The following is a 267,961-nucleotide window of genomic DNA, read 5'->3' as shown; positions in this document are numbered from 1 at the left end:
TTTTGCAGGAGTTCATTAACTTCTCTGCCCACGGACACAAGTTAAGTTCCTGTTGTTTTTTTAACCACAGACAATGTCATTAAGTTAAAAATTTGTTTAAGCTTCAGTAAATAATCTGCAAAGGGGAGTCCTAATTCCCTGTGAGTGTAACGATTGTGTCACTGAGTCACTTGTGAACCATCTCACTGGACTGTCCCGGAAGCAGGATCTCTTAGATGCTTTCAGCAAACGGGTGTTCACGTCCAGACCCAGGCCGCTGTGCGCTGGCCACCTCTTGATGGCTCTAGCAATGATGGAGATTTCAGCAGGGAAGGCCCAGCGCTGGCTGGGAGGGCTGGGTCCCCAGCTGGTATTTCTGGAATCGGGGAGCAGAATGTGGTGCCTTCATAGCTCTCATCTGAGACGACCTCAACCCTCCTTCAGTTGAGTCCCAGCTCTGTCACTACCAATTATGTGATACTGGGCAATAGATTCAAACTCGCTCAACCAATTTTCTCATCCAGGCAAGCAGGACGACAGCATCTCCCTCTGAGACTCTGGGAGGCTCTGTGAAAACAGGGAATCAAGGCCCACTTAGTCCACTGAGATTCTTCTGGCTGCCCTGACAAGGGTCTGGAAGGCCCAGCCCAGGCCCTAGAAAGCCACAGGCTCTGGGCTCAGAAGTGGAGGCCAGGCCCTCGGTTGAGAGGGTAGTCCTTCTGCCTGCGGCCTGGCAGCCCACACCAGTGGCCATCCTCCCCTGTTGGCCCAGGAAGGGGTAATGACAGGCCTGGTTGCACAAGAGGCCCAGCTGCCCAGCCTGGCCGGACTGGCTGAGCCAGTGCTGCCCCCAGGCTGGGCCCCACGTGTGTGGAGGGAGAAGGCAGGGGTGGGGTGGCATCTCCAAGGAGGAGAAGCAAGACCTTGCTGCTGGTTACAGTCCCATAGTCCAGGCAAGGCCGGCACTTCCGGGACAGGATGCAAAGATGAGGGGTGGGGTGGGGGTGGAGATGGGTTCAGAGAGAGAGAAAGAGAGAGTGCATGCAAGCCAAGCGGGGCTGAGTGGGGTTTCAAATGCTCTGAATGGGCTTGGTGAGAGAGATGGGCTCAGATTCGGGGAAGGGTTCTGTGAAGGGGAGGAGACTGAAAGACAGGGTGAAAATGAGTTTTTAATTGTTTTTCCGACCCCAGGGACTGTAGCCCGCCAGGCTCCTCTGTCCATGGGATTCCCCAGGCAAGAATACTGCAATAGGTTGCCATTTCCTCCTCCAGGGGATCTTCCCCACCCAGGGATGTAACCTGCCCCTCCTGCATCTCCTGCCCTGGCAGGTGGCTTCTTTACCACTGAGCCAGCGGTTTTTAATTACTTTCCATTAAATTAGTCCTCCTGAGTCGAGCTTCTGCCTGGCAGTTTTAAAGAGCCTGTATTTATGCAAGACTGGAGCCATCCCCACCGTCCCACCCTGATGTCTGCTCTTCACAAGCTGTCCCCTACTTCTCAGGGGGGTCCATCGCAGGGACAGGAGAACTCCTTCCCCCGCACCCCACCCCATCCCTCCCTCCTGCTCCCCCTACCTCACTTCAGAGCAACCCCTGTCTCCTGGCTGTAAGATTTCTGTCTTCCAGAGGCAGATGAAGAAGAGGACCTAAAGGCCAGGGGATCCCTGAGGACCCAATAACCCTTTGGAGGGATCAGTCCTGCCCAGTCCATACCTGCCCACCCTGACCCCCCAGCCAGAGAACCCTCCTTACCAGGTCTCTCTTCCCACTGGTCAGCAAGAGTTGGGCCAAGCAGTAGGTTACGTGCCTTAGTATTATGACAAGTTATCATATCTCACTACAAAACCACGCAGGGCATTTCAGAGATGAGAAAACTAAGGCTCAAAGAACTCAGGTGACATTCCAGGGCCACAAAAATATTGAGAACAGTGGGGAACTGAGCTGGTGCCTGACCCTGAGGTCAATGGATATGAATTTGAGCAAACTCCGGGAGATGGTAAAGGACAGGGAACCCTGGTGTGCTGCAGTCCAGAGTCGGACACAAATCAGCAAATGAATGACAACTGACTTTGAGACCCCCTGATCTACCCAGACAATTCCCTAGCCCAGAGAAACCACTCTGTATGGTCTCTGGAAGAGCCACAGTCAGCAGCATCTTGAGGCCCCAGGCAGACTTCCTGGAGGAGGGAAAAGGGGAAAGAAGAGCTGTGAAAGGCAAGTAAAAACGTGGAAGTCTATGGAAAGGAGAGAGTTCTCTAAGAAGAGGATCAGGGGAGACTGGGGGGTACCTTTTGGGGGGCTTGTGGAGTCTGGAAGGCAAGTTGGGCACATCAGGAAAAACCACTAGTACCCAGCTCAAAGCTTGGAGGCGCAGGGGAGTCATGGACAGTCAGGGGCAGGCCCAGCTAGCTGTGACTTCTTAACTGGATAGGAAGAGACATGGATGGAGCCTTAGGACATTATGGGACATCTTGACCCCACAGCAGCCCTGCTGGCCCCAGTTCAAAACAGACTGAGCTCTCCAGTGGACAGAGCCATGGGCTGGGGTCCCCTTGACTCACTTCCTCCTCATGCCTCCAGTGGAGACCTCTGGAACATGAAATGAGAACTCCATGGAGACCCCAGAGGACCCTGGAACCTAGCACGTTTTCCCTCCCAGCAGCCTGGGCAGCTTACACCTGATGACTCCGCCTTACAAAAAAGCTATCTCTGCTTCCATGACACACTGAGATGAAGAGAGAAACCAGTAGGCCAACCGGGGTACTCCCAGGTAGGTAGCCAGTGAGTCAGTGGTGACAAGCCAGGGACCAAACCAGAAGTCTAAGGATCACGAGTGGCGCCCCAGCCCCAGGTGACTCAGTGATCATAGTAATTGCACTCCCTTCCTGGCGAGAAGGCCTGGGAGCCTCCAGCCTTCTGGCCCCTCCAGCCTTCCTCCTGTTTGAGCGCCTCCAGGCATGTGGGGGAGACGCCACCCACAGGTCCTGACCCCTGGCCCACTTGGGGCCTAGTTCATCGGGCAGATCTTTGTGCTACTGCCAGGTATACCCTCTGACCCAGCCCTCATTCTCTGCTGGCTCCCAGTTCTGGATCAGTCTAGCCCTGGGGAAGGGTGCAGCCGGCCCTGACCTGCCCCATCAGCTGGGAGCAGCCACGCTTGTGGTTAGTTTGAACTTTTTTTTCTTTTCAATGTGCTTTTTATAGCAGGGCTTAACCTGCATGGTTTGAGCTTCTGTCGTGGGCCGGAGAGCTCACGCAAGGCCCTCGGTCCCACCCTCCCTTCTCTGCCCGTCCACTCCCTGCCTCCCTCCGATGATGCTGAGGGACTGCAGGTGCCCGGGGCGCTGGCCAGCTGCCACCGGCTTTGTGTCACTGCCCCTCAGCATCACCCCACAGCTGTCCAGCCCCAGGGCCCACTCAGACCACACACATCGGCATGAAGCTGCCCCCCCACACGCGTGTGTACACCAAGTGTCCCATGTGTTTATTTTCTTTTAACCGACTTCATTTCAGCTCTTTGCCACGCTGGCTAACATTTCTTCAATATGAAGCAAATGTTCTCAACCTCAGATCTTCCTGCAGCTCCATCTCTGATCAGGGAAACTCAAGACATCCCAGGACATCGAGAGAAATGCTTTCTTGAATCATAAGTCAAGGCCAAGCACTGGTTGCCCTGGAAACCTCCAAGCTCCAGTGTGGATCGCCCCTTCAGGGCCTGGGGCTCAGTGACCTCCCCGGCCACGCCCAAGCATCAGAAATCACTGGCCAGGAACCTTACAGTCGTCAACTAAAAGGTGAATCCTGTGAACAGTGCTGGATGCACAGTAGGAGCACACAGTAGGAACTTTCTCTGATATCTGACAGGGCACACTCTCAAGTCACCCACACCCCATAGTCATTGCTTCCCAATGGAGGAATCTCTCCCACATCCATTCCTCCTGTCCCCAGTCCAGAATACCAACTCCCAGCTCTTCTTGACCTTGGCCTTTCCCTCAAAGTCAAGCTCAGGAGGACCTTGACTCTTTTTCCACCCCACCCCAGTCCCAAGCCTGACCTATTGCTGCTGGGAGTGGGGAAGGGGAGAGAGCAAAGGCAAACTGACGTGGCAATAATCACTCACACACACTCACACCAGCCGTTATTTCCTCATCCTCCTCGCTGGCCTCCTACAGGCTTCACCCTGCATACCCACTTGCTCCCAACCCCAACTCACCCACAGAAGTATAACCCAGGCACCAACAATCCTTCCCCTGTACTAAAGTCTGGCCCAGCCTTCTCCACATTCATATCCTGAATCATATCTGTATACACCAGGCTTCCCTGCTGATGGGGAGGTGGACCCTCCGCCCATCCCATGTAACTCTGTGGCCCGGGACCTCCCTCTGGGATAAATCTGGCACAAAATGACACCCCCCCACCCTGGCTCTTTCCCTTCTCTGTGCTCTGGACAGTCTGGGGAGCTCAGGCCTCATTATATTATTATTAATTAGCAATATATTATTAACACAATATATTAATAATACAATATATTGATAATGTATTATATACTAGTATCTATATTATTAATAATAATAGCTACCTGAATGTTCACAGCAGCACGATTCCAATAGCCAAAGGGGAAACAACCCAAGTGGCCATCAGAGGATGAACTGATCAACCAAGTGGGCAATATTCATTCACTGGAATTATTTTTCAGCCATAAAAAGGAATGCAGTGCTGATATATGCTACAACGTGAATGAACCTTGAAAACACGCTAAATACAAGTGTCAGACAGAAAGGTCACATAGTACATGATTTTGTTTACCTGAAACATCTAGAATAGGCAAATCTAGGGAGACAGCAAATAGATGGGTGACTTAGGGCTGGAGAGGACGTGGGGTAGGGTCAGAGAGGGCACGGGGTTGCTCTTCGGTATGATGAAAATGTTCTAAAACTGACTGTGGTTATGGTTGCATAACTCTGAATAGATTAACAACCATTTTATTATACACTTTAAATGATTGGATTGTATAGTATGTGAATTATTGGGTTGGCCAAAATGTTCGTTCAGTTAGTGAACTGTTGTCACTCACTTGCTAAGTTGTGTCCCACTCTTTTCCGCTAAGTTTTCCTGTCCTTCAGTATCTGGAATTTGCTCTAACTCATGTCCATCGAGTCAGTGATGCCATCCAGCCATCTCATTCTCTGTCACCCCCTTCTCCTCTTGCCTTCAATCTTTCCCAGCATCAGGGTCTTTTCCAGTGAGTTGGCTCTTCCCATCAGGTGGCCAAAGTATTGGACCTTCAACCTCAGTGTCCGTCTTTCCAATGAATATTCAAGGTAGATTTCCTTTAGGACTGACTGGTCTGATCTCCTTGCTGTCCAAGGGACTGTCAAGAGTCTTCGCTAGCACCACAGTTTTACATTGCTTAATAAAGCTGTTGGTGAAAACAAAAATTATGTCTTTTTTAAATATGTATTATTTATTTATTTGGCTGCACCAGGTCTCAGTTGAGGCACATGGGATATAGTTCCTCGACCAGGGATTGAATCCAGGCCTCCTGCATTGGGAGCTCAGAATCTTAGCCACCACACCACCAGGGAAGTCCCCAAAAATATGTCTTTTATTTTTACTTAAAACCAAATTGAAATTTTTGGCCAACCCAATTTATCAGGAGAGCTGCTCCAAAAATAATAATGATCACTTGTCAAATGTCTATCAGGTGCCAGGAAGGCCCCACACAACCTCTGTTACCCTGCACAACCCTGTGATGGATAATAGGAATGGATTTCTGCCCCAACAAAGCCAAATTCATGTGTCTTTTTTTTTAGTTCACTTAACTGGCTGTTCCAAAAAGTTTTCCTTTGTCTATTTTTTAAAAATATTTTGCTTTTATTTATTTGGTTATTCCGTGTCTTAGTTGCAGCACGTGGGATCTTTAGTTGCAGCATGTGAACTCTTAGTTACAGCGTGTAGGATCTAGTTCCCTGATTAGATATGGAACCCAGGTCCCTCTGCATAGGGGGTGCAGAGTCTTAGTCTCTGAACCACCAGAGAAGTCCCCTCTTTTCTATTTTTGATGATTGGAGCCCTTAGCGTGCACGAGTGCATGATGGAATTGCATTTTGCATTTTTATTTTTCTTCATGTATTTGGTAAAAGTAGCAAAGCAAGTACCTGGAGATATATGCTGAAACAACCTCCTTTGAAGAATTCAACACAAGTAAAAGATAAATATTTCAAGAGGAAAGAGGAGCGTTTAAAACAGTGGATCAGTAAGTCATTTCTAAATTAAACAAAACTGGAATTGAAGAATACATAGGTTTCCAATTGGCTGCTGCTGTTTTTCTTTGAAAAATAAACATTGCAAAAGGGGAGGGAGGGGGATATCGTCCCAGTCTACTAACGTAGAAACCAAAGCTTAGAGCATTTAAAGTGACTTCCACCAGGTCACATAGCTCGTGGAGGCAGGATTTGAACCCAGAACTGTCTGAAACCACAACAGTGTGTGTAACCACTGCAACAAGCATTAAGACTACTCAAATTTGTTTGTTTTCAAGATGTGACTGAATCCGGAGCTTGCTGGAGCTGGAGAGAAACTCAGAAACCGTCAGGTCCTGTCTTCAAGGGTTGCCAGTCCTGCTCTGGACCCGCAGGAACGGTCAGATGGTGCAGGGCTGGGGTAAAGAGTGGGGGGACCTAGCAGGATAGTGGAAATTCAGGGTGCCTGTCCTAGGCAACTTCCCCTCCCCCCACCCCCTGTCCAGAATGAGCTGGGATGCCCAGCCAGGAGACAGATGCCCTGGACGTGGTGCCGCATGCCAGAAGAGGGTAGTGGGGTGGAGGGGGACACAATGGCTGTGTCCGTCTCCGCGCCTGGCCCTCTCAGTGTCGCCCCCATGTGTTTGCTTATGGCCACTGCAGCCTCTGAGGCATACTCCGCCTGTGGATGGGAATTTCAAAAATTCCAGCTGCCAAAGGAAGCTTCCCAGGTGGCACTAGTGGTAAAGAAGCCACCTGCCAATGCAGGAGATGTGAAAGATCCGAGTTCGATCCCTAGGTCAGGAAGATCCCCTGGAGGAGGGTATGGCAACCCACTCCAGTACTCTGGCCTGGAGAATCCCATGGACAGAGGAGCCTGAGTCAGACATGCTTGAATCGACATGCACACAAAAGAAGGTGGAGGAATGAAGAGCTGTGACCATCAGAAAAGTGATGGGGCCATGCAAGGTACCCCTAAGCTGGGGTTCAGCGAAGGGAAGGGGCTCAATGGTGAACCACTAGGATTTACAGATTTTTTTCACTCTGATGATAAAAGCTGATCAGTGCTGTATGCATGGCAGAGGTTCATCTTCCCCAGGGAGGGTCCAGCTGGACAGGCCTGAGGTGGACGTCCTTGAGTGTCTGCGGAGGGCACAGCCAGTGTGGCCGAGGCCCTGAGGCAGAGGCCGGGGAGGCGGCCATCCGGGGCAGGACTGTGAGGTCCACCGGCAGGGAGTAGCCCATACCTGATGAACGGCTGTGGCCCCAGCAGCAGAGGAGGGCCCCCGAGTGGAGTCGGGCGTTACTGCAGCCCGCCTCTAAGTCCCCGGGGAAAGCCCAGGTGCCGCGCGGGGGTCTGTCGGGTCGGATGGGGCGGGGGCGCCTAGACTAAGGGCTCCGACCGACCCGAGAACCAGGGGCCCAGGAGTGAGGAGGAAGACTTCTCTCGGGCCCTCCACGGAGGAGGGTGGTGTGTGTGGGGAGGACGGGTAGGCAGGTGAGCGTGTGCCTGTGCGAGGGGAGAGAAAGAAGGGGAGGGGAGGCAGGGGCTGTCCAGGAGCCCCCCGGGGTGATGGCAGCCACAGCCCCCTGGTCTCCTCTCCTCTCCATCCAGCCCCTGGGCCTGGGAAGATGGCGGGAACACTGGCCCTCATGTTCGTGATGCGTTGGAGAGCCAGCCAGACGGAAGACAAGCTGGCACAGGCGCAACCCATCGCTGCCCTGAGCCCCGCCTGCCCCCGATTACGCCCGTGGCCCCCCAGGGAGAAAGAGCTTGATGAAGAGACGAGGTGCAGAGAGTGGACTCGGAGAGGGGTCCTCGTGAGGGCAGGGGTCCTCGTGAGGGGAAGGGTCCTCGTTAGGGGAGGGGGCTCAGTGAGGGGAGGGCCTCAGTGAGGGGAGGGGGCTCAGTGAGGGGAGGGGGCTCAGTGAGGGGAGGGCCTCAGTGAGGGGAGGGCCTCAGTGAGGAGAGGGGGCTCAGTGAGGGGAGGGGGCCTCAGTGAGGGGAGGGGGCTCAGTGAGGGGAGGGGCTCAGTGAGGGGAGGGGGCTCAGTGAGGGGAGGGGGCCTCAGTGAGGGGAGGGGGCTCAGTGAGGGGAGGGGGCTCAGTGAGGGGAGGGCCTCAGTGAGGAGAGGGGGCTCAGTGAGGGGAGGGGGCTCAGTGAGGGGAGGGGGCTCAGTGAGGGGAGGGCCTCAGTGAGGGGAGGGGGCTCAGTGAGGGGAGGGGGCTCAGTGAGGGGAGGGCCTCAGTGAGGGGAGGGGGCTCAGTGAGGGGAGGGCCTCAGTGAGGGGAGGGGGCTCAGTGAGGGGAGGGCCTCAGTGAGGGGAGGGGGCTCAGTGAGGGGAGGGGGCTCAGTGAGGGGAGGGCCTCAGTGAGGAGAGGGGGCTCAGTGAGGGGAGGGCCTCAGTGAGGGGAGGGGGCTCAGTGAGGGGAGGGCCTCAGTGAGGGGAGGGGGCTCAGTGAGGGGAGGGCCTCAGTGAGGGGAGGGGGCTCAGTGAGGGGAGGGCCTCAGTGAGGGGAGGGCCTCAGTGAGGAGAGGGGGCTCAGTGAGGGGAGGGGGCTCAGTGAGGGGAGGGGGCTCAGTGAGGGGAGGGGGCCTCAGTGAGGGGAGGGGGCCTCAGTGAGGGGAGGGCCTCAGTGAGGGGAGGGGGCCTCAGTGAGGGGAGGGCCTCAGTGAGGAGAGGGGGCTCAGTGAGGGGAGGGGGCTCAGTGAGGGGAGGGGGCTCAGTGAGGGGAGGGGCTCAGTGAGGGGAGGGGGCTCAGTGAGGGGAGGGGGCTCAGTGAGGGGAGGGCCTCAGTGAGGAGAGGGGGCTCAGTGAGGGGAGGGCCTCAGTGAGGGGAGGGGGCTCAGTGAGGGGAGGGGCTCAGTGAGGGGAGGGGGCTCAGTGAGGGGAGGGGGCTCAGTGAGGGGAGGGGGCCTCAGTGAGGGGAGGGGGCCTCAGTGAGGGGAGGGGGCCTCAGTGAGGGGAGGGGGCTCCGTGAGGGGAGGGGGCTCCGTGAGGGGAGGGGGAGGGGGGGCCTCAGTGAGGGGAGGGGCTCGGTGAGGGGAGGAGGCTCAGTGAGCGGCGGGCCTACGGCAGTGGGACCGAATATTCAGGACACAGAAAAGACCCGGGAGAGCCGGAGGGGTGGGTCCAGCCCGCTGTGTCCTTTCTGGGCGGCGCCCTCGTTTCAGCTCCGAGGCAGCCCCCGGGCTAGGTTTCAGCCACCTACCTGAAAACGGAAGAGGCTTGCGCAGGCCTCTTTATGGCTTCTGGCGAAACCTGGCCCCGGGACAGGGAAGAAGTTTCTCTAGGGCAGTGGGAGGGGAGGAGTGACTCATGCCTCCCTCCCAGGCTCATGACACCCCAGAGCCTGGGAATTACCCCAAAGCAGCCAACCAGGCCAGGCCTAGAGGACACGGCTCCACCCCACCCCGGCCACTCTTACCTCAGGTCTCCTGCCGTCGCCGTCACCCACAGGGAGGGACAGACCCTGCCCGGAACTGTAGGCACCCTGAGAGAGAAACACACACCCTCTCACACAAACACAAACCCACACAGACACACACCCGCGGGCTAAACCCAAACCCAAACCTCCCCACCCAGAGATAAATACACCCTCCCCACCGGCGGCAACCCTCAGAGCCGCCAGGGCCCAGCCCGCCTCCACCACTCACAGCCAAACAGCCCCCAGGTGCGCCTGTAGACCAGCTCACAGACTCAGCCAGACCCGGGGGTGGGTGAGTCTGACCCGCTGGGCCTGAACCGGTTTGGTTTCTCAGTTGGCCAGTTTAAAAGGCTCATGAGGGAGGCAGAGGTGGAGGGGATGCCGAACGAGGGTGGAGGGTGGCGGGGGGACCCCAACCTTGCTGCTGAGGAGAGAAAGGACAGATCGGGTTTTAACCGGCCCAGGGCCAAGAATCACAAGATTCTAAGATGCCAACACCCTTGTCCTTACTGCCTCGTTAAGTGCCTCCTGCACCTAATCGTTTTCCTGGCCTTAGGCTCCATCTCAGAAAACACATGTAATTGTGGTATCTCAGCACAGGTGTCCATGTAACAAGAACCAGCTGCAAAATTACCTCTCCAATCGCCCCTGGAATCCCCAGCACCTGAGTACAGGGGCCATTTTTGTTCCTTGGTGTGACATCTGCTCCCAGTATGTGTGATTATCTGCCTCAGACTGAGACATCCCAGGGCAGAGCCTGTCTCTTCTCAAAAAGGTCTCCCTGTAGATATATGGGCTTCTCTCGTGGCTCAGTGATAAAGAATCCACCTACCAATGCAGGAGATGCGGGTTCTATCCCTGGGTCAGGAAGATCCCCCAGAGAAGGAAATAGCAACCCACTCCAGTATTCTTGCCTGGAAAATCTCATGGACAGAGGAGCCTGGCAGGCTACAGTCCATGGGGTTGCGAAAGAGTCCGGTGTGACTTAAGGACTCAACAATAACAACAATGTGGATATTAGAAATAAACTAAACATTACATGAGAAGAAAACTATGAAACTTTTAGATGAAAACAGGAACTATCTCTATTTCTTGGGGCTGGAAAGTGTTTCTAAACAAGATACAAAAGTATGTTAAAAAAAATGATAAATTTGAGTACATTTTAAAAACTGGCATGATAAAAGACAATAATTTTTTATTTTTTATTTTTTACAAATAAGCTAGGCACCACTTCCCTGGTGGACCAGTGGCTAAGACTCCATACTCCCAATGCCTGGATTTGACACCCGGTCAGGAATTAGATCCCCCATGCCATAGCTCAAAAGCCCCGCATGCCACAAAAAAGACCTTGCATGCAAAAACTAATATGAAATAAATATCTACTTAAAAAAATAAGTCATATCTAATCTGTATAGCCAACAAATGGTTAGTAATCAGAATATGTAAGGAATTTCTATTAATCTATAAAGAAAAAGACAACCTATTAGATAGACCAAGGCTATGAATTGGCAATATACAGAAGAAACTGGAATGACCGATGACTACATAAAAGTGTTCAACCTCACTAACAATCAGAGAAAGGCAAATTACAATGGCAAACTACCTAGCTTATTTTTTAAAATTTTTATTGTCTTTTATCACACCAGTTTTTAAAATATACTTGAACTTATAAATTTTTTTATATACTTCTGTATCATATTTAGAAATGCTTTCCAGCCCCAAGAAATAGAGATAGTCTCTATATGGAGACTCAAAGTTTTACAGTTTTCTTCTCATGTAGATGTTTAGTTTATTTCTAAAGGCAAATTACAATTACCATTTCTCATCCACAGAAGAACGAAAGTACAAAGTAACACTACCAAGTGTGGGTAGAGATGTGTACATCAGAAACTTTCCAACATGCTTAAGGAAGAGCTGGCTGGGACAATTTTAGAGAATCATTTCGCAATATCTGGTTAGCGTGGTTGATGTATACACCTTATGACCCAACATTTTTAATTCTAGAGAAACTCTCAGGTATGTATACCTGGAGGACAAGGGCGTGTGCCACACCTTGTTTGTAACAGAAAAACAATTAGAAACCATCCAAACGCTCACAAGGATGGATAGGAACTGTGACAGAGTCACACAATGGAATGGTATACACAATGAAAAAGAATAAACTACAGACACACACAATATGCGTGGACCTCACACACATTGTACTGAGTGAAACCAGATACAGAAGGGTACACACTGTGATTCCACTTCCACAGAGGTCAAAAAGAAGCAGAAGTAATCCATGGGGACAGGAGTTTGAAAGCGGCTACCTCTGGTCATGGGACTTCCCTGGTGGTCCAGTGGTTAAGACTCTGTTCTGCTGCAGGAGGTGCAGAGTTGATCCCTGGTTGTGGAACTAAGATCCCACATGCCACCGGGCACAGTCAAAATAAATAAGTTAATTTAATTTAAAAATAATAATAAATGTCTTTTTTAAAAAAATTAAAAGGGAAAAGGAAAATGGCCACCTCTGGGGAGAAGGTGGATGGGACTTAAGGAAACCCTCTGGGGTTATAGAAATGCTCTATATCTTGATTTGGGTGGTGGGCACATGAAATGTGCAAATGTAAAAATTTCAAGTTGTACTTTTAAGATTTGTGCATTTTAAGGACCTCACTAAATGTATTTTATGCCTCAAAAAAAGAGAAACAATAGATAACTTAAACATGGTAAGAGATAAGCTGTAGTCCAGGAGAAGATATTTACCACCGTCTTTAGCCAACAATCAGGGCTTCCTCAGTGGCTCAGATGGTAAAGAATCTGCCAGCAATGCAGGAGACCTGCGTTCGATCCCTGGGTCGGGAAGATGCCCTGGAAGAGAAAATGGCAACCCACTCCAGTATTCTTGCCTGGAGAATCCCATGGACAGAGAAGCCTGGCAGGCTACAGTCCATGGGGTTGCAGAGTCAGACACGACTGAGTGACTAACACACACAGCCAACAATCAACTGGTACTGAGAGCATATAAAAAGATTCAACACATCAATAAGAAAAGGGGAAAACATTCCAATAGAAAACTAGGCAAATTCCATCAACGAGTAGCTCATAGACGAGAATGCTGAAATAAACAATGAACAAATGAAAGATGCTCAGTGTCACAAATAAGGAAATGCAAATTAAAACAATAAGGAGATGCCACTTGACATCCACAGAATGAGAGAAAACAAAATCTGAATGCTGCCGAGTTTTAGCAGAGATGCGTAGCAATAGAAACTCTGTGCTGAAGGGAGTGTCTAAGACTAACAGGCAATATTCTCTAGAATCATTTCGCAACACCTGGTGAGGTGGAAGGTGCCTATACCCTACAATCCAGCAATTCCACTTCCAGAGAAACTCAGGCATAGGCACCTGGAGGCATTTACAAGGATGTATGTCACATGTTTGTAATAGCAAAACAGTCAGAAATAATCCAAGTGCTCACCAAGAGGAGAATGAATAGAAACCGTGACATTCTCACAGCCATGAAATACCATGAAATACCACACAGCAGTTACACTGAATGAACTGGAGCTTCTTGTTTACATTTCAAAGCCATAACACCATTGAATAAAGCAAACTGCCAAATGCTGTGTACAATTTAGAGCTTCCCTGATGGCTCAGATGGTAAAGAATCTGCCTGTAATGCGGGAGACCCGGGTTCGATCCCTAGCTAGGGAAGATCCCCTGGAGAAGGGAACAGTTGCTCACTCCAGTATTCTTGCCTGGAGAATTCCGTGGACAGAGGTGTACAATGTAAGATTACCCATGTAAAAATGTTTAATACACAAGATAGTTCTCTATATTGTGAATGAATATATACCCAAGTAGAAAACTCTCCAAAACTGAACAGGAAGATGCCATGTCAACTTCAGGATATTGTTACCCAGAAGGGGAGAAGTGAGTGGCATAGGGAAGGGGTGAAAAGGGTTTCTGGCAGAATGTAATGACTTGTGGGAATTCCTAGGTGGGCCAGTGGTTAAACTCCATGCTTCCAATGCTGGGGGCACAGGTTTGATTCCTGGTCAGGGAACGAAGATCCCACATGCCATGTGGTAAGGGCCAAAAATAAATAAATAAATAAGAATAAGAATGTAATGACTTGCTAAATCTGAGTGGTGGGCCCCCTGGGTACCTCTTATGTTATTCTTTGTACTTTCCAGTGTGTTTGGTAAGGTCTCTTCTTTTTTTTTTTTTATTAGTTGTGCTTCGCAGCTTTCGGGATCTCAGTTCCCCAACCAGGGACTGAACCTGAGCCATGGCAGTGAAAGTACCAAATCCTCACGAGACCACCAAGGAACTCCCCTTATAATTTTAAAAAATATATTCCAAGGGAAGAGGGCAATTTTGCAGGATAGCTCCAAGATGGTGGGATGCCATCTTGGTTTCTATAGCTGATCCCAGGCTGTACCTTCCCTCCTTCACTCCACGACTTTGGCAGCTCCTCAGCTGGGCCGGCGTTCTTCTCCCACAGAGATGACCTGTACTTGGTGGTCCTGCCTGAGGTGGCAGTGGTCTTCTTTGAATAACTTACCACTGGTGATGGCACCACGCAGACACCCAGGAGGGTCCCTGAGCTCTACACCATTGCCCGTGCTCCCATCTCTTAATGGCGGCTTCACTTACCCTCTGTGGTCAGAGTCGATCGTCTCAGCCATTGTAGCGATCCTCCTTTGCCTGTTCTTGTAGGGGCCCAAGGAACCCCAAATGGTCAGGAGGCCCCCTACCTTCCACTGTAGTGGGCCTGTTATCATGCAACGCCCCCAGGAGAGCATCTTCCCTTCAGCAGAGTTCAGGAAACAAAACTCTTGACAGTGGGTCATTGTTGTACCTCAGGATAATGCCTCCCCCATTTTTGCCCCTCAGTTCCAAGATCCTCAAATAGCACTGAGATCCTAGATCCTAAAGCAGCCCAGACTCAGTGTCACATTTATACAGCTTGATCTAGAAGTACCTAGGAACCCCCTACTCCCTCCCCACTGGGGCTTCCCTGGTAGCTCAGACAGTAAAGAATCCTCCTGTAATGCAGAAGACCCAGGTTCTATCCCTGGGTCTGGAAGATCCTCTGGAGAAAGGAATGGCTACCCACTCCAGTATTCTTGCCAGGAGAATCCCATTGACAGAGGAGCCTGGAGTGCTACAGTCCACAGGGTCACAAAGAGCTGGACACGACTGAGTGACTAACACTTTCACTCCCTATTCCCTACCACACCCTTGCCCTTTGAAAGATATAGGTATTGAAATATGTGGTCAACCACAACACAGGTGAAAAGTACCTTCCTTTCCTCTCACACCCCACACCCCTCTGTTGGTCCTCAGCAGATCTTCCGGAAGCTGCCCTCCCAAACCTTTCTTTCATTCCTAGTCTAAAAAGTTCTGTTCTTCCTCTGTCCATCTCAACCCTTTATTATATGTATCTACAATGCCTTTCTCCCAGCAAGCAACTCTTTCTCCTTATGATCAGTAAGATGGGAGGGGTGAGGGGAAACTTGGTGCAATTACTGAATCCTCTTTAGCAGACCAAGAGAGGAGGAAGTCTGAATGCACATGTGTTCTGTCTACCGGAGAAACAGCACCACGTATAAGGGCATTTTCGAGATGGCAGTCTAACCTCCCACGCTGTTGTTTCCCAGGCGGACCGCAGCTGTCTTCAAAGGGCCATTTCATCCTTGCATCCCCTGCGAGGCCAGATGCTTCTAGATGGTGGGGCTCATGATGAAACAGGACCCCTGGGACATCTCCCTGTACTTGTTTTGCTGTATGGCAGCTTCTAGGTCAGAAGCAATATTGCAAGATTCACAAGAACAGCATATGAGGCGTGAGTAAGTTCAAGAATGGTGGTATTGGCAGAAGCATGATGCTCAAGTAAAACAAATCCAGATCCCAAGTAAGCATCAATAAGTGTATGAACAAATGGCCAACGTCCTCACCACAGAAGGGGTCTGGAGTGACCGGGGTCACATTGGGTTGGCTGGCCCCTAAGGAAGGATGGCTCCATACTGGATTCAGGATCTGTGTTGCTTTGCAGCCGATGGGCACTGGGATCAGCCTTGGTGGGAGAAAACCCTGCGTGTCCTCCTACCTCCTCCCTCTCTACCACAGTGGCTGCTGTCATTATAAGTGCCCTGAGCAGGGACTAGGCTGGCTGATAAAGAGGCTGCCTGCCACCGACAGGGCTGTTCATCAACTGACAAAGTTGAGCTCCTTCCCCAGAAAACTCCCCTTGGGGCTGGAGCTTAGCCAGAGCACAGAATGCCAAGACACTGCCCTGGCCAGGGATCGTGGCCTCTGTCAGCGATAAGACGGGAGGCACTAAGGGTTGAATAACCTCTGATAGAGCCCTATCTTAAATCAACTACTCTTTCCTTGGGCCTCAGAAGCTGCTTTGTTTAACTTTGTGCTGTTAGGATGCAGATATGATAAGATCCCCAAGGTTTAAATAAACTTAAAAGTCAACGGAGTCCTTTACCCTCCGTCCCCGGGAAGGGAGGCTTAGTGAGGGGGAGGACGAGCACCATGCAGGGGCTGGGGGCTGGGGTCTTCCAGCCCTCTCTCCTGCAGTGCCCCCAGCCCCAGCCTATCCCAACTGAGCTTCCTTGCGGTTTCTTTTTCTTTTTCTCATTCTGGTTGCCACTAGGTGACCCAAGGCCAAAACACTGAACTACAAAGGCTAACTTAGGGGTCTTAAACTCACGTGGTTACAGGAGCCAAGCAGGTAATGAATATGTGTACGGAAAACCAAGTGAAAGAAAACGTTGGAGCGGGGACAGGGGAGGGGATGTTCCCTGGCAGTCCAGTGATTAGGACTCTGTGCTTCCATTGCAGGGGGCATGGGTTCGATTCTTAGTCAGGCAACTAAGATCCTGTATGGTGAGGCAAAAAAAAAAAAAAAAACAGCAGTTGGGGAACTTTCTTTCCTTTTAAAAAATATTTATTTGTTTATTTGGCTGCATCAGGTCTTCATTGCATCATGTGGAATCTTTAGCTGTGGCGCACGGACTCTCTAGTTGTGACACGTGGGCTTAGGAGTTGCAGCATTTGGGTTTGGTTGCTCCAAGGCATGTAGGATCTTAGTCCCCTGACCAGGGGTTGAACTCCTGTCCTCTGTATTGCAAAGCAGATTCCTAACCACTGGACCACCAGGGAAGTCCCAGGAACTTTCACTCTTGAGAAGATGAAATAGACATACGTGGCCCTATTCCTTCTTCCAAGTACAGCCAAAACCCCTGGACTTTATAGATAAAACAGGCATAAGAAGATTGAAAGGTGGAGGGAAGGTAGAGCAGCTCGGGACCTCTGGACCCAAGGACACCTGGTGCTCTCATCGTGGTCACCATCCTGCTGGCCACCCTGAACCTCCTAGTGGTGGGTGGTGAGGGGCCCAGCTTTTTGTTTTTTTAACTTTTTTCTCCCAGTTTTATTGAGATATGGTTGATGTTGGCACTGTGTAAGTTTAAGGCGCACAGCATAATGGTCTGACTTATATGTGCATAAGTGTGCTCAGTCACACAGCCTAGTCTGACTCTGTGACCCCATGGACTGTAGTCCGCCAGGCCCCTCTGTCCAAAGAACTATTCAGACAAGCATACTGGAGTGGGTTGTCATTTTCTTCTCAAAAGGATCTTCCTTGCCCAGGGATTGAACCCTGGTCTCCCACATTGCAGGCAGATTCTTTACCATCTGAGCCACCAGGAAAACCTTGGCTTACATACATTGTGAAATGATTATCACAGTAAGTTTAGTGAACGTCCAACATCTCATATAGACACATAAAGACATAGAGAATAATTTTTTTCCTTGTGTTGAGAACTCCTAGGATTTACTCTCTTAACAACTTTCATATATAACACATAGTGATATTCATTATATTTATTATGTAATTTACATCCCTAGTATTAATTTATCTTAAAACTGGAGATTTGTGCTTTTAACTGTGGTGGTTTGGTGGTTTAGTTGCTAAGTCGCGTCTGACTCTTGTGACCCCATGGACTGAAGCCTGCCAGGCCCCTCTGTCCATGGGATTCTCCAGGCAAGAATACTGGATTAGATTGCCCTTTCCTTCTTCAGGGAATTTAATTCCTTCCCGACACAGGAATCAAACCCATGTCTCCTGCATTGCAGCCAGATTCTTTACCAACTGAGCTACGACTGCTTTCCTTCAATTCCCCCTGCCGGCTCCTGCTCTGATAACCACAAATCTGATCTCTTTTTCTATGAGTTTGTTTTTGAAATATAATTGACCTATAATAATACTGTATTCGTTTCTGTTACACAATACCCTGATTTGATACATTGCGAAATGACTACTATAATAAGTCTAGTTAGGATATATCACCATATAAAGATATTACAAAGTTATTGACTTCTGTTCCTCACACTGTACATTTCACATGCATGACTCATCCCTTTTGCAACTGAAAGTTTGTACCTTATACTCTTCCTCACCTATTTCTTTCCTTCCCTCAACCTCCTCCCCTCTGCCACCACCTGTTTGTTCTCAGTATTTATAACTGTTTCTCTTCTGTTATGTGAATTCATTTGTTTAATTTTTTAGATTCCAGACAGACATGAAATCATACAGTATCTGTCTTTCTCTGATTTATTTAACTTAGCATAATACCCTCTAGATCTATCCATGTTGTCTCAAATGGCAAGATTTTGTTCTTTTTAATGGCTAACATTCCATTGTATATATACACCATAGGTTGCTTCTGTATCTTGGCTAATGTAAATAAAGCTGCAGTGAACATATTAGACCAAGCTTTAACATGGCAATATTTACCTTAAATGTAAAGAGTGTAAATATAGGCATCCCTCAGAGAAACTGCAGTTTTGGTTCTAGACTCCCCAGTAAAGCGAATACAGCAATAAAATGAGTCACTCCCATTTTTCAGTTTCCTGGTGCCTATAAAAGTTATGTTTACACTATATAGTGCTCAGATGATCAATCAGGTCTGACTCTCTCTGACCCCATGGACCTCTGTCCATGAGATTTTCCAGGCAAGAATACTGGAGTGGCACGCCATTTCCTCCTCCAGGGGATCTTCCGGACCCAGGGCTCGAACCTGAGTCTCTTACATCTCCTGCACTGGCACATGGATTCTTTACTGGCACCTCCTGGGAAGCCCCTATGCTTACACTACACTGTATTCATTAACTGTGTAATAGCATTATGTTTGAAAAAAACAATGTGCGTGCTTGGTAAGTTGCTTCAGTCGTGTCCAACTCTTTGGGACTCCATGAACTGTAACCAAGCTCCTCTGTCCATGGAATTTCCAGGCAAGAATACTGGAGTGGGTTGCCATACCCTCCTCCAGGGCATCTTCCTGACCCAGGGATCAAACCCACATCTCTTATGTCTCCTGCCTTGGCAGCCAAGTTCTTTACCTTTAGTGCCACCTGGGAAACCCAAGAAACAGTGTATATACCTTAATTTATAAAATAATAAAAAATAAAAACACCTCATTGCTGGGAATTCCCTGGCAGCCCAGTGCTTAAGACTCTGCTTCAACTGCAGGGGGCATAGGTTTAATCCCTGGCTGGGGAACTAAGATCCCACATGTCTTGAGGTGCAGCAAAAAACATTTTTAAATACAAACTTCATTGCTTAAAAAGGCTAACCTTCATGAGCCTCACAAGTCATAATCTTTTTGCAATAGTAACTTCAAAGATCACTGATTACAGATCATCATAACATAATAATAACGAAAACGTTAGAAATATTTCACCGAAATATGACACAGAAACACCAAGTGAGTAAATACTGTTGAAAAAACAGCACTGATAGACTTGTTCAGTGCAGGCTGCCACAAACCTTCAACTTAGAAAAACACACAGTAGTGTGAAGTGCAATAAAAGAAGGTGTGACTCTGTGTCAATTAAAGAATTCTCCCACAATAGTAAAGTTTCACTAATAGAATACATTTGTTATTGTTGTTTAGTTGCTAAGTCGTGTCCAGCTCTTTTGGGACTCCATGGACTGTAGCCCACCAGTCTCCTCTGTCCATGGGATTTCCCAGGCAAGAATACTGGAGTGGGTGGCTATTTCCTTCTCCAGGGGATCTTCCCGACACAAGGATTGAACCCGTGTAACCTGCATTGCAGGCATATCCTTTACCATCTGAGCCACAATATGTAAAAGAGGATTTATTAGAGGAATTAGCTCAGGCAGTTATAGGAGCCAAGAAATCCCACAGTCTGCCATCTGCAAGTTGGAGAACCAAGAAAGCTAATGGTATAATTCAGTACAGAGTGCCCACTGGGGAGAGGAGGAGGCCAGACTGAGTGTGCTGGGGTGGGGGGGGTGGGGAAAGGGGAAGATGCCACGGCCACAGTATGGGAGGGGCAAGCCCTGGGGCCCCGATGGCTACTTCTGGGGGCTGGGCACTGGCTGGGGGAACAGGTTAATTTCCTAGCTGTGGAAACTCTTCTTTCAGTTCCTCTTTTTCTAGCATTTGCTTCTTGGAGTCACACACACACACACACACACACACACACACACACTTCACTCCAACACACCTGGTCACCTTCACCAAGCAAAGCCTTATCCACCAACTCCTGCCCAACCTCCTCCTACAAAAAGTTCTCCTAGATCAAGACAGCCTCAGTATTCTCCTTCCAATGGTCACGGGGCACTAACTGGAGGGATTTTGGAGCATCAGTGCCATCTTGGGTCAAGGTGCTGTTTCTGGACACGAGGCTCAGGAACAGGAGGGAGAGACAAGCATTGTGTTGGAGCCCCCAAACCTCATCCTCCTCTCAACAGCACTCCCCCACTACTCAGAGTCATAGCACTCTCCATACAAAGACAGCTTCATCCCATCCTCCTTCCCACCTTCTGGGGACACACACACCACACCAATACATATTGTGGGCCCCAAGCACCATCAGTTCAGTTCAGTTCAGTTGTTCAGTTGTGTCCAACTCTTTGCAACCCCATGGACTGCAGCATGCCAGGCTTCCATGTACATCACCAACCCCCGGAGCTTGCTCAAACTCATGTCCATTGAGTTGGTGATGCCATCCAACCATCTCATCCTCTGTCATCCCCTTCTCCTGCTTTCAACATTTCCCAGCATCAGGGTCTTTTCCTATGAGTCAGTTCTTCACCAAAAGTGGACTAAGTATTGGAGTTTCAGCTTCCAATGGAGTTTCAGGACTGATTTCCTTTAGGACTGACTGGTTTGATCTCCTTGCAGTCCAAGGGAACCCAAGAGTCTTCTCCAACACTGCAGTTCAAAACCATCAATTTTTCGGCGCTCAGCTTTCTTTATAGTCCAACTCTCATATTCATACATGACTACTGAAAAAAACCATAGCTTTGACTAAACAGACCTTTGTTGGCAAAGTAATGTCTCTGCTTTTTAATATGCTGTCTAGGTTGGTCATAGCTTTTCTTCCAAGGAGCAAGTGTCTTTTAATTTCATGGCTGCAGTCACCATCAGCAGTAATTTTGGAGCCCAAGCAACATAGTGGTTTTTATTTTAACAGCTTTATTGAAATGATTTATAGACCATTTCCCAATTTCTTCAATGGTTTTTTAGTATCTTCCCAGAGCTATGCAACCATCAGCACAATCAATTGTAGAACATTTTCATCACCCTAAAAAGAATACTGGAGTGGATATTCTCACTGTACCCATTAGCAATCAATCTCCATTTCCTGCAGTGCCCCACCCCAGCACCATAGGATCTGCTCTCTATCTCAAATAGATTTTCCTACTCTGGATCATTTTTATGAATGAAATCACATAATACACACCATTCCTTGCAACTCACTTACCATAATGTCTTGAAGGTTCATCTACATTGTACCACAGAACTTTATTCCTTTCTATGACTGAATAATATCCCATTGTATAGGTATACTCCTTTTTGTTTATTCACTCACCAACCGATATTTAGGACGTTTCTACTTTGAGGCTGTTAGGAATGTTGCTCTGAACATTTGCACACAAGCCCTTTGGGTTTTGTTTTTTATAATTTATTTATTTTATTTTTGGCTACACTGGGTCTTCGTTGCTGTGTGTGGGCTTTCTCTAGTTGTGGTGAGCGGTGGGAGCCTACTCTTTGTTAGGGTGCACAGGCCTCTCATTGCAGGTGCTTCTCTTGTTGCGAAGCTCTAGTCACCCAGGTTTCAGTAGTGTGGTGCAAAGGCTTAGTTGTCCTGCACCATGTGGAATCTTTCTGGACCAGGAATCGAACTCATGTCCCCTGCACTGGCAGGCAGATTCTTAACCACTGGACCACCAGGGAAATCCCGTGTGTGAATTCTTCAGTAAACAAATGTTTCCATTTCTCTTTATTTCTTCTTTATATCTTCCACTTCTCATTATTAGGGTAAATACCTAATAATGGAATTGCTGTGTCATATAGTATAACTCTGCCAGGGGGCTTCCCTGATGGCTCAATGGTAAAGAATCTTCAGGCCGATGCAAGAGATGCAGGTTTGATCCCTGGTTGGGAAGATCCCCTGGAGAAGGAAATAGCAACCTACTCCAGTATTCTTGCCTGGGCAATCCCATGGACAGAGAAGCCTAGCAGATTACAGTCCATGGGGTCGCAAAGAATTCAGACACGACTTAGCGACTAAACAACAAATGGTAACTGCCTTTTGAGGAATTGCCAGACTGTTTTCAAAAGCAGCTGTAGCATTGCACAATGCCATCAGCTTTGTCAGAGAATTCTAGTTTATCTACAGTCTCTGCGATACTTGTTATCGTCTTTGATTCTAGCCATCCTTGTAGGTGTGAAGTGGTATCCCTTCGTAGTTTTGATTTGTGTTTCCCTGATGACTAATGATGTCGGACAACTTTTCACGTGCACCTTGACCATTTGAATATCTTCCTTGTCTATTCTAAATGTCTATGCAGATCCTTTGACTATATATTTTTTTTAATTGGGCTATTTGTTTTTTATTACTGAGTTGTAAGGACCATGGACGATATTAAGCAAAAAGCTGATTGAAGCTATTTGTCCAGAGCCAAAGTCTTATTTGCAGAGTCCCTGAAGTTTGGCCTCTGGGCATGAAACTTTCTGTCCTGGCCTCATCTCTTCCCAGCCCAACCCAGTAGGTCCACCTCACTCAGGCTCAGGAACAAGGCACCTCTTCCTGCCTGTACCCCAAACCCAAGCAACACAGAATAAACCCCTCTTCACAGATGAAGAAACTAAGGCTCCAGGTGGGAGAGGACTTGCTCAAGGTCACAGGACTGGTGAGAGTGGAGGTGAACTCCAATTCAGATCCATCCATCTAAACCCCACACCCTCTCCACACAGTTTCTCTGCACACTGGCTTGTCCGGCCCTGGTTGTTTTTAATTTGCAATATGCTCACGTTGCTTCTGTACTCATCACAGTGCTGTGAGGTAGATCATGTAGGCATCAGTTTCCTCATTTTGCAGAAGAAGAAACTGAGGTGAGGAGGGGGGATGTGACTTACCTTGGCCTCGCAGGTAGCAAGAGATAGCGCTCACAGCACAACGAGTAGGAAGCCCACTCTCAAGACAAAAGCATCTGGTCTCAGGCCCCCATTGCCACCCCTCTGCCCCAAAGTCACCCCAATAACCAGCACTTCACTGGACTTGAAGAACTTCCTCCAGGGCAACCTCCACCCAGCACCAGCTGGGCCCTCTGGCCAGGCACTCCCAGCCCTGCCCAGCCCAGCCCCAACTGGCCCAGCCCAAGACCTTTGCACCTGCAAGAAGTAGGACCCTGGTTTCCATGGGCCTAGACCCTGTTTACCTCACCCCAGGGCTAGGACACTCACAGAGGAGGACACAGGATGTAAGCCTGTAATTTGAGAGATGTGACAAACCAGAAAACCCCCTAGGCCCGGTCCCATGAGGCCCCTCCTCTCACCTCAAAGTGCCCAAGTTTCCGACTAGATTCCAAAGGCAGGTAACAGGGTAATATCCCATCACCAGTCATTCATGACAGGAGGAGGGGGCCCTCCGGGGCAGACAAGGTTGCAGGAAGGCAAGAAAGTGATGCTTATCCTCCATTCAAGTCACTAGATCAGGGACTTTCCTGGTGGTTCAATGACTAAGACTCTGCACTCCCAATGCAGGGGGCCCAGGGTTCAGTCCCTGGTTGTGGAACTAGATTCCACATGCCCCAGCTAAGAGTTCCCCTGCTGAAAAGAAGATTTTGTGCGTGCAGCCAAATAAGTAAAAAAAATTTTAAAAAGTCACTACATCAACTTTGTCTTCACGACCCAGCATGGTTCCAGACACTGGAGACATGGCAGTGAATAAAACTAGCAGAAACCCTTGCCTTGTTGCGGGCATTCTGGATGTCCCAGTGGAGCTGACATACCAGAGCAGAAAGCAAATAACAGGCAGTGTGAAATGCTAAAAGGAATTTAAACTATAAAAAGGGGGACAGGGCATTGTGGGGTGAATAGCTGCAATTTAAATTTTTTGTCTATTTATTTTTTGGCCACGTGGCCCTTGGGGAATCTTGTGAGATCCTAGCTTGGGGGATCCTTACCTTGTGCTAACCAGGGATTGAACCTTGGCCATGGCAGTGAAAGCATGGAGCCCTAACCACTGGACAGCCAGGGAATTCCCAGCTGTGATTTTAAATAGTGTGGTCAGGGGAAGGCCTGGCTGGGAGCAAAAAGCTGAAAGGTAGAAAGAATGGGCCATGTGGTCTCTACATTATCCCTGTAGAGGACATGGCAAGGGTGGGGGCCCTGAGGAGAGGGGAAGTGAGGGACAGAATCTCCAAGGTCACCTCTGTAGGACAGAGAGCAAGGTGAGGGATAGCTCAGGTGTGGGAGCAAGGCCATTAGAGATAATGTCTTTGACTTCCCACCTTTGCCGGGATCAAAGGTCTCCCACCATCGTTTCAATAAGGTGGGTACTGACTCCCCCGGGTTAGGACCTGGGCTTTGTGGGAGGAGGGTGAGAGTGCGGTGTTTCTAGGAGGCGAGGCCAGCTCAGCGAAAGGGATCCAGGGACACTGCGAGGGTGAAGACATGGGAACTGCGGAGAGGCTAGAGAATCTGAGTTCAGCACTGGCTCAGGCGTGTCTTCAGGGCGCCTTTGCGGGCTGTCGCACGCTTCTGAGTCCAGACGACTAGGACTGGCAGTCCCATGGGCCTGGATCAGGCCGAGAGCGCGCGCAGAGAGGAGCGCTGCCTCAGGAGCCAGGGGGACCAGGAGCAGGTGCGCGGCTCGGAGGACAGCCGCCCACTCCGGTGAACTCTGGGCCACGCCCACAGCTGGCTGGCCACGCCCACACTGCCCGCCCCTTCCCCGTGGATCCCGGGCCACGGGCAGCGCCCGCCTCCCCACGCCTCCTTGCTGCCGGTAGAGTGGTGGAGCGTCAAGCAGGTTGCGGTTTTCACCCCATCCCCCGGAGAATTCCTTTCCGAGCACTGGGGCGAGGGCGGGGTGGGCAGGAGCGAGGGGCTGGAGCGCAGGTCTCGGCCCCGCCCTCTCGGCAGCCCGCACCCTGGCGCCTTGAGCCACTCCTGGCCAAGTGCTTCCTCCCGGGGCACTTTAGTGAAGGGAGAAGAGGGGCCACGTCACTGTCCCCAGGCCTGGGAGAGCGCGGCTCCGCCCCTCCCGCCCCCGCCGGAGCGCTGGGCCGGGATCGAAGACTAACCGGCCCCTTCCTAGGGGCCAGCCCAGTCGCAGCCGCCCGCCTACAAAGCCACAGGCAGGTGCAGGCGCAGCCGCTGCGCCAACCGGGAGAGCGGAGCCGTTAGCGCGCGCCGCCCTTGTGTCCGTTCGTTCGTCCGTCCGTCAAGCCGGGCGTCAGTCCGTCGGCTGCACCGCTGCTCCCGCCCAGGCCCCAGCGGCCCCGGCCCCTCGTCGTCCCGCACGTGGAGCCGCCCGGCAGAGCCGGCTTTGGCGCGGCAGCCATGTCCATGGGCCTGGAGATCGCGGGCACCTCGCTGGCCGTGCTGGGCTGGCTGTGCACCATCGTGTGCTGCGCGCTGCCCATGTGGCGCGTGACGGCCTTCATCGGCAGCAGCATCATCACGGCGCAGATCACCTGGGAGGGCCTGTGGATGAACTGCGTGGTGCAGAGCACCGGCCAGATGCAGTGCAAGGTGTACGACTCGCTGCTGGCGCTGCCGCAGGACCTGCAGGCGGCCCGCGCCCTCATCGTCATCGCCATCCTACTGGCCGTCTTCGGGCTCCTCGTGGCGCTCGTGGGCGCCCAGTGCACCAACTGCGTGCAGGACGACACGGCCAAGGCCAAGATCACCATCGTGGCGGGCGTTCTCTTCCTGCTGGCCGCCCTGCTGACACTTGTGCCGGTGTCCTGGTCGGCCAACACCATCATCCGGGACTTCTACAACCCGTTGGTGCCGGAGGCTCAGAAGCGCGAGATGGGCTCCGCCCTGTACGTGGGCTGGGCGGCGTCGGCGCTGCAGCTGCTGGGGGGCGCGCTGCTCTGTTGCTCCTGCCCGCCGCGCGACAATTACGCGCGGACCAAGATCGTCTACTCGGCGCCGCGCTCCACCGGGCCGGTCACGGGCACCGGCACGGCCTACGACCGCAAGGACTACGTCTGATGGGGCGACCGCGGGAAGTCCCGACCACTCCCACAAGCTGGCGCGCCCACCAGTCCTGCGTGCAGCCTTGCATCGGAGACCAGCCCCCGCCCCCCAGATGCCTGTCTGCTCCCTCGCTGGACTGGGAGGGGCCCGCCCGGCACCCCCTTCCCCAGCTGCTAGCCCTCCTCGGCCCGGAGAGCGGGATTGTGGAGCCCAGGGGCCTGCCGGCACGAACCTTTGAAACCTTGCCCCTCTGGTGCGCGGAACTGCGGTGACTGCCGCTACTTGCCCGCCTGGTCGGACTGCGGCCACAAAGTTCTCTTTGCGCAGGGACCCGCAGCTTTGAAAAGGGGCCACGATATTTTTCAATAAAAATCTTTCGTTTTGCAGTTACTGGCGCCTTCTTGTCCTGAGCGCGGACAGGCCTCCACCTACTTGCAGAACTTCCCCATCCCAACCACCCCCCAGCCCCCCCGCCCCGCGAGCGCCCCCCAAGGATTGGCCCTGGCTGAATTCTGCGCTCCGGCTGTGGGATGAAGCTTAGAGAGTTTCAATAAGTTGTAAACTGAGCTGGGTACTCACTAGCTAGCTGGTCCTTTGGCCTATTCACTGGGGATTCAGACAAGGAAGGCCCACTCCGGAGGGGCGAGCAGGTGCACTCCTGGGCATGGAGGAGGTGGGGGGATGTCAGGGACCCCCTTCAGGTTTGCGTCTGGGACACCGGCCCTCCAAAGCGCTCCCCAATGCCTGAATCGCCCTGCGGCGTGTGAAAGAGCACATTCAATGCTATGATTTCATATTTGGGAAAGGAGAACAAAAAGATCTATTGTTTTGGTAAAACACACCACCAAAGGAAACTGGGTAGAATTGTGTCCCCAGGAGGACAGAAGAGAGAGGGGCCTCATTTTTTCCCCTGAAACCCTTGAGGGAAGGAAGGGTAGGGAGGGGGGAGGGGGTACTCAGAACTCTCTGGTGACACTCTAATGCTTAAGATAAACAAGGCTGGAAGCACTTGTGTCTCCGAGAAGGTGTAGGAGGTTCAGGCAGTGGGAAAGGGGCCCAGTGTCCAGAGCTAGGAAAGTGGGTTTTCACCTGGCTGGGTAAGATAGCAAGGTGAGGGAGGAAGTGGCGATGGGGCCCTGGTCCCTGGAGAGGCCAAGTCACAGGGAGTCTCATGTGCAGAATTACAGACCCTGGATTGTACTGGATTGTTACCGGAATTGTGGAAGGGAGGTACCTGATCAGACTTCTGCTCTAGAATAACCTCTCCAGCTGGCCCTGCGGAACTGGGACTCAGGTGGAGGGATGAAGGCAGGAGACCGTCTTAGAGGCTGTGCAGCTGTCATCACGTGAGAGGATGCAGCCCAGAAATAAAGTGGGGATGGGGGGATGGGGGACCAGGCCTGATGGGGAGGGTGGCAGGGAGTGCTGTGAAAGAGGCAGGATGAGCCAGAGCCGGGCTGGAGAACCATTTGGGTATGTGGGGAGAGACAGCGGAAAAAGCTAGGTTAACCCAAATTTTTTGCCTTAAGTCAGTGATTGAATGGTGGTACCATTTACCAAAATAGGACCAGGTTGCTGGGGGCAGTCGATGGGCTTAGCTGTGAGTGAACAGAGTTTGGCCAGTCTGTGGGACCTCCAGGCAGAGACGTCCAGGAAGAGACAGGGCATATATAGAGATCTGGAACTCAGGAATGGTAAACCTGCTGTTGTTAGAATACATATGGCAACCGAAACCAGGGAAGTAGATGAGGTCAGTCTAGAAACCAGAGGAAAAAAAAGAGTTTCAAGAAGGCGGGCATTGGCAATGGTGTCGGAGGCTGCGGAAGTCGTCAAGCAAGAAGCCTGAGAATTCAGAGCACTGAGCTGGTCACTGGTGGCGTTAGCAAGAAGCCTGACAGCACACACAGTGGACAGACAAATGGGTGGGAGATGAGAAGCAGAAACAGAACATGTAGGCCATGCATCCTAGAGATTTGCAGCTTCCAGGCCAGGAAAGCAACTTGCAAAAGAGCAAGGACAGGTATTTATCCCAGGACAGGTATTTGGGATTGTGGAGGCTCCCAATTATTTGAAAGTTATTGTATCTTGAACTTCTTGACCTGCAGCAAAGCAGAAAGCAAAAGGCCCCAGGGGCAGGCAGATTTTTCAGTAGAAGGCTTTCAGTTCAGTTCAGTTCAGTCACTCAGTCCTGTCCGAATCTTTGTGACCCCATGGACCGCAGCACTCCAGGCCTCCCTGTCCATCACCAACTCCCGGAATGCTTTATATTGGTCCAAAATATTCTCCTCTTGTTAAGCAACAACTGACAAGTCGCTGTGCTTTATTATCAGAAGAAGAGGAAATAGGTTACTATAAACAGTAAGAGCACCCTGGCTTTAGAGTGTTCATTCTTAGATTCCTGGAAAGGGCTTGCCGTTGGCATTACTCTCTCTCCAACCCAGGCCTCTTTGGGAACCAGTCCTCTGGCCTGGGGAAAGGAAAGAGGGAGAGGGCTGTGAATATGAAGGTGGGGAGGGGGTGATGGAGACGGATCCCAGGAAGAGCTGGAGGAAGTGGACCTGGGCTCAGAGATGGGACAGATTTAGCAAGAGGGGAGGGGCTTCATGGGGAGGCCTCTGGGGAAGGGGGTTGAGTTGGGGGGAAGGGAGGGAAGGGACCCAGAGAAGAGGGTCAGTGAAGGGGAGGGGGGCTTTGTGGGGGGAAGTTTCAGAGAGGAAGGAGGCTTAGCAGAAGAGGGGCAGGAGGAAGTGAGCAGACATGCTCTCTGGGCCTATGTGGATGGGATTTGGGGATGTAGGCAGAAGGGGCCAAGGGATTTACATCTGAACCCCATGGTCTCTGGCCAGGGGCACCGAGCCAGAGCTGAAGGGCACCAGGTGGCTCTCCGTCCCAGAGGGCCCCGCAGGCAGGAGCGAGGTTATTCATTTACCACTGGCTTCAAGAGGGAAGCCTGGACCCAAGGCCTCCCAGCTGCGCTGCAGCCTAAGGTTCAGAGCCAACCAGCCCCCCGTGGTCCGTCCTGGCACTCCCAAGCTGGGCAGAGGAGGGAGACGGACCCCATCAGATCCTCCCCTGGCTCCCCAGTCTCTCCCCAAGACTGGGATCCCCTGGTGGGTAGTGAGGTACCCTTCCCACCCCAACACGCACACACGTCCTTGCCTGACTTCTGGATCTGTCCCAACTCAACCTCTTCTTATTCTTTCTGGAATTTCCAGTCTGAACAGAGAGGTTAGAGTGTGCAGCATACAAACCACAAGCTGGGAAGGGTCCCGTGTGAGGGGGTCCCAGGAAATCTTGAGACCACTAGAGAAGAGAAAGCCATCTGGTGTGACTGCACTGGGAGTCAGGTGGGATCCACTCCTTTTTCTGTGTGACTCTTCGCAACTCCCTTCCCTCCTGGGTCTCAGTTTTCCCGTCGTTTCAACATAGGGGTTGAGGCCCGCCTCTAACTTGTCTTTTCCATCCCCGTTTTTATCCGTATCATCTCCTGAAGAAGAAAATTAGTCAAGACCTAGAGGGGTGGGATGGGAGGAGTGGGAGGGAGGCTTGAGAGGGAGGGGATATATGTATACATATAGCTGATCCACTTTATCATACAGCAGAAACTAACACTACATTATAAAGCAATTATATTCTAATAATAAAATTTAAAAAAAATTTTTTTAATGAAGAAAATAAGTCAGAACCAAACTAGCCAGATAAGTAAGGCAGTTCGCTCTCTGAGCCTCAGCTTCCTCATCTGCAAAATGGGTATGCTGTGTTGAGGATTAGCTCAGCCATCCTCTGGATTCCTAAGCAGTCTAGTTTCACCTCATCACAGCACATATTACACTATGTTGTTGTTCTGTTTCTTGTGAAATGTCCTCTACAGAAGGTCACCTCCCAGGCTCAGGGACACTGTCCCAAGTTTCCCTCTGTGTGCAGCACCCAGTGCAGTCAGCACCCATTTATGGAATGATGGCATGTCTGTGTGCATGAAAAGCACCTGCCACAAAGCTAAGCACGCAGTAAGACCTCAGTTAGTGTGAGCTGGTATCATTACGATTTTGGTGAGAAAAAAAAAAAAGATCTTGGTGTATTCTGCCAGGCAGGAGTCTGGGAACATGAGAGAGATGGTTGGGTCATGAGAAAGTCCTTGGATTTCTTCAAAATCCATGGCCCCTGGAGCCCCCTGCCAGGCCCTGGGGCTCTGTCCCACCCCACCCTCCACCTGTGCTGCAGGCTGCCCTGGGCTCGCCACACCTGTTCTAGCTCTTCCTCCTACTGAGACCAAAAGCCAAGTGCTTTATCAAACAAACACAGCATTTATTGCGGCTCTCTCAAGGTCTGCGGCAGGCCTGGAGGAACAGACGGTACCTTCCTTCTCCCTGCCCTGCCAGGGCTTCATGAAAGGTCATCCTTGCCAAGTATGCACAGCAGAGCAGGTAGAGAGAGTGAGGGCGTTGGCCCTGGTGACCGCTGAGGGACCTTGGGTGAGTCACTGGCCAGCTCTCGCCCTCCTCTGTAAAAGAGGGGGATGTCGTCCCTCCTCTGTTTGATCCCCTTAAGAACTCTGCAAGGCAGGCCTTACACAAGGAGACCCCCAAGGCTCGGCTGCAGGCCCTGCCGCCTCCTGCCGACTACCAGTCTGTCATTACATCTCGTCTTCCCTGCTTGTACTGCCGGGACTCCAACCAGGCTGTCACCGTCTTCTGTAACAGTCTCAAGACGATCTCCCATCTCTCGACTCCCTCTTGATACTCTCATTCCTCCCCTGTTCTTTTTTTTTTTTTTTAACATTAATTGAGTTTTGTTAGATCTAGACATGTTCTGATCAAAACTACTTACCTGCATTGATGGAGGAGACTTCCCTGTAGCTCGAACGGTAAAGAATCTGCCTGCGAGGCAGGAGACCAGGGTTCCATCCCTGGGTTGGGAAGTTCATCTGGAGAAGGAAATGGCAATCCACTCCAGTATTCTTGCCTGGAGAACTCCATGGACAGAGGATCCTGGCTGTCTACAGTTCATGGGGTTGCAAAGAGTTGGACATGACTGAGTGACTAACACAGTCCAGTAATTTTATTAATTCTTATCAATTTTTATTACTTCATATTAACATCTTACTGGATGCTATGCTGGTTTCTGCTGTACAGCAAAGTGAACAGCTCTATGTTTATATATATCCCATCTTTTTCAAATTTTTATTTATTCATTTTTGGCTGCACTGGGTCACAGTTGCTGAGCGCAGGCTTTCTCTAGTTGCAGCGAGCAGGGGCTTCTCTCTAGTTGCGTTCTGCGGGCTTCTCACTGCGGTAGCTTCTCTTGTTTCAGAGCCCAGGCTCCAGGGCACACAGGCCCCATAGTTGTGGCGCATGAGCTTAGTTGCCTGGCAGCATGTAGGATCTTCCCATACCAGAGATCGAACCCATGTCCCCTGCATTGACAGGCAGATTCTTAACCACTGGACCACCAGGAAAGTCCCTTTATTAATTCTTCTAACTGAACTCTGCACAATCTCTCTCTTCTTGAACTCCTTTTTCAAGACTTCTTTTGTCTCTTGTCTGTTATGGTCAATCTGTGTACTGTCCTATCTCTTCTCTAGATTGTAAAATTTATTGATCATGGAAATAGACTTGCTTATCCTTGAATTCTTCGTAAAGTATAAAGGAGAGTTCCTTTATGAAGCAGGAACTTGACAAATACAAATTGGGTTACAAAGCAGACCTAAATTGACTGCCTGATACATAGACTATTTCTTTTTATGACTTGCCTTGATATAGCCTTTGCCTGCTTTTCATTTGATATATTTATTATATTTATATGGAACTGCGAAACTTTCACTTTTACATGTTAAAGATACTAACTCTTATGACTTTAACTGAACACATCTGCCTTAGATGGGCAGAGCTAAGAGGAAAAGGTTTTCCAGGCAGGAATCACAGACTGGACAAAGGCATGGAGTCAGGCCAGAAGTCAGGAGTCCAACCTGGCTGAAGTAGAAAATTTGTATACAGGTCAGAAAGAGAAAAGATTGAAAAGATTGAATAGGGACATGGAATTACAATTCAAGCCAAATTTCTCTGGCTGGTATTGTATACCAGGCCCTTCACTGCCTCCTTCCCAGACCCAACAATGGAGCCCCTGGAGTTGTTCCAGTCCTCACATTTTTTCTTCTATTGAAGTACAGCTGATGCACAGTAATGTGACATAAGTTACAGGTGTACAATATAGTGATTCACAGTTTTTAAAGGTTATACTCCGTTTGTAATTACTATAAAATATTGACTATATTCCCCATGGTGTACAGCATAGCCTTGGAGCTTATTTCACACTTAGTAGTCGGTACCTTTGAATCCTTTGCCCCTGTATTGCTCCTCCTCCCTTCCCTCTCCCCATCCAGTCTCTAGGGTAACTTTTTGGTGTGCGGGCTGCAGGGCTTGAGCACAGTGCAGCAGGGTGCAGGGTCTCAGTGTGCAGGGTGCAGGAATCGAGCCCATGCCGCTTGCAATGAAAGTGCGAAGTCTTAACCACTGGATCTCCAGGGAAGTACCAACATGTTTTGCAGTCCCTATCCTTCCACTCTGCCTTCTGTCCACATTCTAATCATCACTAGGGAGTTGGCAATTCACTGAAAATCTGGATGGATTAAGGGTTTAACACAAGAAGACAAACTACAAATGAAAATGAACTAGAAGACAATGCAGAGTGTTTGTATATCACACTGAGGAAAGCCTCCCTAAGCAAGACACAGACCCCAGAAGTGAAAGAAAAGATGATCAGATTAGAGTGCATAAAAAATATAAAATAAATAGTCCGAAAAGGAAATGAAGAAAACAATGCCACTTACAATAGCATCAAAATGAAAAAAAGTCTTAGAAATAAAGCCTAAGCCAGGAGGTGAAAGACTTGTACACTGAAAATTACAAAATACTACTGAAAGAAATTAAGCACAAATAGATGGAAAGACATCCCATGTTTATGAATTGAAAGACTTATAATTGCTCAGAGATCTGTGTCACCCAGTGATCTACAGTTTCACTACAATGAAAAATCCCAATTTTTTTTTTTTTACAGAAATAGAAAAGTTCATCCTGAAATTCATATGGAATCTCAAGGGAACTGAATAGCCAAAAAGAAGAACAAAGTTGAAGGATCTGTACTTCTGGATTTCAAAATATTACAAAATTAGAGTAATCAGATCAGTGTGGTACCAGCATAAAGACAGACATAGAGACAAATTAAATAGACAAGAGAACTCAGAAATAAACTCGCTCATATACACACAAAAATCTCAAATAAGTTTCAATAAGGATGCCAAGAACACTCAACAAGGAAAGAACAATTTTTTCACCTGGATCGCCGCAAGCGAAAGAATGAAGTTGGACCTTTGCCTAACACCATATGCAAAAACTAACTCACGCTAGATCAAAGACATAAACATAAAAGGTAAAACAATAAAACTTTTTGAGGAATGTGGGGCAAAACTTTGCATCATTGGATTTGGTGACAGTTTCTTGAATGTGACATCAAAGGCACAGGCAGCAAAAGAAAAGAATAGACAAATTTGACTTGATGAAAATGTATATTTCATGCATCAAAAGGCACTATGGACAGAATGAAAAGGCAATCCACAGGATGGATTTGGAATATATTTGCAAATCATATATCTGATATATGATTAATATCCAGAATATATAGAGAATTCCTAAAACTCAAAAAAAAAAAAAAAAACCAACAACCCACAAAATAACAACTGTTGGCAAGCATATGGAGAAATTGGAACTTCTATGAACTGTTGGTGGGAATGTAAAATGGTACAGCTACTGGGGAAAACAGTGTGGGAGGAAGAAACTTTAAATGGAGCTACCATCAGTCAGTCAGTCCAGTCGCTCAGTCGTGTCAGACTCTGCAACCCCATGAATCGCAGCACGCCAGGCCTCCCTGTCCATCACCAACTCCCAGAGTTCACTCAGTCTCATGACCATCGAGGCAGTGATGCCATCCAGCCATCTCATCCTCTGTCATCCCCTTCTCCTCCTGCCCCCAATCCCTCCCAGCGTCAGAGTCTTTCCCAATGAGTCAGCTCTTCTCATGAGGTGGCCGAAGTACTGGAGTTTCAGCTTTAGCATCATTCCTTCCAAAGAAATCCCAGGGCTGATTTCCTTCAGAATGGACTGGTTGGATCTCCTTGCAATCCAAGGGACTCTCAAGAGTCTTCTCCAACACCACAGTTCAAAAGCATCAATTCTTTGGTGCTCAGCTTTCTTCACAGTCCAACTCTCACATCCATACATGACCACTGGAAAAACCATAGCCTTGACTAGACGGACCTTTGTTGGCAAAATAAATTTAAATTTTTATGCTATCTAGGTTGGTCATAACTTTTTCTTCCAAGCGTCTTTTAATTTCATGGCTGCAGTCACCATCTGCAGTGATTTTGGAGCCCCCAAAAATAAAGTCTGACACTGTTTCCACTGTTTCCCCATCTATTTCCCATGAAGTGATGGGACCAGATTCCATGATCTTCATTTTCTGAATGTTGACCTTTAAGCCAACTCTTTCACTCTCCACTTTCACTTTCATCAAGAGGCTTTTTAGCTCCTCTTCACTTTCTGCCATAAGGGTCGTGTCATCTGCATATCTGAGGTTATTGATATTTCTCCTGGCAATCTTGATTCCAGCTTGTGTTTCTTCCAGTCCAGTGTTTCTCATGATGTACTCTGCATAGAAGTTAAATAAGCAGGGTGACAATATACAGCCTTGATGTACTCCTTTTCCTATTTGGAACCAGTCTGTTGTTCCATGTCCAGTTCTAACTGTTGCTTCCTGAGCTGCATACAGATTTCTCAAGAGGCAGGTCAGGTGGTCTGGTGTTCCCATCTCTTTCAGAATTTTCCATAGTTTATTGTGAGCAGCAGAGAGGAGCTACCCAATGCCCGAGGCCAGGGGCGGCACAAGCTACCATAAGATCCAATACTGCCACTTCGGGGTATATTCCCCAAAGAGTTGAAAGCAGGGTTTTGAAGATATATTTGCACACTTATGTTCAACAGTCAAGAGATGGAATGCAATTGTCCACCTATGAATGAATGGATAAGCAAAATGTGGTATAAACATAAAATGAAATATTATTCAGCCTTAACAAAGAAAATTCTGACATATGCTATAATATGGATGAGCCTCGAGGGCATATGCTACATTGAAATAATCCAGCCATGAAAAGGCAAATACTGTATGATTCCACTTATATGAAATACATAGAATAGTCAAATTCAATGATAAATCTGAAAGTAGAATGATAGCACCCAAGGGCAGGAAGAGAAGGAAAAGGGGTGTTGTCCTTTAATGATTATAGTTTCAGATTTTCAGGTGAAAAGGTTCTGAATATATGTTTCACACCAATATAAATTTATTTAAAATGACTGAACTATACCCCATGATTAAGGTGGTATACTGATGCTTTTGAACTGTGGTGTTGGAGAAGACCCCTGAGAGTCCCTTGGACTGCAAGGAGATCAAACCAGTCAACCCTAAAGGAAGTCAGTCCTGAATGTTTATTGGAAGGACTGATGCTGAAGCTGAAACTCCAATACTTTGGCCACCTGATGCGAAGAACTGACTCACTGAAAAAGACCCTGATGCTGGGAAAGATTGAGGGCAGAAGGAGAAGGGGAAACAGTGGATGAAATAGTTGCATGGCATCACAGACTCGATGGACATGAGTTTGAGCAAGATCCAGGAGTTGACGATGGACAGGGAAGCCTGACATGCTGCAGTCCACGTGGTCGCAAAGAGTCAGATTCAACTGAGCAACTGAACTGAACTGAAGGTGGTATATTTCACATTGTGTGGTATTTTTCCCACAATAAAAAATAATGTAGCAGAGAAAAATAAACAAATGTCAAAGATAAGCAAGAAACAGGGAGAAAATGTTTACATCATATGTAACAGAAAAAAATGTTTAAAATATCTAATATGAAGAGTTCCTACCAAAGTAAGTGCTCTGTGACAGCCTAGAGGGTGGGATGGGGAGGGAGTTGGGGGGCGGAGTTCAAGAGCAAGGGGACATACGTTTACCTAATGTCGATTCATGTTGATACACAGCAAAAACCATCACGATATTGGAAAGAAATTATCCTCTAATTTAAAAAAACTTTTCATTAGAGAAAAAAAGCGTTCCTGCAAAACAATAAGAGAAAGTATAGCAATCCAAAAGAATAATATGCAAAGGAGAAGCAGCAACTATAAAAATAACTATTTATCCTAATAAATGTATGAAAGGACACAGAGCTTCCCTATTTAGTGGTATTTCTCTAAATTCTCTAAGTGAAATTAATTTTTCCCTGTTTTTTTTATTTTTAATTTTTATTTATTTTGTATTTATTTTTGGCTGCACTGGGCTTCCTTGCTGTGCTCAGGCTTTCTCTAGTTGCAGCAAGGGAGGGCTGCTCTCTAGTTGCGGTGCACGGGCTTCTTATCGCAGTGGCTTCTCGTTGCAGAGCAAGGTCTCTAGGCCTGTGGGCTTCAGCAGTTGCAGCACAAAGGCTCAGTAGCTGCGGTGCACCAGCTGAATTGCTCTGTGGCACGTGGAATCTTAGTTCCTCAACCAGGGATCGGAGTCGAGTCCTCTGCATTGCAAGGTGGATTCTTAACCACTGGACCACCAGGAAAGTCTCACATGCTGTGTTTTAAAGAGACTTTACTGAGGGGCTATGTATAGACAAGCACGGGTAGAGCTAGGGAATTTAGTAAAGAATATTGAGGTATCAAGAAACTAACAAAATAAAAGAAAGAAACTAACAATAGTGGGGACCCTTTATCACCCCTAAGCCTAAAGAAGCAATGGGAGGAAGCCGAGTTACAGGCGCCAGGTTGGAACACGGAGCTGTGGGTTACCGGACAGTAGCCACAGCTGTAGGAGGACACTGCCTCTGCTGGAACCACAGCAAACCAGGGAGCAGCAGGGGAAACAAACAGGCCAGCATCTCCCTCTTTCCTCACCTTCAGAAGCCAGAAGGCAAGGCTAATACATCCTGCAAAGGTGACCCTCCCAGAAACACAGACAAGAGTAGAAAATGGATTGGGGGACAGTAACCTGCACTTTGATGATATCCCACATGATAGAATAATAACTAACAATTTCTAAGTGCAAGTGTTGACTTGCAAGTGGCATTATTGTCATCATCCCCATTTTACAGATAGGAAAACTGAGGCACAGAGAAGTTATACTAGTTGTCCAGATTTCACACAGATATCCCACAGAGGTGCTGGGCTTTGAACCCAAGTATCTGATTTGCTAGAACTCAAGTTGTTAACCACTACACTCCTCTGACTCTTGTTTTCCTTTTCCCTGGTTGGTGCAGTATATATATATTGATACAATAACTGATTTTTTGGAGGGCACTTCTATAAAAAATAAAGACCTTATAAAAAGTCTGAGATCTAGCAATTCCACTTCTAAGTAATGTTGTTCAGAAATATTCAGTGTCCAAGGATATAGGATATTCATCTTATACATTTTTAGACAACCGGAACAGACCCCCACCTCCAGCTTCAATGATAACTCCTGATTAGCCTAAACCGGTGGCGGTTGGTCTCTTCCTTCCATGGTTATTGGCTCAGAGTGGGCATGTGACAGTTGCAGCCAATGAGGCAGAAGGGAAGGTCTGTTGCCAGGCAGCAGGCAGCCCCCACTTGCCTAAGAAAGAAATCACTCCCCTCTTTCCCCAGACGTTCTTCAGGCAGGTGGTGACATCGAATTCTATCACCAACTTGAACCCCAAAGACAATGAGTCTGAGGATTGAGCCCAGGGAGGAGGACCTCTATCTGGAGAGAAGGAACCTGGAGCCCTGGAAACATTTTCTACCCAGTAACTGCCTCCTCTCTGGGGCTCTCAAGTTCCTCTAGATATCTAGTTGTGGGAGATGTGGGTTTTCTTATTGGTTAAGCTGGTTTGACCTGGGGTTTCCAGCCAACGGTGTCCTAACCAGTATGACTTGGCTGCCATAAAAGAAGAATCAAGTTCAACATCTCTTTTTAAATAGTCTAGCAGAAAAACAAAAATAAAAATAATAAATAAATGAACTCTGCTTTTGCTGCTAAGTTGCTTCAGTTGTGTCCAACTCTGTGCGACCTCATGGACAGCAGCCCACCAGGCTCCCTCATCCCTGGGATTCTCCAGGCAAGAACACTGGAGTGAGTTGCCATTTCCTTCTCCAATGCATGAAAGTGAAAAGTGAAACTGAAGTCGCTCAGTCATGTCTGACTCTTAGCGACCCCATGGACTGCAGCCTACCAGGCTCCTCCGTCCGCTGGATTTTCCAGGCAAGAGTACTGGAGTGGGGTGCCATTGCTTTCTCTGAAATGAACTCTAAATCTTGTCAATTTCTTGATCAGAAGATAAATTTACAGCACATGCAAAAGAGAGAGGAACACAGACACAGAATACAGTCAGCAAAATCCAGATGCGGAGAACTCTATCAGACAAATGGATTCTTCAACAATAATAAACTTAAAAAAAAGAAAATGAGGTGTAGGGACCAATAGATCAAAAAAGAACAAAAGACTTATCAACCAACCACAGATGTGGGTCTCAACTGATTCCAGATTCAACCTGTTAAAATAAAGTATGGCATTTGTGAGACAATTAGAAAAGTGAACATTGAGGGGATAATTGATAACATTAAGGAATTATTACTCTTTAAAGTGTATAAGTTACTGTTCCTGATGGCTCAGACAGTAAAGAATCTACCTCCAATGCAGGAAACCTGAGTTTGACCCCTGAAAGATTTCCTGGAGAGGGAATGGCAACCCACTCCAGTATTTTTGCCTGGAGAACTCCACAGACAGGGCAGCCTGGCAGGGCTATATAGTCCTATAGTCCATGGGGTCAAAAAGAGCTGGACATGACTGAAGGACTAACACAAATCAGTCATCCCCAACCTTTTGGGCACCAGGGACCAGTTTCGTGGAAGACAATTTTTCCATGGACAGGTGAGGGGTTGGTTTCAGAATGATTCAAGCGCATTAAGGAAGGAGAGCTCAGCTGTAAATATAGATAAAACTTCACTTTCTGGCCAGCCATTAACCTCCTGCTGTATGGCCAGGTGGCTAACAGGCTGCAGGCTGATACTGGTCCATGGCCTAACAGTTGGGGATCCCTGATGTAATTGATACAGTGATTTATGTTTTAAAAACAGATAAGTCCTTAGCTTTTAGAGAAACATTAGAACTATTTACAGATGAAATAGTATAATGTGTGATATTTACTTCAAAATAATGCGGAGATGGGACAGGAGATACATGGGGACAAATGAAACAAGACTGGCCTTGAGTTGTTGAATTGCTGAATTCATCACAATTGTTGAAACTGGGTGATGGGTGATGGTGATCTTATCTCCCTTCAGGTATGCTTTAAAATTTTCCATTATAAAAAGGTGTTGTTTTTTTAAAAAGGTAGAGCCAGGGAATTCCCTGGTGGTCCAGTGGTTCTCACTGCCATGGGCCTGGGTTCGATCCCTGGTCACGGAACTAAGATCTCGAAAGCTATGCAGCACAGCCAAAATAAAATCTAGAAGAACTTTAAAAGGTAGATCCGACAAAGTAAATTAAATAAATAAATAATAAAAATAAATTTTTAAATTAAAAAATGTAGACAGAAAAAAAATCTCCCTCTGAAATACCTTCTTTCTCTTGCATTGTCAAACTCCACCCACTCTCTGCTATATCCTTCACATCAACATATAAACATATTTGAATATCTCCCATCTTAAAAAATAAAAGTCTCCTTGCCTTCACGTCTCCAAAGAGCTGCCGCCCATTTCTCTGTTCACGTCAAGAGGTATCTCACCCCTGCTTTTGCTTCCTCCCCACTTGCCAATTGGCCACTCCTGTCTGCTCCTGCCCCCACCCTTCCTTTCTCCACTCCAAGCTGCTCCTGGCAAGGTCCCAGAGGCCTCCAGGTAGCCATGGACAACAGTCACTTAACTTTTCTATCCAGAGTGTACTCTAAATGCTCTCAGAAACTTTTGACACAGCTGATTGCTCTCTCTCCTCCTCTGAACTCCCCCTTGTCTTGGCCTTTGTGACTCCAGCCTCACCTGGCCTTCCTCCTCCCTCTATACATCTCCTCCTTATCCTTTCCTGTCGCCTTCCCAAGATCCTCTGTCTTCGGTCCTCTTCTCTTCCTCCAGTGCACCATCATCCCCTCTGAGTGTCTCTCCCACGCCCGCACCTTCAACATCCTCCAGCCCCTACACCTCTCCTCCAAGCCCCCCACTACCTGCATCACCTGTGTCCCAAGATGCCGCAACGACAGTGAAGGGCAGTGGTTAACAGTGTGGCCCTTGGGGCCCAACTATTTGGGTTTGGATCCTGGCCCTGCAGTTTCCAAGCTGTGTGACCATGGGCGATTAATTAACCCTTCTGCGGCTCCATTCTTTCAGCTCTTAAAGGAGGGGTTGAATAATACACATACCCTCCCACTGTCATTATAAGGGGTAAATGAGTCAGTGAATATGTAGCGCTGGGAACAGTGCTTGGCATGTTAAACTCAGTACATATTAACTATCATGGTATCTCCCGGGCTTCGCAGACTTAACATACCTCAAGTGGAACTCTGATTCTCCCTTACTATTGGTATGCTTTAGAGGGAAAAAAAGAAAAAATTCCTCTCCAGCCTTCCTCATCTCTACGAACGACACAACTACCCTCAGAAACGGGGTTGTCCTTGATCTCTTCCTTTTCCTTCGTACCATCTTCCTCTCTACCCATCTAATTCATTTTTCCCCCCATCTAATTCTTCATCCAGGGGAGTCTCTGGCAGCCCAGTAGTTAAGACTCTGTGCTCCTAATGCAGGGGGCACAGGTTCCATCCTTGGCTGGAGAACTAAGATCCCGCATGCTGCAGGGCACAGTCTTAGAATACAAGTGAAATAAGAAAATGGAAAATATGTCTCTCCCTGCTTAAACCCTTGTTGCTGTTTAGTGGCTGAGTTGTGTCCATCTTTTTTGTGCCCCCCATGGACTGTAGCCTGCCAGGCTTCTCTGTCCATGGGAATACCAGAATGGTACTACTTCTGAGCCACCAGGGACACCTACTTAAACCATTACTGGCTCTTATTTCTCTTTAATAATGGACCCGTACATGGACCCACCCTAGCCTACCTCCTATATATGCCTTTCTCCTCTTATTTTCTCTGGCTAAGCTTCCTCTGCCTTCTTCTCTGTTCTTCTAACAAGACACAGTCTTGTGCACCTCAGGGCATTTGCACATACAATTCCCACTGCCTAAAACACTTTTCCCTGATGTTTGTATGACTGCCTTCTTCTTAAACTCCAAACTTGATCTTACCTGAGAACTTTCCTTATCACCCTACTTAAAATCCTCTACCCCTGTTACTACTGAACACAGCACAGCTGAACTTAATTTGTACTTACATATTTATTTGCTTATTTCTTTGTTGATGGCCTGTCTTCCCCACTTGAGAGTAGATAGGTTGGCAGTGGGGGTTGCCTTTTTGTGTTCCTTGAGGAAGAGGGCCATGTAATTGCCACATCCCTGGCTCTAAAATTCATATTTGGTAACTGCAGGTGCTTGGTAAATATTTGTGGAATGAATTATTGGATTGTTGATTCATAAAGGAAGTCTGTGTATATGGCGTTGTGGCAATTATGAAAGTCAGTCCATAAACTGAGCCATGCAATAACATTTCCTTGATGCTCCATTCTGCTGAGGCAGTTAGAAAGAGGCTGAACTTCAGTCTTTCTGAGGCTGGGCTACAATTCCAGGATATTCAGCAAGGTCAGATTTGCTGGGGGTATGGTGGACGGGGAGGGGGAGCTTCCCAGGTGGCGGTAGTGGTAAAGAACCTGCCTGCCAATGCAGGAGACATAGAGATGCAGTTTCAGTCCCTCGGTTGGGAAGATCCCCTGGCGGAGGGCATGCCTACCCACTCCAGTATTCTTGCCTGAAGAATCCCATGGATGGAGGAGCCTGGCGGGCTATAGTTCATGGGATCACAAAGAGTTGGCCATGACTGAAGCTGCTTAGCAAGCACACACATGTGGAGAAGCGGGTAGATGTGGGAGGAGGCTGGGAGGGGGGCCAGGGTGGACAGTATCCAGCCCTCAGACAACAGTGATCCCTGCTAAAACATCACCACCTTGTCCCCTGGACCTTTTTGGTCCTGTGGTTTGCACTGTGTCTGCTTTGGGGTCAGAGCTGAGAATGATTTTGCAAGCTGCCTATGGTCTTGCCTGCCTAGTAAACCCCAGAGCCACTTCTTTCTGGGGACCCTGCCAAGAGGTAAGTGGCAGACCCCCCTTGGCATTCTTAGCCACGATACTTAACCCTACTGAGGCATCTTCTTCCCCTCTGGACTTCAGGTTTTGAAACACAGAGACCAGCTTTTCTATTCTTTTGAGACCCTGATGCTGGGAAAGATTGAAAGCAGGAGGAGAAGGGGGCAACAGAGGATGAGATGGTTGGATGGTATCACTGACTCAATGCACATAAGTCTGAGCAAATTCCAGGAGATGGTGAAGCCTTGTATGCTGCAGTTCATGGGGTCACAAAGAGTCAGACACCACTGGGCAACTGAACAATGTTTGCTACATGTATCCCCAGAAGCATTGAACACAGAACCCAGAGCACAAAAAAATTGGGAGGGAAAAAACTGGATTAACATAGAAATAAGTGTTTGGAAAGATCAAGCTTGCTACTGTGTAGGGAAATGACTATGGAGACTGAAATGGACAAGTCCAGTGAGAAGGTGACAATGATGGAGGGGAGTGATGGGGCCCTGGAGATGGACAGAAGCCAATGGATCTCAGAGATATCTGGGAGATAAAAATCAGCAGAAGTAGGTGAGGGACTGCTTCAGGGTGGAGGAGGTAAGGAAGGAGGCATCAAGAATGAGTCCTGATTCAATCTTGAGAAACAGGATGTCTTTGCCATTGCACATGGAGTCCCCACTTCTGGAACATCCTCCTCCACTGTAACCTCTTCACTGAGGTTACTGAGTCCTTTGAGCAGTCCTGACTGAGTCCTACTCCTTCTTCTTATCTCCATCCAAGCGTTACTTCTGCAGGGCCAGTCACATTCTTCGGGTTGATGCGCTCCCTCTCCTTTGCATATTTACTGGGCGTGTGATCACACATCCGTTCATGACTTTCCCACTGTCAGGTGTGTCAGTGGATCTGAGCTCTCCCCTGCATCTCCAGTGCCTGGCACAAAAGGCTCCACAATGAAATGAAAGCTCCAAAATGCAAGCAGAGGAGGCTCGTGTGCGTTATGCTGGCTGTTGTTTCTCAAGGGGAGTGTAGGCTGCTGGATTTCAAAACAGACTCCTCCACCCTCAAAAGAGGAGGTGTCCTCACTCCACCTACTTTAAGAATCCATGTGTGTGACGAGGCTGTTATTGGGAGTACAGTGACTGCACGTGAGGTAGGGAAACTTTTGACAAGAGTTAGCAGGGCCTGTCGGGGGTTCTAGAGCAAGGAGCCAGTGAGTGACAGCAGGAGCTGGGGCCCGGCGGGAAGCTTAGAGGGGAGGAATTACAGGTCAGGCCTGGAGGTGGCAGAAAGTGTCCCCAGAGGTGTTCTGGACAGCAGGACTGGAGGATAACATGCAGTTTCTTTCCTCTACATGGGTCCCCAGGAGCCTCCCTGCCATCTGCTCCAAAGAAAAGAAATACTCAACAAACCAGGCGTGTGTGTCAGTTGCTCAGTCCTGTCCAACTCTGTGATCCCACGGACTGTAGTCAGCCAGGCTCCTCTGTCCACAGGATTTCCCAGGCCAGAATACTGGAGTGGGTTGCCATTTCCTTCTCCAGGGGATCTTCCCGACCCTGGGATTGAACCCGGGTCTCCTGCATTGCAGGTGGGTTCTTTATCACTGAGCCACTAGGGAAGCTCTCACTAACACACATCCACTGTGGTGTGGTTGCTTAGTCTGTTGTTCAGTTCACTGGCTGTCTTCAGAAAGGTGTTAGATGCTCAGTCGTGTCCAGCTCTTTGTGACCCCACAGACTGTAACCCGCCAGGCTCCTCTGTCCATGGAATTCTCCAGGCCAGAATACTGGAGTGGGTTGCCATGCCCTTCTCCAGGGGATCTTCGCAACCCAGGGATCGAACTCGGTTCTCCTGCATTGCAGGCAGATCTTTTTTGACTGCCTGAGCCACTGAGGAAACACCCTCCCCCGTCTCTAGAACAGTGCCCGTGTCTATAAAGGTGTGAGGCTCCAGGAATATCTGTTGATTGTTGAATGAAGGCACGCAGGAGCAAATGTTCTCAAAGTGTTTCCTGAGTGTGTGTGTGGTGGGGCAGAGGCACAGGGGATTACTACTGCTCCTGGGTGGATTAAACCAGACAAAGTCTTGGCTGTTTAATACCCTCGGGCTCAAAATCCGGGAAGAGAGAAGCTGGGTTGAAGATGAGGAGTGTTGTGGGAAGAGGCAGGATGGGTGTCACAAGGTGAGCGGGGGCACCCACAGGGACAGACCCAGGGGAAATCGTAAGGGGTCTCTCAGGAGCCTCAGCGACCCCAGCCTGACTGACTGACACCCCTACCCTATGGGGCAGTTGGGGGGGGCAGGAATTTGCCCTGGTGACCTCCCCAGGAGCACTCCTGTCACCATGGTGATCAATCGCAAAACAAGCAGCTTGATTGTCCCTGCTCAGCGGGGCAGGTGAAACCCTGGCCACGTGACCGATACTGGGCCAGGTGCGGTTAAGGGACACCCGCCGCCTCCCTGTCTTAACCCATTCAACACCTCAGTGTTCCTGCCGCTGCAGGCCCCACCCCCTTGGATCTCTGTCCCCAGCCAGATGGGTGGTGACAAAATACCCGGAGAACTGACTGGGAGTCACACAGCCCGGGAAGGACTTCAGGCTGGGCCACGCGGGGGCTGCGTGACTGCAGCTGGGTCACTTCACCCACCCGCGTCTCCGTTCTCTCAGCAGTAAAATGAGGATGCTAACACCCTCTCCCTTCCCAGGGAGGTTGGACCACTGGGAACAGAGATGCGGAAGTGGAGAGCCATCGCAGACACAGAGCATCCTCGTTCTGTACCCCGCTTCTTCCCTTACATCCGCCTCAGTATATCAGGGGCTTGCCATTTCCCCAAGAGGGAGACCCTCACCAACCACCAGCTAGTCCACTGGCCCATTCCCGACATGCTGGGAGGGAGGGGTGGGCAGCCCTCAGGTGGACCCCTCCCCAACACCCTATCAGCAGAGTCCCTCCGAGGTAGCAAACACCCCTCTCCTCTTTTTCTGGAGTGTTCAAGTGAAAACCTCAAGCCAACTGGTTTTTCTGCTTGCCATACAGCCAGGCCCTAGCCAGCCACGTGATACAGCTGGGGCCGAAGACTCAGAAACATCTCAAGACTGCTTCTGCCCCTAGACCCAGGGCCCAGGGCCCTGCCCGGAGGCAGATGGTCAAGGGCTGAGGGCCAGGCTCAGATTACCCAGTTAGACAGCAGGCTGGGGTGGGGTGGAGACTCACTTGAAACCACCTTTGAAATGTTACGCTTCTGAATCACCAACATGACGTCAACCCCCTTCCCATTTACCCACTAATTCTAGAAAAACATTCTTCCTGTTCTCCTCCAAGGACCCCTCCCAGACCTTAGGCCAACCCCCTCTCTAGGGCTCAGATGTTCTCCTCACTCCCCTAATGACTATGCTGGCAACAAATGATTACACCACCTGGTGTGTTTAGAGTCCCCAGTGACCTCAGAGCCCTCCTCAGATTAGAACAAAACACCTGCCTGTCACCAGCTGGCTCAAGATGGGGGCCACTTTATTAGGCAAGGCATTGATGAGGCCATGTAATTAGGATGCTCGTAACTGTACTGACTCCAACAGGCTTGTCCTAAGGAGGTAGGGGAGAAGCCAGTGTAACCCTGGCTGACCCAGGTACCATGTCCTGGAAGGGGTGACCTAGCCACCAGCTGAACTGACACCTAAGCCTCAGCTAGTGTAACTGACTCTCTCCATGATCATTAAGTAAAATTACTATTGCTCTTTGCACCAGATGAACAAAACACGACCTGGGGCTTCCAGGAACCCCCAGCCTATGGTAGACATATAGAAGGCCGGACTCTTGACAAATGCTTTGAGAACATGGGGTGGACGAGATTAGTTTCAAGTGGGGAAATCTGGGGAGGTTTGAGAAAGAGGTGGCAGTTATCCTGGACCTTAAAAGATGTGTAAGATGGCCAACTGGCTATTTGGATGGTGGCACAGCACTGAAAGTGGGAGGAGAAGGGGATGACAGAGGACGAGGTGGTTGGATGGCATCACTGGCCCAATGGACATGAGTTTGAGCAAGTTCCGGGAGACGGTGAAGGACAGAGAAGCCTGGTGTGCTGCAGTCCACAGGGTCGCAAAGAGTCAGACACGACTGAGCGACTGAAAAACGACACAGCATCCCAGTGGGAAGTAGTAGGCGTTGTTTTAGCCACATGTTCCGGGAAACAAGCTCACTCAGGACAATGCAGATAGTGGAGTGCAGCTTATTACACCAGCGGGCCCAAGGCAGAGTCATCTCTTAATCAAGGACCCCAACCAGTTTTTGTGAAAACCTTATATACCCTAAGTGTGCGTGCCCAAACCCACCTCCCCAAATTCCCTGAAACTAGTCTGAACAAAGGAAGAGAAAGATACAAAGCTAACCCGTGATTCACATGCCTTAAGCCTAGGCAGTTAACAGTGGACACTTACCAATAGACCTGTGGTCATATCCCAATAAGCATAATAAAATTTATGATTCCATTTGGTTACACAGATAATTAGGGTATTCTTTTAGGCAATGGAGAGTCTAGGTATGAGCCCTGGGGTTCTTCCATCCTGCGGGGGGCCCCTGGTTTTCCAGTTGGTATGTCGTTTCCATAGATACTGGGCATAGAGCTTAAAGTCCACAGTCCGGCCCAAGATGGAGTCCTGCTTTCAAGATGAAGCCTGTTCTGTCTGTTTCCTCCTTCAGGGTAAGAACCTGAAAGGAGGTGTGTAGTGTAGTCTTTGGGGGTGCCTGGTTGGTCCGCACCACGTGCCTTATAGGAGCTTAGTTCCTCAACAGAAATTGACTCAGGGTCCTCAGCAGTGAGAACGCAGAGTCCTAACCACTGGACCACCAGGGAATTCCCCTTGATGTTTGTTTGTTTTTAAACAGATAAGCTATTTATTTATTTGGCTGTCTTTGGTCTTAGTTGTAGCATGCAGGATCATATATATATATATAAAATTTCATTTGCTTGTTTTCAGCTGTGCTGGGTCTTCGTTGCTGCGTGAGCTTTTCTCTAGTTGCGGCGAGCAGGGGCTACACTTTGTGGCAGCTCAAGGGCCTCTCATTGTGGTGGCTTCTTGTGTTGCAGCTCCTGGGCTCTAGGACACAGGCTCAATAGTTACAGCGCAGGGGACCAGTTACTCCGTAAAATGTGGGATCTTCCCAGACCAGGGATAAGACCGGCATCTCTTGCATTGCAGGCAGAGATTCTCCACCACTGAGCCACTAGGGAAGCCCATGCAGAATCTTTGTTGCAGCATGTGGGATCTAGTTCCCTGACCAGGTGTCAAACCCAGGCCCCTGCATCGGGAGCCTTAGCCACTGGACCACCAAGGAAGTCCCTCCCCTGATGGTTTCTGAGCAGAATGCCTTAGAAAGAGCAGCTACTCTTGTAACTGCTGAAGGCTCGACTGCTGCGGAAGCCAGCTGAGACTTGAGACGTCGCCACTGCCACCATTAGCCCAGACAAGGAAGAGAACATGGCAGCCCGTCAGGGTTCCAAAAACGGGATGACATCCCTGCACTATGTGCTGAGCGGGTGGGAGGATTAATTTTTAATATTTAATATTTCTCTGCTGATAATTGGGGGGCATGGTGAGCACAGCTGAACCCAATACAGCTCAGTGCACTAAGCAAATACCCTCTCTAGTACAAACAACTGGCCTCCCACCTTGACTCGCAGACCGGAGAGTCCGGTTCCACAGCTTGTGAAAGTTATTTGCCTCGGTTTCCCCATCTGTAAAGGGCGGGGAGGCGGGCAGGTTGGCAGGTTGGAGACGACCTCTAGAGTCTCTCCAAGCTTCTTCTAGAGTCGACTTCAAGATTAGTGAGAGGTGTTCTGCTCCTTCTGGCCTGCCTGGGCCCGCGGCAGTGGAGCACGGCGCCTCCAAACTGACGTCTCGGCGAGGGGAGCCACTCCTGCCGCCCCCCGCCGCACAGAAAACACCGCACCTACCCAAGGCGGCGCTAGAGGGCAGAGGAGCAGGCCGCAGATGGGCCAGGCAGGGACTTCAGCGGCTTGCCAAGGATCTGCCCCGTGGCCAGAGTTCAAGCCCAAACCCCGTGACTACATCCTGAGCGACCGAGACCAGACTCCGAAACGAAAGCTCCAATTCTCGGCAGAGGTTCTCCACTTGGGAGGAGCCGGTGGAAGCTTAGCCGGGCAGGGTCAGGGTGTTGGGTGGCTCCGCCCGGAGCGTGGCCAGGGGCGGGGATCTCGCCTGTGGGCGTGGCAGCCGCAGGGTTACGTACGGACGCAAGGGGCGGAGCCTAGAAGAGAGACAGGTTTCCGGGATTACGTGAGGAGACGTGAGCGAAGGCGGGGCGCTCTGTGCTAGGGGGCGGGGAGAAGCCGGAGCTCCGGCCGGAATTGGGCGGGGCCCTGAGCGAGGCGGAGCCTAGGGGGCAGCACGAGGTGCGCGCCAGGTAGCAGATCCTGGAGATGCTCCGCTGGACGCGCGCTTGGACGCTCCCCTATAGGGGGATCGGCCCCTCCAGTTCCAGCTTCTCCAGACTGCCTATCGCACCCAGCAGCAGTCAAGGCGGCACCGAGCCGAGGTCAGTCAAGGGCGTCCCCTGGAAGGCCGTCCCTCGCTCCTCCCCCCCTCGCCTCCCCCTACCCCCCCAGTTTGTCCCAGTTGGCTCCGTTTCCTTCGCTTGGGCCCTCCCTCTCCCAGGCCGCTCACTTCCCCTGCCGGCTCAGACCCTTGCCCCACCCTCGATCCTCCCGTCAGACCGGTGCCGCTTTCCTACAAGCTTCTGGACGGCGAGGCAGCTAGCCCGCCCCTTGTCTTTCTGCATGGGCTCTTCGGCAGCAAAGCCAACTTCAACTCCATCGCCAAGGCCCTGGCTCAGCAGACAGGCCGGAGGGTGAGCTTCTGGAGTCGGCGGGGCCCTGAGGGAGGTGGGGTCTGGGTGGGCGGGGCCCTCGAGGAGGCCGAGGTGTGGCCAGCTTCTCTGTCCCTAACGCTTGGGAGAGGCGGGTCTCTCTGATAAGAAATCAAAGAAGAGATTGACCTGAGGATGGAGGACCCAGGCCCACGACGAACCCCATTCATTCCCTGGTGCTTTCACCCACCCAGTCCTTCATTCGTAATATAGATCTCCATCTGTGTGCTCCACCCTGACTTAGCCTCTGCTCTCAGATACCTAGGCACCAACATCCTGCCCACTAAGGGGGCCAGACCCTGCTTGTTCACCAGGGATGACAGGGGCTTTCCACCTCCCGCAGCCGCCCGCCCTGCCGTGCTCCAGCTGTTGCCAGTTCTTGCTGTCTGCTTTCTCTGTAGCTGCCAGCCAGCTAGGCCAAATGTCTGGAGAAGGCCCTCCTTGGGCCTTCTGGCACAGTGGCTCTGGTTCTTCATCTGGGCCTCCAAGGTCTGAGAACAGGGGTCTTCTCAGCATCTGGGCCCTTTCCCCCTTCTGGATCTCCCATACCCCAGGCTCTCCACCTCCCTCAGCCTGCAGATCTTCCAGGCTTTTGGCTCTGCCCTGACTGTGGGTGCCAGCGCTGCCCCCACCTCCCACTTCCCCAGGTGCTGACAGTGGATGCTCGGAACCATGGTGAGAGCCCCCACAGCCCAGACATGAGCTACGAGGCCATGAGCAAGGATCTGCAAGACCTACTGCCCCAGCTGGGCCTGGTGCCCTGCGTTCTCATTGGCCACAGCATGGGAGGCAGGACCGCCATGCTGCTGGCACTTCAGAGGGTGAGCTGTCCCTCTCCAGGGCTTCCTCCTATCTGTTGTCAACCCTGAGCGCCCAGCAGGCAGCCTGGAACTCCAGCAAGCCTTGGATGGCCGAGTTCCAGATCCGGGAACCTGCCCTAAGGTGCCCAGTCTGCTTCTCTCCTGCAGCCAGAGCTGGTGGAGCGCCTGATTGCCGTGGACATCAGCCCAGTGGAGACCACGTCCAGCTCGAACTTCCCAAACTACGTCGCAGCCATGAGGGCCGTGGACATGGCGAATGAGGCGTCCCTTTCCAGCGCTAGAAAACTGGCCGACGAAAGGCTCCGCTCTGTTATCCGGGTAATGCACGCAAGCCCCTGCGTGGTGTTGTGGGCAGAGGAAGAGTGGCAGCCCCAGGCCTCACACAGAGCCCCCCACCCCGCAACTGCGGGACCCCCACAGAGCGCAAGCATGCGGCAGTTCCTGCTCACCAACCTGGTGGAGGTGGATGGGCGCTTCATGTGGAGGCTGAACTTGGATGCCTTGGCCCAGCACTTGGACAAGATCTTGGACTTCCCCGCACGACAAGAAACCTACTCTGGGCCAACCCTCTTCCTCCGGGGTGGAAACTCTCAGTTCCTGCCGTAAGTCAGGCTGGGTGGTAGAGACGGGCATACCCGACTCACCCAGCCCCTCAGCCTGCCTTGGGGAGGGCTGGGGTGTGAGTAAGGGGTGCCTGAAAACCGGAAACACCACTGGGCACACAGACTCACGTGGCTCTCCCTCTCTCCCCGCTTGGCCTCTGTGTCCCTCCTTCTCTCTCCACTTTCCTCCTGTCATCCCTTCTCGGCTGCCTTCTCTCTGGTGTTCAGTCCCAGCCACTACCCTGAGATTAGGCGGCTGTTCCCTCGGGCCCAGATGCAGACTGTGCCGAACGCTAGCCACTGGGTCCACAGCGACCGCCCGCAGGACTTCATGGCGGCAGTCCAAGGCTTCCTGGCCTAAGGGTTGCTGGCCCGAGGGGACGTGAAACCCCAGGCGTCAAGGCTCTGCGTCCTGCTCCTTCTGTACAGAAGCACTCAGGTGGGCACTCCAAGGGCACGTGGGTGCAGAAGGGGTCAGACCTCAAACTTTAATGAATAAAGACACTCCTCCCAAGGTCTTGGGCTGAGCTTTCTCACCGCCAGCGTCCCCGCCGACTCAGGGGGAATCGGATCCAGGGGGTCCTGACAGTTCCAGGGTCCACGGGGGCTCCCGGAGCACCCTGGGACTCTCTCTGCAGCTGACTCTCAACCTGCTGCCTCACCAGCCGTTGCATGTCCTCCTGGGGGCCAGGAGAGCAGGGTCAGGGGCCAGGCTTGTGCTTGTCTGGCCCTGCCTCCCAGGGCCGGCCGGCAAGCCCACCTTACCTCCCAGGCCTCCACCTCTTGCCTCAGTCTCAGCTTCTCCTCCAGAACTTCCAGCAGCTGGGCCTCCACAGCACGCAGCTTGGCTCTGCACGTGTCCAGCTCAGCCTCCACGGCCCGCTTCCTGAGCGGGGCAGAGAGCAGCCTGAGGCTCAGGCCCTGCAGACGTGATTCTGGGCCCTGGGGGTGGACCAGTGTGGCCACAGCCCCCTGCCTTGGGACAGTATTCCTACAAGTATCTATGCAGCTTTCCTCCCAGGAATGCCCGACTTCCCTGCTTCCTCCTGGCAGGACAGAGCCTCAATGGGGAGCCATCCACCACCCTCCCAACCCCCGCAAGCAGCTGCCTCTCACTTGGCGATAGCGTCATCTCGCTCCCGGAGGACCTGGTCCAGCGAAGGCTCTGTCTGGGTGTCCCCCAGTGCTCCAGCCGCTTGGGATTCCGGGCTCTGCAGTCGGGTGACAGAGGAGGGAGCAGGGGTTTCTGGGTCTTGCCTGGATGAGGTGCCCCATTTGGCCCTTCCATCCTGACCTTGATCCTGATACCAGTGTCAGGAGGGGAAGGGTCTGAGACACTCTGCACCTGCCCACCAGTGCCCCAGTCTGCTTCCTGCTAAGGGGATAGTAGGTGTGGCCCCCTTCCCACCTTACGGGGAGCAGAGGGGGCAAGGTGTTTGGACCCCCAGGGAGGAAAGGCATTCTTACCCGATCCCCAGGAAAGGGACGAAGTGGCTTCAGAAGGACAACTCACCCCTTGAGGGCCCCAGACTGGGAGGGTGGCCTGGCGACTGGGACTCTTGTCAGCGGGGTGGAGCAGGCGGAGGACATGGCCCTTTGCCCTTCCTTCCTGTCCAGGCACTCCCTGTCAGGCCCCACCCCCAGCCCGCTGGCCATGCCCTTGTCTCCCCTCCTGGAACCCTCTGGCCAGACCCAGCTTTCTCAGCCCCTTCCTTGCCCAGTCATCCATGCCCTGCACCGCAAGGGGGCGCTCCACTCACATCAGGAGATGAGAAAGGAGCGTGAGCGCCTGTGTTCAGTGACTAAGTCCTGTCAGACTCTGTGCCCCTCTGGACTGCAGCACGCAGGCTCCTCTGTCCGTGGGATTCTCCAGGCACGAATAATGGAGTGGGTTGCCATTTCCTCTTCCAGGGGATCTTCCTGACCCGGGGATCAAACTCACGTCTCCTGCAGCTCCTGCAATGACAGGCAGATTCTTCACCACTGAGCCACCTGGGAAGCCAGATGAGAAAGCAGTGGCAGAGCCCAGCTGGCTCCAGTGCTGAGACTGGTGCCCCACCCCCCTATCCTGAAGAGCTGGCATCTTGGAACTCTGAATGAACGGCATCACCCGTATAACCATAACCAGAAGGGAAATAGGTGTAACCGTTCCCAGCACATTTCTCCTAATAGCAAAAACAGTTCCCATTTGGGGATTCCCAGGCAGTCTAGTGGTTAGGACTCCATGCTCTCACTGCCAAGGGCTTAGGTTCAATCTCTTGTCAGAGAACCAAAATCCCACAAGTTGCACAGCAAAAAAAAATGAAGCAAAAAATTCTCCTAACATCTTGAACATCCATCCTCCCTAGCAATATCCTCCAGTATTCCCACATTATTGCTCATTATCCCCCCAACACTCCCCACATTCTGATCCTGGAGTGTGGGTGGGGATGGGGGTCTCAGAATCTCGGTATCCCACACCTCCCTAGATGCAATCACTGAGTGCCCAGGTGACATCAAAGATATAAAAGGGCTTCCCCTTTGAGAGACCTCTGCAGCACAGCTCCATCTTGGGCATTAGACCCTCAGTCCTGCTCTAAACAGTATATCCTTCCAAGATCCCCCCCAGGAAGCTCCCTGCAGACATGACTGCTGATGGTCCATGGGTCCCACTCAGCCAGGTGCACCTCCAACAGCCAGACATCCCAGTTTCTTTGACCCCCAGTGAAGAGGTAGAACTGAGCTGTACCTCTAAACACCCCTTTTGTGGAAGTTTGCATTCAGTGTGTTTCCAAAGGAGGCTACTCTGTCATGATCCAGGCAGGACTCCTGCTCTCGGAACTCTGGGTATAATCAGAGAAGGGTGTCAGGGAGCCCAGGGACAGGGGGAGCACAGAGGGCCCTCACATCCAGTCATGGGGGTTCCACAGGAGCTTGTTTGAAAATGAGTCCCGAAGGCCAGCCGGAGTCAGCCAGAAGGGCTAACATTCGTGCCAGGCTAACATTCATGACATTTATTTTAACTTTTTACTTTGAAACAATTTTAAACTGTAATGTCCCCCCCCACCAAAAAAATTCCTTTTAGGGTAAAAAAAAAAAATCTAATGTAATGTAAAACATTGCTCCCAGTTGTCACATCTCTCTGGCCTCCCTTAATCTAGAACAACTTTGCAGCCTTTCTTTGAATTTTGACCTTGGCGTGTTTGAAGATTACAGGGAAGTTATTTTGCAGACTGGCCTGTCCTTCGATATGGGTTTGTTCATTCCTCCCGCAGGATTAAACAACTGTTACACATTTTGGGCAGAACTATCACAAAAAAAGATGCTGTGGGGTTTTTTTGTTTTGTTTTGCTGCGCCGCGGAGCCTTTGGGATCTTAGTTCCCCAAACAGGGATTAGACCCAAGCTATGGCAGTAAAAGCGCCAAAGTGCCAAGTCCTAACCACTGGACCACCAGGGAATTCCCAATGCTGTGTTCTTACATCCAGTATCATTTGGAACCATGACTGGTGGTGCTGGTAATGTTGATCACTTGATCATAATTAGTCAGTATTGAGAAAACGAGATATTTTATGACCATAGGTTTCAGCATCCATTGATGTATCTTGTCTGAATTATACAATGGCTTGCAAATGGTATTTTCCAATTTTATCATTTCCTCTGCATTTATTAGTTGGCCTTCTATTATAAAGAAGAACTTTTTCTTCACCCCTATTTATTCATCTTACTTATGTCAGGTGGACTTGTGATATTCTATTTTATTCAGTAGGTTATAACACATTCCTACCCTTTATTTTGATGCTCAGATTGTCCCAGAGCTGGTCAGTGGGTGCCCCTTACTGACCTCTTCATTTTAATGTGTCGCTTCCTTCTTTGGAACCTTCCATTCTTTCTGGCTCAAAAAGATATTCCAGGCTCACTTTGTTTTTCCCTGCCCCCAGCCCTAGAATTCTCCATTTGGGCAAGAATACCTATTTATTTTTGGTGGTGAATAATATTTAGAAACCAAGATGTGGGTGTTAGTTGTGCTCAATGCAGTTAAGGTAACGTCTCCTGCCAGGCCCACTCAGTAGACACACATTCTCTATACACGCGTAAACATACACATTTATACCTCTGTCTATTCCTTCATCTGTGTGAGACTTAATTTTGTATGTCAACTTGGACTGAGTCACTGGATGCCCAGTTATCTGGTTAAACATTACTTCCGGGTGTGTCTGTGAGGGTGTTTCCAGAAGAGATTAGCCTTTGACTTGGTGGCCTGAATAAAACGGGTGGCCCTCCCCAAGAGGGACAGGAATCATCCCATCCATTGAGGGCCTGAATAGAACAAAGAGCCAGAGGGAAGGCTGAATTCTCTCTTCCAGCCTGTTGAGCTGAGATCTTGGTCTTCTCCTGCCCTTGGACTGGCACTTGCCCCACCAGGGCACTGCCCCTTCTCAGGCCTTTTTTCTCAGTCTGGAGCTCCAGCCCGCTTTCCAAGTCTTCAGCTTGCAGACAGCAGACTCTGAGACTTCTCAGCCTCCATAATGGCGTGAGTCAATTCCTCATAATAAAATCTCTTTCTCTATATTTATCCTACTGGTTTTGGTTCTCCGAAAACCCAAACGAATACAACTTCCATGTATTGAAAGACAGTTGTCATTCAGACATTACCTTCCAGTCCAGCGGCACTGGGTTCATCGTAGCTTTCCCCCTTTCCAGATTACTCCCCTTTCCCCAGTTGTCTTCAGTATAGTCTTGTAATTTGTTCAATGTATGTAGCTAATCCCCTGAGACAACAGGCTGCCCCCGACTTAAATGCCCTCCTTACAAGGGGTTAGGGTCCAGCAGGGCTGCCTTCTCACCAGACTCCAATCCTATCTGCATATGTGGCCCTGGCTGCCACTGGGCTAGCAGACATTTGTAAGAGATTTTTTTTCCCGGGTGGATGGTGCTTCACTATATGTGGGATCTTAGCTCCCTAATCAGGGATAAAACCCACAACCCCTGCACTGGAAGACAAGACCTAACCACTGGACCACCAGGGAAGTCCCTCTAAGAGCCTTACATTCATTCATTCCACAGGTATTTACTGAGCACCTACTATTGCTTCAGGCATATTTCCAGGTGATGGAAAGCAGGAAGACAAAGTCCCCTGGCCTCCCGAGCTAACGTTCTAGGGAAGGGAGACAGACAATAAACAGAAAAATACACCAGATGGTAAGAAGTTCTGTGAAGAAAGAGAAGGAGAATAAGAAAAGACCAGGAGACTGCTAGTTTATGTAATTCTGTGCTACCCTAGGGAGACTGCAAATATTAACCCACCACTTAGATGAAAAATAGCCATTCTCATGACTTGGAATAATTTTTCCAGCAACAGCATCATTTATGGATTCAAAAGGTCTGTATTTCCAAACACAAGTGAAGATGACACATTCGAGAAAACTATGGGGGAAGTCAAACGAGGGACTAGGTATGGCGCATGGCAGATGCCAATGAGAAGCATAAATGCAAGTGAAGGGTTTGAATCAACTTTCACAAACCGTGAGCATGGAAAAAAATTGCCTTTGAAATAAAGTGATTCTTAAAAATATGTGCTTTAAAATCTTACAATTTGAAAAAAAATAACTTTCAATATGAAATGTTTTCACTAAATATCATAACCAGGGAGTTGCATATTTCATCTGCATCCCTAAATGTTTTAATTAGAATAGTGGGCCAAATTCCTTTTTAAAAATATCTCGTTGGGAAAAGGAGGGCAATGTATTCAAGCATATTGTCAATTCCATCACCCACCCTACCTCCAATATCACGTGCTGAGCAGTGAGACTCCTTTCCCAGCTGCCTGCTCGCTGAGTCTCCCTCCTCCACTGCACCCCCAGCATGGCTGAGCCCAAGCCTCAAGACTGAACTGGAAGATGGTTACAGGTTGACGGTGAGCTGGGAATCTGGAGCCTGGAAGAAGGAGAGCTGCCTGCTGGGCAGGGCCAGGCTTCGTGGTCAAAACAGCTTGGGTTTGCAAGGGCTACTGCTGCTACTGCTAAGTCGCTTCAGTCATGTCCGACTCTGTGCGACCCCAGAGACGGCAGCCCACCAGGCTCCCCCGTCCGTGGGATTCTCCAGGCAAGAACACTGGAGCGGGTTGCCATTTCCTTCTCCAATGCATGAAAGTGAAAAGTGAAAGTGAAGTTGCTCAGTCGTGTCCAACTCTTAGCGACCCCATGGACTGCAGCCTACCAGGCTCCTCCGTCCATGGGATTTTCCAGACAAGAGTACTGGAGTGGGTTGCCATTGCCTTCTCTGTTGCAAGGGCTAGGTGGCTTAGAAACCATGTCACCTAACCCTCAATGCCTGCTGTGTGTTTACCTCTCTGAGCCTCATCGTCTTATCTGTGAATTGAAACTAAGGAGGGCGTCCCTGATAGGGTCACAGTAAGGGTGAGGCTTACACAATGGCCAGCACTTTGTACAACAATGGGCCGGGGCCAGACTACCCAGGAGAGGAGAAAGGAGAAATCCTGCCAGAAAGCAGCAGAAAAGCCACAATGGGAGAACACTGACCACACAAACACACACACACACTTCCCCCAGCCATGGAGCCTGGGTCAGCTGCCCCTTCCTGCTCTGCAGCCCCCACAAGTTGGCCCCAAGGACAGTTCTGTTCCCAAATCCTATATAAGCTGCCTTCCATTCCTCCTCCTGACCCCACAGCCCCTGGACTTCCCCATCATTGTCTTATGATGGTCAGGGTGTCTCTCCCACCAGTTTGGAGGACAGGTAATGATTGTCATCATCCCAACCTGGGCACACAGGTGCTCCAAGGCAAGGGCATGGCCGAGGCAACACCGGCTTTGCCCAGCAGGTGGCAGCAGTTGCCAATATCAGCCATCTGGTGGACAAGGACCACCACCGGCACCCTCCCAGCCCCTAAAACGGAAACCCCAAACCGTGCCTGGGCTTAGGAGTCTTCCAGATGCCCAACCTGTCTCTCAGTGCTCCTTTACAGGAACACGGCTCATCCACGTGTGCCAATGCTTATCGCTGACTCTGCAAACACACTTTCTATGCCACCCCTGGGGAATCAACAAGAGCATGATCCAATTCCTTCCTTTGTGCTGCTGAGTTGCTCAGTCGTGTCCCACTCTTTGTGACCCCATGGACTGTAGCCGACCAGGCTCCTCTGTCCATGGGATTCTCCAGGTAAGAATCCTGGAGTGGGGTGCCATACCCTCCTCCAGGGGATCTTTCCAACCCAGGGATCAAACCCGAGTCTCATATCTCCTGCATTGGCAGGCAGGTTCTTTACAACTAGCGCCCCTCCTTTCCTTTAGGTGTCCCCATCCAACGAAGGGACAGACACCTAACACACACTATATCCACACAGTACAATAAGTGCTGTAGTCAGGATAAATACTAAGATCCCACAAGCTTCGTGGTGCAGGCAAAAAAAAAAAAAAGTATCCAGGGGAATTCCCTGGAGGTCCAGTGGTTAGGACTCAACCCTTTCACTACCATAGCCTGGTTTCAGTTCCTGGTCAGGGATCTGAAGTCCCACAAGCCACGAGATGCAGCCAACAAGTAAAGTTAAATAAATAAAAAGAAAATGTTTCCAGAATGTGACCACTTCTCATCACCACCACTGCCATCCCCTTTGTCCCAGCCACACACACACAATAACAATCACTTCCTAAATGCATCCCTGCTTCCTCCTACGTCCTCTTCCGTCCATTCTCCACCCAGCAATCAGAGCAATCCTGCTGACGTCCAAGATGGATCAGGTCCTCTGCTCAAAATCCTCTGGGGGCTCCCAGCCCTCTCAGAGGCAAAGTCAAGGAACATAATCCCTTCCAAGGCCCCTCCATCTACTCTGACTCCACCTCCTTAGAGCCCTTCCTCACCTACCACGCTCCGGGCATCCTCACCTCCTTGCTGTCTCTCTCATATGCCAGGCATACTCCCTGCTCCTGGTCATTGCTCCTGAGGCTTCCTCTGCCAGAAGGCTCTTCCCCCAGAGACTCATGTGGCTCACTCCCTCAAAGCCAGCACCCTAACCCTTCTGTCCTACGTTATCTTCTCCATAGCATATTATCACCATTATATATGTTATTTGTTTATCATCTCTTTCCTCTCCCAGAACCCCATGAGCACAAGGACTTCTGTCTGTCACATGTCCAACATCTAGAATAACCAGCACATAGTAGACACTCAGTGAAAGTGTCAGTCGCTCAGGGCTTCCCAGATGGCGCTAGTGGTAAAGAATCTACCTGTCAATGCAGGAGATGTTAAGAGACACAGGTTTGATCCTTGGCTAGAGAAGATCCCCTGGAGGAGGGCATGGCAACCCACTCCAGTATTCTTGCCTGGAGAATCCCAGGGACAGAGGCGGCCGACGGGCTTCAGTCCATAGAGTTGGAAAGAGTTGGACACGACTGAAGCAACTTAGCACAGCACAGTATATGCTCAATGAATACTTTTTGATTAAGGGAGTGAAAGTTGGACCTTTGATTGCCTTCCAACCTTGTCTGCATGGTGAATTTTAACATTCAAGGCCTCTCTCACCGGCCTTATCTCCCACCCATGCTTACCCCTGTGCCTGAGCATCACAGAAGGTTCCTGAGGTTCTCTGGCTGCTCCCCACTCCCACGCCCAGTGTCTGGGCACACCCCTTCTGTCCAGAAAGCCTGCACCACTGTCTGCTGCACGCCACTCCTTCAACATCCAGCTCAAACTTCACCGTCTCTGGGAAGCCACCCTGAATCCCTCACACATTGAAATCATGTCCCTCCCACCACCCAGGAGCACTTTAAGTGCAGAACAGTGGCCCTAGAACATGCATTCCCAGCTAATGTTTGATGAATGAATGAATGAGCGTAAGACCTGTATCAGAAAGGTAGTTTAAGGGAAAGGGCACACATTCATTCTTTATTAATTAATTTTCACGCTACCATTTAATATGCATCTCAATTAGGGATGCTTGGCATGATACCAGGACTCTCTGAAGGCAGGAGCTGTGTCTCCCCTTCTTTCCTCTCCCCCACAGGGCCAGACAACCGGCTCCGGGTCTGCACCCATGACTCACCCCACTGAGTCACCCTGCACACAGGAAAGCACCCTGGACCAGGAATCAGCACTCTCCCTGCCGCCTGTCCCTTGTAACCCTGGGCAAGCCCCCTAGTAGATGAGTCCCGGTCTCGCATCTGTCAAACAGGGCAACCAGCACTTGCTGTGTGGGTCACTCAAGATTGAGGTCTGGACAAGTGGAAGGGGTGTGGCTGTCTCTCAGGCCAGGCTACATCTGAGCTAGCTTTGGGCCGGACTTTCCAGGGAAGAAGGGATGGCTGGAACAGTGCCTCCAGCCCGTCTGCCAGCCAGCTAACCTGAGCCCACAGTCTGGGAGAAGTGCCAGGCTCTGACACACTGCACAGCAGGAGGCTGGCTCAACTCCAGAGCAACACCTTTGGCAGCCCCCGGGGAGGGGAAAGGGGAATGCTTGGCTCCAGGTCAAGAGCGTCTAGGCCAGGGCACGGAGGGGGCAGCTGGGGGTGTGCGAGTGGCTGCTGCTCAACAAGAGGCTGGCAGAAACCCGGAAAGGAGCCTCTGCTACTGACTAACCCCCAGCCACCATCCCTCTCCAGCGCTGCAAAGATCTTCCCATTAGTCCAGTGGAGCGGGGCCCCTGCTTAGCTACCCTCAGCTTCTAGATAGGAAATAAGCTCTCAGGCTTGGGGCTGGGATGCAGGGTTGGGAATACAGGGGAAGGAGAACGAGATGGGGCAATAACCTAGATCTCCTTCCCCCCAAATGGAGGAGTTCCTGAAACCTTGCTGAGAGTAGAAACTAAACGAGGTGGTCACTCAGCATCAGACTGTGAACTGAGAAATCTTGGGGAAAGAGGGGGCCTGAGCCTGAGTCTGGATGAGATTCTGGGGGGAAGGCCGGAGGGGTTCCACAAAGCCTGGAACTCTGGAGGTTTGGGGAGGGGGTGATGCTGCAGACCCCAAGGCAATAAAACTAAGGAGGGAGGTGGTGTCTGGCCTCTAGCAGAGATGTGAGGCGCTCTGGAGGTGAAGATCCAGAAACAGTCTGCCTCCAGAAGGAGGGATGCTGAGTGGTTGAGTCGAGGGAGGATTGCGATGGGACGGAGCAGCGGCTTTGGGGCGCGACCTCCGGGAGGGATCGAACGGATGTTGGGAACGCAAGGGAACGAGGTCCCGGGGTCTGTGACCCTTCAGCCCCTTCGGAGCACCTTAAGCGGGATGGGGTGGGAGCCTGGGTGCCAAGAGCCCCAGAGCTGGGCTCTCGGCTGGGACCCACTGGGGCGGGGCAGGCGCGGGGCGGGGCCGGGCTGGGGGCTGGGCCGGGGTCCCGGGGGCCGGGGCGGGGCCGGGCTGGCGCTGCGCAGCCGCGGGGCGGCCGCCGCGCATGCGGGGCTCACCGGGCTGCAGCCGGCGCCGCTGCCACTCCCGGGAGCATGAAGGACCGAACCCAGGAGCTCCGCACGGTGAGTCCAGCCCCTGCGCGGCGCCGCTGGCCGCCGGCGCCCAGGGCCCGGTCCGCTTCCCGACCGACTCTGGCGGCCCCTGGGGCGGTCGCCCCTGCGTCCCCGGCCAGGGCGGGAGCGAGCGGTGCCGAGCCGGCGACCCCACCGCACTCCGGGTCCCGCCCCTCGGACCCACTGGGGTCACGAGCTCGCGTGAGCTCGGCTGCGATGGCCCGCGGGCTGGCGGCTGGAACCTGGGGTCCTAGATAAACTTTTCGGCGCCCCCCTTGTTTTCGGAGGGATATTGTGGAATATCGGTGGCGGGACCGAAGCTTGGGCTCCCCGTCGCCCGGCGGAGCAGGTCCCGACCCTTGTCTCCCCGCCGTGCCTCCTCACTGACCCGCCTGCCCTCCCTCTGGTTTAGATCGACGGCGGGACCTGTGGGAAGGGAAGGGGCCAGGGGCGGTCCCCTGTCCAGAGCCCGGCTGCGGGGCGCGCTGCAGAACCCGGCCGCTCGGGTGGGGCCGGGCTCCTCGGGCGGGCGCTGTCTCGCGGGACGGCCGCCGCCCCCATCACCTTCCGTCACCTGTAGCTCCCATCACCTGTGGCTCCCCAGCCGGTGCTGATCGGCAGCTGCTGCCCTGCCCGATCCGGGAGGGGTCAGGCCCGCTCTCGTTCCCTCTTGTTGGCTTCCGGGCAGCCGGGAGCCGGCGTTTCCAGACCCTTCCTGGGTTTCCAGATCGGATTCCGGCTTGAACCTATTTTTTCCACCTGTGTTTCGGGAGGCCACTGGGGTGTGGCTTCTGGGGCGTGGTTCCGGTGGGGGGAGCAGAAGGATGCGCAAAGGTTTCGAGTCAGAGCCCGCCCTCTGCCAGCCTAGACAGAGACCCCTGCGCCTGCTCCTTATCATCAAAGCCCCTCTCCCCTGGCCTCTGCTCTTAACCAGGGTGTTCGCACCTCTGGCCTTAAAGATGGCAATCTTGGGAGGGGCTACAGGGCCGGGACCGTGCAGAGAAGGAAGTGAAGCCTGCCTGTGGGGAACCCGGACATCAGGGCTCTAAACCAGGTTGAGGCTCCTCTGAGGCCCTGGCTGACCACCCTGCTGACTTCTTGCAGGGGTAGGGGGTGGGGGCAGAGTCTCCCTAGAACCCTTCCCCTGCTACCCAGCTTAGAGCCGGAGACCTGGTCCCCTTATATGGAAAGTCCCAAGTATCCTTTAGGTTTGTGATCCCATGGCTGGTCCTCTCTGCACACAGCTTCCCTGCACTTGTGCCTGGCTCTCCCCCATCGTACCAGTCTTGTCTCCTGGGCAGCCTGGGGCTGGCACCTGTGCCCTCCTGCCTCCATCACCCCCTTGCTCTGGCTGCCAGCCCCCACTCTCCCATTAGACCTGTATTATTCCTGGCTGAGTGCCCAGCACCCCCCTCCCAGGGTAAACCCCTGGAGGTTTCAAAGGAAGAAGATGGTCCCTCATGTCGAATATGGTGTCTATAAACACTTCCCCCGCCAGCTTTGCGGTTGCCCTCAAGTTTCCTGTGCTTGGTTGAATCAGAAGGAGTGTTGTTATCTTGGGGATGAAGGGCGTGTAGTGCATTTCCTGGTGTTTGGGTGCCTGGTGGGTCAGACCAGAGTGTCTGTGGGAACCAGTGCTCAGGGGGAACAGAGCCCTTGACATCTGACGTCTTCTGACTCATCACCTTCATCCCCTTCATTGAAGGGAAAACAGAGGCACGAGAGAGAGATGTGGCTAGCCTGGCAGATCAAGTGGGATGAGGGAAAGGGGCTTTACCTAGGCCTGAAAACAGTCAGACTTAGACGTGGCTGAGACCTAAGGCCTAAGAGACATTGGACTGTAGGAGCTTGAAGCCCGGTCTTTGCTCTGGTGAATCCCTCCCCTACCCCAGCACATATACACACACACACTAGCCAGACCTGTCCTTAGGTGATGAGGCCTGGCTTCTCTAAAGTAATCTGAGGCTTCCTCTGCAGACGTTCCCCTACTCCAGGCATTCACTCCCCACGCAGGCTGCCGTACTTGTGGCTGGGTGGCCCTGTCCCTCAGGGGCTGCTAGCACCCTTGAGGATCGGCTGGAAGGAGCCCACACTGAGTGCGGTGCAACCGTTAGTCTAGGAGGGGCGGCCGTTCCCACAAGTCTTCCTTTGGGCTGCACAGATTCCCATCTAGGAAGTAGGGATAGGAAAACTGAGAACCCAGCTTCTCAGGGCAAGCGGTCACAGGTCTCCAGACTCTGATTCCATATCTGGGGGAGACCTTGACCCCCAGGAACCAGAATCCCCAAGGAACAGAGGCCAGTGCTGGCTGGGCTGGACAGAGGGTGGTGCTTGGGACAGCTGCTTGCACCATCCCCCCCCTCCATCCCCCTCCCTCCCCCCCCCTCCTCCTTCCTCACCCCACGCCACCACATTTGGAAGAAGGAAAGCAAGCGAAGGGAGCTTATTTATAAAAGTCACACTTGGGGAAGGAGCTGGCATGTTTCCTCCGCACTGCAGGCCGGGCCCAGCCCTCCAGCCTTCTCCATCCCTCCTCATCTCTCACGGGGGCTGATCCTCTCCTGCAGAGAGAGAAGGAAGGGGTCATCCAGGGTCAGTGTGGGGGCCTGAAAGCGTCCAACAGCCCTCGGAGATCAAAAGGGCAACCTGGAGCCCAAGGAGGGGTGCGGACGTGTGCGACCAGAGTGTATAAAACCAGGGGGACTTTGGGGACAGGTGTCCCCAGGCAGTCGCAGCCTGGCCAGCAGCTACCTCCATCCCCCTGTTCAGAGGTCTCCCCAGTGTTCTTTCCGAGGACTGCTTGGAGCTGACACCCCTCCCTGGGCCCAGAACAGTGTGTATGCGCCTCCTGGGCCATGAGACACAGCGGGGGCCTGTGGCAGGAGCCAGAAGCCAGAGAGAGGAGGGAGCGTGGGGCAGAGCAGGAACCTTCCTGGAAGAAGAGGACTGGGATCACCTGGGGGAGGAGCTGGATTTGACTGGGAGGAGGGAGGATGGGCCAATATACGGGACCCGTGTGAGAAAAGGGAGAGGGGCTGGCGATGCCTGGGCCTGACACCCAGGGTCCCCGCTCGCTCACTGGGACAGCAGGCGGGCCTGAGTGGTGAAGCCCAGTGACCCCTCTGCCGACTGAAGGGACTGAGGGTCTCGGAGCAAGAACAGGCAGGTGGGTGCCTTAACCTTATGCTCATTTGTCTGCATAATGGAGCCTGCCCACTTCGCCCTGCAGAGCAGAAGAAAGAGGGGTGTAAGAATAGACCCAGGCTAGGGGCCCTTCATTCCTTCCCATCACCTCCTTCTTTAAAAAAATTATTAATGAATTTGGGCACATGTTCATCTGAGGTGCAGATGGCATCCAGGGACTGTCTAGTGCCACTTCCTATTCTACAAAGTGGAAAACTGAGGTCCAGAAAGGGCCAGGAGTTCATCTCAGGTCACACAGCACCTGGAGCGAGGCAGAGCCCAGCCCCTCCCCACACCCTGAAGCTGCTTCCCTGAATTGTGCTGGGGCCCTGCTACGGGGTAGACTGGCAGAGGTGATCTGGTGGGCGGGTTGGGGGGTGGTTTGCAGGGTGGGGAAAAGAGGAAGGGGTCAGGGAGAGTCCTTTCTTTCTGGAGACCTAGCTCAGTCTCTCGCACACCCCTGACTTAGCTCTGGGCCTCTCTGCCTTAGTGAGATAGGCTTTGATTAGTCATTAAAAAGAAGAGAAAAAAAAATAGCCCTCAAGACAGACAACAGCAACTCCTGCTCCAGCAGCAATGAATCAACCGTGCCTGCTGGCCGGCCGCCATCTCCCAGGACAGGCCTGGAGGCTGCCTGGCCTCCGCACCTCTTGGAGGAATCACTCTTATTTCCAGGAAGGGATCGTGGAATCCTGTTGCCTCTGCCCAGAGAGACCACCAGGGCTGCACAGTGGGGGCTTCTAGTGGGATCCCCTCCCCTGTCTCAACAGGTCCCTGTGGTGGGGGCAGTTCTCACACGCACCCTGACTTCCTTTCCTGATTGCTCAGGCTGGAGGCGATGAGACCAGAGCCAAGATAGCCAGCTGGCCAGAGAACAGGCCAGGGGTTCCCAATCCTGGGGGGCTTTAAGAGAAAAAAACAACCTCACCAGCGCCACCCCCATAGATTCTCATTTGGTCTGGACGCTGTTTTGTTTTTTTTTTTAAACTACCCTCAAGGGACTCTGTTGCTGGTCCAAGGTTGAGAACCCCTGAAAGATACTTAGAAATGTGCATGCATGCTTAGTCATGTCTGACTCTTTGTGACCCCGTGGACTGTACCCCACCAGGCTCCTCTGTCCATGGGATCTTCCAAGCAAGAATGCTGGAATGGGTTGCCGTTTCCTCCTCCAGGGGATCTTCCCAATCCAGGGATCAAACCCACATCTCCTGCAAGGGGAAGGAAGATTCTTTATCACTGAGCCACCTGGGACGCCACGAATTAAAAACAACAGGATCAAAAAACAAACACCAGAGCCAGTTGGATGTTGGTTGGATATGAGAGGAGGAGGAAGAGTGTGGATGCCCCCCAGTTTCTGGCTTGGGAGACTCTTTAAGAACAGGGGCTCAGGAGGAAGAAGTGGAACTTAGTTCTGGCCAGGTGGTTGGCAAGGTGCCCATGTGATGTCTGGGGGAGTTTGTCGGAAGACGGTTGTACCTCGGAGCTTGTAACTGCCTCACGATTCCAGCTGCCGCCTCTGTACCACAGCCTCTCCGGTCCCCCACTCTAGTCCAGCTGTCTTTCCGGAGCTGTGACTGCCACTTTGAGAGGGTTGGCCGATTCCCAAGGGAGCTGGCGCCCTAATCAATCAGGGCCTTGGCATAGATGGGGATAAAGTAGGAGCGGGCGACAAAGGCATAAACCATCAGATTCTCACAGACTGGGACAAGGATCAGAACAAATGAAGATCCTTCATTTGAGCCCAAAAGCCAACCAAGTACACAGGGAGGGGAAGGGCTTCTTCCTTGGCAGGAAGAACTGTGTGATGACTTCTATGATCTCTGGCTGCATTAACAGAGGTTGACTTTGTAGGAAGAGGGAGGTGGTGGGTCAGAGCTTTGGCCCTGCTCCGACCACAGTCAGCAGCAGATTCAGTTTCCATCTTGTCCTGGTGGAGAAGACAGAGAGTAAGTGGAACAGATCTGGGGCGGGGGTTTCGACTTAAGGCCTCCGGGAAGGATCTAAAGCGGAGGGAACTTGGTCAACTTGAGAAGGAAAAACCAGGGAGGATGCAGATGCTGCCCTCAGATCTCTGGCCCTCCAATTTCTGGTGGGGCCAGCCCAGGGAGAGGGCACCAACAGGTTCTCTATGGCCTGGGGCCAACTTGTAGGAAAGGGAAGGGCTTTCTAACAGTTGGGGCTGCCCTAGATAGGCAGAAGAGCCTGGGGGAGCTAGTGAGCTCTCCACCACTGGAGGTGTGAAAGCTGAGACTAGAAGCTGTGCCCAGGGTGACTTTTCAGGTCTCCCAGGGCTTAAGAGTGTGTCGCAGTGGCTCCAGTGGGGATGTGAATAGGGTGTGGGGAACGAGAGGAGCGAGGTCCCATCCCTGGGGAGATGAGGAAGGCTTCCGAAAGAGCTGCCATCTGATGAGGAAGGGAATGTCGGTTTCACGGAATCAGCACTGCAGGCAGGGGGAAGCCGCCTGGGGTCCGCAGGGAGGACAGTGGGCAGATTCTAGGGGCAGGAGATGGTTATAGGTGGGGCATGCTGGGATCAGGTTTCAGACTGGAGCAATGAGATGAAGTGGGGGTGGGTGGAGGGGTGAGAGTGAAAAGAGCCTGAGGAGGAAGAAGTTGTAGCATTTGGAAGGGATGTCCCGGGAGCATCCAGTCCCGCTTTTGCTCAGAGCCACGGTCGGTTGACGCAGGCTGTGAGGTCAGGCCCTCGTATATGTGTGCGTATGTGCATTCTCAGTTGTGTCCGGCTCTTTGCCACCCCATGGACTGTAGCCTGCGGGTTCCTCTGTCTATGGGATTTTCCAGGCAAGAATACTGGCATGGGCTGCCATTTCCTCCTCCAGGGGATCTTCCCGACCCAGGGATCGAACCTCTGGTCTCCCGTGCCTCCTGCATTGGCAAGCAGGTTCTTTACCGCTAGTGCCACCTAATTGATGGAGATTGTGGAGGAGGATGTGGCATCTCCCTGCCACCCTTCTGTTGGAGAAACTCCCCGACTCCAGCCTCTGTGCACGGAGGCCATGCAGGGAGCAGGTCAGAGCTGGCTGGATGCCTGGAGAAGACAAGTCCATTTTGCAGGTGGGCAAGCTGAAGCCCAGAGAGGGGCACCAGCTCTGGGGCCCCTGCCGTGACTCTTGTGTCTGGTGACTCAGAGATGAGTCTCATCTCTGGTGACTTGTCTTGGGCTCCAGCTGGTCATTACTCCCAGAGGGAATGGAGCTGGAAAATTGTCCTTCCACCTCTTTACGCTCACCCCTATCCTCTGGGTACCGGAAGGACAGAGAGGCCAGGATGCTGAATGGCAGGGGCTCCCGGGGATACCTCCCAAGCTGGCCAGCTGCCGTGGAGGGGGCCCTGGGTGCCCCCACCGCACCCTGCCTCGGTTTCCCTAGGGAGCGCTCCTCCTCCAGCTCGGCTTCTAGATTCTCTGTGGCTAAGGGTGGGCTTTGTGGGGGATGGGGACCACCTGGTGGCAGCCACAGGCACTTGTGGGAACGAGGACTTATTTTAGCTGCTGGGGGAGGAGGTGTGATCTGTTGATGAGAGGGGCCGCCTCCATAAAGCTCCCAACTGGCCCCTTCTCTTGGTTGGCCCCACTTGGGTGGGGTGGTGGGACCCCGAGAGCCCCAGTCCTTTGCAGAACGTGCTGCGGTTCCCCATCACTCCTGGGCCCGCCCTCCCCTAGCAGAGCATCGATGTCCCCATTTCATGGAGGAGCAGACAGACCCCGAGGGAAGTCCCTCAGCCCGTCAGTGTCTGTCTGGGCACAGAACCCGGCCCCTTTGGAGCTGGCGGGGACCCAGCACCCCCTCCCCTCTTCCTCTGCCTGCCTGCATCCTCACAAGAGAGCATAAGCCGAGGACCAGTGCCTCCTCCCCATGGGGCACTGAGGATGAGGGGGCAGGACCCAGCCTGAGAACCCCAGGTGCTCGTCCTACCCTGAGTAGCCTGGCCTTGGCTGTGAGGGGCCTTGGCCTTGCCCGCAGAGCGGGCTGACCCTGGCTAACTCCAGGTGTGAGACGGTCAGTAATGAGCGTGGCCGGCATGCTGGGAAGTCAGAGATGTAATTACCTCCAACCCTGTGAAGGGCTGGCTTTTGTGTGGCGGCTCCTGGGGCTGAGGGGCAGAGCTGACACCTGCGGCTGAGACCCAAGGCAGGCCCCGAGCCAAGTGACAATATGACTGGCCTCTGATGCCTGCCAGACCCAACTCTGTGCCTGGAAGGAAAGAGAATCAAGGTCAATGCCAAGACTAACAGGGAGAGGGACTTCCTGATAGTCCAGTGGCTGAGACTCCATGCTCCCAATGCAGGGGACCTGGGTTCCATCCCTGCTCAGGGTTCTAGATCCTACATGCTGCAACTAAAAATCCCTCATGTTGCAATGAAGATCAAAGGTCCCATGTGCCACAACGAAGACCCAGCACAACGAAATAGATAAATAAATATTTAAAAAAAAAGAAAAAAGACTAACAAGAGAGGTCTCCAGGCAGTCTGAGGGAGCAGGCCTGGAGGTTCCCAGAGCTCTCCATGGGCAGTAGCTATCCGACCAGCTTGGGTGCTCTGGGCATGACTTGTGTCTGAGCCATCCTACTTTTTAGCAGGGAGGTGTTGGTGGTGCCTAGGCCTAGGGGCTTCTCTGGTGGCTCGATAGGTCAAAGACTGCTTGCAATGTGGGAGACTCAGGTTCGATTCCTGGGTCAGGAAGATCCTTTGCAGAAGGGAATGGCAACCCACTCCAATATTCTTGCCTGGAGAATTTCATGGACAGAAGCGTTGTGGGCTGCAGTCCATGGGGTCACAAAGAGTCAGACAGGACTGAACAACCCCAGGGATGTTGCAGGTCTCACTGGGGCAAGGAGCTGAGGGCACAGCCAGGCCTTGTCCCTGCCAAGGGGACGGACAAGGATGGCCGGGCCTCAGAGCTCCAACCGAAGAGCCTGCTGTAGAGGTATCCTGGGCAGCTTGGGGTCCCAGGTCCCATGGGACCCAGTGGTCCTACCACAGGGGCTTGTGTGTCCACCCCCCTGCAGGCCAAGGACAGCGACGATGATGACGACGTCACTGTCACTGTGGACCGAGACCGCTTCATGGATGAATTCTTCGAGCAGGTGGGAGCCGCACCCCCGCCTCTCCCCAAACACCGGCAGACCTGGGGCAGCCACATCTCCCCTCTCAGCCAGCCCGGGGCTCTTACATACCTGCACCTGAGCTCAGCAGCCCACGGGCACCAAGTAGTGAGCCCATTTTGAGAGTAAATAGACTGAGGCTCAGCGGGGAGCAAAAGTGGGGATTGCCCACTCCTTCCCACCCCTAACCCAATCTAGAAGAATCTTTGGATCAGCACTGCCTACCCCTTCACCACATACACACACCTGAACCTTGCCTAGCCTGGCCCTGACCTCCTCCGGCCCTACTCTGGGCCCCAGAAGGCCCCTCCCTGGATTACCGCCCCCAGAGCACCTGACCTTGGCCCACAGGTGGAGGAGATCCGCGGCTTCATTGACAAGATCTCAGAGAACGTGGAGGAGGTGAAGCGGAAACACAGCGCCATCCTGGCCTCCCCCAACCCTGACGAGAGTGAGTGTGTGGGTATGCGGGGTTGGGGGCGCCCCCAGGCCTCCAGAAAGGCGCTGCAGTCAGGGAAGGAACACCCTGCCTTGCTGGCTGGCTGAGGGGCCTAGCCAGGTTGGGGAGGGTCAGGAAACACAGGCTCTCCCAGGCCTGGGTTGAGGGGCGGTTCGCTGCCCTTAATCACCGTGGGATGCCTGGTGGGAGGGGCGGAGCCAGGTGGCTGGCCTGCCCTCTCCAGGTAACTTGGCTGCTTTCTAAGACAGCCCTGGATTCTGGGAGGGAGGGATGGAGGGAGGAGCTGCCTGTGATCAATAGGAGGTGTCCCAGCCCAGCCCCTCCCTTTCCATCGCCTCCGGGGGGCGTGGGGGGGGCGGGAGCAGATGGCTCCTCTGAGGCATCAGCGCTGTGGGAGGGCAAGCCGGCCAAGCAGGCAGTTTCCGGAAAAAGCTGGCGGCCCTGGCACTGGGCCATTGGTGCCTCGGAGCCGGGCATTCTCGGCTCCAGGAAGTCACCTCTCTCTCCCTCTGCACAGGGAACATGTGTGTGTCTGTTTTACTCTGTCCCCAGGCAGGTGCCCCTGACCGGTGGAGGCATTGATTACTACTACACTAATAATGGGCCAGGCTGACAGCATGCTGGCCTGGGATCCCCTCCCCTAGAGGGGGTTCACCTTCAGCCCAGGGAGGCAGTGATGGGGCCAGGGCTCAGGCCAGCCGCCTGGACTCATCATATTGGGTGTGTTTGCCGCCTGCCTGTTCTCGAAGCTTGCTCACCTCCCCTCTCCCTTCTCCAGCTCCTTTGGAAGGCCCCAGCCCTTGGGGCCCCAGGACAGAGCACGAGGCAGGGTCCAGCTGCTGCCCAGGTGTTCAGGAGGAAGGGCCTAGGGCCCATAGCCCCCCACCCAGGCACCCAAGGCTTGATTCCGTTCTCAGTTCCAGCATTGCCTCTCTATCCGTGGCCTCTCAACCCCAGGCCCACAGGCATCCTCAAGCACCCAGAATAAATCTCTCTACTGCCCCACAGTGTGTTTGGACCTGAGCCCAGTGCCACACCAACCAAGCCCAGCGCCAGGCCCTTGGAAGGCAGAACGAGTCAGCTGGGAGCCAGGGAGACTGAACCAGGAAGGGTTGGAGAGGAGACAGGGACCCCCCAGAGCAGGGCATCCCTCCGATGCGGTCCTCAGGTCGTCCGGGCTGCCCTCCCGCCCCACCTAGAGGTGTGTCAGGGACAGTGTCATGTGACATGATTTGTCTGCAAGCCCACATGTATCTGGGTCAGCGCATGTCCCTGGTGGGTCACTCCTGGTGAGGCTCAGGAGGGGGGCTGACTGTAGGGTGAGACTGTAAAGAGGTGGATTTGGCCTCTCACCTGCCGGAAGACAGAGCAGGCGGGAGGAGGGGGAGGGAGGGGTAGGATGGGGAGATAGAGTTGCCCTGCTCCCCAACCTTAGCTGTGTTGTGTTGCCTTCGTCAGATATCAGCAGTGACCACTTCAGAATTTGCCACCTGTGAGCTGAGCAGTCAGAACCTGGCACTTTCCAAGGGGGGAGGGGCTCCCCATGAAGGGTTCTGGGGCAGAGGCGGAGCAGGGTCGGCGAGGCATCACAAGGAAAGTTGGCAGGAAGTGGGGGGCTTTCCCGGGCCAAGGCTTGCTCTGTGTTCTCTAGGGACTGCCATCCGGGCTGGGCTATTTTGGGTCTGAGCAAAAGAGGCTGAGACGTCAGAGCAGCTGGTAACCGAGTTTTCCTTTGTTCCTGCGAATAAGGCGCACGCACCCCCACTCCTGGAAGCCCCCACTCCCCCTCACTCACATGCCACTTGGGAAGTGCCCTGCCCACACTTAATTGGCCACTGTCAATGCCCCTTCTGAGAAGCCCCAGCCCCAGAAGCAAGCACAGGGTGGTTGTGAAAGGTTGAATTCAGGCATTCAGTCCTGGTTCCTCCAAGGGGTGGAATCCTGGGGGGATGTGCCCTGAGGCTGAGCTCCACCCAGCGCCCCAGAGGGAAGCAGCCTTCTTGCCCCACTTTGCCAGTGAACCCCTCCCAGGGAACAGGGCAAGCTGGGCACTCCCATGGCCTCTGCCAGGTTTAGGGAGATGGTACCAGTTGGAACAAGGGCCAGAAACTATGCCACTGCCCTCCCCCAGCTCCACCCTCTCTTAGGCCCAGCCGCATGCCACCTCCAGAGCTGACTGTACCCCAGGAGCCCCCTCTCTTCAGCACTTCTCTCAGCTCCCGCCCAGGCCAGGTGCCACCCACCTACTGGGCCCTCAGCAGTTGGCCTTTGCTGAGCTCAGACCTGGGGAGCAGGGCTTTGTGAGTAGAACAGGGTCTGCCCTGCCCAGGGTGCTCGATGGGTCTGGCTCCTGCCTCCTTGGCCCTTGGCCCATCAGCCCTTCAGCTGGGTGCTTAGCGCCCTGAGCCACCAGGTAGCGCTAGGTAAGCCCACTCCCCCCACCCTCGACTCCAGCAAGTATCAACTAAATGTTCCCCAGTGCCAACTCCAGCATCGCCAGCTGCTCCACAATTATTTCTGCCTTAAATTTAGACCCATCTGTTATCTACAGGGGGTGGTGGGGGGAGCCAGCGAAGGAGGAAGGGAGGCTCCTTGGAAGACAACACGAGAAGGGGTGAGGCTGCAGCTGGTGTGGGCCAGCCCGGGATTGGAGGGGCAGGCAGGGCCTTAGCCAGGGGACAAGAAGACTCAGGGTCTGCCCAGAGCCCCTCAGGCCTCCATGGGGGAGCCCAGGGTGTCTACCTACACCCCTTCTACCTCCCTAGAGACAAAGGAGGAGCTGGAGGAACTCATGTCCGACATAAAGAAGACTGCAAACAAAGTCCGCTCCAAGTTAAAGAGTGAGTCTGGGCTCCAGGCCTCGTCTGGGGTGTGGGGGGCACTCTGGGCCTGCTTCCCCCACACTGCCCAGGGGGTTTCCCTGACTCAGAGGGGTACCCTGGGTCTTCCTTGCTGTCCTTGTGAGGGTACCACCACGTGCCATTCACTCAGCAGCTACCTGGCAAGGCCTGTTTGTGCCAGGCACTGGGCTGGGCCTCAGGATGTGGCTTCTCTAGGGAGTGTTCCGCTCTGGACACTGTCCTCCACTTAGGCTAAAGAGGCTTAGAGAAGTGGCTGGTACTGCCTGGTCCCACGCAGGAGCCCCCCTGCACTCCTGGGAGCACGGGCATACATGCCCCCGGAAGGCCGGGGTCACTGTGCCCTGTGGTTGTGGCCACCGGCCCCACCCCCATGACATGCCCCGCCCCTTGTTCCGTAGTAACCTTCGTAATCAGAACCGGGTGGGCCTGCCCCACCAGGCTTAGCACACAGTAGATGCTCAGACTCACACACTTACACAGCTCAGGGTGTGCCTGGGGCCTCACAGGTGAGTGTACATGCACACACCCACACACCTTGCCTGGAATAACCTTTGCCGGCCCCTCCTGCATCAGTGCGTGGCGCGGCCCCTTCCTCTGCTTCCTGTGTGACCCCGCTCAACAGACAACACGAGTCCCTCCAGGGGAGGTTCCGATCCCGATCCCGATCCCGGGTGTGTGGGCCGCGAGGCAGCGGCGAACGGGGCAGGTTATCAGCAGCCGGCTGTTCCCCAGGCATCGAGCAGAGCATCGAGCAGGAGGAAGGCCTGAACCGCTCCTCCGCAGACCTGAGGATCCGAAAGACGCAGGTGTGGGCGGGGTCTCCGGGGCGTGTAGCCGGGCGCCTGAGGCTCTGGGGCCCTGGTGGGCTGGGCCTGACACCTGGACCCCGTCTCGGGCCCCCAGCACTCCACGCTGTCCCGGAAGTTCGTGGAGGTGATGTCCGAGTACAACGCCACGCAGTCTGACTACCGTGAGCGCTGCAAGGGCCGCATCCAGAGGCAGCTGGAAATCAGTAAGCTGAAGGGGCGGGGAGGGGCGGGGCCAGGCTGCCGCTGACCGCTCTGCGGAAGGGCCTGGCTCAGTTTGACCCCTGCTTGCAGCCGGCCGGACCACGACCAGCGAGGAGCTGGAGGACATGCTGGAGAGTGGGAACCCCGCCATCTTTGCCTCCGGGGTGAGTGTGGACCCCTCCCACCGGAGTCCCGGGTGTGTGTGCCAAGTGCTGTATGTCTGGGCAGTGTTTGGACACCGTCAACCATGAGGCAGGTTTTAGAGAAGAGAAGGCTGAGTCCAGGAGAGGGCAGGGGACAGGCAGAGGTCCCACGTTAGTGGCAAAGGTGGAAGTAAGACCCGTCTCCTGGTTCCTCCCAGTCGGCTTCTTGTGCCCCGTGCTCACTTGCCACCAGCCAGGGGCTCCCTCCACCATCCTGAGGATCCTTACCCCCCAGGAGGACACGGTGCCCTCGGCCTCTCTACATTCAAGTGAAGCTCCACGTGCTGCCAAGCAGGGGAGCGTCCTGAAGGAGGTGGCACATAGGTAGGGGATGCAGTGTGGGCATGTGACTCTAGGAGGAGGGGTCAGCTACGTTCAGTGTGGGAGGAAGAACAGGAGGAGAGGTTTCAGGAGAAAGGCCATTCAAGGCCTTGGGTCCTTGGCACAGTCATTTTGGGCTCCTACAGCACCGGTGGTGAGAACTACCACTCAGCCGTTAACGGTGTGTAGACGCAGGTGGGGACTGTTACTAGCCCTACGTTACAGGAAGGAATCTACTGGTAGGAAATCAGGTCTCAGAGGAATTCGGTAACAGCTAGTAAGAGCCTGTGTTTCGCTGGTGGCTCAGTGGTAAAGAATCTGCCTGCCAGTGCGGGAGACTTGGGTTCGATCCCTGGGTCGAGAAGATCCCCCTGGAGGAGGACATGGCACCCCACTCCAATATTCTTGCCTGGGAAATCCCATGGACAGAGGAACCTGGTGGGCTACAGTCCATGGGGTCACAAAAGATTCAGACACTACTTAGTGACTAAACAACAACAATGGTGGGAGCCTAACAGAAAGTGAGGGGAGGGCTGTGGCTAAGGACAAAGCCTCCAGCAGGCCCTGCTTCCAGAACATTCTGCCCAGGCCTCTGCCCTTGGCCTCTTGCTGTCCTGGCCTCCACCCCTCCCCCTTCGATGTGTCCCCGGGTCCCAGCCCACGGCTCGTACCCCCTAGATCATCATGGACTCCAGCATCTCGAAGCAGGCCCTGAGTGAGATTGAGACACGCCACAGTGAGATCATCAAGCTGGAGAACAGCATCCGGGAGCTGCATGACATGTTCATGGACATGGCCATGCTCGTGGAGAGCCAGGTGGGTGCCCGGGCCCCCCCTGCCATCCCACCCCCAGCAGCACCCAGGGCTGCACTAACCCTCCCCTTTCCGCCCGCCACGCTGCCCTGCCTGGGAGGGACCCAGTCTTCAGGTAACTCACTGTGTGCGGTTGAAACTGCCCACCTGAAGGATCCTCTCTGCATGGCTCTGCTTGGCTCTCCAGGACCCCAGGCCCTGCATGGCCCTGCCCACCTTCACTCGGCCTTGTCCTGTCTCGTTCACCAGCTGTTTGTCACGTGGGCACGTGGAAGGGCATTTTGCTAGGAGCCAGAGGAATAGCAATGAGCAAGACCACTGAGGGCCTGCTTCCCAGAGCGGATGTCTGTTGGGCGATAGGGCAGCATCAGTTAATGACAAATGGCCTGGTCCCCACCAGTGCCAGGTGTTAGAAGGGGGCAGCCTGACAGCAGTGGTTCTCAGCCTTGAAAGTGATCAAGAGCCACGCTCACAGGCCTTGTTATACCTTTCCCTGGGCTGGCCCCCATTCCCAGAGATTCCCAGGTGGGGGTTTGTTGCTCAGTCGTGTCCAACTCTTTGCGACTCCGTGGACTGCAGCACACCAGGCTCCCCTGTCCTTCAGCATCTCCCAGAGTTTGCTCAAATTCACGTCCCTTGAGTCAGTGATGCCATCCAACTATCTCATCCTCTGTCACCCCTTTCTCCTCCTGCCTTCAATTTTTTCCAGCATCAGGGTCTTCTCCAGTGAGTCAGCTCTTTGCATCAGGTGGCCAGAGTTCTGGAGCTTCAGCTTCAGCATCAGTCCTTCCATTGAATATTCAGGGTTGATTTCCTTTAGGATTAACTTGTGGGTAGGGATTCATACATTTATATGTCTTTAAAGTTCAAGGTTGATCCCGATGCTACTAGTCCCTGGGCCACGCTTGCAGTGACCACTTTGGATGGGGTGGTCAGGGAAGGCCCTCTCTGAGGAGGTGGCATTTGAACTCCAAAGACTCCCCACGGGAAGAGCAAAGAGCTGGCCCAGGTAGAGGGACTAGAAACACCACAGTCCTGATCAGGACCAGCAAAAGCCTGACCCTGAAAAGCAGGAAGGCATTCTGGGCGGTTAGAGCCCAGGGAGAGTCGGAGATGATGGAGACGGGGGTGGGAGGGGGGTCTTGGCAGGCGGTGCTGGGCCCTGGAGTCCCTTCTAGTTGGAGGATCTTAGTGTGGGTGGGACGTGGTCCATGTGGGGAAGCAGGGAGACCTTAGGAAGCTGCTGCTTCCACTGGGGTGAGAGGTGCTGAGGCCACCAGTGGGGGCCGTGGAGTTGGAGAGAGCAGTCAGCTGCCATGGTCGACTGGCCTCTGAGGGCTACTACCAGGCCCACAAGGGCTGTGGGACTGGGCGGGGGCATCAAACGCTGTCAGGACTGGACGGAACCTTCATGCCTGTGAAGGGCTCACCATGGCTGGACTCCCGCCCACCGCCACTCGCGCCCCCGCCTTGCTCTCCCTGGCGCTGTCCTCTGTTCGGCCCTGGGGTCAGAGCCTCAGACGAGCATCCTCTGCATGGTCCCCTCCCCCTTGGCTGAGGCTGCATGGCCAGTTCCTGCCCCTGGATGGCTGGATTTTGGGGAGCTGCTTGGGGTGCCTGGACCCCCCTCCTCCTCACCTTCCCCTTTTCTAACCCCAGGCACTGCTTTCCCAAAATCCTGCCTCGGGCCCCCTCACTGCCCAGAGGGGGGCCCTCTGGAGCTGGGGTGCCCCTGGCCCTGCAGGGGGAGATGATTGACAGGATTGAGTACAACGTGGAACATTCGGTGGACTATGTGGAGAGGGCCGTGTCAGACACCAAAAAGGCTGTCAAGTACCAGAGCAAGGCTCGCCGGGTGAGTAGTCCCGTCCTGCCAGAGCCCACATGCTCATGTACCCATAGAGTCCCCCGCCCCCAAGCATCACAAGTCCCTCCCCGTTTTGCCTTCCCTCGGCCCTCTACTCCGACCAGAGCCTCCATCTGGCTCTCCCAGACCTTCGTTGTTGTTGTCTAGTTGCTAAGTCATGTCCAGTTTGTGACTCCATGGACTTGCAGCTCACCAGGCTCCTCTGTCCATACTGGAGTCCCAGACCTTCAGCGCCCCGTTAAAATCCCACCCAGACATATTTCAGGCCATCACTTTCTCTCTCATCCAGTCCCCCAGACTCTCCAACCCTCAGCCCTGACCAGAGCCTGCTCCCTAGCGGCCCCCCACCCCTCAAAGCTCTGCCTGGAGGAGGCTCAGCCTCCCTCCCGGCACCCCCTTCCGCGCTCTCTGAGGCCTCTCCGTGCCTCCCCATGCAGAAGAAGATCATGATCGTCATCTGCTGTGTGGTCCTGGGCATCGTGATCGCCTCCACCTTCGGGGGCATCTTTGGATAGAAACCACCCCGCCTACCACTCCTCTCTGGACGGTCTACCCCCAGGAGACCCCTGGCTGCTGCCCCGCCTCTGGCTCAGGGCTCTCTCCCCGCCACCCCAGACTGCTCCTTATCTGCCACAGGGCCCCCCGCTCCCACCCCGCCCTGAGCCGTCGTGTGCATGATCTTTGTGACAGTGTGCGTCTGTACCGAAGAGGCAGAGGGGGCCCAGGCTGGGAAAGAGCCAGCCAGGTGGGGACGGGCCAGCAAGGGACAGACTCGAACCCAGGCCCCTCCGCTTCGAGGAGGGCTGCCCCGGGGCAGTTAGCCATGCTCCTGTCCCCCAACCTTCAGCAGTTCCACTCCTTCCCGGGGTCTGCCCTCTCCTGGATCAAGGCTCTCTCTGGACCCCAACCTTGCCTCTTCCTGACCAGCCTGCCTGCCCCGTCCTGTGTCCTCTCCAGCTGTCCCCCTGAATGGGCACCCCCTTCTGCGGGCTGGGGACCAGCTGGCCACATGGTGCTGCTTTTTGGTTTAGGGGAGGGGTGGCCCTAAGAGACAGCCCAGCTCTAAGCCTCTAACAGCCGATCACTGCCAGGGGCCATGGCTGGATGGCTTCTGGCCAAGTCAAGACCCGGCTTCCTTCCCTACCTGGGGGCAAAGTCCCAACAGGTCTTGGGCTGCCTCGGCCTCCTTCCTTCCCTAGTTCCTCCAGCCCCCGGAGCAACCCCTTAGGGCTATACCTGACCCCAGGGAACATTCTGGAAGAGGCTGACCAGGGGCCTGGTCTCCTGCCCTTGGAGTGAGGGCAGCAGGGCAGGCCCTAGTTGGGCCTCTGCACTGGCGCAGCCCACGCCCGGGCCATCAGCTCTCCCCGGGTTGGGTCCTCAAGCCATTGTGTGTTGCACGTGTGGGATAGTGGTCCCAGCTCTCCTGTGCTCGAGAAGTCAGTGTCACTTCAGGCCTGCAATCTTGTCCCACCCTTGCTGCCCGCCCCCCATCCCCACCACGTGGGTGTTGGCTGTCTCGGATGCAGTATTCAGCCAGGGAGGGGGCACCTCCCTCCTCCCCACCGGCTCGGGACTTCTCAAGGCTGAAACGTGCTCCCCGCCCAGAAGCCCTCTTCCTCGTCGACAGGCAAGGAGTGTGCATGCGTGCGCACGCAGTGAGGGACGGGCCAGGCCTGTGCCCCACCCGCCCTCCGCTTCGCTCCTGCCTAGTGACTGTGACCACTGTCCGTGTTGCCTTCTTGAACAGCGACTCCCCACCCCACCCCCACCCCTCACCAAAGGTCTTGGTACAACCAGCTGCCCATTTTGTGAAGTTTTTATGTAGAATAAACATTTGTATCTGTACCACGCCTCTGCTCCAGATTTCTGTCATGGCCTTAGATCTTGGGGGTGAATGTGAGTGGCACCACGGGGCTCAGGAGGCCAAGGATCCCAGCTGCCTCCCTCCGCCTGCAACCTCCAGGCCTTCTCTCCGGGCCCCCCAGCAGCTTGAACCTCTCAGCTCCAGCCTGATGCGTTCTGTACCGTGGGCCCAGACTGACCCCCTCTTCACACTTTCCCAGAAATCACAAACCACCACTGCATCCCCTACTCAGCCCACTAGACAGTCCCCACCCGATCCCATAGCAGAACCTGCCCTCTGACCACCAGTGACTGGCAAGAAGACTGGCCGGTCAGCATCTGAGGCAGCAGCTCAGGGTCAAAGGTCAGCCCAGGCCACTGGGCTGGATGCCACCTCCGGACCACAGGGAAACCATGACTGGGCAGTGGCCTCAGACCCAGGGTACCATGGATACATGTCCTTGCTGCCCTTGTTTCCCAACTTTGCCTGATGATGTAAAACAGAATAGTCTCACCAAAGTTAACACAGAAGCACTCTTAAGGATTGATGTTTTTGCACTGTGGTGTTGGAGAACTCTTGAGTCCCTTGGACTGCAAGGAGATCCAACCAGTCCATTCTAAAGGAGATCAGTCCTGGGTGTTCATTGGAAGGACTGATGCTGAAGCTGAAACTCCCGTACTTTGACCACCTCATGCGAACAGTTGACTCATTGGAAAAGACTGATGCTGGAAGGGATTGCGGGCAGGAGGAGAAGGGGACGACAGAGGATGAGATGGCATTACCAACTCGATGGACCTGAGTTTGGGTGAACTCTGGGAGTTGGTGATGGACAGGGAAGCCTGGTGTGCTGCAATTCACGGAGTCGCAAAGAGTTGGACACGACTGAGCAACTGAACTGAAGTTAAAGGAATCTACCTTGTTCCTTGTAGGTTAGAAGAAAGCTTTCATACATTTAAGTTCTTTAAACCTAACTCACACCTGGGAATAAAGCCCCACCCCCAACAGAGGAACTTCTGAAATTTGTCAGGGAGGGAAAATGCCAGAGCCAGGGCTCCACAGAAAGTGGTTTATAGCTTTCCGAACAAAGAAACTCTTAAAATTTTTTTAAGTTAAGAAAATGCTTTTAGAACATTAAAATTTTTTCAAACTTTTTCTAAGAAAAACACTTTTTGTCAGCAGCTGAAGTAGGCACTTCAATAGCGAGAACTCTGCAGAGGCAAGCGCCTGTGCTGGATTGCGCAGCTTCTGCCCGTGTAGTCCCCGGGCGGTCCCAGTGGACGCAGTCACCTGCTCAGAAGCGGGGCTTGCGCTTGCGGCCGGTGTACTGGGTGTCAGGGCGGACCTCCCTGTGCCAAGAGATAACGGGCGGGAAGAACAGAACAGACTCAGGAAACTGAACTACGAACCCCTGGGACCCTGGAGGCAAGAGAGCCCCAGGCCCTGGGTGGCCAAGCCCCACCTCCAGCCCACAACCTGGCCCCCCAGCACTCACTTGCCCTGCCGGCGGCGGCGTGCCTTCTTCTCCAGGACCCATTCTCGGCTCTTCCTCACCACCCCTCGTCTCGCTATCCTGTATGGGATCCTGTGGGGGACACAGTTGTCAGCAAGGGGACGGAGTGGCCTAAGCTGGCACCCGGGTGAGGCTGGGAGAGAAACGTGGCAAGTCTCCCCCAAGGCAGGGGCCTCTGCGGCCCCCATTCTGGACAGCCCCTTTCTGGTGACACCTGCTGGGGCCAGAGCAGCTGTTCAGCAGGAGGTGAGGGTCCCCCTCATTTGCAGGTATCAAGATTGGGAACTGTGTGTTAGGCCTACATACAAGTGCCTGAGGGGCAGGCAGGGGCCAAATTCCTCTGGGGCCAGGATCAGCTCATAAGAGCCCATCCAAGGAGGGCCTCTCCTGGCGGTCCAGGGGTTGAGAATCCTCACTTCCACTGCAGGGACGTGGGTTCGATCCCCATGGTCAGGGAACTAAGGCACCACATGTTGTGCAGCACGGCCAAAAATAAAAGCAATTTAAAAAAGAAGACTCCAGGGCTTCCACGGTGATCCAGTTGTTAAAAATCGGCCTGGCCATGCACACAAGTTCGACCCCTAGTCTAGGAAGATCCCACATGCCATGGTGCCACAACTGCTGAGCCCGCTCTCGAGCCCACACTCTGCAACAAGAGAAACTGCCACAATGAGGCCTCTGCACCACTACGAGAGAGTAGCCCCCCGCTCACTGCAGCAAGGAGACCCTGCAGGACCCAGTGCAGCCAAAGATTAAAAAAAAATTTTTTAAACACGGCCTATCCAAAGCAAGCTGGGGCTTCCAGCAACTGTGAATGTCTGAGGTAGGAAAACACGGCTGCCCAGCTCACGGCAGCCCCGAAAACAACCCTCAAGAGTTCATCTTGGGCTCCAGTCCCGGCTGAGGAGAACTTTTCTCTTCAGCTCTACGGGAGAGAGGCCCTGAGAAAGGGCAGAGGCCAGGTCCTCAAAGCACATTCCCCACCTGGCAGCCGGAATCAAACTGTTTTCAGCGATGATACACCATGGAGGCTGTCTGCCATGTGAGCAACCATCTCCTGAGGTACCTGGGTATGCCCAGCCCGTGGATGTTCTACAGCAGGTATGAACCAGCCCTGCCGTGAAGTCCACAGCTGGGCTGGGGCAGCGACCACCTACACCTGGCCAAGCGCAGAGAGGCCAGGAGCAGCTGAGGGAGTGAGGGGGGAAACGAGCGCGCCACCGAGGTTAAGCTGCTATTGGTATTTCTTCATGCAGGAGGTGGGGCAGAGTCCAGACAGGAAACAATACATGAAAGCGAGGCTCTGAGTTGACTGAAGGGGAAGGTTAGGGAGTGGAAGTCTCGGTGCCTGGAGTCATGGGTCTAAGAAGGGGAGGGTCCCAGGGAGAATCTGAGCGTCTGCTGAGGATCGAGTCATCCTCGGAAGTCTACTCCAAGCCAGACTGCATGACACATCCTTCCTGCTGCTACGTCTCATCTGTTCTCAGTAATAAAAGTCAGATTAAAAAAAAAAAACCCCAACTCAGATTCCCACTTGTCTGGACCAGTTCATGGAGCTGTGAACACCAGCAAGGAGCATGCCCTCTCTCCAGGAAGCAGCAAGGCCTTCGACCAAAGGAATGACACAGATTCTAGACTTCAGGGTGTAGACAGCAGTTCACAGAAGTTAACAGGCTCACAATGAGGGGGCAGGAGTCCAGTGTATTAGATGCAAAGCAGGAAGCAGCTAAAGAGGCAGGACTAAACCCCAGGAGCCCGTAAGGAAGGACAAGCTCTGGGGTAGCACAGTGACGGGGGCAAGATGTGAGCTGCAGGAGGGGGGATGGGAGAGTCATCAGGAGAGACGCAGGAGCAGCAAAGACAGAGAGCGGTGAGGACCACAGGAAGAGGTGAGAGGCGTCCACAGTGCAAACGCCAGAGAGCACGGCGCCTACGGAGCCCAGGTGACGACGAGTGGCAGGGCGGAGGCCGGGTGGCGAGGGGTGAGGGATACATTGGTCAAGCAAAGTTGATGGGGTTGGGGGAAAAAATTAGAAATGAGTTTGGTAAAGGTTTAGAATACCTTTTCTTAATTTATCTATTTATTGGATTGGCCAAAATTTTCACTTCTGCAAGATGTTATGGAAAAACCTCAATGAACTTTTTGGCCAAAACAATATTTCTAAGAGGCTCAAATGTGATCAGACCGACGTGACAGCACCAGGAACAAAGCCCTGTCAGCCCACAGCCTTCTCCCGACCCTTCCCAAATTCGAGGATTTCAAGAGGAAGAGTCTGTAGGGAGACAGGGTCCGAGCCAGGCACCGCACTGAGTCCTGCACAGACATGCCCTTGACTCCTCAACACGCTGCCTGAGCAGGGGGCACAGTCCCCCTCACCAGATTTTTAAATAAGAGATGAGAATTGGCTGCTGAGGCCCCACAACTTACCTAAGTTTACAGCTAGGACATGTTGTCTGTAGACACCGCTGTGAGGACAAGAGGGAGCCTAAGGTGGACGGAGGGAGTTAAACCACTTGAATTTCCCTGTGAAGCAGGAGATGGGACCGCTTGTTGGGACCAAGTGCTGGGCACCTTGGAGGAGAAACAGCAAGGAGAGTACCCCCCAAGTCCCCATGGGGAATGGGCTGAGGAAACTAAGGGAGATGAGCCTGAAGGGCCAGGGGGTCAGGAGGCATCAATGCGTGGCAGACACGAGGACTGGACTCATGATTCTTCACCATCCCTGGGCTTTCTTAACTCATCCTTTCTCTGCCCATTTTTCCTCTTCAATCTCTTAAAGTCTGAAGACCTTTCACTCTAATCAGAATGAATAAATAACCTCCTCCTTTACTCTCTTATAATCATTTGCTCCTTCAACAAATACTGCACACCTTTCGCTAACAACACATTCTTCTGGTGTCAGGTATACAAGTCCCCACCAAGTTTTCATTGTAGTTGGGGGTAGAAATAATGTCATGTAAACAAGTATTTCTGATTCAGAGCAAGCTGTAAACAGTGTCAGGGATGTAAAACTAAGGAGAACTCAACTGAAGATACTGAACAGGAAAATCGCAAGATACGATGTACACTTTTAAAAAGCAAAAGAGAAAGATCTGTCTGGCTGCATGGCCAGGGAATTCAGACGCAAAGTCCAAAGCAGGGTGACCAGCGAAGCAGCTTTCAGAAACCTGGGCAGTGGGGATGGAGACAACATAGGTATGGGGGAAAGGGGTGGATTGACTGGATGTGAGATGTAAGGGAGACGGGAAGGGTAGACAACAGGAAGGATGGAGGAAGGAAGTTTGGGGGTGAAACCGAGGGATCTGTTTTGCTCTGGAGACCTGCGGGAAGTCCAGGTCTGGACACTCAGGAGGGGAGGTGGTTTGGAAATCAGAGGTGGGATTGAGACCAGTGCTATACGCCTGATGTTCTCAACCTGGAGCTGGTGTTTAAGGCAGCAGCACAGAGAGAAAGGGGGTCCAGGCGGAGCTGCAGAGTGAACGGAGAAGGACCAGCCAGAGAGGTAGGTAGGAAGCCAAGTGAAGAAAGCGTTAAGGGAGCAACTGGCTGCCTTAGCTCCTACTTACCAAGCAAGTTACAATGAAGATGGAGAAGGAAAAAAGGCTCATGGGTTTGCTAAGACAGCCTTGTGGCGGCAACAGCAATTTGTGATGAGACAAGCCTGAGCCAGGAGAGGACTGAGAAAGGCAGGGGGCCAGTGCGAGAAGTTCTGCCGGAGCAGGAGCCAATAAGCAGGCGTGGATACGCAGTGGCAGTCAGGAGCCGTTTCGGGGATAAGGGAGGATCTTTTTCAAAGTCGGGATAGACTGCACAGCACTGCCGTGTGCTGAGAGCCATGACTCGAGAGGGTAAAGATGAGGGTGCAGGGGGACCGGGAGCTGCAGGAGCCACAGGGAGGGGGCCTGGGATCCAGGGCACAGAGGCAGCCTGGGGAGGAGGGGGCCACCTGCTGCCCACGGACGTCCAGCAGGGCTCGACTCTCTCAGCCGAGGCAGGTGCAAACGCCATCCCAAAGGGCTCCCCAGTCCCTTCTCCACCTGCTGTCACTGCCACATCAGACCCTGAGAGACTTAGCAAAAGCAGAGACACGCAAGAGTTGCTGCCGGAACCTGGGGACGGCGACCATCTGCCCTGAGTCGGCGCTGACTGAGAGCCTCTCACCTCCCAGCCGTGAACGTGGATTCGGCGGGCTTCTCCTCCTCAGTATCTTCGCTCAGGCCCTGCAGAGACCAAGGCGCTTTCTGGTGACCTGGAGATCTCTCAACCTCCCTGCCCCACCCAGAAGGCCTAGCACGCAGGCCTCTGAGTCTTTCCAGCAGGTCCACGGCCCAGCCCCACAGGAAGGGAACCCCAGACACATGGGCCTACAAACTCAAGGGCCCTCACCTCTGGTAGAGAGGCTGAAGGTCCAGAAAACAAACACAGGTAGAACCTGAAATGAGAAAACGAAGAGTGAGGGCTGGGCTCAGAAAGCCTTGGACAAGTGAAACCCTCACCCTACCCCGCCACAAACAGATGCAGACACACCTGGGCCCTGGTGGCCCAACCCAGCACTGTCTGGCCCACGCGCCACTGGCCTGTGAGGGCCAACCCGCCACCCTCCCCCCTGCTGCACGGGCAGACCCTGCCCCTCGGCACTCACTTCTTGGCTTTGGTGCTGTTGGGGTAGTCCACCACCACACCACCAGTGAAGCCGGCCCTGGTGGCCTGGGTGGTGATCAGCTCCAACTGAGGAGAGAATGGCAGGCAGTCAGGCAGGGCAGCTGGCTAACAGCGGCTTCCTGCCCACCCTCCGGGCCCTCATCTGGTCCCAGGACGGACCTCGCCTGGGAGACCTAAAGGTCTTCTTTATTGACTGTTCCCAACTCTGAGTCCCCAAAAAACACGCAGGGAATGTGCAGGCTGGAGCCAGCCATGGCAGACACCTCCCTCGGGGATCACAGCACCACCAACTGCCACCCCCCACCTCCGTTTTTCTCACTTTCTATCCAGGGACCCACCTCCCCACTTAAATCTTGGGAAATGAATGACCACCAGCTGAAAGCCAGACTCATTCATGTTACTGGTCAGGGACAGCTCGGTACTTGTCCATCGGAGTTGGTACCTCCGACCCCCTCTCTGCTCATGCATCACACTTCACAGCACACAACTGTTAACATCCTCTCCTCCACCCCCATTTATTTCTTCAGTTATGGAAATCAGTAATACCAGAGGGTCTGTCTGTCAAGAGAAGACAAACACCCTATCCCCCACCTGCCCCAGGTACTCCTCCCTCCTTAGCACTTAGGCCACAAAATGCACCAGCGAGGAGGACCACTCTCAGCTCCTCCCTTCCCACCAAGCAGCCTAAGGTGGCTTGTCCTGTCACTTCCCAACAGCAGGAGGACAGGAGAGTGAGAAGCAAGACAGGTGACCTTTTCTGGGCTCCCCCGACTTGCATGCACCCCCGCTAGCCCAGGCACTTACCTGCTCTGAATTCTCAGGGTACAGCTGCAGGACAGCTCTGCCTCCACGCACCTGCAAAAGAAACACGGCAGTCTCTCAAATAATCCGTGGGGTCCGGACCCAGGTGCTTCCCTTTTCTTCTTCACAAAATATGTGTTGAATTTCCACTGTGTGCAAGGCACACGGTCCTTGAGGGGTGGGAAAGAGCCATGAACCAAAGAGCCAGTCCCCAGTGTCCGCAGCTCACACTTCAGTGGGCAAGGCAGCTAATTCACAGCAGATTAAGTGCCAAAAAGAAAAATAACTTAGAACAAGGGATGGTAAGTGACAGAAACTACCCAGCTTACTTTTGGTTTTCAAGGCAGGCCTCTCTCTAAGGGACACTGGAGCCGAGACCTGACTACAGGATGGAGGTGGCCACGGAAATGTCTGAGGGGAGAGCCTTTCAGCAGAGGGAAAAGTGAACACCGACGCCCTCAGAACTTCAGGATTAACCCCAGAGTCTGAGCAGAGAAAAGACTATATAATACACAAGACTAGTAAGCTATCTGCCAGACCCACTCTAAAAAAGTCAGGGGTGAGGGGAGGCGACTTAAGGGCACCAAGAAACACCTGGATCTGGGACCTCCCCAGCGGTCCAGTGACTAAGACTCTGTGCTCCCAATGCAGGGGGCCCAGCTTCCACCCCTGGTCTGGAAGATCCCACATGATGCAACTAAGCCCGAAGATCTTGAGTGCTGCAACTGAGACCCAGCACAGCCAAATTTTTGATAAAAGAAAAGAAACACTTGGATCCAAAAAAAAAAAGACAGATTTTTAGGACTTAGAATCTCACTCTCATCTAATCCTAGTAAACAATGGAAATCAATGTCATCATTTCTAAAGATAAGATAAAGCTAATAAGAGGCTCTCTCACTAGTAAATAACCACCCTGCTTTCCTCTCTGAGCACTGGTGGGAGGGGGAAGGAAGGTGGGAGCTGGAGGATGTGAGCTCTGGAAGGTGTTGTGTGTGGCCTCGGTATGCCATCCCTGGACTCGATCTGGGGAGTCCAGGCCCCCAAGCCAGCGTGGGATTAAAATTCAGCAGCATAGACACAGCAGTTGTGATCAGTCTCAGATTCGGTCATCAGTGTCTTTGCATTTTTCACTGGCGTGTCGGCTCCCCACCCCACCCCCTTCTTCTTTTAAGGCTGCCCACTTGGACAGAAGCAGCCACAGAAAGGTCCTGCCATTCTCAGTGTCCTTCCCATGGGGCGCCTCTGCCTCATCACGCTACCTGCAGGACGAGGGAGGGACGGGGAGGAGATCTCGTAACTCACCAGAACAGAGTAAAGAGAAGAGAAGAAGCAGTACAGGCGCTTGGCAGGAATATCAGACTTCTTGTTAGCATTACAGAGCCACTGCACTGCAGAAATGCTGCAAGAGGAAGAGACCGTGTCAGGAAAGGGAGCGACACACACGGCCCACCCCTGCCTCTTCACGACCAATGCCACACTCCTCAATCTCCAGGTGAAACCCTCCTGCCCACAACTCTGTCGGCACATGCAGGTTCACCTCGGGTCATTATCTTACAACACTGGACCAAACAGGGTCTCCAGAAGGTGAGCATGAAAGGTTTCCTTGCCGCCAGTCCAAGGAAACTCATCCTCAACCTTCTTTCTCACACATCTCAAGTTTGGTTCAGCATCACTCAGCAGGTCAAGGCTCTCCCTGCCACCTATGCCTTCATACCGTTCCTCCATTCAACAGAAATATGTTTCCGGCTTCCACAAAGCCATTCACTCTCCTCCTAAATCATTTCCTTCAACTGTACCTGCTAGGGGTCTCCACAATCCCCAGATTTAAAACCTCAAGCAGGGACTTCCCTGGAGGTCCAGTGGTTAAGAATCCGCCTGCCAGTGCAGGGGAAGTGGGTTCAATCCCTGTTCCAGGAACTAAGAGTCCATATGCCACGGGGCAACTAAGCCTGCGAGTCACAGGTAAATATCCTGCATGCTGCAACTAAGACCCAACGCCGCAAATAAATATTTAAAAAAGTAAAACTTCAAGCAACTAATATGCCCTCTTTTCCGGTATTCCCCTCCTCACTGCTGACCACACACATAACACAGAACCCCAAAGCCAGTTGGTGTGCCCAACTGCCTCTCCCAGCTTTTACTTCCTTCCACCACTCTCCTGGGTCAGCATTTAGTATCACTTCGATTGTTTCAACAACCTAACTTTTCTTTTGCATCTTCTCCTTTAAGTAATATTCCAACAACACAGACCAAGTCTCATCACTCACCAGTGCCCCATCAACAACTACTGAATAAAGACCCAACTTCTTAGGATGGAGTAAAAAGCTTTCTAGGAACCAAACCCACATGATCTCAGCTTCCAGGGAATTTCTCATTCATCGCTACATCAATGAGATGCCTTTTCCCCACCCACTTCTATGCCTGTGTTCACACTACTTCACTCTGAAACCCTCTCCCTTGGCTCTCCAAAGCCCTTCCAGCCTTCAAGGCCCAGCCCCGGCCCCTCCTGCTCAAAGTTTCTCTGTGCTCTTATTTCTCTTCGTAACTGTGGTGGGTCCCCAGAATTCCTAGCGTACACCTCACCCTGGGGGTCACGTTTAATAACTTGGTATACATCTTTCATTTTTTGGCCACACCGCACATCATGTGGGATCTTAGTTTCCCGACCATGGACCTAACCTGCAACCCCTGCGATGCAAGTGCAGTCTAAACCACTGGACTACCAGGAAAATCCCCCGGTCCACATCTTATGGCACCGAAAAAACTATGGAGAGTCTTAAAGACAGAGACTTTTATTTCCATAAACCCCATAGCACGTCATACAATTTCTTACACATAACAAATGCTGAGACAAAAATGCTGGCCAAACCACCTTCTCCTTTTAAAAACAAACTAAAAATGACTGCTTACTACTGAAACACCCAAGATCATATTGCTGCGTGCTCTTTGACTCTCTGCAGCTTAGAACATCTCACCTGATCATTACTAAAACACAGTCACTATCTTTGAAACGTTTTTTCTCCTCCAATCTTGTTTCCACATATATGTTAATCACTTACCTTAAAAAAAACATTTAAATGCAGATTTGTACTCCTCAACCAGATTCTGTGTATCCCTACAGCTCAATCTATTATCATAGGAGGTCTTCGCTCTCCCAGATAATGATTCAGCTTTGACATCCTCTCCTAGCCCCTACTTCCACCCCAGCAACAAAACACTAAACCAAATACTCCACAGAGCTTACCACAGAAGACAAGAGCAACTTCATGTTTCTAACAGTAATGAGAACAAGGCCCCCAAATGCCTCTCTTTTGTGTTACACAACTACTCCTATGACTAACTTGTCCTGCCAGGTTCAGGCACCAGGGTATACAGATTTCTCTGCTTTGTGTGTGTAGCAGGGTGGGGGCTTCTGAGCCTCTGGGAGCTATCTTGTGGGTCCCAGCACCATCTTGTGGGCCCGATGTTCTAAAATATGTTATCGAAGTACTACGTACAACACCTTCAAAGCCTGACCCTGACTCCTCAGAAAAGACTCCTAAGCCACTGAAAAGACTGAAGCCTGAGGACCACTCTCCACTATAAAACTCCTTGAAAAGAAGTCAACAAGATGGCTGCTGGGGCCCACAAGATGGCTGGTGAGACCCACAAGATGGCTCCCAGAGGGTTTAGAAGCCCTCACCTTGTCACACACACAAAGCAGAGAAATCTGTACACCAGGGTACCTAAACCTGGCAGGACAAGTTAAGCATAGAAGTAGTTCTGTAACACAAAAAAGATGCATCTGGGGGGCCTTGCTCTGATCTAACAGACCTGAAAATCCTGGGGAATGCGTATATTTATGTATTCTGAACAACTCTGCTTTGGGAAGCACTGACCTGCAGGACTAAAAGCAGGAAATGAAGACCCTTACCTGATACAAGCATCAAAGGTGCCCGGTTTGAAGGGGATGCCCTGACCCATGTCCCCCAGAATCACATCTCCTTGCGTTTCACGGTCCAAGGCCTCATCTACATTGGAAAAGAGTGGGTGAGGAATCAGGACGCTCTGCATCACCACTCCAAACCCATGGAACGGTGCCCACCCCAGTGCTAAACAGGGCATACTTACCCAGCATGGCGGGGCTGATGTCAATGCCCACCCAGTAGTGCCCCTCATCTGAGAGGTAATCACCGCTCAGGCCAGTACCACAGCTGGAAGACAATCAGAGACTCAGCAGTGTGAGGAGCAAGGACATCCCCTCACCTGGACTGTCTGAACTGGGCCCCAGGATCTCACCCAATATCCAACACGTAACAGGGCTTATCCTCGGGCACACAAAGAAGCTCCAATGCCCGTCCAGTCATCTTGATTTGGACATCTATCATCCGTGAGCTAAAAAACACAAGAACGTGGTAAAGAGGTTCTGGGCTACAACCTTACCCAGACCAAGAAAAGTCAAAGGAAACAATCATCCTGAGGTACTCTTTCCCAGCCAATAAACTGGACTAGGACTATTTAAAAGTGACCCCCAAAGACCATGTAATACGTGTTATTCTGCTGAGACACAGATTAAACTGTACCAGCGGCAGGGCTATTATGAAGGGAACAAATCATTTACCCCATAACCCACCATTTGGTATTTTCAACTGTACCAAGCTCTGACATCCTCTTACTTAAAAACGTATTTTCTAGAAGAATTATCCACTGTAGCTACTCCCATGTAGAAGGGTCAACAATGCACAATAAAAATTATAACAGTGCTCTCCATGAGAAACATAACAAGCCACTCAGGACATTCTTGAGGCCCCATTTAAAAAGAAACTAAATACATAAAGTTAACTGCAGTAATCCTTAACCTAACCCAATATATTCAATATTATACTTTATTTAATCCAGTATGCTCAAAACATCATTTTAATATGTAACATAAAAAAAACAATTAATAAATATTTCATTTTCTTTAGATTAAATGTTTCAAGAGATGGCTGATGGCTACTGGTTACCATATTAAAGTCTAGACTGTATCTGGCTTTCCCAAGATACAGAGAAAGTCACACATAACAAGTTTCCAAAATGCCGAACACAGGGCTCTGCAATTGGAAAAAACTTTCTCTTTACTAAATAATGACGACTGGCCATAAATTTTTGCTGACCCTAGTACTCTAATTGGAACAAAAAAGACAAAACAGATTATTAGTATCTGCAGAACTTTTTTAGTGTATTGTATCGGAAAAGACTAGGTTTGGAAGTACTTGCCCTGGCCCTCACCTGTTAACTGGCTTCATTAATTACACATAAAACTACCCTCTCTTAAATTCAGATACTCTACCAACAGCAGCCCCGAGATTTACTGAGACACTGTAAACTGGGACATACAATAAACATTCTACGGATATTATTTCTCTCCCCCACCTACAAACAGCACTGATGGTTTACACATAACCACTCCGTCCTACCTAATTCTTCACACGCTTAAAATAAGCTGTCACCTTAAACAAAGCAGGTATGATCACTCCCATTCTGATACTAAGATTACCGAGACCCAGAGAATTAGGAGGTTTACTCAAGAGTTGACTTTGACGGTGTCAACAACGGATCAATTCAAGTCTCTTCCTTCCGCCACCCCCAAATTCTGCGTGCTTTCCAAGCACCTCTGCATTCAGGGCAACTTGCCGGTTCCCGACCCCCGACACCCGGCAACATCCAGGCTTCCCTTACTTGCGCACGTATTTCCGGGCTTCATTCTTGTCGTAATACTGTAAGAACGAGAAAAAAATTGGGGGGAGTCGGGTAAGATATCAAGACGCGGACGCCCTAAGAGAAAAGAGAGGGGCGGGGGTGGTCACAGCCCTCACCAGCTCCGGGGGCCCTTGGAGCTCAGGTCTCCGACCGCGAGAAGCCATCACCACGCCTCAACAGCAGAACTCGTGCAAGCGGCTCCAGAGCCCGGCTTTTATGTCATCGGCCGGGCGCCCGCCCCGTAACACGCATGCTCCACCCCCTCTTCCCGCCTTCTCTTTTACTCGATTGGCTACAGGGCCGACCGGCTGCGAAAAACGCACGTCTCCCATTGGCCAGTTCATCTTGCACTGCCCGCCAGATTCACTCAAGATGGCAGCCCGGCGCAATCTGAGGTGGTCGCGACTGTTACTGTGGGGACTGTGGCAGCCCCGGGGGGTTCCCCCAAACCAGAGATCGGGCCTGGGCCCAGAAACGAGGACTTATACCCGGAGCGACGGCCCGTACTCGCGCACGGCGCTCTATGATCTGCTCGGCGTCCCCTCCACGGCCACGCAGGCGCAAATCAAGGCGGCTTACTACCGGCAGAGCTTCCTCTACCACCCGGACCGCAACTCGGGGAGCGCTGAGGCTGCCGAGCGCTTCACGCGCATCTCCCAGGCTTACGTGGTGCTGGGCAGCACCACCTTGCGTCGCAAGTATGACCGCGGCCTACTGAGCGACGAGGACCTGCGCGGTGCGGGCATCAGGCCTTCCAAGACTCCCGCCGCCGACCCCGAGAAGCCCCGTACCCCTCCGCCCGGCCCTCGGGCCCACGGCCGCGGTCCGGCCTCGCCGGGAGCCAAGCGCACCATGTTCGACTTTGACGCCTTCTACCAGGCGCACTACGGTGAGCAGCTGGAACGCGAACGGCGCCTGAGGGCGCGCCGGGAGGCCTTCCGCAAGATGCAGGAGGACCGGGCCAAGAAGGGCTTACGCTGGGACGAGACCCGAGACTTGGCTTTCGTCCTCGTTCTGCTCACCGTCTTCCTCATCGTGAGCTCTCGTATTTAATCGGAGAGTGGAGGGCAGGGGAGCAGCCCCCAGCCAACACCCCGCCGCCCCCCCCCCCAAGAAAATGGCCTTGCGTGTCATCTTGAACCCCTTGCCTCCATTTGTCTACCTCTGCTGGGGCCCAAAGGAACTGCTCTCCTCCTTCTGTTGCCCACCTGTCCAGCTTAGCCATTGACCTGCACGTCCCTACCCCCACCCCGCTCCAGAAAAGGAGGCTTTTCGATGTCGAGAAAACAGGCCCCTAATGAAGAGTCCTGAAAATCTGAGAGTGAGGGGTTTTCTGGAGGCCCTGGGGTGCCTGCTTCCAGATGTCAACTTCTGGAACATTTGTTCTGGCTTTCTTGTAAAGCTCCGAGCAAGACTCGTCTGCTCCTGCCCCACGCGTATAACGTGGGGCTCCTGTGTAACCTTGAAACGTGCAATGTGACCAGTTGTGGCTGCCCAAACAAAAAAATCTGGGGTCTTACAAAACTTGCCTTTTTGTGAGTTCCCCCAGCCACAGGTGAGACCTGATGTAGGGTAAAGATGTGATCGGTGGGAACTTGGCCATTCTTGGGTAGTCAGATCCCACTTGGCCTTCTGTTGATGACCTCTGGGAGTGGAAAAGAAAGCAAGGTCGTGAGCCTTCCTGTGCCCATATTTATTGAATGTATGACCTTGCAGAAATTCATCTGTGGGCATGATGGCAGGGGAGCAAATTGTTTGCTCTTTCGAGATCTGTCATACTTGATGATCCATGTTCTAGTAGGCTCAGTGGTTAAAATATTGATGTCGGTAGAGCCAGATTTATCCTTGGGGCACTGTGCCTGGCACCTGGTCATTCCTTGACCAGCCAGCCTCATTACTAACTGTGCAGCTCCTCCCTTCCTAGAAATAGAGCCACAAAAGCGGAGGTGAGAGTGGCCCCGCCTCCCATTCTGCTGGTAGTGCTTATCAGAGGCCCCACAAGCCAAGTCCTTGAAACATGGCTACTTGAGGCTGTGGGAACTGGGGGAGTTTGAGTAAACAAGATTATTGAGGGAGAGAAGGGACATGTAGAAATGCACTTCCTTATTCAGAGCTGACTGAGGCCTTTTTCTTTTTATGGCTGCACAGCTCAGGCATGCGTGATCTTAGTTCCCCAACCAGGGATCGAACCTATGCTCCCGTCTCAACCACTGGATCTCCAGAGAAGTACCCCCCCAACCCCCCGTTTTCCCCCCCTTCTGTTCCTGCTGCTACTGCTGCTGCTAAGTCGCTTCAGTCGTGTCTGACTCTGCGACCGCATAGACGGCAGCCCACCAGGCTCCCCCGTCCCTGGGATTCTCCAGGCAAGAACACTGGAGTGGGTTGCCATTTCCTTCTCCAATGCATGAAAGTGAAAAGTGAAAGTGAAGTCGCTCAGTCGTGTCTGACTCCTAGCGACCCCATGGACTGCAGCCTACCAGGCTCCCTCTGTCCATGGGATTTTCCAGGCAAGAGTACTGGAGTGGGTTGCCATTGCCTTCTCCTAACTGGTGCTAAACAAGTGGGTGATCACTTGCTAGAGCTGTTGTAATCCAGCCCTCTTAACTCTGAATCTCTGCACACGGGGTGTGGATTAGCTGTGAGAGAGTAGGAACTCAAGTGTGTATGCAGTGTTGAGCAGAAAGCCATGGGATAGGAAAACCTGTGCAGAAGACCTACAAGAGTCAGGACCTAAGTCTAGCTTCTAAACAAGGCCAGAGGTGCTTTGCTATATTAACACCAATTCCTGCACTCAGTCTTGCGTGTGCAATTCTTGTGTAAGTTGGGGATAAACCCATAGGTGGTTCAACTTGGTCTTTTCTCTAGCCTTGGAAGTTGGGGGCAAGTTCTTCAGCCTGGCTTTGCAGTGACCCATGTAAATCAGTGGTAAGGCTTTAAGTTCACTCTGGTTCAGACCTGCTGGGCTCAGCAAGCCTTGGTTTGAAGGGAGGGGCATGTGTACTTTTAAAAAGAACATTTAATGTTATTATGTTTCATATTTGGAAAACAGGGTGGGGAAAGTCTGTTCTTTTCAAAGCACAAACAAGTGAGGCTTAGTGGAAGGTACAGAGACTGGTAATTCTCAACCAAAGAGCTGGGACTGAACAGTCTGTGAGGCAAGATTTCATCCAGATTTCCATCGAATGGGGTTGGGGTTCTTTGGGGTTTTATTTGTAAAAGCATTAATGGTCTGTGGTATCTCAGGCCTTTCTCATTGACTCTGACATATACCTCTCAAGTTTGTTTTCTCTCGGTGAAGATCACAGCCAAAAATATTCCCTAGGGGCCCCAGAACATGGAGGTGGATACAAGACTCCAGAAGGTTTGGGGTGATGGGTCCAGACTCTGTGAAACCTCTGGAACATTCCATGCAACTCCAAACAGGGCAGTCAATAAAATTTATTAACCATCCAACTCTAAGCCTCTTCTTAGGCCTAGAACTAGCCCCCTCCCCACCCACCCCCCACCCGCTTTATTCTCTCTAGTGCTGTCTTGCTGTTGGGGTATTTTTAGGCCAGAGCTGAACTCAGAGACAGCACTCCCTACCATCCCTGAAACAGTCTGGGCTCATCATGGGCAAGGAGGTGTGTGGGAGGCTTTCTGAAGGACCCTCCTGCGCTGGTTCCTGTTACATCATTTCTCTTCCTACCACTGCCTGCATCTGTCCATTCCCAGCTTATCTGCCCTCAGGAGGAGAGGCTGAACCAGGCCATGGACATTAGCCCCTGCCTTTCGGGGCTGCTCCCGTGTTCCTGAGACATGGTCAGCTTTAGTCCCTTTTCTTCTTTTGGTCACAAAGTAAAAAGTAGAAGTTTGGAAGAGGAAGAGAGACTGGGACAAGAGGGGTCCAGCTTGCTCCAGGCTGTGCTCATTAGGGTGGGCCGGGGGTGTAGTTCAGTACCAGGCCCAGTGAGAAGCATGCACAAATCCTAAATGGAGAGACCTGAACGAGAAGACTGAAATCAAAGGTGTGCATGTCTAGGCAATTGTGATACTGCCTTTGAGCTTAATCAGGACTTTATTCCCCCTGAGGCAAACTTTTCCCCTCTGTTGTCCTTTTTTAAATTGCTGGGTGAAAAGATCCTTTACACATCCCAGTGCTAAAGGAGTAAGGTTTCTTGCTTCCGTCTGAAGTTCTGGCATTTCTTTCTCTGGGCGCACCTTGCCCTCTGTAATGGTGCCAGCATGAGCCAAGATGAAGAAGAATAGCCTACCTTAGGCCAGCGAGTTGTCTCTTGGTAATCACTGACCATGTATATATCTCCATCCCTTATAGCCACAGCCCGAAGCTGAGACACCAAGGGCGGAGCCCAAGTGAGTGGCCACCACACCTACTTTTGGGAAAATGGTGAGGAGGAGGGGTCTTGTCTCGGGCCTTTGGGCTTCCTGGGAGGTCATCAGATCCCATGAAGAGAGGCTGAGAGAAGGGAAGCTGGTAAGTGGCAGAGTTACGTCAGTCCTCTGAGTTCAGCGTTCTCTCATGACCTTTGCCCCTTCGGTTCCTCAGCCCTGTGATGGATGTGGTCACGTTATCACCTGCCTCTGAGCAGGACTGTAGGAGGCCCGCCTCACCTGCCTTCAGTGGCCTGGCTCTCAGCCAGCCTCGGAGCCCTGGCAGCCATGGGGTTTGTGCAAAGCAGCTGAGGGTCCGTCTGTTCGTTTTAGGATGATAGCAAGACCCGAGTCTGGACCTCATGAACTTGTGTATGCGGGGGGGTGCTCAGTGCTCTCATCCCCCAGAGGCGCCGCTTCCCCATTGGTCGTAAGATTATGATATCAATGAATCCAGCCATCTCACCAGTGACTCTTAAGGCTGTCTCAGCCTGGGGCCCGGGCGCTAGTATTGAGGAAGGTCAGCCCTCCCAGGCCTGTTTCCGGAGAACCAAGAACTGACCCAGATTCGTGGTGCACAGGCCACAGCCAGCCTGCACGTAGTGTGAGGCTGTGGCTAGCATGGTGTCGTAACTTCAGCCAACATTAAGAACTTGGGAGACTTGGCATAAAAATCTAGATTTCTGACTTCGCTCCGAAAATGAGAAAATGCCACCATTAAGCTTCCTCCCATACCTGCATGACCGCGTGGGAACAGCTATCAGGTCTGCCTTGGAGATAAAGCCCTTCCTCCCCAGGCTGCTGCACTCTGACCAGCAAAGGGGGTGTGTCAGAAGCCATAATGCGCACACTTGAAACCATTTTGCTCTTAGTAAAGAATCTCTGTAGCCCATGTCTGTAAGGAGGGAGAACAGACAGACAAAAGGGGTCTCGCATTTCCAGGAGAATAGGGGCAGGTGTACTTGGTGGAAATGGCGCTGTTTGACACTGTGGCCTTCCTGGCCCCGCCAGGCGTTTGAGGTCACAGGTCCCTAGATAACCTCCTGTGTTGTTGTAAGAGCTCACACTTTGACTGGGAGGCAGAGTGTAAATCTGACTTTCTGTGGAACAGGAAGAATCTCTTGAGAGGCCTATGGCAGGGGCAAGGTCCCAAAGCCAGTGGTCCCTTGGTACAATAATGCCGTTCCTGCACTTGTTCCTTCATGTAAAATCCTTGTATAAATTGGGATAAACCCTCGGCTAGTCCAGCTTGGTCTCTCTGAAAGCACTGGATTCTCTCTAGCCTTGGAGGTCAAGGGCAGTTTCTTAGACATGGCTTTGCAGTGACCACACAATTCAGGGGAAGAGATCTGAGCTCACTGTGGTTCAGGCCTGCTTAGCTCAGTGAGCCTTGATTCACGCACAGACACGAAGTTACATGTAGTGTTTCATATTTGGAAGACAAAGCAGGGGGCTTAAGAAGGGACACAGAAGCTAGTGATTTCCAAGCAAGGAGTGCAAATAACAGACTTCTGAGGGGCAGGAACACATTCTGTTTATCAAAAAGGGATGGGAGTTTTGTTACTGGGGCAATTTGGGGGGTTTGGTTTGTAAACGCACAGTGGTCTGCAATAGAACTTTTCTCATGGGCCCCTTGATGTAGCCCCTCAAGTTTATTCTCTCTCACAGAAGATTATAGCCAAGAACATTCCCTGGTACCCTAGAACCTAGACAGTTCCAGAAGTGATCTGGCAGGAGAGCCCAGCCTGCTTGGAACTTTCCAGAACATTCCATTTTCCTTCAAGCAGAGAGGCTAATAAAGCTTATTAACCATCCAACTCTAAGCCTTTCCTGTGGCCCAGAACTAGGGCCAGGCACTCTGGTGGCATCTGTACCCTCCTCCCTCAGGTCTTCGGTCTTTTTCATGCAGAAGCTGAATCCTGAGGGGCGTCCCTCCCTGTGCCCTCTAAAACTGAGCTCTTGGGGGAAGGGGAGGGGTGTGGAAGGCCTTTTGAGGGACCCCCACCTGGTTCCCATGGTAACACTCTTCTCCCTTTCTAGTCCCACCCTTGCCTGGTCATTACTTCCCCTGACCTGCCCCGGGGAGGGAAGGCTGAACCAGACTGTGGACATTAGTCTCTGCCCAGCTCACAATAGTGGAGGAAGGCTCTGGCATCCCCATCCTTAGCCCTTCTTCCTGTGATTACAAACCTGGAAAAACACCCTGGAAGCAGGGACCAGGAATGGGAGGCCAGGGTGAGAGGGGCCCAGCTTGGCCAGGCCATGCTGAGGACGCAGTTCCAAGGCTGCTCAGTCTTCTGTCTGCTGTCTCAGGCAGGCACTGCGTGTCATCTTGGCGTCCCTCACCTCCAGCAGCTCAAGTGCTAGCAGGGAGGAGCAGGAGCGCCGAGGCCGCCATGGGGTGTGAGGCTCTCGAGTGGGCACTGGCAGTGCTTTGGCCCCCGCTGGGAGGGATCTGACTGGACTTGACGGGCTGTCAGAAGCTCAAATGGGCCAGTCCCTCTAACTATTGCCTACATTTCTAAAGATCCCATCAGAGGAATTCCCTGGCAGTCCAGTGGTTAGGACTGTACACTTCCACTGCTGGGCACCTGGTTTCAATCCATGGTCAGGGAACTAAGATTCCAGGAGCTGCACCGTGTAGCCAAGGGAAAAACAAACAAACGAAATTATTAAAACACAAGATCCCATCAAGCAGTCACTCAGGTGCTGCTCAGAAAGCTTTAGGAACGGGGACCGCCTACCTCTAGTAGCAGCCGTGGCTCTAGAGCCTCATCCTGAGCCAAAATCTGGCTCCCTGTGGTCTCCACCCACTGGTCTTGACTCTGACCTCTGGCTCTATGTGAAGCAGCTCTTCTGCAAGGGACTCAGTCCCAGTCCTTTTTTTCTCATTATTGTTACTCCAAAGGTGGGCTTCACTGGTGGCTCAGACAGTAAAGAGTCTGCCTGTAAGGCAGGAGACCTGGGTTCAGTCCCTAGGTTGGGAAGATTGCCTGGAGGAGGGCATGGCAACCCACTCCAGTATTCTTGCCTGGAGAATCCCATGGACAGAAATGCCTAGTGGGCTACAGTCCATGGGGTTGCAAAGGTCAGGCACAACTGGGCGACTGTCACTTTATCAAAGGTGCTGCTGCTGTGGGGTTCCCTTCGAGTTTAAAACTTCAGTAAGTAGAGCCAACCCAGCACTTGCCTCGGTCTAGATGGTTACTTCCCTACTAACATGGACCGAGGTCACAGTAGCTTCTACAGCACTCTGACTCCTCTCACTGAGAGGATCTTCCTTGACTTCCTGCCAAACTTCATCTCATCAGACTTGACCTAAGCTGATCCAAGACATACTCCTACTCTCCGGTCTTGTCCCACCGTCATCAGCCAAGCTGCCACCTGGTGTTTACCCAAGCTGAAGACAGACAGCCTCAGCCTTATGGGAGCCCCTCTATCACCCGGTGGGCGTGGTCATTTGACAGGCCAGGGAAGGAGCAGGGCCATCGTGATGGGGCCTGCAGGGCGCCCAGGAGAGGAGAGTGCACAGCGGTGCAGCCCTTGAGAACTGGGACGCAGAGTGCGCTTCTGTCCAGCAGGGCTGGGAAGTGAAGAGCTAGGAAAAGACTCTCTGGGGTTGGCAACCAGAGGTTTCATGAAAGAGGTAGAAGCAGTGCTGGACCCGAAGGACAGCTGGGCTTTGGATGGGCAGAGAGGAAAGGAGGGCCTCTCAAGAGTAGGCAGCTCAGGACCTGAGATGAGGCTGCAGTGGCTGAGAGGCCGGGTGAGGGGTCAGAGAGGAGTCGGGCAGCATCATCATCCTCATCATCACATTTATTGACGGCCCCTGGGAGGCGGGGCTGGGGACAGAACATACAAAGACAAGGACCTGCCCTCAAAAAGGTTCCATTCTAAGGAGACGGGACAGAAAAATACAGAATGGTCTTTCCGGGGGATGGCCCACTCTCACCCCTGCAGGTCAGAAGCCCCTGGCCTACCTCGCCCCAGGGTCTGGAGCCTGAGTGGGGCAGGTAGTAGTAGCCCCATGGCCATGGTGTCCCTGCCCCTGCCACTGGGGCCTGACCCCCCTGGCTCCTAGGTGGTGGACCCCAGCACTGGGGGAAAGGTAGGCTCAGGACATGATGGAAAACACTCCAGTCAGCCGTGGCATTGTGCGAGCCCAGCGGAGGGGCAGGGGCGCTAGGGCCCCCTAGGCAGGGCCCCTTGAAGGAGGCGGGCAACTTCCCAGGCCCCCATGAGTCAAGTTCTTGCACTGGGGCTGGCCTATCACCCGGGAGGCCCCAGCCGGGGAGAAAAAAAAGGCAGAGATTCCTCAGCGCCAGAAGCATCAGACCCTGCCCACCCCACCCCCAGCCCTCTCTCTGGGCATCTCCCAGTGGACCCTCCTCCCCAGCTCAGCCTCCAGGGCCAGGGCCTGCCCAGGGCCAGGGGGAGGGGCCTGCCCCTCCCCCCACCCAGGCAGTGGGGGAGGAGGAGGAGCCACGCATCAAGTTTGTCTGGGCCCCCCATGGGGGGGCCATACCCTGGATCCTACCGGTGGGGGGGCTCTGGCTGCGAGGGCCGAGGGCTCAGCAGAGGGGCTGGGCCCAGGGGGCACCCGGGGGAGCCCTTCAGTGGGGGCACTGGGCGGCAGTCCAAGGGGGGCAGACTCCGGGGCACTGCCGGCGGCCCCCGGGCGGCCCCGGTGGGCAGGACTGCGGCAGCGGGGAAGGATTTGGGGTGCTCCGCGGCAGCCGTGGGGGCTGGATGGCCAGACCGCTCCCGGCGCCGCAGCAGCTCCTGCAGCTTCTCCGCCTGGGTCCGCCTCAGGTGGGCCAGGGCCCGGCCTCGTTGGAAGGCGGGCAGGAAAGCCTCCAGGCTCTGCTCCCCCAGCAGCAGCTGCTCCATCTGCTCCTGGGACAGGAGGGAAGGGACAGTTTAGGAGGACCATGACCGAAGACTCAGGGCTGGTCCTCTCTCCATCCTGAATCCCTTCCGATGGACCCCACCACCCCGGTCGGGGATGGGGCACTGAGTTCCAGCCTCGCCTGCCCCTTGGTGAGTGACTGTGGACCAAGTCCTCTCCTCTCAAGCCTTGATTGCGATCACCAGACCTGCCGGGGCAGGGACGAGGGGGGTCCAGGGATGAGGACACACCTGGAGGGGAAAGGTGTCCATCTCCTCCAGGCCAGGGCCCTCTGCCTCCATCCCTCCACACCCTGAGCACTGTGCTCCCACCCACTGTGCTGGGACGACTGCCCCGGCTCCCCTATAGCCCCAGCCTAAGCTGCCCAGAGATGGTCACAGGAAGCCAGGGGAAAGTCACAGATGGGGATGGTGGGCCTTGTGTCCAGGGCGGACAGCAATTCAGCAGGCCCTCCTGGGGGCCAGGCACTCAGGGCAGGCTTCCTGGAAGAGGGGCTCTCACACCTGCAATGTAAGAATCAAGGGGAGGGGACGATGATAGGTTGGGTTCCTCCTCCAGGTCCCCAGGCCCAGCCGCCCTCTCCTCTCACCTCAGCCTCCTGCTCAGCTTCTTCCAGCTCAGCCTGCAGCCAGCCCAGCGCGCAGTGGGGGCTCCAGCGGTGCATGCTCTCCTCTGAGGGCCGCAGAGGGATGCAGTGAATAGCCCCTGCCCTCAGGGCCTGTCACCCTGGACAGACAGGCCGGAGCCCCAGGGCCCGCTGCTGACTCTCCCTGACCTGTGTGACTCTACGCTTCCCCTCCCCTCTCTGAGGCCTCAGTTTCCTCACCTGGACAACGCCCTGCGGCATCAGTTTGTGTGCCCCCTCACCCCGTCCTGGTGTGAAAGAGGAAGCAGAGGCTGTCTCCTAGAGCACCCCAGACCCTTGGGCAGCAGGTCCCCTCTTCTCCCAGGGCCCCGTTCTGGCCTCTCCAACCCAGCTCTACTCACCAACTACTCACTTTCCCAACTTGGGCATTGCCCAGGAGTAGCACCCCTGCAAACTTGCCCGAAGAAGAGGTGTGCCCAAGTTCCCAATCTTCGGAGCCTGGCACTTCCCAGGCACCCCCACCCCCCACCCCGGGCAGTTCTCCCCATCGTCCCTCACCCAGTCGCTGCAGCTTGTCCGCACAGCTCTCGGCCACCTCCCGGAGCTCCTGGTACTTGATGGCCAGGGCAGTGCGGCCCATCTCCAGGCGGGGACGCAACGCCAGATTCTCCTTGGCTAGCGCGTAGTTGGAAGCCAGGCATGCCTCACGCTCCAGCTGCAGGCCTTGGAACTGTCAGAGGGGAAGAGCCCAGAGGCCCATTCAGGGACTCTCCCCACGGCCGCCGACCGCCCCCCCTCCACCCAAGCGGCAGTGCCCACGGGCCAAGCCGAAGGCGCCCCAACCTCAGGATGGCGAGCCAACAGGTGGAGGCGCTGGGAGAGCCCAGACCCCGCTTTGCCTCGGTTTCCTAGTCCACAAAGTGAGCTAAAAACGTCTCCCTTATAGGGTTGTTGGGAGACTGAAGTGAGGAAAACTACGAAGGTCTCTACAAATGTTAGTTAATTTTTAATTTTTCAATTAATATGTCTGCTCAGGTCCCCGAGGAGCCCCCCTCCCTCCTCTGTCCCATTTTCCATGCATGGGCAGCTTCCCTCTCATTCCAGGCCTTTGTCTGCTTCCTCTTCAGGTGTTTGCTCCGAAAACACTCCCCATCCCCTGCTCTGACTCTCCAGAGTGAGGTGCTCACCCTGTCCCTGTCTGGCACCCCCTCACACACACACACACACCCTCACACTCCTCCTCTGCCCTCCAGTGGAATCCCCACACCCCAAGGAATACACACCCCCTTTTCCTCCCTGATCCCCTAGCACCTGCTCCCAGCTCTCCTTCTCTTGCAGAAAGCAGACCCCTTTCTTTCCTGGCCCTGGAGAAGGCTTTTTCCTTCTGTTACTAGGCGGACCAAGCTTCCCCTCCCTGCCCCTGGAGAACGCCCTACCCTCCATCTGTCCCCTGTAGAATGCACATGGCCCTCCCGCCTGCCTCCCTCCAATGTACACTTTCCCTTTCCGCCCCCCACAGACAACCAGCCCGGGCCTATCTCCTGTGAAATATACAACTTTCTCTCATGGTGGCCTATGGAACACACACCTCAGCTTTCAGTACCCCTCCCCAACGGAAAACACAAAGCCCCCTCTTGCACCCCCAGCATACGGACACCCTCCCAACGGTACCCCAGGTGTCAAACAGGCCCCCAGTTCTCCCTATGGAAGGCGCCTCCCCTTTCTGGCCCTACAGAACGTGGGTGTGCGAGCCAGGGCCCCCCACAACACAGCCGCCCTCCGGAACACACCTCCCTGGAGCATCCGCCGTAGGACACGCCTCGCGGCCATCCCGGGGGTGCACGGGCGCCTCCCTGGGTCTCCGGCGCGCCCCACCCGCCCCAGGCCAGCTCCGGGCGCCCCCTCCCCCGGGGGCGGCTCCGCCGGGCCCACTCGTACGTGCCAGGCTCCAGCGGCCCCGCGGCCCGGCCAGCGCGGCCCTTCGGTCGGTCGGCAGGTCCGACAGGCCGCGGCCCGTCCCCCGCGCCCCCCGCCCGCGCCCCCCGTGCTACCTTCCTGCTGAGCCGCACGATCCGGTCCAGCTTGGGCTCATCCTGAAGCAGGTCCCGGAGCTGCCCGGTGCTGAGGATCCCAAAGCGCCCCGGGCTGCCGGGCTCCGGCCCCGCCCGCGCCGCCCGGGCCCGGTACATGCCGCCCGCCCGCGCCCCCAGCTCGGCTGCTGGCTCGGCCCGCTCGGCCCGCTCCGCCCCGGCTCCGCTCCGCTCCGGCTCCGGCTCCGGGATCCGGCTCGGGCTCGATCTCCGGCGGCGCGCGGCGCTCCGCCGCCAGAGGGCGCCCCGCCCGCTCTTAAAGGGGACGCGGCGTGGAGGCTGGGGGTGGGGCGCGGAGGGGGCGGGCCGCACCCCTTCCCGCCCCGGTGGCGCCGCGCCTCCCGCACCCGCGGATCTCCTGGCAACCCATCATCCTTCCGCCGTCTGGATCTCTAGGGCCGCCTCTCTCCGCTCCCCTTCTCTCGGCCTTCAGTCACCACGCCCCCAGGCACGGACTCTCCCACCCCAGGCGCTTACAGGTTGCAAGGCTGTTTCACATTTACCCCTTGAATTCGAACGATTTTTTGAATTTGGCCAGGCTCCAGGAGCTCCTGCCCTCCTGATAACTTGGATAAGTCATTCACCTCCCCCAGCCTCAGTTTTCCCTTCTACAAAATGGGGTGATGATACACAAAGTCAGGAAAAGAGGCAGTGAATCTTGAGTCCCTTGTTTTAGTCGCAAAGTCATGTCGGACTCTGGCGAAGCCATGGACTGTAGCCCGCCAGGCTCTTCTGTCCATGGGATTTCTCAGGCAAGAATACTGGAGTGGGTTGCCATTTCCTTCTCCAAGGAATCTTCCCAACCCAGGGATCAAACCCTCGCCTCCTGCTTTGGCAGGTGGATTCTTTACCACTGAGGCACCAGGGAAGCCTGTAGAGTCTCTTACCTGTAGTTAAATGAATACCTGATAGGAATTACTGTTATTTCAGAGATGAGGATACAAATTCTCAGAGATGATGTCACCTACCCAAAATCACGTTCCAGGTAAAGGACAGACAATCTCAGTTCTTCCTGTATATGCAGGTCCTCAACCCAGCCAGAGGACAGAGGGCGTGCTGGAGATGTCTGAGAAAGAGACGGAACTGATGGAATGGGGCAGGACAAGCTTGCTGATGCATTGTGAAGGCAACACTTTGCCCACAGTTTTCAAAACATTTATTTTTATTTATTTGGCTGTGTTGGTTCTTACTTGCCACATGTGGGATCCTTTTTTTTGTTGTTGCGTCATGTGGGAGCTAGTTCCCCAACCCGGGATTGAGCCTAGACCCCCTGCATTGAGGGTGCAGAGTCTTAGCCACTGGACCACCAGGGAAGTCCCCTTCTTCCAGATTTATATGGTAACTGAAATTTGGTTTTCCTCCTCCAGACTCAGTTGGAGCATCACCATCTCCAGGAAACCCTCTTTACCTCCCCAGGCGGCGTTGTGTGCCCCACAGTCCCTGCTGCCTCCATCAGGGTCCTGGGTATTATCAAGAGCCCTGCCACATGTCCCAGTTTCCCGGTTATGAGCTCCTTGGTTCTGCTGTGCGTCCTCCAGACCCACTATTTCTGCCGTTCTTCCAGGGGCCTCCTAGACATTCCCTCCTGTCTGGCCCACCTTTGGCCCCTCTTCCTCCAGTCTTTCTTCACTCTAAGAGGCCTTGGTGAGATCTGATGGGAGCTCTTCCCTCAGCTTGTCCCTCTTCGTCACCAACCCCTCTTTATTCTACACCCGCCCCAATGCCTTTCCTTCCCTCTGCCTCCAGGAAGAGAAACCTCCCCTCATTCCAAAGCCAACGAAGTACCCTTGCTATGGGTCTCATCTTCACCTTGCCTCCTCTGAGAGGCTACCCCTCCACCCCCGCCCTGTGGTTAGTTATGTCTCTCTCTCTCTTTTTTAAACAAATATTTACTTATTTAGTTGGCTGCATCAGGTCTTAGTTGCAACAGGCGGAATCTTTGTTGCCACACGAACAAGTCTTCCATTGCAGCGCACAGACTCTAGTTGTGGCACGAAGGCTCAGTAGTTGGGGCGCCCTGAGATGCTCCAAGGCATGTAGAACCTTAGCTCCTGGACCTGGGATCCGACCTGTGTACCCTGCATAGCAGAACGGATTCTTTTTTTAATTATTATGTTTACAAAATATTTATTTATTAGGCTTCACTGGTCTTAGATGTGGCACACAGGATGTGCAATCTTTCAGTTGCAGTATGCAAACTCTTAGTTATGGCATGTGGGGTCTAAGTTCCCAGGCCCCCTGCATTGGGAGCGTGAAGTCTAAGCCACTGGATCACCAAGGAAGTTCATATATCTCTTTCTTTCTCTGTCTCTTTCATGTTTAATTTCTGTTTAGACTGATACCTCCCTTTCACCTCCACCCAATATTTTGAAAGTACCCGGTTATGAACTGAGTATGTGCTCAGTCATGTCCGACTCTGTGTGACCCCATGGACTGTAGTCTGCCAGGCTCCTCTGTCCATGGGATTTCCCAGGCAAGAATACTGGAGTGGGTTGCCATTTCCTTCTCTATATGAACTGAGTACCCCGCCCCCAGTTGATATTTTGAAATCCTAGCCTCCAATGTGATGATATTTGGAGGTGGGGTTTTGGAAGGTAAGTTTAGATGAGGTCATGAGAGTGGGTTCCCATGATGGGATTAGTGTCCTTCTAAGAAGAGGAAAAGAGACCAAAGTTTTTTCTCTCTCCACCAGATGAGGTCACAGTTAGAAGGCCACCATCCACGAATCAGGAAAAGAACCCTTACCAGAAGCCAAATCTGCTGGCACCTTAATCTTGGGCTTCCCAGCCTCCAGAATTATGAGAAATAGGTATCTTTTGTTTAAGCCACCCACTGTGTGGTATTTTGTTGTGACAGTCCAAGCTGACTAACATACCGTCTACACTCTGCACTCCGTGCATTTGTTTCCTCATTAGCGTGTGTGTGCGCTCGGTTGTGTCCAACCCTTTGCAACCCCATGAATGCCTTTCCTTCCCTCTGCCTCCAGGAAGAGAAACCTCCCCTCATTCCAAAGCCAACGAAGTACCCTTGCTATGGGTCTCATCTTCACCTTGCCTCCTCTGAGAGGCTACCCCCCCACCCCCGCCCTGTGGTTAGTTATGTCTCTCTCTCTCTTTTTTAAACAAATATTTACTTATTTAGTTGGCTGCATCAGGTTGTATCCCGCCAAGCTCCTCTGTCCATGGAATTCTCCAGGCAAGAATACTGGAGTGGGTTGCTATTTCCTACTCCAGGCGATCTTTCCCATCTAGGGACCGAAGCCATGCCTCCTGCATTGGCAGGTGGATTCTTTACCACTGAGCCACCTGGGAAGCCCCCATTTCCTCATACCTCCCCTTATTCCTTGACTCAGTCTGACTTCACCCCACCACCGCTTCAAGGGCACTGCTCTAGCCAAGGTCATGGACCGCTTCTGACTTCCAGAGCCCTTCTTTCTCACATTCAACACCATTGACCACCCTCTCTTTCTTGAGCACATAGCAGTCAGAGTCCAGACATTTCACAAGTGTCAAGCTGGCAAAAATTAAAAAGTCAGGTAATATTAAGTGTTGGTGAGGTTGGTAAGTGACAGGAATGCTTACATACTGCCAGTGGGAGAGAGAATCAGTTCACTGGAGAGCAATTTGACAAACTCATAAAGAACATTCAATGTGCAGTGGACAGAGTAACAGACCCCAAAGTCAGCCACGTCCTCATCCCTGAGACCTGTGGATATGTCACCTTCCATGGTGAAAAGAACTTTGCAGCTGTGATTAAATCAACGATCTTGTGATGCAGAGAGTGCTGGATCACCCAGGTGGGCCCAGTGTAATCACAGGGGTTCTTAGAAGGGAGAGGCAGGAGGGTCAGAATCAGAGAAGACACAACAATAAAATTGGCGTGTTGGAGTCAGCGAGAAACTTGAAGACAGTATGTTGCTGGCTTTGAAGATGGAGAAAGAAGCCACAGCAGACAGCCTCTAGAAACCGGAAAAGGCAAGGAAGTGGGTTCTCCCCGAGAGATGCTAGAGGGGGTGCACCCCTGCCAGTGTCTTGACTTCAGTCCAGGGAAACCCATTATAGACTCCTGACATCCAGAACTGTAAGAGAATATGTCTGTGCTGTTGGGTCCAGTGGCTGGGACTCTGTGCTCCCAAGGCAGGGGACCCGGGTTCAGTCCCTGGTCACCTAGATCCTACGTGCCACAACTAAGAGTTCACATGCCACAACTTACTTCTTGCATGCCAAAACGAAGATTTTAAGATCGCACATTCTGCAACGAAGACCCAGGGCAGCCAAATAAGTAATGAATAAATACATTATGTGTGTTGTTTTAAAGCACAAATTCGGCAATTTGTTACAGTAGCAATAAGCAGCTAATACAGACTTCTTGGAACATTCACTGCCTTGGACTGGAAGACAAGAACAGGAATATTTGCAGTGACTCTACTTGTAATAACAAGAAACTAGAAACAGCCCCAATGTCCAGGGCAACGAAACACTTCATACTACGCTCAGAAATGGGCAGGTTGCAGCTACACACGTCAATCTGGTTGAATCTCACAAACAATACCTCGAATAAAGGCAGCAGTCTCAGAAGAGTACATTCAGTATAATAATGTTTATGTAAAGTTTAGAAACATGCAGAGCCATACTTCATATTGCTTGGAGATATGTACAAAGTACGGGAACAATAAATAACCAAATTCAGTAGTGTGGCAGTCTGGCAGAAGAAGGATGGAATTGAGGCGACAGAGGGGACTTCAATGGCATTAAGAGATAGTTCAGGGATTTCCCTGGCAGTCCAGTGGTTAAGACTCCATGCTGCCAATGCAGGGAGTGTGGGTTCAACCCCTGGTAGGGAACTAAGATCCCAAAATATATGTTTTTTAATTAGAATTAAAGAGATAGTTCAGTTTCTTAGGCTGAGTGTAGGTACACACAGGTGCATACTTTGGGGTAAGCCTGAAAATTTTTATATAAAATTGGTGGTTCAGAGGTAAAAAAATTCACCTGCCAATGCAGGAGATGCAGGAGACACAGGTTTCATCCCTGGGTCAGGAAGAGCCCCTGGAGAGGGAACAGCAACCCACTCCAGCACTCTTGCCTGGAAAATCCCATGGACAGTGGACCCTGGTGGGCTATATGGTCCACGGAGTCGCAAAGAGTCGGATATGCCTGATTGACTGACCGCACGCTCACCCAATAATTTTAAGGGTATATTTTTAGACCTTAGCTTTGAAGTCAGACAGCTTGAAGTCAGCTTGGGTCCCCTTCTGAGCTCTGCTGCTTCCTATGTGACCAAGAGCAAATTCCTCAATTCCCAGAGTCTTAATGATACCATCTCTGAAGTGGGTGGTTGAAGGATTCAGGGACTTGATATGTGTCTAACACAATGCCTGCCACTTCATCATGCTCCAGAAACAGCAGCTGCAATGGGTTCCTCTTTCTACAAACAATCCCTTCGATTTAATTTATGGAGTACCTACTTTCTGCCAGGGACTCCCAGGGGCTGCCCAAAGAAAGGGGACACTTTATCCTCAGGGTTCAGTCTTTAAATTCATTATTCTCCAAGGAGTCAATCATCACTCCCTTTTTTTTTTCTTCTTCTTCTTCTTTTTTTTTTTTTTTAAAGCAGCTTTATTGAGATACATGCCATACAAGTCAACAATTTAAATTGTACACTTCAGTGGGTTTTGGTATATTCACAGAATTGTGAATCCATTGGCACAATTTTAGAACATTTTCATCACCCCCAAAAGAAACTGTACCTGGAATTCCCTGGTGGTCCAGAGGTTATGACTCCATGCTTCCACTGCAGGGGGTTTGATCCCTGGGCAGGGAACTCAGATCCCATAAGGCAAAACAACAAAAACAAACCAAAAACTCTGTACTCATTAACAGTGACTCCCCAGTTCCTCCAAACCCTCACTCCTACCACCAGCCCCAGGCAACTAACCTACTTGCCTGTTCTGAATCTTTCACATTAATGGAATTCTTTAATATGTGATTTCTCGTGACCAGCTTCTTTAAAAACATAATGTTTTTAAGATTCATTCTTGGGAAAAAGTGAAAGTGAGTCGCTCAGTCGTGTCCAACTCTGCAATCCCATGGACTATACAGTCCCTGGAATTCTCCAGGCCAGAATACTGGAATGAGTAGCCTTTCCCTTCTCCAGAGGATCATCCTGACCCAGGAATCGAACTAGAGTCTCCTGCATTGCAGTCGGATTCTTTACCAGCTGAGCTTAATTCCTTTTGACTTTTTATTGGTACATACATGACATAAAATTTACCATTTTAATCATTTTAAAGAAGGTTCCAGTTCCTTCACCAACACTTGTTATTATCTATCTTTTTTTAAATTATAATTCTCCTAGTGGGTATGAAGTGTTGTCTCATGGTTTTGATTTGCATGTCTCTGATGACACATGATGTTCACCATCTTTTCTTACGTGATTTGTTGTTTTCAATATCTGCTTTATAGAAATGTCTACTCTGATCCTTTGCCCATATCTGTCTCTTTATTGTTGAGTTTGTAAGAGTTCTTTATATATTCTGGACGCTAGTCCTTTATCAGTGATATGGTTTATAATTTTCTCCCATTCTGTAGGTTGTCTTTTCACTTTCTTGATGGCGCCCTTTGATGCACACAAGTTTTTACAAAAAGTTTGATGAAGTCCTATTTGTCTATTTTTTTCTTCTGCGGCTTGTGCTTTGACATCATATCTAAGAAATCATTTTATAACTCTAGGTCATAAAAATTCACCTTTATGTTTTCTTCTAAGGTTTTATAGATTTTAGCTCTTCCATTTAGGTCATTGGTCCATTTTGAACTAATCTTTGTATATGGTGGGAGTTAGGGGTCTGACTTCATACTTTTGCATGTGGACATCCGGTTATTCTAGAACAGATACATACACATCCTCTTTTAAAATCCATACCTCACACCATTTCACACCAGTCAGAATGGCTGCTATCCAAAAGTATACAAGCAATAAGTGCTGGAGAGGGTATGGAGAAAAGGGAACCTCTTACACTGTTGGTGGGAATGCAAACTAGTACAGCCACTATGGAGAACAGTGTGGAGATTCCTTAAAAAACTGGAAATAGAACTGCCATATGACCCAGCAATCCCACTGCTGGGCATACACACCGAGGAAACCAGAATTGAAAGAGACACGGGTACCCCAATGTTCATCGCAGCATTGTTTATAATACCCAGAACATGGAAGCAACCTAGATGTCCATCAGCAGAAGAATGGATAAGAAACTGTGGTACATATACACAATGGATTATTACTCAGCTATTAAAAAGAATACATTTGAATCAGTTCTAATGAGGTTGATGAAACTGGAGCCTATTACACAGAGTGAAGTAAGCCGGAAAGAAAAACACCAATACAGTATACTAACGCATATATATGGAATTTAGAAAGATGGTAATGATAACCCTGTATGTGAGACAGCAAAAGAGACACAGATGTATAGAACAGACTTTTGGACTCTGTGGGAGAGGGAGAGGGTGGGATGATTTGGGAGAATGGCATTGAAACATGTATATTATCATATATGAAACGAATCACCAGTCCAGGTTCGATGCATGATACAGGGTGCTCAGGGCTGGTGCACTGGGATGGCCAAGAGGGATGGGATGGGGAGGGAGGTGGAATGGGGGTTCAGGATGGGGAACACATGTACACCTGTGGCGGATTCATGTCAGTGTATGGCAAAACCAATATAATATTGTAAAGTAATTAGCCTCCAATTAAAATAAATTTATATTAAAAAAAAGAAAAGGCAATAGAATAAAATCCGGACCTCAGTTCAGTTCAGTTCAGTCACTGAGTCATGTCCGACTCTTTGCGACCCCATGAATCACAGCACGCCAGGCCTCCCTGTCCATCACCATCTCCCGGAGTTCATTCGAACTCACGTCCATTGAGTCGATGATGCCATCCAGCCATCTCATCCTCTGTCATCCCCTTCTCCTGCCCCTAATCCCTCCCAGCATCAGAGTCTTTTCCAATGTGTCAGCTCTTTGCATGAGGTGGCCAAAGTACTGGAGTTACAGCTTTAGCATCATTCCTTCCAAAGAGCACCCAGGCAGGTACACAGAAATAGATTAATAGTAATTCTTATTTTTTGATACAGTTTTCTTTGGTGTCTACTTAGCCTGCATTTATTTCATTTATTTGTGTATTTATTCATTTATAATGAGCACCAGTGAATCTACCACCCAACCCCAGAACTGGAACCTTACCAAAACCTTACATCTGGGTGTTCCTACCTTGCTTGCTCACACCCCTGAATTTAGGGATTATCATTCCTCCGTCACCTTTTTTCCCCTGTGTGGCAAGTGGGATCTTAGTTCCCTAACCAGGGACTGAACCCAGTCCCCACATTGCAAGGTGGATTCTTAACCACTGTACCACCAGGGAAGTCCCCTCTTTAGCCAGTTCTCCTGACATTTACAAGTGTATGGTTTTTTTTTAACAAAGAATCTGTTCTGGGGCTGAATCTAGAGTTGAAAGAGGCCCAAGAACTTTGGTCAAGCGACAGTCAGTCCCTTCTGCTGGGTAAATCGTCCACCCACCTCCCCAAGACGGTTGTGTGGTCCTGGCCCAGCTCAGGCGGACTGACCACTCCTGGGCTGAGCCCCCCGCCCCCTGCTGGCCCTCCACTGCCTCCCTCTTCTGCTGCTGCCGCCAAGTCGCTTCAGTCATGTCTGACTCTGTGCCACCCTGTAGACGGCAGCCCACCAGGCTCCCCCGTCCCCGGGATTCTCCAGGCAAGAACACTGGAGTGGGTTGCCATTTCCTTCTCCAATGCATGAAAATCAAAAGTGAAAGTGAAGTCACTCAGCCGTGTCCGGCCCTTAGCGACCCCATGGACTGCAGCCTTCCAGGCTCCTCCATCCATGGGATTTTCCAGGCAAGAGTACTGGAGTGGGGTGCCATTGCAATGGCCTCCCTCTAGTTCTAGCAAATCTGACCAGTCTTGCCTTTGATGGAAACTACAGCTCCCTATCCTCTCCCAGATGGAGACTACATTACTTTGTCTAATGCCTGTGCTCCTCTTTTTTCCTTTTGCCCATCTCATACTCAACCTCTAGACCCTCTTCCGGTCATGCCACACTCTTGACCATTCCCAAGTCTCACGCTGCATCTCTGCACCTCTCCTGCTTTTGCCCAAGATGTCCCACCACCCAGAATGCCCTTCCTCTCCATGCCTTATCCTAAAGCTATTGAAGAACTGACCCATCCTTTTGGCTCAGCACATACCTCCTCCTGCACAGGCAGAATCCATCCTTCCTTCCTAGCCCACTCTATCCCAGCCCCGATCCCAGCCTGACCTGTACCAGAGTCATTAAAGGCTCATCCATTCCCCCCTCTTGTTAGACAAGAGGTCCCCTAAAAGCAAGTACAGAATCTGTGTCAATTTTTTCCAGTCCTAATCCCCACCACAGGATCTGCTACTTGGCAGACACAGGACCAGGGTGGGCGTGCGTGCGTGCTAAGTACTTCAGTCATGTCCAACTCTTTGTGACCCTATGGACTGAAGTCCACCAGGCTCCTCTGTCCAAGAGATTTTCCAGGCAAGAATGCTGCAGTGGGTTGCCATGCCCTCCTCCAGGAGATCTTCCCGACCCAGGGATCAAACCCATGTCTCTTATGTCTCCTGAATTGGCAGGCAAGTTCTTTACCACTTGGGAAGCCCAAGGCCAGGACATCTGGGCTCAAATTTCACCTGTGTGAACCTCAGACAAATTACTCAACCCCTCTGTGCCTTGGTTTCCTCATCTATAAAATAAGGAAAAATACCCACACCATTTGGTTGTTGAAGGGATTCAATGAATTAACCCACGTAAAGGGCTTAGGAAGTTCAGGCAGGACCCTGGCAAGCTTGGCAAATGCTAGCCAGACATGGTAGAAGTCTGTGGTTGAAACGACTTCCCAGGCGGCTCAGTGGTAAAGAATCCACCTGCCAAGCACGAGACACGGGTTCTGTTCCTGGGTCAGGAAGATCCTCTGGAGAAGGAAATGACAATCCACTCCAGTATTCTTGCCTGGAAATCCCAGGGACACAGGAGCCTGGTAGGCTTCAGTCTGTGAGGTTGCAAAAGAGTTGGGCATGACTTAGTGTCTGAACAGCAACCTCACTCTTAAGAATCTTCATAGAAAAGGGGAGATACTTTCAACTGATCTTCAAGAGGCGTCCTTAAACGAAGAGACCCTCAAGTCTCTCCAGTTTCCATCAAGGGAAGGGGAGGCACCCACCAGAGACCATCTTTATCACCTCCCTTCATACTCAGCATCAAAATAACCATGAACGTCTTCCTCCTTCAGGAAGCCTTCCAGGATTGGGCTGCCTCAAGGAGCTTCTCCTTCCCTCTGTCTTCCTCTAGTGTGAAGGCCATCGCCACTGCCCTCCCGCACTTCCCCATCTTCACTTTGCTCTCCTCTCACTCTGCAGTGGATGTAACCACCTCCAGACCCACTTCCAGGTCCACGTGAGGTTTTCCTATAGATGAAACTGGAGCTGAGTGGGGCCCTGGAGAGAGAAGATCTTGTCCAAACTTCCCTGCCTCCCCTGTTTAACATATGAGTAGGGTAAATCCAGGTTGCTCCGTTAAATCTGAATTTCCGGTGAACACGAATCATCTTTTTTTGGCTGCACTGGGTCTTCGTTGCTGCGTGCAGCCTTTCTCTGGTTGCTGCAAACGGGGGCTACTCTCTCGTGGGGCTTGGGCTTCTCCTTAAGTGGCTTCTCTTGCTGTGCAGCACAGGCTCTAGAGCGGGTGGGCTTGAGTAGTTGTGGTCCACAGGCTTAGTCTCTCCATGCCACATGTAATCTTCCCTGACCAGGGATCAAACCCATGTCCTCTGCGTTGGCAGGAAAATTCTTTTTTCTTTCTTATTTTGCAGTTTAAAAAAAATTTTTACTTTTAATTGGAGGATAATTGCTTTACAGTGTTGTGTTGGTTTCTGCCCTACATCAACATGAATCAGCCATAGGTATACATATGTCCCCTCCTGCTTGAACCTCCCTTCCACCTGCCACCTCTTCCCAGCCCTCTAGGTTGTCCCAGAACACTGGGTTGAGCTCCCTGAATCATACAGCAAATCCCCCCGGCTATCTGTTTTACACTTGGTAATATGAATGTTTCAATGCTACTTTCTCCGTTCACCATACCCTTGCCCTCCCTTTCAGTGCCCATGAGTCTATTCTGCGTCTCTATTGCTGCCCTACAAATCGGTTCAGTAGTCCTATTTTTCTAGATTCCATAAATGTGCCCTAATATATGACATTTGTTTTTCTCTTTCTGGCTTACACTTTGCTCTTTCACTCTGCATAACAGGCTCTAGGTTCATCCACATCACTAGAACTGACTCAAATTCATTCCTCTTTATGGCTGAGTAATATTTCTTTGTATATATGTACTATAACTCCTTTATCCATTCATCTGTTGATGGACGTCTAGGTTGCTTCCGTGTCTTGGCTGTTGTAAATAGTACTGGCAGGTGGATTCTTAGCCACTGGACCACCAGGGACGTCCTGAATTATCTTTTAGTATAAGTATACCCCGGAGAAGGCAATGGCACCCCACTCCAGTACTCTTGCCTGGAAAATCCCATGGATGGAGGAGCCTGGAAGGCTGCAGTCCATGGGGTCATGAAGAGTCGGACATGACTTCACTTTCATTTTTCATGCATTGGAGAAGGAAATGGCAACCCACTCCAGTGTTCTTGCCTGGAGAATCCCGGGGACGGGGGAGCCTGGTGGGCTGCCGTCTATGGGGTCGCACAGAGTCGGACACGACTGAAGTGACTTAGCATACCCTAAATAGGGCTTCCCAGGTGGCTCTAGTGGTAAAGAATCTGCCCACCAACGCAGGTAGACATAAGAGATGCGGGTTCAATCCCTGGGTGGGGAAGGATCCCCTGGGGGAGGGCGTGGCAACCCACTCCAGTCCTTGCCTGGAGAATCCCATAGACAGAGGAGCCTGGCGGGCTACAGTCGATAGAGTCACACAGAGTCAGTCACGACTGAAGTGACTTAGCATGCAAGCACACACATACCTAAATAGTGCATGAGACAAACTTAAAAAATATTTCTTATTTATGAATACTTTTTGGCCTGTCCCTGTCGTCTCTCTGGGCTGCTACCCTGTGAGCGTCCAGGGTATTTGCGGAATGAATGCTAAGAATCAGGAGGAATGTAGGGACCCAGAAGTGGAGGTCACACAAGGGGGAGTCAGTGGGCCCCAGGAGGCAGGGGGGGATGAGGGAAGGGGGTTCAGGAAAGTGGTGGGGTTCAGGGAGGAGGACAGAGCCTCAAGGATGAGCACACAAGGTGGGGAGGGGTTCTGGGAAAGGGGAGGGTCATAGAAAGACACAGGGACCCAGTGGGGAGAAAGAATGTCAGAAAGAGGTTCCAGGAGGAACCGGAGCTTAAGAAGGTAGAGGCTGTGGAGGAGGAGGTTAGGGAAGTAACGGGTGGGGGTGTGAGAAGGGGAGGGCTGCTCTGGAGGAATGGGAGTGGGGATCCTAAGGATGACGGGAAATCAGGGACAGAGGGGGTCGGAACCCAGCACCGCATGGAGCTGGCGTCCAGGGGAATGAATGGTGCTCAGAGAGCCTGATGGGAGCTCAAGAGAGCTAAGAGGGGCTGGGGCTCAGGGTGTAACTGCCGCCTCCCAGGCGCTGCCTTTGCCCACCTGGGCCTGGCTCCACGCCTGTGGCTCCTCCTCTCTCCAACCCAGCCCTAGATTTGGGCGCCAGGCACCAAACCCCCGCGGAGATGGGGTGGGGGGGGGGGCGGGTGGGTTGGGGGTTAAAGGTGATCGGGCACGAGCGGGTCGCAGACTGGGAGTGGCAGAAGCCTGAGCCCATAGCCCAGGCCATGGCTGCCCCACAGCCCGCCAGCTGGGTGAGCGGCTGCCACCCACGTGCTAAGGAGAGAAGGAGGCACCGGATCAAGGGGCAAAGGACACCCCAAGCGGGCGGGGAGGGCGGGGGCCCCGGCAGTGCCAGCGTCCACACCCGCTGCTAAAAGCCCGGCCGGCGACTCAGCGCAGCGCACAGAGCCCTCTGCCGCCGGCGTAGAGAAGACACCGAGCATCCCGCGTGCGTCCCCGACGCCGCCCGGGGAGACCCGGTGGCCCTGGCTGGGCGCCACCCCGCCCGCAGATAGCGCGGAATCCAAGTAAGGGGCATGGAGGAGGGGCAGGGGGGACAGGTGCTTAGCCCGAGGGGAGTCGGAGCCTCGCTCACGCGGACCTCGGTCTCCCCACCTGTCCAAGGGGGAGGGGCGCTCCTATGGCTCTGCCGAGCATTAAGGGTTAATAGTCTCGCGAACCTGCCTGCCTCCCTGAAGTTCAGCTGCCTTGAGAAGGAGGCAATTTCATACCCTAGAGAAGGCTCGAGATCAAGAATCGGAGAAGAGTTCATCCTGCTGCCCAGGCTCCCCGCTGTCTCCTCAGTCCAGCTGGGTGGGCCAGGGGTGAGGATGGGGGGAGGGGTCAGGTGCCCAGGGGGCTCTCCAGGGAGCTGAGTGTGGGCCAGGGAGTAAGAGGAAGGACCTTCCTCCCTATTGTCGCCCCCTGCCCTGGGCAGGTGTGGGTGCCTGTAGAGAAGCTGGTTCCAGGTGGGCCGGTGGATCAGGGACAAGGACCCAGACTCCTCCTGGCTGGACAGGGAGAAGCCATGTGGATTCCCAGCCACCGGGCTTCTAGCCAACAGGCAGGGGCCAGGCAAGTGGTGAAAGGCACCCATGCTGGCTCCTACCGGCTAGGGAAGGAACTTCCCACCAGCTCCCCAGCCACCCTGTTCCCTGCCACCCTGCCCCCATCCCAGGTCTCCTGAGTCCACCTGCAGGGTCAGGAAGCCAGAGTCAGGCCTAGTCTCTTGTCTGTGGCTGGCTGTGTGACCTTGGGCACGTTACCTCCTTTTTCTGGGCCTGGCTCTCCCTCCTGTGACTTGGGAGGCTTGTTCCTGGGCCAATGGTATAGAAACAGGGACAGAATAAATTGGAGCCACTTCAGAGGACCGGGCAGCCCCCTCTAAGCCAGGTGGGTCTGGTCCTTGCCAAGGGGGATGATGTTGGAGGCTCAGCTGAATCAGCTGGCAGTCGGGGCCGAGGATCTAGCCCCTGCCTCCATCTCACCCAGCTCCTCTCAACATCTGCTCAGATCCTCAGAAGAGGGGCCTGGGACTCTCAGGCCCACCCTAGGGAGGCTCAGCGCCTCAGCCTCAGGGCAGGGACAGCTCCTGGAGGAGAGGGAGAATCCCACTGAGGAGCTCTGAGCTGTGGCAACCAGGAGTTCCCTCTTTTTGTGAGGGTGATTCTTCTGACTGTGCCCCTCCACTACCCCCTTTTATGCCCTAAGTCAGTTCAGCTGCTCAGTTGTGTCTCTTTGTGACCCCCTGAACTTCAGCACGCCAGGCCTCCCTGTCCATCACCAACTCCCGGAGCTTGCTCAAACTCGTGTCCATCGAGTCGGTGATGCCATCCAACCATCTCCGCCGTCCCCTTCTCCTCCTGCCTTCAATCTTTCCCAGCATCAGGGGCTTTCCCAGTGAGTCAGTTCTTTGTATCAGGTGGCCAATGTATTACCCTTCTAAGGACACAGTCTATCTGAGGCCTGGGCTCAGGGCTAGGGCAGAGATCAGGACTCAACCTGGGCCTAGGTGAGAGGGCTGCTGGGAGTTGGGGTCAGGGCCCCACTTGGGGTCCTGGAATGCTGTGAATGAAACTGTCTGACACGGGTGCAGGTGACTTTTGTAAACTGAATAAGCACCGGCAAATGTGAGGGGCGGCTTTTTGGAGGCTCCATGACCTCACCTGCGAAAACACTCAGACTCCCCTCCCAGGGTCCTCCTTCTGAAGCTGCCCTTAACCCTGCTGCTGGCCCTATGGTGGGCAAAAACAGGTTTTGGAGCTGTCAGGCCGGCAGAAGCCATCTTTAGGTCAATTCTCACTCCTTGATCAGGGCTGAAGAAGAGATTTGGGCTCGGATGTGAAGCAGAGGAAGGAGGCTCAAGAGAGCTGGGAGTTGGGGCAGGAACCAAACTTTCCTGTACACCTACTGTGTGCTGGGCACTGTGTGGGGCTTTTCTGTCTCTGTTTCCTTCTTTCTGGTAACCTGAGATGGAAAGGGATTCTATCCACTTTACCGACGAGGAAACAGAGGTTCAGAAAAGTCAAGACACTGGCTCAAGGTGAGGCAGGCTGAGATTCAAACTCAGGCAGCCTAATTACAAGGCTTCTGTTCCCCTGGAAGAGGGCATGGCAACCCACTCCAGTATTCTTGCCTGGAGAATCCCAAGGACAGAAGACCCTGGCTACAGTCCATGGGGTTGCAAAGAATCAGACACGACTGAGGTGACTTTGTGAGCACACGAGCTGACCTTGCACAGGGGACCCTGGCAGCCCCCAGCCAGAAGGAACAGGGCATTTCTCTGGCAGGGCCTGGAGCCGACAAGTAGGCGATGCATCCCCTTGGCTGGCGCTGGAGGTCAGCTGGCAGGTGGGTGGGCAGGTAATGGTCAGCTGCTGGGGGACCCCATTGGCCGTAAGACTCTGGGTGAAAAATGTGCCTCCCTGGGACCCCCTTTCCATGTCACCCCAGGGGCCTGACGCCCTGATGGAGCTGGTGAGGGGCCTCACCTGGTGTGATGCCCAGAGCTCCCCAGCACTGGAGGGGCCTGGGGATTCTGGGCAGGGCTGAGCTGTCTGTTACCCGTCCATAGCTGGTCTGACAAGGCTTTTTCCATGCCCAAGTCCCCTGGTGGAGGTTGTTCTCTGTGTCCTGGAGCACCTAGTTCTTTCTCTAACACCATGTGCAAAGGTGTTAGCTAGGAAGGAAGGAAAAAAAAAAGGGCAGGGGTGGGAGAGGCAGAGAAGGAACGAGGAAGGAAACCACACTTATCAGTGCTGACCACTGGCTGTCCCTCACTCACTTCATTTGATCCTCACAAAAACCCCCTAAGGTAAATATAACATCATATCACACACCCATTTTATTTATTTTATTTTATCAGCCTGGCCACACAGCATGTGAGATATCAATTCCCTGACCAGGGGTCGAATCCCCATCCCTTGCATTGGAAGCCCAGAGTCTTAACCTTTGGGCTGCCAGGGACGTCCTGCCACATCCATTTTAAAGAGGAGAACCAGTACGCAAAGCACTCACTCCTTATACAGGGGTCGCACTCAGAGCGGGGCCCAACGTCACAGATTAGGCGTAGCTTGGGCACCACCGTCCACGGCTCTGGGCCAGGGAGCCCCAGATGGGCCAGGCATCCTCTGGCCCTGACGTTTCCCAGCCAGGCAGGGATCTGAGGGGCCAGGGAGGTCTCAATGATGATGATTCCACTCCTCCAAGGTACCCCGCTTTCTGCTCTCCAGGAACTGACCCTAGGCAGCCACACCCAGACTTCAACTTGGTACACACAGGTGGCCAGAAATGTACAAAGGAGACTGCGCACCTGCTTTCCAGCTCTCTCTTTCCTCCTCTGTGGAATTGTCTCCGTTCTACTCCTCCCAGCCTGCTCTTGCAAGACTCCAGTAATGCAGCATGGAGGTTCCAGAACTGGGGGCGAGGAGCCTGGCATGGTCACTGACACACCATGCCAGTGGTCTGAGACAGCCCCTGAACCCAACCAATCCCCACTCTCCCTCTGAGTAACACGAGGTCTGTGGCCCTCGCTGACTTACAATCTTCTAGGTCATGGATATGAGTCTTGTGCAGCTGATGACACCCTGAACCCTGGAGGGTGTGGGGAGGACTTGCCAATCCTTTGTTGACGCAGCAAGCACTCACAAAGTGCCTACTGTGTGCCGGCTGCCCCTTCCACCCTGGTATGTGCGCCTTCTGCTACTTGATGTTTGCAGGAGGTCAGGTCAGCCTTCAGTGCCTCCGAGCAGCCCAGTGGAAGGACACACTGGGACTCTGGCATCGGACACACCTGGGTCAAATCCAGGCGACACTACTCATTAACTGTATGACCTGGAACAGCCATCCTACTCTCTCTAACACATGTAAACAAACAACTCCAAGCCAGGTGTGCTCTGTAAACTGGGAACCATCAGCCCTAGGTGACACATGGTTGAGTGTGTTGATTAGACAGGAGACCTAGTGTTCAGAGCCTGGCAAGCCACTGGGAGGCCTGGTTGTGGTACACTGGGAAACAGACATACCTGGTTTTTGTCTCCCAGTTTCAAGCACACAGCACCTAAAACCCCTGGAATCTTCAGAGTCTTTTGTATGCTAATAGATGACTAGTGGCCCCTAGATAGTTTTGAGCTGGTCACTAGGAAGATCAAGGCACTAGGAAGATCAAGATCAAGGTTAGAGAATTGGAATTTCAGCTCCAGGGTTGTGGTGGGGGGACAGGGGCTGGAGATTGAGTTCAACCATCAAGAGCTAATGATTTGTTTTTATTTTTATTTCTACTTATTTATTTGGCTGCACCCAGGTCTTAGTTGTGGCACACAGGATCTTTAGTCTAGTTCCTGTGGGGATCTAGTTCCCTGACCAGGGGTCAAACCCAGGGTTCCAGCTTTGCGAGCTTGGAGTCTTAGCCGCTGGAGCACCAGCAAGTCCCCAGGGTTATACCATTTAATCAATCGCGCTTATGAAATGAAACCTCCATAAAGATCGCTAAATGAAGGAGTTCAGAGAGCTTCTGGGTTGGGGTACTGGGTGGAGTGGTGCACCAGGCGGGGGCATAGAAGCTCCGCGTACCCCCTGCCCCTTATACTTTGCCCTATGCATCTCTTCCATTCACGTCTCCAGAGTTCTCTCCTTTATGAGAAACCGCGAAATATAAGTAAAGAGCTTTCCTGAGTCCTGTGAGCCTTTCTAACAAATGATGGAGCCTCAGTCAGGGGTCAAGGATCCCCCTGTTTATAGCCAGTCGGTCAGTACTTTGGTGTCTGAAGCGGAGGCAGGCTTGCAGGACCAAGCCCTTAACCTGTGGGATCTGACGCTAACTCCGGGTAGACAGTGTCAGGGCTGAATTGAATTGGAGGCCACCCAGCTGGTACTGGAGGACTGGAGAAGACACCGCGCATTTGGTGTCAGCAGTGTTGTGAGTACAAACTGCCCACTAACAAATGGCAGCCTTCGGCATTTTTACAGACGACAGATTCTTGACATGGCGGCTCTTCTTGGTGAAGCTGCAGCTCCGGGCTGGCCCCCCTCCCTCACTCTGCTCTGATGCCAGTGGCGCATTCTGCTCCCCTAGCTGTTCACAACACGCCAAGAGGCTGGGCTGCTTCTGCCCATGTTGCAAGGAGGGCAGCTGAGGCCCAGAGAGGGCAAACGGCTTGTGTAAGATGGCCAGCCTCCCTGATGAGCCAGCCTTCCAGGCCTTGTGCCCTGAAGAGAAGATGTCCCCATGGGGTCCAGAATGAGAATAAAGTGTCAGACAAGCTGTGTGGGAAGCTGCACCCCCCAGTGTCTAATCAGCCAAAACAGGGAGCCTTTTCTTTTTTTTAGGGGGGGGGAGTCATGCCTCAAAGCTTGTGGGATCCTAGTTCCCCAATCAGGGATCAAACCCAGGCCCTTAATTCCCCAGGGAGTCTGTTTGGGTAGCTTTGATCTCTGGACTTCCAGGTCCTCAAGAAGAGGGGAGGGGGTTTCTCATGCCATATATATATTTTATTTTAGTATTTATTTGACAGCATGCAGGATTTTAGTTGTGGCATCTAGTTCCCTGACCAAGGATCAAACCCAGCCCCCTGTACTGGAAGCCTGGAGTCTTAGCCACTGGATCACCAAGGAAGTCCCTCTCATGCCATCTTCTACTCCACTATCTCCTCTTGTTTCCTTGACTGTTTTGGAGGATTTTTTTCCCCCTGGTTTCAAAAGCAATACACAGGTATTACTTTAAAATTTATTGAGATTTATAAAATAAATGTCTCCGTTACCCTACCCTCCACCAAAGACCACCAGAGTCATCATTTGATACTTGTATGCCCAGACTTTTCTTCTTTTTTAATGTGTGTTTACTATTGTTAATTTACTCAAATGGGATCACATTTCTCATTTCTTTTTTAATCAACATTGCATCTTTCCCTATTTCTATAGGGATGATGACAGCTAGTATTACTATGGAAGCCTTTTGCAGGTATTAATTCACAAAATCCTCATGAAAACTATGAGAGACGGATCCTATTATTATCCCTGTTTCACACATGAGGTTGTTAACAGGTACATAGTATTTCACGGAAGGGATTTATCAGAATTTATTCATCCATTCTCCGGTTTCTCAGTATTATAAACAGTGCTGCCTGGAACGTCTTTGTACATCTTTGCACACTTATGGAGATATTTCATAGGACAGATTCCTACAGTTGAACTTGTTGGGTCAAAGAGTACCAACATTTTTGATGTAATAGATTTTGCCAAATGGTCCTGCAAAAATAGAACCCCATGTTACTGGTCCGCCAACAGAAGAGGGGAAAAGCTTGTAATCTGGCCCATGGCATTCCTGCCTCCTCCTGGCCTGGAACAGGGTTCTCTGACTGCCGAGGAAGCAGCCACAGAGCTGGATAAAGAAGTTTCTGGGCAGGGAATTCCCTGGCCAGCCAGTGATTAGGACTCTAAGCTCCCACTGCCAAGGACCTGGGTTCAGTCCCTGGTTGGGGAACTAAGATCCCGCAAACTTCAAGGTGCAGCCAAAAAGAAAAAGAAAATTACTGGGCTGATAACCCCTTCCCCCCAATCCTGCCACAGGCCACTGTTTTCTTCCCCCTCTCCCCCCAGCTGGCCCTGCCCACCAGCCACCTGCTCCCTGCTCTACTAGGGGCTGCACCCCAGGGCCCTATAGGAATGGCTTCCCTCTCCTCTCTGCTATCCAACTGTACTAGTGGGCCTTGCATGGCCAGTAGCTAAGACTCTGTGCTCCCAACGCAGGGGTTCTATACCTGATTGGGGAACTAGATCCCACATGCTGCAACTAAGACCTGGCACAACCAAATAAAAATTTTTTTTAAAGTATGAATAATATGACCTTACTTGTAATATCACTTACTGTAAATATAGAAGCAGAAATTCTGTAAGTACGAAGTGTATTTTTGCCAAGGGAAGTAGCTTTTTTCATTCCTCCTACGATGAGACTCATATATATATCTATTTTTTAGGATTTATTTTATTTGTTTGACTGTGTTGGGTCTTAGTTACAGCACACAGACTTAGTTGCCCCATGGCATATAGGATCTTGGTTCCCTGGCCAAGGATTGAACCTGCATCCCCTGCATTGGAAGGCAGGTTCTTAACCACTGGACCACCAGGGAAGTCTGAGACTCATATTTTTTGATAGAACGATTGAGTGCTTCTGATATGAAAAATCATTCAGTCCAACTTCCTCACTTTGATATAGTCATATTTATCAATTTTCCCTTCGTGACTTGTTCATCCATTTTTCAGATACAGAAACTGAGACCCAGATATGGGAAATGACTTTCCAACTTGCCACTGGTTAGAGATCCAGCTAAGACTCCTCTTTCTCTAACCATCCTCTATTCCCTCAAATCACTCAGTGGTTTCTCCTCCTACCACTACCTAGATGCCCAGTCCATTCCCAGGCAAGGCAGGCTTCCGTGAGGCTGCACGTGCAAACTTAAGCTCTCTCTTCTCTTTTAGAAATTTATGTGGCCGCACCGGGATCCTAGTTGCATCATGCAGGATCTATTTCCCTGACCAGGGATCAAACCCGGGCCCCCTGTATTGGGAGCATGGAGTCCTAACTACTAGACCTCCGGGTAAGTCCTTTAGTCTCTCTTTTCAAAAACTTATAAGTCTAACATCCATATAAAAACTGTTCATAAGTGTCCAGTTCAGTGAATACTCACAATGAACACGCACGTGTTTCCTGAGCCCAGATAAAGAGACAAAATGTTAGTGGCCTCTTCTTGATCCCCTCTAGTGACCCCAAGGCTAAAACACAGCCTAACACCAGGGATTAGCCTCTTTTGGTAAGTGCATACTAAGTCTGCTGACTCAGTTGTGTCTGACTCTGTGACCCTATGGACTGTAGCCCGCCAGGCCCCTCTGTCCACAGGGATTCTCCAGGCAAGAATACTGGAGTGGGTTGCCATGTCCTCCTCCAGATCTTCCTGACCCAGGAAACCTGCATCTCTTACGTCTCCTGCATTGGCAGGCGGGTTCTTTACCACTAGTGCCACCTGGGAAGACCAGCCTGTTTTGGAGCCTTATGTAAACGAAGCCTTACAGCATCCACACTTCCACGTCAGGCTGCTTTTGCTCAGCATGTTGTCAGTGAGATTCATCCATATGGTTGCATTTGGTAGTAGAGTGTTCATCTCTTTGCTGTGTTAAGACTCTGTTGTGTGTCTGCGCTGAGATATATTTATTCATTCACCCGTTGATAAACATTTGCATTGTTTCCAGTACTGAGCTAATAAGGCTAATGCTGTTCTGAATAGTCTTGTACATGTCTTTTGGTGCACATATGTGCACATATCTGTGGAACTGCTGGGTCATAAGGTACACGAATGTTCAGCTCTGGTGGATACTGACTAATAGTTATCCAAAACGATTGTGCCAAGTCACAGCGGTGGTGGCGGTGGAGGAGGTTCTGCACACACTGCATCCTCACAAACAATTGCTTGTCTTTTCTTTTTTTTAATTATTTATTTGTCTGCACTGGGTCTTAGTTGCAGCATGTGGGATCTTCAATCTTCATTTCAGCATGTGAGATCTTTCAACTGCAGCATGCAAACTCTTAGTTACCGCACGTGGGATCTAGTTCCCTGACCAGGGACGGGACCTGGGCCCCCTGCATTGGGAGCATAGACCACCAGGGAAGTCCCTGTTAGTCCTTTTAATTTGAGAAACTGGGTATTTGGGAGTCAGGCTTCCCCCATCAGATTGCCTGGGATTGAATCCCATTCTTTTTACTCGTGACCTTCAGCAAAGCCTGTTTTTCTTGCCTACAAAATGAGTTGAAAGTCATGGGACTGTCAGAAAGATACCCTAGACCAAGCAGTTTAGGCTCCACAAACATTAGCTATTTATGGTTAATTCTCGTAACAGCCTCTGAATCACTTCCCTTTCCAGAGCCTGAGTTTCCCCTTCTGTAAAATGGCAATGAAAATACAAACACACTCACATACACACACAGTGGAGCAGATTACCAGTCAGTTAAATAATATATTAAATATATTTAAATATAAGTTAAATATATTAAAGTACTTTTTATTTTATTTTTTTTTTTTTACTGAAATAGAATACACTTACTGGGGCTTCCCAGGTGGTGCTAGTGGCCGTGCAGTGACCAGCGCAGGAGTCAGCTGGTGATGCAGGTCATGCCGTGACCGGCTGGTGCCAGTGCGGAAGACGTGAGACTTGGGTTCAGTCCTTGAGTCAGGAAGATCTCCTCCTGGAAGAGGGCACAGCAACCCACTCCAGTGTTCTTGCCTAGAGTATCCCATTGACAGAGGAGCCTGGCAGGCCACGGCCCATGGGGTCACTAAGAGTGGGACACGACTGAAGAGACTTAGCACTCACGCATGTACCCTTTTTCACCGGCTCTTACTATATTTATAAAGTTGTGCAAACATCACCACTATCTAATTCTGGGATATTTTCAACACCCTAAAGCGAAACCCTGTACCCGCAGTAGTCATTTTCCATTTTCCTACCCTATAGATATTAAAAGTGCCAGGGACTTCCCTGCTGGTCCAGTGGTTAACACTGCATCCTTCCAATGCGGGGGGTATGGGTTTGATCCTTGGTCAGGGAACTAAGATCCCACCTCGAGGTGTGGCTAAAAATAAATAAATAAAAGTGCCAGATCTTTGCCTTGTTGTTTTTTAACTCAGCAAAATACTTAGCACTGGGACAGGCTCATAATGTGCACTTAATAAATATTATCTATGTGTGTGGATGTAGATGGATGGATGGATACATAGGGAGAGCACACTCAGTCTAAACAGATATAAACTCATTCATTCAGCAAATACCCATTTCCACGTTTGCACTGAAGAATTTGGTCCCTGGAGAGTGAGATGCGATTCTTGCTTTCAGAGATGCTGCCATCTAGTGGGGAAGAGAGGCGTGTGCATGTGAACCCAGGGCCGAATGAAATTGCAGTCGCAGCTGAACAAGAGTTGTGGTATCTTGGGGAAGAGGCCAGAGCGGCACTTCTAGGAGAGGTGAGCTTTGGGCGGCAGCCTCACAGGTGAAGGGACCTGGGCTTCTGAGTCAGATCTGGCTCTGCCTTCTCTCCGCTGGGGACCTTGAACGACTGCTTCCCCTCTCCAAGCCTGTCTCTTCAACTGTAAAATGAAGGTAGTGACCCCTAACTTCAGTAGGTTAGAGATGATGTTTCAAAAGTGTTGGACGCAGGGACTTCCCTGGCAGTCCGGTGGTTAGTACTCCGAGCTTTCACTGACGAGGGTGCGGGTTCAGTCCCTGGTCTGGAACTAAGATCCCACAAGCCACGTGGCACAGCCAAAAAAATAAACTCCTTTTAAACGGTCAACAGATAGGTTGGAGGAGACTAGACAAGGTGAATGAAGTATATATCCAAGGCCTCAGCAAAGTTAAGGCATTAGAACACTTTTTAAGTTTTATTAGTTGATACACACATTTTTAAAAATTGAAATGTCATCATGGGAGAAGTCAGAATTTGTGGACTCCATTTTTTTAACTCAAATAAATGAATTTTTAAATTTTTTCCCAAAATTCATTTGGGTAACTTTTGTATTTTGGGAGTCAAGTTGTTTTATTTTTTTTTTTAATTGAAGCATAGTTGATTTACAGTGTTGTATTAGATTGTTAGGTGTACAGCAAAGTGATTGAGTTACACACACACATATGGGCTTCGGAAGTGGCTTAGCAGTAAAGAATCTCCCTGCCAGTGCAAGAGATTTGGGTTCGATCCCTGGGTTGGGAAGATCTCCTAGAGAAGGAAATGGCAACCCACTCCAGTATTCTGCATGGGAGATCCTATGGAGAGAAGCCTGGTGGGCTACAGTCCATGGGGTTGCAAAAGAGTCGGACAGGACTCAGCGACTAAATAACAATAAAATATACACATACATACACATATATATTCTTTTCCAGATTCTTTTCTGATACAGGTTATTACAAGATAATGAATATAGCTCTCCATGCTATAAAGTAGGGTCTCGTTTATTGTGGACTTCCTTTTATTTCCTGCAGTGTTGCTTTGTTTTGAATTATGTGCAGAGGGATTATATTTTCAGTGTTCAGGCCTCAGGAGTACAGAGATGGGGTACAGATGCCTGTGGAGAGCCAACTGATGTCTGGGCAAAAAGAGAGGCATGAAGTAAGGGAGATAACCCACCCTAGTGAAGACTAGCTCAGAGGAAAGTTTCTTTTCTGGGCTATGCTGTGTAGCATGCAGAATCTTAGTTTCCCGACCAGGGATTGAACTGCAGTGGCAGCGTGGAGTCTTAACTACTGGACCACCAGGGAAGCCCCCAGGGGAAAGTCTTTTGAGCACAGAACACTACTCTTAGATTTTCTCCTGGGACAGGAGGTTGGAGGAGCATAGGAGTGTGAGCTGGAATGGTGATAGCAGGGACTTAGAACCAAGAGTGGTTCAAGTTGCAGGACCCTAAGACATCACTGAATTCAACTTTCCCATTCCAGGTGGCTCAATGAGTAAAGAAAGTGAAAGTCACTCAGTCGTATCCAGCTCTGCAACCCCATGGACTATACAGTCCATGGATTCTTCGGGCCAGAATACTGGAGTGGGTAGCCTTTCCCCTCTCCAGGGAATCCCCTGTCTTAGGGTCCTACAACTTGAAACACTGTTGGTTCTAAGTCCCTGCTATCCTGCAATACAGGAGACATAGGAGACCCAAGTTCAATCTGTGGGTTGGGAAGATCCCCTCCTCACTAGATCCCCGAGTGAGTTGCAGTAGTCTTGCCTGGAGAATCCCATGGACTGAGGAGCCTGGCGGGCTATAGTCAATGGGGTCGCAAGGAGTCGGACACGATTGAAGTGAATGAGCAATACACTGAGCACATTTTACAGACAGATTCTCCATAAGACACAGACTTGCCCAGGGTCATTCATGGAATTAGTGGCAGAGAAGGATTGATTCAGATGTCTGTTTTAGCTCAGTTAGTAAAGAATCTGCCTGCAATACAGGAGACCCAGGTTTGATCCCCGGGTCAGGAAGATCCCCTGGAGAAGGAAATGGCAACCCACTGCAGTACTCTTGCCTGGAGAATCCCATGGACAGAGGAGCCTGGCGGGCTGCAGTCCATAGCATCACAAAGAGCTGGACACGACTGAGCGGCTAAATCACCACCTGAAGCAAGGAGGCTCCAAGGGAGAGGAGGCCCTGCTTCCCACCTCTATCCCCACAGTGTGTCCCCCAAGTCCCTGGGTGCCCAGTGTGGGGGCTCAGATACTCCAGGACACAGTTTTGCCTCAGGGCCCGGAGGCCAGAGGAGAAGTCAGACAGGCACATGAGGGATAATTCACTGAGCCAAGGATTCCAAAAGGACCATTTAGAGATAGCCTTCTCTCCAGAGGAGGGCAGGCTGAGGTGGGCACGTGAGGACCCACCTCCCCAGAATTTGGGAGAGGTGGGCAGGGAGAATCCACCCCTTGCAGAGAGCAGCAGGGAGGAAGTGGTGTAGGGTCGCTGGGGCTCCTGGGAACATGTGGTGACTGTTTGGCAGGGACAGAGGGAACATGTCCAGGGGACGTGGTGGGTGGAAGGGCTGGCCTGTGACCAGCCTGGGTAACCATTTCAGCACCTGAAGCGGTCCCAGTGGCCCTCAGGGCACTGCCATTTGCTTCTGGGAGCTGTGTGACCCTGCCATGGGCTGGAAGAAAGTGTGTGGGGTGCCTTGTCCAAGCCTTCAGCCCCCAGCTGCCCATGTCCTCCCTTGGTCTGCCTGTGACTTAACACAGACCACACCCTCCACAAAGTCAAGGGAGGTTAACCTTTGCCTCCAGCCCTCACCGACTGCCCCACCACCACCACCATCAGAGATGGCTCTGGGTGGGAAGCCTGGAATTCTTCCAGGCTTGTTTCCATGCCTGTGGATTCTGGCGCCCTCTCTGATGTGGGGTAAGAACCCACCCTAAAGGTTGTTAAAGAGGTGACAGGTGTGAAATGCCTCAGACCAAACGGCCTAGTTTGTCTCTTCTGGGTGAGAACAGGGCCTTTAGAAATGAGAACACAAGCTGGACCACAGGGTCGGTGGGAGGAGGGGGCCCAGAGTGATGGGCTGCCTAGGGAGTGTTCAGGGGAGGGTGACCACGGCTCTCCTTTCCCCCTCACCACTGGTATGGACCCCGCGTGTCCAGGGAGGGTTCACACTCAGGTAAACCCCCCAGGACCTGTGGGCAGGTGCAGTGATAGTTACAATGATAACTGGAGGTATCCGGACCTTCCTGTGGGTCAGGCCACGCAACACTTGGTGCTTTCAGCTGTGTGAAGCACGGAGAGGGAGTGAATATGAGCCGGGAGGTCAGAGAGGGCAGGGGTTGAGTTAGATGAGAGAACTCACGGGAGGGCGACCCGGGGAGCAGGGATCCCTGGCACCGACGACTTTCTGGCTCAGGCGTGAACGACTCTTCTTGAGAGCCCTTTTGGTGACGTAGGGGCGGTTCCACCAGGACTCCAGGTGGTCATAGCATAAGGAAAGACGGGAGAGGAGATAAGAGACCCCCTGTTGACCAAACTCTAGACCTGCGGGAGCTCTGACCCGGCGTTCTCACGCCTGGCGTATTGACTGTTAATATAAGCCCGCCCCGTCTGCTCCCGCGCGCCCCGAGGCCCCGCCCCCTCCAGCGGCCTATCGCGGTGGGAGGGCGGGGCTATGCTAACAAGCGGTGGGAGGGGCTATGCTAATGAGCCGGTCTGGCCACACGGGTTGCGCCTGCAGCTGCCCCGAGCCCAGGCGAGGCGGCGGCGGCGATGACCATGGCCGGGGCGCTGGCGGGTCTGGTCGCGGGCTTGCAGGGCCCGCGGGTCGTCCCCAGCCCGGATTCAGACTCAGACACAGACTCGGAGGACCCGAATACCCGGCGCAGCGCGGGCGGGCTGCTTCGCTCGCAGGTCATCCACAGCGGTCACTTCATGGTGTCGTCGCCGCACAGCGACTCGCTGACCCGGCGGCGCGACCAGGAAGGGTCCCTGGGGCACGCCGACTTCGGGCCGCGCAGCATCGACCCCACACTCACCCGCCTGTTCGAGTGCATGAGCCTGGCCTACAGGTGAGGGCGGCTCCGGGGCCGACAGCCTCGGCCCTCCATGGCGGGACCTTGCTCTGGGGCTCCCGGCCAACCCACTCGGCCCCAAGCCTTGGTCCCGGCTGTTCTCAGAGACTCGGGCCACATCCTCGATCCCCTCTTCTCCTCCACCCCGGAGTGTCTCTGATCCCGCCCTTTCCACTTAGCCCCCCGACTTGCATCCCTCCCGGGTTCCCATTTCTCTCCACCAAGACTCTCTTCGTAGGGCAGGGACCTCCTGCCCTCCCCCTCGACCTCCGGAGGCCCCCCTCCGGCCTCTCTCCCCGAGTCCTGACCCTTCCGCCCCCAAAGAATGCCAACAGGGCATCCCTCGCACTTCCAGGACCCTAGGCGGTCCTAACATCCGCACCGTTCACCCCGGGGGTCACTCCACCTGACCACCTGCAGCCTTCTGCTCCCAATACGGAAGCCCCTGCCCAGGCCGACTCTTCTTGCACCCGCGCGATACTCCTCGCGCCTTGGTTGTCCCAGTTCATAGCCAACGTCGACTGAAACCCAGTCTCTAGTCCACCCTGCACCACTCGATTGCGGGACAATTAACCTGTTCTTAACCTGCTGGGTCGAGGGTGGCGGGAAGAGAGTGCCTGGGGAGGACCCAGGAGGCGCTCCCTCGCAGTTTCCCAGCGGGGTCCGGAATGGGCTGATACAGGCTGCGCAGGGCTGGTCCCGGGGAACCGGGGTCGGGGGGGCGTTGCCTGGGATCGCCTCCCCGAGTCGCCGCGCGAGGTTCTGCGCCTAATATTGCCTGGGACCCCTGCTCGGGGCGTCGCAGAGCACGCCGGCCGCGCCCCGGCCCCAGCTCCACGCCTGTGTCCCAGGGGAGGGCGCGAACCAGGGTCCTGGCTCGGTGCCCCGGAGCAAAGTTCCCCGGAGCGGAGGGACCAGGATAAATTATCAACCGAAAACCCGTAGAAGAGAAAGGGGGATCGGCCGGCCTTGATCTTTTCTCTGTGCAAATATTCCTCTTCCTCTGCGGTGCCTCCTCCTCTTCTGAGTACCGCTGGCTAGAGACCGGCAATGACTGGGAGCCGGGGAGCAGGGGTGGGGATTGCGGGGGAGTGTTGCCCACCCCCTGCTGTGGCGCCCAGCCTGGACCCCATTGGCTGGACGCTTTGTAACCTTGGCCCACACGCTCTGGCCCCGGGCCCAGGTCATGTTGCAATCTGATCGCCCAGAGAGCCAGACCTGTGTGGAAAGTTCAAATTCCCATCCCATTCCTCCCTCCCCTCCTAGGACATCACGGGACTTCAGGGGACAGGGGATCTAAGGTCACGGGACACCGAATGTGGGGTTCGGCCAGGGGGAGCACCTGCTCCCAGGGTCCTCCAGGGTCCCCTTTTCCTACCCATTCCCAACTTATGCTTCTTGCTTTATACCACATACTGCTCTGCCTGGGCTGGCTCAGGCCCACCCCCCATCCCAGACCATGGGTGACCCAAAGGGGAGATTCAGGGGAAAAGGCCAGGCAGGGGACAGAGCCCACTCCCAGAACCACCCCCACTAGGAGGCTGACGACACTGTTGTGACCCCAGTTAGGGGAAGCTGGGGTAGAGAGATTTGGGCTTTCTCCCTAAACACCAAGAATATGCCATCTCTGTGGCAGGCCCTGAGTGGGGGCCTAAGGGGTAGGGATGGGAGTGGCTTGGTACCAGAGGACTCTTGAGTTCTCCCATTTGGCAGAGGGAAAAACTGAGAGTCAGACTCGGACAGTGTTTTTAGCCCGTAAAGACTTAATTATAGGGGTTCCTTGGAGGGGAGAGCAGTGACGAAGCTGGGGTGTCCCAAGAGAGAAAGTAGATGGGGAGGAACAGCAAGGCAGGGAGGTCCAGGGGTGCTGGGTGGAACTGGTCAGTTTGGCCCAGAGGGACAGCCTGCGGACGTCTGGTCAGTTCTCACCCTCAGCAAGGCCGTGTGGGCAGAGAGAAGACTGATCGCATGGGCAGGAGCCCCGTGTTCCACGGTTCTGTGGGTGGAAGTCTCAGGGAGGCAAGTTCTGAAAGTTCTGAGAAAATACCTGTTCATGGTCAGAGCTGGCTGGCTAAGGAAAGAATGGCCTCAGGGATGAGTGAGAACAAGCAGGACGCTATCAGGGAAAACTCTAAAGGAATTTCTGCAAGGTAGATATGTGGGGTGAAGGGGGGGAGTTCTGCATTTTCGTCTTCTCATTCCCTAAATTCCCAGAATTTCTATTGGTCATAAAAAATCCTTTGAACTCTGGCCACAGGCTTTTTGCTCCAGGCTGGGCCCCTCTCCTCCCCTCCCAGCCAAATCCTTTCCTCCTGGGCTTGGATGTCACTGTCTCACCTCCCCGAGCCCTGCCTGGCCACAGACTTTACAACCTCAGTGGGGAAGTGGCAGAGGGAGGGAGGCAGGTGGGGGATGGGGGCGGGCACTGGGGGATCAGAGTGGGCTGGGAGGTTGCTGGGATACAGGCTGGGGCCACAAACTCAGGAATACCCCCCCCCCCCCAGGTGCCACAAAACAAGCTGGCCCGGGAGGTATCAGAGTGCCCCCTCTGTCTGTCTCCCTACTGGACAGATGGTGTTTACCTAACTTAGGAGGGATCGGGGCGGGGGGGGGGGGGGGGCGGCGGGCAGCCAGAGGGCTGGGTGCTTGGGCCATGTACCCTATTTGGGTAATGAGGCCTGTTGTGCCCTGGGGTAGTAGTCCCCTCACTCCACCCCAAAGCAAACACAGGAGCTGGGAGACCAGAGAGCAGAGGGGACCCAGTGACTCAGGTACTCAAGGGGCTGTAGGAGCCAGCCTGCCAGAGAGGCCCCCAGAGAGGCAGGCCCGGTCTTCTGGAAGACTAAGCCTTGGGGCCTCAGCCTTCCCTGTGAGCAAGAGAAGGCAGGCCAGAGGGGACTCGTATATTACCCTAGCTGGTGAACCATGCGGAAGGAGGGCAAAGGAAAGAGGGAGAGACCAGCAGGGTCTTGACCTCCTAGGCCAGCTCCTTGGGGGTGGCAGACTTGGCCTGTGACCATCAGGACCCTGAGAGTCAAGCCCCTCACCTGGCGGAGCCCAGTCCATCGTGTGGATTTGATTGACTACCTGGGTCAGGGTCTCAGCCCCTGACCATCACTTCACCATCCTAACTGCCTTCCTTTGGGCCCTGGTGGCAGTCGTGTTGCGCACACTCTGGGAAACAGTGTACCTTCCAGCTCAGTCCAGTTTGCCATGCTGGGGTTTTGGGCCAGGCAGACACCAGACAGGCAGTGAAAAGGCAGCGGCTGGCTGCTTGGAGGTCGCCTCTGCTGAACCCGTTCCCTCTGTACTCAGACAAACCCGACATACCCCCTGGGGGCTCAGGGGTCCAGTGAGATGGATGGAGAAAAAAAAACACAGGGCCTGAGTGAGATTCCACCATGTGTCCTTGGGCACGTCCCCTTTACTTCCTGACCCTCAGTTTTCTTCAGTAAGAAATGGACAGACATTGTCATTCCAAGGACTGAGCTCAGAAACAGGTCTCAGCAGGTCTCGCCAGAGGAACACAGAGGCCTGGAGTGGGGCCTGGGAGAATATTTTAAAGGTAGTCATTTCAGGCAGGTAAGAGTGAGGGGCAGGATTTGGGGGTGGTCCCTCAAATGGCCCACCATAGATGAGTGCCCCAGGGCCCAGGAAGAGAGTGGAGCCCACCACCCCCCTTTAACTTTCCACACCTGCACCCTGACCCAGCCCTCTCCCTCTGACAGTGGCAAGCTGGTTTCTCCCAAGTGGAAGAATTTCAAAGGCCTCAAGCTGCTGTGCCGGGACAAGATCCGCCTCAACAACGCCATCTGGAGGGCCTGGTACATCCAGTGTGAGTGGGCACCACGGGCCCTGCAGGAGGGCTGACGCGGGGGCTGCCCTGGGCACCCTCAACACTGGCTCTGGCAGAGCACCTCAGGGGAGACCGGGGTCCCCAGCATCAGTACCCCTCGACAGCTTCTAAACCCAGGGGGTCGTGGGGCACATGTCCGTCCCGAAGGTGCTCTCCACTGTAAAGCTGGGCACAGCAGGAGTCACCCCTTAGAAGTCCTAAGAGAGTGGAACAGTTGAAAGCCCATTCTGCACCCCATTAGTGTAGTCAGGCGCCTCAAATGCCAGGGTAGAAAGAGGCATTCAGCACTATCTGTGCCAGTCACAAAGGGGAAACTCAGATCCTGGTGGGTCTCCACCAGCTATCCCGTGAGGTCCTTGGTGCCCCCTCTGCCATCGAGATTTGAGGGGAGGGAGCCCAGAGAGGCCACATGGTCGAGTGGAAGGGACTCCGGTTTCAGAGTCACCCAGGGCTGGTTTCCCACCCTGTCTCTGGCCCTTGCTGGCTGTGTGACTGCAGGCAAGTTGTCTGACCTCTCTGAACCCATTTCCTCATCTATAAAAGGAGGCCAAGAGTCCTAACTTTCATGGCTGGCATGGGGATCACAGGTATGAACAGGCCTGGCACAAAGCTGGCGCTTAATAAACGATGGTTGAATCTGATGTACCCTTGAGGAGGTCACGGTCATTCATTTGGGGATGCAAAACCCATCCATCCCCGATGGCAGGGCAGCAGAGGCTGAGAGGCTGGTCGATCCCGTGCTGGACCTTGTCCAGCTCAGTAAGGTCCTCCTGCAGGATCGAAGGCTATGCTGAGCTGGGAACACAGAGCCCACAAGGGCCCACCCAGGTATTCTCTGTACTGGCCCCACTGGGTTCCATTCAAGCAGAGAAAAGGAGCGGGGTTTTTTTTGTTTGTTTTTTTGGTTTCTAGTTGCCTTATGTGCCTGGCAGGTTCATAAATCATCTTGCTTAAGGCTTCCAAGCAACCTGGGGCGACAAGTTATGATTACCCCCATTTTATGGATGAGCAGGTGAGGCCCAGAAGGAGAGTGACTTGTCCAGGGTGTGTGTGCTTAGTTGCTCAGTTGTGTCCGACTCTTTGCCACCCCATGGACTGTAGCCCGCCAGGCTCCTCCATCCATGGGGATTCTCCAGGCATGAACACTGACGTGTTCGGGGTGACGGGGCATAAAAGGAGCAGGGCTATGTCTGGCTGTAAGTTCAGGGCTCTCCAGCTCAGCCCAGCAGCCCTTCCACTGCTCCCAGCTGACTGGCTTCCAGTGAGAATGCTCAGGACAGGCCCTGCCCAAACCAGGAAGCTGGTGGGCTAGGGGCCGAAGGAGTCTCTAACTTCCCTCACCATCCCATGCCACCCTGAGGTTCCCCCCTCTAGGCTTTCCCTCCAAAGCAGGATGGGATGCAAACCCTTCTCTCTCTGCAGAAGGAATTTCTGACACCAGCCAGGGGCCCTCACCCAGACTATAGCACAAGCTGATGGAAGGACCCCGAGTTCTGAGTCAGACAGGGCAGTTAAGTCAAGTTCTCACACGTCCTAGCTCTGGGAACTCAGGCAAGGCCCTCGCCTCCCCCAGCCGGAGCTTGTTCATCTGTAAAGTGGGAATCATAAACACCTTCTTGCTCAGGCTTGCTGTGGGTTTTCAGCAAGACAGATGATCCATGTCACCTCACAGGGCCTGACACACACAAGGGCTCCCTTCAGGAGAATGCTGGGATTGATTACTATTATTGTGATAATAACAACAGCACACAGCAGGCCTGAAACCCAGTATCAGGACTCCTCCTTCCTGAGCCCAGAAAGTTTGAAAGTGGGCTTCAGGAAACGCGGAGGAGCCGGTTTGCTGGGGGGCTGCCTGCCTCCTCCCCTTCACACTTGCCTCTTTTGGGCAGGCTCCGGGCCTCCAAGCTCCCTTCTTTTTCCACACCACCAAATCGTCGTATTACCTCTGAGCTCCCAGGGCCTCTTCTGGGCAGACCTGCCACCCTGCTTTAGCTTTTGTGATGTGTGTGCTTTCCTTGTCTCTCCCCATAAGCTGGGAGGTTCATCCCTGATCCTCCATGGGTCCCCTGTCCCAGCACAGGTGCAAGGGGCTAGGAGGCCACACGAACTGATGAACTTACCATTGTTAAGTAAAGCATGCTTCAGCCCTAGGAAGTCACATGATCCCTGCCCTTCCATCCAGAGCACAGGGTCACTGGGTTGGGGAGGGCAGAGCCTGACCAGGCCTGCTCAGCGCTGACTCTCTGTGGACCCTGGACAAGTCTGATCTTTCCTGGCTCATATCCTCAACGACGAAGCCAGGAACAGAGACCCTGAGATCCTCCTTGCTCTCATCCCCGGGAGTTCACACAACCAAGGGCCCTCCCTTTGCTTTCTGTCCAAGCCGTGCTTAGCAACTGGGACAACTCCCATCCCCACTCACACAGGGATAGTCTTGGAGAATGTCCTTTAGGACAGAACTTTGTAAATGATGCTGAAGGTCCCAAGAAATTCCACGGTCAGGTGGTGCCCCCTCCTCTGTGTCAGAGGAAGCTGGCTGTGGTTTGAAGCAGGATGGGCCCCACGGACACCCTGGAAGTCCTCTTTGTCAAGATTGCCAGGAAAAGTCACTTCATTGTGGGGTGGGGAGGCGGGGTGGGGGGCGGGTTCCAGGGTTCTAAAGGCCTGCTGTGTGCCAAGTTCTGTGCCAGATGCAAGGATTTGGGGCTAAAGGGCACTGCCCCTGCTTTCAGTCCCAGCAGAGAGGCCAGCGTGCAGAGAGATGGCCGAGGCAGGGCAGAGGGTGAGGCAGGCGGGACCGAGGGGTTGTTTCAGACGAGGAAAGGCTTCCCAGAAGAGAGGGTGTCCTGAGCTATCCTGATGGGGGCATAGATGTGGGTAGATGAAGCAAAGGAGGGAAGGGAAAGGCATTCCGCATAGAATAAAACCAGAGGGCTGCTGGGGCAGGGGGTGGGGTGGGTGTCTGGCTTCCAGGTGGGGCCTATGAAGGAGACGGAAAGGCAGGAGAAGCAGCGGGGCCAGTCACAGGGGCTTGGAAGTCAGGCTAGGGGGCGTGGACTTTACCTAGGAGGTTCAGGGAACCATGGAGGGTTTTAGGCCAGTACTGCCAGTGGTGTAGGAAGAACCGACCTGGCCACAGAGAAAGGTGAGCTGGAGAGGGTGAGGCTGGAGTCAGGGAGGTCTAGGTGAGAAATGACACCAGACCAGGGGCTGAGAGTGAGCATATGGAGGGGAGGGGATGGTGGAACAAATGTCACACATCCTTGAGGTTGAGAGGGTCAGTCCATGGATTACATGGGGATGCTGGGAGGTGATGGGAGGTTGGGGCACTGGGAGGCCGGGTGGGCAGTCCAGAGGAGGCTCTGGCTTGGCAGGGAAGTCCCCAAACATCTGAGAGGGATGTTTTGAGACAGCCTAGTGGAGGTTCCCCCAGGCAGCTGGAAAAAGAGTCTGAAGCTGCAAAGGAGCAGGATGACAGAGGTTGGCGGTGGGGGGTGGGGGTGGGGTGGCTGGCGGGGGGTGGTGGGCTGGCAGCAGGGCCAGGGAAAAGTGGTCAGGGAGACAGGAGAACAGAGGGAAGTCTCCTGGGGCCTAGGGAGGAGGAGGAGGTTGCCCTGAAGCCAAAGTCAAGGAGCATGGGGCTGGGGAGGGCCAGAGCCTTGAGTTTAGGAGCTGGGTCAGTGGGGTGAGTGTGGGAACAGATGCTGGGGTATAGGTGTGACCATGCCACTGGGAGGCGTGGAAGTGGAGGTGGCGAGTGACAGCTCTTCCAGAGCTTGGGAGGCAAGCCAAAGGGAAGGTTTGAGAGGTAAAGGAGAGCCTGGCACTTGTTTATTGGCCAAAAAGGAGCCTGGGGAGAGATCAAGGCTGGAGACAGGGATGGGAGAGGAGGAGGCGGAGAAAGGGCTCAGGCAGGTGGCCTGAAGCGGAGCAGGGATGGTTCTCTGAGATGGAAATGGGCACCCTGAGGCAGGGACCAGGGCTCTGGACCTTTAGCCAGCCAGCCAGACCAAGACCTTCTCTGGACAGTTCACTCCCTGTGGCCCCACAGTTCCCACTCAGCAAGCATTGCCTGCACATCTCCTAAGCTCCTAAAGGAGCAGATGGCGCGTGGGAGGTTTGTGTCACAAGGTCTCATAAAAAGGAGATCTGGGAAGGCCAGAGCAGCCCGGAAGGCTTCCTGGAGGAGGTGGCACTTAATCTGAGCATGGAAGGCCTGGCAGGATTTCACAGTGTGGCAGATGCGGGAGCTGGGCACCCCTGACCTGGCCCCCTTCTCTCAGATGTGGAGCGGAGGAAGAGCCCCGTGTGTGGCTTCGTGACCCCCCTGCAGGGGCCTGAGGCTGATGAGCACCGGAAACCGCAGGTAGCCGAGACCAACTGGATCAATCAACCGCCGCCCCGCCAAACCGGGCCCCCTCCTGCCCCCCACTCCTCGTGCTGAGCGGGAGGGGACTGGGCCAGAGGAAGACTGGGGTGAGGGTGGGGTCAGTGCTGCCCCCGCACTGAGGCCCTTTCCTGGCCCTCCCCAGGCCGTCGTCTTGGAGGGAAATTACTGGAAGCGGCGCATAGAGGTGGTGATGCGCGAGTACCACAAGTGGCGCATCTACTACAAGAAGCGGGTCAGTGGGCGCGGCGGGAGGACCCTTCCCTTTGCCACCGCGCCGCTTGCGAGAGCCCTGGGGGAACGCCCTCGTCCCACACACCCTGCACCCCGACCCGCCGCCGGCCCTCCACTAAGACCCAGGCCGACAGCGCCACCGCGTGGCCACAGAACCTCCTCGCAGCCTCCTTACCGCCGAAGAGCTCCTGAGGGGCCGCGAGGGATCCGGTGGATCTGGCGGGGAGCCCGCGAGTAGGGGAGGCCTTGGCGGGGAGGGATGGATGGGGGCAGGGGGTCCAGTGTCCCCCTCTGTGTGTTCCCGCAGCTCCGCAAGTCCAGTCGGGAAGGGGATCTCCTGGCCCCAAAGCAGGTGGGTGCTCCCTGGACCCAGAGGATAGCCGGTCGCCTCTGGGTGGGCTAGGCAGTGGCGGTGGGATGCGGGAGGGAGGGCAGGGGAGTGGGCGTCGCCGCTGTCCTGTGGTTGGTGAATTGACCTCTTCTTCCCTTGGGAGGGGCAGCCTTGGAGCGCAGTAGTGGAAAGACCCCAAGACTTCTGGTTGACTAAGCAAAGTGGTGGGGAGGCATGGGAGAACAGAGGGCTGTAAGAACTGGGCCCAGGTAGGCAAAAGTGCAGGAGACAGGAGGGGACCCTTAGCTCTTCGGCAAGCCCGTCTCAGTCTATCTCCTGGGGAGAGTTGTCAGAGGCCGTGCGGTGACCCTAGCCTTTCAGGCAGCAAACTTGAGTCCACCTGAGAGAGGATAGGAGAGCTGACTGTCTCGATGGCTGATCACCCCCTCCCCCCAGGCAGGGGGCGACCAGGAAGAGCCAGGGCCAGCGGGAACGCCCTGGGTCTCCAGGCCTGGAAGGAATGGGGTGGTGGTGGTGGGGTCTCCTGGGGCTGCTGACGGCTCTGTCTCCCCAGGCGGAAGGGGGGTGGCAGCCACCGGAGCGATGGTGCGAGCAGCTCTTTACCAGCGTGGTACCCGTGCTGCTGGGGGGCCCGGAGGAGGAGCCCGGTGGGCACCAGCTTCTGGATCTCAATTGCTTTCTGTCCGACATCTCTGACACGCTCTTCACCATGACGCAGCCCACCCCCACACCCCTGCAGCTGCCCCCCGAGGACGGTGAGGGCCTGCACCAGGGAAGGGAGGCCTGAAGGGATCCGGGCAGCCAGGGGCAGATGGCCAGGCATGGGCACCTCCACCCTGCCCGACGCTCCTGACATCACCCCTGCCCCCTTCCAGCCTATGTGGGCAACGCTGACATGATCCAGCCAGACCTGACGCCGCTGCAGCCCAGCCTGGATGACTTCATGGAGATCTCAGGTGGGCCAGGCCCTGCCCCCTGGGTGGGCGGCCACAGGTCAGTGGTAGGAAGGCCCCAGTATGACTGAGACGTCAGGCTGGTCCCAGGCCCCTCTGGAAGGGTAGATGATCCGGGTGATTTCTTAGGGATCTTCCCGGTCTCCTTTTGTGTCTGGGCCTTGGGATACAGCCAGAGTAGCCTCCAGTGAGATCAGGGTACCTGGCAGGGGACAGGGGATCAGGTCCATTGAAGCCACCAGCTCTGAGGAGTTCACAGGAAAGCATGGACTCTCTCAGAGGAGAGAAGGGCTTTGATCCCTCTCCTTTGTTTGAGCCTGTTTATTCGTATTTATATAACTCATTTTTAAGAACTATTTATTAAAGAACATTTCAAGCACCCACACAGGTAGGGAGAGAGAATCCCCGTGGAACCCTCACCAACATCAACATTTATCAACTCGTGGCCATTCTTCTTTCATCTAGAACTCACCCACTTCTCTCCTCCTATGTAATTTTTTTTTTTTTAATCCCAGGAATCTTATCTTATAAAGCATTCTTTAAAGTAGCCCTTTGCCCTACCTTCCTCTCCTGAGCCCCAGGGCCACCGGGCACTGGTGTCTCGTTTCCCTCCAGAGACATCCCGTCTGTACAGCACACGTGGACAAATGTCTCTTGGTCTCCACGGCAGCTTTCTTCCCACTTTGCTTTCTTCACTCAGCTGTCGGCCTTGGAGACTGCTCCCGATGGTCACACGCTTAGGGGACTCCAGGGCCCAACCTGTCTCAGCCGAGGCCTTGGGGACACAAATGGGGTTCCTGGCATAAAGGCTTGGTTTTGGTGACCCCTCCACTCTTTCCTGACTGGCGGGGTCCTGGGCCTGTCAGTTGAGAGGTGGCGGCCCATGGGGCGGGGACGAGGGAATGAGGAACCACCCCCACCCCTGCCTGGGGGTGGGGTGAGGGGGGCACTGCAGGGCCCGTAGCCGTGTTGATGGCAGTGCCCCGGGAACAGACCCGCCTGGGAGGGCAGCGGCCCCATCGGGGCCCACAGACCCCTGCCACAGGTAGGAGCCCAGCGGCCCCCACCCCAGGGCTCTGGGCAAAAATCTGAGCATCGGGCTAGGAAGTGCAGGGTGGCTGCGGGAGTGGGGTCTAGCTGGGGTGACCTGCCATAGGGGGCCTGGGTCACACAGGGAGCGTCCGGAGTACCAGGGCCTTCAGAGCTGCCGCTCTGTCCCCCAAGACGTCCTCACTTGAGAGGAAACCCAGGAAGGAAGCCATAACTCTCTGGAGGGAAGGGGCTTCATGGGGGTGGGTGGGTGGGGTGCTCAGCAAGGGGATGGCAGGTCAGTGGAGAGGAACAGGCCAGGGGAGGGTTCCCTGGGTGGCTGGGGCTAGGAAGTGACTTCTGCCAACCAAGGTGGGGTGGGGACTGGCTATGGCCAAGGGACCCTGGTGACTCGGGCCGGGCTGAGCTTGCTGCTCTGTGCGCCCCCCCTGATTCTGGGGAGTGGGCGGCAGCTGTCAGGGGGGCTGCTCTGAGACCCTGAGCATCCTGGGGCAATGGGATGAGGCCCGTGGTCCCCGTGGGGCTGGGGGTGTAGGGTCTGTGGGCGTTCACCCTCCACCTCCTAGTCTTTCTACTGAAGGGAGGCTGGAGGATCCTGACCTCGTGGCTGAGAAAGACACACAGCCAAACACAGACACAGCACAGGGCAGACATGTACACGCCAAGTCACACCAGGGCAGGTACACAAAGGCTCAGACAGAGCGACAGACAGCGGGAGGCAGACAGGCAGATGCTACGGGAGACAGACACATGTAGAACCAGCCGCCCAGCAACACCTGGGCCCCACCGTCCCGTAAGACGCACAAATAAGACCCCATTGGGCTTGCGGCTTGATGCTGGCTTATCCTACTCCTGGGTTTCCTTCAAGGGGCCCCTGGGAGAAAGCCTGACCAGCTGTCTTGGCCGGGGTGGCTGGAGCCAGTGGGGTTGCCTCTGACCAGACCAGGAGGCCTTGGGAGCTGGTGCAGACAGAAGGCTTGCTCAGGGTCAGAGAAAGGTGCCCGGAAGGGAGCGGGTGGGCAGGCGGCGACCAGGCCCGGGATGTGGTTAGGCCGCGGACAGCTGCTTCCCAAAACCAGAATAGCCTGGGGCTTACACAACCCCCACCTCCAACAATCTGGCTGCCCCCCACCCGCCAGCTCTTTCAGGCCTTCTAGCGCCCCCTCACCCCTGCCCCTACTCTGAGTCCACCCTCTGACCCTGCTCAGACCCTCTTAGGCCTCTCACCCCCGACTCCTGGCCTCCACCCTTGTAGCCCTACCCACTGATCTTCCAACAAACCCAACTTGTCCCAGATCCACTGCCCTTCTGACCTCTTTCTCCCCCGACTCACTCCGTGACCTCCTGACACCCTGATGATGCCCTTCCCCATCGCAGACCTCCTCCCATTGGACCTCACCCTCTCTCTCCCTGGCACTCTGTAGTCACCCCCTCCTCCCCCAACACACTTTCTATGTCCCCAGCAGGCGCAGACAAGGCCTGGGGCTCCCAGGTCTGGGGGTGTGGAAGGGGGTCCTCAGGAGCCAGTTTGGGGGCTCAGTGGGAGGGCTGCTTCCTGGGGTCCGGCTGACACCCCCACGCCCTTCCCCGGCTGTCTCCCACTCAGGCCCATCCCACTCAAGCCTCCGCCACTGCTTCCCCTGAGTGAGACAGAAACTCTCCCAGTTTCACAATCTCCCCTGAAAGGCCCCCCTGTCTTGCCGGCCCCCACCCCACCGCCAACCCAGCCCGGGGACAAGGCCAGCCCGCTGCTTCCAGCCACGGCCTTAGCCCTGACGGCTGCCACCCTGTGCGTCTGAATTCCAGATTTCTTCACCAACTACCGCCCCCCACAGACGCCTACACCGTCAAACTTCCCAGAGCCCCACAGCTTCGGGCCCATGGCTGATCCCATCCTCGGCAGTGGGATCCTGGGCTCGGAGGTGCCCCCTGCCTGCTCGGGCATGACCCACCTCTCAGGGCATAACCGCCTGCAGGTGAGCTCCCCCGTCCCACCCCACCCTGCCCAGGTCACCTGCCCACGCCCAGGAGGTCCTCGGGGTACTTCCTGGGTATGCTCTTGGTCCATCAAGAGAGAATGGAGGGCACAGTTCAGCTGGGGAGGAAAGACCCTCGTGAAGCAGGGCTGACAAGTTTGTTGAGGGTGGGGGGAGGCTAAGGACAGAGGAGCACGGGGCTGGGCTGCTTGTTGGAGGGCTTCCTGGAAGAGGGGGTGGTTCTGGGCTTTGTGAATGAGTCAGGTTTGAGCAGAAGAGACTGGTAGAGGGTATGCTGGATGTGAGGAGAAGCGTGAACGGAAACATGGAGACCAAAGCTGAGCACGTGCCTTTAGGAAACTGTGACTCTAGTCAGTTTGGCTCAGGACCTCCAGGCTCAAATCCGATGCTGCCCCCCCAACCCCCCGCCCAAAGCTACGGTAGCTGCCTTTTTCCTCCGTCGTCAGACTTTTCTGGCACTGTCTTAGTTCGTTGTTTGAGAGGTCTGTCTACTGGACTAGATGATGAGCTCCTTGCTGGAAGGGCTCTGCCTCACTCACTGCATCCTCACACTTGCCACATTGCGTCTTCCCATCCTGAGCACCGTTCAAGCACATTCACAGCAGGCAAAAATGGTTGCCCAGTGATTGAACAAGTCAGTGAATGGATGAGTGTGTGAATGGGTGGGTGTGTTGGAGAATAGATCGCTGGGTTGTAGATGGGGGTAGATGCTTGTACTGTTGGTGTATATATAGCTAGGTGAGTGGTTGGTTGGGTGGATGGGCTGGTGGATGGATTCGTAAATGAATAAGTAGTTTGGTGGATCAATAAAGGGCTTCTCTGGCGGTTCAGATGTTAAAGAATCCACCTGCAATGCAGGAGACCCAGGTTCATTACCTGGGTTGGGAAGATCCCCTGGAGCAGGGAATGGCCACCCACTCCAGTATTCTTGCCTGGAGAATCGCATGGACAGAGGAGCCTGGCGGGTTTACTGTCCAGGGGGTTGCAAGGAGTCGGACAGGACTTAGCAACAACCACGTGGTACATGGTGGATCAATAAATGGGCTGGTGGATGGATATGTAGCTGGTGGCTAGATGGAGGGACCATGGAAAGGTTGGTGGGTGAGTGAAGGAAGTTTAGGTGGTTGGATGGATTGGTGAATGGGTTAGTACCTGGAGGACTGGTGGAAATACAGGTGGATGAGCTAGCTCACAGATGAGAGAATGAATAGGTGGATGGACGGAGGTCGGATGGACGGATGGATGGATGGGTCGGTGGATGGATTGTTAAACAACTTAGTGAATGAATGAGCGGGTGGAAAGATTGATGCTCTTTCTCATGCTTAAATTTGTGTATAAATGTGCCCCACTCTTTCCCCTCATTAGATTGTAATGTCCCTGATGTGTGTGTCTGAGGCCAAGGACTATTCAGCTCCCACAGTGCCCAATCCAGAGCTCAGCCAGGCAGGAGGCTGCCTGGGAGGCCCCCAGAAGGCCAGCTCTCTCCCCGCTTTTTGTCCCCCAACCAGGCTCGGAGCAGCTGCCCTGGCTCCCTGGACTCCAGCACCTACCTGAACTCTGATTTCCTCCTTCCTGGAGACCCCAAGCCCAAGCTCCCACCCACGCCTGCACCCCCACCCCTCCTCCAGTACCCTAGCCCTGCCAAGGGGCTGGGCCTGGAGCCCTGTCCCCCGCCCCACTTCCCTCCCATGGCCCCACCCCCTACTCTAATACAAGAAGAGCCCCTCTTCTCGCCCAGGTTCGCTTTCCCTGCTGTCCCTCCTGCCCCGGGAGTGTCCCCGCTGTCTGCTCCCACGGCCTTCCCACCCACCCGGCAGCCTGGCCCAGGCCCCGCCCCCTTCCCCATAGACCTGCTACCCTCCGGCTATTCGGAGGCCCCATTTGGGCCTCACTTCCCGGTACCCCAAGGCACGCGGCCCAGAGGCAAGTCCCCTGCCCCGACCCCCAGAGGGCGGAAGTCCGGCGCCCCCACCGTGGCCCCTGCCACTGCCAACCCCACTGCCACTGCCGGGAGCAACAACCCCTGCCTCACGCAGCTGCTGAGAGCCGGTGAGTCGGGCCGCCGCCGGGGAGATGGGGACCCAGTGTGGACGCCGAGAGCCTGCAGGATTAGAAGGTGGGGGGTGAGAGGCTGGCTCAGCCGGAGGTCCTGGGTCCTTAACCCTGAACCGGGAAGGGGTATGGGCTATTAGGAAGGGAGGGGTGGGGCTGGGAGATGATGGATGGGGCCCCCAGCATGCTGTCTGTGCACAGCCAAGCCTGAGCAAGCCCTGGAGCCACCGCTTGTGTCCGGCGCTCTCCTTCGGCCCCCAGGGTCACCGGTAAGACAGCGGGCACTGGGAGGTGGGGCTGCACCCCGGGCCTTCACCCCGACTCTCTGCCCTTCTCCACCCCAGCAGGACACTCTCCCCGAGTTCCCCTGCACCTTCTTTCCCCCAACCCCGGCCCCCACACCACCCCGACTGCCTCCGGGCCCGGCCACCCCGGCCCCTCCCAGGCCCCTGATTGTCCCCAAAGTGGAGCGGCTCTCACCCCCAGCACCCAGCGGTAAAGAGGGGTTGAAGGAGCTGGTGGGGGGGGGGTCGGTCTGTGGGGTGGAAGGAGGGGAAGGGGGGTGTGGGGGATGACGTCTGGGGCCAGGATGAGAGGGACAGGTCCACGGGACTCTCTCCCCTGTGTGGGTCTGTCTGTGAGTCCATCTGTCCCTGGCACAGGTGGTGAGCGGCAGCTGTCTGCGGAGCTGACCTCACTGCCAGGCCCAGGGGCCCTGAGCATCCGTATCTCTCCCCCGCAACCCATGCTGAGCCGGGGCCGTCCAGACAGCAAGGTGGCACCCGTTCTCTCCCTAAGGTCTGTTTGCTCTACCCCAGGCCCTCTTGCGCTCCCTCCCAGGCTCACGCCGGCTCTCTTGCCTCTCCCCCAACCGCCAGACAGAAAACCGGCGCATCACACACATCTCTGCGGAGCAGAAGAGGCGCTTCAACATCAAGCTGGGCTTTGACACGCTGCATGGGCTGGTGAGCACGCTCAGCACCCAGCCCAACCTCAAGGTGAGTGCCCAGGCCCCCCAGCCGCATGTGGACCCCCTCCCACCCACCCAAGACCAAACCCCCAGGCAGTCCACACACCCACTGGCCTCTACCCTGCCCAGTGCCTCACCCCGGGGCCCCAGTACCCAAGGCCGCCCTGGTTGGTGCTGCCGTAGATGAGCAAGGCCACCACGCTGCAGAAGACGGCCGAGTACATTGCCATGCTGCAGCAGGAGCGCGCGGCCAAGCAGGAGGAGGCCCAGCAGCTCCGGGACCAGATCGAGGAGCTCAATGCCGCCATCAAGTAGGTGGGGGCGGGGAGGGTGTGCAGGGCCAGCAGGGGGCCTGCTGCCTGACTCCCCGCCCTGACCCACCCCGCGCCCCCAGCCTGTGCCAGCAGCAGCTGCCTGCTACTGGGGTGCCCATCACACACCAGCGGTTCGACCAAATGCGAGACATGTTCGATGACTATGTCCGGACGCGCACGCTGCACAACTGGAAGTTCTGGGTAGTATCCTCACTGGGCCAGCATTTCGGTGTGTGCTGCAGCCAGATCAAGCTGTACCTGACGCAGTCCCTGCTCCCCAGGCCAGGCAGGGTCTCAGGGCTGCTCCTGGAGGAAGAGGCTCCAATTCCACCCCCTCCTGCCAGCCCCCTGGCACCTTGGCCAGCAGCATCACCTGGTGATGGGCTGGGAGTGGAGGGAAACTGAAGGGGAGTCACTGGGTGAGAGGACCACAGCCCTGCCCTCAGAAGGTCCTAGGGGCAGTTTGGGAGAACCCAGTACTAGAGAGGGTTGCCATTCCCTTCTCCAGGGGATCTTCCCCACCCAGGGATTGAACCCAGGTCTCCTGTATGGCAGGCAGATTCTTTACCATCTGAGCCACCAGGGAAGGCCCAAACTCTGAGTAAGATGACTGGGGTGGACCGTCGGGAAGACTTCGAATCTCTCACTCCCTTAACCTGGTCGAGCCCTTGACTGAGCCAGAGCAGGAAGCCCAGGGATGGGGGCTAGCCCAAGGAAGGCCACGGGGGAGCTGGCGGAGGGAGCTGAGAGCCAGAGAGCTGCGGGAGGGCGGCTACAATAGGGGTCCTTGGGGCTCAAGGCTGGACAGTGGTTGGAGATCAGGGCTCTATGTGAAGTGGGTGAGGGTACCAGCCAGAGGCCAGGTCTGCTCCTTGACCTGGCTCCAGTTCAGCATTCTCATCCGGCCCCTGTTTGAGTCCTTCAACGGGATGGTGTCTACAGCAAGCCTGCAGAGCCTCCGCCAGACCTCCCTGGCCTGGCTGGACCAGTATTGCTCCCTGCCTGCTCTCCGACCAAGTACGTGCCTGCCCAGCAGAGTGTCCAAGCCTCATAGCGGGGGCGGGGGGCCCACCCTGCTCAGACCCCAGTCCAGCCTGTCCTCAGTATAGCCTAGACTTTTGTCCATCCCCCACCACGCTCCGGGGTGGACCACTAGGACACCCGCAGACAGAGCTCCTAGGAGGGGCTGACTGACAGTCTTGCTAACTAGTTCCTCCCCTGATCCTTTTGTCTTTAGCATCCAAGTGTAGGATGACCCCTGACCCCGGAAAGTGTCTCTCCCTCTCCCTCTCTCTCTCTTTTTTCCCAGCTGTTCTGAACTCCCTACGACAGCTGAGTACATCCACCAGCATCCTGACGGATCCAGACTGTATACCTGAGCAAGCCACACGGGCAGTCACAGAGGGCACCCTCGGCAAATCTTTATAGTGCTGGACAGACCCTGCTGCTCACTCAGCTACCCTGGGGCTACTTTCCCTGGGCACGCCCCTCCGGCCCGGAGTCCTGGCTGTCAAGCAGGGTTCCTGCTCATCTCCCGGAAGCCGGGAAGAACTGTGTTCCAGTCCCTGTTATACTATAGCAACTAATGCTGTGATCTGGGTGGGGGTGGGTAAGGGGGGCTCTTCCTCCCTCTTTAGACCTCCATTTTTCAGTCTGCAACATGGGGATGGGGAAGCTTTGAATGGAAGAGGATCCCAAGGCCTTAGCAGCTGTGGTACTTGGGAGACTAACCTGGCAACTCAGAGAATTTGAAAGAGGGAAGGGGGTGATGCTTCCTTGTCACTCCCACCTGCTCCCCCGACAGGTGGGGCCCCAGCCTGTGTTTCTAAGCAGGGAAACAAAGGCGGTTCCTTCTCTGTGCTCCTCCGCTGGTAGGGGAAGAGGCCACAGGGTGGCATCCCTGGATGAGGCCAAGAAGGTCTGATCCCAGGAGAGAGTGGGCAGGGGTTGACCAAACCAGGGCAGGTATCTGGTGTGTGTGTGTGTGTGTGTGTGTGTGTGTGTGTGTGTGTGTGTGGATACGTGTGTGTGTGGATACGTGTGTGTGTGTATTTTGTAAAGAATTCTTGATCAATAAAAACAGAAACTGTCAGGGACTGTCAGCGTGTCTTGTTCTGGGATGGAGAGTAGTTGTGGCCTTGTAGAGGGCCTTGCTGGCCACGAGGGGACCTTAGCTTGTCCTCTGAGCTGGAAGCCCCTGAGGGCTTTGACTGAAGGGTGGGACAAGATCAGAGGGACCTTAACGGGATCCCTCTGGAGGAGAGTTGAGAATAGGCTGCAGGGAGTAAAGGGTGGAAGCAGGGAGACGCTTCCCGGGTGGCACTAGTGGTAAGGAACCTTCCTGCCAAGGCAGGCGGCTTCAGAAGCCCGGGTTTGATTCCTGGGTCAGGAAGATTCCCCTGGACGAGGGCACGGCAACCCACTCTAGTATTCTTGCCAGGGAAATGCCATTGACAGAAGAGCCCGGGCAGGTTCAGAGAGGCTCGGCACCTGCCATGTGGGAGGAGGCCAGGGCCGGTACCACGGGGTGGAAGCAACAGGGCCGTCCATTGGAACCATCTAGGAGGAGAAAGCTGCCTTGGGGGTCGTGACCACCCCACCATGTGAGATAATGCAAGCAGAGGGTGGGTGGCCTCCAGGTCTGGATGTCTTAGCAGGAACTGATGCTGCAGATGGGGAGCCGGGGTAAATGGCCCCAATACTTTGAGCCTTTCATTGATCCTTTTCTTTTGGTTTTGAGCCACACCATGTACCTTGAGTGGTCTTTTAGTCCCCCAACCAGGGATTGAAGCCACGCCCCCTGCAGTGAAAGCATGGAGTCCTAACCCCTGCACTACCAGGGAATTTCCTTTCATTGACCCATTTAACAAGTATTTGGTACTTGCCTAGTGGTCCAGTGGCTAAGACTGGATGCTCCCAGTGCAGGGGCCCCGGGTTCAATCCCTGGTCAAGGAGCTGGATCCCACATGCCAGAACTAAAAGATCCTGCATGCCACATCTAGGACCTGGTGCAGCCCAGTAAATTAAAAAAAAAAAAAAAATTTCCTGAGGGCCTACTGTGGACCAGACGGTGGCCTTGGCTCTTCACTCATCCTGCCAGAAAGGTCCCCAGAAGACATCCCCTTGACCCTGTGTCCCCCTCTAGATGCCACCTTCCCTTAAGAGAGTCTACACCTGCCTTGTCCCCCTCCTCCCCTCCCACTTGCCTCCAGCCCCTGCCTTTGGGCTCCTCCTCCCTCCCCACTTCCACCCCAGCCTCACCCCTGCCCTGACTCTGCTCTTTCCAAGGTCACTTGGCTCCCTCACTGCCAAATCCAACAACCACTTTGCAGTGCTCCCGGGGCCTTTGGACCTCTTTCTTTAAAAAAAAAAAAAAAAAAATTAGAAAAAAAGATTTATTTGGCTTTGCTGGGTCTTAGTTGCCACACGTGGAATCTTTAGTTGCGGCATGTGAGAGATCTAGTTCCCTGACCAAGGATTGAACTTGGGCCCCCTGCATTGGGAGTCTAGACTCTTAACCCCTGGACCAGCAGGGAAGTCCCCTGGACCTCCTTTATGAATCACTCTTTTCCTGCAAATCCAGGCTCTCCTTCCTCCCTGCTGGCAGTGACTTCCAGGCCCTACTGTGGGAGCCTTTTCCCCCAGTTCCACCTCCAGTCCCTTCCTCAGCCTGCTTCCCTTCTCACTCTATGGGAAGCTCCCGGCCCTGCCATTGCCTCCGGCCTCTCAGCTGAGGGCTTATTTTCCTGTATCTGTGCTGCCCACCACAGCTCCGTTAACCTCGAAAGAGCCAAAACAGAGCTCAGCATTCCCAAGACTGCAGCTCACAGCCTTCACCCTCTAACCTGAACCTTTCCATGCTCCCCAAGCCCAGGAAGGGCACCACTATCCAGACACTTGGAAAACAGTCGTCTTCAGCTCTTCCCCACTCCCCACTGCCCTCTGGTCTGTTACCAAGGTCTGGCCAGTTTGCTGCAGGAAAATGGGGCATGTCCCAGGCTGGGATGAGCCTCTGGGTCAGACCACCAAGTGAGTGTCCTTGGCTTTGCACGGGAAAGAATTCAAGAGCACCCCGGTAAAGTGAAAGTAGGTTTATTGAGAGAGGTACACATTCCATCTGGAGTAGAAAATGGCAACCCACTCCAGTATTCTTCCCTGAAAAACCCCATGGACAGAGAAGCCTGGTGGGCTACAGCCCACGGGATAGGGATGGACACGACTCAGCGACAGCACGACAGCGACAGCACGCACGCACGCGTGCACACATTCCCCAGGCAGCATGCGGTCTGCCTGGTCTGTCTCAGAAGGTGAGAGCGGCCTTGGGGCGGGGGTCAAGTGGGAAAATGAGAGCTCCCCCAGATCTGGGGTGGTTAGTTTTTTATGGGCTGGGTGATTCCACAGGCCAACGAGTGGGAGGGTTACTCCAACTGTTTGGGGGGAAGGGGTAGAGATTTCCGGGAATTGGAGTACCCGCCCACTTCACGGCTTGGGTGAGTCCGTCATGCAGCATATGGTAACCTATCTCAATGAGTGAGCTGTACTGTGAGGCTCCAGGCCCGCTGGAAGTTAGTTAAATCTTCTGCCATCTTGAGTCTAGTTGGTTCTAACCAGTTTTTGTTGTATCCTCAGTAGCTATGTCGTCTTTTGAATGGTTGTACCCTGCCCCCTTCCCTCTTGTCTCTAGTTGATCTTGTAAGTATCCATCGCCATGGCCACGGCCCTGGTCTGACAAACATCACTTTTACACGTAGACTCCTGCATTAGCCTCTGGTATCCCTTGCAGCTAGAACGCCAACTTAAATGTACATTTTAATAAGTTGGGCCTTTTCAAAACCTTCTTGAGCAGGTCTAGTCCAGGCCAATTATATCAGAATACCTGGCTGTGGGAAGGAGACATAAGCATCTTTTTAAAAAAAGTGATTCCAGTATGTATTCAAGGTTAACAACCACTGTAATAGAGTCTGTGAGCTGCAAATAGCCTACGTCTGGGGTTCAAGTTAATTTAAATCGTTGGTTCTTACACTGCAGTGGGCATCAGAATCACCTAATAAGCCTGTTAAAATACCGATTGCTGAGACTTGCCTTGTGGGCCAGTGGCGAAGATTCCGCAGTCCCAATGCAGGGGGTCCTGGGTTTGATTCCTGGTCAGGAAACTAGATCCCACATGCCACAGCAAAAAAGATCCCATATATGGTGACTAAGATCCAGCAAAGCTAAATAAAAAAACAAAAACAAAAAATAAGTATTAAAAAAATAAACAGCTTGCTGGGCCCCCACCTCTGGAGTGTCTGAGTCAGCAGATGGTGGGTGAAGTCTAAGAATCTGCATTTCTAATGATGCTGGTCCAGGGCCCACACATTGAGAACCACTACTTAGAGAACCACTACTTAAACGATGAGGACATGTATCATTTTACCTGACAGAGAGGCCAGGGGTAGGAAGGGAGGCACCAAGCAAGGCCAGCTGGAGCTTCAATTGCAAAATGAAGTTGGGCTTCCATTGCTTCTCTGGCTCTTGCTCGCCTCTGATGAGACCAGGTTTCTAGCAGATGTTCAAGGTGCCTCGTGACTGACCCTGCTACCCCTCCAGCCATACCTTTGCTCATGCCTTACTTTCCCTCCTAGAATTCCCTTTTATCCTCTTTCACCTGTTCTAAATGCCCACCCTTGAGGGTACAGCTGAATTTCACTGCCCTTCTGAACCCATCAGCTGACCTCTCTCCCTGATCTGCCCAGTTTTCCCCCATTCTGCTTTGTGTCACCAGTTGTCCTTCTGAGGGTTGGTTTTGGATTCCAGTTGGGCTGTAGGGCACTTGGGGGTAAAAACAAGGCTGTTACCACAGCCCCGTGGCAAGGTCGGATGGATAAAGATCTTGGAGTGTAGCAGACCCTAGTTGGACTCTTGGTTTGATTCCTGGCTTCCTTGTTGATGTAGGGTAAGTTACTTGACCAGAGCCTAGGGTTTTTTGAGGGGTCTGGTTAAAGTTATTTCTTAGCATCATCTGTCTTAGAGGATCAACTGAGTTCATGATGTCAAAGAATCCTGTACTCTCAACTGAACCAGAGCCCTATTCCTGCTTCTCCTTGTCCCCCACATCAATACATTAGTGTCACAGACCTGCAGGTGTCCCCAGGTTCACTTTTCATCTGTGTCACCTCTGGAAAATCACTTAGTGAGCATCTCCTAGAGCATTAGTCCCCTAATCTGTGGGATGGGAATGTGAGAAGATTCAAAGAAATGCAAGCTCCTGGATCAACAAATGCAAGCTCCTGGATCATCAGCAAAATGCTTGGTGAATGAAATTCTTAAAAGTACCGCATTGTCTCTAGGTGGTGGAGAAAGTAGTTCAGGACTGGGCCTTTGGTTATAAACAGCAAATAAAGGAGGAAAGGCCCCAGAATGCTCTGGACACCCCCCTTCTGACCCTCCCCACCCCACTGCCCACAGCTGAGTCAATGCCAGCTTCTGCCCTTCTCCCCTCACCAAGGACAAAAGGGAAGGAAATGAGGCCACTTCATTTGCTCTCTGAGTGGATCTGTTTCCTCACCCGAGGTTGTGGGTACGTCTGTCTGTCCCCTAGTCTCTGCAGCAGCCTCTGTGCTTGGAGGGTCCTTCTAGAGCCAGAGGGCCCACACTGCCAGGAGAGGCTCCCTGGTGGCCAGGGAAACGTTTGAATCTGGCAGCCCTGACTCTGGTACTTCTACTTTTCTGAGTTGTGGGCTTGGGAGGCCCATGGAGCACACTTGTTTATAGGAACATTCCATCTACAGCTAAGTGGGTCTGGTCTATCATTAGTCTTTCAGAATATCTTGTGTGTGTGTGTGTGCATGTGTGGGTGACTAAATTCTGCCAACTTCCTGGTTTTTGATATTGCACTACAGTTATGTTGCCACTGGGGGAACCTGGGGGAAGAGTCCACAGACTTTCCTGTTCTTTTTTTTTTTTCAACTCCTTTTGTACCTATAATTCAAAATTTAAAGTGTGTTGTTAAGAATATTTCCAGGGACTTCCCTGGTGGTCCAGTGGCTAAGACTCCACACTCCTAATGAAGGGGGCCTGGGTTCGATCCCTGGTCAGGGAACTAGATCCCACATGGTGCAATTAAAGATCCCCCAAACTGCAAATAAGACATGGAACAGCCAAATTAAAAAAAAATCTTTTCAGCTTCCTTCCTACCATCAGCCCACCCCCGAGTCCAGGCTCTTATCATCTCCATCTTGGACTCTTGCAACCACCTCTTGGCTTTCCTTCTATCTGTTTGGTTTTGGCACACACTAGTCCATCCATAGAATCTCCAAGATACCAATTTTGACCTATCTCACCCTGAAATGACTAGCAGAGGCTAGTTTGCTGGGCTGAACTAGCACTCAAGGCCCTCAAACACCTTTCCAATCTTGTTGTTTAGCTGCCGAGTTGCGTCCAACTCTTTTGCCACCCCACAGACTGTAGCCTGCCAGGCTCCTCTGTCCATGGGATTTCCCAGGCAAGAATACTGAAGTGGACTGGTATTTCCTTCTCCAGGGGATCTTACCGACCCAGGGATCAAACCTGCATCTCCTGCATTGGCAGGCAGATTCTTTACCACTGAGCCACTTTACCACTGGGAAGCTTCCAATTTTACCTGCTACTTTTTTTTTCTTGCCTGCATCGCCTGGTTTGCCAGATCTTAGTTACCAGACCAGGGATCCAACCCAGGACCCCTGCGATGGAAATGTGAAGTCTTAACCACTGGCCTGCCACGGAATTCCCTTACCGGCTTTTTATTTTACTCATACCCTGCCTCCACACAGCATCCTCCTGCTCAAGTCTTAGCTGAGGCTGTGCCACCCACTAATTCCAAAACTACCGTTTCCCTTCTCCATTAACAGTAAAAATTCATCTGAATTTCCCAATACTAAGTTGAGCTATTTCAAATCCTGAAAGATGATGCTGTGAAAGTGCTGCACTCAATATGCCAGCAAATTTGGAAAACTCAGCAGTGGCCACAGGACTGGAAAAGGTCAGTTTTCATTCCAATCCCAAAGAAAGGCAATGCCAAAGAATGCTCAAACTACCGCACAATTGCACTCATCTCACATGCTAGGAAAGTAATGCTCAAAATTCTCCAAGCCAGGCTTCAGCAATACATGAACCGTGAACTTCCTGATGTTCAAGCTGGTTTCAGAAAAGGCAGAGGAACCAGAGATCAAATTGCCAACATCCGCTGGATCATGGAAAAAGCAAGAGAGTTCCAGAAAAACATCTATTTCTGCTTTATTGACTATGCCAAAGCCTTTGACTGTGTGGATCACAATAAACTGTGGAAAATTCTGAGAGATGGGAATACCAGACCACCTGACCTGCCTCTTGAGAAATCTGTATGCAGGTCAGGAAGCCACAGTTAGAACTAGACATGGAACAACAGACTGGTTCCAAATAGGAAAAGGCGTACGTCAAGGCTGTATATTGTCACCCTGCTTATTTAACTTATATGCAGAGTACATCATGAGAAACGCTGGACTGGAAGAAACACAAGCTGGAATCAAGATTGCCAGGAGAAATATCAATAACCTCAGATATGCAGATGACACCACCCTTATGGCAGAAAGTGAAGAGGAACTAAAAAGCCTCTTGATGAAAGTGAAAGAGGAGAGTGAAAAAGTTGGCTTAAAGCTCAACATTCAGAAAACGAAGCTCATGGCATCCGGTCCCATCACTTCATGGGAAATAGATGGGGAAACAGGGGAAATAGATGGGGAAACAGTGGAAACAGTGTCAGACTTTATTTTTTGGGGCTCCAAAATCACTGCAGATGGTGATTACAGCCATGAAATTAAAAGACGCTTACTCCTTGGAAGAAAAGTTATGACCAACCTAGATAGCATATTCAAAAGCAGAGACATTACTTTGCCGACTAAGGTCCGTCTAGTCAAGGCTATGGTTTTTCCAGTAGTCATGTATGGATGTGAGAGTTGGACTGTGAAGAAGGCTGAGCGCTGAAGAATTGATGCTTTTGAACTGTGGTGTTGGAGAAGACTCCTTGAGAGTCCCTTGGACTGCAAGGAGATCCAACCAGTCCATTCTGAAGGAGATCAGCCCTGGGATTTCTTTGGAAGGAATGATGTTAAAGCTGAAACTCCAGTACTTTGGCCACCTCATGCGAAGAGTTGACTCATTGGAAAAGACTCTGATGCTGGGAGGGATTGGGGGCAGGAGGAGAAGGGGACGACAGAGGATGAGATGGCTGGATGGCATCACGGACTCGATGGACGTGAGTCTGAGTGAACTCCGGGAGGTGGTGATGGACAGGGAGGCCTGCCGTGCTGCGATTCATGGCGTCGCAGAGTCGGACACGACTGAGCGACTGAACTGAACTGAAGACTTTCCCACCTGTTGAACGGGAGTAATAATTGGACCCTTGCCTCCTTGAAAGGATCCAGTGTGATGACGGCTGGAATAATGCCTTTACTAACGATTATCAGTAAAGTAGCCCAGGGAAAGCCTGAGCCTGGACTGCGTGCACTACAATACCCACCCGCAACGCTCCAGCGGCCACGCAGCCTCAACGGCCAGGCCCCGCCCTTCCGGGAGCCCAGTGATCATGGCCCCGCCCCTGGAGACTCACCAAAGACCAGGCCACGCCCCTCGGGACGCACCAACGGCAGGGCCCCGCCCCGTGTGCGTGCGCGGCCCCGTGAAGACGTGCAGGCGTCCGCTCCGCTGGAGGCTGAGGTGGCAGTGGCCGTGCCGACATGGAGCTCCCGCAGATGCCGGAGCTGATGGGGCTGTCGCTGTTGCTCGGGCTGCTGGCCCTCGTGGCGACGGCGGCGGTAGCGCGGGGGTGGCTGCGCGCGGAGGAGGAGACGAGCGGCCGGTCCGCCGGTGAGTGTGGCGGGGACGGGTAGGAGCGACCCGCGAGACCTCGCTCCCCGGCCTCCTCGGGGGTCCGACCCACTGTTCGGGCCTGTGGGGGTGTCAGTGACCCGCCCTCCCCGCCTCAGTTTCTCCCTTTTGACACGAGTTTCCCTTCCCTAGAGTAGGGGCCGCCTTGCCCGGCCCATCGCGCCCCTTTGGGGCGATCTGTTAGAACCTGGGTCCCGCGCGACTGTGCGCTCTCTCCGTGGCCGAGACCAAGCCCCGTTCCCTCGGAGCACAGCTGAGAGGCCGTTCGGAAACTTTCCCGCGCGCTCCTTGTTCGTTATTTTATGAAAACGGGGAGGAAGGGACAGAGACCTCCATTTGTGAACGCTCTGGTCTACCGACATACAACATTTATTGAATATTACCTCCTGTAGGCTTTGGGGAGTCCAGTGTCGGGTAAAAGAACATCTGAAAATGTAAGTGAAAAATACAGTGTCGTGGGTTTCATAGAAAGATCAGTATTAGAATACTAGTACTAGCTCAGTACTAGTACTCCCACGGGTGGGCGGGGGTCAAGTAAAGAACCCTGAGGGTGGGGTCCTCAGGGATCGAAGTGTAAGGGTTTGCCAGGACGGCCAGGAGGAGAATACTCCTGGCAGTAGCAACGTGCAGGAAGCCAAGGAGTCCTGAAACAGTGTTTGGTTTGACTGTGATGTGAGAGGAGAGGAGTGGGCTTGTTGGACAAGGCTGGAGAGGCAAGCAGAGGGCAGATTGGCCTTTGTAACAGTGGCCTCCGGAATTTTCTTCCTGTAGGAATTGAGGAGCATCTGTAGTGACCTGACACATGCCCACTTTGCACCGGTCCTGATTCTTAATTAAATTAACTATTTTACACAAAAATGACTGGCAGCCTTTTCAGCACAGGGGACGTGCTCAGCACATGTTGACTACCTCTCATTGCCCGGTTCTCTCTGGGATTCCCTCTGAGCCTGTTTTAGTGCTTGCTTTGGGGACTGTGCTTGTCATTTCGTATATATTATCTCACCCAATTCTCAACTTTTCTTCTAGAACAGCCAAGGCCCAGAGCAATTAAGTAACTTAACCTGAGAGCAGCGCCAGCAGCTTCTGTAGTGCACATTATCCCTCACTTAGAGAGGTCTGGTTAAGAATCTGCTCTCCACTGGCCTTTCTGTGAACCCACTGAGCTGCGCCTGCCCAGAGAGGGCACCTTCTCTAATGTGCAGTGGGGTGCTGTATGGTTATGTTATATACACTAATAGCAAGCAGCCTCCCCAGGATCACTCAGTGATAGAGACATAGTCCATACCCAGGTCTGATTCCAAAGCTTCTGTTTTTTTCCCGTGTATTCCTCTCTCTTCTCGAGGACAGAGTCATCTCTTGTGCCTCTCCACTCAATGCCTGGCCAGTCATCCGTGGTCACTGAGTGCTCACTGAGCGAGTAAATGGATAGTTGACCTGGCCCTTCCTTATAGGCCAAAAAGCAAGTGGATGTCCACCTGACAAGTCCTTGAAATCCAAGAAGCAGAAACTGCAACAGCGGATTCGCAAGGAGAAGCCTCAGCAACACAACTTCACTCACCGCCTTCTGGCTGCAGCATTGAAGGTACACGGGTACCCAGGCACAGCCCTGCAGACTTCTCCTTTGTAGGATTCTGTGCGTGTTACAGATTCCTCTGCCTCTGACCCAGATCAGGGGGGACACCCTGTCCCATCTCCTCTCCTGACATCCCATCAGCAGCTTGCTGTTGATCTAAGCAACAGGGCCCCTGAGTCATGGTTGCATGGGTTTCCGCATTTGCCCAGGGGGTTCCTGTTCATACCTGCTGCTGCCCTTGCCCTAGAGCCACAGTGGGAACATAACTTGCATGGACTTCAGCAGCAATGGCAAATACCTGGCTACCTGTGCAGACGACCGTACCGTCCGCATCTGGAGCACAAAGGACTTCCTGCAGCGGGAGCACCGCAGCATGAGAGCCAACGTGGACCTGGACCATGCCATCCTGGTGCGCTTCAGCCCTGACTGCAGGTGGGACAGGATGGAGCCCCAGGTGTGCCTGCAGAAGCCCTGACCCAGGCCTAGGTCCTTCCCATACCTCGTTTGGGATACTGAGGGGGGTACCTAGCATCTTCCTTGTGGCAGAAGGGAACATCTGCCACCACAAGGCAGAAGGGGACAGCTTGAACACTGTCTGAGGCTCCCTGGAGGGTTATGCAGCTACCTAACAAGGAAGTAGCGGAGAAGGCAATGGCAACCCACTCCAGTACTCTTGCCTGGGAAATCCCATGGACGAACGAGCCTGGTAGGCTACAGTCCATGGGGTTGCGAAGAGTCGGACATGACTGACGTGACTTAGCAGCAGCAGCAGCAACAAGGAGGTAGAGTGGGGAAAATCTGTTCCTATTTGGGAAGTACCAAAGCCTGACTGATTTCCAGATTAATCTTAGAAGCTCTCATGGTTTTCTAAACCCTAGAGAGAAGCTAAAGGAGCCAGAACTATGAGAGTCCTAACCTTCTAAGGAGTTTTAAGAGATTCTGAATTAAGGGTTGTGAGGCTGAACTATAGGTCCTGAAAGGAGATCTTGATTTTCCTTAAAGCCTGCCTAGCATAGGACCTCACACACACAGGTCTCTGTGTCTGAAGGAGTGAGAGACTTGTCTGCTCCCTGTTTCTAGAGCATTCATCGTCTGGCTCGCTAATGGAGACACCCTCCGTGTCTTTAAGATGATAAAACGAGACGATGGGGGCTATACGTTCATGGCCACCCCAGAGGACTTTCCTAAAAAGCACAAGGCACCCATTGTCAACATTGGCATCGCTGACACAGGTGAGAGGCATTCAGAGGCTGGAGCTTGCCCCAAGCAAGAGGGAATGGACTGTTATACTCAATGAATGAGTGAATGCAGCCTGAGAGGTGTGCCCAGTTCTGGTGTGACAAAAGGGACCTTGTTTGGGCTCCCCTGGAGTTCCTGGGAGCCATAGCAAGTCCCCAGGAGAGGCAGGTAATCACAGTCTTCAGTTATATCCTTGTCTTTGGTGACCCTTGGTGCGGGAGGGGAGCATGATACGAAGGGCAGCAGAGGCCTTCATGAGTCACTTGATCAGGTCATTGACCTCAACTCATGTTACGCCCCCTCACTCCCAGGGAAGTTCATCATGACTGCGTCCAGTGACACAACCATCCTCATTTGGAATCTGAAAGGCCAGGTGCTGTCCACCATCAACACCAACCACATGAACAATACTTATGCTGCTATATCCCCTTGTAGCAGGTAAGGAAGAGGGGACTCTGGCATTGGATGTGGGCTGAGGTTGGCGCTGGGGGCTAGGGTGGAGAGAGAGTCGAGAGCCAGCTTCAAGTAGCAGAAGGAGCAGGCATGTGAAATCAGGACACCTGGATTCAAGTCCTTAGTTTCTACTTACTCATTTAAAGCATATAAAAGGTTGGGGCAGGGGTACTATGTATCTTACAGCTGTAAGCATGAACTGACATCATGTATAAAAGCACTTTTAAAAGACAGTGTTATTTAGATACACGATTATGAACTCTCTCAGGAAAGGAATTTAGTGGATCTGCAGGAAAAGCTGCCCTTACAATTAAGTTTTAAAGGAGCCTGGGTTGTCCGGCAGGTTTGTAGCCTCGTGTGGCTTCACCCCAGATGTAAAAGTTTGGGAAGTCTGCTTTGGGAAGAAAGGGGACTTCCAGGAGGTTGTGCGAGCCTTTGAACTGAAGGGCCACTCTGCAGCCGTGCACTTCTTCGCTTTCTCCAATGACTCCCGGAGGTGAGTGAATTCTCTGAGTTCTTACCAGTGTCTTACCAAGATTCCCAGCCCCTCTTGGCAACCAGGAGCCTCCAGCCATTTTCTGCAGCAGCTGCGCGGGGGGTGCGGGGCTTTCTGGCCCTCAGCAGGAAGTAGACACAGCAGTGGAGTTGGCTTCTCAGCTAGCATCCCCAAGTGCCGTCCCAGCACCCTCCCCTCCAGTGCTTGTGAGGCTAGAGCCCTGACTTTCCATGCTGCAGGATGGCCTCTGTCTCCAAGGACGGCACGTGGAAGCTGTGGGACACAGACGTGGAATACAAGAAGCAGCAGGACCCCTACTTGCTGAGGACAGGCCACTTTGAAGAAGCGAGCACCGTGCCATGCCGTCTGGCGCTCTCCCCTGATGCCCAGGTCTTGGCCTTGGCCAGTGGCAGCAGTATTCATCTCTACAACACCCGGAGGGGTGAGAAGGAAGAGAGCTTCGAGCAGGTCCACGGGGAGTGTATCAGTGACTTGTCCTTTGACATCACTGGCCGGCTTCTGGCCTCCTGTGGGGACCGAGCAGTGCGGCTCTTCCACAACACGCCTGGCTACCGGGCAGTGGTGGAGGAAATGCAGGCCCTCCTGAAGCGAGCCTCCAACGAAAGCACCCGCCAGAGGCTTCAGCAGCAGCTGACGCAGGCTCAGGAGGCTCTGAAGAACCTGGGGGCCTTGAGGAAATGACTCTGGGAGGAGGGACGGTAGGAAGGATCTGACCTCCTGCTGTCTCCACTGCTGCCGTTTCCCTGGTACTCTCCAGCTGGAAGCCTTTTGAAAGGAGTGTCCTGATTTTCCTAATGGCAGCTTCTCTCTCCTTTTCCCCATTGAAACTATTCCAGCCTACTCAGATCTCTCTCTCCTCTTGCTGGTGATGACTCCTGGCCTACTTGCCGACCTCCCAGGCTAATGACCAAGGTGCTTTTCTTTTTCCTGGGCCCAAGGGGTGGAGTCTGTCTTCACCAGGCACGGAGGAGAGTGGTAATTAGAAGAGAGAGAGCACATAGTCTTTGACCTTGGGACAACACACCCTGCTATCCAAAGGAGCTTGTAATTGTGGAGGCAAAACCCAGGGAAGACCTGAGTGCTAACCAGCAGTCTTGCAGGGGTGGAAGACAGATTCCTTATTCCAGAACTGCGGAGTGGTTCAGGGAAAGGCTGATCTTAACCCAGGCAAAGCGCCTAACTTCATCCAGAAGTAATTATGGGATTTCATTCTGTGCCTCAGTTTTCTTGTTTGTCAAATGGAGAATAATTATCTTTTGACCTCCTTCCTAGATTTGAAAGAAAAGTGGAAAAGAGTCATAATCTGTTGTCAAATATCATTTATTAACTACTGAGTAAAACTGGGACTCAAACAGGGCAGTTTGAATCTCTTGGGAAAGGTGTTTCTGGGATTTGATAGATTGTACATTTCATATTTGCTTCTGCTTTAAGTTGGGTGGAGGAATCACAAAATCCCAAGATAGGGCTCTCCTCTTCTGGGAGGTTATATCCTGTTTGAGGAGAACTTTTCAGTTCATCCAACATTTGCTTGCCTATTCTGTGCCCAGTGCAGCATGGACACTGGAGATAAATACGAATAAGACACGATTTCTGCCATCGAAGATGGCTGGTGGACAAGAGGTACACAGGTCTGTGAAGTGTTTTTTGTTAATCTATTCACAGCTGGAGAAGGCTGTGGTAAAAGTCAAGGCAAGAGAGAAGACTGAATCAGGACAGAGGCAATGATGCTGAAGGGATAGATTGAATAGATGGGGTATTTAGAAGTTCACGTTTTTGGACTTTGAGGACTGCTTGGATGGGAGAGCTAAGGGAAATAAGGAATCTAGGAAGACTTGAGCCTCAGCAAAATTTATCCAAAATAAATTCTTCCCTCTCCCTAAAACTTGGACCTCCCCTAATCACCCCCAACTCATATAAACATGTGAACAAATCACAGCATTGGCGTTATCCTCAGTTACTCTCTTTTCTACACTCCTTCTGCCCTACTACACGATTACCATCCACTCCACCAGAAACTTCTTCGGGTTACATGGCAGTAAATCCTGAATCCGTTACTCCTCTCCATCTCTTCTGATACCATCCTGGTCCTAGCCACTGTCATCTACAGGGCCACTATAATATAGCTTCCCCATTGGCCTTCCTGCTTCCTGGCTTGCCTCTGTTAAGTCACTCTTCTACATAGCAGAGTGATCTCTGAAAAATGTAAAGCAGATCACAGCATTCCCAATGTAGAAACCCTCCCAAGACTCCCCATCACACTTGGAATAAAATCCAAAATTCTCACTGGCGTACAAGGTCCTGTGTAATCTGGGTTCTTCCTCCTTCTGTGATCTTGTTACCACTCTCCCAGTCGTGCCATTCCTCCAACCAAGCCAAGTTATTTCCAGCTTCAAAGGGGACTTGTGCCTCTGTTCTTGCCTCTGCTTAGAAGCATTTTTTTTCCCTTCTCTTGGCAGACTTGCCATGCTTGTCATAATTCAGTTCTCAGTTTCAGTTACACTTTAGAGACCCTCCCTGACCACTCAATCTGAAGTAGCCGTTTCCACCAGTCATATCACCTCCATCACATTAGCTCATTATATTTTAGTTTGCATTACTTAATGCTATCTGAAATTATTTTGTTTGGATATTTGTTGGCTTTAGGGGTGAATTGGGCCACAGTTGTCTGGGTGAAAGACAATAGGAAAAGGTGGGAACTGAAGTCATCTCTAGAGGGCTTTTGTCCTGGGTCAGGGGCAGGGGTGGCTGCGACTTAATATTCAGGAATCCAGCAGAAGTTGCCCATTTCAGAGAAGCCAGAAGTTGGCAATTTATTATAAAAAAAATATTAAGCACTGTAGGAATCAAACAAAACGCTAATGGCAGGATGGAGCCCAGCAGCCTCTCATTAGCAGCTTTTGGATTGCTCATTAAGCCACTGGAATGTGACTTGTCTGATTTGCTCCATATCCCACACAAAGTGCCTGGAATAGAGTAAGCACTCAATAAATGTTGAACTCGAACCCGGGCAGCTAACAGAAACGTCAGAATCCTCTGTGCACTGCGGTTTGATGTTCCTAAGAATAGACTTCTGACTGATAATGCTGTGCATCTGGGTCCTGGTGAAACTTTGCTTTCTGACTGTCAGAAGAATGAGACTAAGACACTTTGCATTTCTGCTTGGGTCTGGCTTTACTCTCATTGCATATCCAGGAGGGGCAGTGATCGCAGAATGTTGAGTTACTGAAGTCAGAAGTCTTTGGTTCCAGTTTTGGCTGGGGCACTTATTGAAGAGACACATCACTTCACCTCTCTGAGTTTGTTTTCTCATCTGCAAAATGGAAATAAATCTGGCCCTGCATGCCTTGCCAGGGCTATGAATTTCTAATAAAATGAATGAAAACACTACAGGAGAGTCATTACAGAGATGTCCGGAGGACAGAAAACAGCTCCTCTCACTAACGATGAGGCTGCTTCCTTTGTCAGCATGGCGAAAGTTACCTGGATATTCATGTAGCCCAGAGGCCACTGTTTTTTTTGATAAAAAATTCTTGTGTGTGAAGGCAGTGTTAATACTTTAATATTACTATTTCAATTTATGTGGGTTTGAAAGTTTTCAGAATAAAAATTTGGGGAAATTAAAAAATGGTGGTATATAGATTATTTTTATCAGTCATTAAAAATAAAAAAGCTTAAAGTGCAAAAGTATACATCTGAAGGTCTGTTGATAGTCTTCATCAATTTCAGTTAAGGTAATAAGACTTGTCTTTAAACGATGTTTTATAATTGGAGATTATAGCAGGTAAGTAGGAAACACATACTGTTGTGATGAGTTACCAGTGATGGGATGTTATATCATAGACCCAACAGTGTCCCAAATTGGCCATGTGTCTAGAAACTTAGTAATTTGGGATTCATGTTCTCTACAAAATTCCAGAAATATGAGTCTTCCAGGTGAGCATGCCTTGGTTTCAGCACACAGCTCTTGAGACTGAGGCCCACTGATGACACAGGTTGGCACTGCAGAATCAGCCACAGAAACTGAAAGCATGATTCATAAACACAAACCTGGGAAGGCCTTGTGAGACTGTGACTGTATGAAGCTTGCTTTCTTCAAGCTTCCAGTTCTGATCCCAGAGTTCAGGGCAGTAGGAAAATGAGCATGATCTCCAGTCACTTTCTGTTCAGCAGACATACCCAGTCTAAGCGTGTTTGCGTTTTCTTGTTCACATTGATAGTGGCCCACATTGAGTGCTGAGCCTTCAATCCCTACTATCTCACTATTGTTCTTGCCTCAGGAAACAACCCTATCTTAGTGTTTATCTGGTGAACTGCCACCTCCCCGAATCTCTATCTGTACAATTTATAGAGGATAGGCCTTGACCCTCCATGAAAGGTGAAAGTGTTAGTCGCTCAGTCATGTCCAACTCCTTGCAACGCCATGGACTGCAGCACGCCAGGCTCCTCTGTCCATGGAATTCTCCAGGCAAGAATGGTAGGCATATAACCAATCAGCAAGCTCCTGGACTTCGCTGGACTTTAGAAAAAAGTGAAAATATGTTTAGTTTTCTGCTAGAATTGCTTAATAAGTAGGATGTAAAGTTGTTAACTGTGTAGTCCTGCCCAAGAATGAACCAACACAGGAAAGCAGCCAAAGAGGCCACAAGCTGAGGATGCTTCTTGTTTCAGCTGCTGGATCCAGACACACCTGAGGTTGCCAGCACTGGACACTAGTTACTAAGAGCCAAGAAAGTCCTGTGTGTGATTGTCAATTTGAATTGGGATACTCTTGCAACTGAGAGAGTCTTGACATATTATTAGGGAGTCTAATTGCCCACCACACATAACCAATAAAAGGCTTGCTCAGATCTTTGAGTTTAGGCCTATCTAGGAACTCAGTCGGAGAAGGCAATGGCACCCCACTCCAGTACTCTTGCCTGGAAAATCCCATGGGCGGAGGAGCCTGGTAGGCTGCAGTCCATGGGATCATGAAGAGACAGACACGACTAAGCGACTTCACTGTCACTTTTCACTGTCATGCATTGAAGAAGGAAATGGCAACCCACTCCAGTATTCTTGCCTGGTGGGCTGGCGTCTGTGGGGTCACACAGAGTCGGACATGAATGAAGCGACTTAGCAGGAACTCTAAATACTTTCACACAATAAAATACATTCCTTTAACCAACATGTGTAAAGCCAGAGATAAGAATACAGATGGAGACCCACATGCTGTCCAAGTTTTACTGTTATAAATTAAGGTGAGCGCCAATATGTGCTATCCTCCAACCTTGATACAGCATCCTGGAAGGCCATGTTCAAATTTAGAATTCTCAGACTCAGTTCTGTGCCACAGTGTGTTGTCAAAGGTGACCATCCCATGATCAAGGCCACTCTCCTTTTCCCACCGGGTTCTTTTCCACATTGCAAGGGACACCCCAGCCCACACCTCATATGCCATCATATCCCTGCGAGACAAACACCCACCCCTTGGCCACCAACCACTCAGGCCTCAGGTTTTGCACCATGGTAGTGCCACCTCTGTGAGGATGGACCCAGAGGAAAGGGTCGTACAAGCCCTTGAAGCAGGCTTGCATCTGTTTGGACAGGGAGTCCAGGGTCTGGTGGATGGGATGGCAGCCGTTTGCACCAGGTGGTCACATCTCCCTGGTCTTGCAACTGTGCCTCGTGGGGAGGGGAATGGGAGAGCAGGGCCAGGATGGGTCCCTCTGGAGGAGTCGTCTTGCCCACATCTGACAGTGTTAACCATTCTGTTGACCACACTTCATCTTTTCCCTGCAATTTCAAGTTCACTAAGCTAAGCTCTTCTTAACACATCAGAAATGAAAAACAGTATTTTATTGTGAGTTCCTGAACATTCAGCCAGGTATGTATCAAAATTTTTCTTTTTCTTTTTTAATGGCCACTCCACATATCATGTGGGATCTTAGTTCCCCAACCAGTGATCAGACCCACACCTCCTGCATTGAAAACTCAGTCTTAACCACTGGACTGCCAGGGAAGTCCCAAGGGGAGACTTTTTCTTTAAAAAGAGAAGTATGTCAAGAACAGAGGGCATTTGTGCAGGCTTCAGGGAATAGTTGGCAGTTGCTCATTTTGACCACTGTCTTACATAGAGAGAGCTTCAATGGGAGGTAGGTGGGGAATGTAGGGCGAGGTGGACAAACGTGAGCGGGAATCAGGAGGATCACTGGGTCTTCAGAGCGGGGAAGGCCTGAGGAAGGTGGTGACTGACAGGGTGGGCTGGAGGAGAGAGGGGCACAGGAGGCTAATGCTGCTGGGAGGAGCAGTGGGCTGTGGAACAGAGAAGCTATAGACAGGAAACCTTGGAGGGAGAACTGGCCAGGACTTGGACAGGGTGAGAGAGAACTGCCTGGGGCTCTGTGCCTAGACCAGGGGGCCCTAAGAAGAGAACCAGAGAATTCTAGAGAGCTGGCCTCTGTCACCATACCTAGCATGCTCTGCCTTGAGTTTTCTTTCTCTGTTGCTTTCCTTATCCTCACCTAAAAGGCAGGGGGAGTGTTTTACTCATCCTTGCCTCAGTGTCCACTGCTGTAGGGCATGTAGCAGATACTCAAGATAGCTCTTTGGTTCAGTTATTTTGAATCAAGGGCTTTGAGAAACATGTGCCACCTTTGATCCCACTATTAGCAGACCCATCCTTCCCTCCACATGGTAGTTCAGCTCTTTCATTCCTCAGGCGGGCAGACACTATTCCTGGGGTCCTCATCAGCAAGATGATACGTGCTTATCGAGCCGTGATATTAGTGGATGACAGAGGGGATACAGTCATAGATGCTATGTCAGGTTCAGGGTTAGTGAGACAGTTCTCTGGCTACACAGAAGGAAGTTTCTCTACAGGTGAAAGAAGTAGCCGCTACCAAGTAATGCAAACTGTCACCTGCTTCCTTTCTGTTTCTTGAAGCGATTGCTTCAGGGCCCTATCTGCATACGGAAAGCATGAATAAATGCCTGGGGTGACAGGGGAAGACATGGAGCTGCACTGAAGACTGAATATTCACCCAAACATCTACTGAACATCTACAGCGTCTGTGGACACAGTGAGGACTTAGAGCAATTGCATCTACTGTATTCTCAAAATTCAACTTCAAGGTCATTTTTTCCCGATGCCTCTGGACACCCTTCATCTAGATTAAGGCTGCACCTTGTACAGCACTTCCCTTTAACCTAGCATTTATAAAATGGCATTTGAAATGCTTGTTTTCTGGTCTGCATGGTCTGCTCAACTGGAAGCTCTTTGAAAGCAAACCCCAATTTTGTCCTCAGCACTTTGCATGCCAACTTGCCCAGTGCAGGCATCATTTAATCAGCGACTGCTGAATTAAATGAGACTGATGTAGTGTCAAGTACGGACAAGCTGGCACCCCAGGATCTCAGGGGGAAGTCTTGTTGGAAGAGTAAGTGGTCATCAAGAAGAGAGAAGAGAATTCCAGGTGAGAACAGAGGTGTGCAAACGTTGGAAGGCATACTGAAGGTGTGAAATTCTCCATAGTTGGAGCACATTGGTGTACCTGGGGAGCGAGGGGCCCAAACAGAAGAGAGAGCAGTACAGGATAGCGTAGAACCTCAGTAACACTGGTGTCAAGTCCATAAAATATAGATTATGGTTGCAGCCTGGCCAGAGAATTAAGATATTGCTCTGGGAAAGAGCCAGAGACCCCACTGGCAGTGCCTCGCACCTCACCCTGCACACAACACGTGCTGCCAGCTGGCCCGCAGACCCTGGCTCGCTGGGGAGCCCAGTGGACTCTGAGATCCCCAGGGTGGGGCCTGTTGGGTGGGACGCCCGGGGTGGGGCACCTGGGGCGGAGCGCGCAGGCGCGCTGATGCCTCGAGCCCCAAGGGGAGGGCGGGTGCGCGCACTTCTCGCGCACGCGCGCACGGAGGGGGCGACGGCTGCGGTGACGCTGCTGCGCCGGGCGGGCGGCGGCGCGTGAGGCGCGCGATTCTCGGTGTCTTGGGAGCAGTGCCCCGGCCCCCGCCGTTCCCGCCGCCGCCATGTCGGGTCGGTCGGTCCGGGCCGAGACTCGCAGCCGGGCCAAGGATGACATCAAGAAGGTGATGGCGGCCATCGAGAAAGTGCGGAAATGGTGAGGGGCCAGGGCCCAAGGGTGCTGGTGGGGGAGGCCGCCGGCCCGGGTCCAGAGCAGCGCCGAACTGGCGGGCAGGGTGGGAGCCGACCGGCAGGCGCTTGGGGGGAGGGGGGAGCGGAGAAGGCGGGAGGAGGGAGCCGCTTGCGTCGGCGTGAGGTCAGAGGCCGCGCCGGCCGCGACCAATCAGAGGGTTTCCCGGCCCGCGGGCCCGCCCACCTCCCCCTACCCCCGGCAGCGCGGCGCGGGCGGGGAGCGGCCGGCTTCCGGCGACGCCGAGTCTGGGGGGTTTGTTTAGCTGCGGGTCCGCGCGGGCGTAGTCTCCGCGCCCGCCCGCCTGAGGAACCTTTTGCGTTCTGAACTGTCCCGTATACTAACTAACAATCTCTGAGGGGTTCCCGTTGGCCAGACTGAGCACTCTCCGTATTAAGGCGTCTGGGTTAGGTGAGAACTTTAAGGCAAGCCACCTGCCACGGGGCCAGGGAGTCAGAATAAAAATTCCTGTCTTTCTCCTAATAGGGCGCACGCCCGCGAGCTGGATAGGCATTTTCTCTTGGTGACCTGGGAGCTGTTAGTAGAAGAGTCAGGATCTCCCCCTTGTTTGGAAACGGCTCCTGTCATGTTCATTGCAGGCGCAGGCTGACCGCCTATTTTGTACCAGGAGTTCCAGTGCGTTATCACCCTAAGGTTTTACAGCCAGGTGTTTTCACCAACTTCTTGAGTACTTTTCTCTAGCTGATGGCTACCGATAACTTTTACTTTACTAATAACTTTAAAGCCGGGTAGGTGTTAGCTCCCTCCAGGAAGCCTTCTCCAAGACTTCCTGCCCTTCACCCTCCACTCCCTTTAGAGTCATTGTTACTGTTTAGTCGCTAAGTAACGTCCTACTCTTTGCGACCCCATGTAGCCCGCCAGGCTCCTCTGCCTATGGGTTTTTTCCAGGCAAGAATACTGGAGTGGGTTGCCATTTCCTTATCCAGGGTATCTTCCCAACCCAGGGATCGAACCCGCGTCTTGTGCTTTGGCAGGTGGGTTCTTGACCACTGAGCCACCTGGAAAACTGAGGGTCATCATTACCTTGGACTTTATTTGCATGTTTATTTGTCCATTTTGCTACAGGACCAAGTTCCTCATCTCTAAGGACTTAAGAATACTAGTTAAATAGTTAATGATTTTCCTTCTCCGAATCTAATGGTCTAGGTTTTGTGAAACCTAGGATTGGGCATCCCTTCCTCTTCTGTCCATCTCTCTCCTCATCTGCAGCCAAGGGCAGTTGAGCATCTTCTGTCACCTGGAACTCTGTACCCGGCTCCCTGTGATCTGTGCCTGCTTCAGGACTGGCTCAGTTCCCTGGTCCATTATTTTGTATTTTTCTCAAGTGTGAATTTTTTAGCACTCTTTTGCTTAGGAAATAATGCTTCATTGATCTCTTCTTGTCCTTAGGATAAAGACCAAAAATGATCCTTCATACCTCACTAGACTGGCTCAAACTGCCCTCTTTCGCAAGATGCTGGCCATCTTTCAGTTGGAGCCACACTACCTTTCCTTCCGCCTGGCAACTCTTCTCTACCCACTCCTTCCACTTGCCTAGTTAGTGCCTGGCTCTGCTCTGCAGTTGCTTCCTCACTGAAACCTTTCAAGAGCCCCAGTCTAAATCGGGTCCTCTCCTATTTGGAACTTTGCACAGTGGCATTAGGTTGAACCATAAGACATCTATATTTGCCTCTTTTATCTGCAGGAATGGCAGTTTAATGTGGTTGAATCTAATGATCCGGTTTCTAACTGAAATGAGTTGTGTGGTGTCTGTTCACAGTTGGAATTCAGGCTTGGGAGAGTCAGGACTGTGCATCTTGTTCCGTGTGCCCAGGACCTAGCAGAGGGTCGTAGATTAAATATTTGTTGAATAAATGAGTGGCTTGTCCAGGAATTAATTCCAGTTTCTAAGTCTTTAGTTCATTCTTCTTTCTGTTACATCACAGTCTCTATATTTTTGTGATGTCATTTGCTGAATCAAATCAATAACAGCAGTTACTTTTTTTGCTTTTTTGTGCTCACATTGGGACTCGAAACTTTGAGAAGTCACACTTCAGGCTCCCCAACTTTGGCCATCTGTAATCTGCACCCTTATTCAAGAATGTTACTTGCCTTTCCCTCCCCAGGTATGTGTGGGGAGGGGAGAACAGCTACTCGTTTTTTTTTAAGGCCTATCTCAAAAGTACCCTCTTCTGTAAAACGAAATCTTAAAGTCATCTTTTCATGGCGCTTGGCCTTCACCTCTTCCAAAAGCCAGTGTGAGGCTCAGTTCTGTTAGCTGAAAGCATCGTGTCCTGCTCCTTGGTTATTGGAATTGTGTTTCAACCCAGAGTTTCCCTGGTGGCTCAGACGATAAAGAGTCTGCCTGCAATGCGGGAGACACAGGTTTGATCCCTGGGTCGGGAAGATTCCCCTGGAGAAGGAAATGGCAACCCATTCCAGTATTCTTGCCTGGAGAATCCCATGGGTGGAGGAACCTGGTAGGCTGCAGTCCATGGGGGTCACAAACAGTCGGACACAGCTGAGCGACTAAGGCACCCAGAGTTTCACAGGAGTTTTGCCTTCCATCCTGATCTTTCAGCCTTCTTTCTTGCCGCCTTCACATATTACAATGATTTCTTTACTTATCTTTCATTGCTATGAGTTCCCAAGATAGGGATGCTATCTTATATATCCTTTATCGCCTGTAAAGCTTTGTATAATAGGACTTAATAAGATATCAGTGGGATTGAATTAATTTTGGGGAGATGAAGAAGTTATGCAAGATGGATACCTGAGTTTGCAAATGCGCTCATACTGCATACTACTGTAGTCTGTGAGGAAAAAAATGGTTTTGGTACACCATGTGAGCAGAGGTGACAGGCGGAAGGTTCAGGGCTAAAGGAATTCGATAGTGAAGTGTTTCTGGAAAGGGTGATTTTGCCTTGAAAAGTAAAGTATGATTTGACAGAGAGTTTATGAAGCATTTAAGGTTGACAACATGATCTGGTGAGAAGTAGAAAAGCACAAGTTCTGATCAGAAAATCTGTTTTATTTTATCGGTTCTGAGAAGTGTCTTTGTTTTAGGGAGAAGAAGTGGGTGACTGTGGGTGACACGTCCCTTAGGATATTTAAGTGGGTTCCTGTGACAGACAGCAAGGAGGTAAGTGTGGAAGAAAATCAAAACAACAAAAAGGTAACGTCTTCTTTCTTTCTTTCTTTGATTGCCTCTTAGCTGTTATGGGATTTATTTCCCCAGAATTGAGTTGAAAATACTTCAGGGACTCATCTGTCATTGGTCCATGCAAAGCCTCTCATTTTATTAGATTCCCCCTTCTCCCCGTTACTCCCTTTTCTTAACCCATTCCTCTTTTCCAGGGCTTGGCCAACTGCAGCCCAGGCCTGCTCCCTGTGATTCCATATAGTTTAATTTGAACACACCTGTGCCCTCTGGTTTCCTTATTTGTGGTGGCTTTTGAGTTGTAATGGTAGAGTTGAGTAGGCCATAACATCTAATGGCCTGCAAAGCCCAAGATATTTATTATTGGCCTCATAAGAAAAAGTTTGTGGACTCCTGCTGCCCACTGTAGCATATTAGATGTATTTTGTATGTATATATGCCTTTCTAATTCCCCTTCCATGATTTTATTTGTACATCTGTATATTCTTGAAAAATACATAGCTTTGTTTCATATTTGTATTTTCAAAACTTTGCATCTATATATAACATTGTGCTGTAAACCTCTTTTCTCTTTTTGTTTGAAAACTCAAACATGTTTCTATAATTGTAAATAAAATTATTATCTTTACTCTTGCATTATATTCTCTTATGTACAGTAACCACATTTATCTATACATTCCCTGAGTGATAAACTCCCAGGTTTCTCCCCCTCTTTTTATTCTAATTGTTTTTAAAAGATCTAAACTGTAAAAAGCATACAAAAGTATCTAAAACATAATGTACTATACAGGGAAAAAAATATGAAGCTAATACCCTTGTAAAAACCACCTATTTCAAAAGATAGACGTTGCTAACTCCCCTAGCAGCCTCTGAAACTTCCATCATCCCTCTTTCTCCCCTCCAGGGGAGATCAGTCTCCTTTTGCTTTTCTTACTACTTCTTTAGTCATGTGTAAACATTTCTTTATATAAACAGCATCACAAAGTATCTATTTTTGTGGGTTTGACTTTTTTGCCTAGTGTTACCTTTGTAGAGTCATCCATGTTGTCTTTGGAGCTGTTTGTTCCTTTTCCTTGATGTATGGAATTCTGTTACAGGACTGTACCATGATTTATTAATATCTTATCCATTTTCCTGTAGATGGGTATTTATTTGGATTGTCTCCAGTTTGGGATAATAGGAACAAAGCTCCTGTGAACGTTCTTATTTTGTATACAGGTCAACATATGTGCGAGTTTTCCTAGAGTATATTCCTAGGAGTAGAATTGCCAAGTCTTAGGGTATGTGTATCTTGACCTGTACCAGGAATGCCAAAGTGATTGTGCCATTGTATAGTCCCACCAGACATACCAGAGTTCTCATGGCTCCAAACCCTCATCAACAGTTGGTGTTGTTGGACTTCATGTATTAAGATACCTTGTTTTGGTTTTGATATGGTGATTAAGGGTGTAATTACTAATGAGATGGAGAACTTTTTCAGCGTCCTTTGGGATTTCCTCTTTTAGGCAGTGCCAGTTTAAGTCTGTTTGGCTTTGGTCTTTTTCTTGCAGCTTGTAGGGATTCTTTGTGTTGTGGACACATATTCTTTATTGATTGAATACTGTCTATACCTCGTTCCATTCCATGGCTGGTCTTCACCCTCTGTTTATGCAGGCTTGAGTAGCAGAAATTTTTTTAATTTTAATGTAGATAAAATAAAATCCTTTTCTTTATAGTGCTTTTAAATGTCTTAAATCTTTCTTTTTTGAGGTTACAAAGATATTTTTCCATATAATCTATAAGCTTGTTATTCTGTTCCCATTTATAATACACCTGGAATTGATTTTTGTGTATTTTGAAGTAGGGGCCCAATTTCATATTTTTCCATGTGGATATGCATTTGTGCCACCACTTGAAGAGACTGTTCTTTTCTTCTTGCTCTGTAGAACCACCTTTGCTGTGTTCAAGTATAGATATGGGTCTGTTTGTGTGTTTTGCTGCCAGGTTTTTTGGGTAGCCTGGTTGACTGTGGTGAACATCCTTCATCCATTCTCCTTGAGAACTTGTGAGAGGTTTTCTCTGGATTAGATGCCCAGGAGTGAGATTGCTCTGTTGTTGGCTGTCCATATATGATAGATTTTTTAAAGTATTTAATTAGTTAGTTAGTTGTTTGGTTGTGCTGGGTCTTAGTTGCAGCAGGCAGGATCGAGTTCCTGGATCAGGGATTGAAACCAGGGCCCCCTGCATTAGGAGTATGGATTCTAAGCCACAGGACCACCAGGGAAGTCCCATACATGATTGTTTTTACTCATTGTGGCCAGATCTCTGTCCTGAATGGCTTCCCTGGATAGTCATCTCCAGTTTCCCACGTCCTCACCAACATTTGGTATCATCTAACACCTAATTTTTTGGGCTCCAAAATCACTGCAGATGGTGATTGCAGTCATGAAATTAAAAGACTCTTAACTCCTTGGAAGGAAAGTTATGACCAACCTAGATAGCATATTCAAAAGCAGAGACATTACTTTGCCGACTAAGGTCCGTCTAGTCAAGGCTATGGTTTTTGCTGTGGTCATGTATGGATGTAGAAGTTGGATTGTGAAGAAAACTGAGCACCGAAGAATTGATGCTTTTGAACTGTGGTGTTGGAGAAGACTCTTGAGGGTCCCTTGGACTGCAAGGAGATTCAACCAGTCCATTCTGAAGGAGATCAGCCCTGGGATTTCTTTGGAAGGAATGATGCTAAAGCTGAAGCTCCAGTACTTTGGCCACCTCATGCGAAGAGTTGACTCATTGGAAAAGACTCTGATGCTGGGAGGGATTGGGGGCAGGAGGAGAAGGGGACGACAGAGGATGCGATGGCTGGATGGCATCACCGACTCTATGGACATGAGTTTGAGTGAACTCCGGGAGTTGGTGATGGTCAGGGAGGCCTGGCATGCTGCAGTTCATGGGGTCGCAAAGAGTTGGACACGACTGAGCGACTGAACTGAACACCTAATTCCTAAATCCTGTTAGTCTGGTATATGTAAAGTGGTGTCTCTTTGTTTATTCTACATTTCTCTGAACACTAAGGGAGGTTGATAATTTTATCTCTTCAGATTTCCTTTTTATACATTTAGATTTCCTCTTCTCTGATGTCTTCTTTCTTTTTTTTTTTTTTTATTGGCTGTGTGGCTTTGCGGGATCTTAGTTCCCCAACCAGGGATTAAACTCAGGCCCTCAGCAGTGAAAGCGTAGAGTCCTACTAACCACTGGACCACCAGGGAATTCCCCTCTGATTTCTTAAATTTTCCTTATTCTTATATTGGACTTCCTGTCTTTACTTTTGTGATTTGCATTGATTCTTTTATGTTATAGATACAGAAAACTCGAATTAGTTTTGTACATGGCAGTTGTCTTTGTCTAACATGTCACATATGACAACTTTGTCAGTGAAAGAAAGTGAAAGTGAAGTCGCTCAGTTGTGTCCGACTCTTTGCAACCCTATGGACTGTAGCCCACCAGGCTCCTCAGTCCATGGAATTTTCCAGGCAAGATTACTGGAGTGGGTTGCCATTTCTTTCTCCAGCGGATTTAATTTTTTTCTGTCAAGTTAACTTTTTCCTTCTGATTTTTACTTCCAGGGTGATGTTTCAAAATTATTCTCCATTTCCTGGTTATAGAGGACTTATGCATCTTCTGCTAGCTTTTTAATTTTAACTTTCATTTTTAGACCTTTAATCCGTGTAGGTTTTTTGTGTTTTTTTTTTTAAATGGTGAAGATAAGAATCTAATTTTAATTTCCTTCATATCATGAGCCACTACCTCTAATACTGGTCACTCCATAATCTGTCCTTTTTCACTGGTATGTGATGTCATCCCTATTGTAGGCTGTATTCACATGGTTTTGTTTTTGAGCTTTCCATTTTTTTGTTGTTATTTTATCTGTTTCTGTGCTAGATTTATTTACTGTGCTTTTAGAGTGTCTTCATGTTAAGTAGGGTGAGTTTTCTCTCTTGTAGGTTTTTGGAAAGATAGTCTACCAGAATGAAAAATTCCCTCCTCTTTTTACTTTTTTAAGGCTTATTAAAAATCATGAATAGATAATTTGGACTTCATCCAGCTGCTTTTCCTGCGTTTCCTTTAATGTTCATGGGATGTTCGTCCTTTAATCTATTAAAGTGATGAATTTCTGATGTTTGAACCATTGCATTCTTAAGACACATTCTACTTGGACATGCCTTTCTTCTTTTTTTTTGTTACATTCAGTTCACAGATAATTGAGGTATTTGCATCTGGTTTGTAAACTGGTCTGTAATTTTCTTTCTTATGCTATCTTTACCTTGTTTACACCAGCGTCCTAAAACAAATTGGGCAGTTTCCCCTCTTTTGATTTCTAGAACAACTTGCATAAAATGAAGGCCCTACCTTTAGTACTTTCTGGGTCTTTCTGGGTCTTTGGTGGCAGGAGAGGTGTTGATTATCATTACAGTGGCTCTCATCGTGATTGATGTATTTAGGTTTTCCTTTTTTCTGTACTTATTTTGCTGTTTTGTGTCTTTTCCAAAAAACGTTACCATTTCAAGTAGGGGATTATTTCTCTAATGGGGGACAGTGCTGAGTCTTCACCCTTACCCACTTCCCCAAGAGTGTTTAGAAAAGAGGCAAGGCACTGTTTGGTTGGCCAGCCATGCTAAGCTTTTGGCAACACATGAGTCAGTCCTGTGCAGTGAAGAATTAATCAGCCTGTCCAGAAGGCCAGCAGTACCCCTGCTGACGAACACTGATCAGTTTTCATGTGTACTGCTGTGTAGTCATTTATACTATCCTTTTGTACTTTAAAGTCTCTGTTGGTAATTATTTTGTCTTTTTCACATTTGTTATTTTTTTCCATGTAACATGGTCCTAAAATCTTTATTAAAAGAATCACTATGTAATTTTTGTTCATCTTTCTTTCATTTTGCTTTGTTCTCTATTTGATTAATTTTTGCCCTGGTTATTTTCGATTTTTGTTTTATTCTGTTTTTCCACTTCTTGTGTTGAACACTTAGCACTTTTTTTCTGGTTTTTCTTTGCTTTTTTTTTTTTGCAGCCCATTTCACTTCTTAGTTACCTCCCACAGATTTGGACATACATGAGTGTCACGATGTCGTGATGGTGTAAGATTTAGCTGTGAGATTTTCATAGCTTTCTCTTTGGTTTCCCCTTTAACCCAAAGGTTATTTAATAGAATGATATTTAGTTTTTAGATATGTGAGGTTTTTGAAAGCTGTCCTTTTAAAATTGGTGCTCTGATTCTATGGAATTGGTAGGGTATTTGTTCTTTGGGATTACTGGGACTTTTTTTGTGATCTGATCTGTAATTGAATTGTGGGCAGTTCACTTATAATTAAAACAGATATATACTCTGGATATGAAATTAAACAATTGAAGGATTTGTTACGTTTTCCAAATCTTCTGTATCTTTGCTCATCTTTGTATGGTTCACTCTATATGTTTCTGAAAAGAGTGTGTGAAATTGTTGGTTTGTTTGCTTCTTCATGGTCTCAGTTCAGTTCAGTTTCTCAGTCATGTCCGACTCTTTGTGACCCCATGAACCACAGCACGCCAGGCCTCCCTGTCCATCACCAACCCCCGGAGTCCACCCAAACCCATGTCCATCAAGTCAGTGATGCCATCCAACCATCTCATCCTCTGTCGTCCGCTTCTCCTGCCCTCAGTCTTTCCCAGCATCAGGGTCTTTTCAAATGAGTCAGCTCTTTGTATCCTTCATGGTCTATGAGTCACTTATCCTTTGTACTTTGAAGCTCTATTTTTGATACATGTATGTTTATGATTCCTACCTCACCTTGACCTGTTCCTCCTTTTACCAGTAGGTAATGTCCTTCTTTGTCCCTTTCTCACCTCAAATTCTGTTTTATCTGATACTACACTTTATATCCCATGTTCTTTTGATTTGTATTTGCCTGGTATGTCTTGTAATACTGTTTTTCCCCGTTTTACATTTTTCTGCTTGTTGGGCATATTAGGATTAGGTTTAGCTGTGGGTGACGGAAAACTCAAAATAGCAGTGGTTTAAAGCAGTTATTTTGTTCTTAGAGAAACAGAAGTATGCAGTCCAGGACTGATGTGGTAATTTTGTTCTAAGAGTCCCCAGGGACCCAGGTTTCTGGCAGCCTCTCTATTCCTTTTGTTTTTAAATTTGCTTTTAAGGGAGTAATGGTTTTATTCATTTTACGTTGTTTCTGTTGTGGGAAAATACACATATCATGAAGTTTACCGTCTTAACCTCTTGAGCATGTACAGTTCAGTAGTGTTGAGTGCATTCACCTTGTATAACCCGTCTCTGAAACTCTTTGTCTTGCAGAGGTAAAAAACTCTGTACCCATTAAATAATTCCCCATTCCTCTGTTCTTGTTTGACCTTATATTCCTCCAAGTTTGAGCTCCAGTCTTCATTCAGCATATTCAAGTTCAAGGCAGTTAAGAGAGTGGAAGGGTTGGCAAATAGTGTTTTCATGAATTTAAGGAGTTTCCCAGAAGTCTCCTTAAGATGTATATACTAAGTGTTCATAATAGCTGTGGCATGTCTAGGTGCCAGAAAGGCTGGGAAAGTGTGACCACCTAAAAATTCTATTTCTGTGGACAAGGATTTCAATCATAATGCACTTTCCTTTTATTTTTTTCCTCTTCACCTCATGGTGACTAGACAGATTTTCTTCTGCTGATCTGGAAGTTCTACATTCTATTTTTAATCTTCTTATTGGCAACTTCCAACCTAATAAGACTTACACTAATTTTCCATATCAATGTATAAAGCTTATCAAATTCTGTATTTTTCCTCTGAGCCTCTGGTCTCCATCGCCTCCCTCCCCCAACCCTTTCATCCCTACCCTGTCCTTTGTTTTAAATAGAATTTCATCTTTTTTTGGCCACACTGTGTGGCTTGTGGGATCTCAGTTCCCTGGCCAGGGACTGAACCCTGGTCAAAGCACTGGGCGCCTGGAATACTAGCCACTGGGCCACCAGGGAACTCCATAAATGGAACATCCTGTAATGTTGACATCTAGCTTCATTTCTTAACTTTTAGTTTGTTTCATCTCTTTATCCTTTCTTTATATATTCTGACTTCTTCATCTAGTTTTTGCTCATTAATATTTTCTTCAGCTCTTACCTATTTCTGCTAATAAACTCATTCACCTAATTTTTACTTTGAACAATTTCATTACTCATACCAGATATCCTTGGCGGTGGTTCAGAATGACTTTCCCGTGTCCTCCTTGTCTTTCTGGGAGACTTGCCATATTTTACTTAAATTCTTCGGTCCTGTCAGTGCACTTTTCCTGGTACAGCTTGCTCTGTTAATTGTCTTTCATGGGGCCTGTTTTCCTCCAGTGTCTGGTTAGTTTTCTCTGTGCACTCATCTTTTCCTTTCGACTTTGAGCTGTGTTGGCTAGAAAGAAACATGTAACTGAAGGGAGAACGTAAGCTAAGCTCTGTGCTTTCTCCTCTAAATAGTGGAGGGGATGAGATTAGCCTTGGGCTTCAGCCTTTCCCTTTCCCTCCTCTCATCTCCTGCTGTCTCCCAGGGAGCTCTCTAGTACCAGTCTCCACACGCTGCCTTTATCTGCGAGCAGCCATCCTCGCCGAGTCCATGGAGCCGGTGGGTGAAAGTTAGAGGGGCTCTGGGGCCACCCTTTGTTTTTCATCTGCCCTTGGCTCTGGTGATGCCAGTACCATACAGGCCATAGGTCAGGCTGCTCGATCTCGTGTGGGGAGGACACTGCCGACGCCCCCTTCCCCATTGTTCACACAGAAGCCCCTGGCCCTTTCCTATTTCCTTTTTTTCCTCTTGTGCCATGCAGCATATGGGATCTCACTTCCTCAACCAGGGATCAGATTTGCCCCTCCTGCGTAGGAAGCGCAGAATCTTAACCACTGGACCTGGGGGACATCCCCCTTTGCTATTTCAGGTTCTGCTTGTCCGGGACTCAGCTCCCTTTGTCTCTCCAACGGACTTCTCACAGTGTTCGTATTGGTTTCTGGGCTGGACCCTGAGGTCCATTGGTTTATCTACCTTCCAGTGGTTTGTGGTAGTGTGCCAGCTTCGAAGGTACTAGCATAGACCTGTTAGGTTAGGAAAAATCGAAAATGATCAAATTGGTAAAGAATACATGAAGGATGTAAGGGAGTGGGACACTGCTGATGGGAGAATAAACTGGGACAGACTTTCTACAGGTTGATCATATATGTATAAAAGCTTAATTAACCAGATGTTGGGAATCCTTTCACAATATATACACATATCAAATTACCCCAGGATATACTTTAAATATTGTACAGTTTTATTTGTCAGTTATACCTCAGTAAAGCTGAGAGTGTGTGTGTGGGGGAGCCTTCAAAATGTTTATGCCTGTGATCTAGAAGTTTTACCTCTAGACATTTATCCTCAGGACGTAATCGTGATGTGTACAGGGTACATCTGCAGTGTTGAGTATTCCAGTATCGTTCGTGGTATTTAAAAATTGCAAGCAAAAGGAAGATCTTAGCTGTAAAGAATTAAGTTATTGTGCACCTGTATATTGTACGGCTTTTTTACGCTTTTAAAAGATGGTCTAAAAAACTACTTAATGGCATAGAAAAACGTTTTTAATGTGATGAGTTGGGGTGGGGCGCAAGTTATACTGAATCACGCTCCATTTCGTACAGTTACATGTTTCGGGTATCTCTGGTTGTGCAGGTGATTTTCATCTCTTTTCCTGTATTTTCAGAACTTCTTATAGTGAATGGATGTTTTACGTGAGCACAGAATCATTGAACTAAGGAGAGATCAGGGAAAAATAACAGTAACACCAAAAGTTGGCATGGGTGCTGTGACGCTCATACTCCAAATGTATTGCCAGCCTTCTGGTAGAGAGTAGGGAGGCACAGGGTATTTTAAGAGAAATATGTTTATACTTTCTGATCTAGAAGATTGTGTGTGTGTGTGTGTGTGTGTGTGTGTGAATTTAGCCAAATAATCCAGGAAAAATAAAAGGTAAGCATTGTAGATTTATTTCTACTAGTACTAAACAAACACAGTCCTAAATAAGGTGAAGCTAAATGTCTGCTAGTTGAGTAGTGATTGAGTGAGTATGATACCTGGAATATTATGCAGCCAGTAAAAATCATGTTTAGGTAGCCTCTGTAGTTAAGTGGTAAAGTGTAATTGCACTGAAATTATGTCTGCATATAAAACATGAAGGGAAGGACTACATACATCTATATGTGCAGTTAACTTATTGCTGAGTTACGACTGAGAGTATTCACAAAAACTAAGCTGTGTTACCAGTGCAGTGCATGTACGATGAAGTGACAAGTATGTGAAGTATGGATTAGTAAGTTTGGGGTTGTCCAGATTTGAAATTCCAGCTGTGAGGATGCTCTCATTTGCAAATGCTTGGGCTGGTGATTGCCTTTCCTGTGGGCTGGTATGTTGCAAGCTAGTGCTTACCTTCCACTGTGGTTCCCCACCCATGTGACTTGCATCCCGCCTAAAGGCAGAGGTGGACATGGGAGGTCACTGTGAGTGGAGGGGGTGGATTGGTCAGAAGAAGAGCTTGCAGGGGCTCCTTGTCCTGTCCCTGCTCACATTACATATAAAGTGACTCCTTCCTTTGTCTAGTCAAAGGGCCTTTCTTCTTTCACTTTTTACCCCTAGCTGTGCTCCTGAACAGCGATCTTTCTCAAGTGAGTATTTTGTAATTCTCACCCATCCATGTAGGGAAGGATCAAGCAGAGCATTCTGATCAGGGCAGAAAGCAGGAGGGTCCCACAGAGAACTCCAGTGGAAGCAGATGTATATAGCTGCCTCTCTCTTGTGAGTCATGAGATTAGCGCTGGAAGGGTCCATTTTACTGAAAGAGCCACTGAGGCATGGGGACACCTTGTCCAGGATCCTGTTATTCCTCGGGTCTTAAAACCACCGTTGTTCCTCATGTCCCTAATCCAGACCTCTGTGGTGTCTCAGCACCTTCTTTCTCTCTCTCAGTGAGTCTTCTGCTTGGCTCTGTCATATTCCTCTTTTTTTCCTTTTCTAGAAAGAAAAGTCAAAATCGAACAGTTCCGCAGCCCGGGAACCTAATGGCTTTCCCTCTGATGCCTCAGCCAATTCCTCTCTCCTTCTTGAATTCCAGGGTGAGTTGCATCCTCATGTCTTCCTTGCAGGAAAATGAACATTTAGATGACCCATCAATAATCCGAAGACTAGTCTGTGTGTCATTTCAGTGCCCACAGTTTTGCTGGTATCTTGCTGGGCACCTGACAGAAGTCTTTGCATTTCAACTTCACAGTAACCCTGCAGGACAGATGAGTCTCCTCACTTTCCAGTTAAGGAAACTGAGGCTCAGGGAGGCGAGGTTCCATGTCTGAAGTTAGTCGCTCGTAAGTGAGGACCCGTGGTAGGTCCTGGTTTTCTGGATCAGAAGCTCTGTTCTTTAGACTGTGCATCTGATGAGAGCACTTCAGAGGAGCGCCTCCCCGACTCCACCCCCAGGCTGGGGCGTCTGTCTGCCTACACTTAGGCCAAGCTCTGCCTCCTAAACCAGTCTTCGGTAGACGTATGGCCTGAGTCAGCACTGCACTGAGAACTCTACCTTGTATACCTTGTGGCAGTTACTGCTTATGAAGCACTATCACTTCAGCGTCTCCTTTTTACACTTGCATCAGCCTGGGATATAAACCAGGCAGTTACCGTCATCCCGATTTAAGGAAACTGATACTTGGAGAAGAAAAGTATCTACTTAAGCTGAAGAGTGACAGAACTTTATTGTTTCGTATAATAAAATGCTGCTTCCGTTTTAGTGTAGAAGATAGTGGTCATTGCAAGATGAAGACTAGAAAAGGCTTACGATTTTATCTTTGGAGCTAGACTGGGAACAACCAGGTATCCCCTCCTTCCCTCTCCCCTAACCGCCCCCCCCCCAAGGTTCGAGTGGTACAGAAGAGACTACAGGGGGACAGTTCTCCAGCTGCGCGTGAGCTGTCCCCGTAGCATAAAGCTCCGGGAGACACGGAAGGCTCCACTTCTTCAGCCTGGCCACCTTCTCACCCTTTTCACGCAGTGAACGTGTAATGCGCTCCTGCCGGGTGCCAGGTCCTGTGTACTGTGCTGGAGACTCAAGGACCCGTGAGCCACAGAGCCTGCCTGCACCGGGTGTAACGGAGGGAGACCAGTGTGTAACATAGTAAATGCAGGTGTGCACAGGAAGCAGCAGGAGCATAAGAGGGGGTGGTCGTGCCCACCCAAGGGCGCTTGGGACCCAGGGCTCTGCAGAGGAGAGGATGCCTGAGCTGCCCGTTGGCAGGCGTCGGGGCTTTACAGGAAGACAGGAAGGAGCACGTCATACCAGACACGGTGCTGGTAGCTGCTCTTAGGTTTGGGTCCGACCTGGCTGGAGCCAAGGGTACGCGGGAAGAGCTTTTGGCAGGCAGTGAGCCTGGAGATTCAAGCAGTGTGTAGGATGTGATAGGGCCCTCTAGTAGGCAGCAGGGAACCACAGAAGGGTTTAGAAAGTTCACTCTGGCAGTGGTGTGAGGTCCCTGGCGGGGAGGCTGAGACCCAAGGAACAGCAGCTGGATGGCTGTTGCCAGAGCCCAGGCCTGAGCTGAGGCAGTGGAGGAGGAAGGAGTGGACACACCTGGCATCAGAGCAGTAGGACGGGTCCGATTTGGTGACTGGCTCCCCAGCTGGGGGAGGGGAAGGAATTGTTGAGTTGGTTTTTAACTTAGGTGGTGACTTTAAGCCTTCAATAGCATTTCCCAGGTGGGATCCAGTGGTCCATGAGGCAGTGAGGCAGAGCCTGGGCAGGTGCAAGGCCTGAGCTGACCACCTCCAGACCCTGTCGCCCTCCTTCAGATAGTTGAGAATGCCAGACAGATTGTCATTTTCTACACCTCTCGTGAGAAAGGTTGAGAGGCAGAGCCACATCCCTCCATTCACTGGATTGTGAGAAAATACCAGATTCCAGCTATAATTAGTGGATACTAAAGAAGGGACTCATATGCTTATATTAACCTTCCTGACATATAAATGTTGCATAAACTTAAAGATTCTGGCTGCATCCGGTGGTGCTTAGAATATATGTCATAAAATAACATGTGCTTAAATTCGTCAATTTAGATTCTGTTGGTCATTTGCGGTGTGCAGAAGCCCTGGGAATGCCTGCCCTTGGTTTAGGGGCTGTTTGCAGCTGTGATTGGTATGTGCCCAGCTGTGTCCACGCTGTCTGAAGAGACCCCAGGCCCTTGGCTCTGTACTGGGTCCTCCTTGAGTGTGACCGTCCTCAGCCATTGCCTTTGTCGTGTTTGATTTTCAGATGAAAACAGCAACCAGAGTTCCGTGTCTGATGTCTATCAGCTCAAGGTGGACAGTAGCACCAACTCGAGCCCCAGCCCCCAGCAGAGTGAGTCCCTGAGCCCTGCGCACACCTCTGACTTCCGCACAGATGACTCCCAGCCCCCCACGCTGGGCCAAGAGATCCTTGAGGGTGAGTCTTCCCTGGCCCAGGACGTGTGTCTTGGAGGGGCCGTGCTCTTGCTTTCGATCTTTTTAAGAGTCACAGGTTAGAGACAGTGCCTCAGAGCTGGCAGCTTCAAGCCATTTGTCCGTTGTTTGAGGCTCTTTTGGGGAATGGTTGTATTTTCCCCTTTCACAGAATGATGGAAAGAAACAGCAACACGATTGAGTGCCAGGCTGTCCGCAAGGAAGGCACTTTTCATATTTGAGGCCTGGTATGAGTCTCGGGTTTCCCTGGTGGCTCAGCAGTAAAGAATCTGCCTCCAGTGCAAGAGATGCGGGTTTGATCCCTAGGTTGGGAAGATCCCCTAGAGAAGGAAATGGCAACCCACTCCAGTATTCTTGCTGGGAAATCCCACAGAGGAGCCTGGCGGGCTGCAGTCCATGGGGCCATAAAAGAGTTGGACACAACTTAGTGACTAAAACAGCAAACAGGGTTCTCCTTCAAAGCCTGTGGAATAGTGACTGTTGCCTCCATGTTATCGATGAGGAAGCTGTCTTAAAAAGTTCAGTTGCTTGGCCACGATCCCACAGCTGGTGGAACTGCCTGATTTGTTTCATTCCTTCTAACTTCGGAGTTAGTGCCCTTTGTACTGGATTCTGCAAATTTCTTCTTAGAACGTATGTTGATTCTATAACCAGTGGATACCCCTTCTCCAAGGCGCCTCTCAGGAACACTCCCCCAGCCTGGGGGGTCTCTGGTCCCAGCAGGCCCTGCAGTTACACTGACCTTGCTTTTTTAGAGCCCTCCCTGCCTGCCTCGGAAGTTGCTGATGAACCTCCGACCCTCACGAAGGAAGAACCAGTTCCTCTAGAGACACAGGTAAGGAGATGCTTTGGGTTTCCTAGTTTCTAAGGGAAATGTCAGGGCTCTGTTGATGTGCACGGGCTCTCTAGTATGGGAGGGATGTAGTGGGGGTGGGGAGGCAGCGACGGATGCTGGTTAGAAGGTTAGGAGGTAGGGAAGAGGTCCTGTGATCTGTGAGACAGTCGGGGTTGTGATTAGGGTGGAAGGGGAGGTCTGCTTCAGAGGGATGCCCTGTCATTCCATGCTCTGGCTGCGTCTAGATTGCTGAGGAAGAGGAAGACTCAAGTGCCCCTCCCTTGAAACGCTTCTGTATGGACCAGCCTGCAGTGCCGCAGACAGCGTCGGAAAGCTAGCACCACCCTGGCGCCCTTCACCTCCAGGCCCCATGCCTCTATTTATTGCATTCTGGTTCTGGCTGTGCTGTGTTTCTGGGGTAAGGGCGAGCACCGGGGTCCAGAGCCTGCACCTCAGAGCCTTCTGGGCTGGAATGCGGACGCGGGACCTGGGGTTGTAGCATCATCTTCCCGTCCCTGGCACCTGTGTCTGCCTGATCCTGAGAAGAGGAGCACTCCTGTCCTCTTTGCACCCCAAGGAGGCTGGCGCCTCAGCCGCTCCAGGATCATCTGTCACCTCCAGTAGCAGTCTCTGCTCCACAGCCTCTGGACTGAGCTGCTGGTGCTTCTGCAAGAGGAAAGAGGGGGGGAAGGCACCCTCCAGAGAAGAGCGTGCCGAGGGCTAACTTGAACTTGAATGGAGACTGTAGATTCATGGACTTGCCCATAGGGCTAAGGACCCTGTAGGCTGCTGTTGGAGAATGCCTGAGTAGACTCTGGAGGGAAGGGAAGGGCTTAACTCCACACGACGGCAGAAAAGTCCCACCTAGACTTCATGCTGTCCTGGCACTTGTACCCATTCCTGAGGCCATCCTGCCTCTCGTGGGCTCTCTGGCTGCTGACAGTCCTTTGTCCCCCACTGTAACCACCCCCTTCCCCCAACACACACACACGCACATACTCGCAGCTGTTTCCACCTGGACATTTCATTTCAGTATCCCCCTGCCTCCTGCCATGGTCCCCAGCTCTCCTGCCGCAGACTCTGCCCCAGCGAGAATTTGAGGTTCTGACAGTACTCATCCCCACAGTACTCCTTCAGCCCAGACTTTCTAGAAAGTTCCCTTTTCTTTGAAATCTGCATGTTTCATCGAACCTTGTGATTTTATTTTTTGTTTTAAAAAAGTTTAAGAAAATGGAAACACAACGGTGAGTGAAGACATATTTTAGCACTGAATAGAATATTTTTAAAATTAAACTATTTGAAATATGTCTGGTTGGCAGCTGAGTGTGTCATTCTTGAGGGTTGTGGGGGCAGGGGCTGGTGGTGATGGTGGCTGAGTGCTTGTGAAGTCACTGCGGGCTGGGCCCTGCCGGTTGTCTTGACTCCCACAGAGTGACTTCAATGAAAATGATTGGGAGACTCTGTTTGAGGTTGTCACATCCTTTGAGTTATACTTCTGCCCCTGTGTACCTGGGATGTGTTTCCCACAGCTCCAGATCCTTAGGTGGCTGACTCTTTAAGTTTTTCCTTTAACTTTTTATTGTGGTAACCAATACACAATGATAGAATTTGCCATTTTAAACATTTTAAAGTACACAGTTCAGTGGCACCAAGTGGATTCACAGCAACACACAATCATTACCACTCTACAGCTCCAGATGTTTTCATTGCCTCAAGCAGAAACCCGCACCCATTAAACCCTCACTTCCCACTTGCCCCTCCCCCAAGGCAATGGAGGGAAGGGAAATAATAAAAGACAGTGGATTTGGGATGTTCTGAGGTTGAGGAACCAACAGGACAAGCCGGAAAAGACCAGCCAGAAGCTGAAACTGTAGGGACTTCCCTTGCCATCCAGTTGTTAGGATTCCAGACTGCTGCTACAGGAGACATAGGTTTGATCCTAGGTCAGGGAACTATATCCTCTTAAGTTGCATGGCACAATGAAAAAAAGTGACAGAAGCTGAAACTGCCTAATCAAGGGTTTAGGTCCGTATCAGTGAAAGATGAGTGTTAAACTGGAGCCATAGAAATGGAGGACAACTGCCAAGCAACAGTCACATTAAAGCTTGTTATTTTTTCTATTTTAAAATGAAAATATCAGTGTAGAAAAACATACTGGAAAAATACATGAACATATAATGAAAGAAAAAAAAACCACCACCCATAACTCCTGTCTCTCCAAGGTAAGCACTGTGTTTTATTTGGAGAGCCACTTCTCAGCTCCTTTTTGTGGAGCTGCAGCTGATACTCTCTATTCATAAAGCCCCACCTCTAGTTTCTACTTCCAGCAGGATTTCCAGCTGTTCTTGATGGTTCTCCAGGGTACCTCCAGTTCTTAGGGCTTAGCCCAAGCCCATCCCTGAGTCTCCCATTTTAGATCTCTGCTTTACCAACACCAGGGCTGGGTTCTGGTCCACAGCGGCCACAAGCACTGGAATGACTATGGTGCCCATTCTGATACGCAACTGGGTGCATTTTTGGAAATACCAGAAATGGGCCCCCATTCCCCCCCAGCCAACAATGTTTCTGGAGTTTTCACTCTGCGTGTAGTCTGCCATTAGGTGTCTAGTCCTGCAAGCATCCATGCCCTTAGTCATCTTGTCTGTGCCTCTCAAGTCCGGCCACTTGTCTTCACCGACCTCGCTGACCATTTGCCCCTATCACTGCTCCTGCCATTCCCTTCCACGTGATCAGTCCCATTCAACCCTCAAATGCTGTGGCAGAACGAGAACTTTCCTTTGCCATTCTCCTCGCGAGCTGCAACTTCATCTCTTCACAATCAGCTCAAATGCCACAGCCTCTGAGGTTTCTCCTAATCCTCTTAGAAGAAATGGCTACTGAATGGAGATAAGCTCCCTTCACTGCTAGATGGCCTGAAAGAAAGAAAGAAAGAAAGTGAAGTCGCTCAGTCGCTTTGCGACCCCACGGACTGTAGCCTACCATGCTCCTCAGTCCATGGAATTTTCCAGGCAAGAGTACTGGAGTGGGTTGCCATTTCCTTCTCCAGGGGATCTTCCCAAACCAGGGATCGAACCCAGGTCTCCCGCACTGCAGGCAGACCGCTTTACTGTCTGAGCCACCAGAATTGCCTAGATGGCCTGAAGGGGCTTCAAAGAGCTGTTGTCTGACCTAGATCAAGGGGGGTGGTGGAAATGTTGCCTGCCACATCAGTAAACAAAGATGTTGGAGGCATCAAGCCATCACCTTACAGCAGCCAAAGGAAGGGAATTTAGGATAGAAACAGGATGCTTGCCATCTAGGTCCACCCTCCCCACCCCTCCCCAGGAAACTCAGGATGAAAAAGCAGAGGATACTGGCCCCAGATAGCTGAGGTGCATATCAAAGGAAAGATTTCAGTGAGCCAGAACTTTTGCATCTTCCCATCCATAGGAAAGCACTAAATTCCTCAACTTGAGATACTTGGTTTTCTTTTAATAGTAATCTCTCTTGACTTCCCTGGTGGTCCAGTGGCTAAGACTCTTTGCTCCCAAAGCAGGGGGCCTGGGTTGGATCCCTGATCAGGGAACTAGATTCCACATGTTTCAACTAAGAATTTGCAGGCAACAACTAAAGAGCATGCATGTGGCATCTAAGACCTAGCACATCCAAATAAATATTTAAAAAAAACAAAAATCCCAGTAATCTTTCCATGTTCTGACTACCTGCCTTTGGTTACAAAAACTCCTATGTATCCTGGTTCCTCCCTTACCTCTTCTGAGCAGTCTCTCAGACTGTCTGAGATGCTGTTGCCCAGGCTTAAGTCCTTGGTTTTGTCTGCCAAATAAAACATAATTTACAACTTTTAGGTTGTGCATTTTTCAGTCGAAAAATGAGAATTTACCTTTTACTGGCAGTGATCCTTCTCACTTTAAGGTGAGAAGAAAAGAAAAAAAGGTCTGGCATTGGCATGTTGCCATTCAGGGACACCCAGCAGTCTAGACCTGTCTAGGCTGGAAAGATAAGTTCTTGGGCCACTGCAGATTTTTGAACCAAGGTAGTAAACAAGAAGATTCTTGAGAGTCCCTTGGACTGCAAGAACAAACCAGATTTCAATCCTGAATATTCACTGGAAGGACTAATGCTGAAGCACCAATACTTTGGCCCTCTGATGGGAAGAGCTAATTCATTGGAAAAGACCCTAATGCTGGGAAAGATTAAGGGCAGGAGGAGAAGGGGGTGACAGAGGATGAGATGATTAGGTAGCAGCACCGATTCAATAGACATGAATCTGAGCAAACTCCGGAAGATAGTGAAGGACAGGGGAGCCTGGTGTGCTGCAGTCCAGGGGGTCACAAAGAGTCTGATAAAACTTAGCGATTGAACAATAAACAAAAAACAATTTAATAGGGATGAATGATTAATAAGTGTGTTTCTGACTGTACTGGATGGGTAAACAGATTTTGAGTGACTGTAGTCTACTGAGGGAAGTAGCTCAAACATTCTCACTCTCCAGGCACGGTTATTTGTTTTTCTACAGCACCCTATGTATAGCGTTCATCACATAGAACAGTGATTATCTCTTATTTTTTTTAGAGCAGTAGTCTCTGTCTTATTTTCTTCCCCTGTTGCACCCCACGTAGGGCCCTGAACATTTTAGGTGCTAAAAGAGACTATATGAGTGAATGAATTTATCTTTAATAGACATGCCCTTTAATGTATTTTTCCAACGAAGCTTCTATATTACCCTTTCCAGCAAACTCCTAGAAGCAAGCATTATACTATTACCCCACTCTAGTCTAGAAGTTAACTTTAGGGGGACCCAACCTGAACCTCAAGTTACCTCAACAGAATCTATGCCGATAAAGTCTCCGGGTTACTTCCCGCCAACCCCTCCTTCCGTGAGCCCCACCCGCGCATCTCCGGGCGTGGCCGAGCGCGGTGCCTTTAAGAAGGAGGCGGAGCCCGAGTGGAAAGACAAAGCCCCTGGCCGCGCGCTCCCCCTCCCCCCTCCGGCGCACCACACGGACAGTGGTGCCCGGATGTCGGTGTCGCCTAGAGTGACAGATGGCGCAGATCAGTACATGTTAGAGGGCGTTTCTGGCCTGACCTCTCTGAATTCCCGGCCTTTCCGTCCCCCATTTTTCCCCACTTTCAACTCCGCCGCCGGAGGCCCGCGCGTCTGTCACTGGCGCTTACATAACGTGACCTTTCACCTCTTCATACTGCCCTCTAGTGAGCTGCAACCCAACTAGGCGGCCCGGGAAGGGGGCGGGACCCAACCGCAGAGCGGCAGCTCCTCTGAGCCAATAGATTCTGGGTGCTGACCAGTTCTCCGCCTATTGGAGAATTCGCCACCGGCGCCACAGGGGAGCAAGTTAGTGTGCGCGCTGGCCGGGCGGGGGGGTGGAGGGGAATCTCCCGCCATTTTTCAATAATTTCCTCCGGTGCAGCTGAGGAGGAGTCGTGACTGCCGAACGTGGGGACCCGTAGCGAAGGTTGGCCGGAGGCTTCGGGACGGCGCGGAAGTGTGTGAGAGAGTTCTGTGTCCGTGGGTCCCGTTCCATGGCTCCAGCGCGGCGGCGCCAGCAGTGAGGGAGCCGAGTTCGCGCCGCCCTCTCACCCCTCCCCTCCCCCACCCCACCCCCGGGAGCCAGGCGCTCGCTCCGGGCCGCGGGGCCTAGTGTTGCGCCGCGGGTCCACCGAGGAGCCTCCGCCTTCCCCGCTGCCGCCGCCGCCGCCGCCGCCGCGATGGCGCCGCTCCTGGGCCGCAAGCCCTTCCCCCTGGTGAAGCCGCTTCCCGGCGAAGAGCCGCTCTTCACGATCGCGCACACTCAGGAGGCCTTCCGCACCCGGGAGTATCCTTTTCCAGCAGCGCCGGCCAGGCCGCCCGCGGAGTGGGGTGGGGCGAGGTGGGCCATGCACCCCCGCGCCGGTGGCAGCTGTCAGCCAGCCCGGCGCCGGCGGGCCTGCACCCGGAGCCCGAGCCCCGGGCCCGCCGATCCGGGAGTAGGGGGTGGGGGTAGGGGGGTGCGCGGGCGGGCCGGCCAGCCGGCCGGGCTCAGGCCGCCTCCGAGCCTTGAGCCCTCCATCCTTCCCCTGGCTCCGCACTTTGTCCCCGGGCCTCATTATGGAGGAGCGACCCTCCATCCCACTCCCAGCGGGGGTTGGCGTTAGGCCCTAAGTACCGGGGATGAATGGGGTTTCCTTTGCTGCTGCTTTTTTCTTTTAAAATTAAACCTTCCACTTAAGTTTTGGAAATCGTACTTGCGCGGCCTCGTGATCCGGGTTGTACAAGGCGGGATTGCGTTCTCCCCCACCCCCCTTCCCCCATCCCGATCTCTGCGGGAGCATTTGTGTTTTGCTCCTTCCGAGTGCACTGGAGGCTGATGAACTGACGGGATCAAAATCAAGAATGAATTTCCAGACTCGGAGGAAAGACAGTAAAAAAGTTACCTTGGAGGAGCCGATGCCTTCTATCCCTGGACTTGCACAGATTTGGAATTCTGACGGTGTACAATATCGGTATTTATCTTTAAACAGCGTTTTTCAAAGACACGCTTACAGTTTTAATGTTGTATTGTAGGAACACGAGGCTGATGTTTTAAATGAGAGGCATCCTAATCATTGCTTAAGGTTTCTTGCTGTCAAGCTTATTGTCAACTCTCTTAGCTAAACTTGTACCACTCTTACTTTTTTTTATGGATGCCAGATGCATCTTTTTTGAATCTTAACCGTAAAAAAGGTTTTTGAATGTAGCATTTTTTAGTGTAGAGAAAGCTTCAAGAGTGAAGGCTACTGTGTTAGCTTTATCACCGCTTTCCCTTTGAAAGGACTTGATTTCTCAGCAGTGTCTGTTTGCTCCCATGTAGAAGGAAGTGCGAGTGTGAACCATATCATTTGATTATGTTTCTCGTTGATCCTCCCTTTAATGTAGTGCTTTATGGGGTTGTTTCAGTGCAGTTTGAGGATATTAGGTGTTCACGCAGGAAGGGCCTTGGGAAATGAGTCCATGCTGTAGGAAGACTCTGGAAGAAATGCAGCCAGAGTATCTCAGAGCGGAACTAGATCCTGGAGATGGTGGGGTTCCCCTGCCTGGGTATGCCTGGTAGGCCCAGACAGTTGAGATCACAGGCTTGTAAATGGAAGACTCAGGAGAATCCAGTGCTCTTGGTACCTCATGCCTGAAAGTAGATCACAAAAGGAACATGGGATGCAATTCTTTCGCTTTTAAAGATGTGAATCCACTGTTTGTTCCAGCTGGTAACACAAGATGTTTATGTGTGTGTGCTCAGTGGCTCAGTCATGTCCGACTCTTTGCGACTGCATGGACTATAGCCTGCCTGGCTCCTCTGTCCGTGGGATTTCCCGAGCCAGAATATTGGAGTGGGTTGCCATTTCCCACCCAGGGTTCGAACTCCCATCTCTTGGTGTCTTCTGCATTGGCGATTGTGCTCTTTACCACCGAGCCACCTGGGAAGCCTGTGGTATAAGTTACGGTGTGTTTAAGGGAGAGGTTGAAGTGGTAATCTGGTTCTTGTCCTATTAGGGCTTTGGGAGGATTGTTTTGGAGAAGTGCTCCAGCTCTCCCAAACACAGCCTTATTCTAAAAGTGCCCTATTTTTTTTTTAAATAACATTCCAAAACATCAGTGAAGTAAAAAATTACTTGTGGAAATATACTGTATCCTTTTCACATGTCTTTTGAGCAGTTGATGGTTATCACACGAATATTACTGGATGTTGATTTTCACGTCTGGTTCTAGTGAAGTATAAGAAACTGCAATAGGGAGGAGACACATTCTGAGTCTCTAACAGGAACTGAGCTCTGTTTTTTAAAAAATGGCTGTAGATAGCTAACTTAGAACTGGCAGCCTGGGTTTTTTCGTATCATTTACTGAAATTGTTGAAATATAATGGTATATATGAAGCGTTTCTTTTAATGATGACAGTTGAACACTGATGCGTGTAACTTTTAAAGTGTTGTGTATTTAATAAAAATTCTTCATCTTTAAAAGCTCCCCTACCAGTTTTTAGAACTCTTAACAAAGGAGTTCTTAAATTGTGTTAACCTGCTGGGGAGAGATTGCTCCCTTGGGAATTTCTACAAGTGGAATCACTTTGAGGATGGTTTTTAAACTACTGTACTGTGTGGTTGGCAGGTTGGCATATTTTTTTATTAGGCTATTAGTAATTTCATAGAGGAGAACGAGTATGTGGTTGGGTAACTGCTGCATTTGAGGTGTTGGTTTTTTCACTTTTAAGTTTATAGTTACAATTATGTTTTTAATAGGATTTCATACTTTAATTTTCTCCTGATTCCTCCCTTTGGATTGCATGTATATTCTGTAGCAAATTTGTATGGTATTTTATTGACTTAAAGCTATGAGCATTGTGTTCTTGAAGGCATTGTTGTATGTCTTCATTAAACTTACAGTGATAGTTGTGAATGATGCACACACATTTAATGACTGGGTTGTATATCCATGATTATTGTACTGTACCTTTAAATCTATGGCACATAGCTTCCCAGGATAGTACTACTACAGGCAAGGGCCTGGATCTTACCTGGAAAAGTTAACTTTATCAGAATCGCTTCTTGATCTGATTGTTTGATAGCAGAAGTCTGCACTGACTGTGTTTAAGTCAAGATGGATTTTAGGAAGGAACTGAACCTGAAGGCAGCCTGCTGTAGATTATTATTTTTTTTTTTTGTATTGCTTTGGCTACCCTAGTTTCTAAAGCCTAGAAATGAATTCATAACCTTAGTAGCATCAGTATGAGAAGTTTTAGATGGTATAATAAGGAGAAGCTGTTAGAATATACAGTTATTCTGGCTCTAGGTAAGAATAACTTTATTTGCCAAGAAAAACATGACAAGCATTTTAAGAGCTGAGGTTAAATAGTAGTTTCAAGACAGGATTTTATTGGACAGTTGGAATACTGAGTTCGTATGCTGATTTTCATAATTGAATTTCTTTAAAGTAACAAGTTATTACCAGATTAGAGTTATTTTTAACTTAATGACAGGCTGGTCCAAAGAGAGAAAACAGGCTAAAAAGCAAACCTTGCGTTGCTGCTCTGTCTTCTCACTTAGAACTCCCAGGGTTATAGTTACACTTATTTAACCTCCATACTTTTCTGGGCCTCTTCCTTTCAGGCTATCAAGTACTTTATTGAAAGAAACCATACTTAAAAGGCTAAAGAGAACAAAGCAGCAGCATATGGTGGTAAGGAGGTACCTCTTAAACTCTTGAAAAGGGAGATGCATAATGAGTTAGTCTAGGATTTGAAAATATCTTATCATTTATAGCGTACACAACCTTTGGAGAATTGCTTTGACATTTTGTCTGCAATTATAAGTACAGCAGTTGCTGGAACATGAAAACTTCAATTGGCATTTGCCCTGAGGGGTTATTTGAGAGTGAGTGACTTATTTTGGTAACCTAAAATTTGAAATAGGATTCAGAGGCAGCTGACTCAATATCCTTCTGATAGGGCTATTTTTCCCCCCCTCCTTTTATTTTTTTTAAACATCAAGTCAAATGAATAACCAGAAAAGAGTTATATAAACTTAAAAGTACCTCATGGTAGGGGTTGTTGTAGAAATTTCAGTTTTAAACTTTTAAAATTAATCTAATTTGAATAAGTAGTCAATTAAAAATTGTGTTGTCAGAGGACCTTCATTCCTAGATGAAAGCATTAGGATTGTACCGCTGTCCAGTGGGGAGAAGGCAATGGCAACCCACTCCAGTACTCTTGCCTGGAAAATCTCATGGATGGAGGAGCCTGGTAGGCTGCAGTCCATGGGGTCGCTAGGAGTCAGACACAACTGAGTGACTTCACTTTCACTTTTCACTTTCATGCATTGGAGAAGGAAATGGCAGCTCACTCCAGTGTTCTTGCCTGGAGAATCCCAGGGACAGGGGAGCCTGGTGGGCTGCCATCTATGGTGTCACACAGAGTTGGACATGACTGAAGTGACTTGGCAGCTGTCCAGTGTGATGTGGTGGTGGTGGTGGTTTGTTTGCTAAGTTGTGTACAGACCCCATGGACTGTAGCCCGCCAGATTCCTCTGTCCACAGGATTCTCCAGGCAAGAATACTGGTGTGGGTCTTCCAGACCGGGAATTGAACCTGGGTCTCCTGCATTGTAGGCAGATTCTTTACCAACTGACCTACAAGGGAAGCCCCAATGTGATGTGAGCCACGTGTAATTAAATTTTTTCTAGTGGCCACATTTGAAAAAAAGGAAAATGGGTGAAAAAAGGAAAGACACATTTTTCTTACTTTCCAAGATTCAGGCTGAAGGAGCCATCCCTTCTCTGCAGCATCTTTTTCTGGTGGCAGAGAGAACAACAGGAAACTGTGATGGCTTTTTAAGCTTCTTCCTGGAGGTGGCCTCTGTTCCATCTATTTGTCAAAGCAAGTCATGTGGTCAGACCCAAGGTGGTGATGGGGTGGTGATGCACTTTCCTCTTCCCAGGAGGCGTTTCAAGCCACATGGTAGTGGGTGGAGATGTATTGATAGAATCCTCTTATGGATTGGAGTGGATATTTGGAAAGAATAGTACTGTCTGCCACATTTTAGGGTTAAGGAAATGTTTCCTGGGGAAAGTTATTTTTAAGTTGAGATCTAAAGGATGGTTAGAAGTTAGATGGGGACTTCCCTGGAGATCCAGTGGTTGAGATTCTGCGCTTCCACTTAACGGGACATGGGTTCAATCCCTGGTCAGGGAACTAAGATCCTACACAGGCCAGGTGGCGCAGCAAAGAAAAACATTTAGTTAGATGAAGAGGTCTACATCTTTTGAAGAGCTTGTGAGTTTGATGGTTCTTGATTTTGAAAAAAAAAGTTATTAAAAAAATGTTAAAACCTTTTATTTACTTTTATTTTTTTGTGCCGTTGCACTTGTGGAACCCAGGCAAATGGCAGTAAACTCACTGAGTCCTAACCACGGGACACCAGAGAATTCCCGCTTTTGAGAAATTGAACTCAGTTTCACATGGCTGGAGTGAGAAAGTAGGAATGGAGATGCAGTGATGAGGTACACGAATGGGGCTGCAGTACCGGTCGCTGTGAGATAGACTGAGGAATTTGGACTTTGCCTTAAATTTAGTGGAGGCTGTTAAAAGAATTTGAAAAGCAAAGAAGCAAGCTTTTAGGTTAGGAAGATTACTGTGGGTGCAGCATTAAGAATAGTTAAGAGTGGCTCTGTAGCCTTGAGACCAGTGGCAGCTAGACCTAGACCGGTGATTAAGTCATCTCAGCACTAGACAGACAACAGCGGTCTGAATAAATTCAGTAGCCCTTGCAGTGGAGAGAAGTACAGTTTGTGAATTTCTGAAATAAGTAGATTTGGCAGGATTTGGTGATTGATTGAGAAGGAGTCAGGTTATGTTTTGGTTATCATTTGGTTAGTGGTGTCCTGTGACATCAGTTCAGTTCAGTCACTCTTTGCGACCCCATGGACTGCAGCACACCAGGCTTCCCTGTCCATCACCAACTCCTGGAGGTTGCTCAAACTCATGTCCATCGAGTCGGTGATGCCATCCACCATCTCATCCTCTCGTCCCCTTCTCCTCCTGCCTTCAGTCTTGCCTAGCATCAGGGTCTTTTCCATTGAGTCAGTTCTTTGCATCAGGTGGCCAAAGTATTGGAGTTTTGCTTCACCATCAGTCCTTCCAATGAATATTCAGGACTGATTTCCTTTAGAATGGACTGGTTTGCTCTCCTTGCAGTCTAAGACTCTGAAGCGTCTTCTCCAACACTACAGTTCAAAAACATCAATTCTTTGGCGCTCAGCTTTCTTTATAGTCCAACTGTCACATCCATACATGACTACTGGAATAACTCTAGCTTTGACTGTGACATAGAGGGCCCTATGAGACTGGAAGGAAGAGAAGAAAGACATATCCCCTGAGGACATAAAGTGGTTAGAACCAAATAGGCTCAAGGTGGCAGAAGCCTGGACTTCCAGTAACCTTGAATCTCACTATAAATATTCTTTGTAATACTTTAACATATGGTAAATTACTCCCACAGGCACCAAGACCTTTTGGAGGCTGGGCCATAAAAGGCCAGAAAGTGGGTGGTGGCCCAGTTCTTGGAACTGCCTGCCCCTTCCCCAAAATAGTTGGAATAATCCTTCTGCTACTGCCTATGAATTTACCCAACCCATTAAAAACTAACCATCCTGTATTTCAGGGCCTCCCACCTTCTGAGGTGGCCCTCACTGTGGAATGTGTGTCTCCCTAAATAAACCTTTCCCATTTAGGTCTTAGGGCAGAGCCTGACTGCTTGCATCCTTCACAAGTGTTCTATGTTAATAAATCTGCTTCTTCGCTATAGCTTTGCTTCTTGCTGAATTCCTACTGTGCTGATACTAAAGAACCTGAGCTTCATTAAGTCCTGAGACCAGGTGTGTGACTTCAGCAGGGAGACTGGGTTCAAGTCCCATCTGCAATGTAATTGGGTTTGAGTCCCAGTCTGAGACGTGGGGTTTCACCTAGAAGAGGATCAGTTGTTCATTTTGTTTTGACTGTGGAGTCATGAAGTGTTTAGTTTGGACATTCTTATGATGAATTGCTGAGGCTATCCAAATGGAGATGTATGTGTTGGTAGTATATATCTATATATGGGCCTGGAGTTCAGAGAGAGGGGACTAAGCTGTTGATAGAAGTTATTAGCATTTGTAGATAGTAACTGAAGTTAATAGGAGTGGATGAGGCCACCCAGAACGAGAATGCTGTACTGATAAAGATTTTCAAAGGTGGGTGGGAAAGACCTGTATCAGGGTAGAAGGGACTTTCATTACTGTATTTGGAAAACCATAATCAATCAATATTTGCTATTTAAATATATATTGTTTGAAACTAGTTTCCTTTTTTTTCCTTCTGAAAATAAAAATCTTAGAAAATAAAACCCAATAAAATCTTGGTAAGTGGTTTTCAGTTCTGTGGGGGGTCAGAGTATTTTTTCCCATTGCAACATGTTTGCATTTCAAGGGGCCTGAGGGCAAGTGAGATTTTTAAATCAGAAGAAATGGGTTTAAAAGCAAACAAGACTGGGGAAGAAGGATGTGAGTGTGAGAAGCACAAAGGACCTGAGAAGAAGATGATTACCAGTGAGGACAGTTAAATGTTTTAAAATGTTATGACTGCTTGAGAAATGAGTATCAGAAGCTGGATTTGGAGAATGGCTCTGTTATGGGAGAGAAAGAACTGAACTGAAAAGTATGTAAGTGGTTACAGTTAGGGGGCTCAAGAGGTTAGGATGAGTCCCTGAGTTCTGACTTGGACCATTCAGTGAGATTGGGAGTATCTGTTAAAGAGCAGGTTTGAGCAGGAGTGGAAGGGTAGTGAGAGTTTAGAAAAAGTTGGATTTGAGGAATCACTGAGACATCTGGGTGGGAGCAGTCCTGTGTATTATTGGCCATATGGGTCTTAGTCTGAGGAGAATGGACTTGGCACGTTATTCCAACTTTTGAAAGTAACAGTAATAAAAACGTAATGCTTTCTCTTTAGGATATATTTGTTAACCTCACATTCTCTCTGATGATGCAGTGAATTTCTTCAGTGTAGCCGAATGATGTATTAGAATGTTATTAAGCTTTTTGAATGTTTAAATAAATCCACTTACTGATTGTTTTTATTTTATCTCCTCTCCCCAGGTGCAAATAGAGAAACAGAAAACAAACCCATTTTGTCGGTTAGTTGGTTAATGTCCCTATGGAAGCCATGCTAGTTCGTTTTCACCATAGGATTTTATAAATTTTTAGTGATTGGATTTGCATAGGGCTCTATGGAAATCTGACTCCTGGTTTTCACTGGTACTCTATTTTAAATAGTTTAATCATTTAAATATTATCATCACCCCACTGAGGAAAAAGAGACGTATTGTTTTTGGCAGATCCAGAGAATGATACAGTGAAAGAAGGTACTTATTTATTGACTAAAACTACAGTTTTGGATTATTTATGGATTTATCCTTGTCATTTTTCTTTTAACTCATAATAGCCCTAGAAGACCAAGAATCTCCTTTATATTAAAAAGGAATTATTTGTTTAGTTGTTCAGTAATGTTACAAGAGGAGCTGTTTAAATACTTTTTATTTCAACCATTCTAGAAGCTGTCACTTGGAAAGTACAGAGATTGGCAGTTAATTCTCTAGTTGTGGTGTCAGTTTTCCTGCGTAGCATCTTCTGCCTGTCACTTGAATTTGAACGTGGCTGGCTGATAATGAATTCCAGTTGGGGTGGTGTGGAAAGTTCCCATGTACGCAGCACTAGCTGTATGATCTCTTCCTCCCTCTCTCCCTCACAAAGACGGACTAATGACTGGTAAATGACTTGTGAACGTGGTGTTACTGCAGATAACACAAACTTAGCAGTAGCTGCTGCTGCTAAGTCGCTTCAGTCGTGTCTGACTCTGTGCGACCCCATAGATGGCAGCCCACCAGGCTCCTCTGTCCATGGGATTCTCCAGGCAAGAGTACTGGAGTGGGGTGCTACTATGCCAGGATTATTTTTAGGATTTTATGGTATTTATTTTTTAAACCCAAGAGAATCAAGAACTGTTTCCAAGGTAGACTGGAAGGTTATTAGTAAATGGATCATGAGCGTGTGCACAGGGTTATTATTCCAAACTGCCTGGGAAACTGGTGTAGCCATTTTATCTTACTGTGGAACTGATTCTTAAACTTGCTGACCATTTGAGTTGTGAATTTCACATACCTTAGATTCTTACTCCTTAGCTCTTGTGTTTTATTTTGCCATAGTTTTTTTTCTTATAATTCTTAGTTCTGTGGGAGTCTCGTGAAGTGAAATTTGGGTGAGTAGTGTTAATCATCTTGGTTGGATTTGCCAGCTGAAAACTCTGATTTCAGTTTATGCTGTGCATTACAGAAAGGATACTGTGGTTTTTTCCATAAAAAGTAGTTTGTGGATTAGTCTGCCTCTGTTGCTTGAGTATCGTTTTCCTGAGCCACTGCTCACAGAGAGTATGAAGCCCGCTTGGAAAGATACAGTGAGCGCATCTGGACGTGTAAAAGTACCGGGAGCAGTCAGCTCACACACAAGGAGGCCTGGGAGGAGGAACAGGAAGTTGCTGAACTGTAAGTAGGAGAAGCACTGCCCTTCTAACGCTGTCTTCACATGATTAGGAAAAGGGGACTGTTAACCACAAAACAGTATTTGTATTTAAGTTTATGGGGCTTGAATTGGAATGCATTATATTGATGTACTGGTGTCTTGCCTCTTGTCATTTTGTGAGTAACACAGTATGTGGGATATACAGTTGCGCGTACACTTAACTTAGGTATGTACCAGGCTTTTGAATGTTCTTGCTGTGTGCTTTTCCTTTATAAATACTCTGGGAATGTGGTTCTAAGCAAAGGAAGCTGATATAATCTAGAAGTAATACAGAGGCAGCGAATTAGCAGAGGATTTTCTTTATTTTGTGGTCATTTGAAATTTAAGACAGTATTTATAGCAGCTATTGAAAAGAAATACACAGTTTGAAGATAGTTTACCTGAGTGGGATGGTTAAATGAGGTATCTTAAAAATTCTGTGTGTGTTCAAAGGGTATATTTTGTCTGGGTATTTTTTCAAAGAAAATACTCAGAATTTAGACAACAGATGCTTGCAAAGATAAGTAGGAACTAGGGATGATAAAACAGTACTTTTTTGGAAAATGAAATATAGTTGATATGCAGTATTATATGTTTCAGGTGTACAGTATGGTGATTCATAATTTTTTTAAAAAAATTTTAGTATTTGGCTGCTCTGGGTCTTAGTTGTAGCATGTGGGATCTAGCTCCCTGACCAGGGATGAAACCTGGGCCCCCTGCACTGGGAGCTCAGAGTCTTAGCCACGGGACCACCAGGGAAGTCCCTGATTGATAATTTTTAAAGGCATATGCTCTGTGTAGGGAAAGCGCAAAGTAGCCACGGTGGTAGTAGGCTCTCGTGCTCTCACCCCACGGTCTGTAAATGCATGGTTATGTAACGGCTGAGAGCATGTACAACACTGCGCATGCGCATCACGATGGGTACCTGCTTGGGCACAGGCCACTTGGTTCTGTAAACGCATATAAGCTCCACCTGAAAAGCCCTTGCAGCTTCATTATGGCCATGTCCACTAGGTCAGAACGGCTGTCTCACGCTGCTGTGCCAGCCCAGAGAAAATAAACATGTCTGCGGTTCCTATGGCTCCCTGAGTTTTCTTCCAGCTTCCCTGATCACACCTTGCCTACCATGGGTTCAGTGAACAGTGAGATACAGTGAGACAACTATTTATAGTTATTATAGAAAAACAATGTCCTTTTGGAAATTCAGAGTAAAAACGTTTTCTGTGGACTTCTCATTGACTTCTCTTAATAGTATATAAACAGAGAGCATACAGTTTAGTGATCAATACCATTCTGCTCTTTTGCCTGTGTAACAGAGCACTGTCTTCACTTGAGACCTGGGCTCAGCAGTGGCTCCATCACTGATTAATAATTAGTCAAGTCTGTTAACCTGGTGCCTGTTTCTTTGCTTAGGTCACTGACGTTGTTCCGTTTTGAATTAGCGTTATTTATGTTTATACCTTGATAGTATACTAGACTCCGGGTTGGCCTAGCTCTTCTGTAGAGTACCAGTTAATATATTTTAGGGTTTGTGGGCCATATGGTCTCTGTCTCAACTATTCAGCTTTGATGTTGTACAGTGAAAACAGCTATTGATAATACCATAACTGAATGGGAGTGACTAGGTCCCAATAAAATTTTATTTACCAAAGAAAATACTGGTAGCAGGGTGGAATTGGCTCATAGGCTGTTGCTGCTACCTGTAGTAGCCTGTAAACTAGAGGGCAGGTGTCATGTTTCATTTATGCTAAAATTCGTCACAGTGCCTAGGCACAACCGTTTGTACTGTAAAAGCACGTACAATTTGCTCTTTACAAAATAGAGATAATGCTACCTTCTGGATGTGTTTTTGGGTGTGTAAAAGTTCTCTTTGAATGAAAGATGGTAACCATTAACCTATAGCAAATAAAGAAAATAAAGAGTAGTAAGGGGGAGATCAGTTATTGTTGCTTGTAATATGATGATGTACCTGGATAACCCAAAGACAATCAGGTGGACAGCTGTTAGGAACAGATCAGAGAATTGATGAAAATAAATTGCTCTCCTTCACACAAAGAAATAAAGTACAGTGGGAATTCAGAGGTTAGCAAGACTAACTTAGAGTTGCTGGGGAGAACTCCACGAGATTTAATGAAGTAGGTGACACTTGAAGGATAGTTTGTGCCCAGCTCCGGAGGACAAGGGTAAGGTGTTTATATTTACTTCTATGAATAATCTTTGTACTTTGCCTGTATGTGCTAAAGGACTTTTTCAGTTGACCCGAATAACTCTCTGGATAGTCTTTTCCGCATTTTCTTGGAAACTGATGACTTGTTTGTTTAGTTTGAAGGAGGAGTTCCCCGCCTGGTATGAGAAACTTGTCCTGGAAATGGTTCACCATAACACAGCCTCCTTAGAGAAGCTAGTGGATACTGCTTGGTTGGAGATCATGACCAAATACGCAGTGGGAGAAGAGTGTGACTTTGAGGTGAGTGCCTGTTTTTACTTATTTTTTTAAATGTGATTTGATTCACTAACCATATGACAAGATTATTTCTATGTGAGTAATATTGAAGTCCCCTTTACGTAATAGTATCAAATATATTTTTAAACATTTAATATTAAGTATTTTAATCACTAAGTTTTAGAACTATGTAAAAGACTTTCAGCTATTTTTAGTCCAAATCTATGGAATCTAAGGCAAAAGATTTCCATTTCCCTACAACAGTGATTGAGTTGACTTCTTTCTATATAAGTTTGTTTAATTTTCCAGCCCATTACTGGAAGATAACTGTCACTAAAGTAAATAGGTAGGATAACTATTGCTATTATTAAAGGATTTACTAAAGTACATAGGTTAACTATTTACATAATACTAAAGCCATCCCTATATAGTCCTTTGAAAGTTTAAAATAAGATTTGTTTGTTGAAGTTCTGTATGTCCTGGATACTGGGCTGGTTGCTTATATAATATCTTACAGAATCTGCACAGAAAGGCTGAGGTGGTAAACAGGCTTAGATGTTTAAATCGCTTGTTCAGGTTGATACAGTGTACTAGTATGTAATGAAATAGCTGACTGACAGTGGTCAGGACTTCTCAAAGTTTAGCCTAAATAAAACTACTTTGAGGATGTCTGAATACGCATTCTTGGGCCCTATCCCCTGAGACTTTACATGGAAGATCTAGGGTAGGACCTGAAAGTTTACAGTTGTAACACACTCCAGGATGTGATGATGTGAACACCCGGGGGACAACCATTTTGGGTAGCATCAGCTTAACCAGTGACGATAGTTGATTATCTCACATAATAAGTCTTAGAAGCAGGCAATTCCAAGTTTGGTGTAGAGGCTGTCCTTCTGCCTTTCTGTTCTGTTCTTAGTGTTTGGTTTTGTCCTTAGTTTTGTTGCCTCTTGGTTGTAAAATTGTGACTATATTCAGAGAAAGCCAATGCTTGTCTAAGGATAGTAAGAAAATCTTTATCAGAAGCATATTCTTCCCCATTCCCTTTTATCTTTACATATTATTGACTACACCATGGCTTACATAACCGTCTTCAGCTACAAGGGGGCTAAGAAAGTGAATACTCCCTTTTTTATTCCCTCCCTTTTTTTTGAAGCCTCAAAAGAAGGAGGGAGAAAAGGAGGAGGGGGATGGCTTAGGTTAACCCAGCAGTAGCCAGTAAGTCGTCTGGTTCCAAAGTTCTTGTTCTTTCCTCAGTTTACTTTGACTCCCTGTATCTCCCAGCTACTTTTTATATTTGTAATGTCTGTGGAATCATCATTGAGTTTTAATCACACACTTTATCATTCAGTGTGCTGGCAGGAAACAGATGGTATTATTCAAATGGTGTAATTGAATTGAGTTTGAAAAAGAAACTTCAGATCACAGTCTGATCTAGGTCAAGGAAAACCAACAAGGAAAGGTTAAGTACCTCATGGCAATCAATAGTGGAGAGGCTTTACTGCGTCTAAACTCCCAAGTAAATGAGGGGAAGGGAAGGTTACTGGGACTAGGAGAGAATAATGTCATTGTAGGAAAGCGCTTGCTGTAGTGAGAAGCTACCAGCCTGCTGAGGCTGGCAGTCAGGAGGATGCCAGTGTCACCCCACTGTCAGCTTTCTTTCACCCTGTGATTTTCTGCTTATGCGCCCCATGGATTGAACTCAAAACCTAGGGAGAAAGGAGCCCTTTGGTGTAGTTCATTAAGGTCAGCCTGTTTAAGCGCAGAGCAATGTAGAAAAGACTGAGATGGGCTTGGAGTGGCAAAAGGAAAATACTGCCAGGTGGAGGAGGAGAAGTTCCAGAAGAGGGGGAGAGGTGTGTCTGTGAACGTATGAAAAGATGTTTATATTCATCAGGAATCTAGAAAGTCAAGTGGAAACCACAGTGAGATCATTTTATACACATCTGATTAGTGAATAAAGAAAAGTTAAAATAATGCCAAGTTTTGACAAGACTGTGGAGCTGCTCATCCATTGCTAACTATTTCGGTAACTGCTTTGGTATTACTGAATACAATATGCCCTTTAACTAGGGTTTTTATTCTTAAGTATTTTCTCTTTTAATAACTGATAATGTTGAGCACCTTTTCTGCTTGTTGCTACCTTTTATTTGTGTTTCCTTTGGTGAAATGTCTGTTCAAATCTTCCTCCATTTTAAAATTTAAATTTAATTTAAATTGGATTATTTTCTTGTTTTTAAGTTGTGAGACTTATTTATATTTTCTGGATACAAATCCTTTGTTATATGTATGCTTTTTTCGGTTCCAATCTAGGACTTGTATTTTTATTCTCTTAACAGTGTCTTTAGAAGAGCAGACGTTTTTAGTTTTGATGAAACCAAATAGAAAATATCTAACCATATCTATAATTATGTGTAATATAAATGTTCTAAGGTGAAAGTTGCTCAGCTGTGTATCCAACTCTTTGCAACCCAGTGGGCTGTAGACCACCAGGCTCCTCCATCCATGGGATTTTCCAGGCAGGAATACTGGAGTGGGTTGCCATTTCCTTCTCCAGAGATAAATGTTTTAAAGCTTCAATTAAAAGGTAGAGATTGTCAGATTGGATAAAAAAATTTCAGAGTGATTGTAATGCAAAGAATCTAGCCAGAACAACTTTGAAAAAGTACAGCAAAAGTAGAATCCTAATCCTCTCTGGTTTTGAACCTTATTTTAAAATATTAAAATGGTATAATTTGGTATAAATATAGGCAGATACATCAGTGGAACCGAATAGCATCCAGAAATAGACACGTGTGCACACACATGCGTGCGCGCACATACACACATATAGTCTGCTGAGTTTTGATAGAGGTGGAAAGGTAATTCAAGTGAAGAAAAGATAGTCTTCAGTAAATGGTTCTGGAATAATTGGATATCCGTATGTAATTGATTTTTTTAGAAAATGGAAATTCTTGAACTTTATTTACACATATCAGGTTTGTATAGTAGTTACTGTTTGGCCTTAATACATTGGTACATGAATTATGAACTAGATGGTGATCGTTTTATGTTTTTAAGATGTCCTATTTCAAACTAGAGGTCTGGGAAATAAGGTTGGGAAAAAAAATCACTGTACCTGGCTCCTTTAGAGTTTTCGTGTACTTTTTTGGTCAGGTGATACGGAATGCGTATCACCGTTACGTTTGGGTTTCTAGTTCTTAATTATTATGTTTGACTCTCTCCTGTCGTTTCTTATAGGTTGGGAAGGAGAAAATGCTCAAAGTGAGGATTGTTAAGATTCATCCTTTGGAGAAAGTAGATGAAGAGGCCACTGAGAAGAAATCTGATGGCTCTTGTGACTCTCCCTCGAGCGACAAAGAGAATTCTAGCCAAATCGCTCAGGACCATCAGAAGAAGGAGGCAATTGGGAAAGAAGAGGAAGGAAGGAGGGAGAGTATTAGTATGTATGATACTGTCTTTCCTTATTGAGCTGTGCAACTCTGTGTATTTTATTATGCACAAATCTTTTTTTGAGTTCTCTAGCAACTCAGTTTGTAATTGAATTTTGTTGTTAGATAGACGTGCTTTTGTTTATTTATGCTTTGGAAAATATACCTATACTGTCACTCAGGATTTAAATCTCCTTTCACAATTAAGGGATTGGGAAGTCATTTCCTCTAGTTGCTTAGAAATCTGTGTGCACATACCAAGCTACTCGAGATGGGAAAGAAGGTTTGCCTTCTTTTTCTCTGTAAGTTGGAATTATCTGTATATGCATGGAAGTGGGGTGATCTGAGTAGGAGGGATAAATTCTAATCCCTGTTTCTCTTCACGTTGCCAGCCAGTGTAATGGTTTTGAAGTACTTCCTTTTGTCTGTTATCTGTAACTCGCATTCCTTCTCAGATGGGCACTGCCAGAATTCTGAAGTGCTATGTTGTCTAAAAGTGATTTTTAGGGACCTGGAGGCCTTACATAATGTTTTGAAAAGTTGACGAACTGAGACATTACACATTGGGAAATTTATTTATCCTCTGAGGCTTCCCTCCCCCCTCCCCCCTTTTAAAAAAATCTGTGTCAATTAGGAATTTAACTGGGATAGATTTCTTCTATCTCTGAAGATATGAGTACTGACAGGGTTTGAATATACTGAGCTTCTTCCTCTTGACTATCAGAGGATCAAATTTTACCTCATTATGTAACTGTTACAAAGTTTGAATTAGAACATTTCAATAGCACGTTATGCTGTATGTCTTCCATTCTGTTTTGTGTCTCCTTATGTTTTGGGCGTGTGCAGATGGTTTTAAAGGGATGTCTTTTTCTTGTCCCAAGGAAACTTCTGAGACTTTTGTAATGCGTCCATCTCAGTTGTTGATGCTTCAGTTTTTTCACTCTGTATTGTTAATGCTGATATCAGTGTTTTTCAGTTTCTCTTTTCCTTCTTCTTGATACTGAAGGTTTACTTACATACCCAAGACTTGAGGTTGATAAGTGTTTTGGTTAAGTGTTGACCGATGATATGTCTTCTAACACTACTAGAATCAGATCATTGGAAGGGACTTCCCTAATGGTCTAATGGTTAGGACTCTGCGCTTCCACCACAGAAGGCACTGGTTTGATCCCTGATGGGGAGAACTGAGATCCCTCCAAGCTAGGCCAAAAATAGAAGTTCATAGAATCAGATCATCGGAATACCAGTAATGTGTTACAGCTGTTAGTTTTATTCCTTAAGCATGGTGTACTTAGGAACCCCTAGTTTTAGACTTTGGCTTCTTTTTTAGGATGTTATATGCCTTAGTTTAGGTTTCAGTTTGGGGATATAATGTTATTGCTAGTCTGTGGAAGGAATGGATGGTAGGCAGGCTCAGTTCAGTTCAGTTGCTTGGTCTTGTCTGACTCTTTGTGACCCCCGTGGACTGCAGCATGCCAGGCCTCCCTGTCCATCGCCAACTCCCGGAGTTTACTCAGACTCATGTCCATTGAGTCGATGATGTCATCCAACCATCTCATCCTCTGTCATCCCCTTCTCCTGCTTTCAATCTTTCCCAGCATCAGGGTCTTTTCAGATGAGTCAGTTCTTCACATCAGGTGGCCAAAGTAGGCGGGCCAAAGAATGTTACGGTGTACTCTGAATGTTTTGCATTTCCATAGAAATATGAGAGACAAATTCCAGTATTCAAAATGTTTTCTTACAAGGTAGCCTTCTGTCTACTTTATGGGGGGAAATGTATTAGGCAGGATCAGCTTTGTATTCTTAACCTCACTGTTATGAATTTCTGTGTTCTCTATCAGAAAAGAACTGTCCTTCCTCTTGGTCACAATACCTGCTCTGAATTCCATTCCTTCCTGCTTTCTCAGGATTGGGTTAACTTTATTATTCTGCACTGCAGTGCTTTTGAATGGTTATTGTCAACTTATAAATGAAGTCCCATTTTCCAAAAGCAAAACATACTTTTCCTTGATCCTGTTGTTCTCTTTCTGACTTACTCATTCAAGCCAAATTTCTTGAGAATGTTGTCTCTACTTTTTGACCATCAGTTTATTCCTTATGCTGTTAACTTGTGCTTCTTTACTCCTGAAACTGTTCCTGGTAAGGTTTTAGGTAACCCCTAATTGCCAGATCCACTGCTTTCTTCTTAATGTGCTTTATTTACTATTATATTTTACACTGCTGGTCACTCTGATTTTTAGTTTATTTAATATCAGGGTCTCCTTTTTCTCCCACTACTTTTTTTTTTTGCTTCCTCTCCCCACTGCTGTTCTTTAGATTTTGTGTGTTTTCATGTGATTTTGTTCTGCCTCCTTTTCATTTTTCAACACGTCTGCTTGGTTTCTAAGGCGGAACACTGGGAAGCCTTTAGCTTCTCTCACATCTAGTTGGTTTCCAGGTCTGTTGTCTCAGCTGTTCACTTCACCATTCCTGATAACATAAATTCAGATGTTTACGATTATATTTTCTGATTTCCTTTCTTCAGTCTCACCTTCACATTTTATTGATTTTCTGACTGCTGAAAGTGTTTTCTTCCTTTTCTTAATTTTTCACATTCATTCTTTTTTCCAAAACGTACATCTGGTTAGTTTGATCAAAAATCCTTTATTTCCCTATGCCCGTAAGACAAATTCTAATCTATTTAAGTGTTGTGCAAGGTTCATTATAATTTATAAACCTCTACTTACCTCTTTAGTCTAATTTCTTTTTTTTGGCCATACTAGGTGGCATGTGGGATCTTAGCTTCCTGACCAGGGATTGAACCTGTGCCCCCTGCAGTGTGCCCCCTGGAATCTTAACCACTGGACCACCAGGGAAGTCCTATAATCTGATTTGTTTGAAAAAAATTGTAATGTAGATCATATTCACTTGTATCTCATTATTTGTAGTCTCTGAACAGGTCATGTTCTTTCTAGGTCTTCTCTGCCTATCTTCCAGCCTAATTCATACCTCTCTCTTTTTAAGTATTTTTCTCCCTGTAGTAATTTTCTATACCAACCTCTATTATAGTATTTTTCTCCTTGTATTGTAACTATTATTGACTTCTCCCATAGACTTTAGCTCCTTGAGGTAAAGGCTTTACAGTTTATTTTTGGGTCCCATCACTCGGTGCCTGGTTGCAGAGTACGTGTTCAGTGAAGTTACTGTTAAGGAATGAATGGGCAGAATTAAAAGAATTACTTTTTTTTTCACTAATTTTTCTGTTTATTTGACTAGACGACAGAGCACGCAGATCTCCACGAAAACTTCCTACTTCATTAAAAAAAGGAGAGAGGAAATGGGCTCCTCCAAAATTTCTGCCTCACAAATACGATGTGAAGCTACAGAATGAAGATAAGGTTAGTTGGCACTTTATATTGAGCCTCTTACACATAGTAAGTATTGCTGAAGAAAGGGTCGAAGAGCTAGTTTTCTCATAGAAGATGTGCTGTGTGAGTGAATTTGTTTCTACAACAAATTCTGAGTGGTTTTCTGGTCTTCATAATTATGACTTTAAGTTAAATTGAATTATCATTACTAGGAGAGCACATGCTTTTTCCTAATAGGAATTATTAGAGTGTAAGAGTAATTTGCATTTGAGCTTCAAAGTTAGTTGTCTGAAAAAAATAATAATCTGTTTCCAGTGGTTATGGACTTCCTGAGGAAACAGCTCTTCCCAGTTAAAAGTAGAGCTGTTTGTAATAAAATAAGCTCAAAAACTGAGTTAATTCTAACCAGTGCTTTTACAAGGAATCTGTGGAGCTAATCATCTAAAATGGTAAATACCGTTTTAATAACTTAGTACTATGTATTACTGGTGCTGAGATGTTCAATTTCCATATTTTTACATGCTCAGAATCAGGATGTATCATTTTTTTTTAATGGAAGTATTTTGATTTACAGTGTTGTGTTAGTTTCTGATGTACAGCAGAGTGATTCAGTTATACATACATATGTATATTCTTTTTCATTGTAGTTTATTAAAAGATACTTAATATAATTTTCTCTGCTATACATTAGGACTTTGTTTATCTATTTTATATATAGGCATTTGTATCTTTGGAATCAGGATGTATCTTAATATCAGTTGGCAAGAATTTTTTTCTTTGTGGTGCATAAAGTAATGTGTCTTTCATTAATAACATCTTAGATTTCATGAAACATGGCATGTTGCTTTCAGGTACTTGTATTTCTGTATGTATAAAATCTTATCATTAGAAAGTTGTGGGGCAGCTAGGTTTTTTTTTTATAGAAGAAGGAGCTAAGGCCTGAGAAAGCCTCTTTTAGAGTGTTGTTTCTTTTCCCCACGTCAAAATGTTGACAAGTCTTATTTCATTTTGAATCATTTGTTTTATAGTTAGTGATCTGAAGACTTAACTGCATTATCAGGGTTTCTTCATATTTTAAAATTGAGTGTTAAATACAGTTTATTTTACTAAATGTTTCATGTCTCATTCAGCAAGTTGGGTTGTTAAAACATTGCTAGCAAGTCTCAATCACTTCCCTAATTAATGTTTGTTTTCTTACTGATGATTGTAACTTGTTTGGTTCACATGTAGTAAGTAAGGTTTACTGTGATATATGGTTTTATATAAAAATAGAAGATACAAATAAGAAAAAAGGTATCTCTGATCCTATACTTAAAGATGATAATTGGTGAACATAGATGTGGTTAATGGGTGGTTAGCTTTCAAATGACTCTCAAAAGTGGGACTATTCTGTATATAATATTTTGTAACTTGCTTTTTTCATTTACTGTATGAGTATCATTAAATTTTCTTCCAAAACAGTATTCTCAGGTTGTTAAGTATGTATGATAGTCACCAAGGGAGTTTATTAAAAATGCAGATTTCCAGACTTAACCACCACAAATTCTTCTGATTCAATAGCTTTGGGATGAGGCCCAAGCATCTGCATTGTAAGCACACCCTAGATGATTCTGATAACTGTCCTGATTGAGAAACTCTTTGCCCCCTTGTCTGCATAGTGTCTATGTGGATATTTTAATTTGAAACATGAGTCCTTTATGGATATACCTTTATGTATTTTCCCTTCCTCCCCCCACCCTCAACTTCTTTGGTAAGCAGTTGATGATGACTCTCCATTTATTTCTAAATTCTTAATAAGAGGAACTGTGGACAATGGATATATGCATTTTTCAGACTTTGATATATGTTGACAAATTGACTAGCGATATATTGACATTCTGTCTCTGAAAAAGGTGATAACCCTATTTTATAGGTGGAATTAGGAGTTCTCTAGAGAAAGTATAGATCTTTGTTCTCTTTGGTTAATTGTTTTTGACCCCAGTATTGAGTTATTTTTCTTTGTTAATCTAGATCATCAGTAATGTGCCAGCAGACAGCTTGATTCGTACAGAACGCCCACCAAATAAGGAGATACTTCGATACTTTATACGGCACAATGCGTTACGGGCTGGTACTGGTGAAAATGCACCTTGGGTGGTAGAAGATGAATTAGTGAAGAAATATTCCCTGCCTAGCAAGTTCAGTGACTTTCTGCTTGATCCATACAAGGTAAGGCACCTTAGTTTTGGACAGAAGGATAGGACAATATTAAGTGAATTTATTTTCTCTGATGGCTCCAGTAGGATTAGATTTACAGTAGATTTTAAACTCTAATTTTAAATAATGAATTCAAAAACTTTTCACATGTATCTGTGTCATATAGGTGGTGATAATGGGGTTGGTAGGAGAGAGGTTGCATTGAATATCTCCTCTTCTAATATGACTTATTTTTACTGTGGTTGCATAATTAAAACAAAGAAACATTTACATGCATGTGCTTTTTGGTCTCAGATCTTTCTTGGAATGAGGTATGGTGTTGAAAATATTTTGAAAATTGATTGCTAAAAATGAAAGCTGATATTTGTATTGTCAGATAAGGTCAGACATACTGACATCTTTGTAAAGAATTAGAAAATCTAACATTCCCCTCTGTTTTCTTCCCTTTAATTATCTCACTGGGTTTTCACAATGTTCTGATGAAGTTATATGGTATATTTGTATTAATCTTACTTTCCAGACGGGGAAACTGAGACTAGTCTAATTAGAACCAGCAGAAAGTAAATGACAGAAGCGCTGACACTGGCCTTGGATTTCTTATTGCCTTTTCCATCTCAGGGTTTCTTCAGTAATATTTTTTAAATGTGGGTTTTGAGGGTATTTATTTCCTTTTGTTGATAAAAACTACTTATTTACATACTGATATTTCATCTTGATCTCGGGGCCAGAATGTGATCAGGAGAGGGCTGCTGGTGCATTAAAACTAAGTCAGAATTCAGGATTTTTCTTTTTATCTCTTCCTTGTAATTATGAAAAACTAAGGATATCTTACAAGTGAGTCATGAACTAAATTATGTCAGTTATCTTATGTTGATATCGCTAGCAAAACTATATTGAGAAATATATATATTTTTTCAAACCTTGGAAAAGACTTCCAACCATGGTTTAGCATTACCATGTTTTCTTATTCTAGGCCAGCATGATCAAGCAAAAATAAAGAATTCTATATAAAATCATCTCTAAATGAGTTTTAAGACTCTTGAATCTTTTAAGTCCTTAAATATTTTCCTCCTTTAAAATTTTACAGTTGTCTTTCATGTATTTTAGCTTAGTGATTCAAATAATATGAATAACATGAAATATCAAAATAATCAAATAATTCGAATAACATAAAAGGTCTCTGGGTTTTATTAGGACAAGAAAACTGATCCACACTGATTGTAGGAGCCAGAGACTTAGAATTCCAGGAATTTATCTGTTGAAAAGCAACTTCTGAAGAAATTGGCTATTGTGAAATTTTCTAATGAGGGCTTAAAATATTAACTTAATGAAATTTGGCTATAATTCAGATGGAGACTAGGGAGTACAAGCTTGTTTAGGCTGAACTGCCGTAAGAAGACAGTGACTCTACTTGAAGAAATGGGGAGTCATGTAAGATAACCAGTCTACAAATTAAGAGCATAGACTTACCATATTATGTATTTTGTGTCCCTAAAGAGTAATTTCTTATTCCCCAGTACTATTTGATATTTCACTGATCTTTCTTTTTTGAGTTTGTATATGTCTCTTTTTCCTTTTTATAAAATCAGTTGTCTTAAGGCACAGATAAGTAGACCATGCAAGAGTGCTTTGGATCCTTTCCTGATATAAAGGAAATTTAAAATAATTCATGGAGAGTTAAAGTTGATCACTTGTGATCTGCCTGTCCCAAAGGCAATGGGTTTGTGCTTGCTTCAGTAACACCTACATTAAAATCAGAACCAAAAGCAATAGGTTAAAACTTTTTTGTCTTTGGTTTAGTAGAATTTAGTGTTTTGGGAGGCTGCTGAATACAACTACTGTAGAGAGAGATGAGGTCTGGAGAGAGGAAGCAAGTTGTGAGTAATAGTGTTAGAACAGGACTGATGGGGAGAGCTTAAGTGGGAGAGAGAAAAATTATTTAGAAAAGTAGAATTTTTGAGTGTTAGCTGAGCAGAGCCTGATACGGTGATAGGCATGTGTGTGTGGTCTTGTAAACCTTAGAACATAAATTACTTGAGATTAAGAACTGTTTTACTCATCTAATATCCTGTGATGTTTAGCTCAGGTATAATATGTACATGGCTAGTGAATTCATTTCTTTAAGTTCTGTTCGTTGAGAAAAATGCAGCTGACAGTTGAGTTTAGGGAAAACATTTTGTAGCCCTAATGACTTGGAGGAATGATTTATAAGGCACTTGGATATAAAATAACATTCATCTAAGACGAAATCAGCCATCTCAGCTCATTTCCCTCTTGTAATACATTGCCGCTGTAGTGTTTTGTTAGTCTGTCCATAATTTTTTTTTTTTTTTTCCGCCTCACAGCATGCAGGATGCATGATCTTAGTTCCATGATCAGGGATCGAACCCACACCCCCTGAAGTGGCAACACAGAGTCCTAACCAGCGGACTGCTAGGGAATTCCCTGTCCGTAACGTTTTGAACTGGTATATTCTAATTGGGAAGCATTCAGATAGAGACAACAAGAAGAAAATAATACTTTTTAAGACATTTGGAGTCCTAAAGTAATTTGGATTGGTTTAATATGATTCTTAATACATTTATAAAGTATTTTATTTTGAAATAATTTCATGCAGAAAAACTGACATATACTACAAAGAATTTCTGTGTATTCTTCAAGTAGATTCCTCGAATGTTAATATTTACCACATTTTTTTTTCTTTTCACACACACATTTTTTTCTGAGCCGTTGGTAGTAGGTTATAAAATAGAATGCCATTTTGCAAAATACTTGAATATGTGTTTCCTTAAAGACAAGGATATTTTCTATTAATAACTATAGTACAATTACCAAAATCAAGAAATTAGCATCAAAGCAATACTGTTACCTGATCTAGAGTTTTTTCTTTTAAGTGGCCATAATCTCAAGATTTTATTATCTTCATAATAAAACAAAATAGGAAGCTTAGAACTGAATCACTTTGGATCTTTCTCTTACGTCCTCCCAGCTCAACATGCCTGTATCTTAATAGCCAGCATTCTCTTAGATCTGCAGTTGGGCTCAGTGCATTCAAGCTTCTGCAAAATCTTCTTTGTGGTGTTAGCCTTTCTCTGGAAAACCAGCTTAGTCTGTCCACCATAGCCACTCTGCTTCCTGTCATAACTCTTCTTTCTGTGGAGAATAGAGAGACTCCTTGCGCTTCTTGGACTGTGTCTCTTTGTGGGCTGGTGCTTGTGGCACTGACTACAGAAAGTCCAGCAGGTTTTAGGAATGGTCACCATATCTTCGAGAGTGCTGTCAGTGTGGGAAGAAGTGAGCCACAGCTTTAACTCCGATTTTGCTAATTGTCCCAATAACATCCTTTTAGCCAAACAGATTTTGTCTTGGCCCAAGTAGGATTTAATGTAGTATCATGTATTACCTTTACCTGTTACATCTCTGTAGTCTTCTCTAATGTCAGTTTTCCTTTGTCTTTTAAAAACCTTGACATTTAAAAAAATACAACTCAGTTATTTTGCATAATGCTCCTCAGTTTGAGTTTATATCCTCATGCTTAGAAATACCACAGAATTGTTGTTGTATTCTTCTCAGTGAATCATATCAGAAGGCATGTGGTATAATTTTGTCTCATTTCTAGTGAAACTTAATTATTGTATGTTTTAAAAGATATTTCTTATTTCTCCTAATAACTGAAACTTCAAGTAAGCGTTTATAGTCCTAAAATTTTTCTTTGAATAAATTTTGGTTTGTGAAGTTTGGTTATGAATTAGAGACTAGAGCTGAAGTACTTTTAAAAATAAAGTGATTTTCAGAGCACTTAAAACTATTTTATAGTAACACATTTCACACATTTGCCAATAAAAGCATCTGGAAATCAAGAGGAACCCACTCTGTGAATGTTATCTTGAAAATAAGAATCAGAATGTAGATTGCCAAAGTTTTCTAATTCAAGGTTCTTAACTGCTAACTATTAAGTTAAATTTAGCATCTGAATGAGCTGCTATAAATATGTTTATTTTTATCTTATTAGATTTCCTTACTTGTGGTGGTGGTTTGTTCCAGGTAACAGGGAACAAGTGTGGAATTGTAGACACAATTATGGAATTGTATAGCCTCTTATGTTCCTGAGACATAAATAATTTTTTCCTGTTTATCAGTTAAGAAGGGACTTTGCCAGAAAAGCTGTGATATTGCTAATCCAGGTGCCCATTCTTTTCTCCCTCTCTGTGCACTGTTCTAGTAGATTACTTTTGCTGAATGGGGGACAGGGTAGACCCTTAGCACATACGTGGTTTTATACTTTTTCAGATTCCCCCTGAGCCCAGCCATGCCGGCTCCCACTGGCTGTGGCTGCCCAGCATGCCCTATGCTGAGATGATCCAGTTACTGAAGGACTGCTCACGCGGGGAGCCGGCCTTTTGGGAGGGGGTTGGGTGAGTTAATTTCTTTCGTTTTTAAGAAAAAAAAAAAATCTATATATATATGGTGTGGCTTGGCAAAGAAACACACCTTATAAATAAAAATGGGCTGCTGGACCATCTCATGGCTAAGCCATCCTCCCAGCTCTTTCTTGCGTAATCATTTCTGCGTAATACAGTGCTTCTAAGTAGAAGAAATCTATGCTAAATTTATGCTTGAGTGGCTTTTTGAATAAACATGTAATCAGTAAATTTAAAAGTGACCCAGTTATAATAGATCCTATTAGAAGATATCTATTAAAAATGGTAAAAATGAAGTCTCATACTCATCTCCTTTTTAGTGATAAATTTTTGGAATGACTTTAGAAATCATCTGTTATCCTGCACATTAGAAAAAGCATCAGTTTGTTATGTCTATACCCTGATGATTTTCCAAGTCTAGCTGAAGTGGATGATTAACTTTTGGAAAGCACATATTTATCTTTAATTCCTGCCAGGGTAATTTTGGGCCTTAGTCTGTGATTTGTAGGGTGGTCTCTGAAATACTGTTTTCTTTGAAGTTTTGTTGCTATTCTGCCCACAAGAAGGATGGACTCTTACATAAGTTACCTTTGCTTAATCTTTTTAACATTTTGAAATAGAGTTATGGGGAGCTAGAACTGGGAAATTCTTGCCTCTGGGGAAAATGTGCCCTGTAGTCACAGATAATGTATATATTCTATAAACTATGAAATCTTCTTATCAGCCCATACTGAGGATAATTGGGGAACAGAACGTCCAGTTTTAGTCAAGGAATGAAAACAGCCTGCTAGGGGAATGGTAACCTACAATTGCTTATAGTTCTTAAAGGGCAGATTGGCCTTTAAAATTAGAGAACTTAGCCAGAAGGATTGCTCTTTTGTAGCCCACTCATTCATTACAGACCGTATTTCTACCTCTTCTGTGACTTAGGTTCTATGAGTTTGTTTCTCTAATGATCATATACCCTTGATATTTAAACCCTATTTGGCATTATAGTACAGCTTATTAAATTTTACTGTACCTGTTTTATTTACTTCTAACAAGAGCATAAGTGTTCTGTATGATCACTGAGACTTGCTTCACCATAGCCGTTTCCCTGTTGGCTTTTCAAGGGTCCTGATTTCATATTTCATGGTCTCCAGTGGTTTCCTTTTCTGTGGCCTCATCTCCCCCGTCTGTCCTCTCCACAGCCTCCAGCCTGCTTCTTCACAAGTTAGTCCTTTAAAGGCAGAAACTTGAAGTTACACTCTTCTATGTCTGAGTGCCTTCTGTGTGCTTAACTGCTTTTGGTAATAGAAATCAAGTATTCTAGGAGTTATCTAGTCTTTCTCCTAATCACTTAAAACAGTAAATATTTTTTAAATTGATGGTACTTTTTCATTGCTTGGTTATTATTTCATGTAGTTTAACTGCCAGGCTTTTCTCTCTGTAGTTATATCCTTTCAAAGTATGGAAATCAACAGTGTTTTTGTTTTAATAAACACTGAAGTAGAAACAGTGGTATCATGACAGGTTGACTGGGTTCTAACCTGTTAAGTAGTTCTGTATGATTGGGATAAGGTGGAGATCTAAAGTAAGTCCGCACACTGTCCTTGTGTCTTTTATTTTAGTCATGTTTAAGCTGAACATATGCAGGCTAGGACTAACTAGATACAGTAGAGCAGGGGAACTGTAGATTCATGCAAGGTTGATTGGAATGACTGACTGGAATTTAATCTGGGTAAAGGATGAAGAAGTGAGATTGGTAAAAATGTGATAGAATTAATGGATTAATGAATTAATGTTTCTGCTAGGATTGAAGGATTGCGGAGTTGGGGTGCTAAAGTGAGTGAATTTGAAAGATGTGAGAGGATAATCAAGAAGAGAATTGTATGAGGTTGAAAACTTATCAGACTTGTAGTTAATAATGTATTCATGGGAATGGGTTCTTGAGGGGTGTGAAGCCCGAAGGCCAGGGATCAGGAGAGCTTCCTGTTTATGAGCAGTGTTTTGTTGTTAATATACTTACTGATACTCTTAATAAGGAAATATGCTTCTGAATTTAAACAAAAATACTTAGATGGTATACTTTCTCTCATCCTAAGCACAGAATACCGCCAGTTGTAACAGAAGTTTAAAAGATAAAAATCCAAATCTGTCTCGAGCAGTAAATATTAAAATTTCTCAGATGTTGCTATCATCCAGATCAGATGTCCTTAATCTAGGTCCCATGGACTCTGAAATTGTGTACATGATTTTTGTATGTTTCCAGGGAAAGAGTTCACAGATTTCTTTAAGGTATTTAAAGGCTCAAAATCTATATGTAAGAAAGTAGTCTCATAACAGAAATGCCTAATATTATAGGTTTTTGGTTTTTTTTTGGCCATGCGGCATGGCATGTGGGATCTCAGTTCCCTGACCAGGGATCCAACCTGTGTCCCTGCAGTGGAAGCATGGAGTCTTAATCATTGGACCTCCAGAGACATCCTGGAGTATAGATTTTTAAGTCTTGGTGTCAGGAGAATTATGTGTTGATACGGCTAAATAAAATATTAGCTAACATTCATGGCTTTGTTTTCTCAGGGACAGAGTGTCCATTAAGAGAATGAATATGTAGCTTTACCTGAGTGGATGGGAAGAGGGCCTTTAGGATGCTTAAATAGTATTTCTTTAAATTAGGTTTTAAAATTAATTTTACTTCTGTTCTTAAATTCTAGTATATGACTCTCAACCCATCTACTAAGAGGAAGAATACTGGATCTCCAGACAGGAAGCCCTCAAAGAAATCCAAAACAGATAGCTCTTCTCTCAGTTCACCACTAAATCCTAAGTTATGGTGTCACGTACACCTGAAGAAATCCTTGAATGGCTCACCACTCAAAGTGAAGAACTCAAAGAATTCCAAATCTCCAGAGGAGCATCTGGAGGAAGTGATGAAGATGATGTCGCCCAACAAGCTACATGCCAACTTTCACATTCCTAAGAGAGGCCCACCTGGCAAGAAGTCGGGGAAGCACAGTGACAAACCTTTGAAAGCCAAGGGCAGAGGCAAAGGCATCTTGAACGGACAGAAATCCACAGGGAATTCGAAATCTCCCAAGAAGGGCCTGAAGACCCCTAAAACCAAAATGAAACAGATGACTTTGTTGGACATGGCCAAAGGCACTCAGAAGATGACTCGAGCCCCACGGAATTCCGGGGGCACCCCCAGGTCCTCTAGCAAGCCTCATAAACACCTGCCTCCCGCTGCCCTGCACCTCATCGCCTACTACAAAGAAAACAAAGACAGGGAGGACAAGAAGAGCGCTCTGTCCTGCGTGATCTCCAAGACAGCGCGTCTCCTCTCCAGCGAAGACAGAGCGCGCCTCCCGGAAGAACTGCGGGGTATTGTTCAAAAACGCTTCGAGCTTCTAGAGCACAAAAAGAGGTGGGCTTCTATGTCTGAAGAGCAGCGCAAAGAATATCTGAAAAAGAAACGAGAGGAGCTGAAAGAGAAGTTGAAGGAGAAAGCCAAGGAGCGGAGGGAGAAAGAAATGCTCGAGAGACTAGAGAAACAGAAGCGGTACGAGGACCAAGAGTTAACTGGCAAAACCCTTCCAACATTTAAATTGGTAGATACCCCCGAGGGGCTGCCCAACACACTCTTTGGGGACGTGGCCATGGTGGTGGAGTTCTTGAGCTGTTACTCCGGGTTACTCCTACCAGATGCCCAGTATCCCATCACTGCCGTGTCCCTCATGGAAGCCTTGAGTGCAGAGAAGGGTGGCTTTTTATACTTGAATAGAGTGTTGGTCATCCTCCTGCAGACCTTGTTACAAGACGAAATAGCAGAAGACTATGGTGAGCTGGGAATGAAGCTGTCGGAAATCCCTCTGACCCTGCATTCTGTGTCAGAGCTGGTTCGGCTCTGCTTGCGCAAATCTGACGTTCAGGAAGATAGCGAGGGCTCAGACGCGGATGACAATAAAGACTCTGCGTCATTCGAGGACAATGAGGTCCAAGATGAGTTCCTAGAAAAGCTGGAGACCTCTGAATTTTTTGAACTCACATCAGAAGAGAAACTGCAGATCTTGACAGCCCTCTGCCACCGGATTCTCATGACATATTCCGTGCAGGATCACATGGAGACCAGGCAGCAGATGTCTGCAGAGCTATGGAAGGAGCGGCTTGCTGTGCTGAAGGAAGAGAATGATAAGAAGAGAGCAGAGAAGCAGAAGCGGAAAGAAATGGAAGCCCGGAACAAAGAAAATGGAAAAGAGGAGAATGGGCTAGGCAAGGCTGACAGGAAAAAAGAAGTCGTGAAGTTTGAGCCCCAGGTAGATACGGAAGCTGAAGACATGATCAGTGCTGTGAAGAGCAGACGACTGCTTGCCATTCAGGCTAAGAAGGAGCGAGAGATTCAGGAGAGAGAAATGAAAGGTAAAATCTTGTGGAAAGACGGAGGTCGCTCAGGTGTCATGGCAGTGCCTCCATGTGTCACAACTGTTCGGTTAGTTTGTGTGTGATAACCCGACCCCCCCGTGAGTAAGAGTCTAGCAGGAGTGTTCAGCCAGGCATTCTGGTTGACAGGCGTAGTTTGACTTGGATTAGTGTGATGGTCGCATCTTTTCTGGCTCTAGTGAAGGACCAAATCTACAAGGAGACGTGCTGGAAGCAACATATGACTTGGGAATGGGCCAACCTGAGTTTAAACCCCACCTCTGACTTAGCTATAGTTCTTTGAGCAAGTTGTGTATCCTCATATGCTCAAGATTGCTGCAACAATTGAATGACAAGGTATTTGAAGCCCTCAGCTTGGTCACCACCTCAGATATTAATCTTTCCTTTATTAAGATGTAAGGAAATAAAAACCGGGGGCTTTCTATCACCGTTACGTCTGAACTTAAAAAAAAAAAAAGCTTCATTAAAAAATAATTCACACACTATACATCACATCCATGTTTATTGTACAGTTCATTATTTTAATATATTCACAGATATTTGTAGTCTTTATCACAATCAATTTTAGAACACTTTCATCATCTCAGAAAAATACCTCGTGCCCTTTAGTTACCATGATCCCGTCCGGCCCAGTCCTAAGCAGTCAGCCTCCGTGGCCGTGTCTCTGTATCTGCCTATTCTGTTGCATCAAAGCAGTGGAGTTGTATATGTGGTCTCCTGTGACTGGCTTCTTTCACTTAACTGTGGTTTCAAGGTTCAGGCTATAGCATGTTCCAACACTGAATTCCTTTTTACGGTTAAATATTGTTCCACTATTCGGATATGCCACGTTTTGTTTCTTCGTTTATCAGTTGATGGACATTTGTTTTGTGTTACTCTTCTGGCTACAGGCATTGCTGTACAGGGTTTTGTGGGAACATATGTTTTCATTTCTCATGGGTGTATATACATAGGGCCCATGGCAGTGAAAGCGCCAAGTCCGAACTGCTGTACCTCCTAGGAATTTCCCTGTATTGGTTTTAAATAGATGAAATTTGTCTTAATTATTTTAAAGTAACATCTCTAGACTGATGCATTTTCCAGTTGCTTGCTGCTTTGTAGGTGTTACAATCAGTAGAGCAGTAGCATTTCTGGCATTGTAAATAGCAGTACCCTTTATTTACAGTATCAGAATTTGTGACAGTTGTGGAAAAACTTAAAAGGCAAAATTCCTGGGCTGCTTTCTTTGTTGAGGAAGATTTCTATCTAGATAGAATAAACTTAGGAATGACCACAAATAAATGGATTAAAAAATTTTTTCATCATTGACAGTGTGAACTTGCTGAATAACTTGATAAATTGTATTAAGTAGGCAGTAATTGCTATTATCTGCCAATGCTTCTCTGCTCTTGCTTTCTCGGTTCTTTTTTTCAAAATTCCTCAGCACTGATATACGTTCTGTTTTGAAATAACTATTCTGGTCTTATTCATCCTGATCATTTTGAGGACCCTGTGGCTAGTCCTGTCAGAAAATGTTTCAGTTAATTCCACCTGAGGACTATTTTAAGGTTACATTTAAAGTTAATTGTCAATAAAATAAAGTTAATTTATTATAAAATAAATCAGACATTAAGTTTGGGAGAAAACAGATTTTACACTGAGTTGATGGCTGAGACGTCACTGAAATTCAAAGACCATAGAAGGACCAGATAGAAATTGGTGCCTTATATGTTATTTCCTAACAACAGGTCAGAATAAAGAGAAGGAAATGAAGGTTTGATGAATATCTACTTTATACCAGGCACTTTTCACTCCTCATTTAAATTTGTAAGATTCACTAGTTATTGCTTCTTTCTACCTTCAACAGTGAAACTAGAACGCGAAGCTGAAGAAGAACGAATACGAAAACACAAAGCAGCTGCTGAGAAGGCTTTCCAGGAAGGAATTGCCAAGGCGAAACTAGTCATGCGGAGGACTCCGATTGGTACAGATCGAAACCATAACCGGTGAGTTATTAAATTCAGTTTTTATCATCTCTTAGGGTTGTTATTGGAGAAAGCAGTGGCACCCCACTCCAGTACTCTTGGCTGGAAAATCCCATGGACGGAGGAGCCTGGTGGGCTGCAGTCCATTGGGGTCACTAAGAGTCAGACACGACTGAGCGACTTCACTTTCACTTTTCACTTTCATGCATTGGAGAAGAAAATGGCACTCCACTCCAGTGTTCTTGCCTGGAGAATCCCATGGACAGCGGAGCCTGGTGGGCTGATCTCTGTGGGGTCGCACAGAGTCGGACCCGACTGAAGCAACTTAGCAGCAGCAGCAGGGCTGTTATAGTGTTGCTAGTTAGTATTACGATTAGACAGGCTTCCCCGTTTGTGGATATTGGACACACAATTGCTCATCACACATTTATTTGTATATTACTGTGCCAACTGCTAGGGTTATGAATTTAGATAAGACATGACCTTGTCCTTGAAGACTCAACAGATAGGAAGCTTGAATTGTGGTAGGAGAAATGTAATCCTAATAGAAGTCTTTAAAAATAGTAAGATATTTTAACTGCATACATCGTGTGGAACCTAAAGCAGAGAAATAGTAGTAGTCATAAAAATTATAGATAGGAAGTGAATCTCAATTTCCTCAAATTTTAGTATGCTGTGCTTTACTTTAGAATTTGTATCTGCTCAATGTTCAGTGACATTCTGTAATCATCTTGCTCAACAAGGAAGTTACCCTGTGCTCACGGTGTTTTATTATTATATTAACATGTGGTTGTGATTTGTAGATACTGGCTCTTCTCAGATGAAGTTCCAGGTTTGTTCATTGAGAAAGGTTGGGTCCATGACAGCATTGACTACCGATTCAGCCATCACCGGAAAGACCACGCAGACTCTCCTGATGAGGACTACTGTCCCCGGAGTATGTATATCTATTGGTTATTTATCCTGCTCAAGACTGTCTTTATCATCTTCTTAGGTAGAATTATTTGAGTGAGGTGGGAAGATGTGAAATGCCTAGAAAAAGGAAGAAAACTTAGATTACCAGCTTTGTAAAACTTGAGTATTAGGATATTTGGGTATTATATTTATACAAGTAGTTTTCAAACTTTGTTCCCTGGGGAGTCTCTTTGTGGGTACTTCAAAGGCTGGAATTAAGGTAATTCTTTTTTTTTTCCTAAGAAAGAAATTTAAAAAAATTTTAAATTTAAAAATACCAGCTGGTTAGATCAGCTTTTCTCAGTGTCACTGTTGTTGACGTTTGGGGCCAGATAATTCTTTGTAGCAGGAGGTTGTCCTATGCGTTGTAGGTTGTATAGCAGCATCTCTGACTTCTGCCCATTGGATGCCGTTAGTGACAACCACATGCCACCAGATATTGCCAGATGTCCCCTAAGAGGCAGCCTGGCTTTCTGTTGAGAACCATTGCATTAGATGACCCATAAGCTTCTTTCCAGCTGTACTTTATAATAACCTAATGAAAATTGCTCCTTAAAAAGTATTTTCTTTCATTTTAGAGAAACTCATAGTCCAGATTTTAAACTCACAAAATTGTTAAATAATGAAATTAATGTATATCCCTAAACTTCGAATTTAAGGCATTTTTCATGTTGAATTATGTTGTGTGTCCAAATGTGGCTGTTAGTAGAAAAATCTAGTTTGGGCAGACTTTGTAAATATCCGGGTGAGAGCAGCAGGTGTGAAGTGAGGATCTTCAGACTTGAGAGTGATTCCAGTGGGATGACGGACTATGGTTTTATTATGTGTCTCAGAAAATTAATGGCTATTTTTAGAAATCCAGTCCCACGGTTACAGTTTCCCCTGAGAGGAGGTTGTCATCCGTATTTCTTCACTTCTAGAGCATCCTGGTGGATGTTATTCCTTCCTGTTGTCTAGTTCCAGCATGGAAGGGTTTCTTCAGAACCCCCTGATGGAAAAGACACAAGGTTACATGTTAAATTTGCAGGGAAGATGTGCAGGTTAAAGCGGGAGAATGGGAACAGGGGGGAGAACCAATTGTAGGATTAGGTAAAGCCTCAAATGCTGGCTTTAGGTCAATCTAGTAATGTCATATATTCGGGTACAGGAGCTGGTTTACAAAAAAGTTCATCCTGTTTGACATTTGCAGCCACTTCCAGGGCTAAACTTGTAGTAGTTTATATATTTCAGTAGTGTCTACGTCACGACAGATACCTTTGTGCCAAACATCGTCATGTGCCAGGAGCAGATTATTTATGTGCTCTGAGATACTTAGTCATCTCTCTCCATTGTAACTTGTGATGCTCTTAAAGTTTGACCCGTACAACTGTTCAGCTGTCTAGAGAGCAACTACCTCAGATACTGTGCTGTCTGTAAGATGTTTAAGAGAAATTAGCATCTGTTGTACATGTGGATATATTCAATAGGCAGTGTCTGTGTACTGCTTAGACTAGGAGTGGAGTTACTCGCTGTGTTCAGCCTAACGTATACATTTTTCTTAGGTAAGAAAGCAAACCTAGGCAAAAATGTAAGCATGAACACACAGCACGGCCCAGCAACAGAAATCGCTGTCGAGACCACTATACCCAAACAAGGCCAGAATCTATGGTAATGTGAGCATTCATCTGGTTGCTCTTTCTTTTTCGTTTTCAGTGTTAAGAAAATATTTGATACAGTGACACCAGTGAGTTAGTTATTCACTACTGAGAGCATTTTGTGTGACTCTGATTTCTTGGATATGTAAGTTCATTGGTTTAAAAGCAGACTTGATTATTTTTTATAAGAATATATTTGTTTGCTTTAAGGTTTAGGATTTATTTTTCTGTTGTAATGTAACTATATTATAAGATAGATCTTATATAGCATTGAAAATGCCTTTCAGTCTGCTTGGGAATAGAGCAAGATTTTCATCTCTATTAAAGAGTAAATAATCATAAATACAGCCATTAATCTTCCTGTGTGCCTATTCTGCTTTAAGCTGGGAACTAGGTTTTGGAGAGGGTCCCTTCTACTTTGTGATCGCATCAGCTGCTTTGGTTGTGCTCACCTTTGGTTTTGGATATCAGTTTACTCTTTAAAGGGGTAGGGACAAGAGTGAACTTCGTGAATTTGTACACTTGCCTCATCACATTTTAGCAGAAACATTGGCTCCAGTGTCCTGGGATAAAGTTAGCGTTAGGTGTTATGGCAACAGTAAATTGTTCCGCTTCTGAGCAAGGTTGGAATTCTGCTTTCCCACTCCCGCCACCACAGTGTTTGATTCCCCCCCGCCACACACACAGAGTTAACAAGTTTTTTTTTTTTTGGCCTCTGCAGGTTTTTATGTGATAGTCAGAAGGAACTGGATGAGTTGCTAAATTGCCTTCACCCTCAGGGAATAAGAGAAAGTCAGCTTAAAGAGAGACTAGAGAAGAGGTAAGGGTTTTCATCTTGCTCTTCACATCTTGTTTTCTGTGTTAGATGTATATGTACCTTGGGGGGCGTGGTTGTTTAGCCATAAAAGCTTAAGTAAAATTTTAAAAGCCTATAACCCTCTTGTGTTCTTGTTGTTTGGTATTTTCTTGACACTTCATAATTATTTGGAAAATTATGCGATTAAAGCATGTGGATACAGGGTAGCAGGGTTTTTCACTAACAAGCCACATACCAGGCTGAGAGCTTCACTGGAGTTAGGCAGCCTGTAAACACGGTTCCGCATTGGTTGGTATTCACAAGTATTCTGCCAGTATCCAAAACAGCCAGAAAATGAAAACAGCCTCAATTTTATCAACTGATGGATGAATAAACAAAATGTGGTGTATGCGTAAACTCAACCATTAGAAGGAGCAAAGTGCTGAAATATGCTGCCACATGGATGGACAGCATGCTCAGTCAAAGAGGCCAGACATAAAAGGCCACGCAGTGTGTGGGTTCACTTACATGAGACATCCACAGTAGGCGAATTTATAGGCAGAAAACAGCTTAGTAGTTGCCAGAGGATGAGGGATGGGGGGAATTGAGAGTGTACAAATGAACATTCTCTCTGGAGGAGCACAGCTTCAAACCAGGCCTCAAAGAATTTCCACAGATACAATTCCAAGAAACTCATGGTAAAAAAAAAAAAAGTTTAGAAAAACCCACACAAATAAGGTATCATTAATGAGAGCTAGGTAAAGAAACACACAAGATCCTGGAATTACCATATGCAGAATACAATCAGTGTGTTTTTAAAAAGAGTCAAGAAAGAGAAATTTGAGATTTGTGTAAGAAACAGATTATTAAAAAGCAGAGTTAAGATCGAAATCAGTCTTGTAGAAATAATAAAACGTCATTCAAGTCATTGAAATCTGTAGATCATACTTTAAGTTCCTTTACTCCTCCTCCCCTTTCCCTCAACTTTTCTAGGTACCAGGACATTATTCATTCTATTCATCTGGCCCGGAAGCCAAATTTAGGTCTAAAATCCTGCGATGGCAACCAGGAGCTCTTAAACTTTCTTCGGAGTGATCTCATTGAAGTTGCAACAAGATTACAGAAGGGAGGACTTGGTTATGTGGAAGAAACCTCAGAATTTGAAGCTCGGGTAAGACCATCAGGAAAATACCCTTGAAGTCTGTTAATTTGGAATTGTTCCCTGATACTCTTCTTGGCTTCCGTAGATGACCCTGGGGATCATATGTTTATTTTGAAAGACACATCTGGAATCCTAAGTTCTCTGATTTTTCCCTTTTCATCATCTGCTGGCTTCCAGAAAAATCTTACAGTTGGCTCAGAACCTTTGTTAAAAAAGAGCTTTTCTGTTAGGTTGAAAGAAAACTAGTCCTGAAGTCATAGACATAACATTATTTAACCTGTCCATTCCCATGTGATGCCTGTGCTTTAAGGTAGGAAACGTTTGTGTCTCCTGCTTTTGTCCATTCTCTAGGAATAAATCTTGTGTTGGGCAACACTCATGCTGTTAAATAGGTAATATCAGTGAAGGTACATTTATTGTTCTGTCACTTACTGCTCAGAAGGACCCTAAAGTGTTATAGGTGACCCAGTTCAAGAGACAACGTGTCTCACATTAGATAAGTTTAGGTATCGAAGCTGGAGAAAAGATTGGAAAACACTGTCCATCAGTTATTGCTATGGGGCTTCCCTGGTGGCTCAGATGGTAAAGAATCTGCCTGCAATGCAGGAGACCCAGGTTCCATCCCTGGGTTGGGAAGATCTCTTGGAGAAGGGCATTGCTACCCAATCCAGTATTCTTGCCTGGAGAATTTCATGGACAGAGGAGCCTGACAGGCTAATTTTTGTGTTAATTTTAAATAAGGAAATCTACATAATTCCAAATATCAGTATTGGTGAGTCTTTTCAAATTGTTCATATGCATTATATGTGTTAACAGTTATATGATTTTTATGAGCAGTTGGGGATCCCCCTGCCCCCCCAGTTTTCCCTCCTTTATAGGAACTTTCCATTTCTTTTAGTCTTTGTATCACTTTGGTGTACATAATAAGCCGTGGAGTTGATATGGTAAATATTTTATTGTCAGGCTTCTGTTTTTTTTCTTTGCTCTTTGAATCAGCAAATCATATATCATCTTATATATGTAACTTTTTTTTTTCATTAGCTCTGTTATGAGTTCTTGGTACATTCCCTGGGAAAAAGGATTGAAACATATTTATTGTTCAAATTTGTTTTTGTTTTTAATAGGAATTATTCAACCAAAAGGACTCTGCCAGTTTCAAATATTGTAATTGCTTTTTTATTTAGCAAGTATTTATCAGTTACCTACTTTGTGCCAAACCCAGACCCATACCTTGCTAACATTGGATTATTATCATTCTTCTCTTTTCATACTGTTCATGGGGTTCTCAAGGCAAGAAGACTGAAGTGGTTTGTGGTTTGCCAGTCCCTTCTCCAGTGGACCACATTTTGATTCTCTTTGTAGTTATAAGAGGGTACTTTTAAATTAGCATGTATTGTGTGACTGAGAAGGTAGAACATAATTTGGATCAAAGTGATCTAGCTTGTATTTCTCTATTCATAAAATCAGTGTGAGGCTTCAATGAGATCGTCATCTAAAATGTATTAGTGGCTTAATTTGTAAGCTAGTGGGTTGGTAAATTTTTACTTTGCTTCTGGTTTTCTTTGCCTTGAGACAGTCATTTGTACTTAGTAGGCACTAGGTTGCTGAGTGAATGAATGAGCTCAGTAACTTCCCTAAGTAGAGCAAGTTCCAGCATCTCATGGGGCCCTTCCATCAGGGATGTCCAAGTAGTCTGGCTGCTTTCAAACATATAAGCCTTCCGTTTAACTGAGGCACCCAGTTAAATTAATGTTAAGTGACCAATTTTGGTTTAGGTTGATTTGAATGTAATTGAGGATAGACTGCTTTCATCTTTCTCTTGGCCTTTTACTCAGTCTAGTCTTGAAATCGTTTTTTGTAGGTGATCTCACTAGAGAAACTGAAGGATTTTGGTGAATGTGTGATCGCCCTTCAAGCCAGTGTCATAAAGAAGTTTCTCCAAGGCTTCATGGCTCCCAAGCAGAAGAGAAGAAAACTCCAAAGCGAAGATTCAGCCAAGACTGAAGAGGTGGATGAAGAGAAAAAAATGGCAGAGGAAGCAAAGGTATTTTAGCTAATGAAGATGTCGTTTTATGACTGTAGAAGTATATAATCTGCTGTTAAAATGATCTAACCCTGTGCTTTATAGCTGCATAAGCACTGTTCCCTGAGCCAGGGTCTGATCTTTATCCCTTTCTCCAAATGTTGTTTTCAAACTGGTCTGTGGAGCCCAGCCCTACCTACAGTGCTGGATACGGTGTTAGACGCTCCCCCAACCCCCCGACACACACACCTTTTACCTTTACCAAAGCAAATTCCCTTTTTAAAAAGATGTTTGTATGTGTGCGCTCAGTCGTATGTGACTCTTTGCGACCTCATGGACTGCAGCCTTCCAGGCTCCTCTGTCTATGGGATTTCCCAAGCAATTTCCTCCTCCAGGGGACCTTCCTGATCCAGAGATCAAACTCATATCTTCCGTGTCTCCTGCATTGGCAAATGGACTCTTTACCACTGAGCCATTTGGGAAGCCTTTTTTGGAAGGGTGGTGGTTTTTAATGTTTTTTAAATTGTAAAATATACACAATGAACAGCTTTGCCGTTTTCACATGTAATCTGTGTCATTAAGTACATTCCCATTGTTCTGCAACTATTACCACCATCTGTCCCCAGACTTTTTTATCTTCCCAAACTGAAACTGCCCATTGAACACTAAGCTCCCCTCTTCATCCTTCCCCCAGGTCCCTGGCAGCTGTCATTTTCTTTCTGTGTCTATGAATTTGAGTACTCTAGGTATCTCATGTAAGTGGAAGCATACAATATTTGTCCTTTTGTGACTGGTTTAGTTAACTTCTTCAAAGTTATCTGCGTTGTAACATGTGCCAGAATTTATTTCTTTTTATAAGATTGAGTAATATTTCATTGTGTGTATAGACTGCATTGTGCTTATCGGTCCATCAGTGGATGCTTGAGTCACTTCCCCCTTTTGACTATTGTGAATAATGCTCCTGTGGGCCTTTAGAGCTTGTTTGGAGGTTCTGTTCAGGGAACACAACTACTTGTGCACACTGGGCAAAGAAAGCTCCTCCTCTATCAAGGAAGGTTGTCTTCTTTGACCAAGCTTGAAGCAAGTGGCAGGGAGAGAGGAGGGGAGGGAGAGAAGTGAAAACAAGGGAAAGTATTCCACTGGATAATGGCTGGGACTGGCTTGCTTCTGCCGGTCACGCTGCAGTGTGAGGGTTTTGGTGATATGCAGAAGCCAGAAGTCCTTGCCCTCAAGAACTGTGTGAGAGATGCTTGGAGCAGTGTGACAGATGTGGAGGAAGGCCAGTCCATGGCTCGCCTGTGAGAGATCCAGGGGCCACTTAACGCTTGTTAGCTGGATTTTAAAGAACAAATAGAAATTAATTAGGCTGTGGAGAGGGGTGGGCGCAGTGTTAGTCTGAGCTGGAGTTGCCTCTCATCACTGACACTGGTCCTTGTTTCATCCTCTGAGTTGACCTGGAATGCGTTTGCTCTCTGAAGCTCCTCTGGGAGTTGTACACAGTTGTCATGCTCCCCCCAAGTTTCTTCCTAAGACTGAGAGCGATATATGATACAAGAAACATTTTAGGTGAGAGGTGAGCAGAGAACTAAGGTTAAATAAAGTGAACTAAGTTAGATAAACTTAACTATTAATTCATGACATAGACGCAGCTTTCACACACATGTCATTGTCTTACAGGAATACAGCATCCAGGTAACCTCTAGGTGAAATAAGACATCAGACAGTTCATACTCTGCTTTGCTAAATCTCTTCTCATTAGGCGTACTTTCAGCGTTGCTGAATGCTTCATGGGTTTTGTTTTTAACGCAGTTCTATTCAGAACAGTCTCCTCCTTGACGTGATCTTTCCTTGCCATTCCTTTACTCATATTATTTTCTTCTCATTGGGAACTAGTAGCTATATAGCATTCTCATTAAGTTCCTTTTTGGTATTCAACCCCATAGTGAAGTAACCTCTTTTCAGTTTGTCATATGAGACGATTCTTAGCTTGGTTGGGGAGGAAAATATGAGCACTTTTTTTAACCTTGGGGCCCAGACACATAGCACACAAATGGAAAACATGGAGGAGTTTCTTGGAAAATCAATTAGGTTGCCGACTAAGTAGTTCAACAATGCTCTCCATTAAAATGGCATTATGCCCTGCAGTTCCCCACCGAAGGTCAGCCTTGCCACAGCTCTGAAATTTTCCACTGTCCTTTGCTTTGAAGGTTTCCACTTAGCACGGGCCAGGGTTTTTCAGCTGGCACTAGGCTGTTGCATTGAGCTAATGTCAGTTTCTAATCTGTGCTTCAGTTTCCTTATTTGTGAAAGTAGATTATCTCTTAAATCCCTTCATGTGGTAGTCAATTATTTCAATTATTTAATGTTTATTTCATTTTCTTGCATTTAGTGGGAAAGGTGTTTTATAGTTGGGCGAAATCCTGGGTTCTGTTAGGCTCTCTGTTTACTTTGGATACATTTGTCTTGACAAGCCGGTTATCTGTTTTTCCATTATAAACATTCTTTTTTGGAAGAATATGGTCTGATGCCTCATTATATTCTTGTCAAAATATGATGTTGTCTTTTTAGTGTTAGGTGAAGGGAATTAATGGTGGCTTGCCCATAAGCTGGCTTCCCCTTAATTTTGTTATATACACTTCTGCTGTTTCTAACTAGGGCCCAACTTGATTTAAATATGTTAGAGAATTTGACTTTTTCATCAGAATAGTGTGTCTGGCTTCCTGGCAGTACTGCAAGACAGGATTTACTTGATGGTACTGTGTTGACTGTAAAAACTTTATCTAGCTGCTGTTGATCTGTTTTTAAGTCTTGGATAATGTGGTTTTTTCTTTTTTTTGATGTTCTAGACTGTATGGAATTTTGTGCAATGGGAGGAGACTAAGATGTTCTTTAAAATGTTGAGTGCCAGTTGTTTTTGTTCTTGAAATTAGAGGCTGGTTGGACACAAGGCCTTTGATGCCAACAAAGGTCCGTCTAGTCAAGGCTATGGTTTTTCTAGTAGTCATGTATGGATGTGAGAGTTGGACTGTAAAGAAAACTGAGCACCAAAGAATTGATGCTTTTGAACTGTGATGTTGGAGAAGACTCTTGAGAGTCCCTTGGACTGTAAGGAGATCCAACCAGTCAATCCTAAAGGAAATCAGTCCTGAATGTTTATTGGAAGGACTAAAGCTGAAGCTGAAACTCTAATACTTTGGCCACCTGATGCAAAGAACCGAGTCATTGGAAAAGACCCTGATGCTGGGAAAGATTGAAGGCAGGAGGCAAAGGGGATGACAGAGGATAAGATGGTTGGATGGCATCGCTGACTCGTTGACATGAGTTTGAGCAAGCTCCAGGAGTTGGTGATGGACACAGAAGCCTGGCATGCTGCAGTCCCTGGGGTCGCAAAGAGTCAGATATGACTGAACGGCTGAACTGAAGTAAACTTGAGACAAGGCTGGTCTGGATGAATAACACAGTGGGTAAAACAAGAGCTAATGTATTAATGCCAGCAGCGCCGGACTGGGGATCAGGAGATCTGGCCCAGATTGCTGAGATCTTGGACAAATTTCTTTTCATGAAAAATAAAAAATGAACATTTAAACAAATGTACACAAACATTCATAGCAGTCTTACTCAGAGTTATCAAAAAGCGGAAGCAATCCAAGTGTTTGCCAGCTGATGAATGGATAAACAACATGGATGGATTACTCCGCATTTTAAGTGGAATGAAGTACTGTTACATGCTGGGATGTGGATGAAGCTAGAAAACACGCTCAGTTAAAGAAGCCAGTCACAAGAGGCCACATGTTGTGTGAAACGGCAGAATAGTTAAACCTATAAAGCAGAGGAAGACTGTGGCCTGAGGAAGTGGTGGGATAGAGTAGGGAATTGTGGGTTAGGGTTGGGATAGGAAATGGGCAAGTCTTTCTTGGGTGATAAAAATGTTCTAAAATTAAGATTATATTGATAGTTATAAACCTCTGCAAATATGTGAAAAGCCATTGGCTATACATTTAATAGGGGGAACTTATTAATATGTATCTCAAGTCTGTTTTTAAAATGAGGTTTAAATAAGCTTATTCTCAAGGTCTCTTCCAGTGTTTTGGTTTGTTTGTTTTAATGAGGCCACATGTGCTAGGTGCTCAGATTTTGTAATTTATAGGAAATGTTTTTTAAATGTTGATAACTTGTGTCCATCTGACCACTAGAGGACACCAAAGCCCATTTTAGCTGTTCCCTGGCTGTTCTCAATAACACTGTTTTAGGAACTGAACCTAAAATTCTGAAATTTATATTCCATTGAATGAAGAAGATTTAAGTTTTACTACAGTAGGAGACTCTGGTACCGCACGTCAGCTCTCATTACGTTAGGGTTGAAGACCAGCGAGGCAGCCGTGATTGTATATCTTACATCCTGCTGAGGCACTCTGAAAAGGGAAGGAAGGAAATTGTATTTCAGAGGCAGATGTTGAAATATCTGCATTGCAAGTTGGAGTAAGGAATGAGTCAGTTTTCACTAGAACTTGAGCAGCCTCTTAAATAGATATTTTTGGTGTGTTTGTTACTTACCCTTGTTGTTCATAAACTTACACACACAAGGCTCTTGGTTTCTGTAAGAAAAAGACAGCCTTTGTTCCCCCTCCGTCTTCCTCCACACCAGGGTTGCAGAAGTAGCTCAACTGTCTTTTTCCCTCGGCAGCTCTGCTTTAAGCCTATGGCCTTCCGTGAAAAGGCCATATGGGCTTTCTTATAGGAGGGAGACTATTCCTTGAAATAGGCCTTTTTTGCTTACGACAGGGCAGTAAAACCCAGCAGGGGTGGTGTCGGTCAGCTGGAGCTAGCCAGGCTGTAAAAGTAGCCGGCAGGTCTGCCTTTGGTTCAGTCACGACTGATAGCGGGATGACCTCCGCGAGGCTCTCAGCTCCTGGTGGACTGCCGAAGCGTCACCTTGTCCAGCTCCTGTGTTGTCTGACTGTTGAGGATGATGCCCTCTATCATGCCATTTAATCGTTTAAGCTTTATAAGTGCCTTGAAAGTGTCCGCAAACAAATCACCTTTCAGTTAATAAAACAGCAATACAAATACATGAGTTATTCTAAAATGGTGTTTTTGTTCCGCCTCAGAATGTGTGTTTTATTGAGAGGGTTGAAAATTCTTAATTGTATTTTTCTCCTTCACAACCCTTTTGCTAATTCTAAATTAATTTCCATTTTCTGATGATGGCGGGAGACAGTGTAACTGCCCAGAATGAAACCAGGCCAACCTCCAGCGCGTCACAGTTGTCACTTCAGTTAGAAGCGGGTGAGCAAGTCAAGGGAAATGCCACATACCTGCGCCTCACACTTTAAGGGCTGTAGAATGATTCATTTCTACAGTATTTCTAGGCCCTGTTATCTGGGATTGGGGCACATATTGTGCAGAAACTGATACTCTTGTTGACCACAGTTTTGTTAGCTCTATGACATTGCTGCATACTAGCATTATTTACACAGTATGGTGCTTCTGCTTTTAAATGACACTGAGTCTTTAAGTGGATTTCACTAGAAGAGACTTGTCTCTAGTCACCTGCCTCCCCCTGGCCCCCCGCCACCAAATTCTTTATGTGCCCTTTGGCAGCTTTTTTGCACCCTTTAAGGCCTTGGTTTCTTCTGTAAGATGAATAGGTTAGACCGGAGGGGCTCTAGAAGGTGAGTATACTCAGGATTCTCTTGTATCTTTACCTAGTATTGTTCCTGTCTCGGTGTATACTCTGTCAATACGATGTGAAAGGTCCACATTCTGTGTCTTTGCGGTCATTATAGTAATGCTGGCCTGCTTTGGTCTCTGTTTAGGTCGCATCTGCTCTGGAAAAATGGAAGACAGCTATCCGCGAGGCTCAGACTTTTTCCAGAATGCATGTTCTACTTGGGATGCTTGATGCCTGTATCAAATGGGATATGTCAGCTGAAAATGCTCGATGCAAAGTTTGTCGAAAGAAAGGTATATTTAAATCAGAAAGAAAGGTATATTTAAGTCAGAGTGGCTTATCTGAGTGTATTAGGCATGTGGACTTCCAAGTTCTTTTCTCCCCTAGAGAGTTTTTTAGATGTGGGGGGACAGATTTCACCTTATGAGAGTCCATAAAATGCTGGTCTTTAAAGTCGCATGCCCACAAATCAGAGCAGGCCCTTTGTGCCTCAGTTTTGAGTATAAAATAAGAACAGTTGATCTTGCCAAGCTTTAAGTTTTCTCTAGGGAGCAAAATTAGTTTAACCCAAATTTAAACTCTGGATTTTACTCATCTGTGGTGCTGTGGTGCTGCCAGTAGAGGGCAGTATTTGGATGCTATGAAGAAGGAAGTTTGGACTTTGCTATTTTGGAATCCTACAGAAGGAAGCATGTGGGACTATTTAATGCTGGGCCTTTTAGGAGCCCCATTATGTTCTAAAAGCCCCTCAGAGATTGACTTCTCAGTGTCTAAAGCTGTTGTGTGATAGGTTAGGATATACTTTCCAAGGATGAAAAGACCTCTCTAAAGTCATTTAGTTGCTCTAAAAACTGAAGGTTGGAGAGGGGAAACGATCATTTAAAATGGTTTGGTGTATTTTCAAATGTAAGGAAACCAAACCATAATAGATATGAATTGGGATGCATTTGTCTGGTCGGGGCAGAGGAAGGAGGGCAGAAAGGTATACTTTGTCGGGGTTCATTTCTTAGTGGGAGAGGGGCAGGGAAATCTCCTGCCGGAGCTTGAGTTTCTGCTGCCTCCTAGTGTATGTTAACCGTCTCATCTGGCCCTGAGTCGATTTGGGGATGCAGGTTAGAAGCCCCAAACCCTAAATTACCTGTAGTCTAGTTAATACTACATTTGTTTTCAGAAGATGACTGCACTCTTTAAAATGGGGCCGCACTGCACTGGGAAGTTTTTTCTTCTGTGGGGTTGATTGTGGCTGGCAGCTCCTTCTTACAAGTCACTGACTGTGGCCATGCTCCCACCATGCTGTACATGTTTATCTCCTCGCAGGTGAGGATGACAAGCTGATCTTATGTGACGAGTGTAATAAAGCCTTCCACCTGTTCTGTCTGAGGCCGGCCCTCTATGAAGTACCAGATGGTGAGTGGCAGTGCCCAGCTTGCCAGCCTGCTACTGCCAGGCGCAACTCCCGTGGCAGGTGAGAACTTCTTCTTCTTTTAAAAACAAATAAATTGATAAGTAGCTGTTGTACTTGAGCTTCAGTTATTCAAACTGAATGATGCTGGGGAGCTTTAAGTTCATCTTTTGTGTGCTGAGCCCCCTTATTTAAGGTACTGCAGTGGGTGGGGGAGTGGTGCTCAGAGGGCTCCGATTTAATTTAATTTTAGCTTATTGTTGACATTTCTAGTTTTCATTACCAGCCATGTTTTATATTTTCTTGGTCATCCCTTCGTTTCAAATAACATATCTCCGTCTGTCTTTTACCTCCACTTTGCCCACTTCTTTATTTCTGATGACTTCTGCAGTCACGCGCTGCTAAAAATCATGAAACTCATTACTTTCCTTACCTGTGCCTACTCTTTTCCTTCCTTAGCGTGGTTAGAATTTTGGTGTCAGCTTGGACATCTTCCTCTCCCCTGTCTCTATATTGCCACATGTTACCAGTTCAGTGTCTAGATGTCTGCAAGTCAACCTCCTGCTGTCATACGGCCCCCCTGCATCGCTCATCTGGCCTCCTCCAGGGGCTTCTCAACTCGACCTCATATTTTCCTCCCTCTTCTCCTTCCAGCTTTGTGGTGATACCAGAATGGTTTACAAAAGACAGAGGTTTGCTTACGTCACTGTCCTCTTGAAACTGTGGTCTCCCCACTGCCTCTAGAATGAAGTCCCTGGACTAACTTTTGAGACTCTTCTTACACAGCACTAGCTTATGATTTTATGAACCCTTGTTCCCGTCTTGTGTGCTTGTTATAGACTGTGTATTGGGCATCCTTGCCTCTGGTGTTTTCTTCCCAGCAGGCATATTCCCTGGCTAAACTGCCCACCGTCTACTTCAAGTTGCACTGCCTTCTGGAAGCATCCTTAGGATTATTCCTTCTCTGTGCTCCAGCTCGTCTTCTGATGTCTATAAAGTGCAATACGGTCGCATCTCGCTTTTTTGTTCAGTTTCTCCCCAGCTCGCTGTCTTCCTTGGGGTCGTTCCTGCCCTGAGAGTAGAGGTGGAGCTTTGCCCTTCACCCTCACCCATGAGGCCGGCCACAGGGCCTTGTAGAGCAGACGCCTGGCACTTGCCAAAGTTAATACCGTTGTTTTCCACGTTGAGATTTGAAGTTGTAAAAGAGCAGCATGTAGGCACTCTGGCTTGGTGTCTCTTTGAAAGGACAGAGCTGTTTGATCCCAGCCCTGCCTAACAGCATTACTCGGTTATTTCTCACTCCATTCCAGCTACACTTAGAGAGGGGAGGCCGCCGCTTGGAATCGGTGGGGCTTTGGACCAGCTGTTCTGAGCTGGGATTACCAGTGCTTTGATCTTACGGTCATCGGCAAGCTGTTTCAGCTCCTGGAAGGGGGCATCCAGGTGGAGTAACACCTGTTTATCCTTTCAGTCCGCCCCAGCATTGGGGACAGCTTTTATACCTGAAATGTTACATTATCTGGCTGTTTTTATGAGACAAAAGGAACGGTTTTGTGTGTTCAGGGGTGGGGTTGCATTTGGGTCTTGGTTTTTTGTTGCCATTCGTGTTTCAGCCACCGTGTTTGGGGCCTGGCAAAGGAGACATGCGGCTAAAGCTTAAGTTTTCATTGTGCTTCCTGTGTCCTGGCCTCAATTCAGGTTCCCTCCCCTTATCATGAAATCTGTCTAGTCCGTGAAGAGGGAAAGGTTGCCATGATTTATGTGGGACTTTACCTGTCTTTGGACCACTTTGGCCTGGATCCATGGTCTCTACAAGTATTTTCTCCCACAGGAATTACACTGAAGAGTCTGCCTCTGAGGATAGCGAGGATGACGAGAGCAGTGAAGAGGAAGAGGAGGAGGAGGAGGAGGAGGAAGAGGATTATGAGGTGGCTGGTTTGCGATGTGAGTATTCGGTTTGCTTTTGTAGTTAACCTCACTGTCTTTTCAGCTGACCTGGCAAGACTGGGTTGGCAAGAGATGCCCAACACCAGCGTGCCGTTTTCCGTGTTGTGGCAGTGGGCTGACTCTTCTGCCGTAGTTTAAATGGGTTTTCAAGATGCCAGTTAACTACCTGCCTAGTAGGAGGTTGGGTGGCTTGGTCTCAGAACATCAGATTGTGGCCAGGCTACTTGGTCCACGATCTCGTGGAGTTCCAGGCCCCAGGTGTGTTTGTGATAGGTCTGCTGGTTCTGAGCCCCTCCGTGTGGGGACTGGAGGCCCACTGCTGTCCCTTGCATTCTTCTGGCCTCTGGTACAGTGTTCCTTTGAGAGAAGTTATTTTTTCTCTGGTTACAGTGATTTTTCTCTTCCCAGTAGAGTGTAGGGCTACAGGTTTGCTAGTCTAGAGAGATGTTCCCCCATGGTTTGGGCATAGGTGTTAGGAAGTTCAGATCTGTTTCTCACTAGATGTCAGCAGGGAGAAGGTCTCATCACTCACCCACACCTTGTCAACTCATTCTCTCACGTTCATTTTTCGTGAGGCTTTGAGAGTTGGTCGTTTTTATCATTAAACCATTAAGTCCTACAGTCTAGCCTTTTAACAGGCAGCCTTTCCTGCAAAATATACCTTTCTTTGTAGGTTAATACAGCTACAAGATTCTGATGAGGTTTTGAAGAGAGGAACAGTTCCCACGATCACACTTGGCGCTGGGAGAGAGGGCTTGCGTGCCGGACCCAGTCCTTACTGTATCAGTGCTGCCGAAACCTGAGGGCTCTGGGCTTGTGCCCCTGACCTCCGTCTTCCCAGCACTGCAGGGGGCTGGTTTGGGACACCTGCGTTCCTCTCGTTCCTCTGGGGCTCCTCTTGTTTGTTCACAAGGCATGACTTTTCAGGTATCTGAGGGAAGGAGACTGGCAGTCTGTGAGCTTGCGTTACACAGAGATGGCCGAGGACTGCCCAGGTCATGATCTGGATACTTCATTGTCTGTGAATGGATTCTGGATGTAACCATGTACTGATTGTTTAGTTTCCAAGTAATGGTTTCCTTCCACTTTGAAGTTATTGCTCTTTCCAAGGACTTGTTCGCTCTCCAGGTTTCTAGGACCTCGTCTACTGAAAGGATCCAGGAAGTTTTTGGTGCTTCAGAGCCTCTTGCCTGCTCTGCCTTTTAGGGCACAAAGATGTGGTTCCCTAGTGCAGTTCAAAGCCCTGGGCTGCTGGCTGTTCCGTGTATCCTGTGTTTCGTCCTTGGCGTTAGCTTCTTCCTCTGTTCCTGGCCCAGTCTCAGAACTTAGAAAACCTAAGATTATTGATGAAGTGTCCTCTTGGTCTAGAAGGAGAATATCAAACATAGATCATTGATTCTCTGTATCGCCGCCTCTGTGTGCCCCTAACTCTGGTCCAGGGCCCCTCCCCGTTTTCCAGGAAGTGTTTGCTTAGATGAGCGGTCTTGAGCTAACCCTGATGGGGCTTTGTTTCTTGGGGAAACGTTGAGAGATGCTGGCCGCTCTGACATGGAGCGCTTGTTGTAAACTGAGAAAGAGGCCGTCTTGTGCCTTTGTGTTGCTCTTCTCTCTTGGGGGCTCCTGGGCAGGGCTCTGGTGGAAGTGGCCTGGCCTACTACTGTCTGTGCTTTTTAGAAATCAAAGCCTTAAGTTGGATTCAGTGAGGAAGACTTCACATAGGTATCAGCTTTTCGCTGAGCAGACTGTGGTGGTGAGTATAGGATAACTCTGGGAATTAGGAGACAGGATCTGTTCCACTCTCAGATTCCCTCTGTCATGTAAATACATGCGTTCTCAGGCTGAGCTTGGGCTGAAGGAATTCCAGGCAGACCCATCAGCAAATGGCCTTGTCTCCCGAGTGAGTCAGTTTACAATTGACTCCTGCCAGCCCTTGTTCCCTGTGGATGGGGTGGGGACAGAGGGCGCATGTACCGAAGGAACTGGCTTTCTAAAGAGACTCTTCAAAGGTCTTGGGCAGTTGATGAAAGATATCCACCCATTCATCTTCTGCTGCCGCTGCCCTTGATATTCCCTGTGAGGTCAAAGAGCAGGAAACGGACAGCACGAGCCCCGCCCCCGCCATCCTGAGGGGGGTCACCGCTGTGCTCATCCAGAGCATCACCCCTTCCGTGGGCATGCTCCCTTCATCCTAAGTTCTTCTCTGAATGTGTGTGTTTAATTTCAGTGAGACCGCGCAAGACTGTCCGGGGCAAGCAGGGCGTCATCCCCCCTACAGCACGGCCCGGCCGACGGCCAGGCAAGAAGCCGCATCCCGTCAGGAGGGCTCGGCCGAAGGCTCCACCTGCAGATGACACAGAGGTGGACGAGCTGGTAAGAATCATTCTTCCTCCGCGCTCTAGTGTCTCGGGTTCGTACCCCCCACTCCAGCATCAGGAATTCACCAGACAACAGGTGGAGCCGCCCCTTTGCTCCCTCCCCCGCCCCCCATTTTGGAGACTGATAAGGCAGATGGATGGGCCTGTAGGCAGACGGGGCAGCAGGCCCCCAGGAGCAGTTATTCCCGGCATTCCGCTGCTGCAGCCTGCAAACATCTCCTCTAGTTAACGGGCAGCCTGCGACTCGTTAAGGACTTTAAAATAGTATCCATGTGTCTCCCGGGGCTCAGCGGGGCTGGGTCTCTGTGGTGGGAATGTCAGCAATGTCAGAGCCTCGCTCACTCGGGGCTTTTGCCGACAGTTGTCATGGGAGGGACGCACCCTCCCCTCCGCTCCTCAGCCAGTGCGATCTTAGCAGTCTTGCTTTGGATTTCACTTGAGTTTTAAAGAACAAAAAGCTTGACAGATCAAACTGGAGTTGGATGCGGGCTGGGGGCATTAAAGCAAGCCATCAGGACGCTCAGCAGGCACCCTGAGCGCCCTTCCTGTAAGCCTGGCCCTGATCCCTTCAACTCTGCTCCTGGCTGCAAGTCACACCTGTTCCCACCACCTTTCTCTTTAGCCTCTTAGCGGCTTCTCAGGGGAGAGCCCAGGACAATAACTGTACCTCTTACTTTTCTTCCCTCAGACATTCCCACCCCCATAAAATTGACTTCAGGTGGTCCCCATAACCCGCCTGGCATTCTGCAGTTGCTTGTTTAAACTCATCCATGGCGTGACTGTAAATCCCAGGTCCACCTGCTCTCAGAGGGCTAGCTTCCTGGGGACAGTGGCCCTCTAGCTGGCCCCGGCAGGACTGCTGGGACCCGGCCACTGCTTCCTGTTCTCTGCTTTGATCACTGTCCACCAGGGAGGAGGGGGGTGGGCTGATGGCCGCCACTCAGAGCGCTCCCTGGATGGAGTCAGATGATCTTGACCATCTTCTCTGTTCCAAGAAGACAGCTAAACTTCGCGCTTTGCTTTTTTAAGCAGATATAAAAACACTTTTTAAAGTGTATTCTGTCCTGTCTACTCTGCTCTCAGACCCGCAATAGTCTTCTTTCTTTGGCTCCAGGTACTTCAGACCAAACGGAGCTCCCGGAGGCAAAGCCTGGAACTGCAGAAGTGTGAAGAGATCCTCCACAAGATAGTGAAATACCGCTTCAGCTGGCCCTTCAGGTGCGCTTGGGCCCAGGGGAGCGGGCCAGCCTTGCAGCTGAGCCCCTGGGACATATCTCAGTGGGAGGCGGGGAAGTGAGCTTCCAAACTGGCGGAATCCACTCTGAGCACAAGTGAACACCCCCGCTCTGCCTGCCTGCTGGTGGGCTGGGCTGGGCATTCTGGTGAGATGTGTGATGACGTCCGTGGTTTGATAACCAGGTTTCTATCTGGTTCAAGGCTGCGCTGACCTCTCCATTTGGTTCTTCTCCCAGGGAGCCCGTGACCAGAGATGAGGCTGAGGACTACTATGACATCATCACCCACCCCATGGACTTCCAGACAATGCAGAGCAAATGTTCCTGTGGGGGCTACCGCTCTGTGCAGGAGTTTCTTGCTGACGTGAAGCAAGTGTTTACCAATGCTGAGCTTTACAACTGCCGGGGCAGCCACGTGCTGAGCTGCATGGTGAAGACGGAACAGTGTCTGGTGGCTCTGTTGCATAAACACCTTCCTGGCCACCCATATGTCCGTAGGAAACGCAAGAAGTTTCCCGACCGGCTTGCTGAAGATGAGGGGGACAGTGAGCCAGAGCCCGTTGGACAGTCCAGGGGACGAAGACAGAAGAAGTAGAGAGGCAGGGCCCTGGTAAGGGAGCTGAGGTCGGGGGGGGACTTGAGGGAGAGAGCGAGGGAGGGGGGAGGGAGGCGAGAGAGGAAGCTGGAGAAAACGTGGACGGGAGGAGGTCACGGGGAGCCCGGGAGTGCCTGTCACCCGAGCTCACACGCTCTCCAGAACTCTCCGTGGGCCTTAATCAAGCAGCGCACTTTGGGGAGCCTCTTGCTGGGTCGGTGGTCTTCATCCAGAAATGCTGTGGGGAGAGGGGCTTAATCCCTCTTCGTGAGGGTTTCCAGGAGGAGTCCAAGGCTTTTCTCGTGAACCCAATTCCTTTTCTTTCTTCTTTGCTAAGGTCCCTCCCTCTTTGGCCACCACAGCAGTGCCAAGCCCTCTGGTCTCCAGGGGAGGGGTTACTACATTACGTAGAAGGATGAAGGGTAATCAGGCCAGCTGGGGAGGCAGTGTCGGTTTTTTAAGTCTATATTTATACACAGTCCTGTTTCTTTAAGCCCGCCCGCCCTGCCTCTCAGGTGGCGGTATCAGTGAGTGCCACAGAGTTCTGGATTCACCAGCATCGGGAGACAGTTGTGGTCTGTTGAGTTGATCTTGGTAGAGTAAGGGACATGTCCTACAGCCATTCCTGAGTACCCCTCCCCTTCTTTGTGACAGCTCTCTCCCCGCCCCTGGCCCCCTCAAACAAAACCTAAGGCACTTCACTCAGAGCCTGGAGCCCTGCTTGTAACCATGCGTATAACCTTTCCTTTGATGGGTCTGGCACAGGGGTGTTGGAGCCCAGCCCACCCACACACCAGACAAGCTCTTAGGGGAGCGGAAGAAAAGCAGGAAGAATTTAAAGTGTTTAATTTTTTTTTAATTGACTTTTCTAGTTATTAAAGGTTGCTTGTTTCAGCAGTGATATTGTATAAAGAACATCTTGTAAAAAGATCTCTGTCATCTCGCTTTGGCACATGTACAGTACGATTTCTATGATAACGTGTTTGCTTTCCTTTGCCCGGTTGCTTCCCTCAGCCCGTCCTCTCTCTAGAGCAGGTGGGCTGGGGCTCGGCGGGGCCGGCGGTGGGGACCACCTGCTCGTGGACAGTCCCTCTGCTGCCCTGGTGGCCGCTCCCACCACCTCCGTGTGCAGTGCCCCTGCCACGCTCCTCTGGCCTCAGACTCGGACCCCAAGAACCCAAGTCTCAGCGCTCAGTATCAGGGGGCGGAGTGGGGGAGGGCTCTGTGGCCCTTCCTGCAGTGATTCTAGCACTAGTCGTCACGTGTAGGCCAAGCTTTGTAGTCTTCTTTCCCTTTTATGGTATATTTTGATAAAAAGTGCTGAACAGGGTTTAATTTTCTTTTCTGTCAACTTTGAATTTGGAAAACGTGAGCACCTAAGCGCTTCCGGACTGATTCAAATGAAGGGAAAAGAAGTCCACCAAGAACTAAAGCCTGTTAAAGTGAGACGGCAAGGTGTGGTCCCCATGCCCTGGTCGCCTCGGGGTTTGCCCCAGGGGAGTTTGCCCCAGGGCTGCCGGCCGGGCTCCCGGGCTTGGAGCTAGCACTGACATCACAGCATCACAGCCCCGCTCCAACACCGTCCCTGCCTCTTGCCCTGGAGCCAGTCTGTTTCTGTTAACAGTGAGAATTCTGTGTTCCCACTTCAGTGACACCTCAGTTACTTGTTGTTTTTTAAACTGTCTTTAAGGAGGAAGGGCCCCATTAAAAGGGTAAACTTGTAATAAATTGGACTTTCAAATAAACATTATGTACTTGTGTTTATAAAGAAGTGACAACTCTGGTGAATTTTTCTTTGTGCTCTTGGAGGTCTTAGTGGACAATAGTATGTCCCGAGCGCGTTTTCCCATGGACTCTTGGAGGCCGTTCTTCAGGAGCGGACTTCTGGCTTACGGTCTTTTTAACCACAGGTCAGATACATCTACTGGATTTCTTTGCTTCCAGAACAGCGTTCTGGTGCGCTGGGTAATCGAAGCCATGGCCTTCAAGCCTCTCCTGGCTTTGTCTCCATCTCAAACCCACACCCCACCCCACCCAATTCTATTGGAAACTTATAGGAATTAGAAGAAACTAATTTTTTAAGGCTTCACTGTGGGAATTTGTGGTCCTTCATGACTCAATTTTGGGGAAGCTTTGGATATTTTACAATAGTTTTCAAGGAAAACTTGAACCGTGCACAGCGGAACTACGACAAATTCCCACCTACTCCGCTTCAGCAGTTCTGTGGGGCCAGTCTTGTTTTACTCATGCCTTTTATATTTTACGCTGGGAGTCTGTCTTTGGTCGGACTGGCTGATTCGAGTAGGTCACTGCTGGCTGGCAACCTGCCCGAATCCCAGGGTTTTGTAGGGCCACTGCGTGATCCTAGTGACAGCAGCGAGACCACCAGCTCCTGACCAGCTGCACTGGGGATGGCAGAAGGTAAAAACAGGGCGAAATCTGAGGAGAAACCTGAGCGCTGGGTGTGGGTTCTGCCATTGACTGTCTCTGTGGCCTTGGTGAGCGTGGGCAGTGAACCAGGCCTGAGCACTGGGGGAGTCTCAGTTCCACAGGGAGGAAGTGGTTTGCCTCCAGGTCAAGCTGGATTTGAGCAGCCCTCAGGCTCTGGAGGAGCTGTGCTACCTCTGAGCGGTCCCTGCAGCCCCAGCTCACCTGCATCTGAGAAGTCCTGTCGTTCCTGGGGTGGTTTCTTAGGCCACATGAGGACAGCGCCTCTGGGGCCCCGTTACATCATCCGGGGTCTGTGTCCTGCTCCTAGTCCACCAGCCCAGCCGTCGCTAGCAGGCTATGACCTTGGGGGAGACGCCTGATTTGGCTTTACTGCAAATGGAGACGAGACAACTTTTTTCCTGAAGACGGGTCTGACCATTACTCTGGTGATCAGGGGAGACCTCTCCCTTGTCCTGCCTGCTTGTCTCTCCTTACACCCTGTCCCCGGGGCAGGGGCAGTCAAGTGGCAGCGAGCTGGTGACGGGATTCCAACACAGCTGCTCCGGGCAGTGCTTCCCTAGGGAACCAGGCCCCCACTTCCCTGAGAGCCAGGGTCCTGAGGCAGATGCTCAAACCAGGCAGGAGGTCACTCCATTGCTCCCCCTGCCCAGGACACCCAGGCCTTTTCACACCAGGACTGTTCGGAGCATCCTCCTGGGGGACTGAGCAGGGAGAGAGGGCAGGTGTTGACCCCCAGGACCATTCAGTCTGACCTCAGTCAAGATTCCCCCTGCTGACTCCAGGAAACTTGGCCTTGTTTCCCTGGAACTTCTGCTGACTGCTATCTGGGCTCACACATTCCGTTAAGAACAAGCTCAGGCTCGGCTGCTGTGTACACACGCACAGATGTGCTGCTCTGAGGGGCCCTGTGTGGGGCTGCTAGGCCCCTGAGGGAAGTAGCAGGGACACGCAGCGCACAGGTTGGAGGGTGACAGCTTCTGAGGCATTTCTCTTGGGCTCTAGAGTCTCCTTTTGGGGATGAGGAGAGGTCCCACCATGGGGCAGTTACCTCTGGATGAATTTGCCCTAGGTTGTAACACCCACCGTGTCCTCACCCCACAGCCTGGTGGAATCCGTGGTGTGAAGTCACAGCAGCTCTGGAGACCAGTCTCCCTGGCTGTGTGCTCCTGAGCCAGCCGAGGCCTTCAGGCACTGCCCTTGTCTGAAAATGGACAGGGGAGGATGAAATGGAGGGCTTCTGTAAAAGGTCTTGAATCAAATGTTTCCTTCGTCTCTGTCCTTCAGGGTCTGGGCCTTTTCATTAGTGTCATCCCAAGCTCCCAGGCTGAGAAGCCCTAGCTGCCAAGGCCTGCCCTCCTCTCCCTCCTTCCTGGGTCTTGGCCTCTGTGAATCATCTTAGCCTCAAAGCAAAGCTCCCTTGGGGTCCGTCCTGGTTACACTGCCTCCCCTTCCCGTCCCAGTTGTCCTGGAAGTCAGTCTTGTTTCCACTGAGCAGGACACAGCCAAGTGCCCTCCACCCCTCTTGTCCCCTGACTGCCAAGGGATTGGGTGATCCGGCGCCACTCCTGATGCTCACCCTGCCCTCCACCCTTGGCCCATACCCATCATTTGCCTTTCTCCTCCTGTTTCAGAATCCTCCTGTGGCTTCTGCTGCCCCTGCCCGAGTGCAGGCCTGTGAGCCCAGCCCAGTACAGCCACGGCCCCTCTCGCTCCCAGCTTGGGCCCCCTCACCTGCAATAAGCTCATTCTGTTTCTCAGTCATGGGCCCCAGGGCCTCCTGTCAGTGCCGCTGAACCAGGGACAGGAACCAAGGCTCTCCCCTGGCTGGAGTCACAGCGGCCACAGCCCAGCCTAAGACAGTGCCAGGGTTTCCGGGATGGCCACACTTGGAGGTGGTGCAGGTCCCGGCAGCCCCAGGGCCGCCCTGGCACATAGGTCAGCGCAGCACCTTTTCCTCTCCTGGTTTGCGATCGTGGGAGCTGCTTGTGGAGGGAGCCATGCACACGCACCTGCCCGTTTGTCACTGCTGTGCTCAGCATCTCCAGTCTCTCCACAGCCCTTTAGGAGCTGGGGACCCAATCCCCACCCTCCTCGAGGGCTGTCTGTGCCCGTGTCTGCTCCCAAGATGCCCGTGTAACACTCCAGCCCCATCTCCACCCAGATGGATGGGGGTTGGGGGGGCTGCCCTGACTGGGGGCCCAAGGAGTGAGCGGCCACATCAACAGCAGTGAGGACTGTCTTGGGCCCCGACCCTCAGGCGCAAGGAAGGAACAGGAGGGGCCAGCCAGCCAGTGAGAGCAGACACTGAGCCTCCGAGGGAACCTTCGAGAAAGGCTGACGCCCTCATTTTTTTACGCAAATTGAGGAAAGAAGTCTTACCCACAGCTCCCAAACAGGCCAGACTCACTGGGGCCAGAGTGGGGCGTGTTATCCCAGGGGATTCCCTGACTTCTCCCAGCAGACATCTCACTCTGGGAAGATGGAACCCAGGGCTCAGACAGGCAAGCAGGCCACTGAAAGGAGCCGAGAGAATACACCCACCCGCAGAATCTGGGGCTCCTACAAAACACAGCTGTTTCCCCGGCAGGATGTTCTGATTGATGGAAAGCCAGAAGACCCACTCCCAGCGCCGCTCACAGGGGAAGACTCCCCCAGGGCCCTCACCGTCCTATCGTCCCCCTTTCCACAGAAGACGCAGCGCTGCCACATGGGGGTTTATTCCAGTCACAGCTTCCAGAGAAACTCAACAATAAATTACATCATTAAATAAACTCTGCTGGACCACACCCCCTTCTGCCCCTCCTCCTCTCCACGTGCTCCCCCAGGTCCCCGGTGGGGACTCAGCCAGGCCCACCCCCTTGCACTATGCAACAGGGGAGTAGCTTCAGTGGGTCCCAACGAGTGAGGGTTGAAGGAGGCTCCCAGCCCTGCTCCTCGGCCCCTCGCACTCACTTGCCTGACCTTGACAGCTGGGCAGCTGCTAGTCAGCTGTCTCCTCCGGAGGGAGTGGCGAGGAGGGGGCCACAGCCGCCCCACGCAGGCCTGTGTCCCTAGAGGTGTGTAGGGTTCTCCAGGGAAGGATCTGTCTTAGTCATGTGCAAGACCACAGTGGGGGCCTTATAGTGGCCGTGGCTGCCCCGGCCATAGCCCCCGGGAGCCCGGCAGGCCTTTGCCCGGGCCCGGCCAGCTGCCATCTTGCGGTGGCACAGGCTCTGCCAGGTCTGGAAAGTCTTGGAGCTCCACACCCAGACGCCACTGGTGATGCCCACCACCAGCGACATGAAGATTTTGAGCATAAAGACAGCCACGGTGGGCACCGAGCCCCCTTGCAGCGAGCAGTCCCTCCGGCCGCCAGGTGTGGTGGCCGCCGAGCAGGCCTGTTCCGTGGCCCGCAGGCGCCAGAAGTCCATGTTGAGGCGTTCGTAGACATAGCACACAATGACACAGGTGGCCGGCACGGTGTAAAGGATGGAGAAGACCCCAATCTTGACCATGAGCTTCTCCAGCTTCTCCGTGTTGGTGCCCCCAGTCTTCATGATCTTGCGGATGTGGAAGAGGGCCACAAAGCCAGTCAGGAGGAAGCTCGTGCCCAGCACCAGGTAGCAGGAGAGGGGCACCAGCACGAAACCAGTGAGCGCCGCCGCGTCCATACTGGCCACGTAACAGAGCCCGGTCAGCTCATCCCCCGCCACCTTGCGCAGGGTCAGGATAACGATGGTCTTGAGGGCTGGCAGGCCCCAGGCCGCCATGTGGAAGTAGCTGCCGTGGGCCTCGATGGCCTCGTGGCCCCATTTCTTGCCTGCGGCCAGAAACCAGGTGAGGGTCAGCACCACCCACCAGAGCGAGCTGGCCATGCCGAAGTAGTAGAGCAGCAGGAAGACGAGGGTGCAGCCCGTGTTCTCCAGGCCCTCCTGGATCACGTAGAGCGCACCCGCCTCCTGGTCGCAGGCCACGCTCTGGGCGCCGGCCACGGCCCGGATGAGGAAGGCCAGCGAGTAGACGTTGTAGCACATGGACAGGAAGATGATGGGGCGCTCCGGGTACTGGAAGCGGTGAGGCTCCAGCAGGAAGGTGAGCACAGTGAAGGCGGTGGAGAAGAAGCACAGCGCTGACCACACGGCCATCCAGACGAGCGCGAAGTCCTTGTCGCGCCGCGACCAGAACACCTCGACGCCTGGCCCGCAGCGCGGCGCGCACGAGCGGCTCTTCTCTACGTACTGGAACTTCTCCGGGTTCTCGCAGGTGCCGCCGGCGCCCGGGAGGGCGTCCTCGGGGGGCCGCGCGGGCCGCGGCGCCACGGGCAGCATGCCCAGGCCCTTGTGGGGCTCAGTGGGGCCAGCCGTGGCGTTCTCGGGCGCCTCCATGCAGAGCGCGTGCGGGTCGTTGCGCGTGGGCAGCCGGGCGCAGTCCAGCGAGTCCGGCCAGCCGAAGTTGAACTGCTCCATGATGGGCGCGCAGCGCAGGCGCGCCTGCTCGCACATGGGCCGGCAGGCGGGGATGGGCGTCGAGACCTGGTCGGTGCACATGGGCGCGTAGAGCGAGCACAGGAAGAAGCGCAGGTGGCTGTGACAGCCGTACTGCACGAGCGGCGCGAACTCGGCCAGCTCGGCGGCCGCCTCGCCCTGCGACGTGTGGCCCAGCAGGTTGGGCATGCGGGTCAGGTTGTAGCCGATGCCGCGGCACATGGGGATCTCCACCACTTGGCACGGCGCCGGCCCGCGCCCGCGCTCCGGGTCGAAGCGGCCGATCTCCAACGCCGCGCCGCCCGCAGCCAGCAGCTGCCACAGCAGCAGCGCCCGGCGGAGCGGCGGCACGGCCATCCCGGGCGGTCCCGGCCGAGGGCGGGGAGGGCGGCCCCGCCTCACTCGGGCCGCGCCGTCCGGCGCCCCCGTGCCCGCCCGCCACGTCGAGGGGTGCGGGCCATAGCGGAGCCGACCGCGTGTGTCCCTGCGCGGCCGGGCGCCCTGGGCAGCGCGCGGGGAAGCCGCCGGAGGGAAAGAAGGCGCCGAGCCACTGCCGCCGCCGCCGCCGCCTCTACTCGAACGGCCGCGGAGCCGGAGCAGGCGCCGCCTCCCGGGGCCGCGGGTACAAGCCTCGGGGCGGGGCCCCTGGTGGACACGCCCAAGGGCGGGGCCTCCGGGCGCCCGACACGCCCCCCGGCCGGGCTTTAAAGGCGCCGCGCCTGACAGCTGCGCTGCACGGCAGGACCAACCCGGGCGCGGTCTGGCAGGGAGGGGTGTACGAGTAGTGACCTTGTCTGCCCGCTCACAGTCGGTTCTCCCCTTTCTGAGGGGTTGCTGCCCAACTTCTCTCCGGGACAGGACAGTCAGCCGGAGGATTTCCCTGTCCACCCCGTTCCGCGTCACCTACATTTTTCCCCAGGCGGGACCATTTCTAAGGCTTCTACGCCTGGGAGGCCTCGACCTTGGACTCTGGGACAATTCGAGCGCAGCCTCTCCGCCTCTTCACTAGTTGCATGTGGCTCTGGGCTCTTCGCTCTAAGCCTGTTTTCGTTTCTGTAGAACAGGCAGATAATCCCGTCAAAATGAATTCACCTGTGGCTTGCGCAGGCTGCTTACCCGTCCCACTGAGCACTTGAACTCATGGTCTGTCTCTTCGCTATCCACTTGCCCCCTTGACACCTCGGGGCCCCCTTGACACCTCGGGGCCCCCTTGACACCTCGGGACCGCCTGAAAACCCAGTCTCCTTCTGCCCCCTCCCCTCCTCTGCACTCCCTTGGTACAGGGTCTCCCCTAAGAACTCCTCTCTGCCCAGGAAGCCTGCGGCTTTCCACCGTCCCCCTCCCCCGAGCCCCCTGCTCCCTCCTGTGCCTGCAGAGTAGGGAGCCAGGTACAGTGACACCCATGGAACGTTTCAGTTCAGCTCACACCCCCCTCACCTAAACCTGACAGCCGTCAGGATGCCTCCAGACTATTGCTCAGCCTGCTTCTATGGCGGCACCTGAACAGGGGGAGGAGAGAGGCCTGTTCTTCCCTTTGCACAGATGGAACCATCAAGGCAGTCCTAGGCTCAGCCTGCTGGTAACAGGTGACAGCGAGTGAGTGGGGTCTGATACTGTGACCCCTGAGCTGCCCACGTAACACCCCTCATCCCCATTCAGGTCGGGAAGGTGTTTCTGAGAGGCTGGGATTGTCAGGGGCTTCCTGGGGCCCCAAAGGCCCTCTGCCCTCCCACCTCTGCCCAGCCAGGGTTCCACCACGGTTCCCAGGTAGCTTTGTGGGTGAAACCCAAGTGCCATCCAGGAGGCCACCCAAGGGGCCCTGTTGTGGTCTGGAGTTCCCTTAGAAACTGCCTCCCTCCTCCCCAGCCCACCCCATCTGCCCTCACCCGCTTGGCCTAGATGTACCTGGAAGACTCAGATTCCACGTGTGCTCTTGGCATTGGTCCAGCCCTAGCAGCTGCTCAGGGATGCTCAGTGGATGAAGGGCTGAGGGAGAGACCTGTACCACAGGGGGCCTAGGAAACTGGTCGAAGACCTAAAGTGAGCCAGGTGGGCCCCAGGCCAGGTGTTTTACACAGTGAACTTTTAAACTCTCACAACAGCCACGCAAGGAATTCTGAGCCCATTTTACAGATGAGAAATTGAGGTTCAGAAAACTCAAGACATTTGCCTTGGAATACACAGTTCACAAGGGTCAGGGTTGGCATTCAGGCTCTTCCACTGCATAAGGCTGCCTGTCGCCACCAGCGTGAGGGCACCTGCCCGACTTGCCCTGCTTGGCCCTGCTGGATAGCCTGGCACATGGCGGGGCGGTGTGCAGCACGGAGCCGGGGCAGCAGCTGTAATTGGTGCTCACCTTCCCTGGAGCGGCCCTGGAGCAGGGAAGGGAGGAGGAGGACCCGAGAGGTTGGGACTCCATGGAGATGCAGCCAGCCCTGTTCGCAGTATGAGACACGTCCTCGACCCACCTGGGCTGTGACAGCTGAAGTGGCAAGCTCCTGATCGTCCCAGAGGCAGCACAGAAATAGGGTAACTTTGAAACAAGGACCTGACTTTGATGCCCTGGTCAAGGAGGTTCCCAAAATGCCAGCAAGAGCTTCCCATGGCCCAGGGTGAAGGCCATGCCCCTGGGGATGGCAGCAAGAGCCCTTCCAGGTAGAGCCCCCACCAACCTCTTCCTTTCCTGCCATGCCTAACTCCTTGGAACCCATGCCACGCCATGCCTTCAGTATCCCTGGCCCAAAGGCCCTTTTCTGCTCTGTTGGGCACACCAGCCTCCTAGGGGCAGACCCCAGCTCTCGAGGACAGGGCTGGAGGCTCTGCTCTGTGGGCCCAGAGTCCTGGCCCACTCACCGTTGCCACTTGTACACTCACATGCTCTTAGCCTTCCGTTCATCCCCCACTCTGCCCCAATGCCAGCAGCTGCTCAAGGACCCTGCGGACATTTTATTTCTCTCTGTGTCCTTGCCCCAAGGAGGCACAGATACACGGATGAGAGTGGTACATGGGCTAAGCCCCCACCTCACAGGGTCTGTAGGAAGCAGGGGCTTCGGAGCTGCCCCGCTGTGGGCAGCCGGGTTGAGAGGCGGAGAAGGCTGGAGGCTTCCCCCTGCTAAGACTGGTCTGGGATCCAGGTTTTTTTGTGTGCCTCTGCCCCCAACCAGAGTGAAGAAGAGGCCGGGGGCCCTTTCTCTGGCAGCCATAGTGGGGAGGACGCCCCAGGAGCCCCCAGGAGCTATGGGATGCCAGGCTTGTCACCATGACAACAGCTGCTCCTGCGAAGCCAGAGGTGGGGGGCTGTGGAAAAGCCCCTCCCCCATGCAGATGCTGCCTTGGAGAGAAGAGGCCTCTTGGGCCGCCTGCCCACCCACTCTGCTTTGTCATCCGATCCCCCTCTTTACAAAGGCGGAACAATACACCAAGCACTCACTGAAAAGGAGACTATGAGGAGGACTGGAGGGGACCAGGAGGAGGGTGATTGCCATCAGTGCCCACCCCCACCCCCGCTCCCTGGGCAGAGGGGCCAGAGTTAGTGAGGTGGGAACAGACCCCCTCCTCACTCCCTTCCTGGGGGCCCTTGGCTATGCGCCAATGAGCTGCCCTGCCCAAGTGGGAGCGGACACCCTCCTGACCTGTGTCCCCCACCCCCTAGTCTTCCCACGCTCCCGGAGGCCCTTGCCGGAAGGGCCCTTGCCCTTCCCTGATCATAGCCAGCACTCACCCCCACTGGGCACACCCTGGCCCTTCCCCGGCTTGACTCTGCTATGCCTCCTCCTGCCCTATGGTCCTGGTGGCCATGGCACCATAACCATGCCTGTCTCCCCACAAACCTGGGAGTTTCCGGAGGTCAGGGGGCTGGGCCCTGCTCCTGGGTGTCTTGGTGCCTAGCCTAGAGGAGGCGCCTGTAAATGTTTGTTGAATGAAAAGGATGTCATGAGGAGGAGGTGGCCGGAGATTCTTCTGGAAGAGGCTACATGCAAGTGGGGCCTGAAGCTGGGGAAGGATAGGACCTTGGGGGACAGAGCTGTCTGTGTGAGGAAGCAGGAACCAGGAGGAGGGCCATCCCGCACCTCCTCCAGTGCCCGGGACACCCCTAGAGGGGTTGCTGATGGTGATGAGAGGCCGAGCGGGTGCAACGCTGACACGCCTGCTCGAGGGGGGCGGGGTGAGGGACACTGCAGCCCGGGCAGACAGCAGTGGGCGCCAGCACGTGTGTGTCCAGGGCATGTGGGTCTGGGGGCAAGTTAACTGTGCGTGCACGCACTCACCCAGGCCCAGGGCAAGCTCCAGCCCTGGATCTGACTCAGGGTCCCTTTACTGGGAGGTCAAGGGCAGGACTAGACTGTTCCATTCTCACTAAAGAAGCATTTTACAAATTTCCGTAACTAATTCCCCTGAACCCTTGCCTTCAGGTAATCAGTATCAGGGGTTGAAGGACCTCTTGCTGAATTTCCAAAAGAAACAAACAGAGGGCTTCCCTGGTAAGTGAGTGGTAAAGAATCCACCTGCCAGTGCAGGAGACACAAGCTTGATGTCTGGTCCAAGACATCCCACGTGCTGCAGAGCGACTAAGCCTGTGCACCACAACTATTGAGAGTGTGCTCTAGAGCCAGGGAACAGCAACTGCTGAAGCCATATGCTGCAGCTACTAAGCCCAAATGCCCTAGGGCCCGTGCTCCGCAGCAAGAGAAGCCACCGCAGTGAGAAGCCCGTGTACCTCAACTAGAGAATAGCCCCCTCTCTCTGTGACTAGAGAAAAGCCCGCACAGCAACAAAGTACAGCCAAAAACAAATACGTAAAATTATTTTAAAAAGCAATAGACCAACCAAAAAATGGGCAGAAGATCTAAATAGACGTTTCTCCAAAGAAGACATACAGATGGAGAACAGGCATCTGGAAAGATGCTCAACATTCTGAGTTACAAGAGAAACACAAATCAAAACTGCAAGGAGGTATCCCCTCGTACTGGTCGGAATGGCCATCCATCCAGGACTTCCCTGGTGGTCCACTGGTTAAGAATCTGCCTCCTGATGCAGGGGACACGGGTTGGATCTCTAGTCTGAGAAGACTGCACATGCAGTCCGTGCAACGCAACTACCGGGTCCTCGGCATGGAGCCTGTGCTCGGCAACAAGAGGAGCCGCAAAGACCCGGTGCAGCCGAGAATAAATAAATAAGTTTTTAAAACCGACCATCATCAAAAAGTCCATAAATAATAAACGCTAGAGAGACTGTAGAGAAAAGGAAACCCTACTGCACTGTCGGGACTGTAAACTGGTGCAGCCACTCTGGAGAACAGTATGGAGGTTCCTTAAAAAACTAACAATAGCATTACCATATGGTCCAGTAATCCCACTTCTGAGCATGTATCTGGAAAAGATGAAAACTCTAATTTGAAAAGATACACGCACCCCAACGTTCATAGTAGCACTACCTATAATATAGCAAGACATGGAGTGAAGTGAAGTGAACTGAAGTCTCTCAGTCGTGTCCGACTCTTTGCGACCTCATGGACTGTAGCCTATCAGGCTCCTCCATCCATGGGATTTTCCAGACTGGAGTGGATTGCCATTTCCTTCTCCAGGGGATCTTCCCGACCCAGGAATTGAACCCGGGTCTCCTGCATTGCAGGCAGACGCTTTACCATCTGAGCCACCAGGGAAGCCCCAGCAAGACAAATGGAGGCAAATTAAATGTCCATCCACAGAGGAATGGATATATACATATATTTTTTTATATATACACAATAAAATATTATATTTATGATCGAACATTATATACACAATGGAATATTACTCAGTCATAAAAAGGATGAAATATTGCCATTTGCCACAACATGGATGGACCTAGAGATTATCATACTAGGTGAAGTAAGTCAGAGAGAGAAAGACAAATATCTGATATCGCTTATATGTGGAATGGAGGGAAAATGATACAAATGAACTTATTTACAAAACAGAAATAGACTCACAGACATAGAAAACAAACTTATGATTACCAAAGGGAAAAAGGGAGAGGGTGGGATAAATTAGGTCTGGGGATTAACAAAGACATACTACTATGTATAAAATAGGTAAATAACAAGGACCTACTATATAGCACAGGGAACTATATTCAATATTTTATAAAAACCTATAATAGAAAAGAATCTGAAAAAGAATATCTATATCTATATAGTTCAGTTCAGTTCAGTCACTCAGTCGTGTCCAACTCTTTGCAACCCCATGGACTGCAGCACGCCAGGCCTCCCTGTCCATCACCAACTCCCGGAGTTTACTCAAACTCATGTCCATTGAGTCAGTGATGCCATCCAACCATATCATTCTCTCTCATCCCCTTCTCCTGCCTTCAATCTTTCCCAACATCAGGGTCTTTTCAAATGAGTCAGCTCTTCGCATCAGGTGGCCAGAGTATTGGAGTTTCAGCTTCAACACCAGACCTTCCAATGAATATTGAGGACTGATTTCCTTTAGGATGCACTGGTTGGATCTCCTTGCAGTCCAAGGGACTCCCAAGAGTCTTCTCCAACACCACAGTTCAAAAGCATCAATTCTTCGGCACTCAACTTTCTTTATGGTCTAACTCTCACAGCCATACATGACCACTGGAAAAACCAGAGACTTGACCAGATGGACCTTTGTTGGCAAAGTAATGTCTCTGCTTTTTAACATGCTGTCTAGGTTGGTCATAACTTTCCTTCCAAGGAGGAAGCGTCTTTTAATTTCATGGCTGCAATCACCATCTGCAGTGATTTTGGAGCCCCCCAAAATAAAGTCTGACACTGTTTCCACTGTTTCCCCATCAATTTGCCATGAAGTGATGGGACTGGATGCCATGATCTTTGTTTTCTGAATGTTGAGCTTTAAGCCAAATTTTTCACTCTCCTCTTTCACTTTCATCAACAGGCTCTTTAGTTCTTCTTCACTTTCTGCCATAAGGGTGGTGCCATCTGCATATCTGAGGTTATTGATATTTCTCCCAGCAATCTTGATTCCAGCTTGTGCTTCATCCAGCCCAGCATTTCTCATGATGTACTCTGCATATAAGTTAAATAAGCAGGGTGACAATATACAGCCTTGACGTACTCCTTTTCCTATTTGGAACCAGTCTGTTGTTCCATGTCTAGTTCTAACTGTTGCTTCCTGACCTGTGTACAGGTTTCTCAAGAGGCAGGTCAGGAGGTCTGGTATTCCCATCTCTAAGAATTTTCCACAGTTTGTTGTGATCCACACAGTCAAAGTCTTTGGCATAGTCAATAACGCAGAAATAGATGTTTTTCTGGAACTCTCTTGCTTTTTCAATGATCTAGCGGGTGTTGGCAATTTGATCTATGGTTCCTCTGCCTTTTCTAAAACCAGGTTGAACATCTGAAAGTTCATGGTTCATTTATTGTTGAAACCTGGGTTGGAGAATTTTGAGCATTACTTTACTAGCGTGTGAGATGAGTGCAATTGTGCAGTAGTTTGAGCCTTCTTCGGCATTGCCTTTCTTTGGGATTGGAATGAAAACTGACCTTTCCCAGTCCTGTGGCCACTGCTGAGTTTTCCAAATTTGCTGGCATATTGAGTGCAGCACTTTCACAGCATCATCTTTTAGGATTTGAAATAGCTCAAATGGAATTCCATCACCTCCACTAGCTATTACTATAGCTATATAACTAGCTATAACTATAGATATATAGTTATCTATATAATGGAATCACTATGTTTCACACCTGAAACTAACACAACATTGTAAATCAACTATACTTCAATTAAAAAAAAAGTTCGGGCATCTCTTCTGATAGTTTTTTCTAGACTTTACAAACACAAATATTCATAGTGCAGTCTTTTTCTGATCTTTTCTTTTATTGAAAATGAATTAATATTGTACATTTTACATCTTATTTTTCTTACCTAAGAATCTATCATGGAGAAATGGGTGAGACGATGAAAGGCAAGTGTTGTAAAATAATGGTGGAATCTCATGGTGGGCATTCAGGTGCTCACTATGAACTTTGTTTAAATTTTCTGTATATTTTTACATTTTTGGGAGTAAAATATTTGAAAAATAATTTCTCATGAATGTCTTTCCAGGTCAACACACAAGATCCCCCCCCCCCATCGTTTTTAATAGTTATTCTGATTTCCACAGTGGGGGTTTATTATGAAAATTCAGCCAGTCCCCCGTGAATAGATAATTAGGTTGTTGCTGTTATGATCTCGACATGGGTAGATGTGTCTAAAGTCAGGATCTGCAAACTGTGGCCCATAGTCTAAATCTGGCCTGCTGTCTGTTTTTATAAATAAATTTTTATTGGAATATAGAGAATCCCAGGGATGGGGGAGCCTGGTGGGCTGCCGTCTATGGGGTCGCACAGAGTCGGACACGACTGAAGCGACTTAGCAGCAGCAGCCATGCTCATTGGTTTTTGTAGACTCTATAGTTGATTTCCAGTTATACATGCAGAACTGAGGAGTTATGATAAGAGACCAAATGGCCCCAAAGCCCAAAACATTTATTATCTGGCCCTTCACAGAAAACAAACCCCTGACCTGAGTGCACCTGAGCTCTTATTTGCATAGCACAGAGTCTGAGAACTCGATGGGCCGATGGGTCTTTGAACTGTTTTACAATCTTACTGAGGTGCACTTTTCCTGGTGGCTCAGATGGTAAAGAATCTGCCTGCAATCCAGGAGACCCAGGTTCAATCCTGGATCGGGAGGAAGATCCCTGGAGAAGGAAATGGTAACCCACTTCAGTATATTTGCTTGGAGAACTCCATGGACAGGTGGGCTACAGTCCATGGGGTCGTAGAGAGTTGGAAACAACTGAGCGACTGACACGTTTTATTAGCTTTGCACATATTTAACGTGTGCAATTAGCTTGCATATACTTAAAGTGTACAACTGGAGGAGGTGTTTGTTTTTCTTTTTTCTATTTGATGAGTTTTGATAAAAGGATATCCTTGGGAAATCATCACAACTGATCTGGAAAATCAATATCTTCTAGTTAAAATGCAACTCTCCTACTGTGAAGTAGTACATTATTAATAAAACGTTGTGTGTGTGTTAGCCGCTCAGTCGTGTCCGGCTCTTTGCCACCCCCTCGACTGTAGCCCACCAGGCTCCTCTATCCATGGGACTCTCCAGGCAAGAATAGTGGAGTGGGTTGCTATTTCCTTCTCCAGGGGATCTTCCCGACCAGGGATTAAACCCAGGTCTCTTGCATTGCAGGTAGATTCTTTACCATCTGAGCTACAGGGAAGTCCCTAATAGAATGTTAATAACTGGTATATGTATTAATATATGGCCAGTATAGTATGACATGAACTTAAGAAAACTACCATCTATTAAGTTTTCATTTACATCTCGATTTAATCCTTTTAACACCTCATGAAGTGGTTACTATCCTAAATGTCAGATGAGGAAACAGGCTTAGAAAGAGTGGAAGAAACTCGCTTCAGGCAAGTGACAGCATTGGATTGAAAAAAAAAAATCACATTCTTCCCCTCTGAGAGTTTTTGTCCCCTCCCTCACCTCTCCAGGTGGCCATGAACTGCTGTCACTACAGATTAGTCTGTATTGAGTTTCTGTAAGTGGAAGGCTAGTGTGACGCTATGGGAATCTGGAACAGGAAACGTTAATTGGGCACCTCCTTTGTGCCCTCACAGCTCAGACTGGGCTGGGCTCTGGGCGCCCGAGGTGAACCTGCCCTCTGTGTGCTCACGGTCAGGTGATGAGTGGTCATCACTTTGGGGTCAGCTGGTGTCTGTGACTGCAGAGAAGCCAGGGCAAGGCTGGCAAGAGACGGGGGTGTTCCAGACAGAGGGAACAGCCTTTGCAAAAGCTTCGGAGAGAAAACAGAAGCAGCCTCCTGGGGCCCACAGCCGAAGGGTCGGAAAGCCGGGATTGACCCTCTGGCCACCAGAGGAAGGTTTTAAGGGAGGAAGGGCTTTACACGGCCTGCGCAGCGTGCTGTCAGGAGCAAAGGACATGCATGGGCTCTGCTGGGGGCGGGCTGGGACAGAAGAAGGGACAAGCGTGTGGGTCCTGGAGACAAGGCAGGCGTTTGAGGCCAGAGCTCCAGGGGAGCTTCTGGGAAGGAGTGTGGCGTCTGTGAGCCCAGGGGCTCACCCCCACCTCCGGGGAGCCCCGTCCTGCATGCCCCCAGGCCCTGCAGGGGCGCTGTGGCCACCCTGCAGCTGGGACGGGCCTGCCACTTCTGAAAGCTGCTTTTGTGCGGCCGCTCGGGCTCCTGTTTCGTTGACCTTGGATCCTGCTTCTTATTTATCCAACTCGAAGAGAAATTCAGCAGCAGCCGAGGGGAAAAAAATAACCTCAGCTGCCGAGCTGGGAGGAAAGAGGCCCAGCCTGGCTTCTACCGGCCCCACCCCTGCACCCTGCACCCCCCACCCCTGCACCCAGCCCAGCCTGGGGCCCTGGATGGAGCCCAGGCTCTCCCAGGAACTGGGGGCCTCACTCTGCTCCCAGAGGTGTGTGTGGGGGGGGGGGTGCCTGGAGGGTCTGGGACCCCCACCCTGTCCGAGGCTGCTGGCTGGGTGGGGGCCCCCGTGGTTCCTCTCAGGGAAGGTCACCTGCCTCCAGGACACCTGGGCCCTGACCGTGACCTCAGCTTATCACCCTGCCCTGACACTGCTGGGGGAGGCTCCAGGGGAGCTGTCCCTAGCATGTTCTGGAACGCTTCCCTTCCCTTCCTCTCCCCAGAAACCTGTGGCCAACGCAGGCACTGGCTCCAGGCCACTCAAGGCGCAAGGGCAGAGCCCAATGAGACCCGTCGGATGCAGAGGGTGACCTTTAACCCTCCCCAGACCCTGTCATCCCTAAGCAGGGTGGATGTGGGGAGGGAAACGTCCTGTGTGGACGTTGCCCTCAGGGCCCCCTCATGCAGCCCAGCTCTCCACGGCACAGTCCGCCTCCTCTTCCTTTCGTTGCACAGTCCCTGTGCCTGGTGAGGGAGGCCCTTTCAACCCCATGACCTTGTTTGCCCCCATTTTACAGAGGAGGAGACTGAGCCCTGGGAGGCTGCCAGGTGGAGCTGGTTTCCTGGCCTCCTGACCCTGGGCCTGTGGCCCGCCTCACTTCTCTCTGAGGTCAGCCCGCCAGATGGGTCCACTGCTCCCTGGCCCAGGTAGTGTGTCTGAGACCTCGCTGGTCTCTCCGCTGAGGGCTACAGCAGGAGCTCACGTGGGCAGGGATGGCTCTTTAACCATCTCGGCTTCTCCTGGCCCTTGCCCCAGTCCAGGCTTTCCCTAGGTGTGCAGTGGGGAGAGGCCAGGGGGAGAATTTTTCCAGTGAAGGACAGAAGCCCCCCTCCGCCAGCCCCCTGCCCACAGGTCTCTTCCTGTTGCTGCTATTACCATTTCTGCAGGCGCCCACACAGGGAACACCTCGGGTGTATCCTGGGGGTGTGCAGGCCACGGGAGGCAATGACACAGTTTCTGGGTGCGGCGGCCTAGCAGCTGTCGCCTTAGCTACCCTGCCCAGCCTCTCTGGGCTGCACTTTTCCCGGCAGTTGAGGGAACACTCTGGCTGTGCCCACATCCCAGGACTGCCGGGAGGGTTGGGTAAATTGCCCAGCGCTGCCCCGGGCTCTGCAGGCGAGCCGTGCCGCAGTCACGGCCGGCCCACACCCCGGCGTGCTCTCACCCCCTCCCCCGGACACACGCATCCTCCACTCTGCTCTCCAGGACCCGGGATGAACTACCGACTCAGGCCGCCACGTGAAGCTGGGCTGTCGTCGGCCCGCATTGTGATTTTCACGGTCTTCATGCACTTGCGCTTCCCCGGGCCCCTTCCTCCAATAAAAGTAAACTTTTTCAGATTGTGTTTTATTACCACGCTAGTACAAAGTTGAATATATTATTTATTAAAACACTTTCTGACCTAGAATTGATTTACCTTTTTCTCAATTTTAAGAGAGAGCCTTTTGGGGGGCCCCCAGAAATGCTGCAGGCCCTGCGTGGTGCCCATTGGAGCCCAATGCACAGGCCTCTGAGGTGGACGCTGGATCTCCTGGGTTCATCTCGAATCGTCTTTTCCGTCTAACGTCTACCCCTTGATCTTTTTAGTGGATTCCTGGGAAGTTTCATCATCTTTATCTTTCTAGCTTGTGTTACTATTTATTTCTCCTTCTCCTTTTTACTTTTAACTATCCTGTTTCTAATTTGCAACAGCCCTTTCTTGTTCTCTACTTTTTTCTCTTACATCATCCTGTTCTTGTTTCATTATAAATTTTCTTTAGAGTACATCAAGAAAGAATCTACAGAGCAATGAAATGCAGCGACGGGTGCCAAAACAGCGAGCCTTTCAATCATACTCCTGAGTGAAGGATGCCGAGCCAAATAGAAAGCGTGATTTGTTTATACAAAGTTGGGAAATGGGCAAAATTAAACAAGATTGATATTTATGGTTAGGTGTTAAGAAAATGCAAAGAGGCGACCATCATAAGCATTGGGCAGGGTGTGGAGGTGGGGTCGGGGCAGGGGTGGGCAGGTTTGGGAAGGGCAGGTGGCAGCTTCTAGGGGCTGGCAGCGTAATAGTTCTTGAGTGGGTAGGGTCACCCAGGTGTTCATTTGATGACAAGTTTTAATGTGAACACTGACAACTGGCGTACTTTTCTGTGTCATATGTTACTATTTAAGAAGGAAAAAGGCCATGAAATGTACGAGGCAAAGAGGGAAAGTCCCATCTGCAGGGAACGAGCAATTGGCCAGGTGGCGGGGGTCAGGCTCTCTCGCCCCACTCCTCGCATGTCCTACAGCTGAGAGCGTTTGTGGCATTGCGCACGCCCATCGTGGTGTGCTTACTTGACTGTCCTATGTAAGCACCACCTGAAAAGCCCTAGCGTCGTCTTCCTTGCTGCTGTGTCAGCCCCTAGAGAGTAAAGCATATCTGCCTTGCTGTTGCGAATAAAGAATGTCTGTAGTTCCTATGGCTCCTCACATCTTCTTCCAGCTTCTTCCTAGCTTGCTCCTTGCCTCCCCTGGTTCAGTGAACAGCGAGGCACCATCCTTCTCCCCTTTGCGGAGGTTAACGACGTGGGTCTCATTTTCTTTCGTTCCAGACACTTTTCTGTGCTCGTACATCCCTACCCACATGTGTACATGGGTTAAGAGTTTTCCTGTGCTTTCTTTAAAAGATGCAGGTGTCATTCTGTACCTTTTTTTCACTTGATGGGTCTTGCTCCCATTGGAAGCTCAGTGGGCCATCTGTTCTATAGCATTACTATATCGTTGCAGGTTTCCGTGGCGGTACAGTGATTGAGAGTCTGCCGCCAGATGCAGAGGACACAGGTTTCATCCCTGGTTCGGGAAGATCCCACATGCCACAGAGCAAATAAGCCTGTGCGCCACAACCACTGAGCCTGAGCTCTAGGGCCCAGTGCTGCAACTCCTGAGTCCATGAGCCTAGAGCCTGCGCTCCACAACAGAAGCCACGGCAACGAGAAGCCCCGGTGCTGCAACAGAGAGTAGCCGCCACTTGCCAGAACTAGAGAAAGCCCACACACAGCAATGAAGACCCAGCACAGCCAAAAAAAAACACAACATATATATATGGCTTCCCAGGCGGCACAGTGGTAAAGAATCTGCCTGCCAGATTGACGCAAGGAGACGCAAGAGAAGTGGGTTTGATCCCTGGGTCAGGAAGATCCCCTGGAGTAGGAAATGGCAACCCACTCCAGCATTCTTTCCTGGAAAATTCCATGGACAGAGGAGGCTGCTGGGTTACAGTCCATGGGGTTGCAGAGAGTCAGACATGACTAAGCATGCATGCACTTCGATTATATATATATATCACTTCTATTATATATATATACATAGAATCGCTGGACTGAATTAGTAAGACTACTTATGGCAGGGGGCTGATGTGAGGATTAAATGAGATACTGGAGGCAAAGTGCTTAGAACAGGGCCTGGGGCAGACCAGGCTGGCCTAGAGCCAGTTTCCTTAGCTGTACCCTGTGACTAATTCGAGGGTCAAAGGGGTCAAGGAGGAAAAGCAGCTCCTGACAGTGTCTGGCATGGGTAAGGGCAGCACAGCATCAGCTGTGAGACCAGGAAATAAACGTGCAGGGACCACTCGACTGCACTGTTGTAAATGCGCAGTTTGCCTTTCTACGAGGAGGGCAGGCTCCCTGTCTCTGTTCTTATTTTGATGGTTGTCTGGGCTCCCCTTCCCCATTTTCTCTTCTAGATGAACTCTGTCATTCAGTCCCAGAAAAAATCCTACTGGATTTAGAGATTAACTTACTGAAGTTTACAGATGGCTTTGGAGGGAAGTGATACCTTTACAACGTCGAGCATGCCCACCTGCAGATGAAGACACACACGAGTGGCATCGGCCGTGAGTGCAGCAGGGCTGGGGGGCAGCGAGGCCCTCGGTGGGGTGGGGGGTGGCAATTCAGCTGGAAGGGGTGGTTCTGGAAGGACGTGGAGGCGCTGGCCAAGTGACAGCTGAGCGCGTTTCTGGTTCTGAGAGTTTCTGAGAGTTCCCTGGTCTCAGGTCTTCATCCCCGTTCTGAGGTCCCTCGGACTCCCTTCTGGCTGGAAGGACAGGCCCACCCAGAGGCCCTCTCCCCCAGTGCTGGGTGGGAGAGATCCATCTCGCTTCTGACCCCCTCACCTCTCCCTTCCTCCCACCAGCCTGGTCACTGGTGGTCACAGGCCTGAGGGGGCAGGTGAGGCTGAGCTCAAAGGGCCTGTGAACCTCTTTATCCAGGAAGGAGCAGGAAGTCTCTGAAGACCTTTAGAGGCGGGAGTGACGTAATCAGATCTGCGTTTCTCACCAGCATGCTGGGATGGGGCGTGGAGGCGGCATGGGGGCTGGTGCTTAGAGGAGGCTGTCTCCGCAAATTAGGGCGACAGGAGGAGAGCGGAAGGGAGCCACATATTGAACGAATGAATGAATGGAAGATCGGCCTGTAGGGACACCAACTTGCTGATGGGGAAGAGCCCAGGGATGGGGAGGGGTCAGCTCCGCCCTCCCACCCCCGCCTTCCCCCATGACATCAAGCCACCTGCCAGCCTGGGTCTCATCAGCCCCAGCCAGGCTCTGACCACAGGACTCTCCAGCCTCTCGCTCCCACCTGGCAGGGAGACCTGAGTTTGGGCCAGCTGCCTGGCAGGAGCTGGGCAGGGGAGGCCAAGGGCAGGCCGCTCCCCCACCGAGGAGTGACGTCTGCCCATGAGAAGCTGGGGGCACCAGGGCCAGGCAGCTCCTGGGTCTCTTCCCTCCGCCCGGGGCTGGCAGGTCGGGGGCTGGTGGGCTCTAGGCGGTGCTGAGGGGCCATCCCCCCAGCAGCATCCCCGCCTCATCCTCTCACTGGCAGGGTGGGGACCCAGCGGCCCCTGTCCCACCCCTGCACAGAAGCCCTTTCATGGGCGGGCTGGCTCGGAACGCTGGCAGCCCCTCGGCCCCACGCCTCCTTCCTGCCGGGCCCCCATGCTGGTCCCCCTCTCCAGGCTCCTCGCAGGCCCAGGGTGGGGAGCGGCCGGGCATGGAGCACAATGTGGCTCCTTGTTCCCCAGCCCGGCCCAGCCTCCTGGAATTGGCCCGTTTCCTGCCTGGGCCGCGGGGCTCTTTCCAAGGTAAATAAACAAATACGGAGAAGTTGAGGCCTGGGGTGGAAAGCGGGGTGTTGGGGGTTTTGCCCCCCTCACCCCAACCCCACAGCCGCAGTTGGTCTGTGGGCACAGGCCTGGGATGGGGAGGCCTGGTCTGCACCCCCTGACCATTGCTGACCCCTGGGGGAGCAGGACTCAGGAGAGGATTTGGGCCGCTTTGTGTCCCCAAGTCCCCACCCTCAGCCAGGGGCTGCCCCAGAGAGGAAGCCCAGGAGCCAGGGACCCCAGGCAGGGATTCCCAGGCAGGGGAGATGGCAGCTGACGGCGGAAAGGGCTTTGGGGGGGGGGGGGGGGGGCGGCAGTTCCCTGGGCTCCCGTCCCAGCTGCACCATCTCGCCATCTCGGAGGGCTGTGACCAGGGGGAAGGAAGTGTACTGCCAGCTGCAGCCAGGGCTGGGGGTGGGAGGGGCTCCTGCCTGGAGGGGCCTCAGCCCCAGGGGCAAGGGGACGGGCGCACGTGTCAAACGAGAGAGAGAGAGAGGAGGCTCTCAGACGTATTCTGGGGGAGGATGATGATGCCAGCGCAATTACTCTGCAGGGTGGCGTGAAGGTGCCGCGAGGGGGCTGGAGGCTGGGGTGCGGTGGGCGGGCATCGCATATATTAGAACAAAGCCCGCCTCTCTGAGAACTGCACTTTGCACACATCTCTTCTCTGTCAGAGGGTGACCTGGATGCAGGAAGGGACGGGAGATGAAGGGTCCAGCCTCCTGCTTGCCCAGGGCTGGTGCTGGCGCCTGCCTGTGTCTGAGAGTTGTCTGTCCCCGAGGATGACCCTCTGGCTGTTACCCCAGGGTTCCTCCTGCAGGACCCAGAGAACCCCCCAGGGAGGGACCCAGAGAACTCTGCATCCAGGGCGTCCCCGGCCTGACCAGGCTGGCCACCCGTTTCTGCTCCGACATGGCCGAGTTCCCATGGGGGTCCCTTTCCACTCATCCCTCACAGCTGCCCCTCCAGGCAGAAGCCAGGGTGGGGGACCCCAAACCGGGACACCCAATCCAGCCACTTCCTCTCCCATGATTCCCAGGAAGACCCCGCCCCTTCTTCTTGATGGGATCCTTTTCCTCATAATAATCTCTATGGAAAACTAGTTCTCCAAGCCTGGACCCTGGTCACTTACAGCAGGAGATACTGGTGTTAAGTTCACTCTGTTTTCAAGAGGGCAGAATTGTCCATTTGAATGTCAGAGGTGCCCCCGTGTCCCCTTTTTCTTTGCCTCCATAATAAATCCTGGTCTCCCCCAGGCTGACCAAAAGATGTGACTCAGAAACGCACAAGGGTGAAGCCCATGAATAAGTGTCTCCCCTGCCACTCTGCCCACCTGCAAGAATCCTCATGGCTCTGGGTGGAGCCGAGTTGGGAGGTGTTGCGCTCAGTCAGTGCCTTCTCTCTCTCCCTGCCCCAAATTACATCCACAAAACCCCCGGATCACCATGCAGCACAGAGGTGGGAAGTCAGTTCCCTAGATTATCAGTCAGCAATAGCCACTCCCTCCCCTTCAACTCCCCTCCCTGGGAGATGGCGGTGCACCCCCACCCCATCAAGGTTAGGCTTGGCCATGGGACTTGATGTGGCCAATGGGATGTAAGCAGACACGAGCGGAGGTTTGGAAAGTGCCTGCCCCGCTGGGCTTCCTGCCTTAGCCATAGGAAGCACATGCCCTGGCCAGCCCACTGGTCCTAGGAGGTTGAGAGATCCATGGAGTATCTGGGACCCAGCTAGGCTTAGAGCCAAGCCCAGCTGTCCGGCAGAAGCACAAGCAAGAAATAAACACTTCAGCGGTTTGTTACACGGCGTGACTGGGGCAGTGTCTGACTGGTACTATTAGATGAACTCTGAGCCCCTGATAGCTCTCAGCCTCTGCTAGGTGACCAGTCCTGACCAAGTTTGGTCTGGACTGGATGCTGCACTGAATGAGTCCTGCTTCTCAAGAGCGAAGGAACTGAGGCCCAGAGGCTGGTGGAGAAGCAGCCCTATCTCCGCCCCCGCTTCCCCTGGGCAGAATGGGGTGGGGGTGGGCTTTCCCTCATCACTTGATTCCTTTGTGGCCCTGCAGATGAGGGACCAGGGCTCCTGAGAGGAAGGGCATGACGCCAGACGCGGGCCACCTGCCTGAATATTCGCTCCCTTGTCAGCCCAGGCTGGCCTGAATTTCACACACATCAATCCACCAGGCAGGCATCTTTGTGTCCATTTCCAGAAGGAAAACTTGAACGTCAGAGAAGTTGAGGGACTTGCCCAAGACCACGTAGCTAGTAAGTGGACCATGTCAGGGCACTGTCTGTCTATCTCCAGCAGAAGGAAGGAGGTGGGCAGGGACCAGTCCTGGGCCAGAGAGGCCCTGCTCCATCTGGCCTGCTGCCTTCCAGAAGGGGACTCTGGGCAAATGGTTGCACAATGGGAGAGAGGCAGAGTCCTTCTTGAGCCTAGCTCCCTCTTGCCTGTGCCCCTTGCCCCTGCCTGTCACCCAGACCCAGACCTTTCAGCGTGAACCCCAAGTTTGAAGCCTCTCTCCTTCTCTTCCCCTCATCAAAGGAGCTTGCAGATAACTGTCACTCCTGAAAGCATCTGAAAAACCCACTTACATGGAGGCCCTGGTGCCCAAGGAGAGCTGGGCCACCACAGGGGACAGCTGCATGAGAAGGACGTCCCCAGGAAGGCCACGTGTGGACAGGACCCAGGGAGGCAGGGAGGGAGGCCGGAGAGAGGACAGGGGCTGAGTGTCCCCTCCAATGGAACAAGAGCACAGGGCCAGGTGTATTTATAACACAGCCCTGAAGGGGGCCAGGCCTCCCATAAATCACACTGTTTCCTTGACAGGCATAAAAATAGCCCCGTGGCATCCTGCACATGCTTGTGCATGGAACAGCGCCGGCCCGGCCAAGCCCTCGGCCCCCCGGCCCCACCCTCTGGTCATCGGGACGAAGTTTCCACTCCTCCTTCCCACTGGGCTCCGGGCTCGCTGCCTGCCCTCATCTCCACGGAGGGGATGCCCCAGGTGGAGGTTTGCTTGGTGGGCCCCCCGAAGCCCTGCCCACCAGACCAAGGCTGCTGATTCTCAGGCT

The 267,961-nt window shown here is 50.3% G+C and overlaps 11 protein-coding genes and 1 non-coding gene across 13 annotated transcripts; 8 read left to right on the top strand and 4 right to left on the bottom strand.

Moving 5' to 3' along the window:
- The first annotated feature begins 25,534 nt into the window (after positions 1 to 25,534).
- CLDN3 (claudin 3) lies at positions 25,535 to 26,194 on the top strand. The gene has a single exon (XM_052654354.1). It carries the CDS (start codon positions 25,535 to 25,537, stop codon positions 26,192 to 26,194), a length of 660 nt encoding a protein of 219 aa, XP_052510314.1.
- A 22,617-nt stretch (positions 26,195 to 48,811) lies between these two features.
- Positions 48,812 to 51,264, top strand: ABHD11 (abhydrolase domain containing 11). Of its 2 annotated transcripts, XM_052654304.1 has the most exons (6): positions 48,812 to 49,006; positions 49,183 to 49,318; positions 49,984 to 50,157; positions 50,305 to 50,475; positions 50,578 to 50,759; positions 50,988 to 51,264. In XM_052654304.1, the coding sequence occupies exons 1-6, from the start codon at positions 48,891 to 48,893 to the stop codon at positions 51,118 to 51,120; spliced, it is 912 nt and encodes a 303-aa protein (XP_052510264.1). In that variant the 5' UTR covers positions 48,812 to 48,890; the 3' UTR covers positions 51,121 to 51,264. The 2 variants fall into 2 exon arrangements, with proteins under 2 accessions (XP_052510264.1, XP_052510267.1); XM_052654307.1 differs by lacking the exon at positions 49,984 to 50,157.
- A 9,916-nt stretch (positions 51,265 to 61,180) lies between these two features.
- Positions 61,181 to 77,567, top strand: STX1A (syntaxin 1A). The gene is made up of 10 exons (XM_052654391.1): positions 61,181 to 61,219; positions 69,422 to 69,499; positions 69,869 to 69,968; positions 72,743 to 72,817; positions 73,571 to 73,644; positions 73,742 to 73,850; positions 73,939 to 74,012; positions 75,051 to 75,188; positions 76,930 to 77,040; positions 77,490 to 77,567. Exons 1-10 carry the CDS (start codon positions 61,190 to 61,192, stop codon positions 77,565 to 77,567), a joined length of 867 nt encoding a protein of 288 aa, XP_052510351.1. The 5' UTR covers positions 61,181 to 61,189.
- A 2,289-nt stretch (positions 77,568 to 79,856) lies between these two features.
- BUD23 (BUD23 rRNA methyltransferase and ribosome maturation factor) lies at positions 79,857 to 91,806 on the bottom strand. Its single transcript, XM_052654318.1, has 12 exons — positions 91,710 to 91,806; positions 91,573 to 91,610; positions 90,151 to 90,246; positions 89,983 to 90,065; positions 89,786 to 89,882; positions 87,175 to 87,271; positions 85,876 to 85,926; positions 85,052 to 85,137; positions 84,796 to 84,841; positions 84,571 to 84,629; positions 80,391 to 80,480; positions 79,857 to 80,244 (listed from the first exon to the last, which is right to left on the bottom strand). Exons 1-12 carry the CDS (start codon positions 91,755 to 91,757, stop codon positions 80,190 to 80,192), a joined length of 846 nt encoding a protein of 281 aa, XP_052510278.1. The 5' UTR covers positions 91,758 to 91,806; the 3' UTR covers positions 79,857 to 80,189.
- LOC128044074 (small Cajal body-specific RNA 20) lies at positions 81,221 to 81,349 on the bottom strand. The gene has a single exon (XR_008199052.1). It is a non-coding gene; the product is annotated as a small Cajal body-specific RNA 20 (non-coding RNA).
- A 153-nt stretch (positions 91,807 to 91,959) lies between the features above and the next one.
- On the top strand, positions 91,960 to 95,958 carry DNAJC30 (DnaJ heat shock protein family (Hsp40) member C30). The gene is made up of 2 exons (XM_052654340.1): positions 91,960 to 93,148; positions 95,909 to 95,958. The coding sequence occupies exon 1, from the start codon at positions 91,966 to 91,968 to the stop codon at positions 92,644 to 92,646; it is 681 nt and encodes a 226-aa protein (XP_052510300.1). The 5' UTR covers positions 91,960 to 91,965; the 3' UTR covers positions 92,647 to 93,148; positions 95,909 to 95,958.
- A 4,414-nt stretch (positions 95,959 to 100,372) lies between these two features.
- On the bottom strand, positions 100,373 to 103,648 carry VPS37D (VPS37D subunit of ESCRT-I). The gene is made up of 4 exons (XM_052654331.1): positions 103,511 to 103,648; positions 102,018 to 102,189; positions 101,463 to 101,545; positions 100,373 to 100,860 (listed from the first exon to the last, which is right to left on the bottom strand). Exons 1-4 carry the CDS (start codon positions 103,646 to 103,648, stop codon positions 100,498 to 100,500), a joined length of 756 nt encoding a protein of 251 aa, XP_052510291.1. The 3' UTR covers positions 100,373 to 100,497.
- Positions 103,649 to 130,472: 26,824 nt separating this feature from the next.
- On the top strand, positions 130,473 to 149,024 carry MLXIPL (MLX interacting protein like). Its single transcript, XM_052654302.1, has 17 exons — positions 130,473 to 130,771; positions 134,503 to 134,609; positions 138,914 to 138,996; positions 139,163 to 139,252; positions 139,559 to 139,603; positions 140,157 to 140,358; positions 140,479 to 140,559; positions 143,413 to 143,582; positions 145,112 to 145,652; positions 145,857 to 145,924; positions 146,000 to 146,150; positions 146,318 to 146,430; positions 146,534 to 146,653; positions 146,809 to 146,936; positions 147,020 to 147,143; positions 147,827 to 147,956; positions 148,249 to 149,024. Exons 1-17 carry the CDS (start codon positions 130,473 to 130,475, stop codon positions 148,365 to 148,367), a joined length of 2,571 nt encoding a protein of 856 aa, XP_052510262.1. The 3' UTR covers positions 148,368 to 149,024.
- Positions 149,025 to 156,656: 7,632 nt separating this feature from the next.
- TBL2 (transducin beta like 2) lies at positions 156,657 to 164,199 on the top strand. The gene is made up of 7 exons (XM_052654303.1): positions 156,657 to 156,800; positions 158,273 to 158,403; positions 158,642 to 158,826; positions 159,475 to 159,626; positions 159,945 to 160,071; positions 160,430 to 160,582; positions 160,822 to 164,199. Exons 1-7 carry the CDS (start codon positions 156,671 to 156,673, stop codon positions 161,282 to 161,284), a joined length of 1,341 nt encoding a protein of 446 aa, XP_052510263.1. The 5' UTR covers positions 156,657 to 156,670; the 3' UTR covers positions 161,285 to 164,199.
- A 4,315-nt stretch (positions 164,200 to 168,514) lies between these two features.
- BCL7B (BAF chromatin remodeling complex subunit BCL7B) lies at positions 168,515 to 186,531 on the top strand. Its single transcript, XM_052654382.1, has 6 exons — positions 168,515 to 168,711; positions 171,811 to 171,886; positions 181,944 to 182,040; positions 184,221 to 184,391; positions 185,164 to 185,243; positions 185,489 to 186,531. The coding sequence occupies exons 1-6, from the start codon at positions 168,620 to 168,622 to the stop codon at positions 185,579 to 185,581; spliced, it is 609 nt and encodes a 202-aa protein (XP_052510342.1). The 5' UTR covers positions 168,515 to 168,619; the 3' UTR covers positions 185,582 to 186,531.
- Positions 186,532 to 190,637: 4,106 nt separating this feature from the next.
- BAZ1B (bromodomain adjacent to zinc finger domain 1B) lies at positions 190,638 to 242,410 on the top strand. The gene is made up of 19 exons (XM_052654301.1): positions 190,638 to 191,077; positions 200,216 to 200,332; positions 202,671 to 202,815; positions 206,029 to 206,230; positions 209,475 to 209,596; positions 211,577 to 211,774; positions 218,880 to 220,581; positions 222,449 to 222,587; positions 223,370 to 223,503; positions 225,062 to 225,167; positions 225,876 to 225,974; positions 226,944 to 227,121; positions 228,974 to 229,156; positions 234,952 to 235,099; positions 236,124 to 236,271; positions 238,040 to 238,152; positions 240,380 to 240,525; positions 241,645 to 241,748; positions 242,003 to 242,410. The coding sequence occupies exons 1-19, from the start codon at positions 190,971 to 190,973 to the stop codon at positions 242,358 to 242,360; spliced, it is 4,449 nt and encodes a 1,482-aa protein (XP_052510261.1). The 5' UTR covers positions 190,638 to 190,970; the 3' UTR covers positions 242,361 to 242,410.
- Positions 242,411 to 247,624: 5,214 nt separating this feature from the next.
- FZD9 (frizzled class receptor 9) lies at positions 247,625 to 249,631 on the bottom strand. Its single transcript, XM_052635672.1, has one exon. The coding sequence runs from the start codon at positions 249,629 to 249,631 to the stop codon at positions 247,862 to 247,864; it is 1,770 nt and encodes a 589-aa protein (XP_052491632.1). The 3' UTR covers positions 247,625 to 247,861.
- Between the last annotated feature and the right edge of the window lie 18,330 nt (positions 249,632 to 267,961).

The sequence above is a fragment of the Budorcas taxicolor genome, chromosome 2, assembly GCF_023091745.1.
Source record: "Budorcas taxicolor isolate Tak-1 chromosome 2, Takin1.1, whole genome shotgun sequence".
Classification (NCBI taxonomy): domain Eukaryota; kingdom Metazoa; phylum Chordata; class Mammalia; order Artiodactyla; family Bovidae; genus Budorcas; species Budorcas taxicolor.
Note: the sequence above shows the minus strand (reverse complement) of the source record. Positions and strands in the feature narration are given on the sequence as shown.

Bases quoted from the DNA above. Each gene is read 5' to 3' on its own strand.
- CLDN3 (XM_052654354.1), top strand. From the start codon at position 25,535: ATGTCCATGGGCCTGGAGATCGCGGGCACCTCGCTGGCCGTGCTGGGC.
- ABHD11 (XM_052654304.1), top strand. From the start codon at position 48,891: ATGCTCCGCTGGACGCGCGCTTGGACGCTCCCCTATAGGGGGATCGGC. The intron at 50,476-50,577 runs GTAATGCACGCA...GGACCCCCACAG, and splicing joins GGCTCCGCTCTGTTATCCGG to AGCGCAAGCATGCGGCAGTT. The intron at 50,760-50,987 runs GTAAGTCAGGCT...TCTGGTGTTCAG, and splicing joins GGAAACTCTCAGTTCCTGCC to TCCCAGCCACTACCCTGAGA.
- STX1A (XM_052654391.1), top strand. From the start codon at position 61,190: ATGAAGGACCGAACCCAGGAGCTCCGCACG. The intron at 72,818-73,570 runs GTGAGTCTGGGC...GCTGTTCCCCAG, and splicing joins AGTCCGCTCCAAGTTAAAGA to GCATCGAGCAGAGCATCGAG. The intron at 74,013-75,050 runs GTGAGTGTGGAC...CGTACCCCCTAG, and splicing joins CCGCCATCTTTGCCTCCGGG to ATCATCATGGACTCCAGCAT.
- BUD23 (XM_052654318.1), bottom strand. From the start codon at position 91,757: ATGGCTTCTCGCGGTCGGAGACCTGAGCTCCAAGGGCCCCCGGAGCTG. The intron at 85,927-87,174 runs GTGAGTTACGAG...TTTCTTTTGCAG, and splicing joins CTTCTCTTTACTCTGTTCTG to GTGCGTGGAGGCAGAGCTGT. The intron at 80,481-84,570 runs GTGAGAGGCTCT...TGTCCCCCACAG, and splicing joins TCCACGTTCACGGCTGGGAG to GATCCCATACAGGATAGCGA.
- DNAJC30 (XM_052654340.1), top strand. From the start codon at position 91,966: ATGGCAGCCCGGCGCAATCTGAGGTGGTCGCGACTGTTACTGTGGGGA.
- VPS37D (XM_052654331.1), bottom strand. From the start codon at position 103,648: ATGTACCGGGCCCGGGCGGCGCGGGCGGGGCCGGAGCCCGGCAGCCCG. The intron at 102,190-103,510 runs GTAGCACGGGGG...CCCCTCTGACAG, and splicing joins TCGTGCGGCTCAGCAGGAAG to TTCCAAGGCCTGCAGCTGGA. The intron at 100,861-101,462 runs GTGAGAGGAGAG...CTCCTGTCCCAG, and splicing joins AAGCTGAGCAGGAGGCTGAG to GAGCAGATGGAGCAGCTGCT.
- MLXIPL (XM_052654302.1), top strand. From the start codon at position 130,473: ATGACCATGGCCGGGGCGCTGGCGGGTCTGGTCGCGGGCTTGCAGGGC. The intron at 139,604-140,156 runs GTGGGTGCTCCC...CTGTCTCCCCAG, and splicing joins ATCTCCTGGCCCCAAAGCAG to GCGGAAGGGGGGTGGCAGCC. The intron at 143,583-145,111 runs GTGAGCTCCCCC...TCCCCCAACCAG, and splicing joins CAGGGCATAACCGCCTGCAG to GCTCGGAGCAGCTGCCCTGG.
- TBL2 (XM_052654303.1), top strand. From the start codon at position 156,671: ATGGAGCTCCCGCAGATGCCGGAGCTGATGGGGCTGTCGCTGTTGCTC. The intron at 156,801-158,272 runs GTGAGTGTGGCG...CCTTCCTTATAG, and splicing joins GACGAGCGGCCGGTCCGCCG to GCCAAAAAGCAAGTGGATGT. The intron at 159,627-159,944 runs GTGAGAGGCATT...CCTCACTCCCAG, and splicing joins CATTGGCATCGCTGACACAG to GGAAGTTCATCATGACTGCG.
- BCL7B (XM_052654382.1), top strand. From the start codon at position 168,620: ATGTCGGGTCGGTCGGTCCGGGCCGAGACTCGCAGCCGGGCCAAGGAT. The intron at 171,887-181,943 runs GTAAGTGTGGAA...TTCCTTTTCTAG, and splicing joins CTGTGACAGACAGCAAGGAG to AAAGAAAAGTCAAAATCGAA. The intron at 184,392-185,163 runs GTGAGTCTTCCC...TTGCTTTTTTAG, and splicing joins GGGCCAAGAGATCCTTGAGG to AGCCCTCCCTGCCTGCCTCG.
- BAZ1B (XM_052654301.1), top strand. From the start codon at position 190,971: ATGGCGCCGCTCCTGGGCCGCAAGCCCTTCCCCCTGGTGAAGCCGCTT. The intron at 229,157-234,951 runs GTATTTTAGCTA...GTCTCTGTTTAG, and splicing joins AAATGGCAGAGGAAGCAAAG to GTCGCATCTGCTCTGGAAAA. The intron at 238,153-240,379 runs GTGAGTATTCGG...GTTTAATTTCAG, and splicing joins TGAGGTGGCTGGTTTGCGAT to TGAGACCGCGCAAGACTGTC.
- FZD9 (XM_052635672.1), bottom strand. From the start codon at position 249,631: ATGGCCGTGCCGCCGCTCCGCCGGGCGCTGCTGCTGTGGCAGCTGCTG.